General features: G+C 40.5%; 1 protein-coding gene across 1 annotated transcript; it reads right to left on the reverse strand.

Moving 5' to 3' along the window:
* Positions 1-30257: 30257 nt before the first annotated feature.
* On the reverse strand, positions 30258-204942 carry LOC126198460 (probable cleavage and polyadenylation specificity factor subunit 2). Its single transcript, XM_049934804.1, has 16 exons — positions 204809-204942; positions 203224-203389; positions 195554-195713; positions 173730-173835; positions 151445-151690; positions 145104-145291; positions 134946-135068; positions 130261-130361; positions 105798-105953; positions 85146-85340; positions 60047-60132; positions 59033-59310; positions 50179-50317; positions 49974-50026; positions 34066-34203; positions 30258-31944 (listed from the first exon to the last, which is right to left on the reverse strand). Exons 2-16 carry the CDS (start codon positions 203370-203372, stop codon positions 31852-31854), a joined length of 2211 nt encoding a protein of 736 aa, XP_049790761.1. The 5' UTR covers positions 203373-203389; positions 204809-204942; the 3' UTR covers positions 30258-31851.
* Positions 204943-288358: the final 83416 nt, after the last annotated feature.

Consider the following 288358-nt stretch of genomic DNA (forward strand, 5'->3'; position numbering starts at 1 on the left):
AACTAGTATGGTTTGCTTTAGTGACGAAGCCCACTATCATCTGGATGGTTTCGTCAATAAGCAAAATTGGCGCATTTGGGGGAGTGAGAATCTGATTTCGCGATTGAAAAGTATCTTCACGCTCAACAGGTGACTGTGTGGAATGCAGTGTCCAGTCACGAAATAATCGGTGTCATTCCTTGATGGCACGGTGACTACCGGACTGTGCGTGAAGGTTTTGGAAGATGATTTCATCCCCATTATCCAAAGTGACCCTGATTTCGACAAGATGTGGTTCATGCAAGACGGAGCTCGATCCCATCGAAGCAGGAGAGTGATGTCCTGGAGGAGCACTTTGGGAACTGCATTGTCGATCTGGGGTACCCATATGCCAGTGGCATGGACGTCGATTGGCCGCCATATTCTCCGGATCTGAAAACATGCTACTCCCCTTTGTGGGGCTATATTAAAGACAAGGTGTACAGCAATAACACCAAAACCATATCTGAGCAGAAAACAGCCATACAGGAGGTGATCGACAGCATCAATATTCCGACACTTCAGCAGGTAATGCAGAATTTCACTGTTCATCTGCGCCACATCATCGCCAATGACGCCAGGCATATCGAACATGTCATACCCTAATTCCGAATATCTGAAGTGACGTTTACATGTTGAATAAAGTGTGTGCTGGCCATATTTTGTATCTAATTTACGTTTTCTTTCACATAGTTCAATAATTGTAACCTTGTAACTATTACAAGCCCAGACGGGCAAAACGACGATAATAATGCTCAGGATGTGGCAAGGAAGGGCGTGTTCGATCAGCGTCGCATTACACAACCTCCTGCCTCTGAAGTGACGCCTGAAGCACAATAGACTCGCTTCCAGTCTCCTACGCGATGGCTCTCATTGCTTTGAAATTTTGCACCACCGCCTGGATGTTGTATTGGCTCCCTTATCAGACACCACCAATACAACCGTTGCACAACTTCCACAGCAAGAAACGGCATGTCGACACCACCATCACAGCTGCCTGTGGAAGCCTATCATACCTCAGATGACCTGATGGGGTTAACATCAACAATAGTACCAGTAACAACAACAGTAGTACCAGTGACAGCCTTTGTGTGGGAACTATGCAATTCAATCCTGTCTTCCGACTCAGAAGGCCAGTCACGGGACCATCGGCCACCCAAGTGCTGTAAATGCAGATGTCACACGATCTCATATTGAGGTGCCTTGCCTCCCTTGCAGTTCCCAGGGACGACGACCACAAGTCGATTGAAGTTGAAAACACCAATTTAACCCTGACTATCATGAACGCCACCAGCCCTGAGAGCAAGTTAAAGAATAGTCGAACCAGAGGACACATCCATTCCTTTGGACGCTTCTTCATCAGTCGAGCAACCTATATCACTACAGCAAATAGATGGTTCGCTAGGACTCCACACTTCCGTGTTGAGTGACAACATCGAAATCGACCCTGAGCCCCGATTGGTGGCGGTTTCTCCAACGGCCATGACATAAACATACCTAAGCTGTAACTTTAGAGGCTAAATGGATTGGTCTATGACCTCCTTCTTCACCCTCGATTACCTAAAACATGATACCAAACTTCCCTTTATCGAACTGCCAATCATACAGGATTGCAATGATGAAGACCAACCATGTCAGTTCGCCCCGAAATTATCTCTGTTACAACACATCATCTGGGCACCTGACATTGACATTGCACTCCTACAGGAAGTAGAACTGGCTGCTTTGCTGCATGTTGCCAGATACATACGTTACACCTGTGCCAGTGCCCCGACAGCAGATGTGTGGCTGCATATGTTTGTGAAGGAATCCCCATTACAGATCTCACTATTCTCCCAACAGCATGAGGCATGGCCTTCACCACTATGGATGGGCCTCTCATCAGTATCTATGCCTCATCTGGTTACCTCCCCACCCCACCCCCCCTCCCACCAGCAGGAGAGAGCTACATTTTACTCTGAAGATATTGCCCAATTGTTAATAGTGCATTATACGAGCTGCATATTTTTAGGTGACTTCAACTGTGTCTTGCAACAGAAAACTCAGGCGCCTCACTTTAATACCTGACAAGCTTCTCATGATCGTCTGAGACCTCGATAGCACATATGACAAAGTACATCAGGGTTCCCTGTTCTCTATGACAGCTTGGATGGGCTTCCCACTGCCCTTCCTTAACGTCTTACATGGCACTCCCACGTACAAGTCAACGGTCACTTGAGTCCAGTTCTGAGATGGTGATCCATCCAACAAGGCTGTGTGCTATTGACCCTGCCTTCGTACTGGAATCCCTCATTGGGAATCTCAGATCTATGCTCACAGAAGTCATGCTACGACAGCACACCTTCTCTTGTTGAGCATATGCAGCTGATCTGCTCCTCTTGGTTTGCTCGAGAGCAGAAACACGACAGACTACTGAGGCAATCATGACATACACCGCAGTGGCAGGCAGCTTGATGAACATGAATAAATCTGCAATGTTGGCAATACGACGTAGCATCCCTAATGCTGGACTAGAACCCTTCGCACAGATGCAGTCCATCAAGTACCTGGGCATTGTCTTCACATATATTCCATATGACAGTCACTAATTTTCTGGACTGGACCAGAAGCGTCCATCACATGTAGTTTGGTTGATGTCCTTATGCCAGCGTCCATCCTTCCACCAGTGCTGGTCGATCACATTCATACTTACTTGTCACGTATTACGACCTTCATTTTGGTGTACAGTTATATGCATCTTGCACTCATGACCACACATTGAATAGTGGCATACAGGAGGGTGGGCAAATAATGGAAACTGATTAACAACTGCTGCTTGAATATTTTAAAATATTGATTGTAAAGAATAATTGAAAGAAGTTGGAAGGTAATTTATAAATCGGTACACATATCTTGGTTGAACTTTAACTCATACTAATATCAACAGGCCTTCAATGTCAATACATTTAAGGTCAATATTCAGATTTTTGAGTTACATACTGCTTCACGTTAGTTCCACTGTGAGTAATGCTGATTATGAAACTGCCAATACAGGATCGCCCCTCTGCTGATCACGCAACTTCCTCTTGTCTGCTTTGAACCTCCTCATGCAGAATTCTCGGAGTGGGCAAATTGATGAACAGATGTGTTTGATGTAAATATATGAATGAACTTGGCCTTCCTAATAACTCTGATAACAGCTTTTAATATAAGGTTGGAATACACATTTTCAAACAATACTGGTATACAAGCTAGTCATATGTCCACTCACTACAACTTATAGAAACAGACAGGTGAAGATACAGAAATTAATCAATTGAAGAGTGTATCTATTCTCCTTTTTTGTATCAAAACATTATGTCTTCCACAAAGCGACTCGTTAATTTACCTTTGGTTTTACACGTATAAAAAAAAACATCCTCCTACAGTCAAGGACATCTACCTCACCCTGCTACAGAATGTCCACACTGACTTGGAGTGACAACCCAATTACTGGACCCTGTTTGTGAACTACTGGCATGGACTGTTCATGTCCCCCTCACTGAGCTGGGGCGTTATGGGCCTTATGCTTCTCCTCCTGCTCTTCTCACTGCATCTGCATATTTCGTCCCTGCCTTCTTAGGACGTCACAAAGGTGAGTGCACCTTACTTGTGAAACACCTTCTCCCATATCACCAAAACTAGGTTTAAATAAATAAAAGGAAGCCTCCCCTTGTGCACCCTACCTATCACATGCACTTCCCCACTGACTGTGGAGAGGTCTGCGGTACAGTGGCAAGGCCTCAGTTATGATGCCTGCCCTCTCTGCCCTTGGGCCCTGTCTATGGACGAGTGTATAGCCTTGATTGTTTTCCTCTCCCCTTCCTTCCCTATAAAGTACATTGCACTATAAATACTTCTTTCTAGTGTTCCTCTTTGGTTTTTGCTAATAACATTATGTATAAATAAAAGCTAAAAAAAAGAAGGAAAGTTGGTAGGGGAACAAATATAGTTAACGAGACTGCTTGGATAAGAGGAAAATCCGGATTCAGTTCCTGGTTTGGCACAAATTTTTGAAGTCAGCAATTGATAATATTTCTGTACCTAACACAGTTAGTGTCAAAATTGGCAACTCCAAATAAATTTCATAATATTCACACAGCTGTAGAGTGACACCACTATCTGCTCCTTTGGACATGCATGCATGGAGAATTTGTTAATTCTGTAATAAATGAGCTGGTTTCATTTTGGTCCATTTGTCAATTAGTTAATGGAAAACCAAGGTACAGACAAGGCTAAGAATCTGTTAATGCACTAATCAAGACATTGAAAAAATTGGCTTTGTGAATGCAAGACAACAATACTACAAACTGATTAAATGGTCTTTGCTTTGTACAATTTGTAAAAACTGGGCACTTCACCTGGTTATTAAGCTATCACCGTATAAAGCCTTGTATCATATTGTATTGCATTTTATTGATTCAAAAATAATAATATTGTTCAATTTGCACAAATGATATTGGACAAGTCAGCATGTATTTTATAAGTAATTTTGACAATTATATTATTGCAATTTTAATTGTTTCATGAAAGTTTGTTCAATATTACAAGAAGGTAATAGACATCACATTGTACTTTCACTTGTTCATTCTCGAAGGAAATATGCACTATAATCAGGCCTAAGTGATCAATTATTAAGAAATTTGTTAAAATTTATTACGTTTTCAAAAAATCATTTACTGTGTCTAAGTTTTGCCCCAAAAGAATTTTTTAATTAACATGCGAAAACTCTTAGTATTTCTGTTTTTTTTTTTATTTCAGCTGGTAGTTTATTATACATCCTCATCCCAACAAGTAGGACACTTTTTTGGTAACAAGTTGTTCTGGACTGAAACACATGTAAGTCAGACTGCTGCCTTGCTTCATAGCTATGAATGTGTTCATTTAATATTAATGGCCTGTCTTTGCTTAATAGGTACCGTTTAACAAATGATATAATACTATAAATGTAAGCAGATGGTAGTGTCATAATTCCAAGTTTCTTTAAATGTTGGCTGCATGATTCAGTATATCTCAGATGGCATATTATATGTATTGCCTTTTTTTGCATTTCAAAGAGATCTCTGTTGCAGGGTGAGTTCTCCCAGAATATGATTCCATACTGCATATGGAGTGAAAGTAAGAATAATATACTTGTGTAAGGACTAATTTGATGACTGATTTTCTGAGTACCTGTAGAATGTAACAGACAGTTGACAGCTTATTTGAGGTATAACTGACATCTGTGTTCCATTTAAGATTTTTTCAAGCCATATACAGTACCAAGAAAGTTAACAGGGCTCACACAGGAGAGTTCTTGGTTGTTTAGGAGCAAGTCAGAGATTTATCGTATTTGAAATGAGAGGCTGAAACGTATGTAGGTTGTTTTCTGAATATTTATGGTGAGATTGTTCTCATTGAACCATTCACTCAGTGATGATGTAGGTGATTTAGTGTTTTGATCATGATCAGATTTGTCTGTGCCTGTTACCAGAGTACTCCTGTCATCTGCAAATTGTGTAGTATGCCCTGAAGCAAGCTTCGTGTTTATTTCATCAATATATAACAGAAACAGTATGGGTCCAAGGATTGAGCCTTGTGGTACACCAAATCTATCAGGCATTTCCTCAGAGGAGCGCACTGTACACTGATGAACATTAGTGTTCTTTTTTCAAATTTAATTTCAAATTTTGCACCCTGTTTGATAGATATAATTCTAACCATTGGTTTGCGGTACCTCTTACACCTTTATTAGCTAACTTTCTAAGGAGTATGGTGCAGTCAATTATATCATCTGCTTAGACAAATCTAAAAAAATACCAGTAGTAATTTCTTTCTTATCTAGTGATTTTAATGTTGTGTTGAGATATTCATACACTGCTGTGAATTTTTTTTAGCTTTTCTAAATCCATGCTGGTGCTCCAATATGAGAGGGAATCTATTAACAAAGCTTTCTAATCTGGTGTAAAACAATTTCTCAAATATTTTGGAAAATGTGCTGAGTTGCGCTACTGGCCTGTCATTAGATACATCATTTTCTGGTTCCTTTTTGTGGAGTGAGGTAACTTTAGCACCCTTTAGGAGATCAGAGAAAAGTCCATTACTAAATGATGCATTAATTAAAGCAGTTAACGGTTCTACAATGTATTCCCTACAATTCATTACAATAAAATCTTGTATGTTGTCACTGCCACTGGAATGTTTACTTTTTAGTCTTTTAATAACTGTGAGCACTTCAGTGTTTGAGGCTTGGTGGAGAAACATTGATGCTTTTATAGTTTTCACATGAGTTAGGTGTTGAGTACTGGCTCTATGGCAGTCTTCTTTATTGGGATTTCAGGTACTGCACTGTTATATTCATTAAAAGCATTTACAATATTTTGTGGTCCTGATGTCAACTCATAATTTAGATTCAGTTTCAAAGTTTTGTTTATAGCATGGTGCTTGTTATTAGTTTCATTTTTCACAGCTTTCCAATTGCCTTTCATTTAATTTTTAGATGGTGTTATTGATTTACATTATATAATTTTTTTGATTGCTGAATTCCTTTTTTTGGCTAGATATTTTTATCCCTTTTGTTACCCATGAATTTGTGCATTTGTTTCCAGTCCTCCTTGATTTCAATGGAAATGCAATATCGAAAGAGTGAAGAAATGTTTATGAAAGGAATTAAATATGCTATTAACATCATTTTTCTCATATAACTCTGACCAGTTCTCAGCCCTTAGAAAATAATTAAAAACCCTCATGTTTCCTTCATTAAACTGCCTTTGCACTGTAGCTTTTATAGAGCATTGCTTTTTGCAGTTTAAATTCACCGTTAGCATCTGGACTTCATGGTCAGTGTAACCTGTGTTAATGATTTCAGTTGAGTAAAATTGTCTATTTTGGTTTATAAAGGTCTGGTCAAGAGCTGATTTTGAGTTTTCGGTTATTCTGGTTAGGGTTTCAACAATTGGGGATACGTGGAATGAATTGCTAATATTTAGCAATTCACATTGGCTTTTCTAAGGGTTTAAGAAAGTCGATATTAAAATCTCCACATATTAGCAAAGTTTTATTGATATCATAATGTTTATTTAATAGTGCTTCAAGGAAACGATTGAAAGTCTGGATATTTCCTATGGGAGATCTCTACACGTTCAGTAACAGTATATCAGAGTCTGTCAATACAGTAACAGAAAATTCAAAGTCTTTTTCTATTAGCATAGTATTGTGTTTTGTGAGGCATTTGTAGTTTACATTCTCTTTAACATAGATACCTGTACCACCTCCCTTGCTTTTATTTACTAAACACTGACTGCACATCATGTTGTAATATTTTAAGAGGCACTAGTGTCTGTTTTCCATTGCCACATATTGCTTTTTATGTGCTTTAGGCAGTAGAAAAAGTTTTGGAACACATCTCACCAAGTTCTCCACTAATGCATGTTTATGGAGTTTACTTTCTGCACCTGTTGTATTTTGATGGGCTGCTAGCTTGGCCCTGTTGTTGTCCTGCCCACAGGAAATCCTAGTTGTAGGCTGGAGGCCTGAATTGTCGTGTGGAAAATATTACCCCTACTTTCAATGATGCTGATCCAGGCTGTACTTGCACATTTCTTGTTGTTGTATCTTGAACTTATTCGGATGTGGATCTTGACGGAGTTGCTATTTTGGGCTACATGCTGTTGCTGGTATCACATTCTGTTTTTGGCCTTTGATATTTTTGTTTTGCTGTGTTTTCTTTGAGTGATGAAGGTGTTGTACGGTTCTTTCTTATGGCACTCCGTTTTTCTTCCATCACTGTAAAGTTGGAGAATTCCGTTTTTACTGTGGACTTTTCTTGTGTATTCACTTCCATATTTGGTGAAAGGTCTTCACATTGTATATTTGCTAGTGCTAGTATTTGCAGATTGGTCTCTACTGTTAGTTGCACATGCCTACATAATTTTTCTTTGGGTACCATTCGTAAATGAAGTCCGTGCTTTGTATGTATGTATTGACATCCATTGCTATTACATGTTCGTAATTTATCGCAGTGCTCACTGAGAATTTGTCTGCAGTATAGATTCTGTTGTTCAAATTTTGCACATCGTATCTATATAGAATTACTTTTACTTGTGTGTGGACTGTCTTTTGAAGAGAATCAGCTAGGACGCATTTGAAATCCTCAAATTTCTTTGTCATATCATTTGCCCCATGTAGAATGATACATCGTAAGTATCTGTGTCCAGCCCAAGCCGTCAGATATAGTGGGGACTAGTTTTTCTTCACTATCTTCATCCTCTCAACAGAGTGATCAAGAAAAATACATTGGCAAAAATCTTTTCGTCCCCAACGAAAAGCAGCAAAAAAATAATTCTAAAAAAAATCTGCTTGGTTTAAAGAAACCTCAAAACGCCAACACAACTCAGGCAAAGAATATCTCTCTTCCTCAAAGGCTAAAAAACTGTTTTCTGAAAGAAAATTATTCCCAACTTGTGCGTCAAAGTGTGGGCTTCAGTGCATTATTAAGTTCACTGAGGATGAATGAAAAATGATTTTCGATACTTATTGGGGGTTAGGTGATTTGGAGAAACAACTTCATAGCTGGAAACACTGAACCAGTGCTTTCTTTCCATGTACAGACAAAACGACACAAATAAGTACCTTCAAGTGCACCATGCATTTTATCTTTGTGATAAAGATTCCAAGCTATGTACCTGCAAACAGTTTTTTTTTTCAAGCAAGTTGGATATTAATGACAGGTCCATCCAGACCATGCCCACCAAAAAAGTCAACGGTTTCGAAGGCAATGAAAGGAAGGGAGAACATGGGTGTCACAGACAAGTCTACTCATTAATTAAAGACTCCATAAGACAAAACATAGATTCAACACAGAGGGCGGAGAGCCATTATACATGAGCTAAGACCAATTGTGACATTATTATGGAGAATAAAAGTTTGGCAGATTTCCATTGAGACTTCGTAAAACTGCAGGAAAAGAAGGGTCAATCAGCTGCCAACTTAATGATGTACTCAAAGAATTGTTAATAATGAATAAAACATTTTATTATTCTTACCGAAAAAAGACTTACATAGTTTGTGTGAAACGTACAAAAATGCACCAAACGATGCAGAACTGTAAGCAAAGTTCCAAGAACATGTAAGAGAGAAGGTTTCAAGTCACTAAGCCATCTTGATAAACTCAAATTAATAACAATGACATCGTCTCTAGCTTTGATCTTCAGGCCGTAATACCGCTTCCTACAAGTGAAATGTCTATTTTACAACAAATTAAAGAGTAATTGTTACGAGGGTCGCCCAGAAAGTAATGTACCACTTTTTTTTCTCAGCCGAAAACGATGCTACGAGTACGAAACTTAATGTATGTATTATTTGAAGCCTCCTGAGTGAGCGCGCCAAGTTTCCGTCGTTTCCGACAGATGGCGTAGCTGCAGGGCAGTTTCAAAATGGCCCCTACAGGTGACGTACGTTACAAGCAACGTGCAGTCATTGAATTTCTCACTGCAGAGAAAGAAACTATGGCGAATGTTCACAAACGCTTGTGCAAAGTCCATAGAGCATCTGCTGTCGACAGAAGTACAGTTAGTCACTAGACATGGATGGCGAGGTCATCAGAAGGTGGTTCGGCGGAGCTCCACGATTTGCAGCGGTTGGGGAGACCATCCACGGCTGACTCACCTGATACACCTGACCTAGCCGCCTCGGACTTACACTTGTTTGGGTCATTAAAGGATGCAATTCTTAGAAGACATTTTGAGGACGATGAGGAATTCATATAGTGAAGCACTCGTTCCACCACTAGGACAAGGATTCGTACCAACAGGGCATACACGCCCTTGTTTCGTGCTGGAGGAAGGCCAAAGAATGGGATGGATGTTGCGTGGAAAAATCGGATGCGTAGATACAACATCATTCTTTCGTGTCTATAATTCTCATTGTGTTGAATAAGGAATTGTTGAAGAAAAAAAATGTGGTGTATTTCTTTCTGGGCAACCCTCGTATAACTTTAGTATTTGTCAGCTAGGTAGTGATGTTGTCAAACATTAATTTTGGAGTGCATGTGAGGGTCAGCGTGTTTCAAATGAGATAGATATATACGCTAAAACTTTCTTCACTAACTAACGACGAAAATTTGAAGTTCACTTTTTACTGTGATAACTGCTTAGTCAAAATAAAAAAAACCATAGAGACATTAAAAATAAACAGAATAATTCTGATCTGTGGGCTCACGCAGAATGAAGGCGATGCCATTCATTCATTAACAGTAAACAGATTAAAAACACAAAGAAAAGTGGCCCAGTTTTACATTCTGTAACAGTAAGTGACACTAATTAGAAGCACCAAGAAAAAGGGGCTTCCTTTACTGTGAACGAGTTAGTTGATTCTGAATTTGTTGATCTAAAACGACTCAATGGAGAAATGGGTTGTGGTAACGTTCTGAAAGATAATCAAGGTAATGCTCTTCAGATTTTCAGAATCATAATTTTGAGATTTGATCAATCAAAAGCTTCTTCATTCAGCTTTAAGTGCTCTTCTGAACAGTCTGATTTTTCTGTAGTTGACTAGAAACACGAGAGACTGTCTCACTTTACGTAAAGTCTGTTCGACACTATTTCCTTTGTGTGAACGGAAGAGACATGGCTGTTTGCCCCTAACTGCGCCCAGTCATATTCTGCAAATTTATACACCATCTTTTCTTTAATTTGTAACATCCACAACATGAAGAGAAGACTGTTCTGTTGCACCCATACGAGATTGTTTTAAACACTGTTCCAGTTTCTCAAAGTTCTTTATAATACAGTATAATTAATTTATTTTTAATACAAAAAGAATTAATAATTGCGTTTTTTGTTGTGTTAAATAAGGTGTTCTTTTTATAATAATGCAGTTTGAAGTGCTATGTACTAGTAAATAGTTATTGTAATAACGCATTCTGTAAAATAACTTGCTTAATTTTATCTCTCATCGTTAACAAGAATATTATGATAGAATTAAGAGAGCATTATTTATTTGTAGGATAACAGCTTTTGCACATGCATGTGTTGTGGCAGTATTTTTTGCTGGAATTTAATTATAAAATAAAAATTCTTTCTAATGTGATTAAATTTATGAATGTTTTGAAAAGTGTTTATCTTTTCTCGCGCTTAAATTCTTAGAAACCCTGCTTTGAATCTGAACCTGTCTCAGTGCAAGTTATCATCAGGTTTAAAATATTGTAACAGATAAATTCACATTGTTGTATGTGCTGTTTTGAGAGAGAACTGGAATTTGATGCAGTGTGCCCCAAGAAAAAATGTCCAACTTCAAATGGAGTTACGTCAGTGTGATTGAGGGGGGAGGGGGGGGGAGAGGGTAATAAATTTACTCATTCCTCACTACCTGTTCTACGTCCTGACATTTAAAGGGTTTACGCTTTCACATACGCTTTTACAGCTAATACAGTGTTGAATACCAAACCTCTACACTGCAGCAAAAACGTCAATTTTCTCTTCCTTCTGCAGTGAAATTTAGTCTTTGTGGTCTGTGCCATTATTTGCGAATGAGCGATGTGTGTGTGGGGGGGGGGGGGGGGAGGGTCTAGTCCAAGACCCTATAATCGTCAGGATTGTGCGGAGAAGAGCGTGACTATGAGGATCTGTTTCCCTCGAGAGCACCAAGAAAACTTTATTCACATTGGCACCTCAGTCGTGCTAGTGCTGTGGGGACGCCATCTGCAGTAGCAGTAACACATACACCTGGCAGTGCTCTTGTGTAGTGTACAGCTCATGTGAAAGCCTGTAAAGCTGTGACTTCGTCAAGCACGTGGCAAGGTCATAGCATCTGTCCAGACCAGTCCTCACCACAAAGGAAGAGACAGAAATAAAATTATTGCTTTAATTTTGGTCACAGATTCGAAGTCCATATAAAATTCCGAGTATACTGATACCTTACTCCGACCAATCGAATGGTGAATTACCAATTCATCAAACTTGATTATTGAATTAATACCGCTAAATTACTTTTACCAAGTCCACAGACACTACTGAGGTAATGTCTAGGTAGAGTACCATCGGTTAGAGGGGTCAGGATAATTTTAGCATTCTGCCTTTAATTAATATAGAAGACGCCCAAGATGGCGAAATCTAGCTTACTGTTCTGGCCATTATTTCAAGTCATCGTTGGAGCCACGCGCTGGCGGAGGCACACACTGTTCTCCAGCCTTCTGGTAATTCTCGCCTGTTCAGGGCACGCAACGTAACGCGCGAAACTCTACCACTTCCGGCGGCCTGAACAGCACGAACGGCTCCACCTCTCATCGCTGTTTGGTTGGCTACGCGGACTTTAGGCGTACCGCGGAGGTGCACTGTAGATCATCGACTGAGCCTTTAAATAACCCAGAGAGCAGCTCTACAGCCCCATTTCGTCGCAGTCACTAGAAGAGTCAACGACGCGACGTTCGGTGTGCGACAGTAATCGCCATTTAATGGCTAGTGCTCCCCAATGTCTGAGAACTGCATAGGTTTAGTCATCCGAGAACCACTCGTGATATTACTGAAACACTCCGCAATTACGATTGTTGCGACTGTCTAAGTGCTACGTCTGTACAGCAAAATACTAGCGCTGTAGACAGGCATGTAGCGAAGTAAACTGTTTTGGCCGACCCCTGTTGCTGTTAGCGTGACCCATGGTTAGTTTCTCTGGCTATAGTGCTACCCGCTATTTAATTTCTGTGCTCTCTCTGGGGACTGGTCTTCATACTGAAGACAGGTTTGTGAGTGATCTTGTGTACTTGCAACTTGTCCTACAACATGTATGTGCGCCCAGTAGCTACATTCCGTGTGTAACAATTTACGAATACTTGTGACAGGATTACCTCGGAATTTACGTGTTCATTTCTGAATATACAGGGTGTGATTTAAAAGTTTCAAGACTTAACTCAGAACTAGAAATTTACTGGACATTTAAGTACAGCGGACTAAAATTCTTCAAAATATGATCCAGCATCAACACAGCGCTGCCAGCGCGTCTTCCACTGTTTGTAGCCCTTCTGGAAGGCCTCGGGCGTCACGCTGTCAAGGGCTCTCGTCGAAGCCTGCTGGATGGCATCAATGGAGTCGAATCGCTTCCCTTTTAGGCCTGTCTTGATTCGAGGGAAGAGGAAAAAGTCACTTGGAAACAAGTCGGGGCTGTAGGGTGGGTGCGTCAGTGTTGTCACATTGTACTTGACCAAAACTTCGGCGGTGGCGCGCGCAACGTGCGAGCGGGTGCGTAGTCGTGGTGGAGAATCCAATCGCCCTTGATCGCCGGGCGCACGCGTCGAACTCGATTCCTCAAGCGGCGGAGCACTCTAGCGTAAAAGACACGTGTCAGTCTGTCCACGAGCAACAAACGCTTTGAGAATCACTCCTTTACCATAAAAAAAAAACAATCAGCATGCACTTCAGTCACAACTTGCTCATGTGAGCTTTCTTGGGCTTTGGCAAGGAAGCAGTGTGCCATTCTGAGCTTCGACGCTTCGATTCAGGATCGTACTTGTAGTCCCAGGTCTCATCACCAGTTACCACTTTCTCGAGAAGGTTCGGATCAACATTCAACTGTTGGAGCTTTTCCTGGCAAACAGTCGTGCGCCGTTTCGTCTGATCCACCGACAAAACTTTTGGCACCAGTTTGGCACACACTTTTCACACCATCAAATTCTCTGTCACAATCCTCCACACCATACTCTGACTGAGTCCCAGTTCATCGGCAATTAAGACGACGGTCACTATTTAAAAGTTCCCACACTCTCTCCACATTTTGATTCGTTCAGCTTCCCAGAGCAGCCGTCGTCTTCAACACTCCCGTGGCCATCTTTGAAACGTTTGTGCCACATGAAATTGCACGGGACATGGCTTCTTCCTCAAAGGCCTCTTGAACCATACAGAGAGTCTCCTTGGCCGTTTTGTTCGGTCGCACGCAAAACTTAATCGCATAACACTGCTCCAAGCACTGCTCCATTTTCGCCTTTCCCACTTTTCGACTGAGGTCAATGACACACACACTCATGCTGCAAGCGATTCACACTCTCCAGCTTTCTGGAGGCAACTGCCTTAAACCTCAGTTACTTCCCTGAGACCCCCCCCCCCCCCTTACTTACCCCACCCGACGGAACCAGTCCGTGCGCGCTCCCTTACTCAGAAATGAGTCTTGAAACTTCTGAATCACACCTTGCATGTTTCGCCAAATTAGCCCGACTTTCGTTGTCTGTGGCTTCCTTACTGTACCTTTTGTAAACCTACTTCTTACTAGACTATGAAACATCTGCAGAAGAAACAAAGTCCGACGCCTGGTACAGAAGATCCTCATGTGAGTGATCTGCTAGGGAACATTGTCCGTCGGAGCTCCATTGCTGATTTTACTTTCACCAAAAACCCAAACACTACAACCCATTATATCAAGGCCTGTTAGTGCCCCATGGTGTTGTAGCCAGTGTGACAGCACTGTAATCTGGTATCTGCAGCACTCTTGTTGAGTCGAAGATTTGCGTCTTGCAGAGTTGTCCTCCAGCCCAGACTGCAGTACCCACTGCCATACAGATTTCGACCTGCAACCTCCTGTTAGGAGACAGAGGCCGGCAGCATCTTTGTCGGCTGCAAGAATGGGGTGAGCAGCCACAGTGGCTTCCCATCACGAATGCAGAAGTCGAACAGATTCGTAGCCACATTGACGAAGCATCTAGTAGGCTAGCAGGTTGAAGAGCGTCTCTACAGTTTTACCTGGAAGCTGGCACTGCAGTGTGCATTGGCAGAGACTCTTCAGGGAGTCTTGCAGCTCCATAGGTGATCATATCGACTAAGTGCGCAGAAGGTCGACTGACATAGACTCCGCCATCCACAGGACAGCTGCAACTGAGATCATTCATTAATTCATTCATTTCGTATAGGCCATTTTTCGACCGCGTTATTTCAACTGTTTTGCTTTTCGTGTTCTGATGTTTGCCCAGAACTCATGTATTCATTCTCAGTGTTTCTCCTTCTTCTCCTTGGTCCAAGCATCTCCTGTTTTTAGTTTTGGCTTTTCTTGGAAACTCTGCTACGCCATAGGTTTCTCCTTGAGTGGGACACGCTCCAAGATGTCATCATGGGTGATCCCCAATTCTTTAAGATCTTTCTCCACCTCTGTGAACCAGGCTCATTTTGTTTTCTTCTCCTGAAAGTAGGTGATCATACGCTTGGTGAGTCTTCCAGGACTCATTCGGGTCATATGTCCATAAAGCATAATCCTTCTTTTCCGGATGGTATCGGTTATTTTCTCTATGTGGAAATAGAGTTCATGATTATGACGTCCTCTATATTCCCTGTTCTCTCTGATGGGACCTAAGATCTTTCTCAAAATCTTCCTTTCCTTGGCCTCCAATTTTTCGATTAGACCTTTTTTGTTCATTACTAGGCAGTCAGAAGCCTACAAGACCTCTGAACGGATATCACTGCAGTAATGCCTTAACTTTGCATTGAACGATTCTGATCTTTTGTTATAGATGTTTTCGGTTGGATGGAATGCCATTTCCATTTTGTTCTTGCGTGATACGAAGGCTTTTTTCTCTGATAAGGTGGCTGTTATCTATTATCCGAAATGTTTAAACTTTTCATTTCGCTTAATTTTGCCTTGACCCACTACAAGTTCCCTTGGTGGTGAATATATGTTCGTTATCAGCTCGGTTTTCTCAAATGAAATATGGAGGCCATTCTTCTGTGCTTGTACTTTAAGTTCATTAATCTGTCTCTCATCTATTTCCAAGGAATCAGAAAAACTTGCAAGGTCATCTGCAAAAGCGAGACAATCGATTTCAAGATTTTGTTTCTTTCCAGTTCTTTGCGCCACTCACGAATCACCGTCTCGAGGGCACAGTTGAAGAACAGAGGTGAAAGCCCATCTCCTTGCCTCACTCCAGTCTTTATTTCAAAAGCTTCTGATGTTTCTCCTCTAAATTTCACTTTTGAGATTGTGTTGGTTAGTGTTTGCTGGATTTGTCTAGGCCAAGTTCTTCTAGAATTCTGATCAGGATTTTATGATCAATCGAGTCATATGCCTATTTGAAATCCACGAACGTCACAACAAAATTTGTATTCCTGAGCTTCAGGTACAAAAGGATGGGTTTGAGGTTCATTATCTGTTCGGCACATGATCACCCCTTCCTAAAACCTCCTTGATACTCTTCCAGATGTCGATCTAGCTAATCTTCAGTCCTAGATTGCAGAGCTTTCGACAGAATCTTACAGGTTGTTGATATAAGAGAGATACCATGATAGTTGTTTACATCTGTCCTGTCGCCTTTCTTATGGAGAGGATGAATTAGAGCAGAATTCCAGCCACATGGGAGTCTTTCAGTTTCCCAAATCTGGCTTATAATTTCTGTTAGTTTATCTACTGCCTTATCCCCTGCATACTTCCAAAGCTCAGAAATTATAGACTCGTCCACTGGTGCTTTGTTGTTTTTAAGCGAGTGAATAATTAGCTTGATTTCCTCTTTCGTGGGTGGTGATGAAATTGTGTGTACTTCTACATAGTCGGTAAAGGGAAATGTGGAGTTTGGGGGTTCACAATTCAGAAGAACTGTAAAGTGATTCGCTAATATCTGGCAGTTGAGTTTATCATTGTGAGCTAGCTTCCCGTTTGGAGCTTTGAAGTGTAGGCTTAGAGGATTGTACTTGATGAGATTGTCTTTAAAAGTTCTTCACTCCCCGTATGATGTTTGCGGTGAGATCATTGATTAAAAAAGGCGTAGTACTTGTGCTAGCACTTTCCGTCCACTCTGCTGCAATGGAGGTAGTCATGGCATCATGTGTACTCGTTTCCCTTTTTGGTCAGTTCTCCTGGTGGCTTTAGACTGTATGGGAAGCACCAGATAAATACTATGTCAAAAAAAAAAAAAAACTGACAAACCTAATGGAAAGGTTCCTTGTATAGAAAAAAGAAATTCAGTAAATATGGGCTCTAAAAAACATACCTTAAGAAATGAACACTTGTTCATTTTCGAAACTATGGAACAGATGTCTTCTACTGCATAGTCTTTGCTTCTCATGTTTTGGGAGGAGGAAGTATTGACCAAACGAAGAAAAAAAGTCTAGTAAACAAAGAGTCTAAAGTACATACTTTAAGAGCTATGAGCACTTGCTCATATTCGATAGTGTGAAGCATGTCTCTTCTACTGAACAACTCATTGCTCTTAAGATATGCGTATAATTCAATAATTGTCACCCTGGAAGTAATGACTGGGTTGAGACTCATGCGCAAGCTCCTGAAACGAAAGACACTTTCAATTTTTGTGTGTTTCGTGGATACCTAGCTACAGAATAAGGACGTTCCCTTTTCAGTGTGGGACTGCTATGGAGAAAGGTATCAAACTAATGATGTTAAAGGGAAGCACAACATTATAAACAATATTACTGGAAACCCTCTCCCTAGAACCAACTATTTAGTGAAATGCTTGAAGAAGGAAACTGAGCCCAGAAACTGCATGAAATGAATTTTGAAGGAAATAAGAGAAGAAGTCATACTTGAAGCTGAATGACATGACAGAACTGTAAAAAATTATAAAGGGATACGTGATGTTAGATCCTGCTCGAAAGCCTGGACTAAGATCTATTTACAAGAAATGTGTTAAAAATCTATGAAAGCCACTGAGCCCTCGCAGATTATCTGGTTAAAATTACTAATTATATTAAAATATTATCAATATTAAGTTGAAGTTATATTAATATATAAATTGTGGGCCTAATGCAGTTCTAGCATAACAATGGTGAAACCTACGTAAAAAAAGTGTGTTCTTCGTCACTGATACTAGTAAATTCCCAGAGTAAGTAAAGAGATTTAAAAATAAATTTAATACAATATTTACAAAAAAAATGTTTGTTTCCTGTTTACCTTAAATATAGTCTATGCATGTCCTTTAATTATTTTTCATATTGTTCAATGTTCATAATAATTTTATATAGTTGTGTACAGTATTTTGGTATTAAACTTTACTTATATTTAATCCTTATGGGCAATTTTCTGAAATTGTCTTCGTATCTACCACGTTACATAAGTTGAGAGAATCAATACCACTACAAAAAAGTGGTAGTGTTTAACACGAAAAAGGCAATGTGGTCAAATAACAGTTGATGTTTTCTAGTACATAAACGAGGAGAATGCATTGTTTGGCTGCAGAATATGTCTGAAATAACAGTATATGCAGTCTTTGTAATACACATTTCAAATAAAACAAAAACTCCTTTCTCAGATTGAATTTTTTGAATGGTATTGTAATGTAACATTCTTAGGTAGCATTCATAAGTCTGTGCAATAATAATAATATTTAACACTACGAAATGTAGATAATAAATGATTCTCTGTGACTTTGCTTTCCATTTTAAATATTAAAAGAAAGTTTTAGTTTGGCGAATTAAACAATAGCAGTATTCCACATTGCAGCTATGGAAACTGCTTCCACTTTGAACAGCACATTTTACTTATGTAATATCTGGAGGCTGTAAAATGCACATCAATCTCACCAAATTTTCACAAATAATTCAAGAATGTGGACATCACGTTGTTGCAGTACTTAGTTATGTGCTGACCAAAATCGAAATCAGTATACGGGGTGAAAAGTATTTAAACCAACAATCTCTGGGAGGTTGTAGGGGACATCAAAACAAATAGTTTTCCCTAATGTAATTTTTTTCCTATGAGGATTATTTAAACCGGTGGAGGCCGTATTACTCTCTTCAGTTATTTGAGGCCGTATTACGATATTCAGTTGTTAGAGGGCGTATTATGCTCTTCAGTTTTAGGCAACTGCCGTACATCAGTGTAGTAGTGCATCGTCCCTGTTTACTAATGGAGCGATACACCTGGAGTGAGTACACTGATATGGTTGGTGCGTACTACGTAGCGCACCACAATGGACGAGCTGCACAGCAGGTTTACCAACAACAATATCCTAATCGCCGTATCCCGCATCATACGACCTTTGCTGCTGTGTACCAATGTCTGCCTGAGACCGGGTCATTTAGCAGATTACCTGGACAGGGACGCTGTCGCACGGTAAGAACGCTGCAATTTGAGGAAGCTGTCTTGCAGCATGTGGAGCAGGATCCTTCAATCAGCACTCGTGCAATTGCACGTAACATGGAGACGAATCAGATGAATGTAAGAACAGTCCTTCGAGAGCAATTGTTACGGCCATTTCACTTACAGCTTGTCCACAACCTGGGACCAGTTGATTATCCACCCAGAGCACAGTTTTCGCAATGGTACCTGGAACAGTGTGAAATGCAGCCTACATTTCCATTCTCTGTGTTGTTTACCGATGAAGCAACTTTCGGGCGTGATGGAGTCTTCAACATGCACAATTCGCATGTTTGGAGTGAGGTTAACCCACATGCCACAGTTACTGGCACTCATCAAGTGCGGTTCTTCGTTAACTTGTGGTTCGGTGTTGTTGGGGACTGTTTAATTGAGCCACATCTGCTACCTAGTCCATTAAATGGCAGGCACTATTATAATTTTCTCGCCAGAGAATTGCCAGAATTACTGGAAGACGTCCCGCTCCCTACAAGACAACGCTTGTGGTTCCAACATGATGGGGCGCTGGCACATTTCAGTCATCGTGTGCGTCGATTCCTAGACCAATGGTTCCCAGAAGCGTGGATTGGCAGAGGTGGTCCTGTACCATGGCCTGCTCGATCCCCAGATATGTCCGCTCTGGACTTTTTTGTGTGGGAAGAGATGCACAACCTTGTACACGCAACTCCTGTTGCATCAGAAGAGGATCTGGTTGCCCGGATAGTAGCAACAGCAGGAACAATTCAGGATACTCCTGGAGTTTTTGCCCGTGTCAGGCAGAACATGATCCGACGGTGTAACCTTTGTATACATGTCAATGGAGGCATTTTTGAAAATCTACTGTAATTGAAATTGGGTTGTGTTAATGTGTTGTCTCTTGGTCATCAAAAAATGGAAAAATGTTTGTTGGTTTAATTAATTTGCCGCCAGAGAAATCTTCCTGTACCGGTTTAAATACTCCTCATAGGAAAAAATGACATTAGGGAAAAATATTTGTTTTGATGTCCCCTACAACCTCCCAGAGTTTGTTGGTTTAAATACTTTTCACCCTGTAGATTTTAACACTTTTATCTCTATTTCTTTAAACAGAGTGCGGCAAAAACAATAGCCTCTTCCAAGTTGGGCGCCATTATTGAACATTGCCATTAGCTGAAAAAAAGTAGTGACCGCAAATCCTGTTGTCCGCATTTCTCTGGCATTTGGCTTTTGGCCTCAGCACAATATTAAAAACTGATTTCATTCTTGATTTTTAAGTGGTTTTTGGCCTCCAGCAATTGAAGACCGATTTTTCCCATCTGATGTGGCACGACCTTGCCTTGGTGGACGAGCTTACCTAAGAATCAGTGACACAGCTGTTGAATACCAAAATTATACGGTCATCACATTGCACACCACGGTTGGTTTAATGTGTGAGTCATGCCATAGCTGAACCAGTTTACAATATGACGCTTACAGCACCATATAAGGGGAAAATGTTCGGTAAATTTATGTTGTTTCCGTAACACAACACCCTTCTGCTCTGTTTGGTTGATGCATAAGTTCGTAACGTTTTTGTTTTGCATGTTAGTATTCCGGTTGCTATGGGTTGGTTGTCGATTGTCATTTTTCTGTAGTTCATTGTTGTCATTTGAGGTTATATATTGCCATTTCGTCATTTGGAGATAGCCAGTGGAGCTGTGGATGGTAGAAAACGAAACGTCAAATGGAGAAATCGTAACATTTCTGACATATTCTTCTGTTTGGGTTCAATAGAGGGGTGACAGCAGCAGAGGCAACCATAAACATTTGCGCTATGTATGGAGATAACGCCATTGGACAGAGCACAGCAAGAAAATGGTTTCTCCTTTTAAGGAAAGTCATTTTGACATTAGTAAGTTTGGCCTTTGGATTTTGATGAAGATATACATACATACATACATACTTACATTAATAATAGTTCCATAGATCATGAACATGACATTTCGCAGTGATCTGAAATGAATCACTTAAACATAAGTTTTCTTTACACATAATAATTAATTTTTTATTTTACAGTTACTACTTCATATCTAAAAATTCATCTATTGAGTAAAAGGAGTTGCCATTTAGAAATTCTTTTAATTTGCTTTTAAATATTGGTTGGCTATCTGTCAGACTTTTAACGCTATTTGGCAAATGACCAAAGTGAGATTTAGTCCCGAATAGTGAAGATCATCCTTTCTGCTAGTGTTGTAGCTATGCACTTCACTGTTATTTTTTAATTGGGATGGGTTATTAATAACAAATTTCATAAGTGAATATATGTATTGCGAAGGTACTGCAAATATTCCGAGTTCCTTAAATAAATGTCTGCAAAGTAATCTTGGGTGGGCTCCAGCTATTATTCTGATTACACGCTTTTGTGCAAGATCGTTTAAATCCTTTAATTCGCTATGATTTCCGTCAGTGTACTCGAGAACTGGCAAATGAGATGAACTGTGATCATTCCACCATCGTGCGATATTTGCATGTGATGAGGAAGGTTCAAAAATCGGGTGTATGGGCACCACATGGTCTAAGTCAAAAAATTACAAAACTCAGCAGGTGTCAATATGTGCATCTCTGCTTGCTCGACACCAATTCGCTCGTGAACACCACCAACGAGTCCTATCCTGTACCGTTGCTGATGGTGAGAAGTGGTGTCTTTATACTAACACAAAGAAAAGAAAGGAATTGTTGAGCCCAAAGAAAGTAGCAACTCTCTGCACAAAGACCTGCGCACATCCACGAAAGATAATGTGAATCTGGCGGTACAGCGACGCTGTGGTGTGTTACGAATTGCTTCCCCGAGGCGTAACCATCACTGCTGACATTTATTGTCAACAACAGAGACGTCTTGCAGACGCAATCCAAGAATAACGAGTAGGGAGACTGCATGAGGTATTGCTCCTCCACGATAGCGCCTACCCTCATTCTGCTTGATTGACAAAGACACTGTCCAGAAGTTGGGTTGGTAAGTCATTCCAAACCCCCCCCCCCCCCCTTTCACCTGAACTTGCACCCTCAGAGTTTCACCTTTTCCACTCTCTGTCAAACAACCTTCAAGGAACTTAATTTCCAGATGAAAAAGAGCTTTACTTCAAAATCACCAGATTTATACTGTCACAGAATTGAAAAGCTACGCTAGCGGTGGCAGGCTGTTGTAAATAGTGAAGAAGAATATACTACTGATAACTGAAGTCTCTGTTGTGTGTATTTGTTGTGTTTATTAAACTTGTGGAAAAACCCTATGAACTTAATGCAGGAATCTAATATATTCCTGTTTTTCAGGTCAAATTCTGGTCCTTCCAGGGTCGTATTGTACTTAGGCCCTAACTAATTTTGATCGATTTTATGACAAAACCTACAAATGTGTCAATATATAGGAGCATACTGATAACTGTACCCTGAGCTAAACAAAGACCATAAAATGAACACGGTTTAACCAAGAAATAAAAATACCAGAATTTGACAACAGAAGAAATTGGAAAATGTAATTTGAACAAAAAACTACAGGAAAATAACAGAGTCCAATCACATGAATGTGACCGCCACCTATGTCTGCCATCAATATACAATAACTGCTCACCGATGGCCTTGTCAGCACTAGCACTTGGGGATAAAAAGCGTTTTGGGGGTCATAGGAAACAGTACAGCCATTGTCGTAGTGTGGAAACAGTGATTTATGTGACTTCCAAAACGGCATGATCGTTGGCTTTCGGGCCAACGATGGAGCATTTCTAAAACAGCTAACTTATGTGCCACCTTGGTTAAGATATACCATGCATGGCAAAATGGTGCTATCCAAACCGATGTTGTGGAAATAGTGCTGCACCATAGGCCACAGATCACAGGCGTATAATAGTGCAACTGTTGAGTAACAGACAACCCATATGAGCCAAGGCGCTACCAATGTTATCTCCACAACTGCTGTTCAACAAATGTTCCTACATGTGGGCCTCTACAGCACGCGCCTAGTTCATGCGCCATGCTGACTGCTGTTCATCGGTGATGAAGGCTGGAATTTGCATGTCAGTGCAGCAACTGGATGTGCGCTGAATGGCTTTTCATGTGAGTCACTTTTTATGCTCCATCAGATAGGTGGCCATTGGCGCAAAACTTCTCAAAGCAAACGACCTGCAACAAGGCCAGAGGAGGGAGCCTTACTGATTGGGAAATGTTTTCGCGGCATTAACTGAGTGATCTCATCATTCTGGAAGGCGCAATGGGCCAACACAAGCAAACATCTATTCTTGGGGAGTATATTCAAGCTTTTGATACATGGTCACATTAATGTGACTGGACAATGTAGAACGAGATTACATTGCAGACGAAGTAAAATATTATTAATAAACATTTACATTGGGAACAATCACCGGTTACGAGCGCACAGACATAAAAACGAAGAGAACTATCTGTTCCAGTAAAAAATTACACTTTTTACAAAGAGATCTAAGAATAAAATCTAAAAACCATTTTAACAAAACGATAATGGAAGGGACAGTAATAGACTAGTCTTATAAGGACATACAGATGAACATTAAGTGAAGTCACAAGCTGGTAGTTTTTGGTGACAGAACAACTTTTTTCGATCTCAGAAACCTCTTCCTCAGCACTTCCCGCAAGTTTTGTTTTCATACTTCGTAGCACTCTTAGTTTCTCTCTACTCCATTTTGCCTCTCTCCCAATTTGTTTTGAGAAGTTCTCAGCTGCCCTTTCCTCTGCTACTGTTTCACGGTACCTACCATCTGCATTCCAGAAGCTGTGTATTAACTACTTCACTAAAGTTGCAGATCCAGCTGCATCGGGAACAAGACGAATGCTGTGTGATGGGTTTCAGTCAAATTTTTGACGAGAATGGAATTGTCAGGGAAATTTATTTCATGGCTGGCATTGCCTTGGAAGAGATTCCAAGCAACCTTGATAAATCTCTTCACATTTTCATGACCACTCTGACTGATGAAAACATGATCCCCATCAAATTCTCTGAGGATTTCCTTTACTGACATGATATCTACTAGATTTTGGAACTCATAGGCAATTGTGCCAGCCTTACGACCATCAAAACGGTTTAAGGTAGTGCGATATGTCAATACTATGCCTAATTATCTCTTCTCATGGTTGATGTTAATTGCTAATTCTGGGTCTAAATATGGAATCCCCGTCATAAAAGAATATGCCAGGGGCGATTTACCCAGAATTTTGATACTATGCTCCTCAAAAATGTTAGGCTGTCAGGAACGCCAAGATATCTTTCTCTGATATGTCACACTGACCCGGAGCTGTTTTGGTTCTGTACTCAATGTCCATTTTCTGAGGTTGCAGCTGATTTGTGTTGTCATTTAGATCTGTTTTGAAGCTAGTTTGTTTTTTCAAACTTTTGGTTCGACAATTTTCTCATTATTTCTCTGACTACAGACAGGAGGAAAGAAATTTAGTTGTAAAGCCACATGCCCTCAAGTCTAAAACCACAGGACCCTTTCGATTACCCTTGACTCTGAACTTGCTTTTCAGCTCTATTAGGAATACTTTATTAGCTTTAGAGCAGGGGTGGCGAACCTTTTCGGCAAGGAGGCCAAATTTTTGAGGGGGATTTACCCATGGGCCGCATTACCAATTTTTGTTTTGTGAATGAAAACAAGAAGAAATATTAATTTATTTTTTTAAAGAAAATAAAACAAATCTGAGCACAGAACATTTATTACACAATGTAATGAAATACGATGTTAGTGGGACATCTGGTTTCGTTTGACTGACCTAAGTGAGTCACTGTTGACATCAATTATTACTACATGCAAAGAGTTTTCCAGGTGAACATCAGTAATTTGTGTTCTCATTTGTAACTAGATGTTATTCATTTGACTCAAAAGCTGCCCACACGCGTATTTCAAATAATGAAATCGTTTTAAAGCATGTTTGTAAAACACAGGCTATTTCTCCTGGCCAAATATGTTTTCTAGAACTCTTCCAAACCAGCCTGATTAAATTTCTCTTTTAACTATGAATGACAGTGCATTTCACAGCATTTCATTTGTAAATGTCCAATAGTGAACTTATGCTATGGAGAACAGCATAGGAAAGAGAGAAAAATGCAGACAATGTTTCTTAAAATCTTGAAATCTGTTTTCGAACTTGCACACATCAAAAAAAGTTCTGCATTACCTCTGTTCCAGAACCTGTACAGAAAATTGGAACAGAGATCAACATAAACATCATTTCCGCCCTTTTTATTGCTCATGAAAACCACACATTGCGTATTGTAGCACCATACAGCGAGACCTTCAGAGGTGGTGGTCCAGATTGCTGTACATACCGGTACCTCTAACACCTAGTAGCACGTCCTCGAGTATTGATGCATGCCTGTATTCATCTTGGCATACTATCCACAAGTTCATCAAGGCACTGTTTGTCCAGATTGTCCCACTCCTCAACGGCGATTCGGCGTAGATCACTCAGAGTGGTTGGTGGGTCACGTCGTCCATAAACAGCCCTTTTCAATCTATCACAGGCATGGTCGATAGGGTTCAAGTCTGGAGACCATGCAGGCCACTCTAGTCGAGCGATGTCGTTATCCTAAAGGAAGTCACTCACAAGATGTGCACGATGGGGGAGCGAATTGTCGTCCATGAAGACAAATGCCTCGCCAATATGCTGCCGATATGGTTGCACTATCGGTTGGAGGATGGCATTCACGTATAGTACAGCCATTACGGCGCCTTCCAAGACCACTAGCGGCGTACGTCGGCCCAACATAATGCCAGCCCAAAACAGCAGGGAACCTCCACCTTATTGCACTCACTGGACAGTTTTTCTAAGGCGTTCAGTCTGACCAGGTTGCCTCCAAAGACGTCTCCAACGATTGTCTGGTTGAAGGCATATGCCATACTCACCGGTGAAGAGAATGTGATGCCAATCCTGAGCGGTCCATTCGGCATGTTTTTGGGCCCATCTGTACCATTCTGTATGGTGTAGTGGTTGCAAAGATGGATTTCGCCATGGACGTTGGGACTGAAATTTCGCATTATCCAGCCCGTTGCACACAGTGTGAGTCTTAACACGACGTACTGTGGCTGCACAAAAAGCAGTATTCAACATGGTGGCGTTGCTGTCAGGGTTCCTCGCGCCATAATCCGTAGGTAGCGGTTATCCACTGCAATAGTAGCCCTTGGGCGGCCTGAATGAGACATGTCATCGACAGTTCCTGTCTCTCTGCACCTCCTCCATGTCCGAACAACATCGCTTTGGTTCACTCCAAGACGCCTGGCCACTTCCCTTGTTGACAGCCTTTCCTGGCACGAAGTAACGATGCGGACACAATCGAACCGCACTACTGACCATGTAGGCATGGTTGAACTACAGACAACATGGGCTTTGTACCTCTTTCCTGGTGGAATGACTGGAACTGATCGGCTGTCGGACCCCCGCCGTCTAATAGGCACTGTTCACACATGGTTGTTTACATCTTTGGGGGGGTTTAGTAACATCTCTGAACAGCCAAAGGGACTGTGTCTGTGATACAATATCCACAGTCAACGTTTATGAAATTCAAATGGCTCTAAGCCATGGAGGTTTATACCTCCATGCTCTAAGCACTATGAGACTTTAACATCTGAGGTCATCAGTCCTCTCAATGTTTATCTTCAAGAGTTCTGGGAACTGGGGTGATGCGAAACTCTTTTTGATGTGTGTATATTTCAAGTCACGATGACAAAGAAGTGTTCTTAATCACTGTTGCTTGTGCGACATCTGATTGCTTTCTTAGTGTGGGTAAATATGTGAAGTTTTTTGTTTGTAAACTGCAGTTCCCAAAGCCCAAGTTTCATTTGGAATGCGGAAATAAGATCACGCACGACATTAATAAGATGACCTTTTCCTTGGAGTCGAGCGTCAACCTCATTTAGGTGGTTATTTACATCGACCAAGAGCGCAAAGTCGGAAAGCCATTCTTTATCTCTGAACTCCGGGAGTATCTTTTACTTGCTTTTGAAGAATGATTGTATTTCTTGCTTCAAATCATACACACTCTTCAAGATTTTCGCACGGCTTAGAAATCTTACTTCTGCATAATATGAAATATTATCATGCTCTGAATAAAAGACTTCAGAAATTCTTGGAACTGACTGTGATTAAATCCTTTCACTTAATAAAATTCACTGTTTTGACAACTACCTTCATGACTTAATCCATTTTGAGGGACTTGTTATATAAACTCTCTTGGTGGATCATGCAGTGAAAGTTTATCATCGACGTATTGCCAGCTTTGCAGGCCTCATTTTAAATCAACTGAACTAAACCTTCGTGTTTTCCAGCCATTGCCCCGATTGGCCGTTTAGTTTTATCGGAAAGCGACTTAACGTCGACTAACTGCTTCCAACAAATCTTATGACTTTGTGGTATGCTTAAGTGGATAAACTGTCGCTAATTCTTCTGTTTTATTGGAATGGAACTCAACACCCCTGACATAAATCGCCACTTGGGCAGTATCCGCCATATCTGTGCATCCAAAGCTAGATAGTAAAATGTAGACTCAGATGCACGATTTTCAAAATTATTTTCAATTTGTCTTTCATTGTTGTCCATACGTCTAGTAATAGCTTGACGAGACTGGCTTTTTTGAGAAATTCTTTTTCATTTCTGTTCACAAAATTTCAACGACGGTCCCTAAGCATTCCTGAACCATTTCGTCAACTGAATATGGCTTCGATTTCTTTGTCAGTATCAGAGCTACTGCATAACTTGCTTTCACAGAACATGTTGACTCTGAATTTACCCTTGTAAATATCTGCTGTTAAGCAAAAAGTTTCGTTTTTAAGTCATTTACCTGGTCTTGTCGAAATTGTTTTTTGTACTTATCAAACATAGCTTCATGTTTAGTCTCGTAATGCCGTTTGATGTTACATTCTTTTGGAACCGAGACAGATACATTGTATATCAGACTTATGGGTTTTGTTTTATATTCCACAAAAAAAATAGTTTACAGTCCACTTGTATTCAAAAGTTCTCAATCCTCTGCAATTTTCCTCTTCTTAGGGCCTATTTATTTACTAGCTGACACCACACTAAATTTTCATCTTGAACTGAAAGAGAATTTTTTACCATAATCAAAAGCTGACAAAAGACCACACGATAATCAGAGTTTTGTAAATTTTTATATATTTTGTACGTGAAGTACAGAATCAGATATCTGGTACCGCACCTAAAGTAATTCGATGCAACTCTCAAAAATTCTGTACAAAATCTACTTCAAAGTTCCCCAAAGTCGTTTAATACCGTAAAGCAAGTTGACTGATTTGATGGGCTGCGTGTCTGTGGTAGGATGCCTAACTGCCACATGGGTGGTTTTCGATTCCCAGTTGTGGTAAATGTTTAAACAAAGATTCATGTTCCAAGGGCATTTTCGTGAAGTGTAGGGTACATGGGGAAAAATTAATTTGAAAATTTTTTTAAAGGACGTTATATGTAAAGGATCAGTGATTAGGGATTTATATCTGCAATGAAAATTGCATTTTTGTGTGTGATATATCCAGTGCTGTTTTTCTGGGGGAACGCTGGGGGACGCGTACCCCTAAACTTTTTCGTCGACGAAATAATTTTTTTACGATATTGAGAACATGGAATAAATAGTACCAACGATTTATTTCACAGACGTAAATTTTTTATTTCATTTTTTCGTGTTTGCAAATGCAATACAAACGACACCAGTGCAGTTATTGATGGGAAAAGCGATGTCATTGACTGTTTCAAGCATTTCAAAGATGCGGCAACCGTTCTCGACAACTGAATCGCTGGCAGCCAGTACGACAAGCAAGTAGTGCCCTCGCCCGCTAATAGTGGGCGATGGTAGTGCTAAAAGGATATGCGTACGCTCAAACGGCAAGCTACCGATAGATGACTGGACGGCCCCGCTACATCATGATGTTGATGCGTCATGGCTAAAAGCAGACGGGTGGTATCCCATGCTTCAGTTCTAAGTAATTTTCGCTGCATTATATCCAATGTCGGAGTACCCTCAAACTTTTTTTTAGAAAAAAAGCACTGGATATATCATTAGAAATAAGATGATGTGCATTTTTCATAAAAATGACAAATATGCTCTTATTAGCATGAATTTATATGGCATTGGTATTCGAACTGAACAGAAAAAAACTAAAAAAGTAAAGACTGGAACTAGACTTGACCCAGAAAACAAGCAATTACCAGTCTCGAGCGCTGGCTTTTTTTTTTCAATCTTTATGTATTTTAGGCTTCATGGAAATGCTTCTAGAGGATGTGACTATGTTTAAAAATATATATCAACAATGCACATATGAAGTCGCACTAGGAGGGTCCATTTTCTACCTTTGTAATGTGCAATCATTCAACGTTATCAGTAAAAACATGTTATTACAGTTAAGTATTTATTTATTTTGTGCTACTAAAATTAAAACAAGATACTGAGGCTGAAACAATTGCTAATGTCGATTGGTGTACGTACTCGCCATAAGTGAATACATAAAATAAATGCAAGCCTAGTAAAATTACAGACAAGTGTCATAGATTACTTGTAAAAAAATAAAAACTGAAGTGATGGGTCTATTGCGATCGGTTATGCACCTCATAGACACGTGAAGGCCCATAACTTTACGGCCGATAGTCTTTTGAATTTGCAATAAAATTAATTATGGAATGTATTGCCTATGTCGGGCACTCGTCTCGTGCAGCGCAACGAACGTGTCCGGTTGCGCAGTCCATACTGCTACTGGTTGTTAGTAGCATATCGCCAAGGTGAACTATATTTTCTTTAAGATGGCACGTGGGATTTTCAAAATAAATCCAACCCAGCAACTTTTTTCAGAGAGGAATATAGACGAAAATCTAACGAAAGTTGAATCAATGAACTGAGATATTCTTATTGTTATTGGATATGCTGCGAAAGACGCTTGGTGAAACCGTCTTTTATAAAATAACTACTGTCATGTGAGGGATAGAAATCTGAATGAAAATCTGAGATGAACAAGTTAATGGAAATTCTTTATCATTGGGAAGAATCGCTGCAAATAATATTCAACTTGCTCTTATTCAGTGTATTCATCAAAATGAGTTTTCCCTGGTATCTCTTTCTCCCCCCCCCCCCCCCCCCCAACACACACATATATTGTGCTTGATACTGGAGACTTTTTTTTATGATTCTAGTGTTATTCTTTTGGTGAAAACAATTTCACTTGTTGTATGTATAACTGTAATGACCATAACCAGTAACTTTTTGTTTTTGTATCATTTATTTACAGTTTATAACTAGTTTTACTGTCCAATCCTAGCCATTTATTGTAAATAAATAAAGAGTTAAAAAATGAAAGTGACTGATTATAGTAATTAACACCTAAAAGCAATGAGTAACCATAACTGGTACCAAGATCTCAGTTTCATCAGCAGAATGTCCTGCAACCTGCAATTCTTCAAATTTTAACTGCTGTCCACAAGAATCCTTTGACACTAGTTAATCTCAGCCTTTTTACTGATCACTTCAAGCCTGTCCATCTGACGTACTTATTTATTTTGAACAAAAATTGTAAAAGCACAACTGTAACAAGAGTGTCTTTCATTAGCTTTTTCCTATGGTTGTCCTTGGTTATACATCTGTTTGTCTTAGCTCCTCATCTTTTACAGCTTACAACTCCTTTCCATTCTGAATATTTTGATCATTTTATTTTCCACTTCTCAGCATTAATTTTCTCTCTCTCTCATCCAATAAATAATACTCCCCCTGTTCTTGAGTTCATCACATATATTACATTACTTGTTGACTTATGAATAACAGCTGCAGTTTATTTATTTTCAAAAGCATCTGTATGAATGCCAACCCAATTTTTTCCAATCTTTCATGTGTCATTCCTTATCTTCTTTCACCTTGCAATTTCCATCATGGTTTATCCTTGGTACGGACCAAAATAAACAGTGTTAAGTCCATTTTTTATCCAAACAACATATGCATCCCATTACATGCACATGAAATAACAGGAAAAAATCAGACAGTAAATCAGTAGGAATAAAGCTATAGTATGAACACATTAAACACCAATAAAACATATAGTACTAGATCTACCCCATTCAAGGTAGCTTAAACTGTGCCATTTTCACAACATATTCTTAATGTTGGATTAAAACATTTTAAAGAGTAAACAAACTTGTTGTTGGACCAGGCAACTGAAATGACAATCAGCAACTTCATGAAACTGATATTTATACCTGTCACCACAAGTTTCAGAGAAGTGGGGGATCAATAACTTTTAGGCACAAGAAATTCACCAAATATTAACATAGTTTTTGATGGTTTTTTTTTCTGCACAATTTTCAGTTGTTTAGACTATACACTGTGCTGAATACAAGACAAACACATGACTGATCTGCATCCAAGAAAATAACACTTGTGCATTAACAATTCCTCAAGGAATCAGCATCACAAAAGGGAAGATTGTGATTTCACTCTGATTGAAAAAAAGTAATATATACAAAATTGTATCCCTTGTGGAATCTCAAATATAAACCTTGCAGAAATGGCTTATGTCACTGCTCAGCAGTAGACAATGTTATTGATATTTACAAGTCCATATACAGGTGAATCTCCTGATCATCTCCAATATTTCCAGCAAAGTGTACAAAGCAGACTTTAAAAATTAGCTGCTGACAAATACGTGCTCCACAAAATACAATCCTTTTCAATTGTATCATTGACACTCAGTGCCACAGGTGATGGTCTTCAAGTTCACCAACATTTTGATAATCTTCCTTTAACAATACCAACAGATTTCAGACAATGGCATACTGCTCATAGAGTAAGTCTCGGACGTTATAATAGTCTTCTGATAAACAGCCTTCTAAGGTGACTCTGCCAGTGTCATGCTGAAACATAATGAAAGTTAATGATGAGCAAAACTAAATATAAGTAATATTACACAGTCAATGCAATGAAATCAAAACCCTGCAACCCCAACAAAGCAAAGCATTTACCATTAACAAGAGTTTTCAACATTTCTTCAACTTATTACAAGCTACTAGTCAAAAACACATTACCAATCCACCCAATTTCATTCTAAATCACCAGTTATTTTTTTACGTAATTTGTTACTTTTCAATCAGACACAATCTCTAGGTGGTGAAAAGCTATTACTTTTGATTTGCTCTTTGCTTTTAGTCAAATTTGTACAACCCACAGAGCCATGTTAGGTTGTTCACTAGTCACAGTAAATATATTAGTTCGGAGCAATGGAAACTTTTGGCTTTTAGTTACATAGAAAGTTATTATATATCTTACAAATATGTTTTTCACCTCTTACTCAAAGTGAAGCGCTATCCTCATTGAAATTTTGGCCAAAATGGGTGGGTTAAACGGACACGTCTCCCTGGTATCAAATCTTGAGTGTCGTATTAGATATATCATAGTCAACTAGTAAATTGTTGCAGTCACTTCTCTGATTCTTGTTTTGTGGGATCCTGAAGGAGACTTAACATAGTTCATTCCACTGATTTAATAATTCTAAAACTTCATTGGGCTACTGTCATTAATACCCTGGATCAAGCAATTTTAAATATTTTGTTTCATCTGAATAATTATATCTCAATTCCAGACTTGTGTGTGTTTCCCACAGGTGACATTCAGTCTAATAACTAAGTAATAGAGAACAACCCTATGAGTTTGTTATAGTCTTGTGTTGACTGTTGCTGTTGTGGTCTTTAGTCTGAAGACTGGTTCGATGCAGTTCTCCATGCTGTGCGAGCCTTTTCATCCCCGAGTAATTACTGCAACCTACATCCTTCTGCATCTGCTTACTACATTCATCTCTTTGTCTCCTTCTACAATTTTTACCCCCCACCACCACATTGCCCTCCAATAGTAAACTGATGATCCCTTGATGTCTCAGAATGTGTTGTATCAACCAATCCCTTCTTTTGTGGTCAAGCTGTGCCACAAATTTCTTGTCTCCAAAATTCTGTTGAGAACCTCCTTATTAGTTACATAATATAACCATCTAATCTTCAAAATTCTTCTGTAGTGCCATATTTCAAAAGATTTTATTCTCTTCTTGGCTAAACTGTTTACCATCCATTTCTCACATACATGGCTACCCTCCAGACAAATACTTCCAGAAATGACTTCCTAACACTTAAATCTACATTCAATGTTAATAAATTTCTCTTCTTCAGAAATGCTTTTCTTCTAATCTACTACTTTTAAGTGTTTTGTTTCCTAATACAACTCCCTTAGAATCACTTGATTTAATTCGGCTACATTCCATTACCCTTGTTTTGCTTTTGTTGATGTATTACTTCTGTCCTCCTTCCAAGACAATGTAAATTCTGTTCAACTGCTCTTCCAAGCTGTTGGCTGTGTCTGACAGGATTACAATGTCTTCAGCAAACCTCAAAGTTTTCATTTATTTTCCCTAAACTTTAATTCCTACTCCAAGTTTTTCTTTGGTTTCCTTTACTGCTTGATTAACGCACAGATTGAATAACATCAAGGATAGGCTACAACCCTGTCTTACAATTTTAAATCTGCTTCCTAAATCTCTGTCTTGTCATTATGCAATCAATGTGAAACCTTCCGGTGTCTATAGGTCTCTTCCACATAAACAACTTTCTTTTATGATTCTTAAACCTAGTGTCAGCGATGATTCAATTATGCTCTGTGCAGAACTCTACCAGGCAACTTTCTCTTTAATTCATTTCCCCCAGTCCATATTCATCTACTATTTTTCTTCTCTTCCTTTTCGTACTATTGACTATCTAACTATACCAGCATTTATCAACTAGAATTGCTCTAATTGCTTTTTGAAATTCTAATAAAAACTTTGGTGTTGTATCAACTGCTCCACTATTATTTCTTAACAATTTTTAAAGCGGTTACTTTCATATCAAACAATAAATTGAAGAATTTGCCTTTCTTCAGGATGAAGGGATTGAATAAATACAAATAAATCTTAATATATACTAAGCGTCATAAAACAAATTAAAAATATTTACCCTTCGCACAGCCACTGTTCCATTACAGCACCAGAGAACACCTCCAGATATTTCAGAGCTGATATTGGCCTTTGTGAGCACTTGCTTGAAATCAGAAAGCTTTAATTCATTGATGAATGCTGTTTGGTGACCTGAGATCTGTAATTTAATGACAAGTGGAATTATTCATCAAAAGTCATGCAAGATATGAATAAATTAAATGTACGAGGTGAAATCCAAAATTTTCGGGACTGGTGTTGCCATCTGGAAAGTAGGAGTAGTAGATCTTTGCACCACTAGGTGGCGAGAGCTGCATATCTGATGAGTCAGTGTGCGGACTGGCATTCAGCTGGGAGGACGTGTTGCGAGTCCAGTGATTTCTCTAATACTCTGTGTTTGGCGTGTGGCGATTTTACAATGGATGCGTGAACAGAACAGCGCATGTGTATTAAACTATGTGTGAAATCTCAGGAAAAGTGCTACGGAGCCCCTTGCAATGATACAAGTGTTTGGGGGACAGAGCATGAGCCATACATGTGTGTTTGAGTGGCATGCTCAGTTCAGGGCCGGCCATTCACACGTCGATGATGATGCTCACACTGGAAGGCCCATTAGCCGCGCAACACCAGACATTGTTGCCAAACTTCAACAACTGATTCGTGCAGATTGACGTTTAACCTTTTAAGACCCTGCAGATGAAGTGGTTACTGGTTACGAGACATGTCAACGAATGTTAACTGATAAATTGAGCAAGCATCGTGTCACCACAAAATTTGTGCCAAGGATCTTGACTCCTGATCAGAAGGCACAGCGTGTTGAAGTGTGCATGGACCTTCATCAGACCACATCTGATGATCCAACCTTCTTGTCTCGGGTTATCACCAGTGACGAGAGCTGGATTTACGGTTATGACCCAGAGACAAAGTAACAATTGTCCCAATGGAAGAGCCCGGGTTCTCCAAGACCCAAAAAAGCGAGACAAGTGAAGAGCATGATCATCGTTTGCTTTGATACCAAGGGAATTGTGCACAAAGAATACATCCCACCCAACCAAACAGTGAATTCCACCTACTACTGTGACATTTTGTGAACAGGTCCGTGAAAATGTGTGGCGACGATGGCCCAAACTTTGGCGTCAGGGGAACTGGCTGCTGCATCACGACAATGCGCCCTTTCACACGTCCTTGCTGACCTTTTTGGCAAAAAACAACATGGCGGTTGTACCCCACCCACCATACTCGCCCGATTTGACGCCTTGAGACTTTGTGCTATTCCCAAAACTGAAGCTCAAGTTGAAAGGTCATCGGTTCGACACACTAGAGAGGATTCACGAAGCATCGCTGGCGGTGATAAACACCCTCAAAGAACAGGACTTCCAGAAAACGTTTGACCAGTGGCAGAAGTGCTGGGACCGGTGTGTATATGCGGATGGGAACTACTTCCAGGATGATGATGACCATTAGTCCAAAGGTAAGGTTTTCAACAGATGGCAGCACCAGTCCCGAAAATTTTGGATAGCACCTCATATTGTCGTGTGATAACGACAATGAAGTCCAAATCCGAAAGCAAGGTTATCAATCGAGCAGAACGCTTAGCAGTGAAAGCATATTCATCATGGACACTAATATACAAACAGAATAGAACTGCCTCCTTGATGGAGAGTGCTGCTGTTCATACAAACATAAAATATTCCAAAATTTGCAAACATTAAAAGCATACGAAATTTTGAGAATATTCTGAAAATGATAAATATTACATAAGAAATACATGTATATGATGAGATTGGAACTGGTGGCCCACAGCATGCCAATCAGCAACACTAATCACTATGCCATATTGCAAGCAGCACAATTCGTGGCATTGCTTCCTCTCCTGAAGCAACAGTGACCTGCTGTTTCAGGAGTACCCCTTGGAGCCGACTACAGCACCCATATCTTGTCAGTGGTCCTACGTATGGCAACACCGAAGGATCCTTCCATTTGGGTCACATTGTCACATCCTCTAGATTAGGATGTGTATCAAAAGTAGCCCTATGGTCAGAGCTTAGTTATCATGAAACAGATGTTCAGTTCTCTTGAATGAAAAGCCCCGATCATCAATTTGCACCTCAGGAATGTAGTAGGGCTTCATATGGAGGACATGAATGTCTCTGCATATCTGTCTTCTTGATGAAAGATCATGATCCTCAACTTTGTATGTAAGGTAAGACTAGCAATAAAAGTTCCTACATGGCCTAAAGCAGCCTTTTAGTAACTTTTCCAATAGTACCACTTTCCGTACAGTATAAAAATCCATACCAGTCCCATGGGCTGTATCTTATGGACGATGTTTGGCATTAAAGTGCTCTTGGTCCTTCTTGTAAGTGTCCAGGAATCATATGCAAGCCAGCTGTCTTGCAATTTTGGCCCTGGTGATGAAGTGTCTCAAGTAGTCATTCTGAGTATCATCTGGTTGAAATAGGAACAGTGTATCTATTGTTGTTTCGGCACCATGCCTGCAGGACAGAAAAACCAGTGTGAGTCTTGTAGTGTTTTTCTTCACTGTGGTTTTATAGGATGAGTATGTCATGACGGGCAGCACTACGATGAAATCAATCTGTTTGACATCAATGCACATACGTGACATATCTGCCATTATGACACATACCTTTGAAGCCCAGTGCCCATCTCATAAATCAATCCAATGGATGCTTTGGACTAATTAGTCAGCATAGAGAATGGTTGTCCATCAAAATTTTGATGGCCCAAGCTTTCTCAGCTGCAAAGAAGTTCATTTCAGACTTTGCATGTACTTCTTGAAGCACAAGCTATTACCTTTTCAACGCCTACCCGAGTTTGCGCTAGAACTGCACCTATCCCATACCTGCTGGATTGTAAAGTTCCATCTTGGCACTCTTGTCATACAATACTAAGGAGAAAATTTTATCGTCTCCTTAAGGACATGGAAAGAACTTTCTTACACCTTCTTCCAGGAAAATTTGGAGTCTCCTTTCAGTAGTTCACAAGGAACATGCCTTGGTACATTCCTTTATGAATCACCGGGAGTATGAGCAGATTCTGAGAAAACTTGTCACATCAAAAATTTGCCTTGAAATCGGAAAATTTGAGACTCCTCTTATTTTCTCTGGATAGGTATTATCGCCATTAACTACATACCCCAAGAGTTTTATTTCTTGGGCTATAAAGAGGCCCTTTCTCAGGCACAGATGGAGGTCTGCTCTCTGAACACATTTCAAGACAGTCGTCAGGAGGCGTAGAAAATGACAATGTTATCCAATTCTTCAAATGTCTTTAGAAAAATGACATTGTCATTCAGATAGCAAAGACTTGTCATTATTTAAACTATCAAAGCATATTGTCCATCCAGGGTCATCACATCATCACATAGTCCAACCGGCATCATTTTTAACTTATAGATGCAGTTGGGTGTTGTGAAGGCAGACTTTTCGTAGTCAGCCTTCTCAACCTTGAGTTGCAAGTAGCCTGTTCGCAAGTCAGTACTTTGGAAATACTGTGCTCCTTTCAAGCAATCTAGGGTAAACATCTTTTTTTTGTGATTTCAGTGATCAGCAGTTAATGCAACATGCCATCATCATCATCCTCCTCCTCCTCCTCCTTCACAAGGATCACAGGAGAGGCTCAAAAAAGTCTGTAAGTTCAATAATGTCATCTAGCAGCATCATCTCCATTTCTCTCAACTCATGCTTCATTCAGCTATCGACATCTTATATGAGCAGTGGCTAATTGGTGAATGATCCCCAGTGTTGATACAATGTTTTCCCATGGACCACTTGACCTGTCCTTTCCTCACTCTGGATTTGAAAGCATCCAAAAATTGGCACAGAACGGCTAATGTTTCCTGACGCTGTTCCTCGGACAGGCCAGATTCTATTGGCAGTTTGATAGTAATTTCTCGCACTGCATTGTCTGTAGTGCCAGCAAAGCAAGATTCTTCATCAATGACACTGAACTGTCCATCCTGGATTGGGTCAGCCATTGGCAAGCACTTTCCTACAGATATGAAAGCAGCTCGTAACAATTAGTGAGCCAAAAGTTCTGCTTGACCACCTGTTATGCTTATGATTGATACTGGTACATAGATTTCTTATGTGAGCCCAAGCAGCTTTCTGCATTCAACAATATCTTCACTGTTTTAACTGAGCATCTGGGACTTGTCTTGCTGATTACTGTGGGATCATACGTCTTCAGCGGCAATCAACCGCCCAGAGTAATCTTGTTATGTGTGCTGGTTGAAATAACTTTGCCTGTCTACGACTGCTTGTGATGCCTGCAAAGAAGTCCCACCCAAGAATAGCATGCAAGTGTTACACAGATTTTCGGGAAGTCAAAAGGGAATATCTAGGGGTAAGGTGAAGATGTTTTCGAGAAACGCTACTTAGAAAATTTAGAGAATGGGCATTTGAAGCTGACTGCAGAACGATTCTGTTCCCTCCAATACACACTGCACATAAGGACCATGAAAATGAGATAAGAGAAATTAGGGCTCATATGAAGGCATACAGACAGTCTTTTTCCCTTGCTCTATTTGCGAGTGGAACAGGAAAGTAAATGACAAGTAATGGTACCGGGTACCCTCCACATGCACCATAAGATGGACTGCGGAGTATCAATGTAGAAGTAGATGTAATTACAATCTGTTAAAATGACAAATTCGAAAGGCTGTGTTCTGTTAGTGATATTTATTCTTGCAACACATATTCCTGTCAACTGTTCCCGTTTGTGACCTTCACCACAACTGCTTTCATATCGTCTTCTTTACCTGGCGACATTACAGGAAAAGGAGTCCTTGAACAACTAGTTCGTGGACGGGATTTCTTGAGATCTTAGTAACTGTTGGCCATGAAGGTTTTTATCTGTGCCAACCTCACCTCCATAGATAGTCACCTTGGTTAGTCTTCTTGATTTCAGCAGTTAGCTGATTGGCTGGTACCTCTGTACAGCGACAGGAACAGCTAGCACGTGAGGGAGAGCGACTTATTCCAGAGTATGGCCACTTTTTGGCATAACAGTCGTCAAACATTTGTCTTCTTTCTCTTCAATAACATGTGTGTCCAGGATACTGACAGTGGACACATGATGTGTGTTGTCTTTCAGTCTCCAATTATCTGTTCTTTCGTGGGGAGTTATACTTGGCAGAAGAGATGGGGGTACCTGCTTTGGTTTTATGCATGGTTATTGTTTGACAACTGCAGCATAAGTCAGATTTGGCTAAGTCATTTTCCATGGTGCATTCATCTTGTGGTGGAGGTTTGTACTAATTATCAATGCACGTCTTTTTCAGCATTCGCTAATGCTTTTTGAAATACGGCATCAATATTCATGGTTGCTATCTGTTGTGTACTCAGTTTGCCATTTATGGCTGCCAGAAACTGCTGTATCTCTTCTCTTACTATATGGCATATGAGAGAGGTGAAGTCATGGTTGTGCTCTACAATTGCCATAGGCCCCACTTTCTGTTGCATTTTCTCAATGTGCTGGCACTACTCAGTGAATTCCTCTGTCATTATGACATGCTTTGACAGATGAGCATTATACAGTCTTCTGTGACTCCTATCATCAAGTAACAACACTATGAAAAGGATAGATTGCTACTGAGCACATACAAGAGGCACTGAGTCATACACAGGCGCAAAGAAAAAAAGACTGCTAAATGTTTAAGCTTTCGTACAAAAAAGCCCTCCAAAATAGAAACACACACACACACACACACACACACACACACACACACACATTCACATTAACCCAACTCACACAGGCAAGGCCACTGTCTTTGGGCGCTGGGGTCTGAGTGTCTCCCAACCTACAACCTCCTTCCTGGTCACTATGACCAACTGTATTCTCACTCAATTTTACTTCTCCTTTGAAGGCATCACATGCAAACAAATTTGCGGTACAGCAATGGGCACCATATGGCAACATATACATGGGTCCTTTAGAGGAACCTTTCCCAACAACCCATAATCCCAATCCATACCTGGTTGAGATTCTCTGACGACATCTTTGTGATTTGGACTGAGGGTGACGACATGCTACCCACATTTCTGCACAACCTCATGTTCTGCCCATTCACTTCACCTGGTCCTCATCAACCCAACAAGCCAAATTCCTTGATGTTGACATCCACCTCACATCAGTACCTCTGTCCACACCAAACCTACCAACAACCAAAAATACCTCCACTTCGACAGCTGCTGCTCATTCCACAGTAAGAAGTCCCTTCCATACAGCCTAGCCACCTGAAGTCATCACATCTGTATGATGAGCAATCCCTCTCCAAATATGCCTAGGGTCTCACTGAGGTCTTCACAGACTGAAATTACCCTCGCGACCTTGTCCACAAACTTATCTCCCATGTCTTGCCTCTTCAGTCGCCTACCACCTCTTGCATACCGTATTTACTCAAATCTAAGCTGCACTTGAATCTAAGCCACACCTGAAAATGAGACTTGAAATCAAGGAAAAAAAAATTTCCCGAATCTAAGCCGCACCTGAAATTTGAGACTTGAAATTCAAGGGTAGAGAAAAGTTTTCGGTCGTACCTCCGAATCAAAACAAAGTTGGTCCATTGTAATATGACACACAATTTAGGTCAAATGAATGATGATACAGCTACAGCAGTTTGGTTCAAGTTGTAAGCTTAGCAGTTAAGCTTTACCAGGTAGCCATTGCTATGCATCAGACACTCTGTTCATATTTATACGGGTACCCTTCCTTTTTCACGTGCTTCGTCTGGTTTGAATTGATTGCTTATTTTTCTTTGATCTGATAAGTGCCGTTCTCTTTGTTATAGGTGTTTACGTCACTCTAAGCTGAAAATGCATTACTGTACTGTGTCATGCATTGTTTGTCGCATTCTGATAATGTGTGTTTACGACTTGTCGCCGCTCACAGCATGGTTTGCTTTTGTGCGCGCTACCGCCTCTTACAATAATAAAAAAAAAAGAAAGGAATCATCTCATTAGCGAAACAATGGCAAGAGACTGCTATTTGTTGTTACTTACACTGCTGCTTTCTTTGATAATGATCAACAAGAACCAAATAATAGACTGCGAATGATAGAAGATGTTCTGAACGGGAGTTTAGCGAAAATTTTTCTCCATTTGAAAATCTTTGCAGGCGCCTCTTTAGTACATTACATTCTGCACAGAAATTAAGAGTCATCTTAGATTTAAAAATCTAGTCAATTGCCATGCTTCATTTCTGACTGTATCACTATTAGGCATAAGAATAATATGAATATAAACATGACATGATATGTATATTCTTCCACGTTTGCTGTTGTCTCACTCTAGTTTCGTAGTTTATTGGGCAGACAGGATTTAAATGAGATAGCAGCAAACACGAAAGAATACATGACAAAATGTTTATATTCGTATTATTCTTATGGTGAAGAGAATACTGCAAGTGATTCACAATTCAATTCATAAAAGTTCCTATTAGCAACCATCTCTTCTCACAGGTAGGAAAAAATTCAGAAAATAGAGTTGGCCATATTGACACACATCCCAAACAGTCTTGCCAGTCGGATTTTCGTAGTACATTGAAATGCTGCTACTTTCGAAGATGAGCAATACGGAATATGTATTTACTTCGTTGGATAATGTATGAAAATGAAGTGGTCGAAACTCGGGGCGGAGAAAAAAAGCTCGTCTTCCACCCCTTTTTTATTTACTGACTCAGAGGTTTTGGCGCCAGTATGTATCTTTGTGCCTGCAAAGCATGCCTGTGTAGTGCTACATATATTCGACGGCACCTACCAACATTTTTCAGAACTTCCGCTTACAGAATGAGATTTTCATTCTGCAGCGGAGTGTGCGCTGATATGAAACTTCCTGGCAGATTAAAACTGTGTGCCCGACTGAGACTTGAACTCGGGACCTTTGCCTTTCGCGGGCAAGTGCTCTACCATCTGAGCTACCGAAGCACGACTCACACCCGGTACTCACAGCTTTACTTCTGCCAGTACCTCGTCTCCTACCTTCCAAACTTTACAGAAGCTCTCCTGCGAACCTTGCAGAACTAGCATTACTGAAAAAAAGGATATTGCGGAGACATGGCTTAGCCACACACAACCTGGGGGATGTTTCCAGAATGAGATTTTCACTCTGCAGCCGAGTGTGCGCTGATATGAAACTTCCTGGCAGATTAAAAATGTGTGCCCGACCGAGACTCGAACTCGGGACCTTTGCCTTTCGCGGGCAAGTGCTCTACCATCTGAGCTAACGAAGCACGAAGTAAAGCTGTGAGTACCGGGCGTGAGTCGTGCTTCGGTAGCTCAGATGGTAGAGCACTTGCCCGCGAAAGGCAAAGGTCCCGAGTTCGAGTCTCGGTCGGGCACACAGTTTTAATCTGCCAGGAAGTTTCAACTTCCGCTTACTTTGCACTCTATTCTAAGCCGCAGGCAGTTTTTTGGATCACAAAAACTGGAAAAAAGTGCGGCTTAGATTCGAGTAAATACGGTACCCACTTCCCTGACCACAAAGGAGCAATCCTCTTGTGACTCAGTACCATCCAGGACTGGAGAAACTGAATCATATTCTCTGCCAGGGTTTTGATTAACTCTCACCATTCTCTGAAGTTTAAATATTTGTCAGTCATTTTCATTATGCCTGTCTGCGACTCAATGTGGTGAGAAGCAATCTATCCTTTTCATATCATTATTGTTATTCTGCACTGGACTTTCAATTGTTTCCTTTCATCAAGTGTGAGAGTCTGTCGGCTTCTGTCTGATTCACAATGTGGTATAGGGCCAAAACATTTTGTATTTAAAACCTTGTCACTTCCCCTAACATTGGGCCCTGGTCTTCAATTGTTCTTCCATTAAGTGGTTTTGCTACTGAATGTTGCCAAATGTTTACTTCAGTTCGGTCTGGAATTTTTCCAGCTATTGAGTTCCTCTCAGTTGTTCTCAACTCACTGTTGGGTTGTGCCATCCCAGTAAAAGTACACATTTGCTGAAAACATCATGTCATCCCATCTGTTGTATTTGGTGACTGGATTGAATCCTTTTAATTAAGTTGCTGGCTCCTTGCAGCATCTGTGGAAAACACTGCTGGATGCATGATGTGCACCTAACTTGCAATCCGTTGGTCTTCTGAATATATGGACCTTAGGAACGACATACAACTTATATTCCATTCCTGTCCGTGTAAGTGATGACTTCCATGCTGCCTAGACGAAGTAGACATTTTGAAGTACCTAGCACCTACAGCAAACAGTGTCATGTCATAATTACAGTCACGCCCAAATCTGAAAGCAGGTTTGTTAATGAAGTGAAACACTTAGCACTGAAAGCATGTTTATCATGGTCATCAAGGGCTGAATGGTAGCACCTTGAACAGCACTGGGAGCAATACGAGTGACTTCGAAAGTCAAGGAGCCACATGATGTAGCAGTAGACCGTATGCTACAATGTCTTACCTATACAACTGGTAAGGACCACACTCTGGCAACTATTATGGTCGATATGCTCCCTTGCCTGGTTTTCCTAATGGAACTAACATTGCATCCTTCCAAGTCATGGGGTACTGTCCGTCAAATCATGTCTGACTGAAAGAAGATAGGAGCTTGCTTTAGGCTCCAGGGCACACATGATGGAGCATGGCATAATGAATCTGATCTACATCTACATCAATACTCCACAAGCCACCGCACGGTGCATGGCAGTGTGTGCCCTGTACCACTGCTTGTCATTTCATTTCATGTTCCACTCGCAAACAGAGCAAGGGAAAAATGACTGTCTGCATGCCCTCATATGAGCCCTAATTTCTAGTATTTTATCTTCATGGTCCTTATGTGCAATGTATGTTGGAGGCAGTACTACTGTTCGGCGGTCAGCTTCAAATTCCAGTTCTCTAAAGTTTCTCATTAGTGTTTCTTGAAAAGAATGTAGCTTTCCTTCCAGTGTCTCCCATTTGGGTTCCTGAAGCATCTCTGAAGCACTTACTTGTTGTTCGAACCTACCAATAAAAAATCTAGCAGCCCGTCTCTGAATTGCTTCAATGTCTTCCTTCAATCCAACCTGGTAGGGACCCCAAACACTTGGAATAGGCCGCCCCGGCATTCTATACGCGATCTCCTTTACAGGTGAACCACTCTTTCCTAAAATTCTCTCAATAAACCAAAGTTGGCCATTCACATTCCATACCACAATTCTCACGTGCTCATTCCACCTTTTGTTGCTTTGTAAGTAATGTCCAGACATTTAAACGACTTGACTGTGTCAAGCAGGGCAGTAGTAATACTGTATCCGAACATTACAAATTTGGTCTTCCTACTCATCCACATCAACTTACATTTTTCCACATTTAGGGCTAGCTGCCATTCATCACACCAATTGGAAATTTTGTCTATGTTGTCTTGTATCTTCCTACAGTCACTTAACTTTGACACCTTACCATACACCACGGCATCATCAGCAAACAACCGAGATTGATGCATACCCTGTCTGCCAAGTCATTTATGTCTACAGAGAACAACAGTGGTCCTATCACACTTCCTTGGGGTACTCCTGATAATACTCTTGTCTCAGATGAACACTTGCTATTGAGGACAACACACTATGTTCTATTACTTAAGAAGTCTTCAAGACACTCGCATATCTGTGAACTTATTCCATATGCTTGTACCTTTGTTTACAGCCTGCAATGGGGTGCCGTGTCAAATGCTTTCCGGAAATCTAGAAATATGGAATCTGCCTGTTGCTCTTCATCCATAATTCTCAGTATAACATGTGAGAGAAGGGCAAGCTGAGTTTCACATGAGTGATGCTTTCTAAAACCAGCTGATTAACGTGCATACGCTTCTCAGTCTCAAGAAAGTTTATTATATTCGAACTGAGAATATTTTCAAGGATTCTGCAGCAAACTGAAGTTAGGGACATTGGTCTGTAATTTTGCGGGTCCGTTTTTTTACCCTTCTTATATGCTAGAGTCACCTGCGCTTTTTTCCACTTGCTTGGGATTCTCTGCTGGGCAAGAATGCACGATAAGTGCAAGTTAAATAAGGGGCCAATGCTGCAGAGTACTCTTTGTAAAATCAAACTGGGATTCCATCCGGACCTGGCGATTTATCTGCTTTCAAATCTTCCAATTGTTTCTCTACACTAGGTATGCTTTTTATTATCTTGTCCATACAGGATTCTCAAGTGTGAACAATTTCTTGAATGTGAAATTTAAAACTTCAGCTTTCATTTTGCTATCTTCAACTGCCACACCAGTCTGGTTGACAAGGGACTGAATGGAAGCCTTAAACCTGCTAAGCAATTTTACACACGACTGAAATTTTCTTGGGTTGTCTGCCAGATCTTTTGCTTAGGTATGACGATGGTAGCTGTTGGATGCTTTGCACACAGATCTTTTCATAGATGCGCGAATCTCTATTAACCTTTGCTTTTTGTCACTTTTGCGTTCCATTTTGAACTGAATCTCCAATCTTGAAGCGGTGTCTCTGGCTGCAGGCAGAGCAGATTCCAATTCCTACATGGAGACTGGAAAATGCAGACCTCCTTATTACGTAGTTAAACGGTGTAGGAATACTGATAGAGAAAAAGCTGAAAAATAAAGTAATGATGGTACTATCTATTGATGGAAGACTGATGAAGATACCACTGAAGGGTAGTTCAAAAGATCTGTTGTTAATACAGGTATATATGCCAACCAGCCAGCGTAGAGATGAGGAAGTGGAAGAATATTTTGAGAAAATACTAGAACTCATCGAGAAAGAAAATAGAAATGCCTGCATTATCATCATGGGAGACTGGAATGCAGTGGGGGATGAAGAAAGAGATGAAGATAGAGTAGGAAAATTTGGATTAGGAATAAGAAATGAGAGGGGTGAACGACTAATTAGTTTCTGTAAATAAAATTCATTAACTTTGGGTAACACATTATTTGGACACCACAAAAGGAGACATTACACAACATGGATGTCAAATTTGAATAGGGAAAGATACAAGTTGGACTACATCCTGATACAAAAAAGGTTTAAAAACTGTTTGAAGAATGCCAAAGCTTATCCAGGAGCGGATATAAATTCAGACCACAACCTAGTAGTGGGAGGAATACAAGTGAAGTTGAAAAAAAGTCTGAGGAGTTAAAGCAAAAGAAAGACCAACAAAGAAAGACTCAAAGAGGTAGGAAAGGCATCAGATTTGGAAAACACATTTATGGAGAAATGGGAAAGAGGTAGTGTTGTTGAAAGTGTTAAAGAATAATGGATAAAAATGAGGGAAGGACTCATGGACTCTGCCAAAGAAGCACTAGGAATTACAGAGTACCTCAAAGTACCAGGAAAGAATGGATAACAAAAAACATGTTGAAAAAGATAGAAGAGTGGAGAAAGTGGAAAAATGTAGAAACTGAAGAAAGCAAAAAGAGATACAGGAAACTGAATAATGAATTAAGAAGAGAAACTGAAGAAGCAAGAGAAAATGGATGAAACAGAAATGTGGTGAAATAGAGAAAATGGAGAATGAGGGTAAGTATGAAATGATGTAGAGACTAGCTAGTGAGATAGTTTTCGAAAGTAAAATAAAGAGTAATAACACAGAAATAGAAAGAGTGGATGGTACTCTAGCAGAAGAGGTTTTGAACAGATGGCAAGAATATATTGAATGACTGTATAAGGGGGATAAAATACAAAGCGAAATTAAGGTTGAAGAGGAGCAATATGTGCCTGAAGATGGAAAGGGATTCACCATCGTGGAAGCGGAAGTAGAAAAGGCACTGAAGGAGATGAATGCATGCGGAATTAATGATTTGCCAGCAGAACTGTTGAAGAGTCTGGGAAACAAGGCAAGAAAAAAAAATACTCTACCTCTGTAATGAGATATATGACAAAGGGGAATGGCCTGAGGACTTCCTTGCAACAGTTATGATACCAATAGAGAAAAAAGGAAGCACTGCAAAATGTGAAGAGCATAGGACCATCAGTCTAATTTCTCATGCAGCTATAGTGTTGCTGAGAGTGTTGAACAGAAGGCTATATGACAAGCAGGAAAGAGGGATTGCAGAGAAGCAGTTCGGATTTACAAGAGGAAAAGGAACAAGAGATCCTATTGGCCTGTCAAGAACTATAGGGGAAAGACACATGGGAAAAGGTATAGAAATCTTCGCTGTTTTATAGATTTAGATTAAGCTTTTGACAGAGTTCAGTGGAACAAGCTGATAGGTACTTTCAAGAGGAAAGGAGTAGATTGAAAAGAGAGACGACTGATACAGAATCTATATTTACACCAGAAATTAAGGATAATAATTGGAAATGAAATGTCAGAAGGAAGCAGCATTGGACGAGATGTTAGACAAGGTTGTTGCCTTTCCCCACTGTTGTTTAACACATGCCTTGAAGAGATTATTGCGAAAGGCTTACATGGGAAAAGAGGAATATGTATTGGTGGAAAGAGAAAAGTGGGCATAAGATTTGCTGATGACATGGTATTAGTGGCAGAAAGTGAGTGGACAGTGAATAACATGCTGAAAGTTCTGAATGGAGCTTGTGTGGAATATGGGATGCAAATAAACACAACAAAAACAAAGAGTATGGTCATCAGTACAAGATGCAGACTGTCCAATATTAAAATAGGACAAGCTACCAGTGTGTCAGCTTGTTGGAAGACGCAGACTGTCCAATATTAAAATAGGACAAGCTACCAGTGTGTCAGCTTGTTGGATTACACAGGTGGTATGGTCCACAGTCTCCTGTGCACAATCCTGCTGTTCGAAGATGGCCTGCTGACTGTATCACAACCAATTTGCCCTTTGAACCATCCATTTTTGTGGTTTTCTATCGACAACTGTGAGTCAGAAGACAAACCCACACTGGAAAGTGGTCATCGAAATGCAAATCTGTGATCATTTCAGACTGAACTAAATGTGCAATGACTGGGGAGCAAAAACAAAGATCAATTGGCTGAAGATGACCGTGCAGCTGTAGAAAAGAATTTTTTAACCAGAATTCAAAGGACAGATAGTCTCTCAACGGGCAAGGAGCTCAATAATTCGACCACTGGAGCAAATGGCAGCTAATCCCCACTGCACATTGTGTGCAATGAAGTCACCCACAATGAGCAAGGGGTAAGGCAACGTCCGGAAAAGTTCTGTCAGGGCCTGCATCTGACACATTATAAGATGGAAGGTATAAAGAACACAAAGTGATTTTAAATACTAGTATGGTTGTCATAACATGGGCAAACAAGTGTGGCATCTGTCATCGGCAGAAACACTCCCCCCTTAGCCCTGTCTTCAGTAACATCATCCATTCTGTAGGGGTGATAGCCCCTTAATCTGGCTGTATCAGTGACTTTAGAATGAGTTTCTTATAATCAGATGCAGAACAGTTTCTCCTGGCTCAGGAGCTGCAATTCTTTTAATGTGATCAGTATCCATTTAAGTTCCACAGAAACACGTTAGTCCCAGTCGGAGCCATTGGTTAGTTGCGGTTGTCTTTGTCGTCGTCCTCCCTTGGTGGTGGTGATTTACCAGGAAGGTCAGGGGGAACATGACATGGTGCTCAGTTCTCCAGTTCCTCAATGTTGACATCAGTGTTCTCCACCATAAAATCACCATCAGAATGGGAGAGTTCCTTCCAATACAACAGTTTTGCTGCCCTTTCTTCGATTATGAATTACTTTTTGTGTGAAGTTTGTTCTTACTTGTGGGACGAGCTGCTTGCATGGTTAGAGAGGATGCAGGCTTTGCATGGTCTAATAGGTGCGATGGAATGTGGTTGAGGTTCCAATTCTGTTGTTGACAACTTCCAAATAATTTTGTGTCCAAGCATAGCTAGCACCCCCATCCTCCCCACTGGTACACTGATGTGAGCATTTACTCGTACTTGAATCTGCAGTCTGTCTGAGTTTACGTGGAGCCATCACATTTGACAGACTGGCTTCTTAAATGCCAAAGCAACAGAAATAGCAAATGTCGAAGGTTGCACAGCTTGGAAAGCTATTTTAGCTTCACAATAGGGTATGCGTTCCACAACTTCCAACTCCTGAATTTTCCTTTCCTTCCTGCTCCATACTGGGTGATCCTTTGAGCAGTTTATACATTTTGGAGGAAGTGTACAAGAGTTGCCTGAGAGCTGAGCCACCTCCAAATCTTTGATATTTGACAGATCACACTGGGTTGGGAACATAAGGCCATGCATTAAGACAGATGTAGTCTGCAAGAATATGCTCAGATAATTCTAGAGTGTTGAGTATTAGAAAAAATGTTGTTGTTTTCTTCACTGTGCCACTGACTCTCCTCATATAGTTCTGCACTTCCATAACACCCATATTTTTCCTTTCTTCACAGAACTCTTCACAGTCCATCTCCGTTACATCGAAGCAGATAACCACACCTTTTCATAAGTTAAGGGTATTATTCAGCTCAGCTACAATAGGGTAGTCACCTACAGCCTTGCATCACAGAAGCTTAGATACTTGGTTTGGTGTGAAAGTTTCAAATAGAACGGTTCCACTACAAAGTCGTTTAACACTTTTTCAGGACCAGCAACACCCTTCAACACCTTGTGAATACAGTAAGGGGAGGCCTTCTCAAATGCCTGTAGCTACCCTACCGCCGATATAGTCCTTAGCATCTATGAGGCATGCAAACTCTCCTGCCCAGCACTAGAGGTGTCTACAGTAAGAAGGTATCCACTGCAAGGGTGGCTACCTCCGAGTCTAACCTCAGTGTTCTAGAGGGTATTAGGGGCCTCAATTACAGAGGGGGATACTCATATGAGGTATGAGTGGTTGTCTGTCCTATGATGCAAGTGGTTGTATGTACTCGATTTTTTTGTTTTCATCTTGAAATACGCAATTTCAGCATATATCTTAATGTAATTTGTAGATTTCATCTGTTACGTTTGTGTTTAGCACTTATATCTATTTTAACCTAAACTGATAACAGCTGAGTATCTTACCTGATTGAGAGGCAACGGTTCCAGTGTATATATCTGGTCATCGTCCTTTTCGTCTAAAAGACAGAAAAATAATACATAGTTACCAATTACAGTTTCTAAAAAATAGGAAAGCAGCACACATCAAATATTATAAAGTGGATAAAATACGTATCAGAGTGGTTAGATGAAAGCTTCTGTAACTGCAATTAAGTAGCCTTGAGCATACCTTTCTCTGTATCTGCATCTACAGGTTTTACATCCTTTGAAGCTTCTCTTGTAGTTATGTGAGCATCTATCCATGCTAGCTCTGCATCTTTTCCACGTTTCAGTTGGAGCGATGAAACAAGAGCATCTGTCAGCCGAACCTTACAAACACAGGGTGAAAGAGTTAATTACTTACCAAACAAATTTTACAGAGTGTGTATCAAATGGAAAATTAATTTGAAAGATTGTTAAAACATAGACAGAATAGCTGGCCAGTGGTTACCTCCAAAAGTCAAATTTCCTAGTACTGCCTGAAGACTTACTTTTGGAAATGTTAGTTCCTTTCTCACAGAAGAAAAAGGTATACGTTTGGAAAGGAGGGTCAGATCACTGTATCCCAACTGGCTTCCTCTCTACGTGGAGTCAGAGACGTGCTATCTCTTCTGAAACCTGTCCCCTTTCCTCCTTCAGGATTGAAGTAACAGTTTCAAAAGCTATTAAATAATTTTTTTCTACTTTTAAATATGTCTGTCAGCATTACTAAGAATTTCAGAGGATGAGGGTAAATTTTATAGTGATGCAAGTGAAATCATTGGGGGGAGGGGGGCGGACACTAACAATGACAAATAAGTGTGGCGTGAAAATTTTTTTGAATGGAGTTATGAATGGGTTGTGTTTCGCAAAACATTATTTGCACCAATTACAGAAATGTTAAGATGATCTTTAGTTCAGTTTTATATGGGCATGACTTTAAAAAATCTCAACTTTTTAAATAAGAATACATACAGCTTACATTATACAGAAGAGTTGATAATATTGGTCTTATTAGAATACCACAGAAAATAGAATGTGTCCGAAGATTATGGAGAACGTTGACAGTTATCTTTCTTCTAAATAAATCAGGAGACCGAACTTAAGGACTGACGGTATTCATTGTTTAGTGGGTAGCACCACTAGTCTGAGTGGCCACATCAAATTTTATAAGGCCAGAAAGTCTGTAGCGAAGTCCCCTCAGCCTTATGAGGCCAAGTGAGAGGCCTGCTTGATTAAATAAGCAGCAAAATTGAGTTGCCTAGGATGGGCACTAAATAATATTTAAAAATATAAGAATCTGACAAAATAAAGGAAATATCACTCCTGTGATACAGTAGTTAGTGGTATTATGAACGGCTACTATTAAACACAGAAATGTTCTTTATTTCTCAGTGCTTTCTAATGTGCTCATTTTAAATAATTTCGTCCATCCTGTAATTTTAAATGTTATCTTCACTGTCTGGATAACTGTAACTACCATATACTCTAAGAATTTCATCAACAGGCTCACTCATAATTTCAATAGTTTACGTTAATATATTGTCATGAGAAGTTCTTTGCAATACAGTAGGACCCAACTCCTACATTCCCAGAATTAATGTTTTCCTGCTGTTTACAACATTTTTTATCACTCCTGTCAAATTTCCTATGTTCACTATGTTAACTTGCTCTCTTTTTACATTAACATATTTATAATTTTCCCATGACTTTATGCTTTATGAAACAATGTTTGTGGGAAAAAAACACAGATGTAACTGACACTGGCATTGTGTTGGTCTTCAAGTTGTGTTTACAAACATTAAACGGTTCTCTTTCTTGGCACCTGGGCGCTCTACTCAGCCAACCTGAATCTGTGAAAGTGGGAACAATTTGTGATTTGTCTCCTGATACTGGCGACCTCTACTTCGCATGGTGACTGATGGGAATAACTGATTTATCAGAAGTCAGAAGAAGGTGTGACTTCAGAGGAACATTCATTTGTTTCTTGTCACTACCAACTTTATCCCGCAATCCATTGTGGTACGCAATAAGTAGTATCCTTACATTATTGTAGCCATATTGTTTCACTATAAACTTTGCCTTGTGATTAGGATCATATGCAGAGCACATCCACTTTAACTTGATAGTATACTGTAATTTTGTTTATTGTTTATATATGCACTGAACATAGTGTCAGTCGCTTGCTAAGGTTGACAATATTGGCATTGCTGACAAACTGTTGCTACAACTGAAGTGAGTCAATTTCAATCGCCACAGCTACTCTCATCACCTGATGTGCCATGGGTTTATTGTCTGTACCGTGTAGTGTGATTGTTGCCTTTTGAAGTTTTTTTTTCTTTTTTTTTCTTCCAAACTTGAGTGTTTCCTGTGGAAGTTTTTAAATGGACAAACAAGTGTTACCAAAAGAGACAGGGAAACCTTTTTGATGGAAGGGAGGGTAAAAAGTCTCAAAAGAGTTGAAGTTGATTGTGGAACATGTGTTGCATTAGTACAGAGTTTAGGAATGCCTGTGTGTATGATTGATGCCATCGGGAGAAGCAAAGACACTATCTTGAAAAGTGCAAGCAACAGTGAGCCAAATTCCCAAATAAATAATTAAAAAAAGAATGCCAGTTATTCTACACCCGCAAAACTAGAAGAAATTACAAAGAACTGGTTTCACACAGCACATGCTTCGAACATTCCACTGAATAGTGAGATATTGCACAAAATGATTCTGAAAGTGGTCAATGTGCTTGGAATTACAGACTTCTCTGCATCTAATGGGTTGATAGGTTTAAGAAGCAGTACAATGTGATATACAATACTGCAAGTGGTGAAAAAAAAAAACAGTGTAGATGTGAAACCTATTAGTGACTGGCAGGATGGCATGTTATCTTTTAAAGCACTGTGAACCGAACAAAACACTTGCCTTCAAAGGTGAAAATTGCCATGGTGGCAAATACAGTAAGTTCTCTTGACAGTAATGCTAAGCACAAACACTGAAGGTTTGAAAATGCTAAACCTTCATTTTACAAATATAAAAACATCGTCAACAAACTACAGTGCTAACAATGAAGCATAGATGACATCAGAATTATTCAAGACGCAACTGTGTTGGCTTAATGCAAGAATGGGAACTCACAACAGGAAATTCGTGTCAGCACATAAAAAAAAGAGTGCAATGAGAGTTTCTGCCACTAAATCACACAAGCTAATTGCAGCCCTTGGATTTTGGTATTATCCAAAACTTATTACAGGAAAGCCACTGAGCAGAAATCATTAACTTTAACGGAAGTTGGGGAAGACCAAGCCTTCTTTTAAAGTGTCAAATTTAGATGATTTGCACAGTATTGTCAAGGCGTGGACAGAAGTCAATGAGTACACCATCTTCAAAGGCTTCCGAAAAGCTGGATTCACTGAAGCAGACTAAGGAAATGGATCTGACACACCGGACCTGAGTATTAATGACAATACTGAAAAAATACTTGCTTCATCATGGGAAAAGCAGCAGCTGGAGCATCCAGCACAAGATTTTGTACACACTGATGATGATGATGATGATGATGATGATGATGTCACTTTTGAAAGTGTATCTGTTGAGGATGTGACTGACTTTCATACACTGGAAAATGCAGAGACAGTGCAGAAAGTGACTGTGATAGTAATGATGACAGAGAGGTTCCCTCTAGTGCAGTTGTAGATGCAGCAGTGAAAACAATAAAAAAATATATTTCTGCTGCAGAAGTTGATGACAAAGCTTTCCCATCTGTTTACAAAGCAGAAAAGCACATAGAAAAAATTCACCTAAACAAATTAGAACAATTCACAATTTTGGATTTTTCTGGAAAAAAGATAACTACTGCACAGATTTGTTCATCTGTTGTATTTATGTAAGACAGTTCAAAACAAAGACTGTACAATAAATGAAATAGCTTATTAATGTTTCATAAAATGTGTGCTTAAAAGGCTAATGTGTGGTATGGTACTTTCCCCTGAAATCTTAGCTATAGAGACAGACTGATCTGTATCACAGCCTGATGTCTAGATTGATTTGAAGGTGACAATTTGGTTGCGGGTTGACGAAGCCAATGAATGTGAAATAGATTGATCTGTAGCATAGTGCCACATTTAATGCACTTTACAATATTTCATACATTTTCCTTTACAAAATCTGAAACAACTAGGAAAGTTGAGGGTAGTGAACATCTGCTGACGTCACTTTTGCAGGGCAAGTTACACTAAGAATGATGCGTTTTAGAGAGATCTTTAATGCAGTGTAAACTTAAACTGCCAAATACGTAACTTTAGCTTTGCAAACTCTTAAATCAACATGGGGGCTGCTTGGTTTGCATTATTATTAGTGCAATTTGCTGTGCCACTGTCGGTAAAAGTCATGTTAGGTGTGAAACATAGTACAAAATAAGACAACATTTTTTATATAATAAAAATGCCCTGGTGAGTATTTTGATGCCTACTATATACATATATCATACATAAACTACAAAAATGAAAGGTGGGCCCTATATGTAACATGTACAGCTTAAATAGTTATTTTCAACATTTTACGTTTTCCTGCATTTTACACTTTTTTCTGAGTACCTTGAAAAATGTGAGAGTGGGGTTTTAATGTATTCAACTTTTTGTCCAGACAAAAAGGGTCCAATATTTACAGATGATGATTTATGCATTGAAGGAAGAAAAACGTCCCCATAAACATTGGTCTTAAAACCTCATATCTTCGGAGTTATGGCCTGCATGTGTATGAGGAACATATCTTGCACACTGAACACTTTGGCACGAGACAAATGAGGCAACAGTTTATGCAACACAAAGTATTTGCGTTGGTATCAAGCATGCACCCAATACAAGGATGCGTATGGTATTCCACAGCATACTACAGTACATAGTGTATCAGTCAGGTACGTTATTTTCATTTCGTGTACCCACAGTATTCACATGGTGCATTGTCTCTTCTGACACAGCAGTACTGATCTCACACTTTTACTTGGGCCCTGACAATCGGCCCACCAGATTGCATTCTGCCAGTGGTTTCTCCAAACATATGCTCACGATCTGCAGTTCACAGCAAAGCTGTTGTTTACTGACAAGGTGGGCTTCATGAGAGATGGTAATTGCAACTTACCATAATAAGCACATAAGGGCCAACGTCAACCCACATGCACTTGAAGAGAGATGACACCAGCAGACATTAACCATCAATGTTATGGCTGGCACACCAGGACAGACTGCTAGGTACCTATGTTCTACACAATACACTGAATGATGCTAGGTACTGTCTCTTCTCTCGGAACCAATTAACTGTGTTGTTGGAGAATGTGCCGTTACATGAATGACTGCAAATGTGGTGCATGCATAATAGTGCCCCAGTCCATTTTCAACTTTAAGTGAGGTGACACCTAACACAAGTCTTTTAGGGACGATGGATTGCTTGAGGGGGGCCAGTGCCTCAGCTTTCCTGTTCTCCTGACTTTAACCCTGTGGAGTATTGGCTTTGGGGACATGTAAAGACCTTGGTGAATGCAGTGCCCATAAATGATATGGACACACTACAAGAACATGTTTTCAGTGCCTGTGATGCCATCCCAGCAATGAATGTATGATTCCACAAGATGTGGAGTGAAAAGCTGCATTAAAATGGATAGTAGTCACATCGTGCATATGTTGTGAAGAGTAGCACAGAGAATGGTGATTAGTGACAGTAGTGGTGATAGATCATAACTCCAAGGTTTAAGACCAATGTTTATCAGAATTTTCTTTCTTTCCTCATTGCATACTACATCCTCCATAAATATCTGAATCTTTTTCCCAGACACCCTGTATATGAATAGTTGTATTTCTACTTTCTGGAGTTATAGTAGTAATATTTGTTACCAATAAATTGCAAAATTATACAGTTTTATTTGCAAGACTGTAACTGGCAGCTAACAGGGAGGTTATGACCTATCAGAAAACTTACACAGTGTGTGTATGTACTAGCGTTCTTCACTGCAGAGAAAACTATTCAATGCTAAACAGCACTCTCATATATATCATCTGCATACAAACAGAAAGAATGAGTGTACAAAGTGGAGGGAAACAGTAGAAGCCATATCAGGATCTAAGGTTCTAATTACAAATTATTCTTATGAATCTGCAAGGCACAATATTAATAGGGCTCACTAATGCAAACAATGAATATTTGCAGATACACAAGAGACCACAAAACAAATTATATTTACTTTACAAATGCTACACTGAAAAATGATACATACACTCACAAATAATTAAACTTGTTGATTTGTTTACTGCATGATGTACAAAGATTCCCAACATCAAAGTTTTCAGAAACAAGGGATGAAAATGACAATATAGTGTGAGAAAACAACTAAGAGTGAACAACTCCTAGCCATACGATAAGCAAAAAGAGAAAGCATAATGTAATGGGGAGGGGGGAATGCATATACATACGCAGAGAAACACTTTAAAATTAAGAGAGGGGGGAGACGGAGATTCTTTTATGCATCTGAAGTACACATTGCCTCACATATTGTATCATCCGTCCAGTGTAGCTTCCAGCTTTTCAGCCTCTCAGTTGCATTTTGAACATGCCAGATGAATTATCAAGAGATAGCTATATATAACAACATGTGGCCTACTACGAACAACAACCTCCTAAGCTACAGAACACACACACACACACACACACACACACACACACACACACACACACAGGATAAAATGGTGGGAACAAAGGATATCTAAAAATGTATAACTCCAGCAGAAGCCAGACTAAGGTTGTCTCTAGACGAATATGAATGGAAGGCAAGGAGTGACATGATGATGCTGCCTGACCCCACTGCTATTCAATCTGTACATTAAAACAAGTACTAAAGAGAACCTAGGAGAAATTTGGAGAGCTAATGAAAGATCAGGCACAAGAAATAAAATGTTTGAGGTTTGCTAATGACATACCAAGTATCATCTCTATGAACTATATGACATTCTTCTCTTTTAAGTACAATTGTTTGTCTTTAAATTGCTGCCCTCCCCCTCCCCTTCAACCAATGTCTCAGACTTTTGCAGAGCTTAAGTTACAAATATCACTGATACCACTCACAATTTATTTTACTTTAAGTAGCTAGAGGTAGCACTAACACCCTTCACTGAAATTAGTATAATTATTAAAATTATAAAATACAAAAGCTCTTGTGGAGTTGATGGAATTTCAAATAGAATTCTGAGAAGTTGTTCCAACTTAATAAGTAATGTACTTAGTGATATATGCAATGCATCACTGGCATAGGGAATTTTTCTGGACAGGTTCAAGTAGGAATTTACTTGGCATATTACAGCTTGGATTCCACAGCTGTTCAACTGGGATTGCTATTTATACATTCACTCATCAAATAGTACAAGCCTTAAATAATAATGCATCAAAAGTTAGTATCTTTTTTAATCTTTCCAAGGTGTTTGACTGTGTGGATCATGATACTATCTGTCCGCCCCGATAACTGTGTGGTCAGCGCAATGGACTGTCAAGTCAAGGGGGCCGGGTTCGATTCACGGGTGGGTCGAGATTTTCTCCGCTCAGGTACTGGGTGTTGTGTTGTCTCTATCATCATCATCATCATCATCATCATCATCATCTCATCCCCATCAACACACAAGTCGCTGAAGTAATTTAAACAAAGTCAAAAAGGTAGAAAATTTTAGTGACTGAGGAAAAAACATAGACATCACCTCCAACTAATATAGCATGATCTGAGTATTTACCTGCTACTGACTATAGACTTTCTCTGAATGACTCTAAAACCGACACAGCAGAATCAGGTGGCCAGTAAAAATCCAACAATTAACTTGGTTTCACATTGGTGTGCTATATGCAACCATGTAATTTCATTGACACACAAAGTTTCAACCTTAATACAGATAATATTTTTGTCAACTGCAATAAACACACCCATCCTATGGCCTCTCATCCATCTTTCTGATATACATTCCATGGCTCGCTGAATATCTCAGAACCTTCCACTTCAGATTTCAACTAGCTCTCAGTCCTGTAAATAATTTTAGTGTAAGAACTTTCCAGGAGAGCAGTAAATGACCTCTTCAATGCATATGCACATGAGGCTCAAACTCTTATGGGAAGAAGCGAAATGCCGAGAGTGATGAGCATAATGGATAACGGGCAAGGGACACTACATATGTAGTATGTTGATAAGCTGAGAATTTGAGTCTGATGGGAGGCATGTTAGGGTAGTCCATGCAGTGCAATGATCGACGTCCAGATGGCTCAGTGGTATGAGAATCTGCGTAGTAAGCAGGAGATCTGGGTTTGAATCCCAGTCCGGCTTAAATTTTCAAATTTCCAATTGATTTCAATCAATGGGCACTCACAGCCAAGGTCTGGAATTCCTTTGTGTATTGCTAAAATTTTGACAGTCGAAGTGTCTTTACTGTGAGCACAGTAACACAAGATAGCCACCAAACAAAAACTACTCACACATCAAAACAAAGTGCAATGATCGACGTCCAGATGGCTCAGTGGTATGAGAATCTGCGTAGTAAGCAGGAGATCTGGGTTTGAATCCCAGTCCGGCTTAAATTTTCAAATTTCCAATTGATTTCAATCAATGGGCACTCACAGCCAAGGTCTGGAATTCCTTTGTGTATTGCTAAAATTTTGACAGTCGAAGTGTCTTTACTGTGAGCACAGTAACACAAGATAGCCACCAAACAAAAACTACTCACACATCAAAACAAAGAAACACACCAACTACCTGGGTTATACAAAAAACTCATATAGTTAAACTGATAACTTACTTCGAGGCATTATCTGATATCCGGCGCATAGAAGAGTATCAACATAAAACACACCATGGCATGCAGAAATCTGTAGAATGAAAGTGTTGTATATCCTTTACTTGTGACAACGAACTGGGAAGAAATACCATCCAATCACGTGATGCAGGTGGACTTAACCAGCAGTTCTACAGTGCTACTGTACATTTTCACTGCCATCAAAGTGCAGGATAACTATAACTGGTATTTAAATTCCACTTTATAAAGTTATAACTCACCTGATATATGTGTGTCTCTGTTGTGGCATCAACAATTTCTCCATGTTGAGGTGCAAATACACGAGCTGCTCCCCAGTGTCTACATGCATTTTGTAGCATCTGTACTCCTTCTGTGTTTCCTCGCACAAGGATTAATCGACGTGGTTTCAATTGGCCCAAGATTTTTTGCAAACTTTCACCATCTGAGCGACCCTCAAAATCGATGAACTGGACTTGTGCTACAACACGCACTTGGCGTACAGATGACACACACTTCGTAGGCACTTCAGTGATGTCCACTAAAACAAAGATAATTTCTGAAGGCAAAAGGGTCGGTAAAAGACTGGAACTAAACAATAAATAAAATTATCTTACTTCCATACTATGTAGCACACATAAAGAGCACCTTCAAGCACATACTACATTCGGAAAGGACAGAAGACATTTAAGAATGAAAAATTGGTGGTGGCTAATTAAAGTGTGTTAATGTTACTAGAGTGTACAATTTTTCAAACAAATGCATGCCTTTTGCAGAGTCTGACAAACAATGAGAGAAAGAAAGGTTTGAAAGTTTTTAATCGTTATAATAAGACTGGAGAATCACTAATGGTGGAGCGAAAGCGTATGATTTGATAGAATGATGTGGAAAGTGACAAATCAAAACAGACTGTAAAATAACAACTGTCACATTTTTGGGCATTTCCTGAAATGATGATGGATATATGTGCACAGGAAAACTCTATGGTAAACATCATATTCCTGCCTGCAAACACAGTAAGTCAAAAGTGGATGAATGGCAGGTGTAATGCTGTGTTTTCATCAGTGATTTTGGTGCTTCAAATCCTCTGCAATCTCAGCAGCAGCTACTACATCATCATGGAAGTGATAGAAGCATAGGTGAACTCTTTCTGCAATCCGTTCTTGATACACAATACAAAAATTAGAACACAAGACTCATTTTGCCTAAAATGTACTTGTGTGTCGCAACATGACAGACATCACTTCTTAAAATACACGTGTTCAGAGCCAACCCACCTGTTACTTCTTCTTCCTTAATTTCAACATTCTCCTTGTTATCTTCTGCTTCAGGATTAGAGTCAACCATCTTGTAGTCCTCTGATCTATAATAAACAAAATGTAAGTATGTAACTACCTATCATTCAAACCTGTGTGCAGCAAGAATATAATGGATCAGTGTTTCTAAAATTATATGGTAGGATCCTAAAATTACTAATCTGATTTCTAAAAAACCAAAGAAATTACAGGAGAGTGAAATATAATATACTATCATTGAAATATAATTCAAAGTTAGTAGGATGGAGACATAATATTTATGATAGTTTCCTTTACTGCACAACAGAAGAGTATAATATTCTTCAAACTGGCATGGTCTTCATCTGTAGGAGTCTTTAATGCTGTATTTATAGCCCAGTTAACTATCTGGATTCAAACAAAGCAGTAGTAAGATTATTGTCAGGACTTGATGATCATTTTTGCCTCTCAATGCTTATTATTATTATTATTATTATTATTACAGCTAATGTGTGACTCAATGTAGAACAGAATACTGAAGTGTTTTATTTATATTTGTACTGTCAAGAGATAGTTGAATGTCTAGTAACATTTGTATGGAAGAATGAAGAAAATATGAGGCAAAAAAAGATTGACTTTTTAATCATCATCCAAACAAGTTGAGTACAACTGACAGACCAGCATTTGTATTTAGATACAAACATAAAAAAATTTAGTTACATCTTCAGAAGAAAAAGGAAATGTGAAAGCGTAGGGGTGTGGAACGGGTGAGGCTGGGATCTTTTACTACATCTACATCTATATCTACAAACCACTGTGAAATGTATGGCAGAAGGTATTTCACATTGTGCCAGTTATTAGGATTTCTTCCCGTTCCATTAATGTATTGAGCACAGGAAGAATGAGTGTTTAAACACCCGTGTGTGTGCTGTAATTAATCTAATCTCATTCCCATTCTCATAATTCCTACGTGAGCAGTAGGTAGAGGGTTGTAGTACATTCCTACAATCATCAGTTAAAGCCAGTTCTTGAGACTTTGTAAGTACGCATTGTCAGGACTGGAAAAATTACAGTACTGTCTGTGGTGGGCATGTTAAGACATCCTGTGAAACATCTTCTCTGAAAACTACCAAAAACAGATGCTTTGGAACCCCATTCATGATGAAAATACGTAGGATGTAATGGCAACAAACATATCTGCCCTCATAGACGATGTCCACATCAGTGACTCTGATGTGTCAACAATGATTACCAAAGTACAAAGGACAACTAAAACAAGCAGAAATATATATATGTTAAGTAAACTAAAAAAAAAACCAGTAGTGTCATATCTAATGAGAAACTTGAAATTTTCAGCACAAGGCAGTTGCATGCAGACGAACTGTGGTTCAAGCTTAAAAGAATAGTTGATCATGCACTGGATAATATGTATCCAGTAGAAGAGTTCATAATAGGAGGGTCCCTCCATGGTACAGTCACTGTAAAGAAACTTCTAAAAAAAACAGAGATTGCTGCATAACAGATGCAAAACAAAGCATACGGCTACAGAGAGAGAGAGAGAGATGTTGAATTAAACACATTTGGCTGTCAAAAGAACAATGTATGAAGCCATCAATGGCTACTGCAGCAGAATATTGTCAAATTATCTTCCACAAGACTCAAATTCTGGTCATATGTAAAGGCTGTTAGTGGCACCAAAGCTAGTATCCAGTCCCTACTGAATGAGACAGGAACTAAAATTGAGCATAGCAAAGCAAAAGCTGAAATCCTTAACTCTGTTTTCAAATGTCCGTATACATACAAAAACATGGGATAATTGCCCCAATTTAATCCTTGCAGCCTTGAAGAGATCAGTGAAATCAGTATTAATGTCAGTGGTGTCAAGGAACAGCTAAAATCGTTAAAACTGAACAAAGCTACAGGTCCCAATGGAATACCTATCAGATTCCATACTGAACTGCAGCTGAATTTGCTCCTCTTCTAATTACAATCTATCATAGATCTCTCGAACAAAAAACCATGCCCAATAATTGGAAAAAAAATACAGGTCACACCCGTCTGCAAGGAGGGTAGCAGAAGCAATCCGCAAAACTACAACCCAGTATCCTTGATATCCATCTGTTGCACACTCTTAGAACTGAGGTCAAGCATAATGAGGTATCTTGAACAAAATGACCTCTACCATGCCAACCAACATGAATTCTGAAAACATCGACCATGTGAAACACAACTCTTACTTTTCTCATACATCGTTCTGAAAGCTTTGGATCAAGGCAGTCAGGAAGATGTAGTATTTCTTGATTTCCAGAAAGTGTTTGACTCAGCACCACACCAATTTGTATTGTCAGAAGTATGATCATATGGGGTATCAAGCTAAATTTGTGACTGGATTGAGGACTTTTTGGTAGGGAGGATGCAGCATGTTATGGATGGAGAGTCATTGTCAGATGTAGAAGTAACTTCAGGTGTGTCTCAGGGAAGTGTGTTGGGTCCCTTGCAGTTTATGTTGTGTATTAATAACCTAGTGGACAATATTAATAGTAACCTCAGACTTTTTGCAGATGATGCAGGTATCCATAACGAAGTACTGTATGGAAGAAGCTGCATAAATATTCAGTCATACCTTGGATAAGATTTCAAAGTGGTGCAAATATTGGTGACTTCCTGAAAGTGTTCAGAAATGTACAACTGTGCACTTCACCACATGAAAAAGAAAAACAACATTGCCTTCTATGACTATAATATCAGTTAGTCACAGTTGGAATCAGCCAACTCTTACAAATACCTGAGTATAACACTTTGTAGGGATATGAAATGGAATGATCACATACACCCAGTCATGGGTAAAGTATGTGGTAGACTTCTGTTTATTAATAGAATACTGGGGATGTGCAATCAGTCTACAAAGGTGTACAAATCACTCGTCCAACCCATTTAAGAATATTGCTCAACTGTGTGGGACCTGTACCAAGTAGGACTAAGATGGGATATTGAATTCATGCAGAGAAGGGCAGCAAAAATAGTCACATGTTTGTTTAACCTGTGAGAGACTATCACAGAAATGCTAAAGAGAGTGAACTGGCAAACTCTTGAAGATAGATGTAAACTATCCTGAAAGGGTCCACTAACAAAATTTCAAGAACCGGCTTTAAATGATGACTCTAGGAATGTTCTACAGCCCCTACTTATCACTTGCATAGGGATTTTGTGGTCAAGATTACAATAATTACAGCATGCACACAGGCATTCATTCTTCCCGTGCTCTGTACGCGAGTGGAACGAAAAAGAACCCTAGTAACTGGTACAATGGGATGTACACTCTGCCACGCACTTCACGGTGGTTTGTACAGTATTGGTGAAGACGCTGATGTAGATAATTTATGTCTTATCTTCAAGAGTCTGGCAGTTCAGTTTCTTCAGCATCTGTGAGACACTCTCCAATGGGTCAAACAAATCTGTGACCATTCGTGTTGCTCTATGTACTGTATTTGCCCTATTATAAGAGACTTTTTTACAAATTCATCATACAGGGTATTCTTATATTGACAGATTAAACTTTTGCTGCTTGCTGCTAAAGTCAACAATTTTATGTTGTTTAGCAGAGGACATAGCCAACATCCTTGCCACAGTGGTAACACTGGTTCCTATCAGATCACCAAAGTTAAGCACGGTTAGGCTGGGCTAACACTTGTATGTGTGACAATCCAGCCTGCTGAGCACTGTTAGCATACAGCATCCACTCAGCTCTTGTGAGACAAACTGAAGAGCTACTCGATTGAGAAGTAGTGACACCAGTCTCGTGAACTAGCATATGGATGGGAGAGCAGTGTGCTGACCACACGCCCCCTCCATCCGCATCCAGTGATGCCTGTGGGCTGACGATGACACAGTGGCTGGTCAGTACCGTTTATACGGGCAGAGTTTAGCTTTAGTAGAGTACACAGGGGTAGTCTTATATTTAGAAATGAATCTTTAGCTACCGAAGTCGTGTGCAGATTTATTTTCAACAATGCATAAGGGCAGGGATTGGCCAGTGATACTCATGTTCCAAGCTATATATTTCCTGATACACCGAAGTGCTTGATGCAGCACTGACATTGCTTGAAGAGTCACATGGCACTGACTCGTGTGGCACTAGCTCAGAGATACAAGAGAAACTATGAACTAGACTACTGATATGATTCAAATTTGTTGGTTTTGTGAAAAACAGGACGAAATAGCATTAGATTCTACCATCTTACAAACTTCTGTTGTATTTGGTAAAAAAAATAAAAATCTTTTGTTGTATTTGAACAGATTTACAATAAACATTCTTGTACATGTATGGATGTTGTATACAAGTATAACACCACTTTGTAAGTAAAGGTAACAGTCAAAACCAGAGATGCTGTCCTTCAAAAAACATTAGTTGATTCAGACCCCAGACCAATATTTTATTTGATAATGAGAGACTGCAATGATTTACTAAGCGCATTGCAAATGGGAAATTTGGTCACCGTTCACATATCAGAATACCGGATGAGAACATTACCAGTTTTTAATCATCTTTTGAACATCAGGGTGCCATTCAGCTGAAAAAAGAAGGAAAATTAATCCAGAATGAAATGTCTAAAAAAGGAAATAAATCATATTAAACTGACTGTAACTGTTACCGTGAGAACAGATTTCAGCAGCAACACCCATCATGGAGACAGTACAAACAGATGTCACTAAACTGTGGACAAGTGAAAGTTCAGCAATATGACTGAACTGCAATTGCAATCTTTCAGTTACTGCAGCTGCTCAAGCTCAACGATACAGAAGAGTTGGAAGGGGAACAGTGACACAAGCTTGGCCGAGATGGTGACATGGCATGGAGTGGTAAGCAAGTAGCAAATTTTGTTGTGTTGCCAACCATGGGAATCTATACCATGTAGTTTGACTTTTTATGATCATCTACCACATTTAAACTACTGTTTGCCTGAATCCACTTGTAGTTGGAATTAAACTGTCTTTAAAATTGGACTCATACTCAACAACAGTATTCATTTTTGCAGGTGGTGGTAAAAGTCTAGATAGGTGCCAGTGGTATACTAACATGTTTCTTGCTTCGATGTTGTCGATGCTCGCCATGATGTATGATGGGAATGAAAGGGGATGTCTCAACTGGTTCTACACAGCCAACGAGAAAGCGACAGGCAGGCAATATATTTGGAAGCAAGGGACATTTGAAAATTCTCATGTCAGTGTAAAAGCAAAATCCGATTGGTATTTGGAAAAAACAGCTGTGTTCTCAGGTCCCACAATAACAAGAACATCAGAAACAGCAACTTATTAGAAAGAAACAGCTAAATACTTGTGACAACAAAGATACAATTTCACAGCTGTGCTATTAGCATGATGATGACTATGATGACAACAATGATTAAAAATAGTGATACTGTAGACTAGAGGGTTAGTAAGCACAAAAGGTAAAAAGAATATGGTGCTAAAATAAATGTAAACCATTTAATTTTTCTTTACTTTATTTCTCATAGTGTTATCAAAAGGCATAAATTTAGAATGGAAAATCCTGGATGGATTAATGACAATTATGAAAAGGATAGATTGCTACTCATCATAAGCGGAGATGTTGAGATGCAGATAGGCACAGCAAAAAGACTTTCAAACAAGTAAAAGGGTGTATTTGCGGACAAAGAAAAAAAAATTGTGGATCCTCTCCGGATTTCTTGGCTAAAAATACACTTTTTCCGTGTTAGGTGACAGTATACTTTCCCTCAGAACACTAAAATTTATCAATCCTTCGAACGGTAAAGGTTTTATATAGCAGCGCAGTGTCCTAGCACTTTAGGAAATGAAGCCCCCCCCCCCCCCCCCCGTCCCCACAAAAAAAAGTGTTTTAGGAAGATCTATGATGTGCAGCAACATGTACACTGCATTTTTGGTATTACGAAAGCACGAATTCCACCAAACACAGGGCATTAGTTTCTGAAGCAGTGATATCAAGATAGTGTTCCATTTTTGTCAGCCAATCACAGCTCGTGTCACATGATCTTGCCAGCCAATGACAGCTGATATTCAGAACATAGGACATGTGATGGCGTCAGGCAATACTAACCTCACTGTTAAGTAACACAAACACACAAACAGAAAAAATTAATGATTTAAATTAATATACATAGAGTATAGCCACAAGAAAAGCTAAGCTTCCACATATAATATCAATCTTTTTATTGTATGTGTTTCCCTTTAAGACATATCAAATACAAATGAGCCAGTAAAATTTTAAATAACAACATAAATGTCTGGTCTTCTGGGCTGATAAATTTTGCTAACTGGCTGCTCCTCAAAGTGTTAAGTTTTGAATGAAAGTCAAATGCTTTGTGACTTAATAAATTCATCACACATTCTCACATGTAAGACGATTCATCTTGCATAAAAGGAAATTTATTTTGAAATAAAAGACTCTAAAAACACCATTCATGCTAGAAATTTAACAGTTGTGACACCACATTGAAAGCAGTTTGTTGTTATGAAGTATTGCAAAGTCTTCGTCCTAAAGCCCTCGACACATTTTGCTGTCGGCAGACATTCGTGTGTGCACTGTCTTTTGTTGTTGTAAATGGAGCATTTTCTTCACAACTTAAGTTATATTTTGCTGTTTTATACTTGTTTATGTTTTACTGCTGCAGCATTATCCTGCAGTAAAAATTACAAAAATTTAACTGAAAACAAAAACAATGAAAAATTCCTGGAATTCTAAAAAAATTCCTGGGTCTTTTCCGGATTTATCAGTTGTCCCAGGGCATATACATCCTGAAGTAAGCTTTTGGCCAAAAGGGCCTTAATCAAAATAAGATAACATACACACATACTCATGCAAATGCAACTCTTACACACATGACCACAGCTTTGGGCTGCCGAGGCCAAACTGCAAGCAGCAATGTATGATCGGAAAAGCTATCTGGGAGATGGGGGGAAAGGAGGCTGGGGCAGATAGGGATAGCAGGGTAGGGGTGAGGGACAGTCAAGTTCTGTTTGTGGGAGCATACAGAGATGAGGTGGACAGAGGGTAGGGCAGCTACATGCAGTCAGCAGACTAGAAAGAGGGCGGAGGGGGATGGGCGTGGGAGGCAGCGGAAAAGAGGAGAAGTAAAAGGACTATGGGTGTGTTGGTGGAAAAGAGGGCTGCGTAGTGCTGGAGTGGGAAGAGGGAAGGGGTCCGGTGGGTGTACATCACGGAAAAACAGGATACACTGAATGGAGTGTCCCCATCTGTGCAATTCAGAAAAGATGGTGCTGGTAGGAAGAATCCAGATGGCAAAGACTGTGAAGAATGTTGTGTTGGGTACCATGCTCAGCAACTGGGTAGTCCAGCTGTTTCTTGGCCAAAGTTTGACGTGCTATTGACCGGACTGGAGTACATAGTGATGGGAGGAACAGGTCTTACATGTAGGTCCATTAGGGATATGAGCCATGAGGCAAGGAGTCGGGAGCAATGGTTGTGTAGTGATGGACGAGGATGTTATGTAGTTTCGGTGGATGGTGGACTATCACTGTGGGAGGAGTGCAAAGGATACTGGGCAGGACAGTCCTCATTTCATGGTACTACAAGAGGTAGTTGAAATCCTAGCGGATAATGTGATTTAGCTGCTCCAGACCTGGGTGGTACTGAGACATGAGGGAAATGCTCCTGTGGTCGAACAACGGGACTTTGGAGTGTGTGTGTGTGGGGGGGGAGGGGGGAGATCTCTTTCTATACAAGGTAGGGAGAGTAATTTTGGTCTGCAAAGGCACTAGTGAGATCCTTGGTATATTTCTACAAGGACTGCTTGTCATTACAGACGTGATGAGTACAGGTGACTAGGCTGTAAAGAAGTGTATGTCTTGGTATGCAATGGGTGGCAGCTGTCGGTTGGTAGTTTTGATGTGGATGTAGCCGTCACTGAGGTGGAGGTCAACAACGATGTTGGGTTGAGGAGGAGCAGATGAGATGAATTGTGGAGAAGGTGTGGAGGTGCTGGAGGAATGTGGATATGATGTCCTCACCCTCGATCCAGATCACGAAGACGTCATTAGTGACACTGTACCAGGTGACTGGTTTGGGATTCTGGGTGGTTAGCAAGGATTCCTCCAGACGGCCAATGAATAGGTTGGCATAGGATGGTGTCATGCGGGTGTCCACTGCCACATCCTGGATTTGTTTGTAGGTTATGCCTTCAAAGAACAAGCACTTGTGGGTCAGAATAAAGTTGGTCATGGTGACTTTGAAGGAGTTTGTATGTTTGGAATCCATCGGATGTTGTGAAAGGTAGTGGTCCACAGCAGCAATGACAGGTATTAGCGATGTTAGTCTAAAGGGAGGTGGCTTAAACAGTGATGAGCAGGGCACCATGTGGTAAAGGAACAGGAATTATGGAGAGTCGGTGGAGTAAATGGTAGGATCTTCAATGTAGGAAGGTAGGTTGTGGGTAATAGGCTGAAGGTGTTGGTCTATGAGAGCAGAGATTCTCTCAGTGGGAGCACAGTAACTGGCCACAGTGGGATATCCTAGGTGGTTGGGTTCATGGACTTTAGGAATCAGGTAGAAGTGTGGGGAGTGATATGAATGAGGAGTGAGATGGACTCGGGAGAGAGGGGTCATCTTATATTCAGGTAAATATATGTTCAATATCACCCATCAGTCGTACTTGGTATGGATCCCACACACTTTAGCAATATTCTTGAATGTGATGCATGAGTGATTTGTAAGATATTTATTGTGTAGACGGATTACATTTTCCCAGTAGTCTACCAATAAATTGATGTCTAGCACCTACTTTACCCTTGACAGAGCATATGTGATATTCCATTTCATATCCCTAAACAGTATTACAACCAGGTATTTGCAGGAGTTGGCCAACTACAACTGTGGCTAGTGGTATTACAGTCTAGGATACTATATTTTTACATTTTGTGAAGTGCATAATTTTGCATTCAAAGCAAGTTGCCAATCGTTGTACCACCTTGAAATCTTATCAAAATCTGACTGAATATTTGGGCAGCTTCTTTCAGACAACAGTACTTCACTATGGATAAGTCCATCATCTGCAAAAAGGCTCAGGTTACAATTAATATTGTGCACAAGGTTATTAATATACAATATGAGCAGCAACGGTCCCAACACACTTCCCTGGGGCACACCCGAAGTTACTTCTACACCTGTTATTGACTCTCCATTCAAGATAACATACTGCATCCTCCCTATGAAAAAATCCTCAAGCCAGTCATAAATTTCACTTGATGCTCCAAATGTTCACACTTTTGGCCATAAGCACAGATACAGTAATGAGTCAAATGCTTTTAGAAAATCAAGAAATGGTGCATCTACTTGACTTCCTTGATCTGAAGCTTTCTGTATGCCATGTGAAGAAAGTGCGAGTTGGGTTTTACATGACTGATGCTTTTGGAATCCATGCAGATTGGCATAGAGACCATTTTGTTCAAGAGATCCCATTATGTTTGAGGCCAGTGTTTGTTCTAAGTTTCTACAACAAATGGAAGTCAAGAAAGTTTTGGGATCATTTCCACTATCCTTCTTGTAAACAGGTGTGACCTGTGCTTTCTTCCAACTACTGGGGATGGTTTTTTGTTGGAGGGAACTACAACATGTAAAGGTTAGAAGAGGGGCTAACACAGCTGAAAATTTAGTACAGAATCTGCAGAACCTACTGATAACGGAATTTCTTTCTACTGCCACTTTCAGTGCACTTGCAGAAACAAAGAAACAAATATTGGTCAATATTTCTATGTATAACAATGACTGACTTGCAAATGCCCATGAAGGAGAACGAATTATTAATAATACAAACACTTTTAATCATGTTTAAATCTCCTTTACATTCTTTAACCAGTACTTAAAGATGTATAAGGAAAACAAATACTAATATGATAGCAAAATGTTTCTTATTACTTTCTGGGAAACTATTTTCATGGCACCACCTTAGCACTTACACAACAGTTGTAATATACTCTACTACGCAACACCCAAGATAAACTGTGAAATATTTATGACATATCATATTAAAGCTGATTACTTAATTAAACCATTTGATGGATGCCACACAAAGCTCCAAATTAGAACTGATTTGGTTGTGTATAATACTTTTTAAAACTTCAAAGCAAAAAGGAAACACCCAAGGGTCATTCCATGCCAAGTGGTCTAGAGGCTCCCACATGACCCTCATGGATTTTGATGAAATTTTGTATGAAAATTCACACATGTTCTCAATGAACACTGGTAAAGTTTCAGTTTCAGAAATTCAATATTTTCGGAGATACAGTCACTTGTTTAAGACCATAGCACAGCTTTCTATAGTGCGTCCTTGAATTTTCAGCAACTTTGAGATTACATATCTCTGTAAGTATTTGCATGAAAGAAACAAAACCTGGCCATCTTATACAACTTTTCGAGCTCTTTAAAGTAAAATATTAAGAAAAGGATTTCTGAGCAACTTTCATATAGATAATTTGAAGCAAAGTTGGGCGAAAAAATAGCTGTTTTTAGAAAATGCGAACTTTAGTTTTTTATATCTCCAAAAGTAGTTGTGGGATGTACATGAAACTTTGCAGACCATAACTCACCAACACAAGGTCTTAGAATATAAAATTTCATTCTCCTATTGCTTTCCATTATTTCACAAATCTAGGGTAAAGTTGACGATTTTTCAAAAAGTGCTAAAAATGGGTATTTTTAGTCAAATTTTTCAAAAAAGTGTTTTCTCCAAACTCTTCTAAACTATGGTCACTAGAAAGAGCATATTCTAAACTATCTAGAAAAGTGGATTTGGTTTTGCAATGCAAGCATATAAGGCCCTAGAAAGTAGCATCATCAAAGAGGCGCACTGGAAGTTTGAATAGGGTGAAGTGGGGTAAGTGTAACCACGTTTTGGCATAGTTCAACTTTGACACCAAATTGCCAACTTGTTATTGAAGATATGATTTTGAAATTTCTCATGCTTAAAGTTTGACTTATTGACTTTTAAACAATATACATTTTGTTTTTGAAAGAAAAAATTATATCGTCAAATAATTGTTTTCAAAATTTTGTGTTGTGAGGTTACACTTGCCCCATGGTTCGGGGCAAGTGTAACCCCGCATTGTTGCACCCATACAGAGAATTGTAAAAGGGACTTGGGGTAAGTGACCTGATTACTCAATTTTTACTGAATTTGAGGATTTTTAAATTATTAAAATATCTTAAATTTTACTCAAGATATGAACTTTTTTGCATGTGCCTCTTTGTATATTATGAAATATACAGAAAATGTTAGCTAAACTAAAATATAAGTGTTAGCCTAAACCGTAAAACACTGAAACAGAACGCATCATAGATGATTTACTTTTGTTTTAGGCCAGTAATTTATTCGTTTAAATTCTACAAAAGTAATATTTTTTCTTTATTAGGCAATTTAACAAAAATAATAATAAAATAATAATAAAATATCTAGTCTCAAGAGAAAAGAAAAAAAATCACTTTATAAGTTCACTTTTTATTATTTTTCATGGTAATTGAACTAAAGTTGTTGGCAATTTGTGTTTAATGCTAAACTGCCCTAATTCAACTTATTATATTCACACTTAGGCCCTAACTATTATTTTGTCACTGAATGTTGTATGAATCAAATGTAACACAAAATGTCAGGTCTCCCTTGTGACCCAAAGTAGGCTCAGGCAGCACTGAAATGACATCAGAGGAGGGAACTTGCGTCTCATCTCTTCTATCAGGCCAATAGAATGTGGTGCCATGCTTTGTCCTATTTTTGCATCTGAGGAAAATCACTTCTGGATCTCCTAAATCAATAATTTTGGTAACTTGGCCAATAAAATGAACTTTCTTACATTTTGTTGCAAAAGCTACTAGAACATAGTTTCCAACTGCACTTTTATCTTTGGCTTCAAAAAAGTTTCCTTCTTCTTCTTCACAGCTTATCATTTCTTTCCTGAGATCATCCAGTGTTATCATCTTCATCACTACTTAATTAAAGATAGGCCTCCTTCAGTTTCACTTTCTTCACATGTTGATTCAACTTCCAGTCTTTTTTTCTTGTTACCCACATGAGCAATCAGGGACTTTTTTTTTCCACAACATTCTGAGATGCCATTTCGGATAAAGTAACAGCACTTTGTTTGGAAGATTTACTTTTCATTACCAAGCCCTTTTTTATGCCGATAATGCTTTTTTGTCTTGCTTTCTCCTTATTATTCTTGTTTCCTTTAAAATCTTTTTCTTTATAGATGGCATCTTGAAAAGTGATAACTTCAGCTCCTGGTGCAATCCTTTTCTTTGTTTTACCAGTGGGACTACACTGTTGGACTGTTTCCAATAATAAGCTTTCAAATGACAAATCAGAAGTTCCAGAACATAATGAAACATTGGTTAGCTTGGGAATGGTTGAGAAAGAACTCTGATACTGGGAGAACTACAGGGCTCAGTAGATGTAGGCCTATAAAATTCTGGAGGTTGAAAGCTGGAAGCTTCCCAAAAATCTGAGTACTTTCTGTTAGAGACGTAGCTTCCACACAGTCTATGGCTGCATTATCGTGAGTTGGCAATGGATTTGTTTCTGCCAAAGGTTTAGTATGAGCTACATATCTTTTATATGCCTCTGGATCATAATTAGTTTTATCAATTACTTCTCTACCATAAGGGAATATTCCTGCTTTTTGAAAACCACTTTTCAACAATTCAGGTGGTGTTTCATTCCATACAACAGTGAGGAGATTGGAAAAGTCACGTTTGCTAATTTTTACCCCTTGATGATGTCTCTGGTGATGAGTTAACTTTTGGTCCCAAGTAGATTTCACACACAGGAAGGCCAGTTTAGTTGATCTAGCGTGATGGCAAAAACAGGGTTACGGCTTAAATAAATAAATATGTTCCGATAAGTTTGTTTGGGGCAAGTGTAACCCCCCCCCCCCCCCCCCGGTTACATTTGCCCCAGCCAATTGGTTACACTTGCCCCACATGGGAAAAGTTGGGGTAAGTGCAACCATGCCTGGCATATCAAGAGCTTTATCAGTAGAGTAAAACGAATCTCATATTTGAAATTATCATGCTAAAGTTAGTTTGTAACCAAAAAATTGTGCAGTTATCTTTAAAACTGCAAAAATGACAGACCACCAAATTCTGAGCATGTCACTCTCTTGCAGAGTGAAAATGTAGACGTCAATTCAAGTCCAAAAATTAATTACCAATTTATGTCAGATTTGACAACTTATGGTTAAATATAACAAAGAAAGGAGTAAATTAACATGTGTGATAGGTCAGAGGTAAAAATACAGCTTCTTTAAGACACCATAAGCCGTGGTTACATTAACCCCATGGTTACACTTACCCCACTTCACCCTACATTTTTCTGGCACTCAAATTATACCTGAAATCTTTTATTTTGCCTTATACATGTTTATTCATGTCTGGGATAAGTGAAATAAGAAGTCCTGATTAATAGGACCTAGCTTAAGTCCGAATAGCAAAAGAATAAAAATAGAAACAAAGTTATTTCTTAATTGTCACCTCCCCCCCCCCCACCCCCCACTCTCTCTCTCTCTCTCTCTCTCTCTCTCTCTCTCTCTCTCTCTCTCTCTCTCTCACACACACACACACACACACACACACACACACACACACAAAAAATTATTAAGAATGAATGCAAATCATAAAATTTATTTGCATAATCATCACAGTTGCCTGTTTAATGAACAACACCAGCTTACTGATGGAAAAGAAGTGTATAAATGAGTTGCAGTCCATGGTGGCTTAACCACTGCTAGTTTCATTTCACCTGAGAAAACCAGCATTCCCATTGCCATAGGGGCCACGCCCGATAGCTTAGCAACAACAGCCACGGGTGGGTTTCTTTACCACAGGATCCCAAGCCTGATGGGTTTCTTTACACAGGTTCCCAAGCCTGATAGTAAAGTTATTTAAGTGCCCTGTGTAAAATTAGAAGGCACTCTTGGGTTCCTTAGATTGTTTCCTCTAACCTATTTCAATTTTTGATATGCTACATTAATTTTCTGATGAATATCAAGAGGAATGGTGTATTGCCGGCCAGACGAATTTACTGATGGAGCTGGAATAAATGCAATAATGTGGTGTTCCGGAACCCAGCACTTGTCACTTCTTGGTGGCCAATAAAATGAATTTGCTGGACCATGTGGGTGCATAAAGTTTATTAATGCATCCCTTTGCTCTGTAGAGGTCTCACAGATATTCCCAATCCACCACACGTTTTCATAGATGCATGCAACGTATTGTCCTGGCTGGAGAGCAGACATTAATATGCCTCCTTCATTACTGTGACCCATTTTAGCTAGAACAGATGAACAATCATTTGAAACTCTGCTGACCTGAATTGTTGTTTCACCAATAGGTAAAAAGTGATGATTTTTCTCTAGTGCCTGCTACAGTTTGTCCAAGTTTAAACCTCTCTTCTTGTGACACAATATTTTTTTTTTTTTTTTTCAATTTAATCTTTACTGATGAAAACAAATTTAATTCCATTAATGTTTTCAGAGCAGAAGTGAAACAGATCTAGGGGAGTAAGAATTTGTCCATTAAGTGGCCGTTGCAAGCTTGCTCTTGCTGCTAACCCCTTTGTTGTACCTCCAATCCCATCACAAGGTGATTTCCCAGACTAGTAGCAAAAAAATTCCATTCGGCTGTCATTCCAAAATCACTCTTATGATAGCACAAATTTAGGAAATTCTTGAAATTTTTATATTGAGCACTGGAGCCATCACTGAAATAATGAATGTGGGATATCTGTGCAAATCGTGCTTTTATATATTTGATGAGCTCCTTGATAAAAACGTGAACTGTAATAGTGTCATGCCGCAAACAATCACTGATAATGCAAAAACTTAAAGATTCTACTTTCTCATTTTGACGAAAGTAGATAACAAATGGATGAATTGTTGCTTGACTATTGTCCCAGTGGAAGCCTCGCACAGCATCCTGAATGATAAAAGAAAAATTTTCTGCAAAATGCATTAGGACAACATGCTCTTCGTCTTTCAGATGACATTTAAGGCCTTTAAGATGCAAGCTTTGATGCTTGGCAATGTAATGATGGCATGACAGACTCCATATTTTATTTTTTACATCTTCAATAAATTCATTCACTACCATTTGCTTTGTGTCCAGTGTGGCCCGATCAGTATGTATCCATTGCTTAAACACAATAACTTCTTGTGGCTCATGATCTCGGAAATAGCTGGTAATTTCAGATCCTATAGCTTCGGGCCCAGGACACCTTTCACAGTGATGTAGCACGCACTGTTTAGAGTTCAAACTGCCTTGCTGAGAATCTCCTTATAATTTTCATGTATACCAGCTCTGCTAAGCATAAGCTTAACATTTTGGTGTGTTGCACAGGCGCAAACTGCATGCATTCCGGCTGATCCTACTGTTACACACCATTTGGGTCTAAGTTCACAAAACTTTGAGGACCCTATTTCTGGACCATTTATATTCTTATAGATAACATACATTTCCCATAAATTGCAAAGTAACAATCTTTTCTGCATGTATGTCTTTCTATCTAAAAGTCTAACTGAAATACTATCTTTTTTTCCAGGGCACACCCTACTATACTCATCATCTTCAAAAAAATTTCACACTCTACTAGCAACTTCTGCTGGTAATTTTGTGCTTTGCCTATTTTCGGGAAGTGCCAGAATGCCCTTCTCTGCCTGAAGCTTCCAAGCATTCTTCACCATTCTTTCGGACACGCCGAACTGAGCTGCTGTTTGTCTGACTGTCCAACTTGCAGGTGCCAAGGTTAAAATTTGCATCTGTTCTTTATTAATTGCATTCTGCATCTTGGCTTTCAGTTCAGTCAGCAAATGTGCATAGTCGGCACAGTTTCCACATTCCTTAATTTCACTAGCATCTTCAATTTGTCGGTTTACTCCCATTGCATTTACAATTCTGTTTTTAATCACATTTTGAGCCTTTTGAATTTTCTTCTTCACATGTTGGGGCTTATCTCTGTAGCTTACTGTTCTCTTCAGGGGTGAAATACCGATAAGACAATAAGCTACTATTTAATTCTTCTTTTGGTGTAAAGTCCTGATCAGAATGTGATGATGAGGCTCATAAAGCTTCGTCCAAGTGTTTATTTAAGGTAGTCCTGCAAGCCGGACAAATTTTCTGACCTGGCTTTATGTTATTAATAAGCTGCTTCTTCACCATATCAGAAGCCGTATTAGCTGTTTCAGTATCAAGAGTGTGAATTCCTGCCTTAACATTATGATTCACCTTCCCAAAGGGATTTAAGAATTTTTTTTTTTTTTGTGTGTGTGTCAATAACAGGGCTTCATGGTGTAGGCAAACTTGAGAGGTATTGTCCAGGTTTGCTTCAGAACGTCAGACCAACAACTCTTTTTCCTTGTCACTAAAATCCGCAAACCATTTTAAAGCAGCTTTTTTGGCAAAGAAAGTGACATGACACTTTGTTCCACTATCTCCTTGCCCAATTGAGCAGGAAGGTATGCTGTTCCCTTCTGCATCCATCTCTAATCAGTAACTAAATAATGTATTTGGCCTCTAAGTGCAAATTATAATCTGCTTAAATTTCAGACAAACTGCTACTGAATAAAATTATACACAATGTGTATAATTGTAAGGGGTCCGCAGGCCCTTACTACTAAGTTTGCGCTCACACAGGTCGACAGGACAACTATCGATTAGTGTGTGCAGGTCGCGAGAGCTAGAGGGGGTTCACCGGAGTGCCGAGTGCTGCTTGGGTAGATTCCCGCGAGGCGGGAAGAACTGGGGGAGAGCAGTTACAGTTGAGATGTGCTGAAGTCAGGGTGTGGTAGGTTCCCGCGAGGCGGGCAGAGCTGTGCAGAAGCCAGCAGTTGAATTAATGTAAATTATCGACAAAGGGAGTGGCCATCACCGCGGTTTAACCCCTTTGTGTTAGTATTATACGGGAAGGTGAGAAAGTTTAATTATAGAGTGATTTCAGTGATATTAAGTGCCGATATTGAACTTCCGCGTCTACCGCGCCGGCATTACTTGGATTACAGTGACTGGATGTTGCGTGTGACGATTAAGAATAACTAAAGAAACCTGTGCTGAGATTAGCCATCATTAACAGTGTATTGACGAAGGCAGTGGCTGTCTCCTTATTTTGTGCTTTTGCTAAGAATATATATCTTGTTTGTGAAACTGTGTTGTGTCCTTCTTACCACTAAACAGTACTTATTACAGTATTTGCGAAGGACAATACGGAATGTAACATCCCCTGAGCAGTCCAATCCGATTGCCAGCCCATTAGGTACACGGTCACATTAATTAATTATCTAAATTTGGGCTGCTATTCAGATCCCGAACGAGCGGGAACAATAAAATAAATAAAAAGGGCATGTTACACCCTTGGCTTACCGTGAAAGGACAAGTGCAATTTTCGGACGAGTCGTACTAATTTTCAATGTGGAATCGGGACAGTGCATGAACGTTAAAATCGCGATAAGGAACAGTGCATTTTTTGAACAATACGAAGTAATAATATCTTACGATTGTGACTAAACTGTTTTTCTTGCCATATTAAATAGCCAAATAGCGTCAATAAACTGTGTTGTAAAGTGCAAATGCGAAAATCTGCGCAAAAAACTGTGAAAAGTGGACACTAAAGAGAGACACGTGTGAACAGTAAAATAGCAAAACGAGCTGAGATTTCGTCACAAAAGTTGTTAGAAAGGTGTTTAGTGATAACATGTTGACGGAAATTATTTTTTGAACGGTGAAAATCGGACGGTTTAGTGTGGACCCATAAACTGGTATGCTGACGATAAGGTAATGTGGCGACACAATTAGTGAGTGACGTCACGCAGAGCCACGTAGCAGTTGCACCAAAGAGCTTCGATCCGCGAGGTGATTTCACACGACACCACGGCGAGCGACGCGACTTCGAGATACCGAGCGCAGTTCCGGCATCTAGCGGCCGAACTACGAACTACGCCCGCCTGCAGCACCACGGAGCGGCCGACGGGGAACTACGTCGCCTGCAGCTGATCTTCAACTTCACGCGAGCTCCAGCGGCGGCACAGCCACGCCCATCTCAAACGTCAAAACATCGCGACTCGCGGTAACGTCGGTTGGTGAGTGAAGACGATGGGTTAACATAACAGTAAATTGCAGTGTGCAGTCTTCGCGATAAATAAACAATTTTTAATTGGTATTTACATTAGGAAAAGTGCTCAATTGCAGTAATTTCAGAAAAGTTGCGAAACATACTCGAAAGTCTAGCATGCTTATTTATTATGCACACTGCATTGTATAAATGATAATTGTTTTGATGAATTTGCATTTTTAGATTTTGTGAGTGTTATGATTATCTTGTTTGAAACAGTTTTACATAAACTGCGTATGTGGAAATTGTTATTGAAAATATTTAGGTTTTTGAGAGCTGTTATGTTCAGTACTCATGCATGTTGTATCATTTTGGGAACTAAATGAAAGGATTGCAGGTACTGTTTGATTAGTTTCATGATAATTAGGAGTGTTTTGGGTTATTAGAGGTTATATTAAATTACTTGTCTGTACATCAGAAATAAACCGAACATGTCTACTGAAGATAAGCAGATCTGTGAGGCAGTAGTCGAAAGAAAAGGGATAGGACAGGAGAACAGAGATGATTCAGGAATCAGTGATTGTGGGTTGTCATTAGGAAGCCCATCAGCACATTCAACTAGTTATCCTGAGACACCGGGACAAACGATGAGAGCTAGGCCAGTTTCAGAGGGCGAAGATATACGGTCGATGTTGGCAGCCTTGCTACAAGAAAATAACGCATCGTTAGAGAAAGGTATCAGAGAATCATTTAAGAAAGATTTACAGGAATCATTAAAGAAGAGTTCACAAGAACTCAGAGAATCATTAGAGAAGAGTTTACAAGAAAGGGAAGAAATAGAACGAAAATCCGGAGAATCGTTAAAGGAAGAATTCCGAAATACTAAAGAAGGTTACAAATCATTAGAAAAGGGTTTACAAGAAATTAATGCGTCGTTAGAGAAGAGTTCACGAGAAACAAGAGAATCACTAAAGGAAGATATACAAGAGATCAAAACATCGTACACAAAGATGGAATGCAGTCTGAAGAAGGAAATGCAGGAGTTACCAGAACGATTGAAGATGAACATCGACGAGAGAGAAAATAAGCTACAGAAAAATATAGACCAGGTCCAGGGAGACGTGGAGAAAACGGAAGGAGAGTTAACAAAGAAAATAGAAGACGATGTTGAAGAAACTAGAACCGAATTGGGAGAAAAGATCACCGAGGTGACGCAGATGCAGAAACAATGCAACGATGTGGTTGAGGGGATAGGAGATAAACAAAACCAATTGGCAGTCAATCCGAGAAATGCTATAGCCGTGCAGCGAGAAGAAGATGACCAGTGGGTTGCAATCAAAGGTGAGGACTTCACTTGTGGAATCAAGAGGAAGAAAGAGACTACTAATTATGATCAGTTTGGAGGAGGATTATTGAAGAAATGCTGGCCCAAAAGTCGTCAGTGTGCAGCACTTGAGGACCCACTACGATGCAGACCACTTAGTAATTGGAAAAGAACGTCGGAAGAATTTGCCAAACATTTGTGGAAATGGAACGAGATTGTGGAACAACCCCTGAATGATAACGTAATGGTATCTGCGATAAAAAGAAGATTGAATCAGAAAAGACAAGGAACCGTATCCAGGGGCTTAATTAAAGGTAGAGAGGCCTTAATGAAGATACTGGCCCAATTGGAGTCTATTAAATCACAGAAATACAAGCAAGCTAATGATCGAAACAGAGAAGGGAGTAATGACCCAAGGATTCATATTAATCATTCGTCTGATTTCCGAGGAAGAGGCGGAGGAATCGAAAAACCAAATGACACTCCAGGTGAGGTCCGGTCAAGAGTGAGGGCTACTAGGACCCGAGTCAACCTGCTAAGACATGGTTAGAACATTTAGCTGTAAAATGGACTTTTGAAAGAGGGAAGTGTTTATTTACATTGTGTTTTGAAAGGTGTTACAATTAGAGTTGCCTATTTCATGTCGAAGATTGTCTCAGAATGAATATAAAACTTGTAATAACTATGTTGTAGTAATAATTCATATGTTCTGTGCTTAGGTAATAATATTTGAGAGTATAGGTTGTGTGTTGTCATCTGATATTGGACTAGAGAGGACTATTGCTGGTTGAGATGAAAAATTGTAAATTTGGACAATGCCATTTATGTAATGTAATAACCTTTTTTGTAGAAATTGTTGTGGAGGCAGCCCACTACCGGAGTCCAGGACTAGTTTGCAAATTGTAAATTCATTAATTATTTGTATTGTATGTTCTGTTCAAATGTAACCATGTTTTTTTTTAATCCCTTGCCGATTCTTTTTCGCCTGCGGTTCAAAAGAAGTTTTTGAGGGCGGGGATGTAAGGGGTCCACAGGCCCTTACTACTAAGTTTGCGCTCACACAGGTCGACAGGACAACTATCGATTAGTGTGTGCAGGTCGCGAGAGCTAGAGGGGGTTCACCGGAGTGCCGAGTGCTGCTTGGGTAGATTCCCGCGAGGCGGGAAGAACTGGGGGAGAGCAGTTACAGTTGAGATGTGCTGAAGTCAGGGTGTGGTAGGTTCCCGCGAGGCGGGCAGAGCTGTGCAGAAGCCAGCAGTTGAATTAATGTAAATTATCGACAAAGGGAGTGGCCATCGCTGCGGTTTAACCCCTTTGTGTTAGTATTATACGGGAAGGTGAGAAAGTTTAATTATAGAGTGATTTCAGTGATATTAAGTGCCGATATTGAACTTCCGCGTCTACCGCGCCGGCATTACTTGGATTACAGTGGCTGGATGTTGCGTGTGACGATTAAGAATAACTAAAGAAACCTGTGCTGAGATTAGCCATCATTAACAGTGTATTGATGAAGGCAGTGGCTGTCTCCTTATTTTGTGCTTTTGCTAAGAATACAGATCTTGTTTGTGAAACTGTGTTGTGTCCTTCTTACCACTAAACAGTACTTATTACAGTATTTGCGAAGGACAATACGGAATGTAACATCCCCTGAGCAGTCCAATCCAATTGCCAGCCCATTAGGTACACGGTCACATTAATAAATTATCTAAATTTGGGCTGCTATTCAGATCCCGAACGAGCGGATAAATAAAAAGGGCATGTTACATAATACCAATGAAAAAAATCTAATAAGAGATATATGCTATAAAAGATACAATCAAAACAATTTTTTGTAAATTAGATTACAAACTTTGGTGGTCTTATGAATCACTTTACTCAGTCAAGAGAACCGACTCACTATGCTGCAAACACACCACTGAAATACTGATTGTTCAAACAAGGCTCACAATAATGAAACAATCTGATCGTTAAAGTAATTGTTGCCATTATATTTTCTATAAACGGTGAATCTCGTGAATTTTCTCTGTGAAACTAATGGTTACGTATTTACCAAGGTAGTAGGCTACATTTAAGTGTGATGAAATACAAAATTAAAACTCTTAGATGTTTAACCAACCAATTCCACATGTTTCCCTAATAACTTTAAGACAAAAATTCACAGGTTACAACACCTAGGTATTAAAATCTCTGCAATATTGATTGGAAAATTTACATCACTTGATGCATGATTCAAGCAAACCGATTCTTTTTTGGAAAAATGTTTTATAGAATTGAATCCAAAAATTAAGTCTTCATTTTCCACTTGTAAATATTTACAATTTTGAGAAGTACAAAAAATATGAAGCTATTATTCATTGAATTCTTTATGATCTCTCTCTCTCTCTCTCTCTTTTTACAAATGAGAAGAGTTTTATGCAGATGATAAAAGCAGAAGGGCTACTTCTCATAGTTTTCAAGTTTTTCTGACAGTCTCATTGCCTATTTACCAGATCTTTTTATTTCAATTATTCAAGGCACTAATAAACATTTATTAGGCATAATAAAAGGTTTCAGGTATAATTTGAGTGCCAGAAAAATGTGTTCAAACTTCCAGTGCGCCTCTTTGATGATGCTACTTTTTAGGGCCTTATATGCTTGCATTGCAAAACCAAATCCACTTTTCTAGATGGTTTAGAATATGCTCTTTCTAATGACCATAGTTTAGAAGAGTTTGAAGAAAACACTTTTTTGAAAAATTTGACTAAAAATACCCATTTTTAGCACTTTTTGAAAAATCGTCAACTTTACCCTAGATTTGTGAAATAATGGAAAGCAATAGGAGAATGAAATTTTATATTCTAAGACCTTGTGTTGGTGAGTTATGGTCTGCAAAGTTTCATGTACATCCCACAACTACTTTTGGAGATATAAAAAACTAAAGTTCGCATTTTTTAAAAACAGCTATTTTTTCGCCCAACTTTGCTTCAAATTATCTATATGAAAATTGCTCAGAAATCCTTTTCTTAATATTTTACTTTAAAGAGCTCGAAAAGTTGTATAAGATGGCCAAGTTTTGTTTCTTTCATGCAAATACTTACAGAGATATCTAATCTCAAAGTTGCTGAAAACTCAAGGATGCACTATTGGAAGCTGTGCTATGGTTTCAAACAAGTGACTATGTATCTGCAAGTATTGAATTTCTTAAACTGAAGCTTTACCAGTGTTCATTGAGAACATGTGTGATTGTTCATACAAAATTTCATCAAAATCCATGAGGGTCATGGGGGAACATTTCTCGATATTAGACCACTTGGCACGGAATGGCCCCCAAGCATAAAAAAGCCATTTTATTCAATTAAATGTGCAACCAGTGACAGTAGTAACATATTCCTGTGGAACTTAAATGAACTGATTTTAACCATAGTTCATCTCTCCTCTTCTGGCTTGTCTCATACTCTACTGCTTCCTAATTTTAGCTGTAGTTCATCTCTCACATTCTGGCTTGGTTCATGCTCCTATTCTAAGGCTCAATCTGGCATATTTTACTGTTATGTTATCACATTTTAAATTACGTTACAGGACACATGATACATGGATGTTAATTGTAAAATCCTATAAGGAAAGCACCTAATGACAAAAAAGACACTGGCAAGTTTCCACAATGGGACTAGCAATACGGTTCTTATTTGTATACGAGGTGTGGTTGGAAAGTTTTAAGAATGGATCCACTACCGCTTACTGGTTTGGCGGACAGGTACACGGAGGGTGGGGAGTGTCATTGCCTTGTCCTTGAACGCCCTCCGACAGGAAACTGCATTTCCTTTATTCAGTTTGTTGTGGCAGCTGGTTGAGTGTGGGTCTGTTAGGGCTTGTTGTCAGATTCTGTCTGTGTGAAAATGGACATAAAAACAGAGCAAAAATTTTGTGTGAAATTAGTTTTTAAAACCGAGAAATCAGCTTCTGAGACTTACAAACTCTCAACAACAGCTTTTGGAGGTAATTGTATGAGTCAGTCAAATGTTTTTGTCTGGTTCAACACATTTAAAAATAGCCGTGAATCATTTGAAGATGAACCACAGCCCGACCGTCCTTCCACCTCAAAAACGAATGAAAATGTTGTGAAAGTTTGCGACTTAGTGTGCTCTGATCGTACACTTGTAATTAGCGAGACAGCGGATGAACTTCATTTAAGTTTCTATGCAGTTCAGTCACTTTTAACGGAAGATCTGAACATGCGTCGAGTGTCTGCAAAATTTATTCCAAAAGTGTTGTCAAGTGATCAGAGACAATACAGACTTGAAGTGTGTCAAGATCTGATTAATCGGACTAAAAAGTGACCTAGATTTGTTAAATAGGGTAATTACAGGTGACAAATTGTGGGTATATGGATACGATCCTGAAACCAAAGCATGGTCTTCACAATGGAAGATTCCACGTTCACCACGACCGAAAAAAGCACAGCAAAGTTGGTGATTTTTTTCGATTCTACTGGTATTGTGCATCATGAATTTACCCCTGGAGGACAGACAATTAACCAGGAATACTACAAATTTGTCCCTGAGCGTTTGTGTGAAAAGGTGCGGAAGAAGAGGCCAGCATTGTGAAAAGACAGTAGTTGGGTGCTACATTGTGACAATGCTCCGGCTCATCATGCCTTCTCCATCGTTGAATTTTTGACCAAATTCAAAATTCCTGTACTTCCACAACTGCCATATTCCCCTGATTTGGCCCCTGCAGACTTCTACCTGTTTTCTAAACTGAAATTTTCACTGAAAGGGAAGTGATTTGACTCGATTGAAGACATCCAGGCAAATAAAGAGAGCATCCATAACACACTTCAGGAAAAAAAGTTCCAGGAATGTTTCCAAAAGTGGAAACACCATTGGAGTCAGTGTTTTCAATCAAAAGGACACTATTTTGAAGGAGATACATCACAGTAGCATGTAAGTACCACCATTGTACAATTACAAGCACATTCTTAAACTTTCCAATCACACCTCGTATAATGTTAAGTTAGGTAATCTTTTGGATATAACAACTTCCAGCAAAGTGTGACAGATACAAAAGGAGTGTTCTTTCCCTTTTTTGTGATAGGATATAGTGGCGTTTTAAGACACAAAAATTTATAGATCATTTAAAATCTGAAAATTCCACTGCTTTGACTCACACATGGCATGCACTAGTACATGAAGTTTCACAAGTTACTATTCCCTGAAAGTTTCTATGACTGTATCATGAGACATATTTGTTTTTGAAAAAGAAACTGGATGAGAATTAATGCAAACAATCAAACTCACAGAACACCAAGCTGTTATTAACGCCGAAAACATGCAGCTCATTAATGATACAGCTACTCATAGAGTATGTTAACTTGCACAATGATCATAAAATAGCACTCAGTCAGAAACAGCAACTAAACATTATTAAACTCTGAATTACACTAGTCAACATTCACAAGAAATCCATGGTGTTCAATTATGCTAATAATTTTGTCTTACAGTTTGTGAAATTTTAATATCACATCCTTAAAAGGGAAGTTACTTTCACCAAATTACCAGCTTCACACATTTTCAAGCAATGAAAAAAAATGTCTTTTCTGTACTGTTAATTTTAGTTCTTTTTAAAAGTTACTCACAGGAAGCATACACCCATAAACTGTAGAAAAATACAGAAATAAATAATTTCTACTTCTGCCTACCTAATAATCTCACCATATTCATCAAATTTAACTTTTTCCTCAAAGAAAGGAAACATGGGGTGCTGCTTCTTGCTGCTCTTGAAAAACCCTGTCTGTACTTTCGTTTCTTGCTTGACAAGTAAGTCATGCCGGCCTCTTCCAACTGCAGTCATGTCCATTTCATCCTCAGATTCACTACTCATGTCAACATCTTCACTGTGAATGTAATAAATTTACATGTCATATTACTGAACACATGATTAAATTTTAGCAGCATACAAATGGCAGCTAATATATTTTTTTACATCAAATTTTGATTATTGTAATCTGCCTACCTTTTTCTTTCTTTCTTTTTTAGGATGAGTTACGAATTAATAATTTACTTAAAGTACTGTATCCAAATACTTTAAAACTACAAGCAAATAAAATGAATATGCTTTGTAAAGACCAAAAGCAGGCACGTTGCACCAATAAATGCACTGCTCACAATCAATAATGAATGCAAGTTTATTTCAGACACCAACCATTTCCTCCACTGACTTTACAATTCCTGTTCCTTTATCACCCAGCACCCTGCTCGTCACTATTGACCGCTACTGCATACACACAATAATTCTCAACGCCCATGGCATTGCAGCTACTCAAATCTACCTTTTCCGATGTTCAACTGACTCCAAACTTACAATCTCCTTCCTGGTCACCATGACCAACTACTGTACATTCTCAATCTAATTACTTCTGCTCTGAAGACATCACCTACAAATAAATCCATGGTACAACAACAGGTAGTAGCCACATATCATCACCCTACACCAACCTGCTTAAGGGCTATGTAGGGGATCCTTTCTAACCATCCAGAAACCCAAAACTCTCACCTGGTTGTGGTTCACTGATGACATAGGACCAAGGGTGAGGACAACGTATCAACCTTCTCCCCCATCGTTTCACTTGGTCTTCCTCTGACCAAATACCCCACCCCGCCTCCCCCCGAAACCCACTGACGTCGACCTCCACTTCAAGGATGGCTACTTCAATACCTCTGTCCATGTCAAACCTTCCAACAACCAACAATGTCTCCACTTTGAAAATGCCTCCTGCTCCACACCCCTTCCATATGGCCTAGCCACCCACGGTTGTTGCTTCTGTAGTGACGAACGATCTCTCTCCAAATATGCTAAGGGTAACACTGAAGCCTTCACAAACAAAAATTACCCTCCTCAAGTTGTCCCAGAAACACGTCTCCAGTGCCTTGTATCCCCAGTCACTTACTTCATGTAGCCACTGTCAGGCCACAAAGGAGCAACCCCTACCCCATCCTTGTGACCCAGTACCATCTGGTACTGGAAAACCAAATCACGTTTTCTGCCAGGGTTCCAACTACCTCTCGTGGTACCCAGCAATGAGAAATATCATCCTCAACCCTCTCACAGGGGTATTCCACTGTCCATCTAACCTGTTCAATACTCTTGTCCATCCCCCTTCCACTGCCACTCCCAAATCTTTGTCCTGTAGCTAATATCTCTGCAACAGACTTAGATACAACACCTGTCCCATATATTCTCCCACAACCACCTACTCCAGTCCCGTCACAGGCATCTCCTATCACATCAAGGGCTGGGCTACCTGTGAAAGCAGTCATGTTATCTAGCAACTATGCAGCATTCTATGTGATCATGCCCACTAACAAGCAATCTGTCTGCATGAATTGCTGCCACCATACAGAGGGATCACCCAATTTCTGTGGATGCCACCAAACACAGTGTGTTTGTTTTCAACAACTGCTTCATAAACTTGTGCCATCTGGAGGGTCTTCCCACTGACATAAGTTTTTCTGAATGATGTAGGTGGAAACTCTCCCTGCAACACATTCTTCATTCTCATATCCCCCTCAACCTTTGCTACTCCCTGTCATCCACTTGCCTATCTCTTTCCCTGCTTCCACTTCAGCCCTACACGTCTTCTATCTCACCAGTGCATCTGCACAGTCCTTTCCCCAGCAAAGCTCCCAACACCCCCACCCCCTCCCTGACCAGCAAGCACAGTCTCCAGATACTGCATCTAACAGTCCACTATCCCATCCCCAACTTGTCCCTGTAAGCTCCTACAGTCAGCACTACCATGTTACACCACTCATACACTGCTGTTCCCTCCTCCCCCATCTCTTTATCATCTCCACCAACCACCCTAGTAAAGTCCACTGCACACCTTAGATACAGTTACCGTCAGGCCTTTAATGCCTGCAAATGACAGTGGCTGTGTGTGTGTTTTTTAATATTGGAAATTCCTTGATGGAGTAATGCGTAAAATAAGGGAAAGGCAACCACTCACCTGTATCATATCAATGCATGAAGTACAGTAATTCACATTCACATTCACATTCACATTAGCTCATTTTTCAACAACAGTACACACATTCAAACACGCAACTACGCAGACACCCAAATGCACATTCCAATGGTCATGGCAAGACTTAGTATTGGTACTCTATTTGATTACTGAAACCAGTTGTTTGAGTTGATAGAGTTGGGGAAGGGGTAGGGAGGTACACAAGGAGGGAGAAATGGGAAGAGGCAGGTCTTTGGACAGATAAATTAGTGGCTTCACAAAAAGCTGAAAAATTAAACAGGATACAACAAGCACTGGAGGGGGAGGGTGGTGTGGTGTGGTGTGGTGTGGTGTGTGTGTGTGTGTGTGTGTGTGTGTGTAAGGGTGGGGGGTGTCTCTCTCCATAACCCTCTACCAGCTGCCAGCGAATTTCATCAATGATTATGTTTTTCTCATAGAAATTGAATGACCGAGCAGATTTCTTCGCCAGAACAGTTTTTCAAATGGATTGCCATTAGTGTTTACCTGCAACTGGTGCTGTAGGTGATAAAGTATCTGAAACTCTGCACAGTTGCCAACCGTATGTATCAGCAATACCGGACACTACTAATTTCTCTATATGTGATAAAACTCTAGAAATATCAGCCTTGTAACCTTAGTTTCTGATCACCCCTCTTATAATGGCAACATACAGTATCTTGTTGCAGAGCAAGTTCTGCAGCCTTCATTGGTTATTGATCATATCCCTAAAGTGGCTTCACAAGAACTGAAAAATCATTTATGCTACCTATCTCCTATTCTCCCCCCCATGAACCATGGACCTTGCTGTTGGTGGGGAGGCTTGCGTGCCTCAGCGATACAGATGGCCGTACTGTAGGTGCAACCACAACGGAGGGGTATCTGTTGAGAGGCCAGACAAACATGTGGTTCCTGAAGAGGGGCAGCAGCCTTTTCAGTAGTTGCAGGGGCAACAGTCTGGATGATTGACTGATCTGGCCTTGTAACATTAACCAAAACGGCCTTGCTGTGCTGGTACTGCGAACGGCTGAAAGCAAGGGGAAACTACAGCCGTAATTTTTCCCGTGGACATGCAGCTTTACTGTATGATTAAATGATGATGGTGTCCTCTTGGGTAAAATATTCCGGAGGTAAAATAGTCCCCCATTCGGATCTCCGGGCGGGGACTACTCAAGAGGACGTCGTTATCAGGAGAAAGAAAACTGGCGTTCTACGGATCGGAGCGTGGAATGTCAGATCCCTTAATCGGGCAGGTAGGTTAGAAAATTTAAAAAGGGAAATGGATAGGTTAAAGTTAGATATAGTGGGAATTAGTGAAGTTCGGTGGCAGGAGGAACAAGACTTTTGGTCAGGTGATTACAGGGTTATAAATACAAAATCAAATAGGGGTAATGCAGGAGTAGGTTTAATAATGAATAAAAAAATAGGAGTGCGGGTTAGCTACTACAAACAGCATAGTGAACGCATTACTGTGGCCAAGATAGACACAAAGCCCATGCCTACTACAGTAGTACAAGTTTATATGCCAACTAGCTCTGCAGATGATGAAGAAATTGATGAAATGTATGACGAGATAAAAGAAATTATTCAGGTAGTGAAGGGAGACGAAAATTTAATAGTCATGGGTGACTGGAATTCGTCAGTAGGAAAAGGGAAAGAAGGAAACATAGTAGGTGAATATGGATTGGGGGGAAGGAATGAAACAGGAATCCGCCTTGTAGAATTTTGCACAGAGCATAACTTAATCATAGCTAACACTTGGTTCAAGAATCATAAAAGAAGGTTGTATACCTGGAAGAATCCTGGAGATACTAAAAGGTATCAGATAGATTATATAATGGTAAGACAGAGATTTAGGAACCAGGTTTTAAATTGTAAGACATTTCCTGGGGCAGATGTGGATTCTGACCACAATCTATTGGTTATGAACTGCAGATTGAAACTGAAGAAACTGCAAAAAGGTGGGAATTTAAGGAGATGGGACCTGGATAAACTGAAAGAACCAGAGGTTGTAGAGAGTTTCAGGGAGAGCATAAGGGAACAATTGACAGGAATGGGGGAAAGAAATACAGTAGAAGAAGAATGGGTAGCTCTGAGGGATGAAGTAGTGAAGGCAGCAGACGATCAAGTAGGTACAAAGACGAGGGCTAATAGAAATCCTTGGGTAACAGAAGAAATATTGAATTTAATTGATGAAAGGAGAAAATATAAAAATGCAGTAAATGAAGCAGGCAAAAAGGAATACAAACGTCTTGAATGATATAGACAGGAAGTGCAAAATGGATAAGCAGGGATGGGTAGAGGACAAATGTAAGGATGTAGAGGCTTGTCTCACTAGGGGTAAGATAGATACTGCCTTTGGAGAGAAGAGAACCACTTGTATGAATATCAAGAGCTCAGATGGCAACCCAGTTCTAAGCAAAGAAGGGAAGGCAGAAAGGTGGAAGGAGTATATAGAGGGTTTATACAAGGGTGATGTACTTGATGACAATATTATGGAAATGGAAGAGGATGTAGATGAAGACGAAATGGGAGATACGATACTGCGTGAAGAGTTTGACAGAGCACTGAAAGACCTGAATCGAAACAAGGCCCCGGGAGTAGACAACATTCCATTAGAACTACTGATGGCCTCGGGAGAGCCAGTCATAACAAAACTCTACCATCTGGTGAGCAAGATGTATGAGACAGGCGAAATACCCTCAGAGTTCAAGAAGAATATAATAATTCCAATCCCAAAGAAAGCAGGTGTTGACAGATGTGAAAATTACCGAACTATCAGTTTAATAAGTCACAGCTGCAAAATACTAACATGAATTCTTTACAGACGAATGGAAAAACTGGTAGAAGCCGACCTCGGGGAAGATCAGTTTGGATTCCGTAGAAATGTTGGAACACGTGAGGCAATACTGACCTTACGACTTATCTTAGAAGAAAGATTAAGAAAAAGCAAACCTACGTTTCTAGCATTTGTAGACTTAGAGAAAGCTTTTGACAATGTTAACTGGAATACTCTCTTTCAAATTCTGAAGGTGGCAGGGGTAAAATACAGGGAGTGAAAGGCTATTTACAATTTGTACAGAAACCAGATGGCAGTTATAAGAGTCGAGGGGCATGAAAGGGAAGCTGTGGTTGGGAAAGGAGTGAGACAGGGTTGTAGCCTCTCCCCGATGTTATTCAATCTGTATATTGAGCAAGCAGTAAAGGAAACAAAAGAAAAATTCGGAGTAGGTATTAAAATTCATGGAGAAGAAGTAAAAACTTTGAGGTTCGCCGATGACATTGTAATTCTGTCAGAGACAGCAAAGGACTTGGAAGAGCAGTTGAACGGAATGGACAGTGTCTTGAAAGGAGGATATAAGATGAACATCAACAAAAGCAAAACGAGGATAATGGAATGTAGTCAAATTAAGTCGGGTGATGTTGAGGGTATTAGATTAGGAAATGAGACACTTAAAGTAGTAAAGGAGTTTTGCTATTTAGGGAGTAAAATAACTGATGATGGTCGAAGTAGAGAGGATATAAAACGTAGACTGGCAATGGCAAGGAAATTGTTTTTCAAGAAGAGAAATTTGTTAACATCGAGTATAGATTTAAGTGTCAGGAAGTCGTTTCTGAAAGTATTTGTATGGAGTGTAGCCATGTATGGAAGTGAAACATGGACGATAACTAGTTTGGACAAGAAGAGAATAGAAGCTTTCGAAATGTGGTGCTACAGAAGAATGCTAAAGATAAGGTGGGTAGATCACGTAACTAATGAGGAGGTATTGAATAGGATTGGGGAGAAGAGAAGTTTGTGGCACAACTTGACTAGAAGAAGGGATCGGTTGGTAGGACATGTTTTGAGGCATCAAGGGATCACAAGTTTAGCACTGGAGGGCACCGTGGAGGGTAAAAATCGTAGAGGGAGACCAAGAGATGAGTACACTAAGCAGATTCAGAAGGATGTAGGTCGCAGTAGGTACTGGGAGATGAAGAAGCTTGCACAGGATATAGTAGCAGGGATAGCTGCATCAAACCAGTCTCAGGACTGAAGACCACAACAACAATCTCCTATTCTGACACCTTGGCCATCTTCAATCCTAATTAGTCTTCTGAATCAAAAATGAAAATGTTCAATGCATGTATTCGTTATGCAGAACCAAAGACGGAAATATTAAAATAGTTCAAGTAGAAAGCATTCAAATCTTAAAAATCACTGATGTAGGAATCGTTCAAATCTCAGAATGATAGGATTTAAGAATTTGTTTCTAATGAAATAACAATATTTTCCACTTGATATGGTTTGAGTGACAAGTTCCTTGAGACAGGTTTTTTGCAGCAACGTGAAAATGAAGATTTTGTCAATACTTGGGAAGATACAGTATAATCCCCCCCCCCCCCCCCCCCCCCGAGTGGGTGTTTGAGCCCAAGTAAGACATGATATGCACAGTGGCAAGTACGATGTAGTGTTTGTGCAGCATCAATCAATAATCATTTTTACGTTCTTTTTTTTTAAATTTCTGTTTAATGTGTTCACAGATCTATTGTGCACACACCAAACAGGATTGGAGAGTGAGGAGAAAGCAACAGCCAATGCCTAGATTAACATATACATTGGAAATGGACCTCTGTTGCTAGAAAACAATGATTCTGAGGCCAAGGAATACTCATGTTGCATCTCAGGCACAATTCGTTAATACCAGCATCTACTTATTGGTGTATGAAAGGGTCTAAAAAATGTAATTAGATCGCTTCAGTTCCTGCTTAAAGCTGATTTGATGCAGATGTTTATGCTTGCTCTGGTAATGTACAAAGATTGTAAATATAATACTTCCACTTTTTTCTCTGATTCTGGTCTGAGTGACACAGGCCAAGAAAATGACTGGCTGAGGTGCTGAGATCTGTAAGGGCTTACAGCACACCACCATCAATTTTGTGATTGTATTGTGTATGTATGCTCCTACCCTCCAATGGTGAACCAGCTTTATGTATATCTGTAGTCCCACAATGAAAAGATGTCTCAGGGGTTTCTCAGATATACATTATATGGGCCCAAAGCACAAAATAATTTTGTTGTTCTGTGCCGCTCAATTCTTATCTAGGGTTGACAACATAATTTAGTGTCTTCATTGTGTAAATAGTAGTAATACTTTATAATCGGCTGCATATTGGAAATTTTATCTGATCCTCAAGCCACAGAATGTGCTTCATGAAAATAATAATAATGAGGACCATTAAGTATTGGAATAGGTCATAATTGTGCAGTTAATATCTATTGTTCATATTCTGATTCTAGTTTCACATTAATTACAAACTTTACAACTGTCAAAAAGATACTACTGTCACTAGCATATTTATGGAACTTTGTGATTTACATTGATAATAAATATAACCTTAATATTTCATAAAATAAAGTGGGTACATTATTTTTTCATAGCAAGTACTGGATGTTGAAACTTGGTTAAAAAGCATATGAGATTGGTAGTTTGTTTATAAATTTGATATTCATTACAAATTTAATCTTCAAAAATATCTATTTTTCTCAAAAACTTTGTTTCTGTGCTTTGAGCCAATATGGTTATCAGGACCTCGATTGTTTGGCACGTACAAGCATTACAAATTTTTGCATAATTAGTGAGAATGTAGATATTTTAATTTTGTTTGGGGTTTATAAGCAGCATTTAGAATGCATTATACATTAATGGGAATGTTCAGTAAAATGTCTAGACTTTTGCATTATTGAATTACAAATTTTAAAAAAATCTTTATTCTCTTGAAAAGGAAGCAGTATGGAATTCTACACTGAGATAATTCCTTTTAATTTAGCTTCTGCTAAAGTCACTATTATCTCAAGTTTAGGCCAAAACTAATGTGTATCTGAGAAAGTATCACAGAAAGTACTGATTTCTCATACTTAGTTCTCTTAGTAGTTGTTGTGGTCCTCAGTCCTGAGACTGGTTTGATGCAGCTCTCCATGCTACTCTATCCTGTGCAAGCTTCTTCGTCTCCCAGTACCTACTGCAACCTACATCCTTCTGAATCTGCTTAGTGTACTCATCTCTTGGTCTCCCTCTACGATTTTTACCCTCCACGCTGCCCTCCAATGCTAAATTTGTGATCCCTTGATGCCTCAAAACATGTCCTACCAACCGATCCCTTCTTCTAGTCAAGTTGTGCCACAAACTTCTCTTCTCCCCAATCCTATTCAATACCTCCTCATTAGTTACGTGATCTACCCACCTTATCTTCAGCATTCTTCTGTAGCACCACATTTTGAAAGCTTCTATTCTCTTCTTGTCCAAACTGGTTATCGTCCATGTTTCACTTCCATACATGGCTACACTCCATACAAATACTTTCAGAAACAACTTCCTGACACTTAAATCTATACTCGATGTTAACAAATTTCTCTTCTTCAGAAACGCTTTCCTTGCCATTGACAGTCTACATTTCATATCCTCTCTACTTCGACCATCATCAGTTATTTTACTCCCTAAATAGCTAAACTCCTTTACTACTTTAAGTGTCTCATTTCCTAATCTAATCCCCTCAGCATCACCCGATTTAATTTGACTACATTCCATTATCCTCGTTTTGCTTTTGTTGATGTTCATCTTATATCCTCCTTTCAAGATACTGTCCATTACGTTCAACTGCTCTTCCAAGTCCTTTGCTGTCTCTGACAGAATTACAATGTCATCGGCGAACCTCAAAGTTTTTACTTCTTCTCCATGAATTTTAATACCTACTCCGAATTTTTCTTTTGTTTCATTTACTGCTTGCTCAATATACAGATTGAATAACATCGGGGAGAGGCTACAACCCTGTCTCACTCCTTTCCCAACCACTGCTTCCCTTTCATGCCCCTCGACTCTTATAACTGCCATCTTCGTTGCTACACAAAAATCTTGCATATTTCAAGTCATTAGTTGTGCTGAAGGTCCCTAAACTACAGTCTTCAGCCTTCAACTGACAGAACATCAGAGTCTTAAGTTAAAGTACGTGATCCCAAGAAATAAGTTATCAAAATTACAGCTCGACTGAAAACAGCCAAATAGAATATTTTCTCAGATTTCCTTTCTTCGTTTTTACGCACACACACACACACACACACACACATACACACAGTGAGGGGAGGGAGGGAGGAAGGATGGATGGATGGATGGATGGATGGATGGAAGAATGGGAGGAAGGGGGGGGGGGAGAGAGAGAGAGAGAGAGAGAGAGAGAGAGAGTAAAAATTAATGGTTTTAGAGAACATTGCACTGAGTCAGTGACAGCAATTAATAACTTTATTACAAAAAAGAGACACTGGCTAAGCTGGTGTAACAAGTAACCAGTGAAACAGTTAAAAGCCTGAGTTGCATGGGTTGTGCTCACTTCGCACAACAAATTAGGCACCTTTATATACCACAGTACAATAGTTTTACGTGCAGCACGGTGCTAAAACAGTAGTTATTTTTAAGAAAGCATTTGAATTTTATGTGTAACACAATACTAATATTATCACTGGGGTTGTGCAAAGAACAACTTTTGTATTTGCAACTCAGTGTCCTTACAAATATTAAAAGAAATGATTATGGTTAGAAGGGCTAAAACTTCGGCACACTCACTCAGTCACATGCATTGATCCACACAAGCACCCCATATCACATGCTGTAATAAAAAGGAGAAATAGTAAGAGAGACTACAACAAAACAGAAGGAATATGACAGAGGAAGCAAAACAATGGCACAGGGATATGTGACTAGCTAACCACTTACATAAAACATGGGTGATCCAGTCACTGTATGAAACATTAAGGACATCTCCCAAAAATCTTTGGAAACAAGTTGGACAAATCACAAAACCTTAAAAGACTCACCACATTCGTTTAAATGTCACTTAAAATAAAGGGCAAATCTGCTGCTGCCCTCTGGTCTGAAAAACACCATCTAGTAAAATGTGGCGCACACACATCTATATACCCCAAGCACCACACACCAGAGGGTTGTTGTGCTGAATTAAAAAGCCACATATCAGAGGACTGTTGCTTTTGTGAAGGACCTTATTATCTGCCACTTCCAGCCACTTATCCTCCCATCAATGCACGAGCACCGCCACAGCGAGACAATAACATGGAGGGGGGATGGCACATTGAAATAACTGAGGATCACGACACGCCTCTTTGGTTGCTACGTCTGCTGTTTCATTTCCCGCAATACCCAGGTGAACTGGTAACCAGCAGAAAGACACCTCCTTCCCCAGCTGATATAGGTGGAGGAGGGTTTCCTGAATATTTACTGTATCTTCTAGATACAAGCAAGGTAGAGACTGAAGGGCACTCAGGAAATCGGAGCAGACAAGGAATTCAGCACTTGAAGCACATCTTATTTGCTCCAATGACTGCAAGACCGCATATAATTTGACGTCGAAGACCGTAATGTCTCGAGGCAGCCATACCTTGAAGACACGAACAGGGAAAACAATGTAGCAACCAATGGATTCCCTCCGTTTCGACCCATCCATGAAGACAACTGCACAGTTGTGGTGCTCAGTTAAATTGTCATAACATAACGTATTAAAAACATGTGCAAGACTGCATCTCTCCTGTACTGTACCAAATCAAAAATTACTCTGGGCCTCTGCAGAACCATGGTGGCAGGCAATTAAAATCCTGGATTTGGGGTTGTGTGTGCTCCACATCCTGTGACTCCAGCACATGCTGCACACGGATCCCACATGGCACTGTTTCTTGTGGACAATTAGAGAAAAGGCATTCGAGAGGTGGACGAACAACAGTATGGAATACGAGTGAAGTCGGAGCTGCGAGGCACTTACAAGCCTGATGCAACGCAATGAGCTGCAGCTGAATGGTGAGTGGTGTTCCCTAGCCTCAGCACAGAGACTGTGTATGGGGCTGGTCCTGTAAGCACCTGTGACTATTCTAACCCCCTCAGAGCGTCAATAATCTTCATGTAAGAAAGCCTTGTTGACCCGTACACTGTGCATCCATAGTCTAGCCATGAGCACAAAAGCTCTATAAAACCAGAGCAGACGCACCATATGTACTGTTTATGGCTATGACGAAGAGAGTAACACTTAAAACACTGCCCTGAGAAATACCATTCTCCTGCACAAAACGATTAGACAGCACGTCATCAGCTTGAGCTAAAAAGTGCTTGGACCAGAAGGACCGTATGAAAATGGAGAGATGGCCACAAAAGCCCCACTGATGGAGCTGCACGAGAATATTGAGCCTCCAAGTAGTGTCATACACATTACTGATATTGAAGAATATGTCGAGACAGTGATGTTTACATAGGAAACCCTCCTAAATGCTACCTCTAGTAGGGTCAGGTTGTCGACAGTGGACCGAAATCTCTGGAGTCGACACTGAGATCAGCTAAGGCATTGCCAGTCTCTTTTAACAACCAGAACAGGCGACAGTTAAACATTTGTGCTAGGGTCTTTCCTACACAGCTTGTTAATGTGACACTCCAGTAACTACTGGGACATGTGCGGTCCTTTCCTGGTTTGAGAAGAGGTAGCAGAATTGCCTCTCTCCACGAGTTGGGAAAGTTGCCTATCTGCCATATAAAATTGAAAAAAATTTGAGGACAATTCCGTTTGACGCTGTTGGCAAATGTCAAAGCATGCAGTACTGGATTTGGTCATGACTGAGTGCTGCATGAAAAACCTCAGACACTGCCGATTACAGCACCCACATGAAGGAAAGGTAACTGTAAGACACAGAGCTGTATTATCTGAAGACCAAGTCATCCCTCTCCGCAGCCGCATGGTAGCAGCAAAACATCAGATTCTTGCTGGCATCTGTAGTGGTCGCTGTAAAATGCTCTGCCATTGTATGAACCATGCCTCCAGGCATTGTTTGGAGACATACATTTCAGCAATGCTGCTATTGGTAAATGATTGTGTTTACTGGAAATCCTCCTGGTAGCCTCCCATACATTTGTAGAAGAAGTGGAGCAGTTGATGCAGTTCAGGAATACTTGCCATGACCTTTTCCTGCTCTCCTTAATGATGCGTTGAGCCTTGATTCTCATGAGCCAAAGGCTGTGAAGTCGTCTGCTTTTGCGTGGTACTAATTAAACCATTGAGAACCTGCACGCCTGTCCTTGATTGCTGAGTGGCACTCACCAGTCCCCCAAGGAACAGGTTGCCTACTAAGATGTCTTGAGGACTTTGTGATTGATAAGTCAAAGGCATGATGGATCACTTGTGTGATGCGCTCCACCCATTCCTGGATGCAGTCGCAGAATTCAAACACAGCTAGCAGGCTGAACAGCATCCAGTTAGCCCTGTAGACCGTTCATTTTGGTGTCAATGACTTCCCACTGAACAGGGTCTGCAAGGGTTGGAGAACAGAAAGACAGGCTGAGAACGACCCAGTAACAACACAGAATTGAGAGAGAGTACCCGTGTTGGGGGTGTACAGCTCATGAGTTGTCATGAGGCTCTGCAAAATGGAACCCTGAGGGCAAGTAGATGTTGAGCCCACAAGACAAGATGGGCATTAATGTCTTCCAGTAGAAGAAATGATTGGGGGAGTTCTTCCATAAGATCGGTGAGAGCCTCAGAGTCTATTGCATCTTTCAGAGGTGATTAAATTCAGAAAACAGTGATCCTCCAACAAACATGAATTTCAACTGCAACTGCTTGCAGGTCAGTAGCCACAGGGAGAGCAGAGGAGTGGTGCATGTTATTGACAAACACAGCAGCTCCTGTCCCCAGCATATAGCCCCATAGTACGAGGGCATCACAGGCTTTAAAATGTGTTTTCTGTAAATAAAAGCACAGGGTGCATTCAAACCCATTAATGTTCCACTGTAATATGAGAGCCATCTATAACAGGGGTTGCACTTTTACCCTGTCTTTCAGCCGGAGAGGGGAGCTCGCAATGAGTGGAGGTTCTGTCTTGGGCAAGATGAATGCCCCAGTCCAACATCAAGGTCCATTAGCTCTACAGAAGAATCATGAGAGACATAAGAGAGGATGATGTCGACATGATCAGACTGTTTGCTTATCGACCCCTTTGGTGATGGATGCCTGACCTTCTTTGTCTTTGCACTGGTTAGGCTTCGGAGCCACACCTATGGCAGTGGCAGTGCTGGGCAGTAGACCAGGCTGAACCTTTGGAGAAGCAGGGAGCTCCACAACATCGGCTACCATGGCCATGTCTTACATTCTGGGAGAAAGTGTGGGCTTTGCAGTAACAAACACAGGTACTAGTGCTAACAGTAGCAACCTCAGTTTATGTAGCAGCATCAGTTTTCTGATTTGGCTGTTTAACAACTGAAGCACAGGACGTAGTGAACGTGGGAGGCTGCATGGCCTTCCAAACCTTTTTGGCCTCACCACAGTGGATCTGTTTTGTTTTCATCTCCGGTATCTTTCATTCAAGGATGACCCCGCAGTACCTACTCCAGACAGGGTACCGTATTTACTCGAATCTAAGCCGCACTCGAATCTAAGCCGTACCTGAAAAATGAGACTCGAAATCAAGGAAAAAAAATTTTCCCGAATCTAAGCCGCACCTGAAATTTGAGACTCGAAATTCAAGGGGAGAGAAAAGTTTTAGGCCGCACCTCAAAATCTAAACAAAGTTAGTCCATTGTGATATGAGACACAATTTAGGTCGAATTAATGACGATACAGCTACAGTAGTTTGGTTCGAGTCGTAAGCTTAGCAGTTAAGCTTTACCAAGTAGCCATTGCTATGCGTCAGGCGCTCCGTCCGTATTTATACGGGTACCCTTCGTTTTTCACGTGCTTCGTCTGGTTTGAATTGATTGCTTATTTTTCTTTGATCTAATAAGTGCCATTCTCTTTGTTATAGGTGTTTACGTCACTCTAAGCTGAAAATGTATTACTGTACTGTGTCATGCATTGTTTGTCGCATTATGGTAATGTGTGTTCACGACCTGTCGCCGCTCGCGGCATGGCTTGCTTTGGTGTGCGCTGCCGTCGCTTGCAAAAAAAAAAAGAGAGAGAGAGAGAGAGAGGAATCGTCTCATTAGCGAAACAATGGCAAGAGACTTCTATTTGTTGTTATTTACACTGCTGCTTTCTTTGATAATGATCAACAAGAACCAAATAATAAACTGCGTATGATAGAAGATGTTCCGAATGAGAATTTAGCGAAAATTTTTCTCTGTTTGAAAATCTTTGCAGACGCCTCTTTAGTACATTACTTTCTGCACAGAAATTAAAGTCATCTTAGATTCAAAAATCTACTCAATTGCCGTGCTTCATTTCTGACTGTATCACTATTAGGCATAAGAATAATACGAATATAAACATGACATGATATGTGTATTCTTCCGCATTTGCTATTGTCTCACTCTAGTTTCGTAGTTTATTAGGCAGACAGGATTTAAATGAGATAGCGCAAACACGAAAGAATACATGGCAAGATGTTTATATTCGTATTATTCTTATGGTGAAGAGAATACTGCATGTGATTCACAATTCATAAAAGTTCCCATTAGCAACCATCTCTTCTCACAGGTAGGAAAAAATTCAGTTCAGAAACATTGCAAACAGTCTTGCCAGTCGGATTTTCGTAGTACAGTGAAAAGCTGCTACATTCGAAGATGAACAATATGGAATTTGTATTTACTTCGTTGGATAATCTATGAAAATCCAGTGGTCGAAATTCGGGGTGGAGAAAAAAGCTCGTCTTCCACCTTTTTTTAAATTTATTTACTGACGCGGAGAATATGGCACCAGAATTTATCTTTGTGCCTGCAAAGCATGCCTGTGTAGCGCTACATATATTCGACGGCAGAAGTTAGTTGTGGCGGCACCTACCAACATATTTCAGAACTTCTGCTTACTTTGCACTCAATTCTAAGTCGCAGGCGGTTTTTTGGATAACAACAACCGGAAAAAAAGTGCGGCTTAGATTCAAGTAAATACGGTAAGCCAGAGCAATTTGCACACTTTGGAGGAGATGAACATGGGTAACCTTACCACACTTGTCACATGTGGATTCTCCCTTACATTCAAGAGTGGCGTGCCGAATGTGATGGCATTTAAATTAGCGCATTGGGTTGGGGACATAGGGCCGCACGGTTAAACGAAGATGATGATGTTGTGGTCTTCAGTCCAGGGACTGGTTTGATGCAGCCCTCCATGCTACTCTATCCTGCGCAAGCTTCTTCATCTCCAAGTAGCTATTGCAACCTACATCGTTCTGAATCTGCTTAGTGTATTCTTCTCTTGGTCTCCCTCTATGATTTTTATCTTCCACACTGCCCTCCAATACTAAATTGGTGGTTCCTTGATGCCTCAACACATGTCCTACCAACCGATCCCTTCTTCTAGTCAAGTTGTGCCACAAACTTCTCTTCTCCCCAATCCCATTCAATACCTCCTCATTAGTTATGTGATCTACCCATCTAATCTTCAGCATTCTTCTGTAGCACCACATTTCAAAAGCTTCTATTCTCTTCTTGTCTAAACTAGTTATCGACCATGTTTCCCTTCCATACATGGCTACACTCCATACAAATACTTTCAGAAAAGACTTCCCTACACTTAAATCTACACTCGATGTTAACAAATTTCTCTTCTTCAAAAACACCTTCCTTGCCATTGACAGTCTACATTTTATATCATCTCTACTTTAACCCCAAATAGCAAAAGTCATCTATTTTAAGTGTCTCATTTCCTATCTGATTCCCTCAGCATCACCTGATTTAATTAGACTACATTCCATTATCCTCGTTTTGCTTTTATTGTTGTTCATCTTATATCCTCCTCTCAAGACACTGTCCATTCTGTTCAGCTGCTCTTCCAGGTCCTTTGCTGTCTCTGACAGACTTACAATGTCATCAGCAAACCTCAAAAGTTTTTATTTCTTCTCCATGGATTTTAATTCCTACTCAGAATTTTTTCTTTTGTCTCCATTACTGCTTGGTCAATATACAGATTGAATAAGATCGGGAAGACGCTACAACCCTGTCTCACTCCCTTATCAACCAGCAGTCCCTTTCATGCCCCTCAACCCTTATAACTGCCATCTGGTTTTGGTACAATTTGTAAATAGCCTTTCGCTCCCTATATCTGATCCCTGTCACCTTCAGAATTTGAAAGAGATTATTCCAATCAACAATGTCAAAAGCCTTCTCTAAGTTTACAAATGCTACAAACGTAGGCTTGCCTTTTCTTAATCTATCTTCTAAGATACGTCGTAGGGTCAGTATTGCCTAATATTTTCCAACATTTCTACGAACTGATCCTCCCAAAGGTCGGCTTCTACCAGTTTTTTCATTCATCTGTAAAGAATTCGTGTTAGTATTTTACAGCTGTGACTTATTAAACAGTTAGTTTGGTAATTTTCACACCTGTCAACACCTGCTTTCTTTGGGATCGGAATTATTATATTCTTCTTGAATTCTGAGGGTATTTTGCTTGTCTCATACATCTTGCTCACCAGATGGTATAGTTTTGGCAGGGCTGGCTCTCCCAAGGCTAATGGAATGTTGTCTACTCCCAAGGCCTTGTTTCGACTTAGGTCTTCCAGTGGTCTGTCAAATTCCTCATGCACTATCATATCTCCGATTTCATCTTCATCTAGGATCTCTTCCATTTCCACAATACCATCCTCATGTACATTGCCCTTGTATAGACTCTATATATAGTCCTTCCACTTTTCAGCTTTCCCTTCTTTGCTTCTCCATATGAGGTCTTGATATTCATACAGGTGGTCCTCTTTTCTCCAAAGGTCTCTTCAATTTTCCTGCAGGCAGTATCTATCTTACCTCTAGTGATATGTGCTTCTACATCCATACACTTGTTCTCTAGCCATCCCTGCTTAGCCATTTTGCACTTCCTGTCAATCTCATTTTTGAGACATTCACATTCCTTTTTGCCTACTTCATTTACTGCATTTTTATATTTTCTGCCTTCATCAATTAAGTTCAATATTTCTTCTGTCACCCAAGGATTTTTACTAGCCTTCATCTTTTTACCTACTTGATCCTCTGCTGCCTTAACAATTTCATCTTTCAAAGCTACCCATTCTTCTTCTAATGTATTTCTTTCCCCCATTCTTGTCAATCGTTCCCTAATGCTCTCTCTCTGAAACTCTCTACAACCTCTGGTTCTTTCAGTTTATCCAGATACCATCTCCTTAAATTCCCACCTTTTCGCAGTTTCTTCAGTTTTAATCTACAGTTCATAACGAACAGATTGTGGTCAGAGTCCACATCTGCTCCTGTAAATGTCTTACAATTTGAAACCAGGTTCCTAAATCTCTGTCTTACCATTACATAATCTATCTGAAACCTTCCAGTGTCTCTAGGCCTCTTCCACGATACAAACTTCTTTCATGGTTTTTAAACCACGTGTTAGATATGATTAAGTTATGCTCTGTGCAAAATTCTACCAGACAGTTTCCTCTTTCATTCCATATCCCCATTCCATATTTGCCCACAGTTTTTCCTTTTCTTCCTTTTCCTACTACTGAATTCCAGTCTCCCGTGACTATTAAATTTTCGTCTCCCTTCGCTATCTGAATAACTTCTTTTATCTCATCATACATTTCTTAAATCTCTTTGTCGTCTGTGGAGCTAGTTGGCATATAAACTTGTACTACTGTTGTAGGCATGGGCTTCATATCGATCTTGGCTACAATAATGCGTTCACTACGCTGTTTGTAGTAGCTTACCCGTACTCCTATTTTTTTTTATTCATTACTAAACCTACTCCTGCATTATCCCTATTTGATTTTGTATTTATAACCCTGTATTCACCTGACCAGAAGTCTTGTTCCTCCTGCCACCGAACTTCACTAATTCCCACTATATCTAACTTTAAACTATCCATTTCCCTTTTTAAATTTTCTAACCTACCCACCCGATTAAGGGATCTGACAGTTTTCTTTCTCCTGATAACGATGTCCTCCTGAGTAGTCCCCGCCCGCAAATCCGAATGGGGGACTATTTTACCTCCGGAATGTTTTACCCAAGAGGACGCCATCATCATTTAACCATACAGTTAAGCTGCATACCCTCGGGAAAAATTATGGTTGTAGTGTCCCCTTGCTTTCAGCCGTTCGCAGTATCAGTACAGCAAGACTGTTTTGGTTAATGTTATAAGGCCAGATCAATCAATCCTCCAGACTGTTGCCCCGCAACTACTGAAAAGACTGCTGCCCCTCTTCAGGAACCACACATTTGTCTGGCCTCTCAACATATACCCCTACGTTTTGGTTGCACCTATGGTATGGCTATTTGTATAGCTGAGGCACGCAAGCCTCCCCAACAGCGGAAAGGTCCATGGTTCATTGTGGGGAGGGGTAAGGGGAAATAACTCACCTTAATATGTTCTGGGAGTTTAGCGCTATCAAAAGTGAGGATTAACGAGTCAGATTTAATTGCCTTGCAACCCTTTCCATAATATTCTGCATGTCTACAATGCCTTCCTGGGCCCATTCAATTTTGTCTCCTTTTGGGATGTCCACCATGTTTCTGTATGTCACACCACCATTACAGTAGTTTAATGTGGTAAAGAGTTCAGTCTCAATGGCATATTCCCATTTTTTTTGGCCTTCTGCACATTCATCACTTGTTGGGAACTTGAGGTTTCCACCAACAGTGACCCATTTTGCAACCACTTAATAGATTTTAACATACCTGCAACCCCTCTAAACCCTTTTGAATGTGAAAAGGATAAGACTTATTCAAAGCTTACCCTTTCCTTAACTAATAAAAATACAGTCTGATTAGCAACATGTCTTCTGTTACAATGCAAACTAGAATTCTGAAACAGTTCTGAGTTGGGAAAACTGGCTAAACGACCCCTCTTGTTAGAATGGGTGTTGGTCCTTCCCAGCGGCTCACACTTTTTGCTGGGAGGAGGAATGAAAAACTTTGAAGGATCCATCTCGGTACCATGAACAGCTATGGAAATTGAAGTCCATCTAGACATAGCCCCGTGTGCCTAGGTAAGTCTTATACAACTGAAGTGAGGTAGTTTCTCCCGAGGCTTCCCATTAATGACTGTTTCATCTCAACAGCCATGCATCTCATCAATATGCAGCACACCTTGAGACTGACAGATTTTGTAATAGGGGTTTTTATCATCATCGCAATCCCTATGATCAAGCGACAGAGGACTGACGGTGATTACCACTCCCCAGCTCAGAAACCCTGTGGTCATCAAGCCCATACCCAGAAAATGAAAGTTGAGCCCCTGAGGGCTTAAAAAATAATCTTCCAAGTTACACTCTTTATACCTAGTTATTCACCTGAAAATTGTAGAGATTTAGCTAACAGAGGCATCGAGATCATTTAGGAGGGAGGGAGGGGGAAAAGGAAACAAAATTAACAATTATTTTGAAAGGAAAAGTTGTTGGTTAATCAATTACTTCTAAAAAATATTTTAGATAAAAAAATATTGAGCTCAAATTAAACAAAACTCATAGCTACACCAGAAGTGTAGATACTTAATTTAATTTATTAAAGATAAAAGCAAACATAGGTGTACACGGCCAACCTCAAGTATCAATGTGCAAAGTGCCCAATTTTTCTTTCAATTACTTCCACAAATAATGGATCAAAGCTGAAAATTTTGCTTTATGAAAGAGTCCCTTAGCATGTGATTAAAAATGTTTAAATCCGGTGATTCATTAAGACGATGAAATTTAGTGGTGTTAGCATTCATCCAATAGGGAATGAACGATGAAAGGAAGCTGTTGAAAATGCTCCACAAAACTGACCATTTCAAAAAGATTACAGAAACTATAATTTGGAACTCACAGGGCATTGCAATACTGTCAATATCAAATATCTGCTTTTAGAAGAAAGAGCTTCTATGCCATGACCTTGCACCTGCTCACAGTTTTCTTCAGCTGAAATAATGAAATTTCGTGAGTTGTATGGGCACAGTTACTGACTATATTCTGTACTGATCAGATTTACCTCCACTGACATTTTCCTACACCAAAAGTTGAAAAATGCACCTGCTGCAAAATAGTTTCACATTGAATACGGAAGTCCCTGTTGAGATGAATGTATATTTTGCACAGTTGGAGTGATTCCAGCACTACAGTAAAGCTTTGATGAATGTTAATGTTTGAGCACTTGCTCTTTCTCTAGTAAAAACCACAGCTACAGCAGTGCGTGTCTGAGTGATGCCTGTGTGGTCGTGTGCATGAATATGTTTACTTCTGCTAAAGAAAGGGTAAGGGCTCGAAAGCTGGCATGAATTCTGTTTTCTGTTGCATGTTTCTAAGCATCACACATCAACTGGGTAAAGACGTGGGGTTGCCTTTCTCTTATTTTAATTTGGATTATTGATGATGAATGAACTTGAATACTAAATCATTCAAAGTTTTACCTTTTCTCTGCCCGGGCCTCCTTTGCTTCTCTTTCTTTCCTCTGCTGTTCTTCAAGTTCAGCACCTTCAAGTCGCACCCTGCGCCGTACTTCCAAAGTCATTGTGCGGTTTCCACCAAGTTCAATTAACTGTCGGGCTAGTGTTCCAGGTGATGTCCTACAAAACAAAAGGCATATTAAGATGTACATTGAAATAGGTTCTACTTTCCACATCTGTCCTAAAGAAACAATAATGTTTCAAATAATGACCTATTCATGTTGATACATTTTGTACGAATTAAAACTATGAAACAGCAGATTAGCGTGGACAATGTGTGGCTTATTAAGAAATGAATACACATGAACCCGGGAATTTATTAAGGAAAGCACTAATACTGCAGTGACAAAATCTGCAGTCGTCAAACAATAAATACAATTTAAAAAGAAGGGGGAGGGGGATGATGACTAGCTCATTAATATCAAGGACTAAACAGATGACAGTGAAGAAAGTATTTCTTCCAAACTACCAATCAGTTACTACATAGTAATAGTCAAAATGCAAATTATACTTTTAACTAAAGCTCATACTTGTGACACTAATATTCCTAGAGTCTTGAGCCTTTGACATTCAGGCAACACTCTTCTTATTTGGTATTTCATCATTTAAACCATTTTAACAAACTGTGCCAACAAATATATTTTTCATCCAAACACTTTTCATGTAAGTGAAATGGCAACTTTAAAAAAATTCTTATAAATGTACATACACTAGCTAAACAAACATTGAAACAAATCCGCACACTTCACGTAAGTCACCTACAGCTTCATGCATATCAATGAGTTGACTGAAATAAAATTTGGAGGTTTTGTTGTTGTTGTTGTTGTTGGTAATGTTACAAGAGGAGGTTGGAAGCAAGGTACTCAGCAGCTTCCTCCCCTCTCCTATCAATTTACTACATGAATGTTAAAGAAAACATAAATGTATCTCAAATGAAGTCTAAACAGATATCCATAAACAGTGCTTGATGATTAAGTTGAACTAGGAATTATTATGAAGTCAAAACTAGAAATTATTTTTGTGTGTAAGAACTGTACATTGAAACTGTGCATTGCTGAAATTACTCAAGATTTGTTTAGTACAGTCAAAGTTAAACCTTTCAGGGGCAAAGGGAAAACATATTCCCACATACTTTAATGTCCACAAGGGGCCAAAGGACTTGACATTCCCACATCTAGCTGGTGCTGCCACCTATAAACTAGAATCAGAAACATGTGAAAATTCCCACTGCTGCCAGCAGTCACTCTGGCAACAATTGATGAAGTATTATATGGCTGTTGTGCTCAATCTGGTGGCAAGTAGACATAGTTTTGATGTAATTTCATGATTTTGTTCGTATATCTGCATACAATGGTATTTGTAACTCCATGGTACTTATTCAAAATTTTATACAATTTTCTTCATGTTACCGCGTGAAAGAAATTTTCTAGTCGATTCTAACACACCAAAAACATGTTGTAAACATGTAGGAATATTTTCTCCCATGGCCCAAGTTGGCCATATGTCTAGCACTATTTCAAACTTTTAGTTTAGACAATAGACCTGTTTCCTGATGTGCTATTAGGTGTATTCACTAAGCTTAGGTATTTCTCATTGCAGAATTACTTTACCAGACAGGAAGACATGCTAGAATATCTCTTCTTACTTCCTGAGAATGTGTCAGTTTCTGGCATTGAATCAGACAATGTTTCAACTGATGAGGAAAGTAATATACTGTGCATCCACCACCAATCTCCTGCTAATTTACAACAAGTGCCTTCAGTAAGAAAGAATGTTCCAGTCCATGGAGTGTGTTCAGTCTCCGCAGGTTGTCCCATAGAGTAAAAAATAATTCCAGTTTTCAGTGATGGTGATGAGAATGCTGAAACTGATTGGGATGAAACACTGCCTCAGCTTTTAGACATAGACTCTGTTAGAGAAAGCTTAGCATTGCCAAAGAAAGCATTCTCTAAAATGAATCGTCCATATGAGTACTTTCTTGAGACCTTCAATGAAAATACCATTCAGAATATTGAACAAACAAACTTGCATACACCCCAAGAGTGACACAATTTTTGACTGAGCTTTGAAACACCTGTAAGAAGAAAGAACTGGGTGGACTTGACAGACTCTGAGATAAAAGCATTTATTGGGTTGCTTATTGTTATGAGCATCCACAAACTGCCACATTTATCAAATTACTGGAGTTCAGATAACCCTTCTGCATGTTGAATCAGTGTAAAAAATGATGACTCTAAAATGATTCAAAATTTTTTTTAAAAAAACCTTCACCTGAACAATAATTCGAAGGCAGTGGGGAAGGGTGCTCATGGATATGATAAACTATATAAAGTCAGGCCCCTGACTGACGCCCTAAATGCTAATTTCTTAGAGGCAGATTATCCGTAGATGAAGCTATGATACCTTTCAACAGAAGATCAAGCATAAAATAATATATGCCCATGAAGCCTATAAAAAGGGGATACTGGGTCTGGTGCCTGGCTGATGCTAAGACAGGCTATCTACTGAAGTTCCACATCTATTGTGGAAAAGGGGAAGACAATATTGCCAATATTCCCCTTGGTGAAAGGGTTGCTCTTGAATTGTGTTCATATTTGAAAAACAGTAAATGTATTGTTGCATTTGACAGCTATTTCACTTTGTACGCCCTAATGAAAACACTTCTGGATAATGGAATTTATTCTGCAGGTACTGTCAGTCAAAGGCGAGTTAAAGGTACAGATAAAAGATTCAATCGTTGCGATAAAGTGGCAAGACACAAGGACAGTAACAGTTTTGTCTACAGCAACATCTCCCAAGGATGTAACACTGGTTTCCAGAAAAGGAAGAGACAGTTCCATATGTAGCATTGCTTGTCCAAGTCCATAAGTTTGTGCAACTGTGTAATGGGCAATGTGGATCTCTTCGACCAGAAGCGAGAACGACATGGAAGTTGGACGGTGATCGCTTAAATGGTGACACAGAATTTTTTATTTTCTAGTTGATACTGCCATTGTGAATGCATTTATAATGCATGCAGCAGTCACAGGAAATGGAGAGCAGCTAACTATATGACACCAGAATGTCAATACAGATTGGCATGGGTGCATGAAAGTACTCGTCACTCTGCTAGCAAATGCCACTGAGTCGGTGACCATTGTGATGCAAGTTACTGCTGTGTAGCCTGGAGAAGCTTCATCACTTTAATGCCCTCTGCTGGTGCAATCATCAACGGCCGCCATCTTACAGGTCCCGCAACAGCTCCAATAGGCCAAGTGTCCCTGGGATACTTCTAGGCAATGACCCACTTACCATCTAGGGTTCGCCAGTTGCAACCAGCCAAACATCAAAGGCTGGTGTTCCCTACCCAGATGTCACTACTTTTGTCACTAGCCACTGCTGGGGTAAGCCCTCAGCACATCCTGTTCAAGGCGTAACCATGACATTCTGTATTGTTAGCAACTGGTGAAGCTCTCAATGCCAGCTAGGAATGCTTCTCTCACGGGTAGCTCACTTGCAGGCTGCACGGAGCCACGATGGCTGCTGGTGAGGGTATGAACACACTGCCACTGAGGATTGTGGGTGTGACCCCTGTCCCCCTCCCGTTTGCTGGAGGTGGGCAATGAAGCACTGCTGTATGCTTTACATGAGAAATAAATCAACTAGTTCCAACCTGAGAAAAGATGGATTTGCTCCTGCTTCCCACTAGTGAATCCAGTTAGTTAAGAGGGATGGCACAGCCACCCTGCAAGTCTATTCCTGATGTCCCACCCTCCAATAGAGTAGACACTATCCAGCAATGTTGACACATTTACATTTGGAGAAAGAAATGCTGGTGGGGATCGACATCTGATATTTGGCATTGACAAAATTATAACAACAACGGCAGGTCCAGCAGCAGCAGCTCAAGGGCAGTATGCTGCAGAAGAGTGCAAGAGTTAATTATACGCATTGTATGGGCTTATATGGTCATTTCTTTTCTCTCTTCCCTTCCTTCACTGGTGGCATTCTATGTGTAGCTGTTTTCATTTTGGCTTCTGGTGCTGATGTTGGAATACTTGGTGCTGAGTACTGAGGTTGAGGTGTCTGCCCAGGAGGCAATACAGCACTTACTCAGTCAAGCAGTTCAAATGCAAACAGACAATTTAGAATTACTTACAGAAAAAAACAGGTTACCAAAGGAGAGAAGGAAATAGTCCCCTCCTAGAGGGCCTCTAACCCTTCCTTGACAGAAGTAGGATTACTTCGGTTACTTCCTTTTTTGGCAAAGCAGGGGAGGATGTGTTAGCCTTCTGTGGATAACCTCATAATCGAAAGAGTACGACACTTTTCAATCCTGACTATACCCCCAAGTGGTGTACAAACTGGAATTAGAATCGAGACAGCGAATTCACCTGTTTTCAGCTTTGAGATTATGCATATAAATTACTAAGTCATGAGCAGGTGTGTGAAACGATCGTGGCTGGCTGTCCAGCTCTGTGTTGTGACCCAGCAAACGAATCCTTATCGCAGTCATTCCAAGCTGTCCATTACATTCTACCCCGAACCACTGCTGCTACTGCAGATGCACGACCTCAACCACCATATTCGCATAACGCCATGCCATGCGTACAATGACCCAGCACCATCCTTAAGCTGGGCAATGCTGCCACACCATTCGTCCATCAACAAATATAAGTTCTGAGCTTCGCTTTTAAGGAGAAGACACTGCCAAGGCCAATGCTACATGAAACGTTTTGTCACAGAGATTTTTTGTTTGTTTGAAGCTTGTAGTTTAAAGGGATGCCCACAATCACGTCACAGAGACAAAAGATGATGGGTGCAGAACTGCAAGACAGGATGGTGTAACTCCAGGTGTAGAATGACTATCTGCAAAAGCAACTTAATGGGGCATTAGTAAATGCACTGCCACAAAACAGCACTGTACCCTCAGCTAGAATCATTTCCCTATTTCTGGGGGTCCCACAGGTGGTTCCGTCCCAGCTTACAATTAATGTTGCAATGGGTTTGCTGGTTTCCACCTTTATACGTAAACCATGTGAAATTGTCGACAGTTTCAAACAAATTTTAGCAGTTGTAGGGGAACTGTCTACATGGGATGATGAAGTGTTGGGAGAAGTCACCAAACTGACACTGCAAGGAGAGGCTCATGCTTATGTAAATTCATGGAATTTAAAAAAGACTAAGGAACACCAAAGCATTTGATGGCCTTACAAAAGGGATAGTAGATAGATAAGGAGATAAGCATAGTGTTAGCTACTATAGGGATAAATTTTCCATCCTACACGATTTAGAGTGCTTTGCAGACTAAATAAAAGCAGTGTCATGTCATACGTATGTACTAGGAGAATGTAGCGAAAGGAATTATATACTACTCAGCAAAGCAGAAGCTCACTGTATAGATGTATTCATTCACGGGATTGATCCATAGGTAAGTGCTGAGGTGACTTGCGTTTTGCTGAATACAGTAAGCAAGTTCGTATAACTTGCATTCCCACACCGGGAAGCCCAGCAATTTGCCCAGTCTTCCACCAGGGTAAACATGCATTCATTGCTACAGTGTGCTGCACTCTGTGCAAACACCCAGGTCACATGGCTCCTAAGTGTTTGGTATCAACAGCTGTCTACTGTAAAAAGATCAGACACGAGGAAGCAACGTGTCTGTCTCTACGACACTGCTCAGCTAACCAAATGTGGTACCGAGATGCTAGAAGAAATGACAATATGGGAAATGCAAATGGGGACAGTTCTGCCACTGCTACTTGCTCCCTTCCACAAAGCAAATCCAGTAAGAGAGGTAGGACTTGCTCAGATGGCAAACATAATTTTCCAAAGGTAAAAATCAACTGCAGGCAGTGTGCCTTTATCATTAATACAGGTGTACAACTAACTGTTTTGTTCATTAAACCTCACAGCTGACAAATAAATCTGATGCATTATAGACTGACTGGATTGGAAAGAAAGGTAATTTACCCCATAGATTTGCAAAATTTGTTACTGTAAATAGGCGGAGGTATCATTTCACATTCGAAGTGATTTGGAAAGATGACTATGTTTTTAATGCCATTTCAGGCAATGATTTCCTCCAAATTAGGAGAAATGTCCACAATTATGACAATGTTCCCATTATAAGGATGCAAGGGAATCCGCAATGAAGGTCACATTCCAACTACCACACCATAGCACTGAAGTTAACCAAAGCTGAGAAAATATCAAATGGTACAAGGAAAATCATCTGGATAGAGGTAAACAAAGAATTTTTTAAGAGGAGATATTTTCTTCTACATTTACATCTATATGCTGCCAACCAATCTTGATGTGCACAGCAGTGGGTAGTCCCATTTTACCAATAATTAGGGCTTCTTCCCATGCCATTTATGCATGGATCACAGGACGAATGATTGAATGCCTCTGTGCGTGCTGTATTTATTCTAATATTGTCCTCAATGAGTCACCGTTGGAATCAGCCAACTCATACATGTACAAAATGGGTTTTGTATATACCTAGAGTAATAATTTAAAGCTGGTTCTTGAAACTTCATTAATAGACTTCCTCAGGATACTTTACATACATCTACAAGAGTCTGTCAGTTCAGTTTCTTCAGAATCACTGTAACGCTCTCCCATGGATCAAATAAACTTGTGACCATCTGTGCTGCCCTTCTCTGCATGTGTGCAATATCCCTTATTAGTCTGCTAGGTATGGATCCCACACACTTGAGCAATATCGTTGAATGAGTTGCACGAGTGATTTGTAAGCAGTTTCCTTTGTAGTCTGATTGCATTATCCAGTATTCTACCAATAAACTGAAGTCTACTATCTGCTCTACCCATCACTGAGTCTATGTGATCATTCCCAGATTTTGCTGTACTACACCATAACGTTCAGTCACTCACAAATAAAATTTCCATGTTGGAAGCACTACTCCAGTATGCACTAAATATAGACATAATTTGCATTACTGAACATTGGCTATGAAATGACGAAGTAAAATTAACCTCTATCTCAGGATATAGATTAGCAAGTCATTTTAGCCAAGAGTTTTCCAAACATGGTGACTCTGATATCTTTGTGAAACAACAAATAAAGTTCTGTGATGCCAGTGAAAGTTATATTGACTCAACTGAAAAAGACTTTGAGCTTTCCATTACTAAACTGCCAGAGCTTAATTTCATAGTTATTAACATATATAGAGCACCAAGTGGAAACCTGCCAGTCTTCATGAATAAACTAGAGGTTCTGCTGAACAGGATCAGTACACGTAATATGAAGATAGTGCTTTGTGAGGGTTTCAATATTGATTTTTCAAAAGACAGCGGCACCAGAGATGCTTTGATAAATATGACCAACACATTCAATATGATCTCCACAATACACTGCCCAACAACATTAACAGAATGCACAAATTCCATTATTGACCAAATATTCATCTCGGAAACAAATTACAGATTCACGAGCAGAACACTGGGCATGGGTTATAGTGACCATTAGGCACAGCTGCTGTGTATAGAAATGCCAACAAGTAGTAGCAGTTCCGAAAAAGTAGTTGAAATTGGGAAAGCATCACCACTCAGAACAATGTTGATAGTATGACCATGAGTTTTCAGAGCATCTTTCTTCACTATTTTAATGTAGCATTTCCAAAAGTAGTAAAAACAGTAAAACAGATTTCTGCAGTACTGTTGTAAGAAATATCGATTAACCCAAGAATTTGCAGATTATTCAAAAGCCTACAAAAGAATCTGTGGTAGAATAGTCAAAGAGGCAATAATTATGTGGAGCGACAATTTCATAACTCATCTAACAAAATGAGGTCCACGCGGAAAGTTATAAACAAAGAAAAAATGTAGTTGAGCGCCAAATAAAAAGAATGTATCATTGCTAGAAGGCTCAAGTCACAGACCCAAATTCAGTTGTGGAAAAATTCAATGAATACTTCACTTCACTAGCTGAAGACCTCATTCAAGTACACTGTCAAGGACCAGTCCCAAGTTTCTCCAGCAAGTCAGTGATCTTGACTGTTTCTATGTATGTTTATGAAACAAACCCCCAATGAAATTATAGGTAAAATTAAATCATTAAGCAATAAAATGTCAAATGGTCTTGATGAAGTACCTGATGTCACATTAAAAACATGTGCTCACCACATAGCAAACACCTTGGCAAAAATTTTCAACCTCTCTTTAAAAACTGGCATATTTCCAGATATTTTTAAAATAGCAAAAGTTTCAACACAGCTAAAAAAAGGTTCTACTGAAAAAAATCAAACTACCGACCCGTGTCACAGTTACATTTCTTCTCAAAAATTCTAGAAAAACTCTTCTATGACAGGCTTTTAAGTTTCATAAATAAATATGCACCTCTTACAGTACAACAACACGGTTTTAGAAAGTCTAAATCTACACAGACAGCAATTTTAGAATTCTTAGACTGCTTTTTAAAATCCCTTGATCAACATAAATTAGCTGCAGATATTTTTCTAGATCTATCAATAGCCTTTGACGTCCTGGACCATAACATTCTGCTCGAAAATTTAGAAAGACGAGGAGTAAGAGGTGTAGCACATAGCTGGTTGTGTTCATGCCTAAAAAACCGCAGGCAGAAAGTATCACTTCAGTACGAGTTCAACAAAATTAATAAAACAAGAAACAACTCCTTTCTTTCTAGAGAATTACCAATAAAATATGGCGTACCACAGGGCTCAATCTTAGGTCCACTACTATTCTTGATTTATGTGGATGACTTAGTTGAATATACGAGTCCCACAAAAATTATTCTCTCTGCCAATGACACCAGCATATTGCTCACTGGATGCAGTCCAGAAACTTTGCAGTCCACAGCAGAAAGTTCTATGAAAAGACTTTCTGGTAGTAGTAGTTGTTGTTGTTGTTGTTGTTGTTGTTGTTGTTGTTGTGGTCTTCAGTCCTGAGACTGGTTTGATGCATCTCTCCATGCTACTCTATCCTGTGCAAGCTTCTTCATCTCCCAGTACCTACTGCAACCTACATCCTTCTGAATTTGCTTAGTGTATTCATCTCTAGGTCTCCCTCTACGATTTTTACCCTCCACACTGCCCTCCAATACTAAATTGGTAATCCCTTGATGCCTCAAAACATGTCCTACCAACCGATCCCTTCTTCTAGTCAAGTTGTGCCACGAACTTCTATTCTCCCCAATCCTATTCAATACTTCCTCATTAGTTATGTGATCTACCCATCTAATCTTCAGCATTCTTCAGTAGCACCACATTTCAAAAGCTTCTATTCTCTTCTTGTCAAAACTATTTATCGTCCATGTTTCACTTCCATACATGGCTACACTCCATACAAATACTTTCAGAAATGACTTCCTGACACTTAAATCTATACTCGATGTTAACAAATTTCTCTTCTTCAGAAACGATTTCCTTGCCATTGCCAGTCTACATTTTGTATCCTCTCTACTTTGACCATCATCAGTTATTTTGCTCCCTAAATAGCAAAATTCCTTTACTACTTTAAGTGTCTCATTTCCTAATCTAATTCCCTCAGCATCACCCAACTTAATTCGACTACACTCCATTATCCTCGTTTTGCTTTTGTTGATGTTCATCTTATACCCTCCTTTCAAGGCACTATCCATTCCATTCAACTGCTCTTCCAAGTCCTTTGCTGTCTCTGACAGAATTACAATGTCATCGGCGAACCTCAAAGTTTTTATTTCTTCTCCATGGATTTTAATACCTACACCGAATTTTTCTTTTGTTTCCTTCACTGCTTGCTCAATATACAGATTGAATAACATCGGGGAGAGACTACAACCCTGTATCACTCCCTTCCCAACCACTGCTTCCCTTTCATGTCCCTCGACTCTCATAACTGCCATCTGGTTTCTGTACAAATTGTAAATAGCCTTTCGCTCTCTGTATTTTACCCCTGCCACCTTCAGGATTTGAAAGAGCGTATTCCAGTCAACATTGTCAAAAGCTTTCTCCAAGTCTACAAATGCTAGAAATGTAGGTTTGTCTTTTCTTAATCTAGCTTCTAAGATAAGTCGTAGAGTCAGTATAAACCAGTCTCAGGACTGAAGACCACAACAACAACAACCAGAAAGTCTTTTCATAGAACTTTCTGCTGTGGACTGCAAAGTTTCTGGACTGGATCCAGTGAGCAATATGCTGGTGTCATTGGCAGAGAGGATAATTTTTGTGGGACTCATTATTCAACTAAGTCATCCACATAAATCAAGAAGAGTAGTGGACCTATCAATAGCCTTTGACGTCCTGGACCATAACATTCTGCTCGAAAATTTAGAAAGACGAGGAGTAAGAGGTGTAGCACATAGCTGGTTGTGTTCATACCCAAAAAACCGCAGGTAGAAAGTATCACTTCAGTACGAGTTCAACAAAATTAATAAAACAAGAAACAACTCCTTTCTTTCTAGAGAATTACCAATAAAATATGGCGTACCACAGGGCTCAATCTTAGGTCCACTACTCTTCTTGATTTATGTGGATGACTTAGTTGAATATATGAGTCCCACAAAAATTATCCTCTCTGCCAATGACACCAGCATATTGCTCACTGGATGCAGTCCAGAAACTTTGCAGTCCACAGCAGAAAGTTCTATGAAAAGACTTTCTGGGTGGTTCACGAAAAACAAACTCATTATAAATACTGAAAAAAACTGTGTGTGTCGATTTTCATTTAATTCCTCGAACTAATCAAATGTCTATTCAAGCACAATTAAAAAATGATTCCCTAGAAAATGTAAGTGTCACAAAATTTTTGGGTCTATGCATTCAGAAAGACTTTATGTGGTACACGCATACAAATAATTTGTCTAGAAAACTATCATTTGTGTGCTATGGCCTAAGAATTTTAAAGGCTACAACAAGCAAAACAACAGTACTGCAGGCATACTATGCACAGTTCCACTCACTAGTCCGATATGGGATTGTTTTCTGGGGATACTCAACTCAAAGAGTAAAGGTTTTTAGAATGTAAAAAAGAGCTCTAAGAATAATTTGTGGCCTTAAAAAGATGGGAGTTCTGTAAATCCCATTTTACTGAGCTTGGTGTTCTAAATTTTCCAAGTTTATTCATTTATGAAACTATCTTGTTCACTAGGGACTACGTCCTGAAAACTGGCAAACTACTACACAACAAAAATGTACACAACTATAGTACCAGAGGGAAATCAAATGTACATCAAAAATATCACAGAACAACCACCTATCAGAGTGGCATAATTAACACTGGTGTAATACTTCACAATAAGATACCAGAGAAAATGAAAATGCTACTCATCCAATATTTAAAGCTAAACTAAAGGCATTTCTAATAAAGCACTGTTTCTATTCTGTCAGAGAATTTCTGAATACGTAACAAAATTAATTGTAATAGGTACCTATTTTTAATTTGCATACTATTTTGCTAATACTATGTATTATTGTAATTTATCTTTGACCTGTCCAATATCAATTGTACAATTTGTGCTGTATGATAAAACTGGGCTAGTAAAAAATCAAATCAAATCAAATATGAGTTCGCTGACTCCAACTGTGACTCTGATATGATAGTCATAGGATACTACGATTTCTGTTTTTCCTTTCTTCATTTTGTGAAGTGCAAAATTTTACATTTTTAAACATTTAAAGTGAGTTGCTAATCTTTGCACCACTTTGAAATCTTATCAAGATCTGACTGAATATTTATGCAGCTTCTTTCAGACAGTACTTCATTGTACATAATCTGCATCTGCGAAAGTTTGAGGTCATTTTCCACAAGGTCAGTAATATACAACATGAACAGCAAGGGTCCCACATACACTTCTCTGATGCACAACCAAAGTTACTTCTAAAACTGACAATGACTCCATCCAAGATAAAACGCTGCATCCTCCCTGCCAAAAAGTCCTCAACCCAGTCAAAAAATCACTTGATACCCACATATGATTGACCTTTGGACAATAAGAATGGTGTGGAAATGAGAAAAATGCTTTTTTGAAATAAAGAAACATAGTACATCTACCTGACTGTCTTGATCCAAAACTTTCAGGATGTCATGTGAAAAATGTGAGTTGGGCTTCATGTGGCCGATGTTTTCAGAATCCATGTTGGCTGGTTAGGGGAAAGTCAGTCTGTTCTTAGTGGATCCATTAATAAGCAATGAAGTATGGTGATATGAGGGAAACCACAATGAATGGTCACATTCTGACAACTATTATGTCTTGTTGAAGTTGACCAAAGCTGAGAAAATATTAGGTAGTACACAGAAAATCATTTGGATAGAGGTAAAGATAGATTTTTTAAAGAGGAGATAATTTCTTAATGGATTTACAAGGCCTGTCTAAAAAGTATCTGACTTTTGGCCAGGAAAACATATTTTGAATATCTAATGGGGTTGGGACCCTAATCCCCTTCAAAGTAGGCCCCTTGTGCTTGCACACACTTAGCCCACCGATCCCTCCACTGCTGGGAACACCTCTGGAAGTCTTCTTTGGGAATGGTGTTCAGCTCCGTCATTGTGTTCCGCATTATCTTTTTTCTACTCTCAAAACGGGATACTTTCAGTGATGTCTTCAATTTTGGAAACAACCAGAAGTCGCAAGGAGCCATGTCTGGAGAGTAGGGAAGTTGGCAAACAATTATAATTCTATGTTTGGCCAAGTAATTTTGGATCAAGTGGGATGAATATGCGGGGGCACTGTCGCGTTTTTCGCCACTCACATGTCTCGTCTTTTGTGCTGAACTGAGTCATGGAGTTGCCGGAGAACATCTTGATAGTACTCCTTTGTCACTGTTAGTCCTTCTGGTGTGTATTCATAATGCACAGTTCGACTGTCTTTTTGTTTCTGGGTCGTACCTGTACACCCATGACTCATCTCCAGTTATCACGGTGTTCAGAAACCCAGGATCAGTGTTGGTGGCGTCCAGAAGGTCCTGTGCAATGTCAAAACAGAGGTCTTTTTGGTCCGGTGACAACAACTTTAGAACGAATTTCGCAACCACTCAGTGCATGTTCAAATCATCATGCAAAATTGCATGTGCAGAATCTTGACTCACTCCAACCTCTTGGGCAATTTCCCACACAGTCAAACGACAATCTGCCATCACCAAATTTGGAACCCTCTCAACAACAGCTGCACTCCAAGCAGTTTGGAGCCTGTGAGAACACTGGTCACTCTCCGCTGATGTGCGCCCATTTTTGTATCGGTTGAACCACTCCTCAATTTGTGTTACACCCATTGCGTCTTCTCCAAACACCTGCTGAATCTTACGAATTGTTTCAATTTGAGAATCACCGAGCTTTTGACAAAATTTAATGCAGTATCTTTGCTCAACACATTCACTCATCTTGAGAGAATCGGTAATCTGACGAACACGTTGTGTAGCAACTTACTCAGCGACCGACAGGCAGCGACTGATGGGTTGGAAGGGGGGCACAAACTTCACGCATGGGCATAAAGGTCTCTTCCTTTACTGTGTACAGCAGTGCCACACTATCATCTCTATTTTGCGTGGGAAAATCAAAGGTCAGATACTTTTTACCCTTGCATTAACAAGACATGGAAGTTTTAGATGGTAAGCAGACACATATAAAGTGCATTTTCTCTCAAATGAATGTGCCACATGAGGGTACATTTTTGCCCGTGAACACAGATAGTTTTGGAAGCACAGACTTTAAAATTTCCTGGAGTACCACACTCGCCTGACTGCACAAAGTAAATACTGGTGAGATAATAACAAAATGAACAGTCTGAAAATAGTTTACATAAATTCCACCTCAGTTATGTCACCTACAAAAGAAGAAATTGAAAAGCAACTTTAACACTCGTGTAAGGCAGATCAGAATGTATTGTAGCCTGGTTCTAGTCGAGTATGCGACTTGTTTGAAGAAAAGAAACAACTTCCAGCAACCTCCTTATCGTACCATGAGATTCCTGCAGGTAACGCTAGACCTATAGTGCACGAAACACATTGTTCACCCCATCATTTGCAGCCCTAACTAGAGAAAAATATCTCAGATTTACTAGAAGCAGAAGTACTTCAAACTTCCAGTTCCTGGCTGTCACCTATAGAGGTAGTCTCAAGAAAACCAGAAAAGGAGAAAAGGTTTATCACATTTGTGTAGGCAGGAGAGCAGTCAATAAGGTCATAAAACCAGATACTTATCCTCTTCAAAGGACTGATGACATTTCGGATCACCAGGGCCAATGCAAATTCTTTACCACATTAGATAGGTCTTCTGGATACTATCAAATGCTTACAGCTATGAAATATTAAAAAAAGACTGTTTTTGTTGGGTTCTCTGGGCATTCTGAATACCTAAAGATTGCCTTTGGCCTTCGAAACAGCTCTGCCACATTTTAACATTTTGTTGATATTGTTTCACATCATTTGAAACTGACTGTGTCAAGCATACCTGGATGACCCAACTGTCTTTTCAAGTACAATTAGAGAACGTGCAAAACAACTAAGAAACATGCTAACTTGTGTTACCGATACTAATCCAAATTTGAAATCAGAGAAATGAAGTTTCACGGAATCAAAAGTACGTTATATACATTACACAACTTCTACAGATTTTGTAAGACTAGACTTGCGGTTACTGGAAGCAGTCACCGATTTTGCAGTGCCGGGGAATGTTGAAGGACTGCAATCATTTCTTGGGTTAACAAATCACTATCATAGTTTTCTGCAGAACTTTGCAGTCACCATGTAAGGCAAGTAAGCGCTCACAAAATTACTTACAATGTTTATTGCATTTTTGTTTTGTTTTAGGGTGCAAAAACAACTAGGGTCATATGCATCCATGTCAAAACTGTAGTACATGAAGACAGAGTGAGTAGTTAAAAATGATTGCACGTCAATCCCAAACAACAGGAGACAAGACAGCTAAAAGCAGGCATGTGGAGAAATGTCTATAAAATACACCACAGAGAAGCGGAGGTCCATAACTAAAAATTAAATGGTCTTCGCCATATTGCTACGAAGGACAAAAAGTAAGACGCAGTTGACAGCCCACACGTCTTTCACTAAAAAATCTGATAACTCAGATGGCAAACACAAACTGGAATGTAAATGGTTAAAAAATGGGATTCCATCAGGAAATGGTGGACAGTTAAAAGTTGGGTGCAATGTGCACAAAGTGGTGGGGGAGCACCACTTAACAAATGGCAATGGCTAAAAAGGTGGTGCCCAATAGGCAACCTAGTTACAACTACCTCTTCATGACGGGAGTGCAAAGAGGAGATCATCCAAGCTGCTGGGAGAGGCTTAATAGCACAGAGGTTATTCCCTTGAAGGGAGGACCAGTGGCTATGCTAAAGTGACACCGCCTCCTGACAGATGGCAACACACAGGTCATCGGAGGGAAAATAAGAACTAGTGGGCTGAGGTACGAGGACTGCAGCCTTGACAGCAGCATTGGCAGCCTCGTTTCCTGTCAGATCGACATGACCAGGAACCCACACAAAGATCACAGTGGCTCCATCAAGAGTGAGCAAGTGACTGTTTTTCTGGACTTGTTGCACTAAGCAATGGACGGTGTACAGTGCACAGAGACTTTGAAGGGTGCTGAGAGAATCTGAGCAGATGACGCTATTCAAAAGCCTGTGACACCAGAAGTACTCTGTGGCCTAATACAGTGCGAAGAGCTCTGCTGTAAAAACTGAGAAGTGTGCCGAAAGTCAATACCGAAAAACATCAGTGCCAACGATGAAGGTGCACCTGAGACCACGATCAGTCTGAGAGCCTTCAGTATACAAAGGCACTATTCTGAAGTTCCATGGGAAGATCGTGAAACTGAAGGTGACAGAGAGAGGTTGGAATAGTGTCCTTAGGAAGGGAATGAAGGCCAAGGTGAACAGGGGCCGCCACATGAAGTCACGATGGTGAAGGGTTCACACCCACCGGCAAAGTTGCAGATAGTGTTAAGTTATGCTGCCAAAGCAAAAGCAAAAAAGTGAACTCTAGGAGGTAACAGCAAAGAGGGACACGCTCCTTACTGGTGATCAAAGGAGTCACTGAAGAGGAGGAGTAGGATGGGTGGCCATACATGGCAGGCAAACGGCACGCATATCTGCTGAGTAGAAAGTCACTGCAGCAGGACAGCAGTAGTTCAGCAGCTTCTGCATACAGACTCTCAATTGGGCTAGTGTAAAAGATGCCAGTGGCCAAACAGCTACCACATAAAAGGGATGGACGTGCAGACACATAAACAAAGGACCTGTAGTCTAGTTTTGAATGGACAAGGGGCTGCTAAAAATAGAGAAGGGTGGTTCACTCTGCACCCCAGGAAGTACCGCTGAGGACACGTAGGACACTGAGGGACTGTATACAGTGGGCTGCCATGTAAAGACACGTGAGAGGCCCAAGAGAGTTTCTCAATGAATGGGAGCCCCAAGAATTTTGTAGTTTCAATGAACGGAAGAGCAACAGGCCCAAGATATAAACATTGTGGGAGAAACCAATTGTGCCACCAGAAATTCATACAAATGGTTTTGTCAGTGGAAAAAAAAAGCCATTGTCAATGCTCCATGAATAAAGACAATAAAGACACCGCTGAAGACACCGCTTCATGGACAGGTCCGAGGAGAACTGCAATAGATGGTAAAATCATCAACAGAAAGGGAGCCAGAGATGCCCAGCAGGAGACAGGCCCCGTGGGTTAATGGCAATCGCAAAGAGGACGACATTTATGACTGAAACTTGTGGCACACCATTTTCCTGGACAAAGGTGGCCAACAAGGCAGAACCCACACAGACCTTGGAAACTCAGTCTTTTAAAAATTCCTCAAGGAAACGGGGCAGGCGGCCACGGAAGCCCCACATGTAGAGAGCACAGAGGATACCAGTCCACCAGCAGGTGTCGTAAGCTTTCCCCAAATTGAGAAACACAGTCACTGTCTGGGATTTCCACAGAAAACCATTCATGACATGGGTGGACAAAGTGACAACATGGTCAACTGTAGAATGGTTGAGTCAAAATCCACACTGTGCAGTGGTTAGTAAATTGCGAGACTTCAGCCACCATACCAACCGGGCATAGATCATACGCTCCATCACCTTGCAAACACAACTGGTGAGAGAAATGGGGTGGTAGCTAGAAGGAAGGTGTTTGTCCTTACCGGGCTTAGGTATTGCTATGACAGGGGATTCATGACAGTGTCGGGGAAACTTGCCCTCTGCCCAAATGCAGCTGTACGTATTAAGCAGTAAGTGCATGCCCGCAAGAGAAAGGTGCTGCAACATCTGAATGTGGACAGTGTCTGGCCCTGGAGTGGAGGATCGGGATGAAGTGAGAGCATGATATATCTCCCTCATAATAAAGACTGCATTGTAACACTCACCCTTCTGAGAGCTTCCTCCGCCCGTTTCTGATGGAGGAAGGCAGGGTGATAGCGGGAAGAGCTTGAAATTTCCACAAAATGTCAGCCCAAGGTGTTGGAGATGACATCATCTGCTACTGTCAGGCCGGAAATTGGTGAGTGGATCTTGGTCCCAGAGAGCCATTGGAACCGTTAAAAGAACTAGTGAGTGAAATCCAGCTAGCTTTTTGCTATTTTGAAGAATGCAGCGACACTGTGCTCGCATTTGTTTAAAATGAACACAGTTTGCCATCATAGGATGACAGTTAAAAAAGCAAAGAGCACACCTCTGCATGTTAATCGTGTTGCAGCGCACCTCAGTCCACCAAGGGACTGTGACACAGCATGGTGTAGAGGAATGAAAGTTCTGCAGCAGCAAGGATAATTTTTGCAAGATATTCCTTCTGGTCATCACAACTAGGGAAATCTTGTTCGTCGAAGGTTGCCAGGGAGGAATAAAGCCTCCAGTCGGCCGTAGTAAGCCGCCATCTGGCTGTACACACAGGTGGGGTAGGAGTCAGCAAAGGGATAGCATACAGGAAATGGTTACTCAAGTGGGTATCAAGAAGAACAGACCACTCGAGATAATGGGCAACCTGGGCAGTGCAGAAGAATAGGTCCAAACTGGAACAAGTGTGCGTGGAGTCGGAAAGGAACGTGAGTGCTACTATGTTCAGGCAGAAAACCTTAAGTTGATTAAGAAGGTCAGCCAAGGAGGCACATCTCGGACAGGATGTGGAAGAACCCCAAAGGGGATGGTGTGCATTAAAGTCACCGAGCAGCAGAAAAGGGTAACATTGCTGCTCAATAAGCAGTAGGAAGTCTCCCCTGATGACATCAAATGGTGGAGGGTTATACGAGGGGCGTTTAAAAAGTCCGTGCAAAATTCGAGAGATGGCACCACCGGCGCATATTCAGGTCATGTTTAGTTAGTAGCATCTTTGGAAAGAACGCACACCAAGTTTAAGCCACATTGGTCTATTTCTTTGTGTTTGGCATTCATGCGAATCAAAGAAGTCGAGTGATTGTCAAAAAATTGACGAAAAAGTATTTCGTGTGGTGATTAAACATTACTTTATGAAAGGTAAAGCGCCTCAGGAGACTAAAGTGAAGCTTGATAAACATTACGGTGACCCTGCACCCTCAATTAGAACAGTTTACAAGTGCTTCCAAATTTTCGGAGTGGCCATATGGGCACAAGTGATGCTGAATGTTCTAGACGTCCTGTGGAGGTTACGACTCCACAAGTCATTGATAAAATCCATGATATGGTGATGGATGACAGAAGAGTTAAGGTGCTTGAGATTGCTAGCGCTGTGCACATCTCGAATGAATGGATACATAATATTGTGCATAAACATTTGGACATGAGAAAGCTATCCGCAAGACAGGTTCCGCAATTGCTGACGCTTGAACAAAAACAGAATCTTGTGAAGTGTTGCAAGGATGGTGTGCAGCTGTTCAGGAAGAATCCACAGGACTTTAAATGTCATTTTGTCACTGTGGCTGAAACCGGGTACATTACTACACTCCTGAGACCAAACAACTATCTGAACAATGGGTTACAAAGGGAGAATATGCACCAAAAAAGGCGAAGACCATTCCTTCGGCTGGAAAGTTTATGGCAACTGTCTTTTGGGATTCGCAAATGATAATCCTCATCGACTCATCTGGAAGAGGGTAAAACTATTACAGGTGCATATTGTTCATCGTTATTGGACCATTTGAAAACCGAGCTGCAAGAGAAACACCGGCGATTGGCCCGCAAAAAGTCCTTTTCCATCACGACAATGCACCAGCACACACCTCGGCAGTTGTGGTCGCAATATTAATGGAAATATGATTCCAACACGTTTCACATCTTCCCTATTCTCTAGATTTGGCTCCCTTGGACTACTATTTGTTCCCCAATTTGAAGAAATGGCTAGCAGGACAAAGACTTTATGCAAATGAGGAGGTGATTGCAGCAACTAAGAGCTATTTTGCAGACTTGGACAATTCCTATTATTCGGAAGGGATCAACAAATTAGAAAAGTGTTGGATGAAGTGTATAAGTCTAAAAGGAGACTACATCGAAAAATAAAAAACGTTTACCCCAAACATGTAAGTAGTTTTTATTTTTGCACGGACTTTCCAAACACCCCTCGTAAATGGTACAAAGGGAGAAGGTCAAGCGAGGAAGGAAAAGGCAAACTGCAACAGCTTGAAGACGTGTAGTCAGGGAGATGGGTTAACTATGAATGTCAGGGAGATGGGTTAACTATGAATGTCATCTCGTACGAGCAGTGTGATGCCCCCAAGAGATGGACACCAACCTCATGGGGAAGATCAAAACGGACGGGGAAGAAATGTGAAAGTTCAAAGTGATCGTGAGGATGCAGTTTTGTTTCCTGAAGGCAGAGTACATGTGGACTCTGCAGTTCTATAAGCAGCTGTAAATTATCTTTGTTGAATCGAAGGCCACGAACGTTCCATTGGAGGAGAGTCATGATGAGGAAAAAATGAAGAGGTGTCACCTCGGCACCTGCCGAGTGCCACCCTGCGGAGACTCGCTGCTACAGGGCAGAGGGGTAGGAGGATCCTGCTCCATGAGGTCCACAGAAGCATCGGCTTTCTTGTACTGTCGACATGCAGAGTCCAATGCAGAAAAACAGTTGGTGGTGCACACCAACAACATGGAGACCAGCCCGGCGAAGGTATCACATGGCAACACTGTCGAGGAGGATCTTCGAGTCGGCAAAGGAGAAGACCGTTTGCCGTTGTTGGACTTCAAGTCTTTCTGGTTAGCAGAGGAAGACTCAGGTGCTGGTTGGCAGGAGTGACATAGGAAGTCTTCACAGGAGTATTATTTCTATCCTACCCAGCTTGCCGGTTGTGTATTTGGTGTCTTTGCCCCATGAGGCGAGAGTTTGATGGCTTGTTGCACAGCTGAATGAGGGGACAGTGAAGCTACCATGACACTGGATGATTTCACAACCTGAGAACTTAAATTGAGGTTGAATATCTGCATGGCCACATCCTTCATGGAGTGAGATGTAGCAAGAACAGTACTATAAGTGCCAGATGGTAGAACGCAGGGTTTGCAACTAGCCAATAACTTGCAGGCGGTCAGGTAAGGAACTTTTTCCTTTACCTGGATCTCTTGGACAGCCCACTCATCAAGATACATGGGACAATCTCAAGAGGCGGCGGCACGGTTGCCACTGCAATTGTTACAGCGGGGAGAAGGAAGCGGACAACTGCCCTCGTACGCATCCCTACCATAGGTGACACATTTGTCCAGGTATCAACAGGACACTTGAGAGTGGTTGAAACGATGACACTGGTGGCAGTGCATCGGTTCAGAATGTACAATTGGTCTGTGATAACTTCACAGCCTGCTTTTATCTTGGATGAAAGCACCACTCTTATCAAAGGTGAGAAAAAGAGTGCGTGTGGGCATTAAGGAGGCATCTACCTTTTACATCACCCAATGGATGGCAATGACACCCTGATCAGAGAGGTATGTTTGGATTTCGGCCCCAGTCAGACCATTGAGCAGCCGAGTGTAAATAACACCATGGGAAGAATTCAGAGTTTTATGGGCCTCGACATGAACAGGATAGTTGTGGAGAAGCGAAGTGGCAAGCAGTTGTTGAGCTTGAGAATCATAAGTAATCTCCAAAAGCAAAGTGCTATTCCGTAAATGAGAGCAGAATTTCTCAGAGCTGGCAACTGCATCAACACCTTTCTGAATAATAAATGGATTTACCATTGCGAAGGACTGACCGTCTTCAGTACGTGAAACCACGAGGAACTGTGAAGGGTCTTTGAATCTTTAGCCTCATTCTGTTTGCGTTTCGTGGACATTGCTTGTGAAGATGATTGGCTCACTGTGAGAAAATCCCCTATGATTGCCAATGTCTCCGATGGCACACTCTTTCCAACAGGGGGGCGCCTTCACAAAGGGGTGCACCCACCTCACGTGATTGTTCAAACCTCAGGTCACACCTCCCGAACACCTCACAGAGGAATCAATTGGTGTGACCAAAGATTCTAAATTAATACACAGATTGTTCAGAAAGTAATGTACCACATTTTGTCTCTTAAATAATTATTTACTGAACACAATGAAATGTACACACAAGCCGTGCGGTCTAGGGCACCATGTCACGGATTGCAAGGCCCCTCCTGTAAGAGGTTTGAGTCCTCCCTCAGGCCTGGGTGTGTGTGTTGTTCTTAGCTAAAGTTAGTTTAAGTAGTGTGTAAGTCTAGGGACCGATGACCTGAGCAGTTTGGCCCCTTAAGAATTCACAAACATTTGAACTTTTTTTTTTGTACACACAAGAAAATATGATGTTTCTTCTACGCTGCCTATTTTTCAACATCATCTCCTTCCCATTCTATGGCCTTCCTCCAGTGAGGCACGAGGGTGTGTAAGCCCTATTGGTACCATTTCCTGTTCTGGTCTTGAAGTCACCCACTGTGCGAATCCCCTTTTCATTTTCCTCAAAATGTCTTCCATAAATGGCATCCTTTAATGGCCCAAATAAGTGGAAGCCTGTGGGAGGCATTTCTGGGTGGAAAAGATAACACTGTCCAGTCCTCTATAGTGATGTGTTCCAAAGTCCTCGAACTTGTGAGAGACCAAGCTTTAACATGTTGAATCAAACAATCAGATGGGTTGTTATGACACAGAAGTAGCTGGAAGCACTTCTTGAGTTTAGTTAATGTGTTCACGTATGCTTCAGAATTAATGGTGTTCCCTCTTGGCATTACATCAACGAGTATAAGAGCCTCAGAGTCTCAAAACACAGTTATCATGACTTTAATGTGGAAGCAGTTGCATGGAGAGCGAGGATGACACTATTCTATCAAGTGTCAATTTGTTTAAGGCTGAAAATGCTGAACCCAAGTTCCATCAGCTGCCACAATCTGGGAAAAGGAGGCCTCCCCTTCAGCTTCAAAATGTTGCAGCAACTCAGAAGAAAAGTTTTATTTCAGAGATTTGTGTCCCACAGTAAAAAAGTTCAGAATTCACCATGTACACACTTCTGAGTAATCACGAGCATGGATGACAGCATCCATGCTTTCTTTGCAGAGTTATTATGCATCAGTTCTTGTGAATGAGCACATAAGCAAGCTGCACCTTGTCATGTGTGACAGTTGTTGATGGCCTCACCAAAAGCTGCTAATCTTGGAACTATACCGAATCACCTTCTTGTAATTGCCTCATCCTCTTGCCCAGTGACTGCCTGCACTTCTGTCAACTGCAGATGCTCCATAAACGGCACACAAATGTTTGTGAATGTTGCTAACAGTTTCTTGCTACACAGTGAGAAATTTTCACATTAGTACCATTGTTATTGGTTGAAAACAAAGTGGTGCATTGCTTTCTAATTGATCCTCATATTTTGGAAATACTGAGTTTCCTTCATATTGTAAACAATATTTTAATTATATTCTCAACTTTAACATAAACTGTCATCTCTTTATGTTTCGACTGACTTGTGTAGAGTTTTGTGAACCGAAGAACCCGAGACAGAAGCCAATAGGCAGTTTGTCAACAAGTGGCCACGAAAGCCTCAACAATTTTGTATACCATAGTTTGTTATAGAGTCAATTTGACCTGTTTTAACAGGGGAGACAGGCAATGCTTTAGAAAACAAACTGATTTATGGGAATGAATTGATAAATGCAAATACAGAGAAATAAAATCTGTGCAGAGTTCTGCACAGTGATTTAAGTGCACAAAAAATGGTTCAAATGGCTCTGAGCACTATGGGACTTAACTTCTGAGGTCATCAGTCCCCTACAACTTAGAACTACTTAAACCTAACTAACCTAAGGACATCACACACATCCATGCCCGAAGCAGGATTCGAACCTGCGACCGTAGCGGTCGCGTGGTTCCAAACTGAAGCGCCTAGAACCGCTCGGCCACACCGGCTTAAGTGCACACTAAATACCCAAAGGCCTACAGCTTGAAACACAGACAGATTTTTATATTTTTATCTGTCATGTACACATTTTGTATTCAGTGAAAATTTAATAATTGTCCATACTTGTCACAATGTTACCCCCTATTGATGTGAATTTTTATTTTTAATAATCATGTCTTTTGACTGTGTAATTTGTATCTGGTGAATTTCGTTTCATCTCCTCCTTGTCTTAAGTCCTTTTTCATTCTAGGGAACAGGAACAAGACACACAGAGTGAGGGCAGTGGAGGGGGCGTGCACTGAGAGGGGAGGGGAGAAACTGTATATGCTGTTGGTGCAAAATAATTATTTTGTTTTTTTGGTAAAAACTGGCTAACAATACCATGCGACAGAGAAAATTATCGTGGTGGAAGAGTTAATCCTTTGAGCACTACAAAGTAGGCTTTTTTCCTTCAGTGTCTCACTGTTGATTTTAGTATTTGAAGGCAGTAATGCTTGACAACTGAGGTGCCATGAAAAACAAATTCACGATTGACTATCACTTTCTTACTGAGAGGAAACAATAGTTTTGCGAACTTCAGTCATGGTTATGAAGTAGCCTCAACACTCCCCAATAAATGTTGAAGGACAACATGGTATCTGCAGCTGATTCCCTAACAAGAGCTCAATGATACCTCGATGTTTATTGTCGCTTCAATAACAGCGGAGTTATCATCAACTGGGTAAACCTATCACTACTGCTGCCCACCTGCTGTAAAGAAATTCTTGTTGATATTGGAGGCCCCCCTCTTATTCTCCAGAAGCCACTCTGTATATTGCACAGGCTTAGATAAAAGCACTATTTATTAGTCATAAATTAAATAATTGAAGATAATTTTACCAGTACATACTCCACAGAAAAATGAATGCAATGATTTGTTCCATATATGCTAATTAGAATTTAGTTTTTTGCTACAATATTAATAGTAATTCATAATCTTCCTGAAGCCAATTTATAAAACCAAACAAAACAACACAGACAGCTCAAGCAGTTACAAATTATGCAATACAATGGAAAAAGGTAAGATACGACTTCCTGGTTGCTCGACATTTTCCTTTAATTATTCATCTACTTATGGGCAACACTACTTCTGTGTAATTAACAAAAATTTCTAAAAATAGGCACAGTATTTTACCTATTGGTCAAAATGATGCTGTTAAGAGGATTAGAACACCACTGCAAGAAAAGTTCACGTGAGAAACCACATTCCATATCAGGAGAGCTGGCTAGAACAACCTGCAAATAACAAAACCATCATATATTAAAGACAATGTCCACCATTTTGGTAGATTCCACAGAAATTATTGTGACCATAATTCCATAATAATGAGACATGCATCTGATTTGACAGATTTTATATAGTTTTCTTTGTATCATCATACAATGACCAAGCAGTCTTCCCATGCAACTAACAGAAAAATATAAAAGAGGGCGATCAAAAAATTCCCATCTTACGGCACTGCTGTACCATACATGCAATGCATTGTGATTCTGACAGAGGTATACAAGCACTAACATATATGAAAAGAATTAATGTGGCATCTGTGTCTTTCCAGTTTTGTGTGTGTGTGTGTGTGTGTGTGTGAGCACGAACTATGGCGATGTTATTTTCTAATGCATAAAAACAGGACCACTGTGCTGTCACTCTTTTCTTGGCTGCTAAAGAGCAGACAGTGGTAGACATCTGTATGTTTAGGGTGATTTTGCCTGACTGACATACCAATTCTGGACTGTAAGGACTTTGAATGGAAAGTTTTTGATCACCCCTTATAATTTATCAGAGTAAAATGAGAAAAGTAACTATTAATTGGTAGATAAATGATGAATAGTTTACTGACATATGATATAGATAACAAACTAGAAATAGCTTACTAGTTTTAGTTTTCACTTGCTTAATTTTTGCCATTACTTCATCTTGCATCACATAAACTCCTGTTTACTTTGCATGCCTGTCCTCTACATTTTAGAAACAATCTAGTTTCTTCTCCATTTGATTTCCAAGTGGAACATTTTATTTTTGTGCCCTCTTGTAATAAATTTTGTCTCCAACCAAATCCATCATAATTCTTGCTATTACTACCTCAATTTCAGAAAAGAGCTCAGGGAGGGACTGAATAAGAGAGGACGGAAGTCGAGCGGGAAGGAGACAGGGATCAGTGATAGGGAAAGGGATAAGGAGATAGATAGATAGATAGAGAGAGAGAGAGAGAGAGAGAGAGAGAATGGAGGGAGGAAGACAAGGGAGAGGACTTAGGTAATTCAAAACTTAAATTATTTTCTGATTTGTTATGTATAATATCCTGCCACTTAAATTACGTGGAGACCAACTCCAAGAGTGGCAAACATATTACCTGTGTAGCATGACTTCAAGAGTAATAAGTGTGTCACATAGGTGGGGGAGAGGGTGACTGTTGGCCCTCTACAGTAAATGTGGCACAAGAGGGGAGGGGGATGCCTGTTGGCATTTGACAGGAAATAAATATCAAACCTGACAGGTGATCGGGAGTTTGTATCTCATTACAGAAGCCTCATTCGCCAACTCTCAAATACAACTGTTACCTCGCTTTCTGGACTTTGACTATTTGTATGTGTCTTGCAGTTTAGCCCTTTGAGCTCTATAGTTTCTGCGTGAAAGCACCATTTTTAAGTATCTGTGTCTTTGTGTCTTTTTCACATGAAACCACCAATGCTACTGCAAAACAGAGACTTCTAGCGGTACACTGAGGTAATTCTGCAAAAGTAGTCATTGTAGAAGTCAGTTATAGCATTCAAAGCAACAGTCAGCACGGAGATTGTGCTACATGATTGTAGAAGATTCTGACGTGTTTTTCTTATAAGTAAGTATATCCAAGTTATTGTAACATAAATTTGAGTTTGCACTACTACTTTTATGAGTATTATTGAAATGAAACCGCTGGATCACACGACACAAGATTTTATTAAGTTTTAGGCACATTTTTGCTTGTTATATAAGACTACAATTTCTTTTAGGCATTATGAGTTCATGCAAGTTGGGATGTGGGATTCTGTCTTGGAAAAATGTGAATTTGCCTTCAAATGTAACAGATGAAATGATGGGTGGTTGAAAACTGTATGTCCCAGTGGTTCCAAAGTGAACCAAATCCTTACAACTGATTATTTACTTTTTGCAAATTCTTTTTGTACTCATTGCTTACTATGATAGTAAAGGTTAATTATGTGAAAAATTTTAAAATTACATATTTTTTCATGTTGGTGGGACTCCAAAGGTTCATGTTCATTCGTACAAATTTTAGGCCATGTTACTTGCAGTCACATCATGTGCTTTCCATGTTTTTTCAGCTATCAACTTCAGTGTCAATCTTGATATCAACACTCTATGGGGATCAATCGTGTGACCTGTGTGGTTTCTATTAACCTAAAACACAAAATTATGTATTTCTTCCTGTTTCTCAGGTCCCACGGTAAGGACAACTTCATACATAGCAACATAGTCGGAACAAACAGCCAAATATTTGTGACAATGACGATACAAAAATCACAGCTGTGCTATTATAATGACAATAATTAAAAATAGTGACACTACGGGGTTAGTAAGCAAAAGAGATGGAAAAGTAAACAGTCTGAAAATTAATGTAAACCATTTCTTTTTGTTTGTTTTATTTCTCCTAGCATTATTAAAATGCAGACAATCAATAAATGGCATAAGTTACGAATTGGTTTAACATTAAAATTTTGGCAGATACTTTACGTCAGTAGAACAGTTTGAAATTTTGATTAGTCAGAATATGTTAAAAATTTTTTCTCACGGATACTCTTAAAAAGGAGAGGGTCATATTACATATTAAGGTAAATACAGGGTTATTACAAATGATTGAAGCCATTTCACAGCTCTACAATAACTTTATTATTTGAGATATTTTCACAGTGCTTTGCACACACATACAAAAACTCAAAAAGTTTTTTTAGGCATTCACAAATGTTCGATATGTGCCCCTTTAGTGATTCGGCAGACATCAAGCCGATAATCAAGTTCCTCCCACACTCGGCGCAGCATGTCCCCATCAATGAGTTCGAAAGCATCATTGATGTGAGCTCGCAGTTCTGGCACGTTTCTTGGTAGAGGAGGTTTAAACACTGAATCTTTCACATAACCCCACAGAAAGAAATCGCATGGGGTTAAGTTGGGAGAGCGTGGAGGCCATGACATGAATTGCTGATCATGATCTCCACCACGATCGATCTGTTTAAGAAATGCCGAACATCATGATGGAAGTGAGGTGGAGCACCATCCTGTTGAAAGATGAAGTCGGCACTGTTGGTCTCCAGTTGTGGCATGAGCCAATTTTCCAGCATGTCCAGATACACGTGTCCTGTAACGTTTTTTACGCAGAAGAAGAAGGGGCCGTAAACTTTAAACTGTGAGATTGCACAAAACACGTTAACTTTTGGTGAATTGCGAATTTGCTGCACGCATGCGTGAGGATTCTCTACCGCCCAGATTCGCACATTGTGTCTGTTCACTTCACCATTAAGAAAAAAACGTTGCTTCATCACTGAAAACAAGTTTCGCACTGAACGCATCCTCTTCCATGAGCTGTTGCAACCGCGCCGAAAATTCAAAGCGTTTGACTTTGTCATCGGGTGTCAGGGCTTGTAGCAATTGTAAACGGTAAGGCTTCTGCTTTAGCCTTTTCCGTAAGATTTTCCAAACCGTCGGCTGTGGTACGTTTAGCTCCCTGCTTGCTTTATTCAACGACTTCCGCGGGCTACGCGTGAAACTTGCCCGCACGCGTTCAACCGTTTCTTCGCTCACTGCAGGCCGACCCGTTGATTTCCCCTTACAGAGGCATCCAGAAGCTTTAAACTGCGCATATCATCCCCGAATGGAGTTAGCAGTTGGTGGATCTTTGTTGAACTTCGTTCTGAAGTGTCGTTGCACTGTTATGACTGACTGATGTGAGTGCATTTCAAGCACGACATACGCTTTCTCGGCTCCTGTCGCCATTTTGTCTCACTGCGCTCTCGAGCGCTCTGGCGGCAGAAACCTGAAGTGCGGCTTCAGCCGAACAAAACTTTATGAGTTTTTCTACGTATCTGTAGTGTGCCGTGACCATATGTCAATGAATGGAGCTACAGTGAATTTATGAAACAGCTTCAATCATTTGTAATAGCCCTGTACATTGTATGCACAACTCATTCACATTTTTCTGGTACATTAAAAGGTTTCTGCCACTGATAATCTCTTTCCACACTGTGTGACCTGTTCTTAATTTATAAACACATCACAGATGCACCTACAAATAGGCATAATTAATTAAGCAATATTTAAAACACTGTTTCTACTAATATTTTTGATACAAGAAGGTATACAGAATTAAAACTGTATAATATACATATCCATGTATTAAACAAAAATACACAACTGATTCTACATGATATACAATGTTATTGTAGCATAGTTGAAGCAAATGTCAACAAAAGTCTTTGGTGATAAATGAGGATGCCTTGTCACATACAGTAAAACCCTGTTCTTAAATCCCCACATTTAATGTTTTCCTGCTTTTAATGATGCTTTTTGTCAATCCCGCCAAAAGTCCTATTCTCTCAACACAATGCTTTCTCATCACTAACAATTCTGAGTTTCAACATTTCCCTCATTTTAAGTACAAAGTACAAAGGGGGTTTTACTGTACATTTAAATTTTTTGAGGTTTTGATCAAGAAAATCAAACAAATGTTTAACAAAATTGTATACCTAATAAATTACACAATGAGAATTACTCAGTCAAATATAGTAACAGAGAAGTTTGTTATACGAAGTTAACTGATACTTCCTTACCTTTGGACTTGGTACTCGACTGAGTTCAGCTATGCTGTGACATAACTGTAGATGCTTAAACTGAAAAGGATTATTCCTTGCTCCTTCAAAAGTTCGCATTAATTTGTCACTCATCCACTCAATCTGAAAGCCAACAACATAAGATTACAAGTAATTTAAAAAAATACCACTGAAAATGAGCAGTAATGTTATTTCAACACAATCTTTGAAATTTTTTTGGAAATTTGTGGGACCAAACTGCTGAGATCTTCGGTCCCTAAGCTTACACACTACTTAATACAACTTAAACTAACTTACGCTAAGGACAAAAAACACACACACACACACACACACACACACACACACACACACCCCCGAGGGAGGACTTAAACCTTCGATGGGGGACGCCGCATGGACCGTGAAAAGGCGCCTCAGATTGCGCAGCTACCCCATGCGGCAACACAATCTTTGTGCAGTAGTTTACACTCCAACACATCAAACAAAAAGTGCAATCTCCACAGTGGAGATCTACAAAGTAAAATGGGTCAAAATCTTTATCATTACGTGAAACATGGACATAAATAAACAATTCCCTATCTTCCCAAAATCATTAAAATATGAATGTCACAGTTACGGAATGAGAAAAATATTGTTTGGTCCATTTGTTTCAATGGTTGGGTTAGTACACTGTACGACGCATGTGATATCTAGGTAACACTTATCAGAAAGTTGCTGAGACGTATTCTTTGCAAACAAACTACAAGTTACTCATTCTAACTAGATTATGATACAAAAATGATACTACTTACCTATTTTTTTGGAATCAAAACAACTTACTGTATCATTGATATGAGAATAATATCCAAACTAAAGGGTACAGTCCATGAAGAAAACATTTTATTGGAATTGTCATAAATACTACTATTTTTAAAGATACTTCAGAAAACTTGTAAAAATATTTTTGCCAAAAAAGCCAAAAATAGAAACAAATTACTGGTGATCAAACCGAAACAGCAACAAATGAAGGATGGAGAATAACGGAAATGTTGAAGAAAGTCGCAAGTCTTTGTATGCACTAAAGTAAAACCCTGTATTAATGAATTCTATTTTAAGGAATTCACGCTTTTCTGTCAATTCCTGTGAAATTGCCATAAGTTCAATGTCACTGAAATTTAGCTATAATGGACATGACTTAAAAGAAAGCCCTCATTTAAGGAATAAATATTAAAGCTTGCAAACTGAAACTTATTTATGTGACAACTCTTAACATTTTTGAAAACGTTGCTTCAGACTGCTGCTAGAGAAAACATCAATAATTTAAAATTAATTGTTATTGCAAATATGTTTGCCATAATCTTTGGTTGATAATTTCGAATGACAGCCATTTTTCACATATCTGTCATGTCATCTGGCTTTACAGAAAACATTCCTATTAGCTCTTAGCATGCAAACAATACTGAATTCTACACTTTGCAAGTTTTGTGTATTTATAGCTATCAAAATAAGAAAGCTTAAGATTCAGCAGAAGCCTAAAAATTACTCTCGACGATGAAGACAACGGGAATATTAAACTCATTGACATAGAAAACAAATGTATGTGCGATATATACTGAAAGAAAAGCAGGCATTCCTGAAAGCTAAAGCTCATGGCTCTTTTACATTAAAAATGAATAACATTTATGTTTCATCATTTAGAGGTGCCCACACACCTTCAGTGTAACTGCACAGTTATCCATTAAAATAAAAATCTGTACCATTAGCTGAACTCAAGGTGTGTAGTTTACATCCCATTTTCTGCCATTTCTCTCAATTCCGCTGTTCCGTGGAAATTTCATGTCGATAAAGTGATTATGAGGAACAGCAAAGGACAGCTGCACTTTTTGTTGTGTGGTTGCAGATGTATTGGTTCTCTAGTTCTTTCAGAAAAGCAGATTGAAAGTTCTTTACATTTTTTACATCATCTCGAGTCACACTAGGTTCCAGAAAGTTTCAGTTTTTGTATTGAAAATAATAGATTGTAGCTTTTTTTCACACAGTTGGAATGTGAAACGTGTATATCACAATGTTTAGGGTAATTCCCAAATCTTTCAATAAATGCAAAATCACATATTTTTCTTTCTTCATGAAGGTAATGACAGCAACAGGTTCAGGTGACATTCAATGACAAGACTTGGAAAACTACATTTACTGGAGGGAATTTCACTGTGCATCATTGCTAAAGACAAGTTTCTTGCACAGGCAGACAGCCTGTCTGAAATATGCAGCATTTGTTAGATTACACAGCTCTACAAAATAAATTTTTTTTTTCGTTGCCAGGGAAGTTTGAACGAAAATGGGATATTGTTATGATACTCATTCCGAGTATATTTGTACTTTTTCCAAATTGGCTCTGGTTTTTGAGATATAGGTTATTTGTGGAAATGAGAGTTTCATGTGGATAATATCGACTGCAGGGTCCATATATGGTGTAATGTATTTGCTACCTGTTTTTTAATTACTGATATTGTACTATCTTTATTAAACAATTGTGCTCAGGGAGTGCATCTGTGTGGTTGAGGATTACATCATGCAAACATCATACTGTCAGCATGTGTTCAGTCCTGTTGTGCGGTGCGTGTGTTGAAGATATTGAGGGTTGTGCAGATTTGAATTCGGCGGTACTCGACATTCATTTGTTGGCCGAGGTAATCCCCGCAACAGCCGATAGGTAGCGTTCAGTGTAAACAAGAAAAATGGCGATGGTCGAAAGTCACACACATGTGCAGTGCAGCTTCAAGGAGATAGAACCTTTTCATCGTGACGTAGCAAATAAGAGGTGAGTATTCATTTCACACAAAACAATTAATGATGTTTGTTGGATGTGATTGACATGCAAATACAAGAAAGTTCTGCATAATATGTAGTATTTGTGCAATTTTGTTTTAGGAAAACATGAGTTCTTCACGCCGTCTTTGCGTGAACCATCCAGATGAGTTCTGCTACATTTGTGGTGAATACGTTCTTCAAAAGAACAGGAAGAATATCACTCCTTTTGTGAAGGAAGCGTATCTGGCATATTTCGGAATTAAACTTGGAGATCAAGACAAGGCGTGGGCACCCCATAAAGTTTGTAAATGCTGTGTGGAGTGCTTACGGCAGTGGACAAAACGAAAAAGGAAAAGCTTAAACTTCGGAGTGCCTATGGTATGGCGAGAGCAGAAGAACCATACAGATGATTGCTATTTTTGCAATGTTAATGTGAAAGGTTTTAATAGGTTCAAAAAACGAAAGTGGGAATATCCCGATTTGGAGTCAGCAAGAAGACCGGTGGTGCACAGCAACGATGTTCCTGTACCAACCTTCACAACATTACCCACGCTAACATCATCAGATGACGATGTGCACGGCAAGGAATGTACAAGTAGTGGTTCGGAATACGAAGGACGTGAGACACAACCCCAGCAGTTCGACCAGAAGGAACTCAGTGACTTGATACGAGAACTCAATCTTTCAAAGCAAGCATCAGAACTCTTAGCATCCAGGCTTAAGGAAAAGAACTGTCTTCATTCAAGTGTTAAAATAACAGCTTACCGGACGAGAGAAGAAAACCTTCTTCCATACTTCAACCAAGAAGAGGTTATAGTGTATTGCAGCAATATACCTGGACTTTTACTTGAATTGGGGCTGCCGGAATATAGACCAGAGGACTGGCGTCTCCTTCATAGACAGTTCCACTAGAAGTTTAAAATGTGTTCTCCTACACAATGGCAATCGTTACGCATCTATTCCAACTGCCCACTCAACAAAACTTTGTGAAGCATATGCTAACATCAAGATGGTTCTGCAGAAAATTCAGTATATGCAGCACCAGTGGTTGATTTGTGTTGATTTGAAAATGGTGAACTTCTTGCTTGGACAACAAAGTGGATACACAAAGCACGCATGTTTTATATGCATGTGGGATAGTAGGGCAAAGCACGAACATTGGAAGCAGAAAACATGGCCTCCAAGGGAACATATGGCTGTTGGTGAAGCAAACATCATTAATGAACCTCTGGTTAGTAGGGACAAGATTGTTCTTCCACCATTACATATTAAGTTAGGACTAATGAAGCAATTCACCAAAGCTTTAGACAGAAATGGTAATTGCTTCACATACATCTGCAATACGTTCCCTGGACTCAGTAGTGAAAAACTTAAGGCAGGAATATTTGATGGTCCTCAAATTCGCAGGCTCATCAACGATACCAATTTTACAAGTGTCATGACTGTCACTGAAGCATCGGCCTGGAACAGTTTTGTCGCTGTTGTAAAATGTTTTTTGGGCAATCATAAAGCTCCCAATTACGAGGAACTGGTCAAAAACATGCTCACTAACTTTCAAAACTTAGGAGCTAACATGAGCATAAAATTGCACTTCCTTCACAGCCACTTGGATCGATTTCCTCGTAATCTAGGTGATTTCAGTGAGGAACAAGGAGAGCGGTTCCATCAAGATATGAAAGGAATAGAGGAAAGATATAAAGGAAGATGGGACAGGCATATGATGGCAGATTATTGCTGGAATCTGCAACGTGACTGTTCTGAAGAGGCCTATAAAAGGAAAGCGTGCAGGAAGCGGTTCGTCATGGACGGAAAATGATATACTTATAGAGAAACTTTTCAATTATGTTTTATACGTGGACAAATGCCTATCAGGTTTTCATAGAAGCTATTTATAAAGATTATTTTCTTTTTTCATTGTAGTTTGTAGCGCTCGAGTTCAGTATTAGCAATTTTTTCTAATTTTTTGAATAAATCATGCATTATCTCAAAAACTAGAGCCAAACTGCATAAATGGTTGCTATATTCGTCCTCAGCACCACTAACCCATCCTAAAGCCACTCAAATATCCTTGGCAAGAAAATGAGTGTTGACCAGTGTTATCGATCACTCCCGACATCACACATGTTAAGCTATGCAGATAGACTGAAGGTGTGCAGGCCCCTTAAGGATTTAGAAACAATTATCTTACTAATAAAACGGTTTTATGACTTGTGAAGTGCAAACACTCCCAGGGTGGAAATTTATTATGAAAGAAGATTCAAAAAAATCGTCTCAAAGCTTGGGACTGTATATTTTAGCACATCAAATGACTGGCAGGATAACTTCTCACTCCCTCTTACCAAAATTTAAGTGGAGTGATGAAACTGGGAGCTAACATAATTTAATTCTCTCAAAAACATAGGGCAATTCAGTTCAGTGGGGAAAATGTCATGGGGGCAAATGAAAGCACAGAAAGAATGACTGCCCTGCTGTGTGTTAAATGTGACAGCAGTGATAAGTTGCTGCCATTAATTAGCGGAAAATTTTAAACTAATTTGGATTTAAAAACATAAAAACATTACTGTGTACCTACAACATCATTAGCTGAGATGGGTGCAGCAGAAAGAAAGATTATTCTCATTACTAACAGATGCCTCACATAACCAAAGCTAACAAGAATGTTTTATCGTTTCTTTTTCAGATAAGTCTCCTGTAGCCTTGAGACTTGGACATAATTCACCCTGTGGAAGCTGAATACAGAATGGCTCTTGTGTAGAGGCCAGATTCATTTTTTACAGAAAGAGCATAACGAGAATGAATATTTAGAAACCTATGCAAATGTTCGTTGCAGGCTGTGTTGAACCTTATTGGCAGTGGGTCAGTATCAGCTGCTGTAAAAGAAGAAGAAGAAGAAGAAGAAGAAGAAGAAGAAGAAGATGAAAATTATTATTATTATTATTACCCTTCATGGTATTACACATATTGCAGCAAGTTTGAGATTTCAAGACTGTTGTTATAACGACATTCAGACTTCTGCACACTAGGTAGCTGTAAGTGATTGTGTGATGCTTTTGTAAAGAATCAAGCAGAGCTGGACAAAGGTTTGTGAGGATGATGATAATGATGACGATGATGATGAGTAGGAGTAGGAGTAGGAGGAGGAGGAGGAGGGTGATTCTTATGCACTATGATTTGTTGCAGCTGTTAAACTATTTTTCCTCACCCAGAGTAGATGAGATGGTTCTCGCCAATATCGACCAACCAGAGCAACAGCTCTTATTAGCATGTTATGCTGACCACGAAAAAGCAAACTACACATCTCAATTACTTTTCTCACGAAATAAACGATAATGTTTACGGGTTGTTCCTTTTTGAATAATCGTGCTTATCTATATCACTAGTTGAATGAAATAACATTTTAATGTAAACAATTTCTTCTTTCTTTTGTATGTTGCCTTTAAATTGAGACACCAGTTGATGATTTTAAATGCGATCTTAAAATAAATGCTTACTGAATTAATGTGTGGAATTAATATATATTTCAGGATTATCTACGTTCAAGTTATGTGCGTTTGTGATTAAGTATAGCCTAATGAAGAAAGTGAAAAAATAAGCCCTAAAAATCCCCAGTTTTTTTTGGGTCATTTCATTAACATGATGATGAAGTCCCATGCCTCTTGACAGAGCATAGGGGAACGATGCAGGAGATCCGCACTGCCATACTAGTCAAGGTCCCAATGGAGGTGGTTTGCTGTTGCCTTCCTCTGACTGTAATGGGGATGAATGACGATGATGAAGGCAACACAACATCACCTAGACATCTCAAGACAGGTGAAAATCCCTGACCCCGCTGGGAATCAAACCCGGGACCCCGTGATCATGACGCAAGAACGCTACCGTGAGACCGCAAGCTGCGGACTTCATTAACATACTGGAGCTAAATCCTTACTGAATGAAAATATTTATGTAAGGAAAAATTTGTTCAGTGCCCAGGGATTTGTTAGAATGGGGTTTTACTGTAGTAAGTGCAATGAAATTAGCAAAATGTCGTACATGTATGCTCTCATGGAACATGGTATTTTACAATTTTCTTGAAGTAAAACCCTACATCTGTCAAGTAGTTGAATAATGCATTGTAAACCACCAGTTGTACCAACACAACTGTATTCTTCTACAAGTTTCAGTTCACAAAACCATGATCACTGGAGGGAAAGTTGGACATTAGTGATTTACACATACATATCAGCATAACGGCACCTCACAATTAGGTTGCCTCCATCTTGGCCCACACAATATTGCTAATCATTACAACAACTTACTTCAGAAAATCACAACCGCAAACTTGATATTCCAAGTGACATATAATTGCAACATGTCTCAGGGATTTATAATATTCCATGTGAGTGTGGTAGCAGTTACTTGTGGAGGTCTGCACAAACTACTGTTAATAGTTACACTGAATATCCACGCCACCTCATATACACAAACTTAGAAAAAAATCAGTGGTGACAGAGCACAGTGTAATGAATAAACACTAGATAATGTTTGAATAGATGAAGATAGTGGCTCATGCTTAACATTACTGGGACTCTTGATTATGGAAACTGCCAAAATTGGCTGTGTGACATCTTTAAAAAACTTCAGTTACACAAATAGCAATTTATGTAAATGTGTGCTTGATAAAGAAATATAAAAAATGAATACTTTACCTAGTGTATCTGTAAATATGAGTGGTGGCATTGCAAGAGATGCTGCATAACACAAATATAATCTGAGGGCCTCACTTCAAAATCAGTATTTCCATGCCAACAAGATAATGTGAGCTTGTCAATCAGATGTTCTCTTCTCCACACAAAAGTGAGAACATTGTGTTTCACAGCAGTCAGAATTCGCTCCTGGTGACAATGATGGGGCTATCATCAAAAGCTTGACAACTTTTATTTACGGACTCCTTTGCAATAGACTTCAATGCTAATTATGAATTGGTTTCTACAACTCTGTGTTCTGCAGAACACAAAATGTTATTCTTGCCTTTTCAACCCAAACGTGTTTTGCAGATGGCACGAAAATGAAAATAACATTTATTTTCTGTGAAATGTTTAAATGCGAAAACGAGGCTTCAAAATAAATGATTCTGGTGACAAAGAACTATTTCAAAGTATCATGATTAATTAGAAGGTGGAAATATCTATTAACTTCTGGAAAATTTAATATAATTTTTGTTTTAATGTGTCAGAACATTTTTAGACACTCTCAACTGTGAGCCATCAAACAGAAGGAAACAATGGCACCTGAGTTATCTAGGGGGGAAAAACCTATTTATTCAGAGGTCAGTATTTTTTGGAGTGACAATGAAGTGGTGTCAAATAGCTTTTAGATGATATTCTTTATTATTTCAAAAACCACAGACCACTGTCCTCTTTCTTCTTTGGGGCAACAACATGGTAGGCAGATATTTCTTTAAATGTGCTATCAATTGCAGTGATAAAAGCATTATAAGTACAGATAATGAGCCTGCAGCCAACATCGTTTACAAGGATGGATAGTAGGACTGAGCACTTGGAAAATCAACAATAGTTACTTCAATTTCAATCTGGCCTAAATGGCTCACCAAAAAAAAACTGCTTTGGGTCAAAGAAAATAAAACACTGTAGATGTATGTTTAATAAGCTTAAATAGAATACCCTCACTATAGTTCCCTGAATAAAATCATCTTTGACAGTTTTAATACAACAAATGAACCATAAAATAATAACTCATGAAATTTACCCACTATATGATAAGTATACAACTTAATGGAAAAGTGAAACCGGATATCAAATTTTATTATGAAAACCAAAAATTCAAATCATCTGTCACCATAGCAGCTATGATTGTTGAGAATATTATACTGCACTGTGAACTACGCAAATTCATTTATTTATTTTTTGGTCATTAGTCGTCTGACTGGTTTGATGTGGCCTGCCACAAATTCTTCTCCTATGTCAACCTTTTCATCTCAGAATAGCAATTGCAATTTATGTACTCAAAACAAATATCCTATCATCTGTCCCTTATTGTTAGTGTTTTCCATATATTTCTTTCCTTGACGATTCTGAGGAGAATCTGCCGCTCTACAAGTTGCAGCAACATATTATTAAGCCCATTAGCTGACCACACAACTTTAAGAGACCTTACAATTCAATATTCATGTGTTGTGATATTAAAATCATCTGCCATATATTAGTGTGGCATCTTCTGAAGAAAGTTTATAACTCATGACAAAACCACAAGTGAGGACAGTCACTACCTGACACAGCAACAAATGGTAGATATCGGAGTAGACACATCCTCAAGAGATTCCATACACCACCACTGCTGGATGCTTGCTTATGCGAGAGTGCAGCAATGCTCAGCCGACTCATTAATTATTGTTAACAATGACAGCATCCTCCTATTTCAGATTCAGCACTGCGAGTTTTATTAGAAGTCAGACTGTCTATCAAAGTTATTGGTCATTAGTACACTGAGTTATGACTATCATTTTCAATTGAATCACTGATAAGTTTTACTGTCAGCAACTATAACACTGACCTACTGGCATTTCTGTGAACCTGGATTATTTCCACACTCAGTACTCATCTTTTTCAAGTTTCAGTAATGTGATCTAATATTTTCTGCATGTTGTAGTATCTGCTCAACCTCCTCCAGAAGTAAATCTAGAATTGCTACAATTTCAACACTATCATTAAACTGTAAACTTGTTTGTTGTACAGGCATTCAGTGCAATTTCATCTGCTGACTGTATCACGCATGTAATAAAATCACTCCATATCTGCTGTATGACTGTGTGTCAAGTGAACATTACCCACATATGTCAGTGTAATTTTGCTTTGATAAGCACTTTTAGTGCAGGTATGTTAAAAATTTAAAAAAAATAGCCAACTGCACTATTACAAACGATGCACATTATATTATGTTAATGTTATTTTCATTAAATGTTTTTTAATACATCAATATACTGTAGGTCTGGTTTGCAAATGAACAGCTGAGTTTGAAAATATTCACCAGCATAAATTACATGCAACTTTGACAGGAACTTGAACAAAGAATTATCAAATCTAAGTTTCTGGTCCTTCACCAACAAAATGTTGGAACTATATAAATACAAAGTTAAAAGAAACTCGGAAGTTCTCTCTTACTATGACCATAATTAAAACAATATATTGATCAGAGATGTATAGACAGTTTTGCCCAAAAGTAATCCTGCTGCACAATCTTTAAGGGTTTTTTATTCTTTTTAAGAAAGAAAAAAGTAATAAGTAATGTAATAAAATCACACATTTTATTGATAACAACATGAATGAAATGTTAATATACAGTTGTTAGTGTTGATAGTATTGTTAAAAATATTACCTGTGATTTTGCAAATTCTACAACATTGTAGCTGACATTGTTGAGCAATGCTAATGAATAAGCTATAAGACCTGAGTCTTTATTACGCCAAAGTTGGTCCAACATGTGTGCCAATTCCAGAACTCTTCCAGCAGTGTCCACAGCAATCAAGACATTACCATTACTTCTTAATGTCTGCAATATATTTGCTGCAACACAACATTGTTAGTTTCGTTAATTTACAGTAAATCTCTTAGCATAGGTGGAAGAAAATTTGCAAAAATATTCAGTGTCTATCACAAAATGTCCCTTTGCTTAACAGAAAAAGGGGGAGAGGTTAAAAATATAATTTATTATTTTTTCAATGTTCTTGTGTTCTATATTATTTACCTTCCATATTGTTGTACATAGCTTAGAACTTTCTCACCTTCTCATCACAGTTCTAAAAGGAATGAGTAAAAAGAGAGAATTTTAGTCATATCAAACCTTTTATAACTGTATCTACAGCAATGGAGTCATTACATTACACTTTAAGAGGAAACAATGAAAGATTAAATGGTACCACTTCTGAAACTAAAGCAACTGATCACGAGAGGGAGGGGGGGAGGGGGGGGGGGGAAATCAGAGCAGAAAATATTGCAAACAAATTCACATTTTTCTTGTATTTGTGTCTCAATCAAGAGTCAGTTAATTACTTGCAACAATCTCATTCCAGTTACATTAAATTCACAGATTTTCAATTTTGTGTTTTCAAAATCTTCTAGATAAGTAGAAGCAACGACTTAATCATATGTAATGCAACAGCTTTCAGTAAACTCGACTCAACTACAACTTCTTAAAACTTGATCTGTAACTTTCCAGGCAATTTGTTACTTTCACCATATCAGTGAGAGGAGGAAAAAATACACTTGACTGCCACAAAGACACACCATTTACAAAAAAATGTTTCAACTATATGTAATGAAGAGGATTATCACATTTCTATCATCCTGCACAAAGCAAGCAACACAGAAGATATTTTTTTCTCACTAAATCCTTATGAGTGGGATGACAATCTAATGCTTCAGATCAAACACTAACCTGGTTTGATACAGCTGTCTACGCTAACCTATACTGTGCAAGTCTCATCAACTCTGCATAATTACTGCTACCTTTCTCCAACTGAACCTACATACTGCAGTCAAATGTTGAGTCTCACTCTACAATTTTTATCCCACACTAACCAAACTAACTATTCGTTGATGTATCCTTCTTTTAGTTAAGTTGTGCCAAAATTTCCCGTTCTCACCAATTTGATTCAGTACATCCAAAGTACTCAGGATAGTTGCTAGTCTCCCACCGAGCACCTCCCCAGGTGACAGATAGGGAGGATACTCACCAGATATAGTGGGTACCAGGGAAATAAAATATCTGGAGTGGACCAAAACTAGTACCAAGGGCACGATTGTTCCAGTGTCTGTTAGTGGTGGATGATTAATATCCTCTGTGGCTAACAATCATAGTTGTAACATGGAGCTTGCTCCACTCGAGATTGATAGCCTCTGCCAGTCAAATATGGAAAGGTCTTTTACAGAAAAATTTCCACAGTCCAATCCAGTAGGGAAAGAGAAGGCTACATCAGATTCGGTGAGTAGCCAACTAGAAGACTCGAATGTATCAGAGCATTTGAAATCACCCAACTCTCATCAAGTACATAATTCCATGATAAAACACAAATATGTTAACTACATTGCAACACATAACATAAAATCTTTACTGAAAACTGGAAAGCACAAAAACTTCACAAACGAATTGGACAGGCAAAACATCACAATAGCAGGACTCCAAGAAATGAGAAATAGAACAAAAGATTCATTTGTATTTCATGGTTATGGAATTTCCAATGGAAAACAAGGACAAAGAGCTATGAAATAGTGCCCAAAACCTGGAACAGGATTTATAGTAAATTTTTTAAACAATATGTTCAATAACTGATTTTGAAGTTATTTCTCCACGAATCACAACTTTAACTCCGAAAATGACAAACAAGGTCTATACTATCATAAATGACCATACCCATATCAACGAGAAAAAATTTCTAACAAGAACTATGGTAGAAGTAGGAAAATTCTGGGAGTTTGGATCAGACAATAAATCAAGTCAATAAAAACAGTGTAAGGGTCTTAACAGGGTATTTTAACGTCCAGCTGGGAAAGGAAAAGAAGTAGAGATACACAACTGGAAAATGGGCTCCACATAAACAAAGTAACATAAATGGACAAAGACTCGTTGAAATTTGCCAAAGATATCTGCATGGACAAATGCTTTCATAAAAAATTCGAAATGTAAAAGTACTGAGAGGAACAGACACAGGTTTAGATCATTATTTGGTGAAAATCAAAATCAATATGACCCTATTAAGGAAAAAAAAAATACAGAGAACAATTGGAGATAAAAGAAAATATGACCCACAAATTCAATAAAAAATGACAAATATTGGAAAAACACGCAAAATAAAATAGCAACAGACAAAGCTTGAGGAACTAATACCCGTTTAAAAACAAAATGCAGAAGAACCGGCCCAGTAAATCAATGTTAAAAAAACATCCATGATCACCTATGGAATGTGATGAAATTCAAGATGAAAGGCATTCAGTTTGGACAAAATATCGATCTCACAAAACAGAAGAAAATGCAGCTAACATCAAAAACATCAGAAAAAAATTCTCTCAAATTATCAGAAAAACAAAGCGGGAATATCTAAAGGATCTACTGAGATCCACTGAAAAAAACTACTACAAAAACAATTCCCCAGAGATTATTTGAATGCCTTTGATAAACAATTACAACCCTCCCACACTGAGAAATAAAGATGGAAGAATAGCCCATAATTGTTGTGACTTGCCGATCTATCAAAGTGCCGCCGCGCAGTTACGCGCATCCTCTACATGCAGCACTGTCTGCCAGCCATGCAGCAGCAGCGCCACCTAAGCGGCCAGCCAGACAGCGGTCGCTAGACTCGGACTCAGTTACGATTTGACTGTTAAAGTGTACACATGTCTTACTCTATTTATTTGATCTGTGACTTTCATGTATTGCGTCTTCCTTGAAATATATTTGTTCAACTTGAAGTTATAACAATAATAACAAGGAAAACGCAGAAATCATTGCAGAGACATTCAACAAGCTCTTGAACTGTGATGAACCTGAAAAGCTTTTAACAATAGACACAAACACCCCTTGTAAAAACCAAACCAGAAAATGTAAACCCACCTACAGTACAAGACATAGAAATTGCACTTAAAGAAATGCAAAACTACAAAGCATGTTGAGAAAATCAAGTGTTTGCAGAAATGTGGAAGCATGCTAGTAAAACAACTCAGACATCCTTAGATATTATTTTACAAAAAAATTTGAGCAACAGAAAAATTCCCACAAGAATGGGTCAGAGCTATAATTAACCCACTTTATAAGAAAGGACACAAAACACATCCAGACAACTACAGAGGAATCTTGCTCTTGGACTGCACCTACAAGATTTTGTTCCAAGATTTTACACAGTAGGTTCAAAGAACAACTGGATAACGAATTGGGGGAATACCAAGGAGGCTCCAGACTTTGAAGAAGCTGTGCCAAGCAAATAATTACTCTGAAATTAATCACAGCTTATTACTGCAAACAAAACAAACCTCTCTCAATCTTGTAGATTTTAAGAAAGCATATGATTCTATACATATACCCTCACTGTTAAAAATTTTGAGAAATTCTGGAAACCATCCAAAATTAATTAAACTGATAGAACTTACTTTAACAAATACAAATTCGAAAATTAAGTTGAGAGGGGGACTTTCTGAATCATTCTTGGTAAAAACTGGTTTAAGGCAGGGAGACGGCCTGTCACCCATTCTTTTTAATTATACGTTTGAATACATAATGAGGGAATTCAAAGCAATTAAGGGCAATTCAAAGAGCATTAAGGTTGGAACACAAAAAGATGACAAAGTTGAACTGTTTAGGACTTGCTGATGTCCTCTCTCTCCTCGCCAACAACATTCAAGAAAACAAACAACAAATACAATCATTGCAGGAAATAGCCCAGAGTATTGGCCTTAAAATATCTTTTGAAAAAACAGAAATAATGCTAATGGAACTGCCATTGGCAAACAAAATTAGAACTGGACAATATGACACAAAAATTGTTGAAATGTTTAAATACTTGGGAAAAATAATAGCACGCAACCTCAATGAAAAAACATCATGGGAGAGTAGAAGAAACAAACTGATTAAGACACATCATTTTCCAAAGAACATGTATAACAAAAAATGCCTCTCAACAGCCACAAAACTGAAACATTACAAAACAGTAACACAGCCACAAATAACAGATGTTAGTGAAACTATACTTAAAACAACCAACACTGTAGCAATAGACAGATTACTCAAAATACCAAGAAGGATAGTCAGAACATGTATAAGTAAAAAATATCAAGAAAATGGGGTTTGGAGAATAGCTTTTTCAGAAATGCCTTTTTTGCTATTGCCTGTCTACACTTTATATCTTCTCTAATTCTGCCAATGACAGTTATTTTGCTGCTAAAATGGCAAAACTCGTCTCCTATTTTTAGTGTATTTCCTAATCTAATTTCCTGAGCATCACATGATTTGATTTAACTCGTCCCTTTATTCAACTACTTCAAGTCCTTAGCATCTCCAGTGCTACAATGTATTAGCAAATTTTAAAATATTTCCTGTGCTGCAACGCATCTGAAGAACAACATCACAGAAACCACTAAACAATGTTGTGATAAGTATTTATTCATGAAAACTAATTTTGGTCAGAAGACTATCTTCAAGTCACAGGTGAATATTACATCACGTAAAAGGAAAGTTCCTTGGTGTCAAATACATAAATATTATCACCTGAAGCACCTATCACTTATGCAAATATCCATTACCTTATACATTTTCATTAAGTCCACCGGTTGAAGGTCCACTGCAGTGTTCTCTGAACCCTCTGGCCAAAATCTTATCAGAAACTATGATATTATTGGTCATAATGTATGCTCAACATCGCAATGGGCCATCAATTGGTGCACTTAGTGAGAGATGAAAAAATTTATAAGCAACACATGCTGCAGTTTATATCATGTCTTGATGCCATTGAACCTTCCTTTCATCTGATGTAGTGCTCATCTGTGACCTGAAGATTCTCACTTGATCAAAACTGGTTGCCTATGAATAGCCTCGATAGCTGAGTGGTCAGCGCGATGGAATGCTACACTAAGGGGCTCAGGTTCGATTCTCGGCTGGGTCGGAGATTTTCTCTGCTCAGGGACTGGGTGTTGTGTTGTCTTCATCATTATCATCTCATCCTCATCGACATGCAAGTCACCGAAATGGCATCAACACAAACATCAGGCGACCGGTCTACCCAATGGGAGGCCCTAGCTAGAAGACCTTTTATTTCAACATATATTACATCAGCTTTTGGTGGTTTACACTATTCCAGTCTTCAAACTTAAAAGTTCTTAAGTTTTTACTTTTTCTCCAAATTTCACATTGGCTTCCTTTATTGCTTGTTCAGTGTAAAGACTGAAAGACAACAAAGTGACTACATATCCAATTTTAAGAGTGTGGCATCATACATGCAAAACCTGAAGCACTACCTGGCACTAAAAATAGAATATTGTGACTTATGGAATATGTTTGGTGTCATACACCAGAAAATTACTGATCATCTGCATATTGTTCTGTATTTCATGATCTAAAACCTAATAAAAATAGAAAGAAATACCAAAACATTTGAGTACATGCAAGGAGAACCAAAAAACATAGTAAACTTGCTACTATCACACCAAAAAAAGAACTTAGTAGATGAAATGTTTTGAAGTTAGAAGGCAGAAATCAAACCACAAAACAAATCATATTTTAAGAATGATTTCATTCTGTGCAGATATACTTAACAATGAATCTTTAGATGCAACTTTATCATTTTCCACTCAAAAGGTTGTCAAAATTCAATGGTTGCTAGATCACATTTCATCTCATATGGCTTCTACAAATCTGAAGGAATCTAGTTATAAATAAAGATACTGTCCAAATCAAATACCTGGAAAAATCAATCTTTTGCTACCCTAACTACAATTCACAGTGCACAAGTCGTATGAGTGGCAAATTAAGAGTTGCAATTTACTTGCAGAATGTTGTGTTGATCTCTGAAATGTTGTATTAAAATATTATTACTAGAATTTCTGAACTGTGAATGAATGAATATAAATAAATAAAATCACTGGCAAAATGGAGTTAACTGGTTAGCTACAGTGACACATATTAACATACTATGATTATAATTTGTAACTAATATCTGATAATGCAATACATACTCATTAGTTTTTCATCGCGTGTACGTCGCCTTGCCTGTTGATACGTAGCATTAAATGCATCAGTGATGAGAAGGGATGGTCGCTGGAGACGCTCCAACTCACAGCCATTAAGGTGACGTTCTTTTTTGTGATTGAAATCTACAGCATACACCATATCTTCCTCACCTACTTTTACAATCTTCCATATAGCACCACCAATCATATGGCCTGCAGGTAATGGTGTAATAGTCAGGCCATAGCCCTTTCCTAAAACAGACCAGTTATCCACACCAAATGAAATAACAGTATGTTTATAGATCAAATTAATTTTAATTATATTCAGATGGACTAATAACAATAAAAAATGAGAAATTTTAAAAGAAAGTATGAGGGGCATTCAGTAAGTAATGCAACATATTTTTTTCTCAGAGAATTTTAGTTTAAAAAATGTGGAATTTGCTATGGGACATCATGGAATATTCCTGTTTCGGCCCCTACACTTTCAAGAAGTTCTGATAAGTGGTGGCACTGTACATAGCTTTCAAAATGGCACCTGTAACAAATGTGTGTTCCAAGCAGACACCTATAATTGAGTTTCTTTTGCCGGAAAACTAGAGAATTGCAGATGTTCACAGCCACTTGTAGAATTTCTACAGAGACTTGATAGTGAACAAAAGCACAGATAGTTGTTGGGCGAGGCGTCTGTCATAATTGCAACAAAGTTGCAAAAACTGTCTGATCTCCCTCAAGTCAACATCTTTGCTGGTCGCGCTGACACAATCATCCGCCAGCTGGGGTACTCAAAGGCGTGTGCATGCTGGGTTCCTCACAACCTGCAGAAGATCAAAAAGAGGAATGAAGGACCATCGGTACAGAATTGCCCGAGTGTTATGATACTGTTTGTGACAATTTTTTGTCGAACATCAACACAGGCGATTAAACATGGCTTCATCACTTTGAAATGGAAACTAAACAGCAATTTATGAAATGGCGCCACACCACTTATCCTTCAAATAAAAAGTTCAAAACAACACCTTCAGTTTGTAAAGTCATGGCGACGGTCTTCTGGGACTTTCAAGAGGTTATTCTGCTTGATGTCCACTCTCATGGTACAACCATCAATGCAAGTGTATTGTGCTACCCTTTATAGGGTGGGGAATAATCAGGTATAAAACCAACCTGCTTTCAGGAAAAAAGTGTTGCATTCAGAATGAGATTTTCACTCTGCAGCGGACTGTGCGCTGATATGAAAGTTCCTGGCAGATTTTAACTGTGTGCCGGACCAAGACTCGAACTCGGGACCTTTGCCTTTCGTGGGCAAGTGCTCTACCAACTGAGCTACCCAAGCACGACTCACACCCCGTTCTCACAGCTTTACTTCTGCCAGTACCTCATCTCCTACCTTCCAAACTTTGCAGAAGCTTTCCTGCGGACCTTGCAGAACTAGCACTCCTGAAAGAAAGGATATTGCGGAGACATGGTAGAGCACTTGCCCGCGAAAGGCAAAGGTCCCGAGTTCAAGTCTCGGTCCGGCACACAGTTTTAATTTGCCAGGAAGTTTCAAGTGTTGCATTACTTATTGAACACCCTTTAGGGACTGGACCAAGCAGTAAAGTCAACTAATTTTTGCACTGGAAGAAGCATTTATTTTATTCAAGAATGTCTCTTTATCAGTCTACAGGTTAGACCATGTAAAAAGTGGCTGTTGCTCCAAGTTGCAAATGACCCAGTTCCGATATCAGATACAAATATTTTTACTAAAATGAGAAACTCTGTCCTATTCCATTCGCAAGAGAAAAATGATTGTTCATATACCTAGCATGGTGGTAGGGGAACTCTTAACATATCTTGACATCTTCAAATAGGAAGCACAGAGGAAATGAACGGAATGAGATGAAGATGAATTCAATAAGAAAGGAACAAAAGCAGTAGCATTTCTGAGAGGTGTAAGGAGCTTGGTGAGGAATAAAGATGTTCTATGGAATACAATGGGAATAACATATCAATCCTACAATGTCTCTGTCCTGATCTTTGCTTCTGAAACCTTGACAGTGAAGACAACAGTTTCAAGCAAGATATGGCAGGCAAAATAAAATTTCACAGAGACAGACTCAGAATACCAACAATGGATAGAGTAAGGAAAGAAGAACAAGGGGATTGTATAGGTGTGGATAAAATCAGCAAGGCTTCAATGGTAACGTAACGAGAATTAAATGTCAGAGAACATCAAGGGTGATGTACAATTGAGACTCAAAGACAGGTGCTAAAGAGGGAGACCAATCAATAAAATGAATAGAGGAGAGTAATTAGAGAAAAGAACGAACTCTAACAGGGTGGCTTCAAAGCATTGACGGAAGGATACAGGAAAATAGAGAGGCTTATGAGCAAAACAGATCCGACCAGTCACTGGAAACTGATCCTGATGATGACATATACGATGATTATTATTATTATTATGATATGCCACAATAGGCACTCTAATCCCTCATATCTTATTTTTCAGTCTCTACACACAATATACAATGCAGACAACAGAATTATCGCATAGTTTTATGCATATACTGATTCTCTGATTTTTTCGCCTGGGTTTCCTTAGAAAACCTTCTTTCTAACAAAGTTCTCATTTATGTCCCCAAGCATCTCCATTATGTCCTTTGTGATATTGGTTTTATGAACAATAATAGTATGTGGTCTGGGGTATATTTCTGTGCCTAATGTTTCATTCCATATACCAGGAGACGCCTCAAGGCATAGTCAATAAACATTTTGAATTGTGGTGTCGTCAGACCATTGCCAAAAATTGTGGAGTTGTGCAAACGCAAGCTAAGGGGGCTTGTGATGTCATCAGACCATTGCCAAAAACTGTGGACGTGTGTCTAAACATGCTAGGAGCTTATAAAGCAGAAGAGTTGGCAATGGTTGCTTTATTTAGCACTAAGGTCCACAAATATTCAATTTCAATTATCCTACTTTACGTTGTTTCTGAATTTATATTGTCTATATGCATATGGTATGGAAATATCCTAGCACAGTAACGATTCAACCCTGATAAAACTGTAATATTGGAAAACTGAATTTAGTCGTCTCCTGCTCCCAGTGCACAAGTGTGCTTGTCTATATATCCAAAAAGAAAAATAGTGTGAATAACTGAATACTGTAAAAATACAACCACTGTTTATCATAGTAGGTGCATACATTTTGGCTTGGAAATGCAGTCAAGTGTACACATAAACTATTAAAGGAAGCATCAAACCCCGACTTCAAAAACACTATAGCAACATGGATACATCGGCAGCAGTAAAATTGTGCAGTGGCACCATAGAACCACCACTTTTCCCCTCCAATGATAAATTTTTATTAAGTTCCATCAGTAATTTGCTAAGATGTGCAGCAGTGGGGCCATAGAACTTTAAAATAAAAAAAGAATCTTTTAATAGAAGAGGAGGAGGGCTGAAATTACACAAATTGCTTGTCTTGGTGTTAAAGGAAACACTAGCACTAACTGTGTTGTACAGGTACCATAACACTTTTTGGCAAAACTCAGTTATCTTTGGCGGTAGTTGGATGTTGTCACAATTTAACTGTTATATACTTATCAATAAACCATTTCGCAGTTTCAACTAACTACCATTTTACATCCGCTGAAGATGTCTTCTTCAGTAGAGGATAAAATGCTAGGTGTAGGATCATGGCTTGGACCGTACCCCAATGCCCATAAAACTAATGCACTAATGATGCAGATATATACTATGAAAGCCAGCATCATATAATCTTCATTATACTTTTGCACAAGTTGACAGCAGGATGTGTGTCAGCTCACTTGAGGTGTATTGACAAGTCTATTTGGTAGTTCTGAAAAGCACGAGCATAATCTAGAATTTGTCTTTACAGATCCATCTCTCTTTCCCAGAACCCTCTCAACAAATCTAAGTCACCTTCATTATTATTGATTTTGTGTTATTTGTTTTGTTTTAAGGTGCAAAAACTACTAAGGTCGTAAAGCGCCCATGTCAGAACTGTAGAATAGAAAGACAAAAAAGGAGTTAAAAGGGACTACACATTAAGCCCAATCGACAGAAGGAAAGACAGCTAAAAACAGAGACTTGAAGAAAGGCTCATAAAATACACCATAGGGACAACAGAGGTTCTGGATTGAAGAGTAAATGTCCTCCGCTGTATTGCTATGACAGATAAAAAGTAAAATGTGGTTGATAGCCTGCACGATGTTCACTAAAACAGCCAATAACTCAAAAATGGCTTCAAATGGCTCTGAGCACTATGGGACTTAACATCTGAGGTCATCAGTCCCCTAGAACTTAGAGCTACTTAAACATAACTAACCTAAGGACATCACACACATCCATGCCCGAGGCAGGATTCGAACCTGCGACCATAGTGGTCACGCGGTTCCAGACTGAAGCGCCTAGAACCGCACGGCCACACCGGCCGGCACCAATAACTCAGATGGCAAATGTAAAACTTACATTCTGTATGTGGTTAAAAAAAGGACATTCCATCAGGAAGTAGCGATCGTCATAGGTTGAGGACAATGAGCAGGAAGTGGTGGCGGATTATGACTTAACAAATGGCGATCGCTAAAAAGACTGCATCCAACACACAACCTAGCTAAAATGATCTCCTCACAACAAGAGGGCTGAAAGGGGGTCGGCCATGCTGCTGAGAGAGGCTTAATTCTCCAGAGGTTGTTCCCATGGAGGGAAGACCAATGGTGATGCCACGGTGACACCACATGCTGACAGGCAGCAACACAGAGATCATCAGAGGGAATGGAGGAGCTAGCAGGCCGAGATTTGAGGACTGCAGCCTTGGCAGCAACCTAGTTTCCCGCCAGATTGATGTGACCAAGGACCCACATAAACAACACAGTGGCTTCATCAAGGGTGAGTAAGTGAAAGCTTCCCTGGGCCCGTTGCACTAAGGGAAGGATGGTGTAGAGCAAACACAGGCTCTGAAGAGCACCGAAAGATTTTGAGCAATTGACACAATTGGAGAGCCTGTGTCACCGGATGTACTGTATGGCCTGATACAGGGCGAAGAGCTCTGCTGTAAATACTGAGCAGTGTTCCAGAAGCCGATACCGAAAATCATTGGTGCCAATAACAAAGGCACACCTGACACCATGGTCATTCCTACAGAAGCTAATACTGAATATCGTTGGGGCCAATAACGAAGGCACACCTGACACCATGTTCAATCCTAGAGCCATCGGTGTACACAAAGGTACTATCATGAAGTTTCGTGTGAATGTTGATAACGTTACAGCGCTAGAGCGAGTCTGGAGTGCTGTCCTTAAGAAGTGAATTAAATCCACTGTGAACATGGGCCGCCATACAAATCCAAGGTAGTGAAGGGGTCACACCCATCGGGAAAGTGACAGGTAGCATAGCCGGAGCAATAACCAAAAGCGAACTCCAGGAAGTAACACAGAAGAGGGACAAGCCCCATACCAGCAGTCAAAAAAGTCTTTGAAGAAGGAGGCATAGGATGGGTGGCCAGGCATGGCAGATGAATGGCAGGCATATCTGCTGAGGAGAACATCATGTTAGTATGGCAGCTGCAGTTCAGCAGCTTCTGCAGACAGGCTGGGCTACTGTAAAAGGGACCATGATGGTGGATCGTACTGCGACGGTGTAAGATGGAGGGACGTACAGATGCACAAGCGAAACACTCATAGTCCAGTTTCGAACAGACAAGAGATTGGTACAAATGGAGGAGGGTAATCTGATCTGCTCCCCAGGAAGTATTACTGAGGACATGTAGGACATAGAGGGACCAGATACAGTGGGCAGCCAGGTATGACACATGTTGTTGTGGTCTTCAGTCCTGAGACTGGTTTGATGCAGCTCTCCATGCTACTGTATCCTGTGCAAGCTTCTTCATCTCCCAGTACCTACTGCAACCTACATCCTTCTGAATCTGCTTAGTGTATTGATCTCTTGGTCTCCCTCTACGATTTTTACCCTCCACGCTGCCCTCCAATGCTAAACTTCCACCTTTTTGCCTTCCCTTCTTTGCTTAGAACTGGGTTGCCATCTGAGTTCTTGATATTCATACAAGTGGTTCTCTTCTCTCCAGAGGTCTCTTTAATTTTCCTGTGGGCAGTATCTATCTTACCCCTAGTGAGACAAGCCTCTACATCCTTACATTTGTCCTCTAGCCATCCCTGCTTAGCCATTTTGCACTTTCTGTCGATCTCATTTTTGAGACGTTTGTATTCCCTTTTGCCTGCTTCATTTACTGCATTTTTATATTTTCTCCTTTCATCAATTAAATTCAATATTTCTTCTGTTACCCAAGGATTTCTATTAGCCCTCGTCTTTTTACCTACTTGATCCTCTGCTGCCTTCACTACTTCATCCCTCAGAGCTACCCATTCTTCTTCTACTGTATTTCTTTCCCCCATTCCTGTCAATTGCGCCCTTATGCTCTCCCTGAAACTCTCTACAACCTCTGGTTCTTTCAGTTTATCCAGGTCCCATCTCCTTAAATTCCCACCTTTTTGCAGTTTCTTCAGTTTCAATCTGCAGTTCATAACCAATAGATTGTGGTCAGAATCCACATCTGCCCCTGGAAATGTCTTACAATTTAAAACCTGGTTCCTAAATCTCTGTCTTACCATTATATAATCTATCTGATACCTATTAGTATCTCCAGGATTCTTCCAGGTATACAACCTTCTTTTATGATTCTTGAACCAAGTGTTAGCTATGATTAAGTTATGCTCTGTGCAAAATTCTACAAAGCGGCTTCCTCTTTCATTTCTTCCCCCCAATCCATATTCACCTACTATGTTTCCTTCTCTCCCTTTTCCTACTGACGAATTCCAGTCACCCATGACTATTAAATTTTCGTCTCCCTTCACTACCTGAATAATTTATTTTATCTCGTCATACATTTCATCAATTTCTTCATCATCTGCAGAGCTAGTTGGCATATAAACTTGTACTACTGTAGTAGGCATGGGCTTTGTGTCTATCTTGGCCACAGTAATGTGTTCACTATGCTGTTTGTAGTAGCTAACCCGCACTCCTATTTTTTTATTCATTATTAAACCTACTCCTGCATTACCCCTATTTGATTTTGTATTTATAACCCTGTAATCACCTGACCAAAAGTCTTGTTCCTCCTGCCACCGAACTTCACTAATTCCCACTATCTCTAACTTTAACCTATCCATTTCCCTTTTTAAATTTTCTAACCTACCTGCCCGATTAAGGGATCTGACATTCCACGCTCCGATCCGTAGAATGCCAGTTTTCTTTCTCCTGATAACGACATCCTCTTGAGTAGTCCCCGCCCGGAGATCCGAATGGGGGACTATTTTACTTCCGGAATATTTTACCCAAGAGGACGCCATCATCATTTAATCATACAGTAAAGCTGCATGTCCTCGGGAAAAATTACGGCTGTAGTTTCCCCTTGCTTTCAGCCGTTCGCAGTACCAGCACAGCAAGGCCGTTTTGGTTAATGTTACAAGGCCAGATCAGTCAATCATCCAGACTGTTGCCCCTGCAACTACTGAAAAGGCTGCTGCCCCTCTTCAGGAACCACATGTTTGTCTGGCCTCTCAACAGATACCCCTCCGTTGTGGTTGCACCTACGAACCGTACGGCCATCTGTATCGCTGAGGCACGCAAGCCTCCCCACCAACTGCAAGGTCCATGGTTCATGGGGGAAGGTATGACACATGGAGGACCAAAAAGTTTCCTATCGAGCATGAGCCCCAGGAATTTCTTAGTTTCAGTGAATAGAAGAACAACAGGCAACAGATGTCAAGACGGTGGAAGAAATCCATTACTCTGCCAAAAAAAACATACAAATAGTTTTGTCAATTGAAAAGCAAAAGCCACTGTCGATGCTCCACGAGTAAAGATGATTGAGACAACACTAAAGATGCCATTCAAGGAGGCAAGTCCATGGAGAACTGCAATGAGTGGCAAAATCATCAACAAATAGGGAGCCAGAGATGCCCGGCAGGAGACAGGCCATAGTAGGGTTCATGCCAATAGCAAAGAGGATGACACTCAGGACAGAACCTTGAGGCACACCATTTTCCTGGATAAAGTTGTCCAACAAGGAAGAACTCACACATACATTGAAAGCTCTTTCCTGAAGGAAATGAGGTAGGCAGCCTCATAAGCCCCAAGTGTATGGAGTACGGAGGATACCAGTCCTTCAGCAGGTGTTGTACGCTTTCTCCAAATCAAAAAATACAGTCAGAGTCCGGTATTTCCGCAGAAAACCATTCAGGACATGGGTTGACAAAGCACTGAGATGGCTAATTGCACAATGATGCGCTCAAAACCCTCATTGTGCAGTGGTTAGTAAAATGCGAGACTAGAGTTACTATACTACCTGGGCATGAATCATTTGTTCCATCACCTTGCAAACACAGCTGGTGAGAGAAATGGGGCATATGTATGAAGGAGAAAGTGCTTGCCCACAAGAGAAAGGTGCTGCAACATCCGAATGTGAACATCAAATGGTTCTGGGGCAGAGGATCAGGGTGAAGTGAGAGCACGATCTACTTCGCTCATAGTAAAAGTGGCATTGTAGCACTCACGATTCTGAAAAGAGAAGGCTATCGCCCAGAGCCTCCTCCACCCATTTCCAATAGAGGAAGGCAGGGTGATAGCATGTGGACATAGAAATAGGGTCCACGATGACATCATCTGCTACAGTCAGGCTGGAAATTAGGGAATGGACCTCGGGTCCAGAGAGCCGTCGGAGGTTGGCCCACAAGGCAGAAGAGGGAGTGGAACTGTTCGGGAATAGGTGTACATGGAGTCTGAAAGAAAGACAGGTGCTCCACTGTTAAGGCAGATGAGGTTGAGTTAAAGGCCAGCCAAGAGGGAACCTCTCGGACAGGTTTTGAAAGAGCCCTTAAGGGGATGGTGTGCATTAAAGTCACCGAGCAGCAAAAAAGAGTTGGGGGAGTTGCCCAATAAGCTGGAGGAAGTCTGTCCTGATGACACTGAATGATGGAGGGATGTAAACAGTACAAAGGGAAAAGACAACGTGAGGAAGGAAAATGCTGACTGCAACAGTCTGCAGTCAGGTGACCAGGGAGACAGTTCTGATTATGAACATCATCCTGGATGACTGTCCCATGAGATGGAATGCTGTCCTTGGGGAGAGGAGGTCAAAACGGACCAGAAAGAAATGCAAAAGGTTCAAGCAGTTGTGAGGACACAATTTTGTATCCTGGAGGTAGAGAACAAGTGTACGCTGCAATTCTAAGAGCAGCTGTAATTCCTCTTTGTGGATCTGAGGCTGCGAATGTTCCACTGGAGGAGAGTTATGATGAGGAAAGGGGAAGAGGTAAAAAATGAAGAGGTGTTATCTCGGCAGCTGCTGAGTGTCAGCTTTTGAAGACTCTCCATTACTGGGCGAGGAGGCTGGAGGATCCTGCTCCATGAGGTCTAAAAAGGCGTTGGCATTTTCCCTCTGTCAGTCTGCAGAGTTCAGGGTAGAGAAACAGTTGCTGGTGTGCACTGGAGAAACGGAGGTTGGCTGCGTGAGGGCGTCACATGACAACACCACTGAAGAGGATTTTCGAGTCTGCACAGAAGAAGACAGTTTGGCTTTGCTTGAATTCTAGGAGCCTTTGCAGTTGGCAGATGATGATTCAGGTTTTTGTTGGCTGGAGGGACGTAAAAAGTCTTCACAGGAATATTTCTTCTGTGCTTTCTGGCCTGCAGGTTGTGTAGCAGGTGATTTCACCCTGTGAAGTGAAAATTTGGTGGCTTGTGGCACAGATGCAAGAGGAGGAGATGGGGATGCTACCGTGACATTGGGTGATATTACAAATGCGGTGCTGAACTTGAAGTCGCATGTCTGTGCAGCAGTGTCCTTCGTGGAGCAAGACGAAGCAAGACTGGTACTGTAAGTGCCGGATGGTAAAACACAGAATTTCTGACTACGGGGTGTATACAAGGACAAGGACGAGAATGCCTTTAAAATGAGAAGGACGCCATTAGACTATCAACATCTGACTGAGTTCGAACGAGGTCGTGTGATAGGACTACAAGAAGCTGTATGTTCCTTCTGCGATAGTGCAGAAAGCTTTGCCAGGAATGGAGCCACTGTTCATGATTTCTGGCAGGCGTGGTCATGAGAATGTTCAGTCACAGGAAGGTTGGCTCCGCAAGGCCACGGGGCTCGTCCCATCGTACTGCATCTCCAGAAGCAATCTGAGCAGCAGTTAGCACTACACTGACGCAAAGAATTGTTATAAATCGAATATTTCACGAACAGCTCCGAGACAGATTCCCTATACCGTGCATTCCACTGATCCCAAACCACTACCATCTGCGACTTCAACGTTGTCGAGAGGGAGGTCAATGGAGGGCAATGTGGAGGCCGAATGCTCTGAAGACAATGATGGTAACTGAAAAAGAATGAAGTTCCCTGACATCCGACCAGTTAAATATATACAAACAAAGACGATGCGACTTACCAAATGAAAGTGCTGGCAGGTCGACAGACACACAAACAAACACAAACATACACACAAAATTCAAGCTTTCGCAACAAACTGTTGCCTCATCAGGAAAGAGGGAAGGAGAGGGAAAGACGAAAGGATGTGGGTTTTAAGGGAGAGAACACTCTGCCTTTACGAATGTCTGCTCGTGTCTGTGTATGTGCGGATGGATATGTGTGTGTGTGTGCGAGTGTATACCTGTCCTTTTTTCCCCCAAGGCAAGTCTTTCCGCTCCTGGGATTGGAATGACTCCTTACCCTCTCCCTTAAAACCCACATCCTTTCATCTTTCCCTCTCCTTCCCTCTTTCCTGACGAGGCAACCGTTGGTTGCGAAAGCTAGAATTTTGTGTGTATGTTTGTGTTTGTTTGTGTGTCTGTCGACCTGCCAGCACTTTCATTTGGTAAGTCACATCATCTCTGTTTTTAGATATATTTTTCCTACGTGGAATGCTTCCCTCTATTATAATCATATCATTAATTTGAACCCAACAATTACGTTTGTTATTGTCGCTGTTGCATTTCGAAATCTTTCCTGTCGTCTTATTTTCTCTTTCTGTTTTTACCAGTAGTCTCACGTTGTATTCACCTTCCCCTTTTTACCGTAATCTATTATACAATTTTATCCCGCCTATATATACTCAATAATACGTAACCCACTTCCAAACCATAACCAAAAAAATTTATTTTCCGCTTTCAACACTACCGCTGCTATAAAATCCACCGTTTCTAGTTCAAAAACAGTCGCTTTCACGTATTAAACAACCATTTCGGCTAGTTCTAATAACTTTCGCTTTATTTCCACTTCCTTTTTTCGCACTTCACTGATCATTTTTAGCCACTCCCCACAGGTTTTAACGTCATTATTTCTTCGTCAGACAATTGTCAGCCCCATTTTCGTAATCTTTCACCACAACACCATTCCTTTCAATACATTTACACGTAGTTTTTTCGAAATTTTCCTGAATTTCTCCGTCCTTTAACGTGTTTTAGCGGCAACACAACCACCTAGGCCTTTACAAATGTCTGCTCGTGTCTGTGTATGTGCGGATGGATATGTGTGTGTGTGCGAGTGTATACCCGTCCTTTTTTCCCCCTAAGGTAAGTCTTTCCGCTCCCGTGATTGGAATGACTCCTTACCCTCTCCCTTAAAACCCACATCCTTTCGTCTTTCCCTCTCCTTCCCTCTTTCCTGATGAGGCAACAGTTTGTTGCGAAAGCTTGAATTTTGTGTGTATGTTTGTGTTTGTTTGTGTGTCTGTCGACCTGCCAGCACTTTCATTTGGTAAGTCACATCATCTTTGTTTTTATGACGTGACTTACCAAACCAAAGCGGTGGCAGGTTGATAGATACACAAACAAACACAAACATACACACATAATTCAAGCTTTCGCAACCAACGGTTGCTTCAAATACATTTTCTCCCTGGTGAAAATACTCTTTTTCCATGTTAAGTGACAGTATACTTTTCCTCAAAACAGAACAACTTATCAATCCTTTAAATGGTTATGATCGATACACCGGCGTAGAATTTCCTGCCCTTAAGTAAACCAAATTAAAAAAAAAAAAAAGTTTTGCAAAGATCTTTGATGTGCAGCAACATGTATGCTGCATATTTTCGTATTACAAAACATCGCTTGTTACACTTTAAGATACATCACACAAATGTGACAGTAAAATTTTTAATAACAACATAAATGTCTGATCTTCTGGGCTTGAAATTTTTCTAAATGGTTGTCCTCAAAGAGTTGATTTTTAAATGAGAGGCAAACACTCTGTGATTTAAGAAACTCATTGTACATTCTCACACATAGTTCAGCTTGCATAAAAGGAGATTTACTTTGAAAGTAACAATTTTCAAACAACCATTCGCAATATTTTCCTGTTAGAAATACATTAATTTCAGCAGTTGCCAGAGAGCACCAGGTAACAGGCGTCACCACACTTACGCAGCTATGGTGACGCAGGAAGCCCGTATGCTTTTACGTGTAAAACATTAAAAGATCTTACATTATGTCATAAAAGAAACCAGACATCAGAGGATACTCCAAGAGCATCGGAATTTCATGAACCATACTGAAATGCATAATTTGGCTTTCAGTGCACATTCGTATGTCCAGATTCAGATGCAAATTTTCTTGGAGTACCAGTACTGTAATATCTCATGTTTGGTTCTTTATTGTTGCATAATGCCATACCTGCTAGAAGATGAAAAGATGCACTTTTGAAATGCAGCAAACAGTTGAAACTAGCCAATAGCGTGGACTTAAACACTTCGTTTCAAATAAATTGATTGCCTCAGTGGGAAAGATTAATAAAAGCCAAATTTCTTTAGCAAACCGACAAAAATAACTTCATTGTTCTACAAGGCGATTAATGCTTGACTGTCAGGAACGTGAAAATAAAATATGAAACTAATAACATATTTTAACCTTCCCTAATTATGTGAATGTATTTTAATTCAGTTGATAGTTCCCGGCCACAGAAATCTGTTTTGTTTTCATTTGACTTGAGAGCAATAAACGAAGAGGAAACAGCAAAATCACTAAACGTAAACACGGGTCACGTGGAGACTATCCACGGCCCCACTACAATTCAGACTGCTCTGTGCCTCAGCACCGGATCAACGATATTTCCGAACTGCGGCAATATTAGATAGTGGTGCCCCCCCCCCCCCCCCCCCCACACACACACAAAACCACTCTGGAGCATTTGAGGTAGGGTGCAAATAAATAAATAATCAACTTCTCAAAAATTTTTATAGCACACATCTTTCTGAGGAGACTGATATATAACGTGTACAAGGAAATGTAAGACATGTTATTTGATCTTAAGTGCACCAAACCGCAGTGCCACGCCTCTTCACACAGCTATCTTCTATTGCATGTCATTGTATTTCGCTCTGTGGAATTCAAACGTATAATATTTTGTAATGGTTGCCATCGAACAACATTCATGACAGTGGAAATTAAAATGTCCTGTGGTGTTTCTCCAGCTCCCAGCCAGCCAGTTTGATATATAGCCCCACTTCTCTCTCTCTCTCTCTCTCTCTCTCTTTTTTTAAAGATAGCCTCGCAATTAATATTGGATGGGATTATTTGTAACCTGGAGAACAAAAACTCATTAGAAAATTTGCACTCTTTATTGTCTGTTAGCTAATAACTTGCTTTTTTCTGTGTAACATAAAATTAAATACCTGATACATGAAACCAATAGACAAGTGACAAGCAAGACAGTACATATTTCTTCTGTCCTCAAGTGATAGCACTTTTTTCTCTCTAACCTTGCTACAGCTTTACATGGTGTCCTTTCCTTTCTGTAAAAGGATCTATTACCTCATCAAGCTTCATCGAACGTTTTGCTGCTTGAAAAAATGAATTGTCATTGTCTAATACTGAAAAAGCTGTTAATACAAACAGTACCCAAGACTGGTGTGGTTTCTCAATCTGATTACGTGTATTCTGTCGCTGTCTGCTAGATAAAACTAAATAGGCCTGTCTAACATTGCAGCAATTGTAACACACACTAAACAAACAGACTGTTTTAGATTGCACTGTTTTAGCACAAATGGTCACTTTTTTTTTTTTTTTTTAACACAACAGAATATAATTCACATAGTACCAATATCAAATGCCTATTAGGCCTACTACAAACAAAAAGCTTTATGTTTGGAAATAGTTTCACATTCCAGCTTCTCAAGAATGAGATCGAAAAGTAATAGTATGATTCACAATTCCTACACTTTGGAGAGAAGAGTGCACGATTGATACCATCACTACCCCAAGTTGCCACTATGCTGCAGAAGAATTGTGTGAAGTTCCCCTGAAAACCGTAAGCGACCTGAGATCGAAAAGTAGTAGTACGAAATTTTTATATAAATCTGGAACTGTCATATTCTTCCAGAATTTGTGTGATGTCCCTGTTTCTTCTCCTTCCTCATTCCAACAAACTATCTTGTCATCACTAATTCTGTAACTATTCCTGCCAGTGTCAAAACTTATTCTCCAGTTAATTTCACTAACCCCACCACAATCAAAGGCTTAGTTATTTGCGTTTATTCTACAGTTAGGCGTTATTACGTGTTCGCCCAACGTGTTTTCCGCGCTACCCCCAGAACAGAACTTAGGCGGCTGCTACCAAGGTCTGTACAACTGGTCGTTACTAGTGTAACAGTCTGGCCAAAATGTTTCTATCAAAATTCCAATTTCTTGGATACACCAAGAAGATAATACGTAATATTTCTTACCTGTTATTCCTGTTAGAAGTTTATTTCCACTCTGGTAATCTGAATCTAGGGATTTCGCTGGTAATTATAACAATGCTGATCATTCGCAAACCCAGTCAACCACATAAACAAACAGTGACTGACATTCACCCGTTCAGCTTTATTCTGCTCAACTTGTTAGCCCCGTCCCCTTCTGTTACGTAATATTTCTTACCTGTTATTCCTGTTAGAAGTTTATTTCCACTCTGGTAATCTGAATCTAGGGATTTCGCTGGTAATTATAACAATGCTGATCATTCGCAAACCCAGTCAACCACATAAACAAACAGTGACTGACATTCACCCGTTCAGCTTTATTCTGCTCAACTTGTTAGCCCCGTCCCCTTCTGTCTGCAGGAAAGTTTATTTCTAGATGCAACAGGGATTCCTCTGGCAGAGATATAACGTACAGTACGCATTCATTCAAAAATCAACTTGTGATTCATTCAGAAATAAACTTACAATATGTTCACAAATATTCAAAAACCAACAGGCATGTGTTTCAAAATCATATGAATAATCAATAGACCAACGTGCGCTGGATAATAGGCGCTTTGTGAAAAAAGGTTTTTTTCCCTCAAGAATATGAATTCTTACAGCCCAGGGTAGATACCCCAGTTTGCCCCCATTGAATCTGGCAGCTGTCGCGCGCCAGTAAAAATTTTCAGGGTAGCATCTTGCTGCTTGCTGCTAATGCTTGTACAGCTAACAGCCATACTTCTGTAGCCAGAAACGGAAGGAGGTACTACGCATGCACGACTCAACTGCACATGAGCATGAGCCCACTCGCAACTGCTCAAACGAATGTAATGCAAACAGTTGAGACGGTATGCTCATCAGAGGCAATTTGTTGTTATGAAGCATTGAACAATCTTCGTAAATCCTTTGACACATTTTGCTGTTGGCAGACGCCTGTATGAGCATTGTGTTTTATTGGTGTATATGGCACATTTCCTTTCCAAATTAAGTTTTATTTTCTTTCTTTCCTCCCGTCTATGTTTTATTGCTGCAATACTATTCTGCAGTAGCAGGATACAGTAATATCCTTTGTTAGAGTATTGTTTCTTACCAGACAAAATTACAAAAATTTAACTGAAAACGGAAATTAAAAAAAAGAAAAATTCCCGGAATTCTAAAAAATTCCCAGGTTTTTCCCGCTTTTCTCCTGGGTGAAAAAATTCCCAGGTTTTTCCCGGATCTCCTGGTTGTCCCGGGTCGTATACACCCTGGACTAGCCAACAACTTGAAAGAGATGAGGTAAGACACTTGTTCCTTCACCTGGATCTCCTGGGCAGCCCACTCATCGAGATACACAGCCACCATGGCAATTGATGCAGCGGGGAGAAGGTGGTGGACAATTGCCCTCGTGAGCAGGCCTACCACAGGTTACACATTTGCCCAGCTGTCAACAGGACATTCGAGACTGGTTGTAACAATGACTCTGGTAGTGGCACATCGGGTTAGAATGTACGGTCGGACTGTGAGAACTTATAGGTTGCTTTGGTCTTTGATGGAAGCATGACTATCAAATGTGAGAAAAAGAGTGCTTGTGGGTTTGTATTTGCGCCTGTCAGACCACCAGGCAGCCGAGTCTAAATAAGACCATACGAAGAATTCAGCGTTCAATGGGCCTCAACACGAACAGCACAGCCGTGGAGGAGCGAAGCTGCAAGCAATTGTTGTGCTTGAGAATCACAAGTAGTCTCCAAAAACAAAGTGCTGTTGCATAAACGAGAGCAGGATTTCACAGGGCCAGCAATTGCATCAACACCTTCCTGAATTATAAACAGGTTAATTGTAGCAAAAAATTGATCATCTTCAGTACGCAAAACCACGAGGAACCGAGATGCAGCTGGGAGAGTCATCGAATCGTTAGTCTCATTCTGTTTACGTTTAGTAGACATGGACTGAGAAGGTGTTTGACACATTGTGAAAAAATCCCGCACGATTGCCAGCGTCTCCAATGGCACGCTGCTTCCAATTGAGCCCCCCCTCAGAGAGAGAGAGAGAGAGAGATGGGGGGAGGGGGGGGGGGCTCACCAGCCTTAGCGCTTTAGGTGATTGTTCACACCTCAGGTCACACCTGACAGAAGGACCAATTGGCAATTTGGGAAGGTAACAGCTCAGGCACTCACCCATCCAAATTTTGCGCCAACACAATGCATGCCCAATTCATCAGTCAACATTCATTAACATGTCCCATAACCAATACCCACTTCATCCGCAATGTTTTGAATGGTTCGATGTCGATCCGCATGAACCAATTGTTGAAGTTCGGCAACAATGTGGGTCGCTGAAGCACTTTTCCCAAGATTTGCACAGAATTTGATACACACGAGCTGATTTGTTCGAGGATCCATCATAAAATCATCACACACCAAACACAGAGTATTACGGAAATCACTGTGGACACACAACATATCCTCCCTGCTGAATGCCACTCCACACACTGACTCATCAGATATTCAGCTCTCACCACCTAGCAGTGCAAAGATCTACTACTACTACTACTACTACTACTACTACTTTCCAGATGGCAGCACCAGTCCCGAAAATTTTGGATTCCACCTCGTATGCAGTAGAACATCAACTCTATATCCACATTTTCATTACAGTGCATATGGGAATGAATTATACTGCAGTGCTCAGAAATTAATTTCCATGATACGTTAAAAATACATTTCAAAAAAAAGACTCTTATTCAGATCTGTTCCTTTGATGGGCAGAACTTCACCTGGCCACTGCTCTCAAAAGGCAGAGATCAGAAATCAATTATCTGTCGGTCACAAAAGCTCGTAATGTACAACAACGTTAATGTACAACAACGTTCATAATATGCATCACAGTTCTGGAAGACATAAAAGACATGCAAGTGTAAAGTAAGTTGACAGTAATGTGCCCCAAGAGATGGCTACAGCAATTACTTTTATGACTTTAAGCCTGAAAAAAAGCTACTCTCATCCAAAATGCTTGTGTGCCAAAGCTGTTTAAGTTCTCTTTGAAACATTTTCTTTCTAGCGTCTTACAGATTACACAGAGATCACTACCTTTCAGCAGAGTGGTAAAAGAAATCATCTTATGTCATTGTTTGTGTGTGCTTTCAAACAAATACATGTAAAAAAGCAAAAGCTGAAAAAGATTGCGCTCACAGTATGCTACTGAAATCACCATAAAAAAAAGAATTAAAATGGAAACTGTTTTGACTGATTTTACAGGAAATTCATCAAAAGTAAAAAGTTCTTTAATCTCTATTTATGCACAATGAAAACAACTGAATTGGGAGTTTTTTTATGGAATGTATAAAATAAAAATTGACACATACAATAACAGAACACTGAAAAATAAATCAATATTTTTGGAAGAACTATTTTTTGGCACTACAGATACACTGAACACTGTAAGTTTGCATAATCTTTGGAAGAACTATTTTTTTGGCCCACACAAGTCCACTAAACATTGTAAGTTGCCAGAGATAAAAATTGTGTGCAGTCAGATATGTTGTAGCAAGAGAATAAAAATTCATTTAAATCAAATCCACATTTGCAGAAAGACTATAAATATGACCACCATACAACATAACTTAACTAATGCCATTCTTAAAATTTTAGTCCACTAGTATCTTAATTAGTAACCAATGTTTTGCTGTGAACTATGAAAACTAGATTATATTAGCATATGCTCAACTCATCAATGAATTTAGGAAAAGTATTGGAAAAAAATTTTTCAAGAACAGCAAACTTTTAATATCCCTGCCAATGAAAGTCATGATGGAGGAAGATGAAGTGGCATAGGTATAACAATGAAGTAGTTAAGAAACCTGCCAAGGAGGGTGCACATGTCACCTCATATGGGCAGACCCAAGGGCGGAAGTGTTTACTTGCAAGCAGGCCAGTGCTCCTGCGGAGTTAAAACACCATAGAACTAGCACTGCATTTCAGGCCAATAACTGTCATGTGCTCAGTCATTAGCCACCTGCGCCACCAATGTGCCGAATGTACTGTCAAGTGCACATCTACGTGGGTTCAGATTCTCCGCTTCCTGTAGTTCAATTCGCACGAGTTTGTTCCACTCATGGGGTTCTGGTTCCCAGTGGTTATTCATCCAGTCAGCCTGTGCAGTACCAGAACTGACAGTGTTGCCTTCTGCAGATATTAAAGTGGTGATGAAGGATGTCCTTATGTTTGTGACATCTCTCTCTCCTTTTTTACCATAGTGTTCACTTTGGCCTACCATGGACCCAGTGTTTCTGAAATGTTAGCAGGACAGTTGTGCCTACAGAAGGAATGCAGCAGCTGCAGCAACAATAATAGCAGCAATAGGAGCAGATGCAGACACTGAAAGCCAGACGCTGACTCACTGGCAAGGGCCATCTGCCTGTGGGGCAGTTTTCTTCTCCGTCCCCACTGCCCCTGACACATGTTTCCAGTTTCAATGAATCTATGGAGGGGTAGGAGAATTATCTGTGCTGGTTCTTGCTGTATTGCCAGGTAAGGCACAGCTGATCCAGTTCATGAGGCCACCTTGTTGTTGTCCAGGAGTGCGGGTTTATATGAAGTTGTCCAAAATTTGAAACCTTCCAAAGAGACCAAGTTGCTTCCCTTTTACAAGCTTTGTCAGTTGCTTAACCAATTATTTCGGATAACAAACTCCTATGGTAGTGGCAAGGTTGCAGTTCAACAGCAGCACAAGCGGCCTGGGTAGTCGCAAGTGTCATTTTGATTATCCCAAATGTGCTACCTCTCACCCAGGCTTGCTAATTCGGGGTGTGACTGTCCAGTTAGCTCTTAATCTCGAAGTTCAGATTAGGGCGTTGACCTTGTTCAACTTTTATCCAACATTTCCCAAATTGTAGAATCGCATGAGATTGCAGCAGCGGATTGGGACATCCTTTCTGATAATTGTCAGGTAGCACAATTTGGTGTGTGATCAACGGCCCCTGGTACCCTCACCCCCACACGGGCGACCACATCAAGCCATTGTCAACCCACCAGCACCCAAGAACCTGAAAGAGCTCCAGTCTAGTTTGGGTAAGATTTTGTATTATGCTCAGTTCACTCCCCAAGCTGCACATGTCCACCAGCCTCTTAACCAGCTTCACAAAACGGGCATTAAATTTGTCTGGTTTGCTGAATGTCCACCAGCTTTCCAATCTCTCAGGCAGCATTTGTGCTATGCTCCCTGACTGACTTAACTTTACACCAGTATGGCATTGGTTTCTGTTGACGGCATGATAGGTTGTGACCACCACAGCTGCTGACTCATTTTCTGGAAAATCATTTCAGTGGTCCAGATGGGTTGGCCAAAACATGACTCTTAGGGCACAGATCCAGCACATCATACATTTTTTCTCTTGTGTGCTCAACTCAACGTTGTCTCAGCAATCCTCATGCTTGCCACAGAGGATCAATGGTGCCCAACCAACATGACTTGGATGAAGGTGTTGGTGCAATGTCACATTTACTGGCTGGTGATCAATTGTGACACCTAACATTTGGTGTGGGCTTGCGTGGCATGTGCACAGAACTTGGTCACACTGCCGTGCCATTTCTCTCCTTGGATGATCCCAAGCACCCTTGGAAAAGCATGCACATCTATTTTGCGGGTCCATTTTTGGGCGGCATGTCGCTGTTGGTGGTCGATACATTGCCGAATTTCCTGAACACAGCCAACTGTAGCCACTGACATAGTTCATCTGTTATCAGTTATTTTTGCGATTGAGGAATCTCCTAGGACCCTCATGTCCGATAACAGTAGGCAATTTATGTCGTAGGAGTTTTGCTTCTGCAATGGTATTCAGCCTCTGACTACTGCCCCATTCCACTTGGCTTCTAACTCATAAGCGAAGCACACTGTGTGTTCATTCAAAACCAAGCTGAGGAAGTCCATGTTCACCCCTTCCCGCGACGATGATTGTCGAGTTTTCTGGCTACGTACTGAGTGACGCTGGTCAATGAGTGCAGTCCAGCAAAATGTTCATATGGGTGCCAGCAGTGGGGACTCGTGGATTTGCTTCATCCAAAGTCACATGCCTCGCACCACTATTGCCTACTGTGATTCCCTCCTGGGGATCCAGTTTGGGCCCGGTCCTTCGGCTGGCAGCTGGGGCAGCTTCCGGGTGTTGTGGTGGGTCACAAAGGTTGGCAGTTGTTCAAGGTGTGTGTCGGTGGAGAGCAACTTACTCATTATGCCCATCAGTTGCACCCATGCCCTGTTGGAGCATTGTTGTTGCGGCCTTCCAGTCAATGAGCAGCATTGTTGATCACACTGTTAGTCCTAGAGTGGGCTCCCACTTGCAGCAGCGTGTCGCATCATTGCTACACCCTTCCTGTCTTCCCGCTGCCTGCAGGCCCACTGTGGCTCCCCCCTCCACCTTCATGGTGGAGCCCTTGGATTTCAACCTGCCTCCTTCCCCTTCTGCCTCCTATTCCCTTTCGTTGATGGAGGCAGCCTCATCCTGATTGCCAGAGGTGACCTCAGCAGCCTCTCCAGAGACAGACTCCGCAGCCTCTATGTCCTTCCACCCTTCTGGCTGAGCTGGCAGTGTCGCTGTTGCCTCCTTCAGTGGTCAGTCCACTACCGAGTTCCCTGATGCTCTCTCCAGTTCTGCACCAGAGGTCCTGGCCAAAGCCTGGCCATTTTCAGGCTTACTCGGCTTTTACAGCGGGGAGGGATTTAATATCCCCACCAGCAGACGTCACGATGGAGGCAGATGAGCTGGCATGGGTAGAACAGTGGGATAGTTCAGAAATCCGCCATGGAGGACAGAGGACGAATGTGTCACATCATATGGGCAGACCTGATGACAGAAATGATACTTGCAAGTAGCAATAAGGGGAATAGAGCAGTGCTCCTGCAGAGTTAAACCACTGTAGAACTAGCCTTGCACTGCTGCTGACAACTGGCATGTGCTCAGTCATTAGCTGGCCCACCCACTGTGTGTCGAGTTTACTGTTATGCGGGTATCTACATGGGTTTGGATGCTCCGCTTCCCATAGTTCAATTTTCACAGCGAGTTCGTTCCACTCACGGGGTTCTTTTCCCCATTGGTTACGAAGTCACAATTGGCCTGTGAAGCAACCACGCTGACTGTGTTGGGTAGTGGCTTTCTCATGACTTCTGCAGATACTAAACAAAGTTTGAGACCTCTAAAGGTCAACTTACATTTTGCGTATGTGCCAATCAAGAGGACTAAACCTTCGGACAAATTTTTGCTCACTTTGAGGTAAAATAAAGTTTAGGCAGACCATTGTAAATCAGACATGTTAGGTATAAATCTGCAATATGATATGCACAGCGTTTTTGCCATTCATATAGTATATTTTGAACTTATTAAGTTGTATTACCAAAAGATCAAAGAATTTAGCACAATTTTGTTCATATATTAATGTGATCTGTGATAATGTTCACACAGTGTTACAATACATGAAGTTGAAAACTGACTACATTTTTGAAATTATGATCTAGATAGGTTCTGGTTTTTCAATTTAAAAATTATACAGTTTATTGCTACAATCTGATTGTATTTAAAAGTTATCATACCTTTCATTGCTACACTTTGATTGTATTTCAGTTGAACTATCTTGTCAAATGCAGCATCAACATCATCCAGTGTAAACAATTCAAAGTCCTCCATGTTGTGCCGAGACTGAAAACACAAGGAATGAATTAAACTTGGCAATATTACATACTTTTTTTTCTTTTTCACATTATACAAGGGAGAAAAGCCATCTACACATATTCCAAGAACACAGCTTCAGGTTTTCAAAACACGCCTTTTAACTGAAGAATATACCTCTTACACAAAACATTTATCTCTAAGTCAAGTAATGTATTCTTACTTACTGTAAAGAAGACACATCAAAAAGTCGCAAAAAGGCACAATTAACAGAGACTCACATTAAGCTTTCTGCCACAGCTTTCATCAGTAATAGATAGAGCCATTCACACACACACACACACACACACACACACACACACACACACACACACACACACAAGCAAGCACACCTCATGCACAGATGACCGCCAACTCCAGCATCTTGGGCCGGAACGCAACATCACATGGGATGCAAGCAGCAATCTGGAGGGAGCAGGGAAGGGTAGTAGTGTATGGATAAGGAGCGAAAAGAACACTGTCTGGTGGAGTGTACAGCACGGACTAGACTGCCAAAAGACGCAGCGTCAAGAGGTAGTGTGGCAGGGATGTTGGGAGGGGGGGGGGGGGGGGCAAAAACAGGAGAGGAGCAGAGAAAGACAGGTGGATGCATTGGCAGAGGGCTGCAAATAAGCAGAGTGGGAGATGAGAATGGGGGAGAGGTGATAGGAGAGAGGAGGTGGAAACTGTTGGGTGGAGGGTGTGGGGACAGTATGTTACCGCAGGTTAAGGCCAGAAGCAGAGAACTTGTTATAAGGATAACTCCCTCTGTGCAGTTCAGAAAAGCTGGTGGTGGAGGGAAGGATTTAGATGGCTCAGGTAGTGAAGCAGCCATTGAAATCAAGTGTGTTATGTTCAGCTGGATGTTGTGCCACAGGATTGTCTACTTTGCTTTTGGCCACAGTCTGGCTGTGACTATTCATCCTGCTGCACAGCTGGTTGGTGGTCATACCAATATAAAAAGCTGGGCAATGATTGCAGCAGAGCTGGTAAATGACATGGCTGTTTTCACACGTGGTCCAGCCCCTGATGGCTTAGCATAAACCTGTGACAGGACTGGAATAGAAAGTGCTGGGTGGATGGATTGGGTAATTTTTGCACGTGGGTCTTCCACAGGGATATGATCCTTGTGGTAAAGGGTTGGCATAGGGAGTAGCATAGGAATGGACTAGGATGTTGTGGAATTTGCGTGGGCAATGGAACACCACTTTAAGGGGCGGGGGAAGTATATCTCAGGTAGGATGTCCCTAATTTCAGGGCAAGATGATAAGTAATCAAAGCCCTGGCGAAGGATGTAGTTCAGTTGTTCCAATCTGGGGCGGTACTGGGTGATGAAGGGGACACTCCTTTGTGGCTGGTTCTTGGGGGTGGTGGAAGGATTGGGAGTGTGAGGAGAAATGGCATGGGAGATCTGTTTGTGAATTAGGCCTGTGGGCTAGTGCCTGTCTGTGAAGGCCTTGGTGAGACCCTCAGCATACTGAGCACAGGAGCTTTTGTCACTGCATATATGCCATCCCCGGATGGCCAGGCTATATGGGAAGGATCTTTTGGTGTGAAAGAGAGGGTAGCTGTCAAAATGCACAGACTGTTTGTGCTTGGTGCGTTTACTGTGGACAGAGGAATGAATGGAGCCATCAGAGAGGGGGAGGTCAACATCTACAAAGGTGGCATGCTGGGTTGAGGAGGACTACGTGAAGCAGATGGGAGAGAAGGTGTTGAAGTTGTGAAAGAACGAAGATAGTGTGTCTTGGCCCTGAATCCAGATCATGAAGATATCGTCAATGAACGTGAATTAATCTTTATTTACAACAGCCTGTTTCAGCTTTGTCACTATTTTCAAGTACCAGCAATTACAATTTTGATGAAAACAGGTATGGATACCAATGTCATTCTCGTTAAAGTAGCTATCTTGTACTCATGTCTAGAGTGATTTGACATCAATATTGCATCGTTAGTGGATTGTTTTGTAACTGTAACTGCTTTAATAAGATCGTAAATGATGTCAAGATGTTGAAAATGTTAATTACGATGTAACAGCAGTTTGACAATTCCACTCTTAAGACACTATATGTTTACAGAGATTGTGCAGATGAACAGCGATATTATTTTATGAACTAAAATTTGTTATAATTATCTTTAGTTGTTGCATTTGCTACTTCCGATTTATACATTTTCATGTCCTAAAACTTCGATAAGTTTTTAAGGTAGTACTTGTGTCTAAATTCTGTATGTCCATTTAATATTTTTTGTGGGTATTTTCTCGTGTACATATAAATGTGTAATTCCTCAAGAATGTTCATGCAAAACCTTGTGGTATTCTGTGCAGAATCTGTAGTGCATTTTCGATAGTATCAGAAGTGTTATTTTGATTTTTCAAGTGTAGAAACAAGTTCGACTGATAATGACCGTTCTCTCTAATGTGTTCTTTGTACCTCACATTAAAATTTCTTCCTGTTTGGCCAATGTAAAAGCTATTACAACTGCCACATGTGATTTTATATATGCATGGGTTATCATATTTCGATGTTCTAGTGGTGGTGGAATGTAATTTCATTGACAGGTTGTTATTGGTTCGAAAAGCAAGTTGAATATTTGTGGCTTTAAAAAGTGGATCAATTCTGTTGGAGATTCTACCAAGGTAGACTCCTTGTACGTATCTGATTTTGTGTGTCGGTGATGTTTCTTGAGTTAGGCATATACCGCTCTGATTTGTATTCTGCTTTGGTGTTTTAAATTTTTAATATAATTTTGTGATTATGTTGGAGCCAAAACCATTTGTATAGGCTATATAACGAAGTGTATTAAGTTCTTATTGAGTTTCTGGTTTTTTTAATGGGAGGTTATTTAATTTATTAGTCACTGAATGGAAAAATGCAAGTTTATGAGCCATTGGATGACAGGATTTATAATATTTTCAGAAGTGGTATTATTTCTGTAGATGTCATATGTGTGGCAATTATTATTTTTGCCAATTGTGAGGTCTAGATAGCTAATGGTATTGTCTTTCTCAGTTTCCACAGTGAATTTAATTGCGGGGTGCAGTTAGTTGAGTTTTTGGTGGCTATTTTCAGTATCTGTGTGGCTGCCATCTACCGATATGAGGCTATCATCTACATACCTAAAATAGTATAGAATTTATATCTAAAAACAAAGATGATGTGACTTACCATACGAAAGGGCTGGCAGGTCGATAGACACAAAAACAAACACAATCATACACACAAAATTCTAGCTTTCGCAACTAACGGTTGCTTCATCAGGAAAGAGGGAAGGAGAGGGAAAGACGAAAGGATGTGGGTTTTAAGGGAGAGGGTAAGGAGTCATTCCAATCCCGGGAGTGGAAAGACTTACCTTAGGGGGAAAAAAGGACAGGTATACACTCGCGCACACACCCATGTCCAACCACACATACACAGACACAAGCAGACATTCATGAAATCCTCCCCACTCCACCAAGAGTGTCTTTCCGCCGTCCACCTAACCTTCGTAACCTCTTAGTTCATCCCTATGAAATCCCCAAACCACCTTCCCTACCCTTGTAACTGCCCCCGATGTAAAACCTGTCCCGTGCACCCTCCCACCACCACCTACTCCAGTCCTGTAACCCGGAAGATGTACACGATCAAAGGCAGAGCCACGTGTGAAAGCACCCACGTGATTTACCAACTGACCTGCCTACACTGTGAAGCTTTCTATGTGGGAATGACCAGCAATAAACTGTCCATTCGCATGAATAGACACAGGCAGACAGTGTTTGTTGGTAATGAGGATCACCCTGTGGCTAAACATGCCTTGGTGCACAGCCAGCACATCTTGGCACAGTGTTACACTGTCCGGGTTATCTGGATACTTCCCACTAACACCAACCTGTCAGAACTCCGGAGATGGGAACTTGCCTTCAGTATATCCTCTCTTCTCGTTATCCGACAGGCCTCAACCTCCGCTAATTTCAAGTTGCCGCTGCTCATACCTCACCTGTCTTTCAACAACATCTTTGCCTTTGTACTTCTGCCTTGACTGACATCTCTGCCGAATCTCTTTGCCTTTACAAATGTCTGCTTGTGTCTGTGTATGGAAAATCTCATATAAAGATGTGAAACAAATACTAACAAAGAGATAGAGGGGCTGGCCAGTACTTACCTCAGCTCAGTACAGCCGATAGATACACAAAAAACAGAACCGAAAATTTACGTTCCTAGCTTTCGGAACAAATGTTCCTTCATCAGGGAGGAGAGAGGGGAAAGAAAGGGAAGAAGGGAAAGTGGATTCAGTTACTCATAACCCAGGTCATGAAGCAACAGGGAAAGGTAAACAGGGAGGGTAGCAAGGATGGAGGCATGGTTGTCAGAGGGAAGCCAAAGATATTCTACTGTAAGTACTGTGCCAGCTTCAAACCAAAGAGGATGCATACAGAAGTAAAGAGGTATACAGTATAAAGATAAACACAACTATGTAGGATGAAAAGATGCGTGAATGGCTAAAGAGGAAAGGGAAAGAGGAGAAGACTGAAGAGTAAATGGGAGTGAGGTTGTTTAACGTAGATTCAGTCCAGGGGGATGGCGGGATGAAAGGATGTGTTGGAGTGCAAGTTCCCATCTCCGCAGTTCAGAGGGACTGGTGTTGGGTGGGAGAAGCCAAATGGCACATACGGTGTAGCAGGTTCCTAGGTCCCTAGAATTATGCTGGAGGGCATGCTCCGCTACTGGGTATTGGACATCTCCTAGGCGGACAGTTCGTCTGTGTCCGTTCATGCGCTCAGCCAGTTTAGTTGTTGTCATACCGATGTAAAAGGCTATGCAGTGCAGGCATGTCAGGTGATAAATGACATGTGTAGTTTCACACGTGGCCCTGCCTTGAATTGTGTATGTTTTACCAGTAGCGGGGCTGGAGCAGGTGGTTGTGGGGGGATGCATGGGGCAGGTTTTGCAGCGGGGTCAGTTACAGGGGTAGGAACCACTGGGTAGAGAAGGTAGTCTGGGAATATTGTAGGGTTTAACAAAGATGTTACGGAGGTTAGGGGGGTGCGACGAAAGGAAACTCTGGGTGGTGTGGGGAGAATTTTGTCAAGGGATGATCTCATTTCAGGGGTTGACTTGAGAAAGTCATATCCCTGGCGGAGTAATTTGTTGATGTATTCGAGGCCAGGATAATATTGGGTGACAAGGGGGATGCTTCTGTGTGGTCTGGGGGTAGGAACATTGTTGTTGGACGGGGAAGAATGTATTGCTCGGGAGATCTGTTTGTGGACAAGGTCTGCAGGATAGTTGCGGGAGAAGAAAGCACTGGTCAGGTTATTGGTGTAATTGTTGAGGGATTCATCACTGGAGCAGATACGTTTGCCACGAATACCTAGGCTGTAAGGAAGGGAACGTTTGATGTGGAATGGATGGCAGCTATCAAAGTGAAGGTACTGTTGTTTGTTTGTGGGTTTGATATGGACAGAGGTGCGGATGTGAGCTTCAACAAGATGAAGGTCAACATCCAGGAAGGTGGCTTGGGTTTTGGAGAAGGACCAGGTGAAGTTCAGATTCGAAAAGGAGTTGAGGTTATGGAGGAAATTAAGGAGTGTTTTTTCACCATGAGTCCAGACCACAAAGATGTCATCTATAAACCTATAACTTACCAACTTCATCCTAACCCATAATTACTTCACTTTTGAAGGCCAGACCTACAAACAAATCAGGGGAACGGCCATGGGAACCAGGATGGTTCCGTCCTATGCTAACCTCTTCATGGGCCGCATGGAGGAGCTTTCCTGAAGACCCAACAGCTGCTTCCCCTGGCCTGGTATAGGTTTATAGATGACATTTTTGTGGTCTGGACTCATGGTGAAGAAACACTCCTTAATTTCCTCCATAACCTCAACTCCTTTTCGAATCTGAATTTCACCTGGTCCTTCTCCAAAACCCAAGCCACCTTCCTAGATGTTGACCTTCATCTTGTTGAAGCTCACATCCACACCTCTGTCCATATCAAACCCACAAACAAACAACAGTACCTTCACTTTGATAGCTGCCATCCATTCCACATCAAACGTTCCCTTCCCTACAGCCTAGGTATTCGTGGCAAACGTATCTGCTCCAGTGATGAATCCCTCAACAATTACACCAATAACCTGACCAGTGCTTTCCTCTCCCGCAACTATCCTGCAGACCTTGTCCACAAACAGATCTCCCGAGCAATACATTCCTCCCCGTCCAACAACAATGTTCCTACCCCCAGACCACACAGAAGCATCCCCCTTGTCACCCAATATTATCCTGGCCTCGAATACATCAACAAATTACTCCGCCAGGGATATGACTTTCTCAAGTCAACCCCTGAAATGAGATCATCCCTTGACAAAATTCTCCCCACACCACCCAGAGTTTCCTTTCGTCGCCCCCCTAACCTCCGTAACATCCTTGTTAAACCCTACAATATTCCCAGACTACCTTCTCTACCCAGCGGTTCCTACCCCTGTAACCGACCCCGCTGCAAAACCTGCCCCATGCATCCCCCCACAACCACCTGCTCCAGCCCCGCTACTGGTAAAACATACACAATTCAAGGCAGGGCCACGTGTGAAACTACACATGTCATTTATCACCTGACATGCCTGCACTGCACAGCCTTTTACATCGGTATGACTACAACTAAACTGGCTGAGCGCATGAACGGACACAGACGAACTGTCCGCCTAGGAGATGTCCAATACCCAGTAGCGGAGCATGCCCTCCAGCATAATTCTAGGGACCTAGGAACCTGCTACACCGTATGTGCCATTTGGCTTCTCCCACCCAACACCAGTCCCTCTGAACTGCGGAGATGGGAACTTGCACTCCAACACATCCTTTCACCCCGCCATCCCCCTGGACTGAATCTACGTTAAACAACCTCACTCCCATTTACTCTTCAGTCTTCTCCTCTTTCCCTTTCCTCTTTAGCCATTCACGCATCTTTTCATCCTACATTGTTGTGTTTATCTTTATACTGTATACCTCTTTACTTCTGTATGCATCCTCTTTGGTTTGAAGCTGGCACAGTACTTACAGTAGAATATCTTTGGCTTCCCTCTGACAACCATGCCTCCATCCTCGCTACCCTCCCTGTTTACCTTTCCCTGTTGCTTCATGACCTGGGTTATGAGTAACTGAATCCACTTTCCCTTCTTCCCTTTCTTTCCCCTCTCTCCTCCCTGATGAAGGAACATTTGTTCCGAAAGCTAGGAACGTAAATTTTCGGTTCTGTTTTTTGTGTATCTATCGGCTGTACTGAGCTGAGGTAAGTACTGGCCAGCCCCTCTATCTGTGTGTCTGTGTATGTGTGGTTGGATATGGGTGTATGTGCGAGTGTATACCTGTCCTTTTTTCCCCCTAAGGTAAGTCTTTCCGCTCCCGGGATTGGAATAACTCCTTACCCTCTCCCTTAAAACCCACATCCTTTCGTCTTTCCCTCTCCTTCCCTCTTTCCTGATGAAGCAACCGTTGGTTGCAAAAGCTAGAATTTTGTGTGTATGATTGTGTTTGTTTGTGTGTCTATCGACCTGCCAGCGCTTTCGTATGGTAAGTCACATCATCTTTGTTTTTAGATATATTTTTCCTGCGTGGAACGTTTCCCTCTATTATAGTATAGAATTTGGTTGAGAATAGGCCAATCTGAGTTAAAGAATTTGTCTTCCAAAGAATTTAGGAAAATATCGGCTAATGTACCTGCTACAGTATTACCCAATGCTACTCCATTTGCTTGGGTATAAATTTTTTTGTTAAATTCAAAATAATTTTGTGCTAATGCTATTTCCAAAAGATTTGTAATTTCAAGTGTTCCAGCCATGTATATTTTCCTACATTGTAACAGGTTGTATTTTATTATTTGGATTTTTTTCTGTAGTGGCACATTGGTGTATAGATTAGTGACACTAAGTGAAATAAATTTACCATTAGGTGGGATTTCTATGTATTTTATATCTCTTGCCAGAGTACACGAATATTTGATTGTGTACTTCTTGTTGAAAATATAAAGTTTTGTTATTAGTGTGTTTATTTTTTTTGCTTAGCAAATATGATGGGCTATTTATGCAATTAATACAGTCTGAATCGGAACCATCAGCTAATGTGTCTTTGGTTGCACTCATAATTTTGGTGTAGTTGGATTGATTATTGTGTATGTTCTGTGAGAAGGGTATTATAGTTTTTAATGGCTTTGTTTATTTTAGTTGCAAACTTGTTGGTGGGGTAGCTTGGCAATTCTGTAATATTGTTAGATTCAAAGAATGGCATGACCTTATCTACAGTCATTTTTGTTGAGTATGACCACACTATTCCCTTTATCAGCTTTTAATGTTGTATCATTTAATAGCAGTTTATCATTTATATTATACAGAATTTTCTGTTCTGTCTAGGGCTGGTATTTGTATGAATTCTGTTTGCTTAATTCACTGTCTATAATATTTATTATATTAACCGTAATTTCATTTTGTTTTCTGCATGAGAGATTAGCTTCACCAATTGCAACTTTAACGGTGGCTATCAAATGCTTTACAGAATTTTTCTCTAGTGTTGGGGCTATGTTTTATTTCAGACCTTTTATAAGCAGATTTGTTTCATTACCTGTAAATTCTATATTTGTGAAATTTTCTAAACATGGGTAAAACTGAAAATCAGATTCCTATTCATGTGTAGGTTGTCATATGTGATGCTGGATGAGTAAAAGTTTTGCGAGTTTCTTGTTATGGGTACATCGAATATGTCTGCTTGTGTTCCATATATATCTACCTACAAACTATGCAATATAATCAAAAGTTAAAGGTGTTACACTGTTACTTAACTTTGGATGTGCTACATGGAGTTCTTGATTAACTATTTCTTTTCTATGTAATTTGTCCTGTATTTCATGTCTTATCCACAATCTTGCTGTATAGGTCTTGATCTGAGGTACAAGATTTGGTCTTGAAGTTACTTTTATGTAGGCTCACATAAGAATGACATTACTTCGAAGACAATGCTCACTGTATTTGATGCTTTCAATTATCTTCACCAATTTGACTTTTAAGCGAATAAAACACAGAACGTTCCCCTTTATTTCATATGAGACGATGTCATCAACAATTTTGCTTCTTTAGGGCCAGCAGCATTATATTTGTCTGATAACGACACGATTATTACAGTACATACACCAAATAGCTGCTTATAATGAGTAATCTTTATTTATGACAGATTGTTTCAGCTCTATCCCCATTTTCAAGTACCAGTAATTACAATTTTGGTGAGAACATGTATGGATACCAATGCCATTCATATTAAATAACTGTCTTGTACTCATGTCTAGATTGATGTGACGTCCATATTGCCTCATTAGTGGACTGTTTCGTAACTATCACTGCTTTCATAAGATCATAAATGATGTAAAGATTTTGAATAAAAAATAAATAGCCCGTCATATCTGATAAGCAAAAAACTAAATACACTAATAACAAAACTTTATACTTTCAACAAAAAATACACAATCAAAAATTCGCGTACTCTGGCAAGAGAGATAAAAGGTATAAAACTCCCACCTAATGGTAAATTTATTTCACTTTGTGTCACTAATCTATACACCAGTTTGCCAGTACAGAAAACAATCCAAGTAATAAAATATAACCTGTTACAATGTAGAAAAATATATGTGGCTGGAACACTTGAAATTACAAATCTTTTGGAAATAGCATTAGCACAAAATTATTTTGAATTTAACAACAAAATTTATACCCAAGCAGATGGAGTAGCCATGGGTAATAAGAGTAGCAGGTACATTAGCTGATATTTTCCTAAATTCTCTGGACAACAAATTCTTAAATTCAGATTGGCCTTTCTCAACCAAATTCTATACTATATATCTAAAAACAAAGATGATGTGACTTACCAAATGAAAGTGCTGGCAGGTCGACAGACACACAAACAAACACAAACATACACACAAAATTCAAGCTTTCGCAACAAACTGTTGCCTCATCAGGAAAGAGGGAAGGAGAGGGAAAGACGAAAGGATGTGGGTTTTAAGGGAGAGGGTAAGGAGTCATTCCAATCCCGGGAGCGGAAAGACTTACCTTAGGGGGAAAAAAGGACGGGTATACACTCACACACACACACATATCCATCCACACATATACAGACACAAGCATACATATTCAATTGTCTTCACCAATTTGACTTTTAAGCAAATAAAACACAGAACGTTCCCCTTTATTTCATATGAGATGATGTCATCAACAATTTTGCTTCTTTAGGGCCAGCAGCATTATATTTGTCTGATAACGACACGATTATTATACTATTTTACATATGTAGATGATAGCCTCATATTAGTAGATGGATGCCACACACATATTGAAAATAGTCACAAAAAACTCAACCAACTGCACCCTGATATTAAATTCACTATGGAAACTGAGAAAGACAATACCATTAACTATCTAGACCTCACAATTGGCAAAAATAATAATTGTCATACATTGGATATCTATAGAAAGAACATCACTTCTGACAATATTATAAATCCCAATTCCTGTCATCCAATGGCTCGTAAACTAGCATTTTTCCATTCAATGACTAATAAATTAAATAACCTCCTATTAGAAAAACCAGAAATTCAAAAAGAACTTAACACACTTCATTATATAGCCTATACAAATTATTTTGACCTCAACATAATTGCAAAATTATATTACAAATGTAAAACACAAAAGCAGAACACAATACATAACGGTATATGCCTAACTCGAGAAACATCACCTACACAGAAAATAAGATACGTAGCAGCAGTCTACCTTGGTAGAATCTCCAACAGAATTAATGCACCTTTTAAAGCCACAAATATTCAACTAGCCTTTCGAACCAATAACAACCTGCCTATAAAATTACGTTCCGCCAACACTAGAACACCGAAATATGATGACCCAGGCATATATAAAATCACATGTGGCAGCTGTAATAGCATTTACATTGGCCAAACAGGAAGATATTTTAACATGAGGTATAAAGAACACATTAGAGAGAACAAACATAATTATCTGAGCTGCTTTCTACACTTGAAAAAACAAAATCACACTGCTGATACTATCAAAAATGCTCTGCAGATTCTGCACAAAATACCAAATGGGTTTGCAATGAACATTCTTGAGGAATTACAAATTTATATGTATATGAGAAAATATCCACAAAAAATGCTAAATGAACATACAGAATTTAGACACAGGTACTACCTTACAAACTTTAATGAACTTTCAGAACACAAAAATGGATAGGCCCTAAATCAAAAGTCAGATATGCAACAACCAAAGATAATCATAACAAATTTTAATTGATTAAATAATACCGCTGTTCATCTGCACAATCTTTGTAAACATATAGCGTCGTAAGAATAGAACTGTCAAACTGCTGTCCTGTTATAATTAACATTTTATTTTCAACACCCTGACATCATTTACGATCTTATTACAGCAGTGACAGTTACAAAACAGTCCACTAACTATTAAATATGGATGTTGCGCCAATCAAGACGTGAGTATACGACTGATACTTTAATATGAATGACATTGGCATCCACACCTGTTCTCACCAAAATTGTAACTGCTGGTATTTGAAAATGGCGATTAAGCCAAAACAGTCTGTCGTAAACAAAGATTACTTATTATACGCAGCTATTTGGTGTATGTACTCTAAGAACCTGAACTGGACTAGGGGTTTGGTGTTTTGGGAGGCTAGGAATGTCTCCTCTAGATAACCCACAAAAATGTTGGCATACAAGGGTGCCATGTGGGTGCCCATGGCTGTGCCACAGATTTGTTTATATATCTCCCCTTCAAATGAGAAGTAGTTGTAGGTTAGGATACAGTTAGTACAGTGTATGAAGAATGAGGCAGTGGGTTTGGAGTCTGAAGGGCACTGGGAAAGGCATTGTTCAATAGTGGTAAGACCATGAGCATGAGGGATGTTGGTGTATAGGGAGGTGGCATCAACAGCGACAAGTAGGGATCCATACACCACTATCGCTTTCCCTTCCTTGCCCCCCTGCAGATTGCTGCTTGCATCCCATGTGATGATGTATTCTGGCCTGAGATGCTGGTTGCGTGTGCGTGAGGGGTGTGTGTTTGTGAATTGTGTGTGTGTGTGTGTGTGTGTGTGTGTGTGTGTGTGTGTTTTTACTGACAAAGGCTGTGGCCGAAAGTTTTACGTGAACGTCATTTAATGGTGCCTGTCTCGAACTTTGTGTGTCTTCTTTACTGTAAGTAACAATCTGTCGTCTCCTTCACTGTTGATATTCTTACCTGGAGTTTCCATTGTTTGAAGAAATATATCAGTAGAACGAATCTATCAGAAGTAAATATTAGAACAATCAGCATCATGTCAAAGGGAAGGGCATAAATCCTTGCCAAAGTAGAAATCCTTGAGATTTTCTTGGTGCCAGGACACAATCTTTCTTCTCATGTATGGTCATCTATAGATTTCAATTTCACAAGAAAATCACATGTAGTTTGTCCGTGGACTATCTATATTCATATTCTGCATATCAACACAAAAGTGCATGGCAAAGGTTAGGTTTCATTGTACCAGTTATCAAGGTTTCTTCCTGTTCCATTCACATACAGAGCACAGGAAGAACGAATGATCTCTACATGAGTGATACATAGTAGGTTGCGGTACATTCTTAGTTCTTGAAACTTTTTTAGTAGGCTTTCTCAGGATAGTTCATTTGTACCTTCAGGAGTCTGACGGTTCAGTTTCTTCAACATTGCCGTAAGACTCTACCATGGGTCAAACAAACCTGTGGCCATCCGTGCTGCACTTCTCTGAATACACTCAATATCCCCTGTTAGTCTTATTTCCTTGGGCAATATTCCAGAATGAGTTGCATGAGTGTTTTGTATGAAATCTCCTTTGTAGATTGATTGTACTTCCCCAGTGTTCTACCAATGAACCAAAGTAGCTACTGCTTTACCCACAATGTATATGATCATTCCATTTCATATCCCTACAGAGTGTTACAATCAGGTATTTGTATGAGTTGTGACTCACTGATATTATAGTCATATGATACTATGTTTTTTTTTTTTTATTTTATAAGTGCACAATTTTTCATTTATTAACATTTAAAGCAAGTTGCCAATCTTTACACCACTTTGAAATCTTATCAATATCTGACTAAATATTTATGCAGCTGCATCTACCTGACTGCCTTGATACAAAGCTTTCAGTATGATACATGAAGAAAGTGCGAGTTGCATTTCACATGATCAATGTTTTCGGAGTGCACGCTGGTTGACATGGTGAAGATCATTCTGTTGAAGATACCTCATTATGTTTGAACTCAGATTGTGTTCTGAGACTCTACAACAAATCAATGTCAAAGATACTGAACAGAAGTTTTGTGGATCACTTCTACTACCATTCTTGTAGATGAGTTTTACCTGTTCTTTCTTCCAATTGCTGGGCACAATTTTTTGTTCGAAGTATCTATGATACATTATAATTAGAAGAAAGGCTAACAATCTGATATAGATTCCATCAGCCCCTGGAGCTCTGTTCAACTTAAATTTTAGCTGTTTCTCACCATCAAAAACACTAATACTGATTTCACTAATATTTTCAGTGATATAAGCATTTAATAGTGGCAATACTCCTAGGGTTTACTTTGTGAAGGAACATTTGAAAACAGAGTTAAGCATTTCAGCTTTTGCTTTGCCATCCTTAATTTCAGTTCCTGTGCCATTCGCTAGGGACTGGACATTAACTTTGCTGCCACTAACAACCTTTACGTACAACCAGAACATATCTGGATTTTGCGAAAGATCATTTGATGGTGGTGGTGGTTAGTGTTTAACGTCCCGTCGACAACGAGGTCATTAGAGACGGAGCGCAAGCTCGGGTTAGGGAAGGATTGGGAAGGAAATCGGCCGTGCCCTTTCAAAGGAACCATCCCGGCATTTGCCTGAAATGATTTAGGGAAATCACGGAAAACCTAAATCAGGATGGCCGGAGACGGGATTGAACCGTCGTCCTCCCGAATGTGAGTCCAGTGTGCTAACCACTGCGCCACCTCGCTCGGTCGAAAGATCATTTGACAATATTCTGCTGTGGTAGTCACTAAAAGTTTCAAGTACTGACCTCTTGATAGCCAAACAAGTTTCATTTAGTATCTCTCTATCTATAGTCCTATGCTGTTTTACACCTATTATGTAGTACTCTGTTTTTTTTTACAAGTTTCTTTACAGTGACTGTATACCATGGAGGGTCCCTCCCATTACAAATTGTTCTACTGGGTCCATATCTATTCAGTGCATGGTCAATTATTCTTTTAAAATTGAGCCATAGTTCCTCTATATGCTCCTACCCTGAGAATTTCAAGTTCCTCATCGAGATATGACGCTACTGGTTTTTATCTAGTTTCCTGACCATATCTACCTTTCTGCTTGTCTTTGTTGCCATACCAGTTTCAATGTGGACAGCCTCATGGAGGTCACATCTATTTGCTGCCATTAGATCCAATATATTTCCATCATGAGTGGGGTTCCGAACTATCTGTTCTGCATAGTTTTCGGAGAAGACGTTTACTAATGTTTCACAGGATGTCTTATCAAACTAACCATTAACAGCAATTTTCCCAATTGATAGTTGGATAAAATCTCCATCAATGAATACAGTACGATTGCGGAACTTACATATAAGTGAACTGAGGTTTTCGTTACATCAGGAGATGAGTCTGGAGGGTAGTACAAGGATCCAATTACAATTTTATGCCCACTCCTGATACAGAGTCCTGCCCAAACAATCTTACATGTAGCTATAATTTCTATCTCAGAGGATTTGAGTTTCTTGTCTACTGTGACAAATACATCACCTCAATTTCCCATTAGCCTATCATTTTGATATACACTTCAACTTTCTCCAAAAATCTCACTGCTATCAATTTAAGGTTTCAACCAGCTTTCTGTACCCAGTATTATGTGAACTTCACTGTTTTTCAAGAGTGCTTCGAACTCTGGCACTTTGTTGTGAATGCTTACACAGTTAACAACAAGGATTTTAACACTCTCACCCGTGGGAGGCATTTCTTTCAATCTTACACTGGTATTTCTGGGTTTCCTACAGCTACTGATATCTGGATTGAATGGAGAGTCGCCTAATCTACAGAACCCCTGTGTCACCTCACACACAATCATCTATCTGGGTAGCAGCCTCTTATGTTTAATGCACATATGAGCCATTTAGGGGCATCTTACAGTTCTCAACCCTATGGCGCAAGACCAGGAAGTCGCAGCCTAGTTTGTCACAGAACTTCCGAAGTCTGGTTCAGTCCTTCCACTCGACTCAGAACCAAGGAGCCATGATAAGATCTGGGGAAAATGCTACAAATTATGAGCTTTGTTGAAACTTTGTGCACAAGGCTGGTCTTCTCAACCTTTTCTGCCAGTCACTGGAATGATTCAAGTATGACCTCACAGCCCAGACAACAGATATGATTTGTTCCAACGTGTGCCACAGTCTTCAGTTGCTTGCACCCTGATCCCTCAATATGTAACATATAAACATTAAACTAAATATGTGAAAACAGGTAAATAAAGAGTAGGAATAAAGTAAAAATGGTAGATGTGTTTGCGTGGTACAGTGATATGGAAGGAGTAATTCATATTGGTTTCGGAGTAAAATTGAAACTTAGGCAGCTGTTTTGTATTCTGACATGTTAACAAATGTCTTCCATAACAAACTTAAAATCCACAGATATAAAGGTTTATGTGCAATGAAATTAGATTCTTTTCCACCTCAAACAACAGTGCTACTGAGGGAACAAATAGTTAGTACTCATCCACAATCTGCTTTTGTCAAACATAAAATCTATGCAATTTTTCTGTCATATTACCTGAAATATCTTTATATTAGAGATGTGCCATGTGATTTCAGTCAACAAGTAATTCAATCAAACCTTACATTGAAAAAGTCTTCCTTATGTACAGCAGGCAGCTGAGAAGAAAGCCTGTGAGGCACAAGGTGGGGGTCGAGAAACAGTCCTTCCCCTCTCTCCTTCCTGCACGGTGGCTGTCCACCATCTGTGGTATTAGCCATCCGAAAAATCTTACCTCAGCAGTAGACTACTGTCAGCTTTGCTGTGTTTCACTGTTAACCATATGTGGTAACCAATTTCCTTTATTTCTTATGCACAGCACCAGTGAGAAGGGAAGGGGTGGGGAACGGTAAAGTGCTGCTTGTGGGATATATCCCTACACAACCCCTGCTCCCAATCCCTTGCCTCATGACTCATATCCTTGAAACAGATCTAGATGCAAGACCTGTCCCTTATATCCTCCAGCGCCACCTACTCCAGTCCATTCACAAGCATAATCTATCCTTGTGAAACCAGTGATGTGAACTACACACTAAGCTGCAACCACAGTGCTGCATCCTACGTGGGCACAACAACAAGCAGCTAGCTGTCTATGTGGAGGTCCAACAACAAACTGTGGCCAAGTAACAGCTGGACCACTCAGTTGCTGAGCACGTTGTCCAACATGACATTCTTCATTTCAGTGACTGCTTCGCAGCCTGTGCCATCTGGATCTCTCCCTTCTGAATTGTGCAGGTGAGAACTTACCCTACAGTATATCCTATGTTGCCATAATCCTCCTGGCCTCAATCTCCTTTGTCAGTGTCCTTTACCTACCTATCCCCTTCTGTCCCCATTAAAGCATTACACAGCCCTCTATTCACTAATGCACCCATAGTCCTTTCACTTCTCTCCTTTTCAACTCACCCCCCCCCCCCCCCGCCTGCTCTCTGTTTAATCTCCCTACAGCAGCTGTCTGCCTTACCCTCTCCCCACTTCACCACTGTATACTCCCACAAGTAGCAGTTTACCACCCCCACCCCTACCCTGCTATCCCTTCTGCTCCCTGCCTCAGCCTCCTCCCCACCCCAACCACTTAATTTGTTTCTCCCATCATGCGCTGCTGCTTCCAGTCTGGTCATGGCAGCCAGAGACTGTGGCCATGTGAGTCTGAGTTGCGCACGTGCACGTGCGCATTTTTGTCTGTTCTGATGCAGACCTGTTTGGTCGAAAGCTTTGTTTGACAGTCTTTCTGTTGTTTATGTCACTCAAACCACCTCAAGTCAGTCAGTTACCATACCTATATGACTACATTCATGAAAATGTTTTTACAGCGATGTGCAGTTTACTATGTTTGAATGTATTTATGAATGCTGAGTTTCAAATTGTAGAAGGTACTACACTCATGCAAGAGGTTACATAGAAGCATAAAGGAGACATTTTACTGCTGTTGAAATACGACAGTATGTAATATGTTAAAGAAAATTCTAGGTGAGATGCCTATTTACGGGGGCTATGTAATTATATTGTGGAAACTTAGCATGTTTAATTTAGTCTGGTACAGAAGCGTTGATGTTATGTAGACAGTGCAACATGTTGATCATTTTGCAACGTGTGAAGGATGCGTTAACTAGGTTAAAGAAGGGAAGTGGTATTTTGTTAACATTAAGTATAAAAGTAAAGGAGGACAGCACATGGAAAAAAGTGGGTATATAGTTTCTTAATGCCTTCTAGGTCCACACACTTCTATCCTTACGAGAAAGTTGGTACAACTGCCAAGAGGGCATATTAAAGACAGACGCTCTACATGATGAGTAATGACTGTGAATAAAAACAATACAGGACAAACTGTACATAAAAGGTGTGGAAAAGTAGAAATGAAAGTGAAATAGAATCATGTAATTATAATAAGTTCACAAATTCAGCAGCAGACAAGAATTAGGATGACCGTATTCTTTCGAAGGAGGGTGGAGTTATTGCGGCATTGGCTCGAGTGGCTTTGGCAAGTGGGCTACTAGTTAATAAATTTCAATGGCAGGTCCTGTAATGCGGCTACTTCAGCATCCTGCACTCAGCAAGCTGTCCTGCAACAGGCCATGTTGTTCAGCACCGACATGTGATGCACTACTTTTGAGGCATACATGGCAAGAAGTAGTGCATTTCATCACAACAACCCCAACCGGAAAAGTATATCCGGGCCTCCATCTCAGCGGAAGATCACTTAACGTTGCCTCATTGCTGAACATTGAGTTTGTCCTGTCTTGATGTCAGACTGGGCTGCTGACATGACTACCGCTGGCACCATGCTGTGCTTCAACCTTAATCCTGACTTCAACTCTGGCCTCAGCACTGATACACCTTCTGCATCACTTGGCAGCCTCCGGACTCCGCAGTCAGCTACTAGATGCAGTCACACACCTGCTAGCGTCATCTAGCCTTATGCTTTTGGGTGCTGAACTGGGGCTACCCTTGAGGGCCGATGAGTGAGCACCAGTGTCTAGCACTCCATGTTGGGAGTTCCGGGTTCAATCTGGGCCATGCTGAGCCCAGCTAGTCACTTCCAGGTTGTCGACAACACTTGCTGCTGGCTACCCCTCAAGCATGGGGCTGTGATGACACCATGTATCTCAACAAGGTCACCCAGCAGGCTGCTGCCAGCACTGCAATCTACACATACTGTCACCTCATTGGTTTCCGGCCTTGGGCTTTGGCTGACTTAGCAGTAGAGAATAACCTGCCAATAAAAGCTGTTTATCTTCTGAGAGGATTCTCTGGCTTCACTGTTGCCATGACATGGTATTACTCATTGCCTGAGGCCACCCATACTTGACACCCTGACAACCAATAGACATCCTGCTACTCTTGGGTGATTCCATAGGGGACTGACCATTACAATATCGAATCATTCCACCTTCTGTAGTAACCTTATCCTATTTCCTACCTTACTACATATACTACAGTACAGCATCCTGTTTGAAAACCATACGGCCTACTCTCTCTCTCCTCTTCCCTCCCTAACTTCACTTCCTATCATATGATTACTCGGTTTTGTGTAGGTCATCTTAAAGCTACCGGTAAATCAGAGTTTACTCTCAGTCTCTAGGTGAAATAACCTCTTGGCATGTCATCTAAAAACACATTGTGCCAATGGCATTGAAAAGTATGTTCCAATACCCTTCTATGGCTGCATGTATTGACCATTTTTTTTAATTTTATTTGATATAGGTCTGCGGTCTTATACCTTGCATTTGAATTTTCTTTTCATATCTCCTTTTTTATTCTACAGCAGTATTTAAATATCTCTTTGTTTATCAAATAAATTTACAACTGAATCTTGTTTTTCTCCTCCCATCAGTAATTTTTTCCCTTAAAGCTTTGTTCAGATAAATCGGCAACAAAGATCATCAGATAAATCGGCAACAAAGATCATTCCACTTAGTTCGAAACTGTCCACAAAATTTATTTGTATATTTCTCCCACCAGCTAAGCAGCAGCTGTGTACTAAACTTAAAGAGTTTGTCCCAAATAGAATGTTCACAGACAACTGGTGAAAGAGCTGTATTAAGAGATGACTCAGTTTTTTCCTGAACCTTTCGTTCAATTAATTTAATTACCCACTTTCCTCTAATGATGTTAAAGTGGAATATGGTATTTCTACTATATCTTAATCTGTACACTTTCCTGAAATATTAAGTTTGACACAAGTGCATAATAATACCTGAATAACACTTCCCCAAATCACAAGTCACCAATACTTTTGTAAAAGAAGTCCATTAAAAAGCAACCCAGTTCTCACTCAACATACGTTTCATTAAAAATTGTTCTTGAATAAGTATGGCTCATCTTACTCAATCTGGCTGCGCACCACGCAGGGTGCACTGTGACATTGTAACTCGGTGATGTAGTGAAGCCATTGAGCAACTGCCTCTTGCAGTGTCAACTATTACGGAATTGTCGTACGCTCATTGTGTTCAGTCACCACCCATTAATACTACAGTCCATTAATTTCCCATCCTGCAGTCTTAAAAACCTTCTTCATAAGTTGTTACACCATGTCTATTAATTTATCACCACAAAAACAATCCTTCTTAACTGTTTTAACTAATATAGGAAGAGCACTAGTATTTGTAGCTCATACACACCAAAGTGAGGAAAGTCACAGGATGGTAATAGGCACATGTACAGTGGGCAGCAGTAACACAAACACAAGGAATAAAAGGCAGTGCATTGGTGAAGCTGTTATTTGTGCTTAGATGATTAATGTGAAAAGTTTTCTGACATGAATATGGCTGCCAACGGGAATTAACAGACTCTAAATGTGGAATTTGGTAGAGCTAGACGCATGGGACATTCCATTTCGGAAATCATTAGGGAATTGAATATTCTGAGATCAACAGTGTCAAGAGTGTGCCAAGAATACCAAATTTCAGACATTACCTCTTATAATGGGCAATGCAGTGGCCGTCGGCCGTCACTTAATGACTTCTGTCAAGTTGTCAGTGTTAACAGACAAGCAAGACTGCGAGACATAACCCCAGAAATCAATGTGGGATGGGCGAACATATCTGTTACGACTGTGCAGTGAAATCTGGCGTTAACAGGCTATGGCAGTATATGACCGACACTAGTGCCTTTGGAAAACCGTGGCCTAGTTTGATAAGCCCGATTCCAGTTGGTAAGAGCTGATGGTAGGGTTCAAGTATGATGCAGACCTCACGAAACTCTGTATCCAAGCTGTCAACAAGGCACTGTGCAAGCTGGTGATGACTCCATATTGATGTGGGCTTTGTTTACATTACATGGAACCGATCACCGACTGGATATAGTTCTGTTCGGCTCCTTGGACACCATTTGCAGCCCTTTATGAACTCCATGTTCCAAACAAAGATGGAATTTTTATGGATGACAATGTGCCATTACAAAGGGCCGTCCAGAAACATATATACGATTAACTGGACATTAATCTTCTATCAACATCCAACATGAAGTCTCTACATAGAATGAGCAAATCCGAATGTAACATTTCATTGGTCTGAATAAATGTCACAACTATCATCAAAATTACGTATTCTCTGAGGACTTGACACTTCTCCAAAGTAGGTCGGCGATATTCTAACCTTCTATAGCCATGTTTGCTAAGGTACTTTCTCTTGTGAAGTTATTGTGATCACAATTCCATCTTGCAGCTACATATCATTCACCATTTTCCACAAGCATATAAAATAGCAGATCCAGGGAATATTAGTGCTCTCCTCTACAATAACTTATTTTATGGTTTTCATCCGCAAGTAACAGTCATCAGTAAGAATATGTAATGGTACACATCACTATTTTGGAGTGGTATGTAACGTCACAATACATAGTGGAAACTGTAGGAGAAATTTAATGCTCTTTCTATGTGTATTCAACCAGCTCAAATCATATCATATATGACATACACTGCTAAATCTCAGTTAACATTGTACTCACACTAGAGAACTACATCTACATACGTTTCTCACAAAAATGGTACAATTTATACTACTACTAATTGCTTTACAACAGAGTGTGAATTCTGTACAACACTTAACAATTTCTCCCTCTCCAGCCATTTCTCACTCCCCCCCCCCCCCCCAATTATCTTCTTCTCCACACGGTTTGTGTAAATTACATGCTTAATGTGTTGGGCTACGTGATTAGTGACTTTCTTGCCTAATCATCATTTCACTGCTGGTTCATAAGGCATGCTGGCTCAATTCAGTTTAATCAATCCAGCTGTCATTTTTTCAGGTTGTGCCAGATCGATATGAAAGAGGTTACGTCAGCGTATGTCATAAGATGGGGTGTCACTCTACAAAACACAACTACAAGAGGTGCTGAAAAAAGTAATTACCTGATACAAATCATACATAAACATCTGTCCCATTTTGTAGACTGGAATTGTAGCATAAATTGGACAGTTGAGGCCACATTTGCCAACAAGGTATGGCAGTGCTCCTAAATGTAGTGGATCTGGATATGAGAGCAGCACTGCATCTATCTGGTGAACATACCTGCAGAAAAATACAATAAAATGTAAACTGTCATTGAATTTTCTTAATCACAGTTATCTGTTGAAGACACCAATAGCTAAAAAGAACAAAGACAGAAAAGGCTCAATTACTTACATCTCATTTTTATTACTGTTATCTTTTAGTAAAAGAGTAATAATAGTAAGTGCAAATACAATTGCAATAAACAGAATTTATAATGAAAATGCACAAGCGATATGCAAACATAATCATTCTTTTTTGTTGCACATTATATATGCAGGAACCAAAAATAATAGAGAGCAATGATGCACAGAATGAGAGTACCATCACTAACAGATCAAGTGAGCTCAGTCTGGACCCGGATGAAGGATTGTACGCAATTTGCACCACGTAAATACTTTTGGAACTACAGAGCAAACCTACCAACTGATGAAGGAGCATAGCCCTCAAAATGAATACTGACTGAAAAATTAAAGTTTTGTGACTGGTTAGGAGTAGGGATGGACGAGTATATTGTATAGATTTGACGGGCAGTGGTGTACCACTGTGAGTGGGTAAGACATTCCTCATTTCGGGGCATGACAAGAATATCCAGCACCTGATATGTGATGCTTCTGACCAGACTTGACTAGGTGGTAATGGGAGGATGTATGGGACAGGTATTGCATCTACACTGTATGATCAAAAGTATCCGGACACCTGGCTTAAATTGATTTACAAGTTTGTAGTGCCCTTCATCAGTAGCGCTGGATTTCAATATGGTGTTGGCTCACCCTTAGCCTTGATGATAGCTTCCATTATCACAGGCATACATGCAGTCAGGTGCTGGAAGGTTTCTTGGGTAACAGCAGCCCATTCTTCACAGAATGCTGCACCGAGGAGAGGTATCAATGTCGGTCGGTGAGGCCTGGCATGAAATTGGCATTCCAAAACATCCCAAAGGTGTTCTTTAGGATTCAGGTCAGGACTCTGTGCAGGCCAGTCCATTAATCAATGTAGGCCTGTACTGTAATAGTGCCATGCAAAACAACAAGGAAAAAACATGACCACACTGTAATATCACTGCCTCCAAATTTTACTGTTGGCACTACACACACTGGCAGATGATGTTCACTGGACTTTTATCATACCCACACCCTTCCATCGGATCACCACATTGTGTACCATGATTTGTAACTTCACACAACTTTTACCATTGTTCAATCGCCCAATGTTTACACTCTTTACACCAAGCAAGGTGTCGTTTGCCATTTATCGGCATGCTGTGTGGCTTATGAGTAGCCATTTGGCCATGAAATCCAAGTTTTCTCACCTCCCGCCTGTCATAGTACTTGCAGTGGATCCTGATGCAGTTTGGAATTCTTGTGTGATGGTCTGGATAGATGTCTGACCCTCTTCAACTGTCGGCAGTCTTTGTCAGTCAACAGATGAGGTCGGCCTGTACACTTTTGTGCTGTATGTGTCCCTTCACGTTTCCAATTCAGTATCACATCGGAAACAGTGGACCTAGGGATGTTTAGCCGTGTGGAAATCTCGTGTACAGATGTATGACACAAGTGACACCCAATCACCTGGCCACGTTCGAAGTCCGTGAGATCTGTGGAGTGCCCTGTTCTGCTCTCTCACAATGTCTAATGACTACTGAGGCTGCTGATATGGAGTACCTGGTGGTAGGTGGCAGCACAGTGCATCTAATATGAAAAACCTATGTTTATGGGGGTCTCCGAATACTTTTGATCACATAGTGTAAGTGACCATGGAATAGAAAACGCTGCTGAAACCGCTCAACAGAGGAAAACTTGCTAGACGTGACAGGATACCAATACAATTACATATAGAGTATGCAAAAGAACTCATTCCTCTTCCAGCAGCAGTGTATTGGAGGTTGCTGGAGGACTGAAGCATATATAAATATTGGAAAAATACACAGATCATACCAGTTTTCAAGAAGGGTAGTCAGACAGAAGCCGAAAGTTATAGGCCATGTCTCTGACATTTGTCTGTTGCAGCATTTTAGGTTAAAGATCACGTACAGTGTTCTGCAGCTCTTCCACTGCATGCTGCTGTTGACAATTTGTTCTCGTTGTTCATAGCCAATCAGGTGATAGTACACTGTAGCCATTGAGAATCGCTGAATTTAATGACTTGTTTTAGCAGAAGGTACAAACTGATTACTTTCGTTTTCGACATGGAGAGCATGAGACTGACAATTACTGATCTGACCTTTACGGCTTGTAAGGACGGTTTCTGGTTTTTGCATTTATTTCTTGTAATGTACAGTGATCAGCCAGAACATTATGATCACCTACCTAATAGTCAGTATGTCCACTTTTGGCACGAATAACAGCGGCGATGTGTTGTGGCATGGAAGCAATGAGGCCTTGGTAAGTCACTGGAGGGAGTTTGTACCTAATTCCTGTAAATTCTGGGGGGTGGGGGGGTTGAGGGGGGGGGGGGGGGTGGCATGAGCTCTGACACCACATTCAATCACATTCCAGATGTGCTGGATTTGGTTCAGATGTGGACAGTTGGGAGGTCAGCACATCAACTGGAACTTGCCACTGTGTTCCTTGAATCACTCCATCACACTTATGGCCTTGTGACATGGAGCATTGTTTTGTTGAAAAACTCCACTGTCATCGGGTGACATCATTGTCATGAAGGGGCGTATGTGACGGTTTGATTCCGACACCAGCGGCCGCCACTTTGAATTCCCGCTGAGTGGTGCTTCTGGCAGCTGCAATGACTGAGAGGGTGCTCTGGGATCACTCTCATCCATGCTGCTGGCAGTGTGCAGGCAGAACCTTCCAGATTTGGATGACAAAAACTTCTCACTGTGGCAAGAGTCGGCAAATGAAGAGTGGTTGCAGTCTTTGCATTGATGATCCGTTGGACTGGTTGAGCCACGCTGTTGGTCAACCAGAGGTTCCAAGCCGTTGTTGGATCTAGTGGGCATGAAGAATTTTGTGAAGGGGCTCGCTGGAACTGCTGCATAACTCCATTTGCCAAACTGTGGACCCTGAGCAATGTTAAACAACCACATAAAAAAAAAATATATATGATGTTGGTCGAGGTGGCCATTTGCAACTTTTAGCCTATGTGGATTTGTGTGGCCGTTACAGCCTGTAAAAGTGCATTTATTGCTCACACAACTGAGTGACTTGGTTGTACTGAAGTACATTACTGGTGCACACAAAGGTTATTGTATTGAGTCCATGTGGTTTTGGGATGCACGTGCTTGTCTTGACAAGAACCATATTCATTACATTATGTTAAGTACCCCGTGTCCTGTTATTCATTTGATTATTGTTGAAAAAGATGATGTTCACATTTTGGAAGGAGGGCTGTATATGAATAAGTATTCAAAGTAGGAATGAACTTGTTTATTGTGTAAGGATTACCTGTCGTCATTTTAATATCATTTATTCTGAAATGCAGGACGGTGAACACAGTGGGTAAATTTAAATCTTTCTTGTTAACTGCTGGTGAGATCTGTGCAATTTCTGTCTGCAAGCCGGCCGATGTGGCCGTGCGTTTCTAGGCGCTTCAGTCTGGAGCAGCGTGACCGCTACGCTCGCAGGTTCGAATCCTGCCTCGGGCATGGATGTGTGTGATGTCCTTAGGTTAGTTAGATTTAAGTAGTTCTAAGTTCTAGGGGACTGATGACCACAGATATTAAGACCCATAGTGCTCAGAGCCATTTGAACCATTTTTTTCTGTCTGCAATGTTAGTTGATTAGATTTGTTTTTTTATGTAAAGGTTATCTGTTGGTCCTTTTAAAACTGGTTATTCCAAATGCAGGAAGGTGAACCAAATACATAATCTGAAACTTGTTTTCATTGATTCCAAGTATGTTTATGTCATGCTGGTTCATTAGCTGCTGGCTTAATATTAGATGTTTCTTAACGATAAAAGGGAAATGAAAGCTTCAATTCAAATTTCCCTTCTCACTGATCTTAAAAGTTGTATTAAAAAAAAAAAAACACTGTGTGATAAAATTGTTTTATTGATTCTCTTAGAAGGCTAACTGGGGATTCACTTCTTGAGTTTACTGTTTAAATATTTGGATATAATAAAAGGATGAAACTTTGTTCATAGGAATGTCATTATGTCTGCCTGTAAACCCCAGCACCACCACTCCATTTCTACGTCACAGTGTGCATGGTCTGTAACCAGTGTAGGATACTCCTTGGCCATCCTGGTGTCTTGCATGAGCACCACTGGACCTGTGGATGCCCACATGAATGCTCCACCAGAGTAAAATGGGGTCGCTCCCGGCTGATCTCCGTCCCACAGTACAGGTATCAAAGAGCTGCTCCCTCGGAAGACAACAGATTCGCGTCATCCCATCAGCATGATGAAGAAGGTATCACGATTCATCAGACCATGCAACACTCTGCCACTGCGCCAACATCCAATGCCAATGGTCACATGCACATTTCAGTTGTAGCTGCCCATGTCATGATGTTAAAAAACATTGGAACATGCATGGGTCGTTGGCTGCGGACACCCATTATTAGGAGTTTTCAGTGCACTTTGTTCAGACGCACTTGTACTCGCCCAACATTAACCCTTTCAGACCTGATTTTTTTCTGGAGGAAGAAAATTTTTCCTTATGCTCTAATGCTCTTAGGTGATTTTAGATGCAAGACTTATACACTTATATGTACCTGTTATCAAAATGGTACTTGAACACTTTGACTTCTTTTTATGGACGAAAATAATTAACTTTGAAATACTCACTGTTGTAATAAATAAACCGGATCATTCAATAATTACTGCGCAAAATAAAAAATAATAATATTCAGTTATGCAGAGGAATATAACTAACCAACCTGTCCCGTGTTTTCTGGCGGCCACAATCTGCTGTGTCTGCTACATTCACTTGATATTTTTATGAAGACTGAACATTCACAAATGTGTACATGAGGTTTCCACTGAAGAAAAATATTTCTGTTGCAGCTAATACACAGCAAACTAATGTACACAATTGTAGCCAGAGGGTCTGAAAAGGTTAAAGTCTGATGTTAGTTCCACCACAGTTCACTGCCTGTCCTGTTTTACCAGTCTGCCCAGCCTACGAAGTCCGAAACCTGTAATGCGGGGCAGCCACCCAATCCCATGACGCCTGGATGTGGTTTCATCTAGGTTTTGTCACACGCCGAAGACACTCACCATAGCACTCCTCATAGGCCCAACAAGTCATGCAGTTTCAGAAATGCTCGTGCCGAGCCTCTGGTCCATCACAATCTGTCCTTGGTCAAACTCAGATAGATTGCTGGCCTTCCTCAATCTACACACAGACAGCACACTCACTGATACTACACGCACAAAGCAGTGTCTGAGTAGCAGTCATTCCTCGCCAGGCAATGCTGCTATTGCCTGGACAGGTTTATACTGATAGTAGGTTATTGGTCATATTGTTCTGGCTTATCAGTGTATGTTCCTCTGAATAAGAAAGGATTTTTTGGGATATTGTTTCACAGATGTGTAGCATAGCCTGAGGTCTACATTAGGCTGAAATTTTACAGCTTTGTTAGAGTAGGCGAAGCCAATAGAAGTCAGTGTAAGAAAACTGGTCATTGAAAAGGGCTGATCTGGTGTGTAGCCTGAGGCCTATGTTAGGTTGAAATGTTAGGATAGTTGTCAGCTGGTATAGCCAACAAATGTGTCAGAAAATTGGTTGAGGCAATGGGCTGATCTGCAGCATAGTCAAATCATTGTTTCACAAATTTGGTGACGTATTTTCAGAATATCCCGTTTGCAAGGTGGTATTCAGACAGGAATACACCGAGTGAAGTGGTGCAGTGGTTAGCGCACTGGACTCGCATTCGGGAGGACAGCGGTTCAATCCCGCATCCGGCCATCCAGATTTAGGTTTTCCGCAATTTCCCTAAATTCCTTCAGACAAATGTCGGGATGGTACTTTGAAAGGGCACGGCCGACTTCTTACCCTAATCCGATGAGACAGATGATCTCACTGTGTGGTCTCTTCCACTAAATCAACCCAACCCACAGGGATCTAAGAATACAGACTATTCTGTTTCATATGGCAGCATTCTGCATCAATTATTTCATTATAACCCCACATAATTTCATACATTCGACATCATGATGACATTTATCAAAAACACTATTTTCTCATTGGTTCTGCCACCTTGCATAAGCAGTGACTCATGAATCGTTAACTTTCCATCTTTCACTGCGCAATCAGCTACCAACTGCAACACACAACGGAAAAGCCACAGTACACCGTCTACGTAGGTACTTTTAACATATTTCGGAACAACTTAGGTGCATCTATTCTTAGTATGTTGGATGGCGGGCCAGCAGCTGATAAATACACAATAAATAGAAAAAAAAAAAATGTGCATCTCTGATTTATTTTATCAACTACTGGTTTAGGCAATAAGATACGTCATCATCAGGTCCTTCTATTCTAGATAGTGGCAGAATTTTTCAATAACAAAATGTATGTACATCACATATGACAAATACCCAGTCTTCGCACTAGCTTACGTACGCCTGATTTTGGCACATCAGCAGCTGCATGTTTAACCATTGACGTGTGCCAAAGTAGTGCATATGTAAGCTGGTGTGAAGACCGGTTACTTTTCATATATGATGTACATACATTTTGTCACTGAAAAATTCAGCCACTGTATACAACAGAGGGCCTGATGATGGCACATAATATCGCCAAAGCTGGCAACTGATAAAATAAACTGGAGATGAACTTACAGCTTTCTTTATATTAATTATATACTTATTACATATTTTGTTTCAGATTCAAGTATTTTGATATTTCTGAAGACTGAAAATCTATCCTGTATAAATTAACATGGGCTCTGAAAACAATGGGCCTGTGAAACCCATCTCGCTCTGTCCATCCACGAGACAAAGAAAGCACCCAGGTCAAAACCACATTCTGTGACTTCTGGAGGGCATTTTATGCAGTTCCTTATTGCCATTTATTGAACAAATAAATATGAGTACACAGAATATCAGACCAGTTGTATGATTGGAACTTCACACCTCCTTCCCCGCACGCACTCCCCCCCCCCCTTCACTCCCTCTCTCTCTCTCACACACACACACACACACACACACACACACACAGAGAGAGAGAGAGAGAGAGAGAGAGAGAGAGAGAGAGAGAGAGAGAGAGAGAGAGAGAGAGAGAGAGAGAGAGAAGAGGCTTTCCACAGCAGATTCTGTTGTACACAAAAAGTAGCTATGCTAGAAACCAATGAGTATATGTACAGAGCAATTTAAAATGGAAGGAGCATATAAAACAAATCAAAGGTAGGCCTATGGCAGATTACGGACTCAGATTCACTGGTAGAAGAGCAAGGAAATGTAGCCACCCTGTAGCGGATGTGACTTACAAAATTCTCATTTGACTGAGTACATATAGTTGTAGCTGTGGAAAGTCTTTGTTAAGGCGAAAAAATACCACAGCACATATGCACACACTCAAACATTGTATGAAATAAAAATGAATGTAAATGATATGTGGAATAATATTACCTCTTCAGTTCTTTCATGAACTCTGGGTCAAATTTCTCATCCCATCCACAATCCAACAGTATCCTAAAATCATCAACCTGGAGCATGTAACATGGAGGTGATTCATCCATTGCTCCAGAAATAGCATGTACCTTTATAATTGAAGTCATGGTGGTTTACATGTGCCCTGAAATAATTTTCTTTCGTGAAAAAAAGAAACAACTACTTCAAAAAATCTACAGATTAAGTTAATTTATTCTGTGGTATTACCAACAAAACACAGCATCATCTATTAATATCCCTTCACATCTACATTGTTAAGTTATTGATGCCCATTAATGATGGAAAATTTCACAATGTTAGAAGGCTGTACAACATATGAAACACATTGTGTATAGTCCATACTATTGCTATTCATACCATACTGCATACTGAGAACTGAACTTCCTCTACACCAGGTGGACAATCGTATGTCACTGCTGATTTCACAGCAACTCTGCAAAACATCTCCCATTTGTTGCAGAATGTCACTTCTGTTATTCTGGTACAAACAATCAAGTTTGCAGAAATGCCTTAAATTAAGCCTTACAGACACTTCAGCACTATAACAAGCCTGTTCACCAGAACTATCATGACACACCATACATGTAGTGCATTTTATTTGTGATTTGGTTTGGTGGAGTCACAAGTATAATATTAAAATCAATATGGATGTTATTAAATGTAAGTTCTATGCTGACATATACTTTTCATTCAAATGATGAAACTCACGTCCGAAATAGTCACATACAACATGTACAATTGTGCATAATGGCCATTACAACCAATTGAAACAAGTCATGATAGTTCAGACAAAAGCTTCTACAGTCGTATCTATTAAGACTTGATATTAGCTGCGAAATGCTGATATGATAGCACAGGAAGCCCATCAAAGCAACATACAATGATTTCCAAGGTGGTCCATTCAGTTGCTCCTGGAACTATCAAGCCAAATTATATCAGAGGCAGGATTGAATCAGAAAACTGCATCGACCATGGTGCTTAACAAAACGGTCACTCTTATCTAAGTGTAGTCAATAGAATCGGCGGGGCTTTCCTGCAAACAGCCTATGCTTGAACACCTACACAGCAAGTTATATAAAGAGTTGCCCAAATGGGTAAACTACAGCATATGAAATGCTCCAAAAACACCAAAACACAAAAAAAAACACATACAGACATAAGAAATACAAAACACAAAAAGAATACACACTGAATTGAACTGCAAAACTGATACGAAACAATCCTAATGACTTGATCAAATGACGAAAGCATCTTACATGCAGTAGCCGAATGCACTGGCTAATAAGGGCAAAAAATTTCGTTTCAAGATAATTTTGCTGACTATTGGAACGAGTAATACAAGTCTTGAACAGCAAAGCACTTAATATGAACAATAAACTTCTGGTGTTACCACTTCTATCGAAAACACAACAGTACACAACAATGTGCATAAGTACAGTGAATTGTTTCTTTGTAATCAAATGGGGAAATACGACGTTCGCGACGAATAAAGTACACCGAAGTTTGCTGCTTCATAATAATTTACAATCTATGTAATCAATACCTTGAACAATAATTTCCAATCTTTTAACCTAAACATGCATTTCAAACTTGGCTTGTTTTGGCAAAGCACTTCGCGTAAAATTATTTCACTTGTCACGTTGTTGCATAGTGAAACAGAGATGATATACATATACTATGTTTACATGCGACACATCTTCTGAAAGACGAAAATCGAATTTCGGATATCGTTTTCCGCTGTCGTGTTTACATGTCAAGGTCTGAAGCGGATTTACTAACCTACTCAAGTATGGCGCGTAGTAAACAGCTGTTACAGTTTCTGATTTAGTCATCAAAATCGTTACTTCCCATTCAATAACACGGGGTGTATACAGGTTTAGTGTAATGTTTCTTCTTATCATCCACTCTACAGAAATCTACCCTGTCCATATTAGCCGAAAATTTGTGAAAAAAAGATGAAAACTGACGGCCCAAGCATGTTGCAACACGAGTTCCGTTTATATGGGCGTAGAAATCGATTGCGGCTGCAAGAAGTGGATTTCCAGAAGCGATTTTGAAGTGTTAATATTACCATCCAGTCACGGTATTTGGAAATCGTTTTACAAAATCCGGTTTTGGGAGCCCCAGGCAAATAGGTAATAGAGTCGCCGAAGCCCCATATCTGACCGAAATGATTTACAATTTTCTTGTAGTAAAACACAAAAGACAACGTAAAATTACTGTAAGAAAATGGCATATTGCTTCCATTAGTTTATCAGTTACTAGAACCACTAAGATTAATAAGTTGCAGTTGGATACTGGTCTAATAAATAGTTCAATATGAAAAGCTATTCCCTTTCGAAATTTTAATAAAACACATGACCACTAAAAACACTTGAGACGAGTAGTGAGTATACCTAGATGATATGTGGCAGCCAAGAAAAGTTCACCAAATAATGTCATACACGAAATTCTCAGAAGCACTTGAATTTTATAAACAGAGTCGTTTAGCATACATAGCTGTATGAATGAAACGAAGACAATTCCTAAACCGCAAATTTGGAAGGCAATATGAGTACACTGTTAATTACATCACTTCGGACAAGTGTGTGTTCATACTGGTTTCCGTAATTTTGCAGAAAGTTTAAACTTACTAGTCATCAAACCAAGAAATGTGTATTCGTATAATATGATTCATTTATGAATTATCTACTCCTGACACCCTCCTGTATTCACCTGGAAAAACCAAGTATTTTCTTGCCATTTTTGACTTGAATATGCTTATAAAATATTGAAAATAAAATCGGTGATTATAATTTATGAGAGAAAAACTTTGTTCCAAAGATTCTACTGTAAGCTATTTGTTTAGATCATTTCATTGTTTATTGTCGCAGAAATTACAACTACAATTACCATGATATAAATTTACCAGTTTCATTTTTAGAAGGTAAATGATTTAAACAGTTTTTGTGTCTCTGCTGCTTTTTACTTTATATTTCACGCTTCTCTTTTATTGGTTAATAAGTAATTTCTTGTTTACAGGCATAACTGTTACAGTCATGGCGCAAGGTGACCAATCAGCCTTGCAGCTATACTTGTTGGAGCTGTTGGTAGAAAAACTCAAAGTTTCTAGTCGAAAAAGTTATTGTTCCTGTTCGAATGATGACGAACTAAGCGTGCGCTTCCAGCTGTCCAACCTTCCATACCTAGAGATTCCATATTCTAGTTTCATAAAGCGGAAGTGTTTGCCAAAATGTATACATGGCAAGTACAATATATTTGCTCGTCTATCTTTTGCTATAAGACATATTGATTAATTATATGGTGCTTACATTTATGACTAATCAACTGCTGGTTTTCAGTGTTACATCATCTTGTGTTATACTGCAACATTTTGTAACACATCTTTCATTCTTCATTTACTGAATGGCGCACTACACTACTCTGTTCTTTGTTTCTGTTTTACAAATTCATTCAAGTCCATTTACCAGTATTTAAAAAACTGACTTCATTTCTGGTATAAATTCATAAATCAAAAACTGGCATTACAATTTACTTTTTCCTATGTCAGTGAGACAAATGCTATTGATATTTTTTCATACTTCTACTTAATATGCAATTAATGATTTTTCTGTATTAAATTTTCACTCCAGTAGAGAAGTATGTGCTCGATGTGATCTGTTCACAGTTTTCTCAAAATTCATATTTAGTCGTTTCGTTTTCTGTATGGGTTGAAGGAAAAAATTCAGCATAGGTTTTCTTTCAAATATTGAAGTTTCATTTGAAACGTTTTTGGTATTTAATTACGTTCTACCGGAATTTTGGAGTGGGAATCACCAATGTTTATATTAAATGTAACATTTGGCACGATCCACTGTTGTATATTGCAAAAGTTTTCAATAGGAGCATACATCTGTTGCGTTTTGAGTAAGATCAATAGAACAGTAATGTCTTAATTGTGTGATTAGTCCTTTGAAGACCAAATGATACGATGTGCTCATAGACATTAATGCCTTTACTTTCCAACCATAGATAATAAATCGGTTCTCTGCTGCGGATAAGCGCCACCATTGTACATTTAAAAAATTAAATGTGGTTTTAAAGGAGAGCATTAGATACCACATAAAATGCTTTCGTGTGCATTGATTTAAATAATTGGTTGTCTGCAATTGATTTGGTATTTAATTTCATTCTTAGTGAGTTTGAGATAATTTGGACTAACAGTTTTTTATTTTAGGAGAATTTTTAGTTTTTCATTTTCTTTTGTAGATGTCGTTTATAGGTATACAAGTGAATCTGTATGATTTAAAGGAGGCTATGAGCATAGACATGTTGGCCACGATTCGATTTTTACAAATGTGTGGTCTTGTCGATTAGTTCGATGTCGTGAGTGCGGCGAACATATGCTCTTGACAAGTGTGTCTGCTCGCAGTACTCACAACTAATTCATATGGCGCTGCAGTAAAGATCGGTTGTGGCAGTCCATTAGATGAGGGATATCATAAAAATTACATATTGTTGGTGCCTCAGGTATCATATGTGGCTGTGTGTGCATTATTGTTGTGTGAGCGAGCGTACAGTTGTAGATTGGTAGTCTTTATGTAGGGCAGTTTGTGGGGAATACAAAAAGTATATGGGGCCATTGAGGACAGGACAAGGGGTACTATAGTCAAAATCGATGAGTTGCATTTTGGCAAAAGGAAGTACAACGGGTGGCGGGGGGTGGGGTGGGGGGGGGGGGGAACCTCTGGGAGCCGTAGCTTCAGGTCAAGAGTGTAACAATGTAGTTTTTAAAGTAGTCCCCAATCGAACAATGGAAATTTTGGTCACATTAGTTGAAGATCATATTGCAGAGGGTTCCATAGTGATTTCAGATTTTTTTTTCATATAGGGATTTGGGGAATAGGGGTTATCAGTATCTTGTTGTTAATCACAATATTGAATTCAGATGTTTGTCCCCTGGGCTTGTACAAATAGCTTAGAAGGTTATTAGTCAGCTATAAAATCTGTTGTAGGGAGGGGGAAACGACGGATTTCGACACTACAGAATCACTTAGATGAATATTCATGGAGGTGTAGTGTACCCAACACATATTTCCCGTTTAAGTGTTTTCTTAAACGTGTTGGGACAATATAGCATCTAAAATTTGTTAGTTAATTTCAGACTGGGATGGGGTTGGGGGGGGGATGAATGTGTGTGTGTGTGTGTGTGTGTGTGTGTGTGTGTGTGTGTGTGCGATTTTTGTTGGTCTTTCTAGGCGAACTTCGGTTTTTTTTATGGAGGAGTTCCCATGTGATAAGTTCAGTTTTTTATTTTTTTGTTTTTGTGCATTTGTCTATTTTGACGTATTTCATTATTGTATTACACCGTTACGTATGTTTTCGTCAACTGCAGTACGTTGTACAAATTTTGCAGCTATTGCTCTTCTTCCCTTTCCCAGCTCTAGTATCAGAACGATTTTTTCAAGTCTAAACTAGCACTACTAAAGGCGAAAAGACAGACATACGTAAAATTTGTATCCTGTACCTCAGTTGACGTATAAAGATCAACTGAAGTACGGGACACTGATACAAGGACTAGGTTTTTTAAATTAAAATACAGAACTTAGATACATTTGAACATTTTATTTCGGTTTTTCCAGTGTGATACATGTACCTTTGTGAACTTATCATTTCTGAAAACGCATGCTATTACACCGTGATTACATTTAAATACCACATTAATGCAATAAATGCTCAAAATGATGCCCGTCAACATCAATGCATTTGGTAATATGTGTAACGCCATTCCTCTCTGCAGCGAATAATTCGCCTTCCGTAATGTTCGCACATGCATTGACAATGTGGTGACGCATATTGTCAGGCGTTGTTGGTGGATCACGATAGCAAATATCCTTCAACTTTCCCCACAGAAAGAAATCCGGAGACGTCAGATCCGGTGAACGTGCAGGCCATGGTATGGTACTTCGACGACCAATCCACCTGTCATGAAATATGCTACTCAATACCGCTTCAACCGCGCGCGAGCTATGTGCCGGACATCCATAATGTTGGAAGTACATCGCCATTCTGTCATCTTGTAGTAACATCAATATAACATTACGTAGGAATTCAGCATACATTGCACCATTTAGAATGCCATCGATAAAATAGGGGCCAATTATCCTTCGTCCCATAATGCCGCACCATACGTTAACCCGCCAATGTCGCTGATGTTCCACTTGTCGCAGCCATCGTGAATTCTCCGTTGCCCAATAGTGCATATTATGCCGGTTTACTCTACCGCTGTTGGTGAATGACGCTACGTAGCTAAATAGAACGCGTGCAAAAAATCTGTCATCGTCCCGTGATTTCTCTTGTGTCCAGTGGCAGAACTGTACACGACGTTCAAAGTCGTCGCCATGCAATTCCTGGTGCACAGAAATATGGTACTGGTGCAATTGATGTTGATGTAGCATTCTCAACACCGACGTTTTTGAGATTCTCGATTTTCGCGCAATTTGTCTGCTACTGATGTGCGGATTAGCCGCAACAGCAGCTAAAACACCTACTTGTGCATCATCATTTGTTGCAGGTCGTGGTTGACGTTTCACATGTGGCTGAATACTTTCTGTTTCCTTAAATAATGTAGCTATCTGGCGAATGGTCAAGACACTTGGATGATGTCGTCCAGGATACCAGACAGCATACAAAGCACACGCCCATTGGGCATTTTGATCACAATAGCCATACATCAACACGATATCGACCTTTTCCGTAAACGGTCCATTTTAACACGTGTAATGTATCACGAAGCAAATACCGTCTGCACTGGCGGAATGTTACGTGATACCACGTTCTTATACGTTTGTGACTATTACAGCGCCATCTATCACAAAGGGAAAAAAGTGGTCCAACTAAAACATTCCTATTGCTGTACGTACTACACGAATATGTCATAAAAAATTAGGGTTCCTATTTTTAAAAAAACGCAGTTGATATCCGTTTGACCTATGGCAGCGCCATTCAGCGGGCCAACTATAGCACCATCTGGTTTCCCCTTTCAAGCTAGACGAGTTTCGTTCTTTGTAGTTTTTTCGTCTGATTCTTATTTCGTGAGATATTTGGCCCGGTCACTATCAATGGACCACTCTACGTAGTTCAACTGAACAACAGCATACTAATGCTAACGAAAATGAAGAAATCGACGTATGTTAATTTTGTATCCTGTTGTATGGTTAACTTATACAGCTCAGGTTCGAGATACAACTCATATTTATCTGACATGAGGTAGCGGTAGCTACTTCCACCAGTGTCTTTCTCTTTATTTTCCACAGAAGTACTAGGACACAAACAAGCAATATCCTTAATATTAAGGTCAAAATACTACTGGCGTTGATATATGTCTACCATATTTTTTTCTCTCCTTTATTCCTTTGTTTCTGAACACTCCTCTCAACTGTTACACCTGTGTTATAAATGATCTCTGGAAAATTCTGACGTCATTGGTCAAAGCCGACAAGTTGTATCCCATTCTTCAGTAGGCCTGCCTGGGGTGTACACCATAGAGCAGAAGTAGCTCTGGAATGAGTATTCAGATGTGCAGAACACATTTTGTGTTGTAGACATAAATAGTCACCCTGGTTACATGATGTCAGACTTGGCGTAGGTTTGTCTGCAGAGCGCCTTGTGCGTTTAGAATGTCATTACATTGTAATCACAAACAGATTCTCTTGGTAGGTGCTGCAGATTTCGTTTGGATAGTTCGTAAATATCATAATAATCTACACTTGATACCTGAAATAAACTGGACTCTTTCGTTAAAGATAAGAATGAAGAGGCGTTTTCGCATGTTTGTGACAAGTATCACAGTCCAGATGCACTCATTTTTTTATTTTTGGGAAAGCCACCAGTGTCTTTGGGTTTTATATGGAACTGCATCGTATTACTGAGTCTGCTGTGATAAATTTTTGCTGTGATAGCATTACAAAATGGCTTACTAGCAAGTCAGTGCCTTTGAAAGTGACCAAAAAACTATTTAATTTGCCACACATTGCCGATTATACCACCTGCTTTTTCACCGTGTCTTCTCCAGTTTTCGTATATTTATTTTCTTCTTTCCTATAGGACTAAGTATAACCGAGGAAAAAAATCCGATCGCTGGTTCAGTGTACTTTAAAACCAAATGCATCACAAATATGAAAAAAATTATGACACATTTCACTCTACTCTCAGTACTCCACCCACTACAAACTGAAGATTACTGGAACTTACAATACATTTTTCTCCATAACATTTATTTTAGCTCCTTAGTCTCATCTGTTGAGCTGTAGACCATGTAACAGCACGAAGGGAGGTGGAAATTTACTCACATGATTGAATCTGGTGGCATCTTATGTACTAACATTTGATGATGCTAATCATATGGTGAAGACAATAACTTGAAAGTAATTCCAAAAGTGCAACTGAATTTGTACATTGATTACGGTGTGTGTGTGTGTGTGTGTGTGTGTGTGTGTGTGTGTGTGTGTGTGTGTGTGTGTGTGTGTTTGTGTGTGTGTAGTGTATGTGTATCTGACTTTTGTTCCCCATTATTATGGTTCACATTCAGTCTGTTGATTTCGTATTGACTTACCTGCAAAGTGGAGTATACAACTGAGAGGTGAGGGTGACAATGTTGTGATAAAAATAAATAAAGGAAGTGTTCTGTACCTGCCCTGTGCAGAAAATGCATTTAAGATAAATGCTGAAATTTCACTCAGTACAGAATGTAATATTTTCTGGCTTTCACATGCTTTATTTCACATTGCTATTAGAATACAGTATATTTAACTTCATGTTTACCTTTAGTTCTCTCTCTTCTCTCTCTCTCTCTCTCTCTCTCTCTCTCTCTCTCTGTCTATCACACACACACACACACACACACACACACACACACACACATGTATAAAAAGGAAAAAAGCCTAATTTTCACCAGTCTTTCTTTTTTTTGGATTCACCACTGTCAAAAGAAAAGGTCATTTTTTGAGCTTTGGTTCTTACCATTTATATGTGTACAAATACCAAGAAACGACTGCTGCAGATAATCAAAGATTTTGCTCAACAATCATACATATTTCGCACACATAATAATAGATTTAAAATCTTTAGTCAAAATGCAACCAAAACAGCACAGTAAGGAATCGATATGTCACAGTATTCAAACAACATCACCTTCTTCTCCTTTCACATATTTCCCTTCGTACCTGCAGCAAGTACAGTAATTCTTCATTGCTGTTATGAATAAGCAAATGGTGAAAACACAACAAATACATGTAATATTAGATGTTTCAAACTCAGATGCAAGCACAAACAAACAGCTTCGTCCCGACATCACATGACATTCACTGTTTAATGTTAACAACTTGCATAGAATGCTATACTCACTCCAGAGATATTTCTGTTCTGTGGTGTACATCCAGTGAGCTCACATGAGCTCACTGTGTGCACCCCTGCGTCACAAACGTAAATGTTTGGAACAGCACACTGGTTCATGTCACCCAATTACACAATACTCGCAGGATATTCATGGCATGAATCCGCTACTCTACACTAGACAACAACAATGCACAAAACTCAAGGGGAACGCCTAATTTCTTGTACTGTCATTCAATTGCATTAAAGGCTACCAAGAGCACATTACTCCTATTTGTTAAGTAACTGTGGTTTTTTGTGTAGCTTTCATGGAAATATCCCCTGGACATGCTTCAGCGACCACCGCATGGCGCGGCGGTGGAATGTTGTGTGCTGCGGGGAATGGTAATCTTGGCGTCACCGCCTGGATTGCGAGGAAGGTCAACCTTTATAAAAACCCCTAATCTTATGGTGTGCTGCGCGCCTATAAGATGCATGGCTGTTGGGGTGGAACAGTCGCAAGCGGGCAACCTCTGGGGCACCTGCCGCACCCCAGTTGTATAAGGCTTACTCAGGCATGCAGGGCTCTGTCTGAGCGGACCTTTAGTTCCCTAGCTGCTCGTGGGACCACAATGGACCCTTCGACCTCTACATTTCCCCCTACCAGTGGATTGGGTGGGCCACTGGTAGGAAAACACACCCCATCGAAAAAGCGACTTTGTGCTGCGAGTCCTCCAGCGCCTGGTGTTACTAGAGATTTATCAGACTGTCGTAACAGAGCACATGCTGATAACCAGAATGTGTTTTTGATTGTCAAACGGAAGGAAGGTAGCTTTGAGAGGTTTTCTCCCTTTTACATCCACAAGGGTCTTGAGGGAATTCCAGGAACACTGAAATCTGTGAAGCGACTGCGCAATGGGACTCTGTTAGTTGAAACTTCTAGTTCCCGTCAAGTCACTTCTCTTCGGAAAGCAACCTGTCTCGCAGTGTACGCTATCGAGACCGAGCTCCACTCCACTTTGAACTATAGTAAGGGTGTTGTGACATGTAGGGACTTGGTGGATATCCCCAAGGACGAGTTGAAATCTGAGTGGGCTGACGAAGGTATTGTCGATGTGCAGCATATTATGAAACGAGTCGATGGGGACCTAGTCAAATACGACTCGTTTATTCTCACATTCAATTGCCCAAGACTCCCAGAGCATGTTAAAGCGGGTTTCTTACATTTGCCAGTACGGCCATATTTCCCCAACCCAATACGCTGTTTTAAATGTCAGCGCTTTGGGCATACTACGTTGGGGTGCAATGGGATAGCCACTTGTGGTAAATGTGGTCAGCCTGCCCATGAAGGAACCGATTGTTCATCGCCTGTGAAGTGAGTGAATTGCTCTGGGAGTCACCCTGTCTGGAGCCGGGTCTGCCCCATCTATCTAGAGGAACGGAAGATACAGGAGATCAAAACATCTAAGAGCATCCTCTATGGTGAGGCCAAGAAGCTCTTTAACGCCATGCAGCCTCCTGTGTTTACAACGTCTTTCGCTTCCGCTCTGCAGAAACCGGTACAGTTGGCCACTGTTGCTACACAAACGGATGTTACTAGTGTCAGCACTAATATCTGCGTTTGCCAGTGCACTTGTGCTGCTGCGGTTGTTTTGCAACCTGCAGCTCTCCCCACAACGTCGGACAAGGCCGTGGTTGCTGACATTGGGGTACTTCCTGCCCCTCCCCATATGGCGCCTTCTGCCCAGGCGAGTAAAGCTCCAACTGTTGACAAGGTTCTGCGTTCTAAGCCCCCCAAGACAAAGACGCCGAAGGTGAAGGTTTTGCCACCTGAGGAGACTAGTCAGGGTCAGTCCTACGACGATGCCATCGTACTGTCTGACATCTCCCTTGGGTCGCCATCGGAGCTGATGGACATTGATGTCGACCGGGGGCGATATTCTCGCCCCAGGAATAAATCTCCGGCCAGTACGGGCTCTCCTCCAAAGCACAGAGGCAGGGTGAAAATTCAGCCACCCTGATCACTGGCTCCCATATTATAGTGGAACCTGAATGTGTTCAGGACGCATGTGGCCGAATTACAACTCCTTGTACGAGAGTGCCCCTTGTGCTTATGTCTCCATGAGACACATTTTCGTGCCACTGATGTTCCTTCTTTACGGGGCTATACTGTGTATCGAAAAGATGATCTGATGGGGGAAAGGGCAAATGATGGTGTTGCAGTTTTTGTCCGTGACATGCACCACTCATCTGAGCTCCCTCTCGTTACAGACTTGCAAGCAGTTGCAGTTGACCTTCTTGTGGGGTGGAGGCTCACAATCTGTTCCGTTTACTTACCGCCTCAGGATGCAATAGACTCTGAGGCTCTCACAGACCTTATTAGCCAACTCCCCCGCCCATTTCTCCTTCTGGGGGACTTCGATGCTCATAATGTCTTATGGGGCTCTACGACTACTTGCCCCAGGGGTCGCGTTCTGGAAAGCCTCATGGCGTCCGAAGAACTGTGCATCCTCAACTCTGGTGCTCTCACTCATTTCTGTACTGCTTCTGGGTCGTCGTCAGCTATTGACCTTCCCTTTGGCTCTCCAGCACTCGCGGATTCTGCTCTGTGGGAGGTTGCCGCTGACCTCCATTCTAGTGACTACTTCCCCCTTTGGATTAGTCTCCTGGATGAGGCTGTGGCATTACCAGTGCCGCCCAGGTGGCACCTCTGCAGAGCTGACTGGACACTTTTCAGCCATTTAGCTGTTTTGGAACACCGTGCCAGCGTCCACGAATGGGTCGACCATGTTACAGCTGTGATCTCCCATGCTGCTGAATTGTCGATCCCACGGTCCTCAAGTCATCCCAATAGGCGTCCTGCTCCTTGGTGGACCACTGAGTGCCGCTCAGCCATCCGAGCCCGCCGTGCAGCTCTGCACCGCTTCAAGTGCCGTCCCTCAGCTGACAATCTTGCGGCCTTTCGGGTGGCAAGGGCCAAGGCGCGGCGAGTGATTAAAGAGAGCAAACGACGGTCATGGCAATCGTTATTGAACTCCATCTCCCGCTCCACTAGTTCTATGAAAGTATGGGAAGTCATCAGGAGGATTTCCGGGAAACACTGCCAACTACCTGTCACGGCATTGCTGCATCAGGGATGTCTCCTCACGGCGCCAAGAGACATTGCCCAGACGCTGGCCATGCATTTTGCGGAATCTACTGCCACTATTAACTGTGATCCAGATTTCTGCCGCAACCGCACTGTCATCGAGAGGGATCACTTGGACTTCCGGTCTCCAAATTCTGAACCCTACAACTGCCCCTTCACAATGTGGGAACTGGATTCAGCGCTGTCTGTGGCTCATGATACTGCGCCAGGTGATGATCAAACCCTGTACAGCATGCTGCAGCACTTGTTGCTGCCATCCAAGGAAGTTCTCCTGAATTGTTGTAATATGATATGGTCATCCGGCACGTTCCCTGACTCGTGGAGGGAGGCGATTTTGATTCCCCTCCTCAAACCAGGAAAGGACCGAATGCATCCCAGTAGTTATCGGATTATTGCTTTGACGAGCTGTGTCGGGAAGACTGGAATGCATGGTCAACCGTCGCCTGGTTTGGCTGCTCGAGACCAGGCAGCTCCTTAGCCACTCTCAGTGTGGCTTTCGGAGATGTCGTTCAACTATAGACAACTTGACCCTGCTTGAGGCGGCCATCCAGCAGGCTTTCCTACGTAACCAGCATTGTCTAGGTGTATTCTTTCACATTAATAAGGGGTATGACACTACTTGGCGCCGCCTTATCCTCAATCAACTCCATCAGTGGGGCTTTCGTGGCCATCTCCCCATCTTCATTCGGTCCTTTCTTTCCCGCCACCTCTTTCGATATCGGGTTGGTAATGTGCCATCCGATTTGTACGTGCAGGAGAATGGTGTTCCTCAGGGAAGCGTTTTAAGTGTCACCCTCTTTGCCATCGCCATTATCAGTATAACGTCCACTATCCGGAGTCCGGCCCAGTGCTCCTTGTTTGTGGACGATTTTGCTGTTTTCTGTCCTTCCTCCAGACTTGCCACTGCTAGTCGACAGCTGCAGCTTACGATAAAGCGATTAGAGGATGGACTGCGAAGACGGGTTTTAACTTTTCTGCAGACAAATGTGTGTGTGTTCATTTTAATCGTTCTCGACGTGCTTTTAACTCCCCTGAATTGCGTCTGAGGGACACCATTCTTCCTTTTAGAGACACTGGTAGGTTCCTGGGCCTCACTTTTGATTCCAAGTTGTCATGGTTGCCGTATCTTAAAGACCTCAAGGTGCGAGCCCTGAAGGCACTGAATATTTTGAAGTGTCTAAGCCATCGGTCCTGGGGAGCAGATCGGGCGCGTCTGCTGCAGTTTTATAGGACTTTCGTCCGGTCGCGTCTTGACTATGAATGCACCGTGTATGGGTCAGCGAGGCCTTCGTATGTGAAGATTCTTGACGCAGTACACCACGAGGGTATCAGGCTGGCCACTGGTGCCTTCCATACCAGTCCCATCCCCAGCCTGTGTGCTGAGGCAGGGGAACCGCCGCTCGCCATCCGGCGGGAAGTCCTCATGGTGCGACGGGTGTGTCAATTCCTTGCCTGTCCTAACTCCCCGGGGTACCCTACTGTTGCCCGATTGCCTATGGAACGTCTCTTTTTCCAGTCGTCCCAGGGCAACGAGACCATTTGGGATTCGTGCCAAGCATTTGCTTGAGTCCCTTGGTGTGGAGCGTGTGGCACCCCAACTCCAGGGTTTTACCCGCCTGCCTCCCTGGTTGCTCCAGAGGCCCAGCGTCCTTTTAGACTTGTCAGAGTACCAGAGGAGCTGCACTCCTGCGTTCGTTTTTACCTCCCTATTTTACGATACTTTAAACCAGCATCCCGACCATGTACCAGTATTTACGGATGGCTCTAAACAGGGGGACTCCGTTGGTTGTGCTGTTGTTTTCCCTGATCGAGTCGTCAAGTTACGGCTTCCTGCGGCGTTTACCATCTTTGATGCCGAATTGTTTGCGATCTTGCGGGCATTGGAGCAGATGAGATGTGTTCCCAGTCTTAAGTTTCTCATCTGTTCTGACTCCCTGAGTGCCCTTCAGACCATGCAACACTTGTACCCTGCGGATACGGTCGTCCAGAACATCCATGATGCCCTACTCCACCTGCAACGGCAGGGGAAGGAGGTTTCTTTCTGCTGGGTGCCGGGGCACTTGGGTATTAGGGGAAACAAACTGGCGGATGTGGCTGCCAAAGATGCATGTTCCCTCCCTCACGTTGTTGAATGTGCCGTCCCCCTCCATGCTGTTACCTCCCTTTTGCGTTATGCGTCAATGGGAAGAGGAGTGGCTGGTAGTTGGTGAAAATAAGCTGCGTCTGGTCAATGCCACCACGCGGCCATGGCGTACGTCCTACCAGTCATGCAGGCGGGATGAGGTTCTCCTCACTCGCCTCCGCATCGGGCACAGTCCCTTAACTCATGGTTTTTTACTCCGGCGGGAGGACCCCCCAATCTGCAGTGCTTGTGGCGTCCAGATTACTGTCCGCCACATTTTACTTGACTGTCCTTTATTCTCTGACCAGAGGGAGGTGGTTTCCTTGCCACCGGTTTTGCACTCTATTTTGCAAGACGACGCAGCGACTGTGGTTAAGGTCTTATGGTTTTGTGTCTTGTCCAATTTGTTGCCTCGGATTTTAGGGAGAGGATTTTAATGTGCTGCTGGGTGACTGGCTCACCCAGGTTTTAGGCAAGAGGTCCGCCAGTCACGATTACCTACTTGTTTCACTTCGATTTCTCTCTCTTTTCCCTGTGTTTCCTTTCCTATTTTAGTGCGTTTCTTTTCCTCTTGTTTTGCCTCTATATGTGAGGATTTGGAACTGCGTCAGGCCTGTGCCTTTAGCTGTTCTCCTTGTTCGCTGTCCGTCTTCGTCTCTTCACCGCATGTTTTCCTGTTTCTATGCGTTTGGGCGCTGATGACCACGCAGTTTAGCGCCCGAAAACCTGAAACCACACACGCACTTCATGGAAATATGTTATTACTCTTCTGAATTCTTCACTCAACTCTTGATTTTATGGGACTTGATTGCACAAACGTATGTTAATCTAAATTTACGCTTTATACAGCTTTTTGCACCTGGAGAACGAGTTATTTTACGTGCTATTGCCCTAGCAGAGTCTGTAACCTTTACAATGAGGACAGAAAGACGACCACGACGAAAAGCCAGATGTTTTGGTCTCAATTCTGGCTGGAAAGAAGAGATGAAGGCAGTCGCATATATTCTCTATTAATGAAGGAACTGAGTTCCGAAGATCCACAGGCATTTCGGAGCCTCTTAAGAATGGACATTGTTTGTTTTGGCAAATTGCTGTTAATGGTACAGGAAGGAATTCGCTAGTGTGATACAGTAATGTAGGAGGCTGTTTCACGTAGTCAGAAGCAAGGATTAAGCTATTTGTTTATTCATTTTTCTATCAGGCTCTGTCACTGACTATAGCCAGTTTCTCCTTCCTGGTATGCTTAATTAAAGCAAATACAAATCGAAAAATCACATATGTAAAGTTACAATTCATGTGTATTTACTTGGAAACAAAAGACTACCATCGCATGTTCTTATGATACAGCAGTTCACAAAGATCATATAAACACCTTTCCTCATTATATTCTTGGATTGATGCATAACAGTTGTTTGGTTCATTCTATTTCTAGAATACAAAGCATTGAGTACAAATAGCTTGCACAAAAGAAAGTCTGCTGGCAAAAAAATTAGTTTATTTAATTACTGCATTTATGAAAATATAGTCGTTGTAAAGCACACAAAAGCTCAAATCTAAAAGCTGAAGTTAGCTTTTGGCCACATGTCAACAGTAACATTAACCATAAACAATAACAAGTAGAAAACACACATTGAGTATCCCTTCCTGCACATGCACATGTTATTGCCATCTAGCGCACATATGTGGATTCACAGGACGTTATTATAACTGCATGCAGATAATGTGTCTTCTAATAATCTTAGTCCCACCTGCCAGCTAGCAGTTGACAGACTTGTTTAATTTCTCGTGGAATGCTGCGTAATACCCTTTATGGGGGGATGTGATGGATTTTGGTCCAAAACAATCGATTTTTCAAAACCATTATTTTCTGGATCTACACAGTTTAACCAATGTTTTGAGTGAATTTTATCGTGATAGAATCTTTAGAAATGCCTTTAAATTGTTAAACTGATTAACTCTGCGCTGGTGGCCACTCCCACCTTTTCCGACATTTGGGAAACTGCTTGCTTCAGCAGAATTGTTGTCAGTCTGAGGGCTGTTTTCTTTCGATATCTTTGGCTGACATCTATATCTTCACCTGAAAGCTTTCTTGCATGTGGTTTATTTATGTTTTGACAATACTAACACATATTAATAGGTGGAAGGTTGAATTCGCAAACTTTTACGTGGAATTCAAGATTTATGCATAATGGGTTGTGGAAAACTGTTTTTAGGAAACGGAGGTTTGATGGAAATCGGCTTACCAACAAAAAAGAGGAAGCAGCTCGAAATGACGAACATGAACTCTCAGCTTCAACATCGAAACTTGTGACAGGAGAATTGTACAGGTTAATGAATGATGTTGATATGGATTCCACTGGATTCAGATTTATTGATTTAGACCTTCTCTACCAGGCTACAAAGTTTTCATGTGCATGTCTTGGTTGTAAAAATACGGAATGCATGACTGTTGTTCAGGAAAGAAGAGTGGGAATAGCTTGTGATTTTGAATTAATTTGTAATTCACGTGGCTATGAATTTTCATTTTCGTCCTTAAAAAAAAACAAACACTGGCCACTCGTACCTATGAAGGCAATTTTAGGTTAGCATATGCTCGGAGATGCCTTGGACAAGGCAGGGAAGGAGGTAATTTATTGTGTGGTTTTCTGATAAGGCCTCCACCTTGTGCAAGGTTTAAAAAAGTAAATAAATAAATGTCTGATGTTGTATGTGATAATGCCAAAGTTTCTATGAAGAAAGAAGTGGAGGAATTGGTGGAAATAAACCAAAAAGAAGTAGATCCTGGGGTAGATATTCATGACAGTGAGTGTCTGTAGATGGGACCTGGATGAAAAGGGGTCACACACCTCTGTACGGAGTTGCATCTGTTATTTGTTTTTACTCATGTAAAGTTTTCAATGTATAAATTATGTCTAAATACTGCCACTGGTGTGCAAGAAGGAAAATGTCCAACAATGAGGACAGTGAGAAACTGTGGCAAGAAAATCATGCAGTAGAATGCTCTAAAAATTGTAGTGGCTGAAGTGGGGGCTGCAGTTGTGAGGATGTTTTCCATATCTGAGGACCAGTATGGTGTTAGAAATACTAAATACCTTGGTGATGGGGACTCTTCCTCATTCAAAGCTGGAACAGATAAAAATCTGTACTATACAACAATAGAAAAGTTGGAATGTGTTGGCCACATTCAAAACAGGCTTGGTGCTATGCTTTGTCGCTTGCTGAAAGAGAAGAAAGGTGAAGTACTTGAGGATGGAAAACCACTAGGAGGAAAAGGCAGGCTTACTTTGAAAGAAACTGATTCTCTTCGGTTATTTTATGGGAGAGCTATCAGGAAAAACACACATAATTTAGAGGCAATGAAGCATGCTGTGTGGGCAATTGTTTTCCACTAAATAGCGACTGACCAAACACCAATGCACAATCTGTGTCTGAACGACGGTTGGTGTAAGTTCAGCAACACAAGTGAGAAGTATTCACGTGAACACTCATACCAGAGCCTGTCATGAATGCAATTAAGCTGAAATTCAGGTTTCTTGCAAATCCTGATTTATTGAGGAAGTGTCTTCACAGAAATAGAAAAAAATGCAAATGAAAGCCTCAATAATTTAATTTGGATTAGATGCTCATAAAGGACATTCCGTGGACTTTAACTATTCAAAGTAGGTGTCTATGATGCAGTTTCATGTTACAATAACGGAAATAAAGGCAGAATCGAAGTGCTGAAGGGAGTTGGTATGGATCGTGGTGTGTTTAAGACAAAAACAGTTTACACCATCGATGAGAACAGGGTCAATAAAGTTAACAGATTAGCGTCTTATCTGCAAATACAGGCCAGGCAGATTCGAAGAGGAGAGAACCCGGAGGATGAGGAGTATCAGTTTGAAGGATTTTCAAATTGAGATAAGGTTATTACATGTAGAAGTATGAGAAAAAGTCTTTGAACCTCATTTTCTCTGTTTTACATTTTTTACGTTATTGGAAGCCTTTTCTCAAAAAGTATATGTGCTAATACCATGAAATTTTCAGGAACTGTTCGCAACGTGTTGCTGTCTTCCTGAAACTAAAAAATACAGTATCCTGCACTTACATTCCGATTTTTAGCTGACTGTAGGTAGAAAAAAGTTAATTTTGGATGTGCAAAATTAAAAACTCCGTTGATGATACAATTTGTACCATAAATTAATAACTGTTGTACAGTGGCCTTATAACCTTCTCAGGCCACTACAATAAAATTGTCAGATTAGAATTTGAGTTATGGCTTTTTATAAAAATGACATGAACAAAATTAAAAATTCAGATTTCTGGCAAAATATTAATCCTGCATATTTTATTATATTCTTTCCGTTAAACACAGCTCTTTTGCTTTACAAATGCAAAATTTTAGATTTGTATATTAATAAATATAGCTGTAATGATTTTTTAAATATATGTTTACATTTCCCATTATATCCCCCCTTCAGAAGTAATAGGATCATAGAAAAATAAATTTGAATCTAGATAATTTAAAATCTTGCAATTTTATGTAATTTTATGCTAGCTTTCAAAGTAAGGTGAGATTTCGTTTTTGAGTTATTAATTTTTAAAGATGCCAAAATGTTGTAGTATTGGTGATGTTTTGAAACGCTAAAATGACGAAACTTCAGAAACCATGTGACTTATAGCTCTGAAATTTGTACCATTTTATTCATTTTCCTATATGTTTTAAAATATATGTTATTTGACCACATTAATAAACATGTTAACATTACCCAAACAAGCGTTTTCTAGTTCCGTAAAATTTAAAATGGGAAGTTTCTGTATTGAAAAAATATGTCATCTATACACTATTTGTTAATGTGTGTATCGAATTTCATATGGTATTCCAGACTGAATATTTTGAAATCAATTTAATTATTTTCAAAATGTTGTAAATCATACTGTAAAGCAATTAACATTAATAATGTAAGGGATATTATATATTTTTCGTTTAATATAACATTTAATTTAATTGAAGTTTATGTTTATAAAACCATAAAAGATATGTATTATCAGTATATAATAAAACAAAAGTATTCATTTCCTTTGATATGGTAATTTACTTCAGTAAAGATGAATTATTGAAATAGAATTACCAAAGATCTGGAATGAGAATGAGGAGCAGGTTTCTGTATGCACATATACTTCATTGAACAGATGTGCTCAGGTTTCAAAGTGGCAGAGACATACTCGTTTCATTATTTGAAATGTTTAATTGCCCAATAGGACATTGAAAAACATAATACAGCAAGTTCCACTTCACTGACTCTGCTTGCTATGAGCGCATTCAGTGAAGTGTAATGTTGTACTTGTCAGATTCCAACAAGCATCTTTCAGTGTTTTATTATTTGGAAATTAAAGATTTTGCATCAAGATAGAAGCATATTTATGGCACTTTGTTGCTTGTTGATATTCATATGAATGAAACTGGTTGTGGATGAACAAATGCACCTAATATGGCAGATCATGTGGCTTTTCCTAGCATTCATATTAATCAGATGGGAAGGCACAATTTGATCAAACATTAATTCCCTTCAAATTGTTTAAGTGTGGTGTAGCATATATCCCATCAATAACTTTTTTCTATGTGGCAAGTAATGGGCAGAAAAACAGGAGCTTGGCAAACAAATGTTATGCAGCCATAGCACAAGGACTTAGACATACTATGTACTCATTCCTATGAGCACAGAAGAAATTAAAGAGAAGGTTGCTTCTGATTTTAAGAATTTTGATGTTCACAAAATACGTATGTGCCCACATGCATATTGTGTGCCTTCTGAACAGGTCAAAAAAAAATGTTGTTTGTGCTCCGATTAACAAATGGTGTATGGGTTGTGTGTTATCAGTAGATAATAAGGAGGAAAAGTAAACCGTTTATTTGTGCATTCTTGTGTGCCAGCTCATTAATTTATGTACCCAAGAATAACAGATAAATTTACTGTTCCAAGAGAACGTCATACCTTTCAAATTAAACCCCACAACAGCTACTGGAAGAACCACTGGTCTATCAGTGGAAGATGTGTGAAAAGCATCATAGACTGTATTTCAAAAAATGTGTTGAGATACCAATAATCTACCAATATTGCTTGAGAGGTCTAAGTTATATCATCTAAAAGTGGATTTATGTAACTGTAATTTGATCACTATAATGTTTTTCTTGTTGAAGGTGAGTAGAAGCTTTCTCATTGCAAAGACACTAAAATAATACATTGTTCAATAGTAATGGCTACAGCAATATTTAATTAACAGTATTAGTTAATACTGAGCATGTGTTATTGCAGCATGTGTTACAGCATTTTAAATGTGTAACTCTAATAATGTTATAAATTGTAACAGAAAAAATAATAATGATTTGATATAATTATTTTGTTCTTGATATCCAAGGTTCCATTAAAACTTATTGCCAAGTGTGAATTCCTCCAGATAACGCTGGATGCTGCACTTACCAGTAAATTAAATTTATTTTATTATATTTCCACTGGAATATCATTATGGCATTTGGTACACTTATTAACAAATAATATATCACAAACCTACTAGTTTTTCAAAACAAAAAATTGCGATATTGACATTTCAAGAATAAAAAATTGGTTTAGAAATTTGGCATTCATACTCACTGATTATAACATCGAAGGTGTGAGATAATTATAAGCTGCAACAGGACTCCGAATTTTAGAAAATATTTTTCAATCGATTTCCTATTTAAAAAGAGAGGAGGCTGTTTCTTTTTGCTATTTGCATATCTGAGGAAATTTCCAAAAACCTGTCCATGGAATTTCCTTGACTTGTGTCGTTGAACTATAACCACTTCTAAGAGGTGATCTAAGGGTAGACCTCGAGTTCAAGACATCGAAAATATTGTTTATGAAATTGATGAAGCTTCTTTCGCGTTCTTTATGCTGGACATATCTCAGAGCTTGGGCAGTACATCGTCAAAATAGCTGTGCAGTCATTCTAACGTCCACTCATATCCATGTAATCTTCCCATATGTAATATGTGATCAAAGGATCACTTTTCTGATACTGCAGAAGATCCTCTATGACAGTTTTTGTAAAGACAGTACCGACAGGCAGGGCGATTCCATCGTCAATAAACTGATTTCCTAATAATTTTAGCAAATGTGGTACATCTTAAAAAAAACATTTTCCTTATATTATCCACAAGGTTCAAAAATATGTCTTAGTTGTGGATGCCTATACCAAGTTGTTTCGACACTTTTGAATTTTTCGTTCCCATATCACATGTAACAGCTACAACACGAACGTCAACCACTTCAAGTTCTGCAGTGATTGTTGGCAATAATTTGGTTGTCATTGAAACATGTTACGTAATATATCGACCACTTCCATTCAGTGCGCTCCCTGCCGCCGTTGGATAAGCAGCTGCCAGCAGCAAGTTGTATACTCCTAGCTCACTTATTTGTTACATAGTTTAATTCTTAATTTCTTTGCGTGTTTTTGGTACTTGCATTGTTTAATTCATAAATTTCGGGCATATTATAGTATTTGAGAGTTGTAGCATCGCGTTTTAGTACCTGAATAGTGTAAAATCGCGTAGTCTCCTTCCGCCGCCGAGCAGTGTTCAGCAGTGCGCAAGTAGCAGCATTACTGCATTTACTATGCAATCTTGTATTTTAATAACCGTTTAAATTTTGTGTCGAATCGTATGTGCTGTCTGTAGATTAGTTCAGACGTTCTTTGCACAACAGTTTTTAGCATGGATAGGGACTACAACTGCTGTGTTCGGATGCAGGCTGAGTTTTCATCCCTTTGCTCCCAGCTTCAGGCAGTGTTGGCTTCGGTCACACAGCTTGAGGCTCTTGCCAATGGGCATCACTGTGGGGGTCCAGATGGGGGTTTGTCGGGGATGGCCAGCTCGTCCCACGCATCCCCCGATCGGACTACGACTGTGGCTGCCCAGGATACTGCCCACACTGAGGCTGACCCCTCATCTGTGGGAGAGTGGGAGGTGGTCTCGAGGTGTGGCAGGGGGCGAAAGACATTCCGGAGCGCTGAACCGAAGGCCTCTCCAGTTTGCCTGACGAACCGGTTTCAGGCTCTGTCTCAGGCTGATACTGATCTTCGGCCGGACATGGCTGCTTGTCCTGTTCCAGAGGTTGCCCCTCAGTCTGCAAGATCCGGGCCGTCGCATAGGGTGGACTTACTGGTAGTTGGGAGCTCCAACGTCAGGCATGTAATGGGGCCCCTTAGGGATATGGCAGCAAGAGAGGGGAAGAAAACCAATGTGTACTCTGTGTGCATACCGGGGGGAATCATTCCAGATGTGGAAAGGGTCCTTCCGGATGCCATGAAGGGTACAGCATGCACCCATCTGCAGGTGGTCGCTCATGTCGGCACCAATGATGTGTGTCGCTATGGATCGGAGGAAATCCTCTCTGGCTTCCGGCGGCTATCTGATTTGGTGAAGACTGCCAGTCTCGCTAGCAGGATGAAAGCAGAGCTCACCATCTGCAGCATCGTCAACAGGACTGACCGTGGACCTTTGGTACAGAGCTGAGTGGAGGGTCTGAATCAGAGGTTGAGACGGTTCTGCGACCATGTGGGCTGAAGATTCCTTGACTTGCGCCATAGGGTGGTGGGGTTTCGGGTTCCGCTGGATAGGTCAGGAGTCCACTACACACAGCAAGCGGCTACACCGGTAGCAGGGGTTGTGTGGCGTGGACTGGGCGGTTTTTTAGGTTAGATGGCCTCGGGCAAGTACAGAAAGGGCAACAGCCTCAAAGGGTGCGGGGCAAAGTCAGGACATGCGGGGACCAAGCAGCAATTGGTATTGTAATTGTAAACTGAAGCTGCATTGGTAAAATACCGGAACTTCAAGCGCTAATAGAAAGCACCGAAGCTGAAATTGTTATAGGTACAGAAAGCTGGCCGAAACCAGAGATAAATTCTGCCGAAATTTTTACAAAGGCACAGACGGTGTTTAGAAAGGATAGATTGCATGCAACCGGTGGTGGCGTGTTTGTCGTTGTTAGTAGTAGTTTATCCTGTAGTGAAGTACAAGTGGTTAGTTCCTGTGAATTATTATGGGCGGAGGTTACACTCAACAACTAAGCTAGGTTAATAATTGGCTCCTTTTACCGACCTCCCGACTCAGCAGCATTAGTGGCAGAACAACTGAGAGAAAATTTGGAATACATTTCACATAAATTTTCTCAGCATGTTATAGTCTTAAGTGGAAATTTCAATTTACCAGATATAGACTGGGACACTCAGATGTTTAGGACGGGTGGTAGGGACAGAGCATCGAGTAACATTATACTGAGTGCACTATCCGAAAATTACCTCGAGCAATTAAACAGAGAACCGACTCGTGGAGATAACATCTTGGACCTACTGATAACAAACAGACCCGAACTTTTCGACTCTGTAAGTGCAGAACAGGGAATCAGTGATCATAAGGCCATTGCAGCATCCCTGAATATGGAAGTTAATAGGAATATTAAAAAAGGGAGGAAGGTTTATCTGTTTAGCAAGAGTAATAGCAGGCAGATTTCAAACCACCTAACAGATCAAATCGAAAATTTCTGTTCCGACACTGACAATGTTGAGAGTTTATGGAAAAAGTTCAAGGCAATCGTAAAATGCGCTTTAGACAGGTACGTGCCGAGTAAAACTGTGAGGGACGGGAAAAACCCACCGTGGTTCAACAACAAAATTAGGAAACTACTGCGAAAGCAAAGAGAGCTTCACTCCAAGTTTAAACGCAGCCAAAACCTCTCAGACAAACAGAAGCTAAACGATGTCAAAGTTAGTGTAAGGAGGGCTATGCATGAAGCGTTTAATGAATTCGAAAGTAAAATTCTATGTACCAACTTGACAGAAAATCCTAGGAAGTTCTGGTCTTACGTTAAATCAGTAAGTGGCTCGAAACAGCATATCCAGACACTCCGGGATGATGATGGTATTGAAACAGAGGATGACATGCGTAAAGCTGAAATACTAAACACCTTTTTCCAAAGCTGTTTCACAGAGGAAGACCGCACTGCAGTTCCTTCTCTAAATCCTCGCACAAACGAAAAAATGGCTGACATCGAAATAAGTGTCCAAGGAATAGAAAAGCAAAAGGAATCACTCAACAGAGGAAAGTCCACTGGACCTGACGGGATACCAATTCGACTCTACACAGAGTACGCGAAAGAACTTGCCCCCCTTCTAACAGCTGTGTACCTCAAGTCTCTAGAGGAACGGAAGGTTCCAAATGATTGGAAAAGAGCACAGGTAGTCCCAGTCTTCAAGAATGGTCGTCGAGCAGATGCACAAAACTATAGACCTATATCTCTGACGTCGATCTGTTGTAGAATTTTAGAACATGTTTTTTGCACGTGTATCATGTCGTTTTTGGAAACTCAGAATCTACTCTGTAGGAATCAACATGGATTCCGGAAACAGCGATCGTGTGAGACCCAACTCGCTTTATTTGTTCATGAGACCCAGAAAATATTAGATACAGGCTCCCAGGTAGATGCTATTTTCCTTGACTTCCGGAAGGCGTTCGATACAGTTCCGCACTGTCGCCTGATAAACAAAGTAAGAGCCTACGGAATATCAGACCAGCTGTGTGGCTGGATTGAAGAGTTTTTAGCAAACAGAACACAGCATGTTGTTATCAATGGAGAGACGTCTACAGACGTTAAAGTAACCTCTGGCGTGCCACAGGGGAGTGTTATGGGATCATTGCTTTTCACAATATATATAAATGACCTAGTAGATAGTGTGGGAAGTTCCATGCGGCTTTTACGGATGATGCTGTAGTATACAGAGAAGTTGCAGCATTAGAAAATTGTAGCGAAATGCAGGAATATCGGATAGGCACTTGCTGCAGGGAGTGGCAACTGACCCTTAACATAGACAAATGTAATGTATTGCGAATACATAGAAAGAAGTACCATTTATCGTATGATTAAATGATAGCGGAACAAACACTGGTAGCAGTTACTTCTGTAAAATGTCTGTGAGTATGCATACGGACCGATTTGAAGTGGAATGATCATATAAAATTAATTGTTGATAAGGCGGGTACCAGGTTGAGATTCATTGCGAGAGTCCTTAGAAAATGTAGTCCATCGACAAAGGAGGTGGCTTACAAAACACTCGCTCGACCTATACTTGAGTATTGCTCATCAGTGTGGGATCCGCACCAGATCAGGTTGACGGAGGAAATAGAGAAGATCCAAAGAAGAGCGGCGCGTTTCGTCACAGGGTTATTTGGTAACCATGATAGCATTACGGAGATGTTTAGCAAACTCAAGTGGCGGATTCTGCAAGAGAGGCGCTCTGCATCGCAGTGTAGCTTGCTCGCCAGGTTTCGAGAGGGTGCCTTTCTGGATGAGGTATCGAATATATTGCTTCCCCCTACTTATACCTCCCGAGGAGATCACGAATGTAAAATTAGAGAGATTCGAGCACGCACGGAGGCTTTCCGACAGTCGTTCTTCCCGCGAACCATACGCGACTTGAACAGAAAAGGGAGGTAATGACAGTGGCACGTAAAGTGCCCTCCGCCACACACCGTTGGGTGGCTTGCGGAGTATAAATGTAAATGTAAATGTAAAACTGAAAACAATGGCTACTTGGACGTTATTTTATGATCCATGTACGGCATCTTCAGATGAATCGTAGCTGACACGACTGTCAATGTTCATTTCATCAAACCTCTGAAAAGCAATGACCTCAAAATTGTGTAAACACTGATAACCTAGCCTTATTTAAAATTAGCACTTCCTTTAAAGTCCCTGGTTGAGACTTAAACTGTTTTATCCTTGTTTGGAGTGTTGATCAACATGGCAAACGATAGTTCTTTCTTCTTAGAAAAGGATATCCTTTTGAAGACAAACCTCTCAAAGTAAGGGTATTTTCAGTGTCCTTGGAATTTCACTTAACACTTTTTTCTCTTCACTAGACACCGAATTTTTTCTTGGACCAGACACTGAGACATTATAGCTTTAATTTCCTTACTTACTCTTCCCGTATTCTTACTAGCAGAAATATATGTTTTGAGAGGTACATCCAGTTTCTTAACCTTCTTCATAGATGCCATTTTTCGCTCCAGCAAAGCGTTTCAGCTCTTCACAATAACCAGTTCTTTCTTCAGGTCCTTAAATTCTTGTTCTTTGCTTATAACAATCAGATCAGAAGCCATTTTTGAATTAATTGATTTGCCCAGTTTTGTATTCTTGGGGGACAGAACTTCCAATGTTTTCAAAGCCTCTTCTGCACTGCTCTGATGTTGCTATGACATCGTCTTTGCGTTACATTGTCTTTGGTGTTGTCAGAACATGCAGTGGGAGGTTTATTGCCATGACAGTTTGGTATTTTCTGGAAAGGAATTACATCTAATTTCTGAAACTTTCTTGGTGGTAAACCCAACAACTTGTTTCACGTGTCCAGTTTGTAATCTTGTAGACGAAAATGTTCAGAACATGTCCTTGCATATTTATATTGATTTTCCCCTCTTCTTTACAACAACAAAACCATTCACGTTGGAGTTCTAAGTCTTGCGGAAACAGATGGCAAAGAACGTCCTCAGATCTACACCTAAAGTTAATGCACTTAACAACAGCACAGTACGACGTCTTTCACTCGGATGATACTGTGAACAACTTGCAATATTACAAAAGGTACCACTTCGTACCGGAATACGCCATAGGCCACGAACTACAATCAAGGAAGCGAGAACACAGTACCGATAACAGCGTGAGTCCTGTGGACACGGCGTAGTAGCTGCGAGGCCGGCGAAAAACACATACTGTTGCGCATATGTCATCTGCTGAGCTTTACGTGACCAGGAAAGGCCGAACTGTTGGGTCAACACATTACTGCCAAAACAGACCACAAAATAAACTTGATCAGATTCGTGATCAACAATAACTACCAAGTGGAATGAATGATCAATGCTCTGAAAGACACAAGAAAAGGAGTTGCTTGTAACTTGGCAGCTCAGCCTCTTAAAGTGTCCTGTCCGTGAAGTCACAATTGTTATTTACATCTCATTAACAAGAATTATACATAATTTGTTATGTGAATCTTCATCTTTCTTATCACTAAGGAACAGATATAAGCAACCAGATATCTGCATAATTCAGTACTTTTTCGAAATTCTGACCTGGGTATAAAATATCTTCTGTGGTTTGCACCTATCCTGTTACTGGCTGTGTGAACCTCTGACAGTATTGTAGCTCTTTTTGCATAACATAGTAGACTATTAGCTACAGTTTCGCTAAACACAAGATAATAAAGGTACCAAACCTAATTCACTTCAGGATCATGTCACCCATATACACTCACCTTGATTAAGAAGCCACCTGCTGATACATGACCCATAGGAATGTAGATAGAGTTGCACAGAGGAAAAAATTGTCAGTAGGGTTACTATTAATCTTCTGCATCTAACAAAATCCTTTAGTAAATAATGAACAGGGTGCCAAAACATGTTGCATGTGCTAACTAACGTAAACCAGTGGCCTACATAAGTGATGCATCTAAGGAAACAGAATTATTTTTGTGGTGGTGTGAGCTGTCGCCAGCAGCACACAGGTTGGTTGAAATGAAATAGCTCTGAGCACTATGGGACTCACCTAACCCAAGGACATCTGAGGAGACATCACTCACATCCATGCTCGAGGCAGGATTCGAACCTGCGACTGTAGCGGTCTCGCGGTTCCTGACTGTAGCGCCTAGAACTGCATGGCCACTCCGGCCAGCCACACAGGTTGGCCAAGATGTAGTGTGAAGATCAAGAGTAAGCACTCAATAAAGTGCACTATCATGAGAAAGGCCAGAGACAGACTCATAAGCAACACGCTGCCATTGCCCTCTCAACAGCAAGTATTTAGGCCACCGCCAGTGACTGGAGGGCCTCAATCACTAACACAGTCGCTGATGCACTAACTCACACTCCAGGTCGACGTGTCAGTTCACATCACAGGCTATGACAGTACATAGCGACCACAATAGTGTAATAGCAAGAGTACCGATCTTGTCTGCAAGAGAACTATTACGGATCAGCTTGTACCACAACACGTGGACTCTATTAAAGTTAAGTATCTGCTATGTGTTCATGTTAATGAAGAATCGTGTTAATCCATGTGTGCATTTGTGTTGTAAAAAGAGGATACCAGCTAACCATAATAATATCATCGACCTTGATTCCTATGGTACAGGACACTTACAGTGGCAGTGAGGATTCTACAGTGGCGACGGGCACACTACAATTTTTAACTACACAACACTAAACTAATTAGCTGAGTGTTTTAGACAATATTACATAATGCTCAACTCACACTGAATCTATTCTTCAATATTGGACAGTATACAGTGTTCAGCATTCCTTGTATGAAAAAGTGGGGGTAGGGGGAGCATAGTAAGAAAAGCACTCTAAAATTACATAACTGAAAGTAGACATGTTGTGGATTGGATATGCATACAGTATCAATTTATTCTCAAAACACAGTATGGCAACTAGGTACAAGCATACCGTAAACAATTTTATATCTGCCTGTGTGGATACACACTTAAATTTCTTTTCTTGATTTGCCTTTAATATCTGTGGTTTTGTCATTGCACATTTTCTCAAAATTACTTACGAGAATTTTGGCTGTACATAACAGATATATATTCTAATTTACATGACAGCAAACATTTACAATTAGCGTCAATGGCTGCAGAGTTAATTAGTCTTCTGAAACTTAGATTGTTCGCAAGTGTCAGCTGCTTTCCACTTGCTATGAACTGCTGCAAGTACTTCGCTAATAATAAATATACCATGTGCCATACCCGCGCTACGGTAAAGTCTGTCTCCTCAGAGGACAAGGTTAGTCAACCACTGTTCAGCCCTTTTACAAAATCTTAAGAAGAGTACATTTCATGTGAAGTATCAAAGGTTATGTCATCTAATTTGAAAGTGTCTTCCCAAAAAAGATTTATAGACTACAAGCCAGGCGATCATGCAAAAAACCATCGTTCACCAAGGGCATACAAATATCAGCTAGAGAAAAAGAAAACTGTATTCAATATCCATAAAATCTAGTGATCCTCTCCAGCTTAACTATTATAGGACATACTGTAAATTTTTAACAAAAGTAATTAGTAAATCAAAGAGTATGTGCATAACTTCTGAAATTAGCTGTTTAAATAATAAATCAGAACGATTTGGAATATAATAAAGAGGGAAACAGGAACTTGACCATCTGAAAATGTAAGAACTGCTGTCCTAAAAAACAGTGTTTCAAAAATAGTTGATTCTAAACAGATAGTAAGCACATTTAACAACCACTTTTTAACTGTCACTTCTCGAATAGGTTGCAATGGTGCCTAAGTGAAGCTGCAGATAATCTGAAACTTAACCTCCCTGAAATTTCTAATGATATAAATGTATCACCCATAACTGTTACTCAAATAAAAAAAATAGTTCACTCACCAAAAAATAAAAGATCTTGAGGTATAGATAACATCTCTAGAAAGCTGTTAAAAGCCTACAGTAATAAAGTACTTGTAGTATTTGCTCACATTTGCAATACAACTCTTTGTCATTGTGAGACCTCTTCACAAGTCAGGCGATGCTACAGATGTCGTGAATTATCGTCTTGTATCTGTGTTAACAACATATTCAAAGTTTCTTGAAAAAGCAGTGTAAAACAGGATTGTGCCCCACTTAGATAACGATAATATTATTAACGACAGAAAGGTTGGTTTGCAAAAAGGGGTTCTGACAGAGTGAGCCATATACTCACTCACAAATGATACCTTGGAGTCTATTAACAGTAGGAAGTCGAGTTGGAGTTGGTGTCTTCTGTGACCTTTCCAAGCTTTTGATTGTGTAAAAGCACGAGATACTCTTAGAGAAGGTGTATCATTATGGAATCAAAGAGCCTATAGGTAATTGGTTGAAATCATATCTCATAGAAAAATCATATCTCATAGATCAAAGGATCTCTCCAACAGTTTGCCGTCTGCATGTCTCATACAAATTTATTCGCCTTTGCTGTCTGCACGTCTCGTGCAAATGTACTCGCCTGGCGCCGACAGCGCTAATCCGGATTACTTGGCTTGTCGCTGGCCATTCTTGACATTATCAGCACATTACAAATTGTTACGTTTTACTAATCTCATCGTTAGTTTTCATAAGTTCGCAATCCTGTTCCCCTATTTTCATGAAATTTCGAAAATGTACATATGTAAATAAATACAAAATTTGTTTGTTTCATATATTTGTTTATTTGCATTGTCTTTGGTACTTAGTACTTCTCTTTCATATGATATGCTGCAAAACAGTCTCCAAGATGTAATGCAACTCCGCAAGACTTGCACATTAAGTTTGTTGTTCTCCTGTTTTGTTTCTGGAACATACATGGCAGTTCCTTTGTTTTCGTATATTCGTTTCAGAAATAAGCATTAGTTGGTGTTGCTGTACGTGACTGGAATGTCTGTCAACCTATCAGGATAAGAAGTACGTGATGTAGTGGCAATCTCCAAGCTTTGCTCAGAAGCAGGTACATGGTATTTTATCCACGAACCAGACACTTTCAACAAAAAATTGTGAAATTGGAGACTCTGTATTGAAATATTGACGTGTATGGAATGCATTAAATAATGCGCAATTAAAGAGGTACATGCAAACCTTTCATGACCATTTTAAAGTTTTTCTGTATGTAGGGTAATAACGCAAATATTGGTCTGCCCGATCCACTCCTTTTATGTATTTGTTGTAGTCAAATACACTTTCAGGTATTTTTATAGTGCAATTGCTTTTTCTACATTCTCTTTAAGTGTCAAAGTGGCATTATGTATTGTAGAGATCATTTGTATCGTTTTAGTTTCTGAAGCTCTCCATACCTGTGAGTACTTCACCTTTCTGTTGATGACACGCTTCTAACACATTGACTTTTGCGCACTTTAATTCTCTGTTTTGCAGTATTGTTCCACAAACTCGAATGTTCTTTTATGGTAACTTCTCTGAAGTTCTACACTGTTATAATAATTATCCATGTAGAGGTGATGCCACTTTCCATAAGAAGGTGTCCATAGTTCCGTCACTGATTCTGCTAAAGCCTGTCCAGCGCCGGAATATAACATGAATGAGGAAAAGTATCCCGTACTCGAATCACACAGCATCCAATTGAGTATGCCATATTTCGTAATTTTTATTGGATTGTAAACTTTAAATTTTAATGCCATGCCATGATATCATCTATTGAGATGTTTGGACTTAGATTAAAAGTTTCTTTAAACGTTTTGGAAAAATAATCAGTTACGAATTGCACTTTGAAAATCCGGTCGCCATTATTCGGTTTATTGTTATTGTCAGAAAAATGTAAAAGTGATAATATTTGTCTGAATCGGTTATGGGATATCGTTTTGCGAAATGTTGGTGTGTCTATCAACGGATTCGTTGACCAAAAATCATCGATCCTTGCTTTTTTTTTTATAATTCCCATAAGGATAGCTTGCCCAAACCATTTTCAAAGTTCAGGTCCTGTTACGTGACAAATTTGGCATTTTTTAAATCTAGTTTCCTTCTATTGCAATTTTGATTGTAGTACTTGTTGGTTTCGTTGCTAATATATTCAAAGAGATCGTTCCCAATATATAATTCTATGATATCCTCGACGCTCTGTGCGTCTTTGGGAAATATGTTTAGACCCGGAGATCCTTCAAATTTATTATTGGTCCGCAGTAAATCAAAGTCTGACCACTATGCACTAGCTTCTTAGTCTGATTCATTCGAATCAGGTGGCAACCGTAGGATTCGCCAAATTCCTCTTCGACGTATTTCACTACCTTCCAACGATTCTGCTTCAGTTTCATTTTTTTGATATCCAATGTCTTCTTCCCAATTGGTCAAGTCGTCTGGAACGTCAGACAAGACGTCTGCGCATTCATCGTAAATAATTGTATCGTCTCCTTCGTCTGCCATGATGAAAGGGCGCAAGTACTTTTAAAAACAAAAAAAAAATGTTGATGTGTGTAACTTATTTTTACCTAAACAAAACACCAACAGAATGCAAAATATACTAAAGTGCTGTCGCCGGCCACTGCACAATACTATGCTCAAGACACCACTGTGGTGTTACCGGCCACTGAGCGATACTATGCACACGACACCACTGTGGTGTCATCGGACATTGATCGCTATTTCGCACATGACACGACTGTGGTGTCACCAGACGTCATAGTGTTAATGCAGTGGCTTCTGAATGGGGCAAAATACAGCATGGGGATCTGACCTTGGGCCCTTGCTGTTTTTAATATGTTTTAATGATCTACGCCTGTCCATTGGAAAAAAATGTAAATTCACAGTGTTTGCTGATGATACAAATGTGTTAGATATACATTCGCTACTGATCTAGAAACTGATGTTAATGACATACTCAGAGAGTTTACAGCTTGGTTTACAATTAATATTAAAAAAACTAATTTTATTCAGTTCCATACTAAAAATAAAAATCCAAAAAACTTTGTCATTGCACATGACATCCAGGTACTAGAGCAGGTGCACTCCACTAAATTCCTAAGGGTTCGTATTGACAGTAGGCTGAACTGGGAATACCATGCGTCCCTGACTCTAAAAAAGCTGTCATCAGCATCTTTTGCTTTAAGAATCATCGCTCATCTTGAGGATATCACCATTTTAAAATCTGCTCATTTTCGGTTCTTTCACTCTGCAATGAGTTATGGCATAATAGTCTAGGGTAATTCACCAGTCTCAAAAAAATCCTAACAGCTCAAAGAGGGCAGTCAGAATTATGTGTGGGGTTTATCCACGAAACTCATGTAGAAAATTCCTCACATAGTTAGGAATACTGACAACAACAAATCAGTAGCTATACTCTCTGATGAGTTTTGTCATTAATAACTATGGTCAGTATGAAACAAATTGTTCATACAACAATTATAACACTGGAGGTAAAGATAATCTCCATTTTGAACTAAAAAATTTGTCACTTGTACAGAAAGGAGTAAAGTATGCTGCTATTGTAAGTAGGCTGTTTATGTTTTCTTATTGGCAACGTTACGTAGCGCTCTGTTTGAAAATCACTGGCTGTGGTGTGTGCAGTCTGTGGCTAGTTTGCATTGTTGTCTGCCATTGTAGTGTTGGGCAGTTGGCTGTTAACAGCGCGTAGCGTTGCGCAGTTGAAGGTGAGCCGCCAGCAGTGGTGGATGTGGGGAGAGAAATGGCGGAGTTTTGAAATTTGTAAGACTGGATGTCATTAACTGCTATATATATTATGACTATTAAGGTAAATACATTGTTTGTTCTCTATTAAAATCTTTCATTTGGTAACTATGCCTATCAGTAGTTAGTGCCTTCAGTAGTTAGAATCTTTTATTTAGCTGGCAGTAGTGGCGCTCGCCGTTTTGCAGTAGTTCGAGTAACGAAGATTTTTGTGAGGTAAGTGATTTGTGAAACGTATAGGTTAATGTTAGTCAGGGCCATTCTTTTGTAGGGATTTTTGAAAGTCAGATTGCGTTGCGCTAAAAATATTGTGTGTCAGTTTAAGCACAGTCCTGTACAATTTTCTAAAGGGGACGTTTCACTATTAAGACTTTTAATGCACTGCCTAATTATGTTAAATGTAAAAGAGAAAATGAAATGCTGTTCAGGTATACATTAATGAAATATCTGCTTGACCATCCACAGTGCTCTTTATATGAATTCCTTTCCAGAAATAATTAAAAGTTCCCATATACACTTTTAATGCACTTCTTGAAGAAAAATATATATCCTGTTATTAGATGAAAGATACAATACTACAGTATGTGAATATTAGACACTGAATTACAATACTAGAAAAATGTTAACTAGTAAATAAGAAAAATTGATACTTACTATTATTTATATCATTGGATATGTTATTATTATTCTGCAATATTAATTGTATTTATATAATTGTATTGACATGTTCCACATCCAAGTGAATTAGTTGCATGTACGGATCCATGGAACATGCATATCAAATAAAATAAAAATAAAATAAAATAGTGTAAAGCTTAAATTCATCAGATCTGAAACATATATAAATCAACATTCTCATCTTTACATTGATGAGCAGGAATTAAGGTTTTTATATGTACATTTCCATTGTTGGCAGCAAACAGTACATCATTCTTAAATCTAAGTTTCCTCTCATTTTCTAAAACCTGAACAAAGCTGATGTAATAATTGGCACCATACAGATGCTGATACGATCCAAACTGACTCTCTAAATTATCGGACTGAAAATTGGCTAGCAGAATGTAGTCCATCTGATAACTGTCAAGTAAGTAGAGAATTTCTTCCAGGAAGGATTCTGTAATCAAAATTAAACATTAAAATGTCTGTGCAGTTAAAGCAACATTTGATGAGACAGACTTTCTCCAAATTTTAAGCCAGTGAAGCATAGCATTTGAAAAATTCAACCGATTTATAGAGGTGATTCTTATGGCTCCTCTGTATGGATCATTGAACCTTTGGACTTCAAATACAATTCTAACACTACAAATTTTCCGCCAGTTTATAATGATTTGAAGGAAGATAGCAATCCGATTTATCTCTTTAGAAATGTTAGGGAGGTCTTTCATTGTATGTTTGAGTGCTGCTACATTATTATCATTGAATAGTCTCAGCGCTATTTTAACATTTTGCTTTTGTGTAGATGAAGGATATGAACCTTTGGTTGAAAATATGTGACCATATCTGACCAATGAGACTTTTCTTTCTCATACAGAATTTCCATGTGCCTGTATTGTGCTGACAACATGACACAATGGTTAGTCATATCAGGAAAATGCAGTGTCTTGTTCACATTCCTTTTTGTTTCCCAGTTATTTCTGTAGGATTTCAGTATGTGCATAGTGTCAAACACGTAAAACAGCTTCCTAGAAGTATCCAGAGGATGTACAATGCTAGGTTGCAAGATTTTATTTGTACTGAAGAATTCATAAGCGTTTCTGTTCACATTATTATTATCTGCTGAAAGGTTGACAACCTTGAATCCTGTACTTTCTACTATGGTCAATACTTTTTCTGTTAAAGACTTTAACTATTCTGCGGTCATAATAGCAACTGGTACAATAGCTACAACATCAACATATTTGGACAAAAGAGAGGAAATCATAAGTACATGAGCTGTCTTGGCACATATCTCAGCGTCAAAAACACTGCTTCCATATATTTCATCGCACTTAAAGGAAATCTGAGGCTGAACGTAAATCTCATACATTAACAGAGAGATTAACAGTTCATGTATCTTTGTGTAATTAACTGTTTTTCAGATACTGACATCTTTCTAATGGCGAATTGACTAGCTGATGATTGCAAATAAGCTTCTGAAGGGTATGTAGGTGTGAAAGAAAAATAGCAACACATTTCTGTGGGGAGCATTATAAGCTGAAACCGAATGAACATATAAACAGCAAGCAAGTATCATGGTTTTGTTTCCATAATGTCTGTTGTTTTTTGGCGTTTGTGACAGGTTAAGTTGTTCTACACAAAATTTTAAATATTCATTTTCTTCATAATTGGATGTTCTTTGCAGACACTGGATGGCACATTCTGAATTTTTTTATATTTGGAACTATTTCTTTTTTCTCCATTTGTAACATAATAGTTTCTAAAGTGTTTACAGAGTTAAGTATCTTTGGATAATCTGAAAAGGCCTTGACAACATGTTTATGGTGCCAGCATTTATATTTACACTGTAACTCAAACCAGAATTTATTGTTATGAAGGAAGTGACACAAGGAACTCGACCACATATTGCTGTTAATGTTTCTGTTTTCTAAAAGTGAAGTTATGTCACCCTGACTTTCCAATGAATCACACTGAAGATAACACTTATGCATTTCAGTACTCTCCCAAATAGGTTTTTGCATTTTGCCTCTTTCTATAGGTGCAGGGCATTTTACTTTAGCCACAGATTTCGAACAGTGTGATGGTGTGTTTAGAAATATTGTGAGCACAGCATCATCTGTTAGTTTAGGGATTACTCTTGGAAAAACTTTTAATTCTCCTTTGCCCGTAATTTTGTCCACTCTAATTACATACGACTCATCGAAATATTTTATGCAAGCACCTGGTTGTTTCACTTTGGAGAAGTCTGTTGGAATGTGTCTAAGCCAAACATCTCATGGCAAGGAAAATATTGTTGTTCCTTCTTTTTCCGTTTTGTAACTGTATCTGCACCCAAGCAACTACTATGATGTTTGTTCAAGGCTTATTTTACTGCTACCTCGCTACTGTAAATTCAGAACTTTATATGCAGGTGATTTCAACTTTTACTTACTTCACATATATATAATAACATACACTTCAGTATGGAAATCTTCTTGGAATGGCATACTATCTCAGACACACTATATCAGTGACTTGTATTCCACATGGTAATCAGCTTAAAACTCACACTGAAATAAATAGATGTCTACGTGAAATCTGTAAGGGTAATATGTGTATTTCTGAGCATTACATTAGCAAGCATTTTGCATTAAAATCTTGTGAGATCCTTGCATGACATCGTGTGCCACGAGGTTGGCCTGAGTTGCTGACATCACAAAAACGGTCCTTGTCATGTTCTGGCCTGAGGCCACACCTGTGGTGTACCAGTTGCTGGACTTATGGAAACCTCACTGATGTGAGGGTCTGGTGTGCGACCAGCCTCTGCCCTTTGAGCACTTCGTCTCTCAGACTGCAAGCTGCCTACAGTGCTGCAGGGGGAGGCATTGCCCTCACTGCCTCCTAACCGCTAGACATCATCAGCCACCATGCTGGTCGGGCCCTGGTGGGCGACAAGGGCCATGCTGCTTAGCATCAAACATCTAACATTGGCTATACCACCCAAGCACATGACATGGGGACTACGAATAAGCAAGAGGGCACATAGCCTGCCAAAACTGGAGGCCCAGGGTGGGCACGCCCACTACTTCATTGGCTGGCAGGCCACACCACACAGTGGAGATAACCATCAACGACGCAGGGCAACACTTGTCATGAGTGCGACTGGGTCATCAGAACAGTCCTCAACTGGCTGCACTGGCATGTGTGCTGGGCGACCTTGAGGACGAAAGTTGTGCTGTACACTGCTGCTGGAAATAAACACTTGTTACCACTGTTTCACTGAGCACCCCAACATAAATTAGCCCTCTACTGCACCATTGCTCTCATTCATCCTGATGTATACCTGTTGTGAATAGTTCGGGTCACTACAATAATTTGTGTAAGATGCAGAGCCGGCCGCGGTGGTCTCGCGGTTCTAGGCGCGCAGTCCGGAACCGTGCGACTGCTACGGTCTCAGGTTCGAATCCTGCCTCGGGCATGGATGTGTGTGATGTCCTTAGGTTAGTTAGTCCCATAGTGCTCAGAGCCATTTTAACCATTTTGTAAGATTCAGAACTCATACGAAAATAGTTTATAACATCTTTTGTTTCGTGGTTAAGATTTTAGTCAGTAAATTAACATACAGCAAGTATTCTTGGGATAATTTTCTCTTTTTCCTTATTCTGTACTGTTTACCAACTGTAGCTGAAATATTTGTCTCACGTGCTGTTGTTTACCAGCCAAAGCTAAAATATTTGTGGCGCATGTTTTGGGTGTTCAACACCTTAACCTTGTAAAATTGCGTTGTCAGCAGACATTTCTACACTAATAATGAAACAGTAAAACTGCCATGTCTGTCTGTTTGACCATGCTAACCTCCAAACCCACTAGACGAATTTTCATGGGGAATTCCTAGGGGCAATGTACATGCTTTATTTCATAAAAATCAGAACACAGGAAAAAAGAATCGTTACTTAAAGTTTTATCTAAAGTGCTCTGCTCTAGATAACAGTTCGGATGTTCAATCATCACAGCATAGTGCAAAAGAACCAATAGATGGCGCTGTTGGTTTCGTAGTACACCAAAGAACGAAGAACACATGGCACTGTTAGATTTTTTTTAGCTCAGTGATAGATGTATTTTCGAGAAGTACAATCTAACAGAAAATTTACTTGAGCTGGATAAACGGATTTACTGATTTTGCTTTGTGCACCAAACACTTAAAAACATTGCTTCTTTCGATAAGTTTAATTTATATTCTTTTCTAGGAAAAACGAATTTATTAAGTTTGCTTTGTGATTTGGGTGCTTCCTCATTACATTTGGATTTCGTTTTGTTTAGTAATAAAAGTGCCTAGAAAGTGCTCGAGTCGTTCTGAATACACCAGAATGGTTAAAAGAGTGAGGATTATTCGGTCTCAAGAGTCCAATGAAGATCGTGAGGTGAGGCTTGCTCCAGCTGGAGAACATCGGCTTTAACCCATTCTTTGGAAACACATTCCAAAAGTTAGGCGCGACGAAACTCTGATTGACAGTGTCATGCGTTACCTCGCTCTTCAGAACCCTTCACTCATCAGAGATTTAAAGTTACGTCTCTCCAACGTAACATCATAGAAGAGGAAATTTTGAAGAGAAGTGGTGCAGGCGAGTAAGTTTTTTCGTCCGCAATCCAGCTTACTCCTAACAATTTACCATTTCGATTTAAACATTTACAATTCCCGGTGAGCTTATGTTATACAGTGACCATAAACAAAGCACAAGGCTGGACGCTGTGTATCTTACTGCCCGTTCCTTTCCGCATGGCAGGGTATATGTGGCTCTCTCCCATGATAGTGAAGCAAACAAGCTTCATGTCCCCAGTCACACTACTTGAAGCATTGTATACAAAGAAACTTTATAATTGAAAAATAAATTCCATGCGTATGATGTCTTGGATACAACTATAGATAAATACCTGGACGATGCCAGGTTCCTCAGTTAGTTGACAATATTATTGATGTTCCGAGGGTTGCTTCAGTATATTGAAGATACTGCAAACTAACATCGCCAGTAAATATTGAATATGTGCAGGCCCCTTAACAGAGCTTGTGAAGAGACCCTTCTTGTGGTACCTATAACTGAACAGCACCCAGCAGCTGATGTTTATGTGGTTCCCCTAAATCGCTTAAGGGAAATGAATGGCGGTGGTTCCCTGAACTACACATGACTGATTTCATTAGGCATAATAGTATCACACAAGCCTGCAGTCTGACTTTGATGATTCTGTTGCATCGAGACATTAAACTCTGTTCTTTTTCTTTCCATCATATACAGCAGTCGCCCTATTACAGTTCCCTGAGTTTACTACTGTATCTGTGGATGATTCAGTATTCAAGGTAACATACTGTGTTATCTTTGTCAATAAGTCACCTTGGCAGATATTATCTAGGGACAATTTTTTAGTAACTCGAGTGCTTTTCAGAGGGATTTGTTGTTGACGTCAAAATACTACAAAAAGTTCGTATGAACATGGGTCCCAAAATCCTTCAGTAGAGAGATAAACTAATTACCTGTAATGCCTCCTGGTCGTGTACTTTATCTCAAATGTGCAGATTTACTCACTTTCTTGTTTGTACTTGGTTATAGAATTAACTTTGTTTTCTGATTGTCGCTTATTGTATTATAGCGTAACTTACATCACAACTACATCATAACGATGTATTCAGTATCTAAAATGGCCGATACACACTACATGCACTGCCTAGTAGATGGGAATGTGGACGCAGCACTTCTACCTTACGCTGAACATTACTTTGGGAGGCAGGAAGGTTTGTATGACTCTACTAACGCTAGTGAGAGACAGGCTCATTTGAAAGGAAAGTTATGGATGATGGGAGACCACACGATGTACGAAAGCCTGAGCTCAAAGAATGGGTTGTGTGTACTGAGCATGAAACTCCGTCAAATGAACACAAGGAGAATTGCTGGAAGGGAACACGTTAATCTCATGGCGATATAGAACGTTCTGCATGAACATTTTGTGTGACCATATCACCTTCATTGGGTGTAAGGATGAAATAAAGTACTTTAGGCCAAGAATATCTTTCTGTCAACGGATGTTAGGACAGTGCACTATGTTTCTGCAGTTATTAGCGTGTAGCTTATTCATTGATGAGCCTGACTTTTCATTAATAGTGTCTTTAATTATCATATCAGTCACCTCACGGTTTATGGTATCCATCACCAAGTGCAACGAAACAAACATCAACATAGTTTCAGCCCCGAAGTGAAGGGGGGAATCATTCGTGATCATTTCATTGGCCGCTACTTATGTACGCAACATGTTACTGGACAAACGTATCTATAGTTTATCACACATGAATTGCATAATTTACTTGACGATATAGCTCTAGACGTCTTCCAACGAATATGGTCCATGCACGATGATACTCCTCGCCTCACTTTACATGGATAGTTAGCCATTATTTCGATAACCATTTTCTGAACAGGTGGATTGTTCGAGGGGAATCCATCGCATGGCCTATCCTATCGTCAGACTTGAACCAATTTTTTTTTCCTGTTGGTACACTAAAAATCGTTGGTGTATTCAATTCCCATACTCATTGTCGATGTTCTGAGTGAGTGTATCCAAAATGGAGTTACGAAGTATGGAACACACCAGAAGTTTTCCACAACATACAGAAGTGTATGAAATGCAGGCACAAGTGATGCATAAAAGCTGGAGGTGGTCAAATGCATCATTTTTGTCGCATGAATAATAAATAATTCCATACGTTTCTAATGAAGGATTTTTGGACAAATGTCACATGAACATTTTGTATTGTTTTAATGTCTAGAATAAATCCACAAAATTCCTGACACATGTTTTTAAAGACCCTGTATATGGCTCAAGGTATTAGTTGGGTTTCACGTTGTTGATATCCTCAGAAGCTATGCTTATAGCTATGGGGATGTCTTTTGTCCCAAATAGGTCATTGTGTTTACACCTGGACTATGTGTTAGAATAATGCAACAAATGGATCTGTGTGAGGTAGGAAATAGTTATGTTAATTTGGATGCTAGCTGAGTAGATGGCGAGAGATTATACTGAACAATGAATGTCACTGTCTTTTTTGGTTTGTAGGGAAATACTTAATATTCGAAGGAAACCCAAAGCAGATGGAGCACGCCGTGCGGTGTTTTCCTCTGGTGGCGTCAGTTCTTCGCCACGACAGAGAGGTAGCCTCATGCAACCTGCCACTGCCCCAGCAGATGGTCGACGCTGTGCAGGCATCCGCCACACGGGGGGCGTCCCCTCACCCGACATTCCTCTGTGGTGTCTTCCCTCTTGAGAGCCCTGACGGGCAGTCTTTAGGTAAGTTCTACCAAAATAATGATTACTGTTCACTTCAGCATGTGACTATTATGAATCACTGGTTTCCATAAATTTCAGAAGAAACTACGACAACGGGAAGGACTCTGAAAAACATAAGGCAGTTGCCACGAAAGTTGACAGTATTATTACCACAAAAATTCTGCACAAAACTTTCACATACAGCATGGGCGCCACTAGATAAATTATTTGGGGGGTACGACTTAGTACGTCGGGTATGGATCACAAGGGGCTCTAAACGGTAGATCCCCTAGCAAAAAGTTGAAAAATTAGGATCTAAAACCACTTTTTGGAGCATTCTGGATGCCTCAGATAGTATATTTCAATGACATTTAAAACTCCTAAAGCGTGCCACTTTAAGCCTGCATTAAAACATATTTTCGATTACTGATAAAAAATCTACATAATATTAACATTTAAATTTTTCAACAGTGTATATGTGATTATTACGTATTGTGACATAAACAGCAATGGAAACTGTACCGGACAGAAAAGTTTTTTAAACAAAATTCTGCTTCATTTTTATTGGAAATATAAAGAAATAACTAATTATATACAGCACTTTACTTGGTTTATTTTCCATACATTAAAGATACATTTAAAAATACAAACAGAAAACTATTAAAGCTATGAATAAGAATGCAAGTAGTTAAAAAGTCAGAAACGGTAATTAAACACGGTAGCACGAGTATATGATAAAATAATCTTAGAGGGTTCATCCTATATTGATCCAAATAGATTTCTCTTGTTGTCAAAAATGGATATAAATATTCTAGAAACATTTCTTAAGTCTGTTCGATCCAACAGCAAATTGTGCACACTGCAAACTGCAACGTAACCAAGTCTCTGCAGTGTTATTATTGAATGCAGGTAGTTCTTCATCAGTCGCTGTAGAACAGTAAAACTGTGTTCTGCTTCGCAGTTTGAAGCTAGACACACAAGCATAAGTCTTGCTAATGCTTCAGCGTTAGCAAATAACATGTATAGGACATAATAGGATATATGCTATACTTGGATGAGTTTTAAAAAAAACTGTTGATAAATTCCTATGTGCCAGGTGTTCTACTACATTGTAGCGGTAAAATTGAGTAAGCTGGAATACCTTTTGTAATAAATTTTTACTTACCATCATTCCTTTGCCATTTAGAAAAAGACAGTATTGATGAACTGCCTTGATATCTCCTTATAGCAATTCTCCTGACACAAGTACTGACTGCAACAGTATTATTATACCAATACATGGACTTTAAGTGTCACGTGGCGTTTGATTGTTAACAGTTAGCCTACTGCCCCCATTCCCCTACAAACCTACAGAAAAACGAAACAGATTCTAACTCTCTCTTTCATCGTTCGTAGTTGTACCAACTCATTTGATTAAAACTTGGACTTTAGTCTTTTTAGTGAATAATACGAGGGCCGTTCAGAAAGTAACCTCCGGTTGATTTAAAAAAAATACACCAAGTTAAATAAAAATATTTTAATATATACATCTTACAACTACATCTTTGCACTATTTTTCTACATAGTCTCCATAGCGATTGAGGCACTTATCGTATCTCTTCAGAAGCTTTGAAATTCCTTCTGCATAAAAATCACCCGCTTGTGCCTGGAGCCAGCCTGTGACCGCATCTTTGAGCTCTTCGTCGTCATCAAACCGCTGTGACCCGAGCCATTTCTTCAAATGCATGAAGAGGTGATAATCACTTGGCGCCAGGTCTGGGCTGTAAGGTGGATGGTTGATAACGTCCCACTTGAAGGACTCAAGAAGGGCCGTTGTTCTGCGAGCAGAGTGAGGACGGAAACCCAATCTTGCTGTCACTATCTCGTACAAGAGAGTCTTAGAAATCTGTGGAAAACCAGTAGACAACTCCGACATTGAGAAACGTCGATTTTCACGAACTTTTGCATCAACTGTCTGAACGAGTTCGTCAGTCACCAATGATGGTCTACCACTCCTCTCTTCATCATGAACGTTTTCTCGTCCACTTTTAAATAAACGTACCCATTCACGGACAACTCCTTCACTCATAACTCTTGGTCCGTACACGGCACAGAGCTCACGATGAATAGCTGCTGCAGAATATCCTTTGGCTGTAAAAAACCTTATGACAGCACGCACTTCACATTTGGCGGGGTTTTCTATTGCAGCACACATTTCAAACTGCCACAAAAACTAAACAAGCGCAGGTACGACGTTCACTCGACCACGGCTTGATGCCGACTGACCTGTTGAGTGCGTGAACGCACAGATGGCGTCGCTACTCCCCCCACAACCCGCACTGTGACCAATCGGAGGTTACTTTCTGAACCGCCCTCGTATAAGTGGATTTGAGTTAGTGACATCTTGGTAAATGCTGTATGGCATTAATTCTAGCTGCACAAGAGCGTTTAGTTTGTCTAAGTAGTTGAGCTTGGATATATTCGTTCAATGGTGTCATTTTTTGTCAACTAAGGCTTAAAAAATTGAAATTGGTTTCCAAAAAGTATTGTGGGAGACAAATACCCCCACTCTCACCTCCTCACGCGGCGATGCTCATGACGTGCAATACAGTTCTCGTCCAGTTACATTGTACGAGGGCTAGTCACTAAATTTTAATTAGCTCTCAAAAAAAGTAGGCTGCGACAGGGAAACTTGGTATGGTGTTCGTCTTTTCCTCCATATTCATCCTTCCGTGGGACATTCTCTTTCCAACGATGGCTGACTTGACGGAGACCTTGACTCTAGAAATTTGGATTTTGGCTGTTTAAAAAACGTTCTGCATCGAAAAATCACCTCTTTGTCATTTTGGAAATGCTTGCCACGTAATGTTGTCTTCATCTGAGGAAAGAGAAGGAAATCAGTGGATGCCGTTTCAGGAGAATACGGAGATAACGCAAAATCTGATAGCCCAAAGAAGCAACACATGCAATTGTGCACTATGCAGCAAAGCAGCGAAAGCAAAGAGAGCTTCATCTCAGGTATGAGCTAAATCCAAGTCTAATTGACAAACGCATACTGAATGAAGTCAAAATCAGCTCAAGGAGAACAATGTAATATGGATTCATGAATTCGAAAGTTTGCCAACTGACCTGGCAAAACATGTCGCGGGGACGCGGAGAACTGTGCAGTTGTTGTTGTAACGCGGAAACGGAGCGATTTGTCTGACGTTCAAAAGGGCATGATCATTGGTTTTCAGGCCAAGTGTGGAAGCATTTCAGAACCGGATAAGTCTGTAAACTGTTCGTTTAAAGTACAGTTTGCACGGAAAAAGGGCGCAATACAATACCAATATTGAGGCAACTGTGGTGCACCATGGGCCACAGATAACAGGGGTGAACGGTGAATGGTGGCTGTGGATACATTTAGCGACGAATAGTCGTGCAAATTTTGAGCAGCTAACTGCCCAGATGAATCAAGGGACTACCAGAAGTGTCTCCTCAACGACCGTACAGCTAACATTGCTGCTTATGAGGCTTATGGGCTTCTGCAGCAGGCGCCTAGTTGATGCACCCATGCTAATGCTGTTTGTCAGCTACGAAGCCTGGAATTTGCCAAGGCTTTTCAGGTGAATCACGTTTAATGCCTCATCGGGCAGATGGCTGTTGGCGTGTACAGCGTGAAACGTCTGAAAGCAAAGAGTCCAGACTAGAGGAGGGAGGATTATTGTCAAGAGAATGTTTTCGTGCTATTCTCTCGGTGACCTCCTCATTGTAGAGGGCACAATGGATCAATGGAAGTATGCATCCATCTTTGGGAACATGCCCACTCTACATGCAGTTTGTGTTTCCTCAGCACAAAGGCATCTACCACCAGGACAATGTAATGAGTCATAGAGTTTCCAGCATAAGAGCAGTAGGATGGGTTTATGATACTCCTCTGGTCACCAATCTCCCTGGATTGAATCTCACGTCAGCCGAGAATTTGTGGGAGCATCTCGATTGGACTTTCACGCCATTGATCCTCATCTGAGAACCTTAGCTCAGCTCGCCACAGCACTGGAGTCGGCATCGTTCCACGGACCTGTCGCTATCTTCCAGAAAGTCATCGACTCTCTTCCTGTACATCTTGCAGTGTTCTGCACTGCAAAAGTTGGTTTTTCAGGATTTTGACAGTTGGTCATCTTAACGTGAATGGGCATTGAATTGCTAACATCAATCTGAAGTAGAATTTTAGCGTTTATGGAGACCGAAAAATTTGCCTCTATGAAAATCAACATGGATTCCAAGAGCATAGATCATACGAATCACAGATCGTCTATTTATCAATCAAGAAACAAAGGAATTACGACATTTAGCTGGTAGTGTGTATTGATTTACATCAATATGGAAAGTTGAAAATTAGTGTCAGAATCGGATTAGAACCCAGGTCTCCTGCTTATTACGCACTTACTGTGACCACTGAGCCATGCGGATACAGTGATCATCGGGACTGCACGGACCACCTCAGCACGCCTCCCGTCATACCCAAATTCTCAATTTGTCCGCACACTACTGACGCAGTGCCCCTGCCCAGTATCCTCAAGACTCGTGGTGTTTCACCGATACCCGTAAGAGTGAAGAGATCATTGGCCAATTTCGCCTTAATTATATGTGTTGTGTCTGTTCTTTTGGACATAGCTCTGTAGACAACAGCACCCAGATTGTGGTCGTGTTTCTTGACTCTCGGAAAGCATTCTAACAGATTCACGCTGTTGGATAAGCAAAACACGAGTTAAGTGAGTATAGGGTCAGATTTGTGGCTGGATTTAAGACTTCCCAGCGAACAGAACTGAACATGATTTTCTTAATGGGACAAAATCGCTAGATGTAGAGGTAATTTTGGGAGTACCCCAAGGCAGCGTTAAGGCCGTTGCCTATTACAGCACCTGGTGGATAATATCAGAAGCTTCACACAGCTGTTCGCAGACGATGCTGTTGTCTATGGGAAGGTTGCAATGCCAGAAATCTGTAGCAAAAGGAAGGATGAGCTGCAGATGGTGAGTGGCTGGTGTAGGGGTTGGCTGTTGACAGTGAACGTAAATAAATATAACGTGTTGCACATAAATAGGTCACTAACCCATTGCTGTTCGATTTCGCTATTTCCAATAAACCTCTGGAAACAGAAACAACCATAAAACGCCTGGGTATAACTCCACGGACTGATCTAAAGTGAAATGTATTTTTAAAGTGGAATGAGCTTCACCTCTCCTCCCATCATCCCACTGAATCCGCGCCTGGTCACTGCATTACATGGTGATACATTGTTACAGTATACTTCCATCACCTCAATATTGATTGTTGCAGTGTTGTTCTCATACAAATGTAGAAAAACTTTACTACATGATATTCTACTTCGTCAGCATGCGGAGTCTTATTGTTTGGCTTCTCTAGGGTCATGGCGCGGGAAAGTGGCGTAAGTATGTCAGTGTACACTGTAGACATGTACCTGCAAACAAACAATGCATCCATTACTCAAATTTTATTTCTCTGAGGCGATAATTAAAAATTTATGACCACCCCTTGTATGTAAAATGCGAGTGGCCCCAAATTTCTCTGTTAATATTACTTTTTGCATCATAAATTTGACGTCCATCGTTGGGTAACACTTCCTCTAGACTTTTCCATACTTTATGGTTTTCACCCAGAAACATCTCTATTGCTCCAGCAACACACACAGTCCGATTAAAAGTACCCAGACACCTATTAGTGGCCATTAATATCTGATGTCTCCATCCTTCGCCTTTATGGCAACTTGAACTCTACTGGTAACACTTTCAGTGATGTATTTCAATGTTTGTGGCGGATTGGTAGCTCTTTCTTCCTCAAGAGCCGAAACCAGAGAAGACAGTGGTTTTGAATGTTGGGGTCTGGAGCGAAACTGACATTCTTGCTCATTCCAAATGTTTCCATTGGATTCAGGTCGCAATTCTGGGTAGGCCTTGTTATTATCCACAAGCGATTGTCTCACAGATGACACAGTGCATTGTCTTGCTCATACAGACAATCGCCGTCTTCAAACTGTCCCTCTATTGTATGCAGCACACAGTGTTCATAGCCATCTGCTTTTTTTAAAAGTAATAAGGGGACCACACTCTAACTAGGAAACACACCCATATTGTAACACCATCTATTCCAGACTTCACTCTTGGCACTATATGTGATGCAGATACTGTTGTCCAGGCATTGCTAAACACAAACGCTTCCTGGGATTGCTAAAGGGTATAGCTTGATTCTTCACTCCAAATTAGTCGTTCCCAGTCTTTCACTGACCGTGAAGACGCTCGTTACAACTCCTCAAGATTCGCTTGGCACTGACTTCTGAATTGTATGGCTTATGAGGAGATACTCGACCATTGTACCTCATTCTTTTCAACTCCATACACAGTCATTGTGCTAGCTGGTAGCGCTTTGGAACATTTGAGTGATTCTTTCTGCTGATTTCATGCTTTTTTCTACAGTCATCCTCCACAATGCTGGACGCTTCTTACACCTCAGTACATGAGGTGAGGCAGGTCTTGGTTTAGTTGCGATTGTTCCTTCACGATTCCACTTCACAGTCACATCACCAAGAGGCGACTAGAGTAGCTTTAAAAATGTTGAAATGTCGGTGATGGATTTGTTACTCAGTGTGACATCCACGTTCAGAGTCACTGAGCTCACCAGACCTACGCATTCTGCCGGTCCTGCTTCTCTGCTGACAACACAATACTCCCCACTTTCTTTTATACTGGTGGGTCCGCCTCTCGTGACATCTAGTGGCCAATTCCGCATTACATAAGGGTGTCCCTATCCTTTTGATAAGATAGTATATATGACATGCACTAATTTATAATCGTTTTGTCTTGGGCTTTGACCTCTTTGAATCCAGCAAAGAACTTCGTTGGTCAATCTCCCATTCGTTCACCTGGCAGCATGTCCTGGATATGTCCACTACATTTTCACTGAAATTATTCTTACACACATCCCATTTGTTTTTTTCCTGTTTTTTTCTAATAATTCTCAACATTCAGTCTTCCAATATTCACCAAACAGTACTTAGTTTCTGGATGGTTTTGAAATTAAAAATCCATGTCTCACTGTCATATGTCAGAACTTGGAATAAATACCGACAGCAACTTTTCAGTTTTAGCCACGTAAAAATATTCGTTTTGAAAACTCTTTTCGTTTACCAAATGTAATCTACAAAATTTTTTTCTCTTTTGTTTATTTTTTAATTAGGCGCATAGAAACGTTTTCAATGTGTTCAAAACAGAAGTGCTCTGCTATACCCAAACAAAAAACATACGAAAAAATGGTGTGTAGGTATATACACTGAGTGGCCAATGGTTGTGGGAAGGCATGAAGTTGATTGTCGTCTGAAGAAGCCTATGCGCTACATTTGCCTCCGCACAGTCCTGGTAGAATTGGTTACCTGACGCCTCACATTGAAATCGATAGTCGACAGGCGCCGTACGTTGCTTCCCAGGCGACGTGGCGAAATTCGTTCGTCACACACTTCTGGGCACGCTCTGTGGTAGTTAACACATGTGATAAACATTGTCTCTCCGGCATTATTGATCCACTATAGACACTGTTGACGTTCCGAACCCAAATTTCTGCGTAATCCCCATTATGCACCGATTATCATCCCACATTCAAAATAGGTTAACTCGCAACATGGAGGCGTGTTCGGTACATAACCGCCTGTAAGGCTGCATCCTACTCGAGTGAGAGAAGCGACAGACAGCACGCGACATCTGGATATGCGATATTCCAACTGGAAGTGGCAGCGTCGGACGATATGCCCTGGTGTCCCGTGTGCGAGCGACAAACTCCTGCTACAAGATGGCTACTAAAGCTGACCATCTGTTTCTATAAAACATCTCCCATAAATCGTGATACGTTGTAGCTCACGAGTGAGGCAGCAAAATTAGCTTTACTTAGGAGAATAAGGCGATAAGGGAGCACTGTACATCAAATTTATAGAGAAAGGAGAATTTCAGCAATTATATCACCAACTACAAAGATTACGAGACGAATTCCTTGCATATACTAGGATGACGACAGACGCATTCGACTATCTCATCAGTTGTTAACGATGAGTGTTTCTTATGTAATCAAAAACTTTTCAGTGGCAGCAACAAACTGTCTCAGGCCTAGCAGTAGTGTCTTTGACTAGTAATGTATTTCATCATGTGTTCCAGGATTAGTCCAGTCTACATATTAAGTATTAATTGCCTCAGCTACAATCAGAAGTACAAAGTTTTATCTATACTCTTTACACTGCATCTCAAAATATATTTGTACCTAATATATTACTATCTGTAAGTGTATACATACCCATCACATTAAATTCCTAATAAAATATATTGAATAACCAAGTAATTTTACTTATGTTTTTGGTTCTAGGAAACATAATTCATCAGCAGTCAATGTTAACGCCAGATGTTTGAATTAATCTAAATAGTCTGCATAAATAAAACAGCCGGCTACTGTGGCCGAGCGGTTCTAGGCGCCTCAGTCCGGAACCGCGCTGCTGCTACGGTCGCAGGTTCGAATCCTGCCTCGGGCATGGATGTGTGTGATGTCCTTAGGTTTAGTAGTTCTAAGTCTAGGGGACTGATGACCTCAGATGTTAAGTCCAATATTGCTTAGAGCCATTTAAACCATTTAAATAAAACATAAAAAATATTTTACCAAAAAGAGGTCAATTTTTTTGTGAAATGATTTGACTGAGAGGATGAAATGAAATAAATTACAGAAACATGTGATGCATCTCATTTGCTGTACGTATTTAGAGCATTATTCAAAGGCATGCCAATGTTCCTCTAAAATATTGTATTTCCTACTTTTAGACAAATCATTTCACAAAACATTTGATCAGTTTCTTTCAATTTTTTTTATTTTCAATTTTTATTCAGGAACATGATCTCATTGACAACTCGCTTGCATTCCTAGCGTCTTCTGTTCTCGAAATGTCCTAAGTTTAGTATTTGATTCGAAGGTAGCCTTTTTGACAGTTTAATATCACACCAACATATCTTTCTATGCACAAAATAGCTAGGCCTTGAAAGTATGAACTTTTCGACGCTTCTTTTCGTAGGTAGTTGCGGCTGTTCGTGAAAAGCCACACAACGAATTAGGCTACTAGTCACAGACACTATCAATAAACCAAAGACGCTTTGTTGCTACAGCGAATCATTTCTCCTTACTTGCTGTCATCAATCATTCTTCCATACTTATTGGCCATTGGTAAGGGGACTAATGACCTCAGCAGTTGAGTCCCATAGTGCTCAGAGCCATTTGAGCCATTGGTAAGTTTCTAGTAGTATAAGGAACACTCATCTTTAATTGATAGATGATATAGTCGAGCATATCTGTGCTCATCCTCATATATTCGAAATATTTATGTGGTGATCATCGTATTTGACGGTACAAATAATGAAATTCTCCATGAAGATTCTTCCCTTCGAAAATTTTATGCACAGTGCTCCTTTATCGTCTTATATTCCTAAGTAAAGCTTCTTTTGCTGCCTCATTCTTGAACTAGAACATTCCACGCTTTATGGGCGCAGTTTTATAGAAACAGCAGGTCGGCTGTAGTAGCCATCTTGTAGCGGGAGTTTGACACTTACACGCAGGACAACAAAGCATGTTGCCCGATGCTGTTGCTTGGCGCTGGATTGTCGTGCGTCCTGATGCCGCTTGCTGTCAGTTGCTTCTGTCGCTCACGTAGGATGCCTCCTGTTAGACTGCTCAGATGTTGCGACATATGCCGCAAGTCGCATCATTTAGTCATCATACTTGGCACATCTTTAAATAGGACAGTTCTTTCTGTGAATATTAGCCTCTCAGTTCAGTTAAGCTTTTGCAGATTTCTAAAATAGTTTCGTAAAACTGCCATACTTCCCGTGTCTGCTTGTCTGTGGGTGATAATTCGACAGCGTCAAAGCAATACTTGTCAGTGCCATCTGGCAGTAAATTCTTGAAGATAAATGTCTTTGTTCATGAACATCGAATAGAATCAGCTCTTCTAATTCATGCTCCACAGGAACTGACAACCAGTGTAGTTACTGGGTAGCTCCAGACGATGTCTGCTTCTCACAAAAAATAGCTGCCATGTTGTCTGGTAAGAACGTTCTTCCCTTTACATGACGCCTTAACTTGGATTGAAAATTTACACATGTATTGGAAATTCACACACATGCCTCTACCGCTAGCTTTCTCGAGTCATGACGGCCAAGTTACACATAGAAACGCCTACCATTACTATAGGGTTGGTCAGCTACATGACAGTGAGGAAAGTTAAGAACTAACATTTTGCTTACCCCACAACCGCCCAATAGGTTAAAGGGTAGCTGTTCTCAAGTTGTTTCGCTATTTAGTTAAACAGCTAGCACTATGGCACCGATATGCTCTTCTTCTTACTTAAAAAGTATAAGAAAATATAGTATCTTCTCAATAAGAGTGGGGAAGTTTAACAAGGATACAATTCGAAGAAAAAAAGGAATGTCAAGCTATTCTGAACTGCTTGCACATAAATGGTTCAGGGATGAAAATTAAACTGCAAGCCTAGATTTTTAGCAAAGCAGCATTTAGTATATTTTCAAAGCATGAAACATGAATATACAGGGTGTTCCATTGATCGTGACCGGGCCAAATATCTCACGAAATAAGCGTCAAAAGAAAAAACTACAAAGAACAAATTTGTCTAGCTTGAAGGGGGAAACCAGATAGCGCTATGGTTTGCCCGCTAGATGGCGCTGCCATAGGTCAAACGGATTTCAACTGCGTTTTTTAAAAATAGGAACCCCCATTTTTTATTACATATTCGTGTAGTACGTAAAAAAAATATGAATGTTTTAGTTGGACCACTTTTTTCGCTTTGTGATAGATGGCGCTGTAATAGCCACAAACATATGGCTCACAATTTTAGACGAACAGTTGGTAAGAGGTAGGTTTTTTAAATTAAAATACAGAACGTAGGTACGTTTGAACATTTTATTTCGGTTGTTCCAATGTGATACATGTACCTTTGTGAACTTATCATTTCTGAGAACGCATGCTGTTACAGCGTGATTACCTGTAAATATCACATTAATGCAATAAACGCTCAAAATGATGTCCGTCAACATCAATGCATTTGGCAATACGTGTAACGACATTCCTCTCAACAGCGAGTAGTTCGCCTTCCATAATGTTCGCACATGCATTGACAATGCGCTGACGCATGTTGTCAGGCGTTGTTGGTGGATCACGATAACAAATATCCCCCAACTTTCCCCACAGAAAGAAATCCGGGGAAGTCAGATCCGGTGAACGTGCGGGCCATGGTATGGTACTTCGACGACCAATCCACCTGTCATGAAATATGCTATTCAATACCGCTTCAACCGCACGCGAGCTATGTGCCGGATAACCATCATGTTGGAAGTACATCGCCATTCTGTCATGCAGTGAAACATCTTGTAGTAACATCGGTAGAACATTACGTAGGAAATCAGCATACATTACACGATATAGATTGCCATTGATAGAAAGGGGGCCAATTATCCTTCCTCCCATAATGACGCACCTTACATTAACCCGCCAAGGTCGTTGATGTTCCACTTGTCGCAGCCATCGTGGATTTTCTGTTGCCCAATAGTGCATATTATGCCGGTTTACGTTACCGCTGTTGGTGAATGACGCTTCGTCGCTAAACAGAACGCCTGCCAAAAATCTGTCTTCGTCCCGTAATTTCTCTTGTGCCCAGTGGCAGAACTGTACGCGACGTTCAAAGTCGTCGCCATGCAATTCCTGGTGCATAGAAATATGGTACGGGTGCAATCGATGTTGATGTTGCATTCTCAACACCGTCGGTTTTTATATTCCCGATGCTCGCGCAATTTGTCTGCTACTGATGTGCGGATTAGCCGCGACAGCAGCTAAAACACCTACTTGGGCATCATCATTTGTTGCAGGTCGTGGTTGACGTTTCACATGCGGCTGAACACTTCCTGTTTCCTTAAATAACGCAACTATCCGACGAACGGTTCGGACACTTGGATGATGTCCAGGATACCGAGCAGCACACATAGCACTCACCCGTTGGGCATTTTTATCACAATAGCCATACATCAACACGATATCGACCTTTTCCGCAATTGGTAAACGGTCCATTTTAACACGGGTAATGTATCACGAAGCAAATACCGTTCGCACTGGCGGAATGTTACGTGATACCACGTACTTATACGTTTGTGACTATTACAGTGCCATCTATCACAAAGCGAAAAAAGTGGTCCAACTAAAACATTCATATTTCTGTACGTACTACACGAATATATAATAAAAATGGGGGTTTCCTATTTAAAAAACGCAGTTGATATCCGTTTGACCTATGGCAGCGTCATCTAGCGGGCCAACCATAGCGCCATCTGGTTTCCCCCTTCAATCTGGACGAGTTTCGTTCTTTGTAGTTTTTCGTTTGACGCTTATTTCGTGAGATATTTGGCCCGGTCACTATCAATGGACCACCCTGTATACACTGGCGGAAGAAATCCGAACACCAAGAAATAAAAAATGTAGAGCAATGAAATTTCAGGAAAACCTTTGTCTAGGTAACATATTTAAATGTTTAACATTGTAAGGTCACTGGTTAATGTTAAGTGTGAGATAAGCCATTGCAAATGTGAAACACTGGTACATTAATAACCAGTGTAACTGCCAGAATGTTGTACAAAAGCATGGAAATGTGCGTGCATCGTGCCATACAGGTGCTGAATGTCAGTCTGTAGGATGCAATGCCATGTCTGTTGCACTTGATCAGTCAGCACAGGGACGATTAATGCTGATTGTGCATGATGCTGGAGTTGTCGCCCAGTGATGTCTCAGACGTGCTCGACTCGAGACAGATGCGCTGATCGAGCAGGCCAAGACAACATGTTGACACTCGTAGAGCATGTTGGATACAACAGTGTTATGTAGGTGAGCGTTATCCTGTTGGAAAAAAAGTGCCTCATAGCGGTCTAGAGCTCGGTCTTCTTGCGACCGTACCTTGCCACGACCACCGCTGCCAGCAATCATGTACTGTGGCTACATTCCTGCGAAGTGTTTCTGCAATATCGCAGAAGGAACATCTTGCTTCTCGTGGCCATATTACTCGACCATGTTCAAACTTGGTTAGCTGTTGATAATAACGTTTTCGTCGTCGTATAGGCATTGTTGACTAACATCGACCCACTAGGTCCAATGTAAAAGGTAACTAAGGGTCCCGACCGTTACAGTGTGTATTTAAAGCAAACCTGATTTGCATCATGATGGTAGCATTACTAGCGCCACTCTTATGCGACTGGCAAGAAATTTGAATAGACGTCATTTTTCGCGTTTAGAAACACTCATAATAACTTTCGTTTATCTCGCAAATTCCTTCTTGGTGTTGTTTTTTTTCCATCGGTGTACTTTATAAAGTGGCAAAATGTACATAAATGTGAAATTGATCTTGTTGTAGCATTCAACAGTTTCATTTTATCACTGATAGGTATTAATGTAGCTTTAATTGTCAATATCTGTGGGTATTTTCAAAAGCTTTATAAAGACTTGCAGAGAATAAAATTTATGTCTAACTGTCAATATATTGACGTGGTCATTGAATCTCAATGTTGAGATGAAGTGATGAGACAGGTGATCCCTTCGAAATTTAAAGTTTGATTGGCAAACATCTTCATACATGTGCAAAGCCTCTTATGACATTCAAAATCAATTTGTAAATTACTCATCTGTACATGATTATTTTCTTCGTGTATTCAATAGCTGTAAGTGATTTCTACGAGAAAACCGCTTGCTATCCAACGTTTGTGGGTATGTTTCCTCTTCTATCAAGCTTCTGAATGTATCTAATCTAAGAGCTAGCTAGAAGCTAGCACAGAATTCATATCACAAAACTTCAGGTGACATCATGCTCGAACCTATGTTAGTAAAGATTTCGGCTTTGGAATGAGGAAAAACTAACATATCGTCTGAGGGAAATGCATGCATAGACGTCTGCACGGGGCTGGTGAGTGGTAGGAGGGGGTGGAAGAGGGAGCACTTGCCCCTCCTGGAATTTGGGCAAACACCTTGCAGAACTCTAAGCCATGTTTAGAACTGAGCGTCTGTGTTGCTACTAAGCCGTAGATTTAGTATTACCATGTGCAGTGGGGAATATTGTGGCTTTAGCAAACACTGTTCAACCATTTCTTTGCGGCCCTGGTGCTGTTTTCTAGCCATGGTGGATGTTACTCTTTTGCAGGGTGCTGCATAGATAGAGTCACCAGTATTTTGTATGTCGCTTCTTCATACAGTGCTTCTCGAGCTTCAGAAAGGGGAAACTTCGACACTCAACACAAAGTAACGTGGCTGCAATGTATCTGCCCAACATCTATTTCTGATTCCCAAAAGACAGCCCCTTTCACTTCTAAACAAATTAATTATAACAGTACATTACGCTATATCGGTGGGAGAGAAAACCTCTGAAAGCTTGCTACCGAGGAGAGATCTCCAGGGGTGGTATCGATTTTTTGAAACCATCTATATGGTGATGTAGGTGAGGGACACAGGTATCCCACCCTGGAATCATTCACCCTAATGGGTCCTCGTTTGCAAGTAATTGATGAAAAAAGAATTGTACTTTCAGATGATGCACTAGAGCTTCAAAATTAGTAGCAGGAAAGAAATTAGTGGTCTAGCATAACTGTTGAGGTGTATACAACACATGCAGACGGTGATGGATTCCAAACTACTCCATTGCTTCGAAGCTTTTTATATTTTAATCCTTATCAAAATAATTTTATTGTTATTTTTCTTCATTTAACAGGTGTCAATGTATTTTTTTAAAAACTTCCTTTCATTCTTTTCCATTTAGAATCTATGTGCACATGAATTTAATTATTTTTATTTGTCTATCATAACATCTGAACTTTTGAAAATTCCACTCTTCTGGTTAAAAACAAAAGACAAACCAATCAACATCTACTGACTGCGCAGTAGCGTCAAATTGAATTTTCGTTATGTACATTTTTTGTATGGAAACTGTCAAACAAACATTTAAAACATAAATTCTTGTTGCACTACTGACAAAACAACGCAGGTGAAGATTTAAATAAAAGAAGGTATTATCAGTGAAGAGAAATTCAAACAAAATTAGGAATAAAATTAATGAACACAATAACATGGACAAAATATAAGCTGATAAAACAAGAGAAATTAAACCAAAGAAAATATGTAATAAAAATCAAAATCACACGAACAAATTTATGGATGAAACAAAAGTGAAAGGAAGAAAAAAACTACAGCAAATCACAAAGTTAAAATGACGACTGAAATACCGTGACAAAGGATTAGGATTAAAAAACTGCATTTAAACCAATTAACTGAATAAAAGTAACAATCAAAATCATTTCGATAAGGCCTAGAAACTAAAAAATAAGCAGCTGCAAAGATTCGAGCCCACAACATTCTGGATGGAGGGAATGCACCTTAACCATTATACTACAGTACCAGCCTCCTTACTGATATAGTTTTTAAAGCTCTAGAGCATCACGGGAAATTACATTTTTTTCGTTGATTATCTGCAGGGTAAATGGTTGCAGGGTTGCACAATTGTGTACACAGTTTCAAAAAGCAATCCCACCCCAAGGAACCTCTCCTTGTAAGACTATGTTCAATTTTACGTCACAAAATGACTTTACAAGTTTTTTAAGAAGAAGGCCATCCAACACTGCAGGTGCTTTCTTCTACAGACACAAATCTATTAGCCATTTTGACTATTTTTCGACCGTGACTGTCTCAAGAAATATGTAAAGGTTTTTTTTTTTTAATTACCGCTACCAGTCACAAACTTTGTTAACTATTGTATTATTTATTTAGCGACATGTTTTGAGGGTTAAACCTCATCTTCAGCTAAATGGCATTACAAAAACAACTTTACAATAAGGTCATACTGGTATTACATAGTCTTTTCGTAAATGCTGTGGTCCACTTTTGCCATGCCAGAAGAACAAAGATGACCACAGCATTTACGAAAAGACTATATAATATCAGTATGACCTTACTGTAAAGTTGATTTTGTAATGACATTTAGCCTGAAGATGAGGTTTAGCCCTCGAAATATGTTGCTAAATAAATAAGTAACGCCGCGCGGGATTAGCCGAGCAGTCTCAGGCGCTGCAGTCATGGACTGTGCGACTGATCCCGGCGGAGGTTTGAGTCCTCCCTCGGGCAAGAGTGTGTGTGTGTTTGTCCTTAGGATAATTTAGGTTAAGTAGAGTATAAGCTTAGGGACTGATGATCTTAGCAGTTAAGTCCCATAAGATTTCACACACATTTGAACAAATAAGTAATACAATAGTTGACAAAGTTTGTGACTGGTTGCGGTAATTAAAAAAAAAAAAAAAAAACTTTACAAATCTGTTAGTCAAAAAGATGAAAATACTGCTATCTGTGCTGGAAGAGAGAGAAAAGAATTGTGAACAAAAATTGTTGAGCGGATAACTACACTCCTGGAAATTGAAATAAGAACACCGTGAATTCATTGTCCCAGGAAGGGGAAACTTTAGTGACACATTCCTGGGGTCAGATACATCACATGATCACACTGACAGAACCACAGGCACATAGACACAGGCAACAGAGCATGCACAATGTCGGCACTAGTACAGTGTATATCCACCTTTCGCAGCAATGCAGGCTGCTATTCTCCCATGGAGACGATCGTAGAGATGCTGGATGTAGTCCTGTGGAACGGCTTGCCATGCCATTTCCACCTGGCGCCTCAGTTGGACCAGCGTTCGTGCTGGACGTGCAGACCGCGTGAGACGACGCTTCATCCAGTCTCAAACATGCTCAATGGGGGACAGATCCGGAGATCTTGCTGGCCAGGGTAGTTGACTTACACCTTCTAGAGCACGTTGGGTGGCATGGGATACATGCGGACGTGCATTGTCCTGTTGGAACAGCAAGTTCCCTTGCCAGTCTAGGAATGGTAGAACGATGGGTTCGATGACGGTTTGGATGTACCGTGCACTATTCAGTGTCCCCTCGACGATCACCAGTTGTTTACGGCCAGTGTAGGAGATCGCTCCCCACACCATGATGCCGGGTGTTGGCCCTGTGTGCCTCGGTCGTATGCAGTCCTGATTGTGGCGCTCACCTGCACGGCGCCAAACACGCATACGACCATCATTGGCACCAAGGCAAAAGCGACTCTCATCGCTGAAGACGACACGTCTCCATTCGTCCCTCCATTCACGCCTGTCGCGACACCACTGGAGGCGGGCTGCACGATGTTGGGGCGTGAGCGGAAGACGGCCTAACGGTGTGCGGGGCCGTAGCCCAGATTCATGGAGACGGTTGCGAATGGTCCTCGCCGATACCCCAGGAGCAACAGTGTCCCTAATTTGCTGGGAAGTGGCGGTGCGGTCCCCTACGGCACTGCGTAGGATCCTACGGTCTTGGCGTGCATCCGTGCGTCGCTGCGATCCGGTCCCAAGTCGCCGGGCACGTGCACCTTCCGCCGACCACTGGCGACAACATCGATGTACTGTGAAGACCTCACGCCCCACGTGTTGAGCAATTCGGCGGTACGTCCACCCGGCCTCCCGCATGCCCACTATACGCCCTCGCTCAAAGTCCGTCAACTGCACATACGGTTCACGTCCACGCTGTCGCGGCGTGCTACCAGTGTTAAAGACTGCGATGGAGCTCCGTATGCCACGGCAAACTGGCTGACACTGACGGCGGCGGTGCACAAATGCTGCGCAGCTAGCGCCATTCGACGCCAACACCGCGGGTCCTGGTGTGTCCGCTGTGCCGTGCGTGTGATCATTGCTTGTACAGCCCTCTCGCAGTGTCCGGAGCAAGTATGGTGGGTCTGACACACCGGTGTCAATGTGTTCTTTTTTCCATTTCCAGGAGTGTATCAAGCGTTTGAGGCACAATGACTTTAATGTCCTTCCTGTCTAATATAGTTCTTGGTTCACGATTTTGTTATACACACATCAAAAAAAGTTATGCATCACCTCAGTTCCGAGAGTTCCGGAACCTGTACAGATAATTAGAATAGAGACCAACATAAACATCATTTCCGTCCTTTTTATTGCTCAGAAAACCACACGTTATACCACCATACAGTGAGGCCTTCAGACGTGATGGTCCAAATTGCTGTACACACCAGTAACTCTAATAACCAGTAGCACGTCCTCTTGCATTGATGCGTGCCTGTATTCGTCATGGCATACCATCCACATCAAGGCACTGTTGGTCCGGATTTTCCCGCTCCTCAACGGCGATTCGGCGTAGATCCCTCAGAGTGGTTGGTGGGTCACGTCATCCATAACCAGACCTTTTCAATGTACCTTGGCATGCTCGACAGGGTTCATGTCTGGAGAATATGCCGGCTACTATAGTCGAGCGATTTCGTTATCCTGAACGAAGTCATTCACAAGACGTGCACGAGGGGGCGCGAATTGTCGTCCATGGAGACGAATGCCTCGCCAGTATGCTGCCGATGTGATTGCACTATCAGTCGGAGGATGGCATTCATGCATCGTACAGCCATTACGGCTACTTCTATGACCACCAGCGGCGTACGTCGCCCCCATATAATTCCGCCCCAAAACAGCAGGGACCCTCCACTTCGCTGCACTCGCTGGACGGCGTGTCGAAGGCGTTCAGCCTGACCGGATTGCTTCCAAGCATGTCTCCGACGATTGTCTAGTTGAAGGCATATGCGACAGTCATCGGTGAAGAGAACGTGTTGCCAATCCTGAGCGGTCCATTCGGCATGTTGTTGGGCCCATCTGCACCGCGATGTATGGTGTCGTGGTTGCAAAGATGGACCTCGCCATGGACGTCAGGAGTGAAGTTGCACATCCTGTTGCACGTCCTGTGGTTGCACGAAAACCATAATTCCACATGGTGGCGTTGCTGTCAGGGTTCCTTCGAGCCGTAATCCGTAGGTAGCGGTCAGCCACTGCAGTAGACAGTTCCTGCCTCTCTGTATCTCCTCCAAACCGGAACAACATCGCTTTGGTTCACTCCGAAACGCCTGGACACTTCCCTTGTTGAGAACCCTTCCTGGCACAAAGTAACAATGCGGACGCTATCGAACCGCGGTATTGACCGTCTAGGCATGGTTGAACTACTGCCAACACGAGCTGTGTACCTCCTTCCTGGTGGAATGACTGGAACTGATCGGCTGTCGGACCCCCTCCGTCTAATAGGCGCTGCTCATGCATGGTTGTTTACATCTTTGGGCGGGTTTAGTGACATCTCTGAACAGTCGTACTGTGTCTGTGATATCAACAGTCAACAGCAATCTTCAGGAGTGCTCGGAACTGGGGTGATGCAAAAAGTTTTTTGAGGTGTGTATAAAAATGGCAGTTGTGAATCCTGCCTGTCTTGCATAATTATATTACGAAGGGCACAAAACTGTCGATGCTCTACGGTATTAATTTATTTCGGTTAATCGATTTTCGGCTTACAAGGCCATCAGCTGACTTTAACGGACTATCGTTGACGAAGATGGTATAATACTGGTGAACAACATTGAAAAAGAAGTAACATACTCTCTAGACGTGAAACATGTTTTTCAATGTTATTCATCTAATTTGTACCCCTCTTTGACGATGGCTGTCACTTAAAGTTTGCTAAGGACCCTGTAACTCAAAAACCGGTTAACAAAGTAAATTAATTAACTAGAGATTCACAATTTTGTGTTATTCGTTTATGATCTTGAAGTTTTTCTACCAATAAGCGACGGAAATATCAGATAACCACTCGGCAAAATTTCTGTAGACAGTCACGTGTCTACAGAGCTTTTGGCTCACGTGGAAACTCAGCTTTATGGAATGAAAACCTGTAACGATGTCTACAAAATGTGCTCGACTGTGCAGTCATTGCTTTGGACTGCCATTGATAATATGAATTTCAGGAAAGTATTTCTTTTTAATGAAGTCCACGAAAATTTTGGTCGTATAGGGCAGTCAGATGAAAGCGAGACAGATGGAAAGAATGTAAACTGTTTATTATTTCAAAAGCAATCACCGTAACTGTTAATACTCTATCACGCTGTGATACAAGACGGCCAATGCATTCATGGAAAAATGTTTGTAAAACCATGATTGTACCCAAGCATGCACATCTTCGTCTGAAGCAAGTAATGGCCACTAACGTCTTTCTTTGAGGCACCAAACTATGGAATTCGCGTGGAGAGAGATCGAGACTGTATGTAGGATGTGTATGGGCTTCCCAGCGCAACTTCTTCTGTGTAGTCCAAACAACCTTGATAACTTGTGCGTCTCCCCACATTTTTCCATAAACGCATTAACTGTCTTGTCTCACAGTGCGATAAATGTATGAACAGTTACGTCGATTACTTTTGAAATAATTAACAGTTTACTTACTTTTTTTCCATCTGCCTCTTTTCATTTGACTGCCCCTTACAGTTTGTTGTCTGATACATTAGGAATAGTCTCAAATACCGGGTGGTTACAATTAAAGTGCAGCTACTCACAGAGATCCAGTGTGGGCTGTAATTACCGTACGGCAGTAAAACTTGTTAGAAATACTAATGCATTAATGCGGAACCGATTTACACTGAAAAAAAATATAGTTCCAGATTTCGACACCAGGTGCAAATCTTGCACTGTACAGCATACTGTCGATGTCTCTGGTACTCATATTGAACAAAATGTGTAAACGGCAGTTAATAGTAAAATCAACATTATGTCTTTCGCACTTGTTTGACCCATTCTGCCCAGGTCACTTTCATAATCCGTTACATATGGAAACATTTTTAAACGTTTTTCTTGCGTTCACACCGCCAGATTTGTACGAAATGGCCAAAATTAGAACTAATTTTTTTTCAGCTTAAATCGGTCCCACATTACCACATTAGAAAATCTGCCATATTTCGCTGCTGTACAATAATTGCAGCCCGCACTGGACCTCTGTGAGTAGCTGCAGCTTAACTATAACCACCTAGTATCTTCATCAGTGGTAGCAATAAACACAAGAGATGACCCAATGATGTACTCTGTCTGTTTTCTTAGGAACTTTGCGAGTGATGGTACGCCTATGGTGTATGGGCCATCGCTGCGCAAGCGATTACCAGACTCATGACTCCACCATCTGTCGTCTGGACAAAGACCTCATCTGCGCCTGTGGCCCGAACTGTAAGTACTCCACTGGCATACATACACACATGTATGAGACAGAGAAAAACGTTTTCGTGTTTAATAGCACTTACTAAATTCACTCTACTTATTAACCATACAGGGTGGCCATAAAACCAGTCTATTAAAATACATTTCACTAAAGGGCCTGTCAACACACCGGTAAAAAATTAGTCATCCTCTTGAGAGAGACCACTCTTCGCTTTGGAGCGCGGTGTAGAACTGGTACCAGGACGTCATGTGGTCCTCTGTCTCTGAAATGAGCCATAGCAAAGAAATGGTGTGTATGTGCCAGTCGATTCTGTAGAATTAGAGAAGTAAAACCGATCCGTGTGGTGCCGTGGCAGAAAGATGCAACCATCTTTGCAAGTGGCTATTATGACACTGCGAATGAAATTTCCTGATTTGTTGATGTATCAGTAGGGACTGTCCAACGTGTCTGCGAGGAATGTGTACCACTGTAGTTGAATAACAATACATAATGGTAGTGTTCGTAAAAAGTGACCAGCCAACACGTGCTGGAGACGAGTGTCAGGCCTCGTCAATGGTAATCGGTTTCAAAACTGACAGGTATTGCTGCTCTTAGTTATTACAACGCATCTCAACCAGTATCCAATCGACCATCGCGAAAGGACTAACATACAATGGACGTTTTGAGTCGGGTACCTCGAGAAAGGTCATTGCCCATATTGACTCTTAAAGCTGTGCGTCTTAGATGTACCGCCGGCCGGCGTGGCCGAGCGGTTCTAGGCGCTTCAGTCTGGAACCGCGCGACCGCTACGGTCGTAAGTTCGAATCCTGCCTCGGGCATGGATGTGTGTGATGTCCTTAGGTTAGGTAGGTTTAAGTAGTTCTAAGTTCTAGGGGACTGATGACCTCAGATGTTAAATCCCATAGTGCTCAGAGCCATTTGAACCATTTTTTTCTTCTTAGATGTACCAAACAACACAGAAACTCAACAATAGCTGACTGGAAGCGTGCAGTGCGCTCCGACCAGTCGCAGTCTCCCCTGTTTTCAAATGATGGAAGGCTCGACTATGACAACATCCTCAGTCACAGGGCTGTACACATACATCCCTTACAAAAAAAACATTCAACAGCCTAGATTGCACAAAATATTTATTTATTTAAGACAACCGGTTTCGATAGACTTCGCTATCATCTTCAGGTCTTAAAAATCTTTGTGCCGTAAATGTGTTCATTTTACATTGAACCTCACACGATATTGTCAGGTGGGCAAAACACGGCGTGATGTTCAACTTAAAATGAGCACATATTACAACAAAAATATCTTTAGTACCTGAAGATGACAGCAAAGTATGACGAAACCGGTTGTCTTAAATAAAGAAATATTTTATGCGGTCTAGGCTGTTCTGCTCTCAAACGAGAAAATTTAAACATACATCCCTGGTTCGATGAACAAAAAATGGTTCAAATGGCTCTGAGCACTATGGGACTCAACCGCTGTGGTCATAAGTCCCCTAGAACTTAGAACTACTTAAACCTAACTAACCTAAGGACGGCACACAACACCCAGCCATCACGAGGCAGAGAAAATCCCTGACCCCGCCGGGAATCGAACCCGGGAACCCGGGCGTGGGAAGCGAGAACGCTACCGCACCACCACGAGATGCGGGCATTCGATGAACACTGAGGCACCACATCGTACCTCGACTTGCCCACTAGATCACCCGATCTTAATCATAAACTTAACCAAACACCATCCAAACAGGCCTCGGAAGGCCCAATGATATTGACCAACCACCATGTAATCCTCGGCTAATAGATATATCTGGATGCGGATTTGGAGGGTCGTGTGGTCTGCACCTCGTTCTCCCATTTGTGACCGGAGCCGCTACTTCTCAATCAAGTAGCTACTTAATTGGGCTCATAAGCCCTGAAGCATCCTACTTGCCAACAGCTCTTGGCAGACCCATACAAGTGCTAGCTAACCTCGACAGTGCTTAACTTCACAAATCTGATGGGAATTGGTGTTACCACTGCAGGATGGTTGTTGGCCAATCTTGGGATGGGACTGTTTGGAACAGCAGATGTAATGTAGCAATTAACACCAATGCAGTTTCCCACCTCTGCAGGGTTTATTCATCGATGAATGGCTTCAGCTGTATATGGCATACCTGAAGAAACTTGTAGATTCTCTTTCTTGCCAACCCGAAGCTATTCTCAAGGCTAGATGTGATGTTAGCATGATGTCTCCCGAGGGTGATTAATTTTTTGTCTAGTGGGCTTACATGCCAAATGTAATTTCGGTTCATTGTCCATTTCTGGATTAGAGATTTGAAATCCTGTGACAGTACAATGTGTCTGTAACTTAAGTTCCAGTTTCGAAACGCTGTATAAATAGAGCCATTGCTCAGAATGGCGTCACATTTGAACAGTATATTATTGACGCATGGGGGAAACGTCATGGAACAAAAAAAAAATTAACTATAATTTGACCAGCAGTTGGCATTTTAATCTTAGGAATATACACACGACCAAAGCGTGGCACATGACTGTTCCTGTTTGCATCTAAGACGCCTAACATGATCGTCTCCATGAAGGGTCGCGCCGCTGGTAAAACTCTTTTACAAGAAAGGTGACTATGCGCCAGTAGCCCTGCGGAAGTCCTGGTCATTCAAGAATATGAAAAAAGGCATTGGTCCGATGCCTGTTAATGGTCTGGGGAAAGCCGTTATACAAGTAGAAAAGACAGGTTCTTTTGAAGTGCAATGTGGCAGAGGGAGGAGAGCATCTGATCTGAGATCTGTCGAACATGTGGCCACAGTGTTACAGGAAGAGTCGAGCGGTAGTGTACAAACATGCACTGCATGGAGAATTGCCCAAAGGTTGGACATACTTGTGAGCACAGTGTATAAAATCCTAAGAAACATCCTGCATTGCCATCCACAGCAAATCACCCATGTCCAGGAGTTGCTTCCTGCTGACCTGCCAGCAAGTCAAACGTAACTTTTGCAATTTCTTACTTGTACAGAAGTGGACAATGAATGGCTATAAACATTCTGTGGACAGACGAAACTTATTTACATCTACAAGAACATGTCAGTATGCAGAATTGCAAAATACGAGCAATGGACAATCTGATCGCACATCATCTAGTACCACTTCATTCTACAAAGATGACCCTGTGGTGTGAGCTGACGGCATAATTTATCGTAGAGCCGAATTTTTTCGAGGAGGTGGGTCCTGCGGGTCCTATCGCCTGTACCACGACTGGTAAACACTATGCGAGCCTTTCGCACATCAACGCCATTCCAATCTTGCAACGGCATGGATGTGTGAGTAGGATTATTTGTATGCATGATAACGCTCCTCCACACAGATTCACAGCCAGTGAAGCGGCTGCTGCGGAAGCATTTCGGAAATGCTAGAATCATCAGCCGTCATTCCCCCAAAAGCCATGCCATCCAGTTCACCTGATCTTAATCCGTATGACTTCTAACTGTGAGGTAATCTGAAAGATGTGTTCAGTGCTCCAATTACGAACGTAGTTGAATCGAAAGCACAGATTGCGCAACGCATTCTGAAATTGTCCCCAAGACGCACCGATATGCTGTGGAACATACTGTTTCACGATTTTAACTTGTGGCAGAAAACGGTGGACAGCATATTGAACATGTCTTGCTGCAGTCTCATAACGATTAGAAACTGATGGAATTTTGCTTTATATGAGGTTTTCGGCCGTAAGACAATAAAAAACCGATGTCGTCTAGTTTATTATGTGGTTTTTGTCCCCAGCTCGATAAAAAAACGATGTCATTTTGATTTTCATGCGGTTTTTGGCCTGAGGACAATTAAAAACCGATTTTTCCCAACAAATGTGGTACGACCTTGTCGTGGCAGGTTGGTTTGCTTAACTAACAGTGCTATAACTGTTGGCTGCCAAACTTGTGCAGTCAAGCGCATTGAACAATACAGATGGTGGAATGTGCCAACTCCAGCTATAGCACTATATATATATATATATATATATATATATATATATATATATTCGTTTAGTCGGTTCCGACTCTTCGTGACCCCATGAACCAAATCACGCCACTTTTTCCTGTCTTGCACTTTCTCCCGTAGACCTTCCAGGTTGAAAAACATTGCTTCTGTGATGCCATCGATCCATCTCATCCTCTGACGTCCTCTTCTTCTAGTTCCTTCAATCTTCCCCAGCATTAATGTTTTTTCCAGCGAGGCATGCCTTCGCATTGTGTGTCCAAAGTAGGTCAGCTTTTGTTTTAAGATTAGACCTTCCAGGGAGAAATCTGGTTTAATTTGCTCCAATATTGATCTGTTGGTTCTCTTTGCAGTCCATGGAACTCTAAGAAGTTTCCTCCAACACCACAGTTCGAAGGAGTCAATTCTTCGTCGTTCAGCCTTTCTAATGGTCCAGGTCTCACATCCATACATCACACCTGGAAAGACCATAGCCCTCACAATACGGATCTTTGTTGCTAGTGTTATATCTCTGGACCTTATAACCTTGTCAAGGTTTGACATCGCCTGTCTACCGAGCAACAGGCGTCTCCGGATTTCATGGCTGCAGTCACCGTCAGCAGAGATCTGGGAACCGAGATAACTGAATGTGGTCACTACCTCCATGGTTTCTCCTGCTATATCCCACGAATTGGTAGGTGTAGTTGCCATAATTTTCGTTTTCTTCACATTCAGCATAAGACCAGCCTTTTCACTTTCGTCTTTCACCTTCAGTAAGAGTGTTCTCAATTCTTCTTCACTTTCTGCCAACAGGATCGTATCATCCGCGTACCTGAGGTTGTTTACATTTATTCCAGCTATTTTAATTCCTGTTTCTCCTTCATCTAGCCTCGCATTCCTCATGACATGTTCTGCATACAGATTGAATAAGTACGGTGACAGTATGCAGCCTTGCCGGACCCCTTTCTGAATCTTTATCCATTTCGTTGTTCCATACATAGTTCTCACCGTGGCTTCTTGGTCAAGGTATAAACTCCGTATCAGATGAATGAGGTGATCTGGTACATCCATGTTTTTCAGTACGTTCCATAATTTGTTGTGATCGACGCAGTCAAAGGCTTTGGCGTAGTCAATAAAGCAGAGGTACACATCTTTCTGGAATTCTCTCGCTTTTTCCATAATCCAGCGAATGTTAGCAATTTGATTTCTAGTTCCTCTTCCTTTCCTAAATCCAGCTTGTTCTTCTGGCAGCTCTCGATCTAGATATTGGCGAAGTCTATTTTGTAAGATTTTCAACATAACTTCGCTAGCATGTGAAATAAGTGCGATTGTTCGGTAATCTGAGTATTCTTTAGAACTTTTCTTCTTTGGAATGGGGATGAATACTGATCTTTTCCAGTCTTCTGGCCACTGCTGCGTGATCCATATTTTTTGACATATTGAGTGCAGCACTTTCACTGCATCCTTTCCAGTGACTTTAAACAATTCTGCTGGTATTTCATCATGTCCACTAGTTTTGTTATCAGCCATATTTTCAAGGGCCCACTGGATTTCGCTCTCCAAAATATCTGGCTCTAGTTCTAAATTAACATTAACATCAGCAGTAGGAGCCCTGTCATGATGCAGTTCTTTCTTGTATAGGTCTTCTACATATTCTGCCCATCTTTCCTTAACATCCTCTGCTTCACTCAGATCTTTCCCGTTTCTATCTTTTATCATTCCAATTTTTGCCTGGAATTTTCCTTTAATTTCTCTAATTTTCTTATAAAGGTCTCTTGTCTTCCCCATTACGTTACTATCTTCAACTTCCTTGCACTGTTCATTAAAGAATATATTTTTATCTCTTCTAGCTAATTTCTAAAAATCTTTATTTAATTCAAACATAGCTGATCTATCTCCCTTGATTTTAGCTTTCCTTCGTTCTTCTGCAACTTGCAGTGCCTCAACTGATAGCCATCTAGCCTTCTTACTGTTCCTTTTCTTGGGAATGTGTTTTTCTGCGGCCTCCTTGACAGTATTAGCTACTTCTGTCCACATCTCTTGCGAGATTTTGTCCTCCAGCTGTAATACATTAAATCTGTTTTGTACCTCTGCAGCATAGTCGGAGGGTATAGAGTTAAGGTCGTATCTGCAAGTTGGGATACTTTTTGCTACATTCTGAAGTTTCAGCCGAAATTTTGCAATCAGGAGCTCATGATCTGATCCGCAGTCAGCCCCAGGTCTTGTTGTAGCTGACTGAACCGCGCTCTTCCACCTCTGATTACAAAGTATGTAATCAATTTGGTTCCGGTGTTGGCCATCTGGCGAAGTCCAGGTATATAGGCGTCGTTTTGGTACTTGAAACAGTGTATTAGTAATTATCAATGAATTTTCTTGGCAGAATTCTAGGAGTCTCTGTCCAGCTTCATTTGTTGTACCAAGACCATATTTCCCTGTTATACCTTCTACAGCTTCATTTCCCACTTTTGCATTCCAATCTCCAACTATGAAGACGATATCCTTTTTTGGTGTTGACAGTACTAATTCTTGTAAATCTCCATAGAACTGGTCAATAATTTCCTTTTCAGCATCGGTTGTTGGTGCATAAACTTGAATTACTGTGATGTTGAGTGGCTGACCTTGAAGTCTGATAGACATCATTCTATCATTTTTATATTTGCATCCCATCACAGCTTTTCTCACTGTATCACTAACTATGAAGGCTACTCCATTACTTCTGTTGTTATCGTGCCCAGAATAATACACCATATGGCCATCCGAAGCAAATTCTCCCATGCCAGTCCACCTCATTTCACTTATTCCCAATATGTCGATGTTAATTTTCTCCATTTCTCTTTTCACTATGTCTAGTTTTCCTTGATACATGGATCTTACATTCCATGTTCCTATGCAGTGCTTCTCTTTGCACCATCTTACTCTTCGTGAAGCTCCTCTCAACCTGGTTCCCCCCGGAGATCCGATCGGGGAACTTGAAACTCCGGAACATTTTGAGCTGAGCGAAGCCATGGGGTTTTCTTGGGATAGTTCAGTGGTGGTTTCCCGTTGCCTTCCACTGTCCTCCAACTCCTATCTGCTCACTGACTCAGTTTCCCGCTGGGGTTGGTTACCCAACCTTCCGCTGAGTTGCTCGGCTTAACAGGGGCACCACGTGTAGGTAGGAAGCTGGAGAATTGAGGTGACAGAGGCTGTGAGAACTCTCTTGCTGAGTTCTTGTAATTGCGTATCACCCCCATTTTATGCCAGAGTCTCATGATGTCTGCAGAGACCCCCCCCCCCAGGTCATTTCCTGGGCCCATATATATATATATATATATATATATATATATATATATATATATATATATATATATATTTTTTTTTGCTCCTTGGCGTTTCCTCCAGCATTACTAATATGATGTTCAAACCTGACATCATTCTGAGCAGTAGTTCGCTTTCCACAGCGTTTTGAAACTGGAACTTTGATTATGAACACCCTGTACATAACATGCACACTTTTAAAATGTTCAAGCTATCAATCATGTTGTAATTATTTTCGAATACATCTCAGAAATATTTAGTAATGATTATATGATTAAATGGTAACTTATTTTCACGTATTATATAAAACTCTTGCAGTAATGTGTGCCACCAGTCATAGACAGATTATGTAATATTCCAATTGGCTATATTACCTCATTTAAATATTTTATGATGTGTTTTGTCAAATGATAGGAAGTATCGTCAATTGAAATACCTTTTTCGAATGCGGAGTTAATTCAGTTAGAAACTTATTTTTCAGAGCTGCTATTCATTCTAGAATGTGTCACTCTATTCAAAATCTTACAGTAAATTACTCATATCGGCATTAAGTAATAAAGTCCATCACAATTCCATTCAAACAAACTGGTCTAACAAAAACTGGATACATTAGTCATTAAGAAAAAAAAGGCTGTAAAATGATGCAATGTATGTATAGATGGATATAAACGTTATATCAAGGGACTAGTCTTTATATATTTTGTTGAAAACGTTATCAACCAAAAGAAAAAAATATTTTCGCCGTTCAGCATAACTTAAAAGTGTATGTCTGACACCAATTACCATAGGAATTTTTCCATGTGTCATTGTAAACCGATGTATTTCCTCAGTTAACAAACCTACTAAGTGGTCCTTAAGCATCCCATTGAGCTGCATGCCGTTCTTGAGGAACCCTCGTGTGTTACATTACAACATGATGTTTCTGTGTGAACACATTTTATTTCTGACTAGCCGTTCACAGCCTTGCATTGTTGTGGCTCAGTCTGTTGAAACTGAAGAGAATGAAAACAGTAAACCCATATTTCTAATATGTATGCAAATCAGATATATATGTCCTAATATCCTTCTCTCACTGTCTTGTCCATCTCCTCCTTCCTGTCTCTTTCACCATCTCCTCCTTCTCCCTCTCTGTCCATTACCTCTTCCCCCTCTCTCAGTTCATCTCCTCCTCCATCTCTCTCCATTTCCTACTCCCCCTCTTCTCCCCCTTTCTTCCTCTATCGCCTCCTCCCCTTTTCTCTGTCCATCTTCTCCTCTCTCTCGCTCTCCATCTCCTCATGTCCCCTCTATCTCGCTCTCCCTCTGTCTATTTCCTCTCCTCTCATTGTCCATCTCCTCCTCCTTCCCTCTCTCTCTCCGTCCATTCTAGCCGCCCTCTGTCGACCAGCTGTCGTCGACTTCTCTGACGGAAGATATAATGGTATTATCTACTGTATATTCTCGGCTTTTAGTTAGATCTATACATCAGATGGAGCAGCCACAAGCATCTTCACTGTAACGGCGACTAAATTACGGGTTTTCGTAATAATTAGGCTCAGTCGATCACCCTTCATTTGTTGCTGCATTACCGAAGACAATATAGTTCATATCGTCTTTGGATGTTAGTTATTATTCACCAATATACAGGATGTTAGGGAAATCATTGTAATTTTTCATCAACAGCGTACAATAATAACTAAATGGCCATGAAAGATCGCGTTTTTTTAGAGGGAAAAGTAGGGTTGATCCTACAATTACTCTCAGCAATTACGGCAGCTAAAATGTCCTTGATTTTTATAGTTCGTCACTCGAAGATATTATAGCAAGGACTGTGGTTTATTACTATAATTTGATACAGTCATTCAAACTGCGTATGCTTTTAATTTCACAAAGCTAAGTGTCCAGTCCCGTCCTTATATTCAATTTACTGTCCCTTCATATAGTCCACGGATCCTATTATCAGTTATTCAGCTTGTACTAGAATTTAATACTGAGCACTACTTTTTCTCACGCACACAATTCCTCAGACATTCTTAGTCCGTGACCTTACAGCAAAAGTCTGTCACGTAAAAATTAACTGTAGTCAATTTTCTTGCAGTTTAACAAAAGTGCCCTGATCCCTTCCGTAGCATAACACGGAAATTCCCGCTGTATCGCACGCCACAGCTACGTAGACTTATTCAGAGAGCAGAAAACAAGAGAGTTCACAATACCCATGCAATACTGTTGAATAAAGCAGTCCGATACTACTCCCACAGCACACCTGTCATGCAGGGCAAGCTACACATCAGGGGTATGAAAATCATTTAGTTGCCCCTGATGTACAGACTGCCACACAAATCACATCCATAAAGAACGCCAGTACTACTCCAACACAATACGCCTTTCATGCAGGGAAGCCCACATGTAAGGGGCCTGGAAAACAGCAAAGCAGGTTGATTTGTCAGTTCTATACTGTTCCTGCACAACATGCCAGCCATGAAGGGGAGCCTAAATGATAGTAACTGGAAAAACATGTCATTGCCCGTATCTCTGCTCCTATTGGACCTTGGAGGTTATACACCCTACATTGCTGACACTAGTGAGGCCTGCTGTTTCTGTGCCAGATTTGGTTGAAACCGATCCAGGTGTTTGGGACGAGATCCCAGAGACACAAACACACACACAAACACACACACACACACACACACACACACACACACACACACACACACACACACACACACATATATATATATATATATATATATATATATATATATATATATATACAGGGTGAGTCACCTAACATTACTGCTGGATATATTTCGTAAACCACATCAAATACTGACGAATCGATTCCACAGACCGAACGTGAGGAGAGGGGCTAGTGTAATTGGTTAATACAAACCATACAAAAATGCACGGAAGTATGTTTTTTAACACAAACCTACGATTTTTTAAATGGAACCCCGTTAGTTTTGTTAGCACATCTGAACATACAAACAAATACGTAATCAGTGCCGTTTGTTGCATTGTAAAATGTTAATTACATCCGGAGATATTGTAACCTAAAGTTGACGCTTGAGTACCACTCCTCCGCTGTTCGATCGTGTGTATCGGAGAGCACCGAATTACGTAGGGATCCAAAGGGAACGGTGATGGGCCTTAGGTACAGAAGAGACTGGAACAGCACATTAGGTCCACATGCTAACACCTTTTTATTGGTCTTTTTCACTGACGCACATGTACATTACCATGAGGGATGAGGTACACGTACACATGTGGTTTCCGTTTTCAATTACGGAGTGGCATAGAGTGTGTCCCGACATGTCAGGCCAATAGATGTTCAATGTGGTGACCATCATTTGCTGCACACAATTGCAATCTCTGGCGTAATGAATGTCGTACACGCCGCAGTACATCTGGTGTAATGTCGCCGCAGGCTGCCACAATACGTTGTTTCATATCCTCTGGGGTTGTAGGCACATCACGGTACACATTCTCCTTTAACGTACCCCACAGAAAGAAGTCCAGAGGTGTAAGATCAGGAGAACGGGCTGGCCAATTTATGCGTCCTCCACGTCCTATGAAACGCCCGTCGAACATCCTGTCAAGGGTCAGCCTAGTGTTAATTGCGGAATGTGCAGGTGCACCATCATGCTGATACCACATACGTCGACGCTTTTCCAGTGGGACATTTTCGAGCAACGTTGTCAGATCATTCTGTAGAAACGCGATGTATGTTGCAGCTGTTTGGGCCCCTCCAATGAAGTGAGGACCAATGAGGTGGTCGCCAATGATTCCACACCATACATTTACAGTCCACGGTCGCTGTCGCTCTACCTGTCTGAGCCAGCGAGGATTTTCCACGGACCAGTAATGCATGTTCCGTAGATTCACTGCCCCGTGGTTTGTGAAACCCGCTTCATCGGTAAACAGGTAGAACTGCAACGCATTCTCTGTTAATGCCCATTGACGGAATTGCACTCGATGATTAAAGTCATCACCATGTAATTGCTGATGTAGCGACACATGAAACGGGTGAAAGTGGTGACGATGCAGTATGCGCATGACACTACTTTGACTCAGTCCACCGGCTCTCGCAATGTCCCGTGTACTCATGTGTGTGTTCATGGCAACAGCAGCTAACACACCAACTGTACCCGCTTCTCCTGTGACGGGCCTGTTACGGACCCGTTTGCGTGCTACCACCATACCTGTTGCATACAGTTGGCGGTAGATGTTTTGCAATGTGCAGCACGTTGGATGCTCTCTGTCCGGGTACCGTTCTGCATACACTCTGCAGGCTTCAGCTGCATTTCGTCGACACTCGCCATAGATGAGTGTCATCTCCGCCTTTTCAGAGTTCGAATACACCATGGACACAGTTCCTACAACACTACACTATCACAGACGTCTGGTAACACGGTGTACTACAGTTGGTCTGCGTGCGGAGACGAATGCAGAATAACAATAGCAGCAAGCGCTACATGCGGACACTGCGACAGCTAGACCAAACCACAACAGTGTACTACAGCCACACTCGTAAACACGGTCGTCATCGTAATCATGTCCCTGCAGATGCTAGTCGCCGACCGTGGCCCGTGTTTGTTACAACACGCAACTGAACGTCGGAGGTTTCAAGCGTTAACTTTGGGTTACAATATCTCCGGATTTAATTAACATTTTACAATGCAACAAACGGCACTGATTACGTATTTGTTTATATGTTCAGATATGCCAACAAAACTAACGTGGTTCCATTTAAAAAAACGTAGGTTTGTGTTAAAAAACACACTTCCGTGCATTTTTGTATGGTTTGTATTAAACAATTACACTAGCCCCTCTCCTCACGTTCGGTCTGTGGAATCGGTTGGTCAGTATTTGATGTGGTTTACGAAATATATCCAGCGGTAACGTTAGGTGACTCACGCGAAGTTGACGCTTGAAACACCCGACATACGCTGCTAGCGCACGTCCTGAGGCTCAGGCGTGAACCCCATGCCGCCCGTAATCGCGATGTGATTGACATGCGTAATCACACTTACATACTTATCAAGAGGTCCGAAACGAATAATACGGTCTGCTGCCACCCTCATTAACGTCGTACATTCCAGCAGGTATTTATCCCATAGGCTAGGGGTGATGCGGTTCTGTAACATATCTGTGTACCGCAACGTTAGTCACAAAGTTAACTTCGCTTATCGTTAATCCATTACTAAAAAGGTAATGCCGTTCAATGTTAAAACTTTACTTTACTGTAGATCTAGCGCAAGTGACAGTTAATCATTCACTCGTAAAAGTAAAATTCATGTTGATGGTTTTAGTGAAACGAGCAAGTGGACTAAAAGTTTTACCGTTGTTTAGGTAAAAATTTTTTGATTTGGGAAGTTCAGGTAGGACATAGAAGATGAATGTAAACATGTTTAACCAATTAGTTTTATTATCACATAATTATCAATGTTATGTTTATCTAATGCGTTAAATGACAAATTGTTGCAAACAAATGTTTCTTAACATCACTGGGTAAAATGGCCCTTTGTAGAAACTTCCACTGTGATACCAGCACTACATACTAAACATAGCGTTCACATCTCATGCTCAAAGTGATGCCCATTGGCTTGCATACATAGGGTCACTCTACGGATGAAGGATACCCTACTTCGTGCTACTGTTTCCTCTTTGATGGCTGTACAAGCATCAATAATGCGTTGCTTAATGTCCTCTGGTGTTGTTGGTTCATGTTGATAAACAGTATCCTTCACTGCTCCCCAAAGAAAATAATCCAGCGGTGTAAGGTCCGGAGATCGGGCAGGCCACCGAACTGGGCCACCTCGTCCAATCCACCTACCAGGGAAACGGTTCAGAAGTCGTCGTGCTCGTAAGGCGTTAATGTGCAGGGCATCCGTCATGCTGATACCACATGACCATTCTCCGGTTCAGAGGTACGGTGTCCAAGAGAACAGGAAGATTGTGTCGTATAAATCTGGAGTATTGTCTGCTATTTTGGATGCCATTTATAAAGAAAGGTCCGATAATGGTATCTCCAATAATTCCACACCAAACATTAACTTTCCACGGACATTGATGCTCTACCTGACGGAGCCATTTTGGATTGTCTGCGGACCAATAATGCATATTCCTCATAGTGACAATTCCTTTGTTGGAGATTGATGCCTCTTCGGTAAAGAGAACATCTGAAAAAAAAATTTGGATTAGTCAGAAGTTTTTGCTGAGCCCACCGACAAAATGTTACCCTATTGCGGAAGTCATTTCCATGAAGATCCTGGTGTAAATGAACATGGTAAGGATGAAATTTATGACGTTTAAGAATACGCTGTGCACTTGATTTCGACACACCAACTTCACGTTCAATTTGACGTGTGCTGATTTGACGATTCACAGCTATGGTAGCGAGCACAGCAACTTCAGCACGTTCATCTGTGCGTGTTCTAGGACGATGTCGAGGTCTTGGATTTAAGCTTCCCGTTTCACGTAGACGAGATGTGAGACGACCAAACATCCGGCGCGAAGGCGGTGGCTTGTCAGGGAATCGTCTTCTGTACAGTCGTTCTGCCTGAACACCATTTCGTCCACCTACAACAGGGTACAGTACAGGTATGTAGAGTAGGGTAGAAAACAGACATATTAACTTAATAATCATAATGTTCGCTAACAGTTCAAATGGTTCAAATGGCTCTGAGCACTATGGGACTCAACTTCTGAGGTCATTAGTCCCCTAGAACTTAGAACTAGTTAAACCTAACTAACCTACGGACATCACAAACATCCATGCCCGAGGCAGGATTCGAACCTGCGACCGTAGCGGTCTTGCGGTTCCAGACTGCAGCGCCTTTAACCGCACGGCCACTTCGGCCGGCTCGCTAACAGTACTATGAACAAACAAGCAATCTCATAACGTATTTCCCGTCAACGTACTTTCTCCATAGGTCAGCAGCATTTCGACCATATCTTCATGTGTGTACATTATACTGTACAGTATAAGTTCCACAACACAACGTTTATTCACAATGTGTACTACCTCCGTACTGTCACTAGATTACTCTGATGCACGACTACACTGGCAAGCGGTATACTGGACGCCAAAGCAACAACAAATGGTATGCTCGGAGGGTGGTGGAGTACAGGAGTTTGCATGGGTCGCAAATCATAAACAAGGCGAAGTGGTAACTGTGGCAGTAGTGGGAACTACGTTGGACACTTGACTAGGTAGAGCCAGGCCCTGCGCGACAGGCACAATGGGTCATATAACGCATTAGATAAACCTTATTTTGGGTGTGCAGGATAAATAAGACAACCTGACGGGTGTACACCGATCGGTACTGGTTCATATTGTGTACGTAGATACGTAAAACGTGCAAGAGGGAAACCATTATGTGCTTATGAGAGTTGATGCCAGCAGACCGTACTATTCGTTTCAGACCTCTTGATAAGTATGGAGGTGTGATTACGCATGTCAATCACATCGCGATTACGGGCAGCATGGGGTTCACGCCTGAGCCTCAGGACGTGCGCTAGCAGCGCATGTCGGGTGTTTCAAGCGTCAACTTCGCGTCTTAATATCTCGGGATGTAATGGGAATATTGCGATGCAATCAACGCCATTGTGTATGTGCTTTGTCATGCTATGGATTTCTGAAGAAAAAATACAGGAGGTCCATTTAAAAAAACATAAGTTTGTGTTAAAAAACACATATGCTTTCGTGTTAGAATTTTTCCATATATGTTCATTCATGGGTCCCAGCCCTACATTGATACCGGTGAAAGTCGTTTTCCAATAGCTGTTATTGTGCCAGAGATATTTTGGGTGGACAAGATAGCTGGGACACCATATATATTAAATTGGCCAGCCCGTTCTCCTGATCTTACACCTCTGGACTTCTTTCTGTGGGGTACGTTAAAGGAGAATGTGTACCGTGATGTGCCTACAACCCCAGAGGATATGAAACAACGTATTGTGGCAGCCTGCGGCGACATTACACCAGATGTACTGCGGCGTGTACGACATTCATTACGCCAGAGATTGCAGTTGTGTGCAGCAAATGATGGTCACCACATTGAACATCTATTGGCCTGACATGTCGGGACACACTCTGTTCCACTCCGTAATTGAAAACGGAAATCACGTGTGTACGTGTACCTCATGGTAATGTACATGTGCGTCATTGAAAAAGACCAATAAAAAGGTGTTAGCATGTGGACGTAATGTGCTGTTCCAGTCTCTTCTGTACCTAAGGTCCATCACCGTTCCCTTTGGATCCCTACGTAATTCGGTGCTCTCCGATACACACGATCGAACAGCGGAGGAGTGGTACTCAAGCGTTAACTTTAGGTTACAATATCTCCGGATGTAATTAACATTTTACAATGCAACAAACGGCACTGATTACGTATTTGTTTATATGTTCAGATGTGCTAACAAAACTAACGGGGTTCCATTTAAAAAATCGTAGGTTTGTGTTAAAAAACATACTTCCGTGCATTTTTGTATGGTTTGTATTAACCATTTACACTAGCCCCTCTCCTCACGTTCGGTCTGTGGAATCGATTCGTCAGTATTTGATGTGGTTTACGAAATATATCCAGCGGTAACGTTAGGTGACTCACCCTGTATATGTGTGTGTGTGTGTGTGTTTGTGTGTGTGTGTGTGTGTGTTTTAAATTGACACCATGTATTATTTCTTACACAATCAGTAGCATGAAGAATCACAAAAAATGGCGTTGGTTGCACTGGAATACATCAATTACATCTGTAGAAATTGAAAATTGAAGCTGACGCTTTAGAAAAAACGAAATGCACCGCTATTGCACATCCCAAGCTACAAGTATGAACCCAACTTTTCTCGTAGTCGCGTTGTGATTGGCGTACTATGATGTAACAAACGTTGTACTTAATGCTGTTTACACTGTTCTGAAGGGGACTGGAAACGATACTGATGTCCAGTCACACACAATGAAAAATAAGGAAAGGATTTGCGTGTTTGTACTTTATTGATCCTTACTATAGTACTAGAATGGACATATAATCATGAAAAACATATTAATGGCTGACTAAGGATTTAACCAGAGAGTAAATTGTAGTTGCCCATAGTTGTGTGACTTGACATTTGTATTTTTTCCAGACACTAAATAAGAGTGTAAATGGCAATGAGTACAGCGTCTGTGGCATCGAAGTACACCAATCACATCACTGTTACGAGCAACATGGGTTTCATGAACGCATCTCGGGATGTGGAATAGCGCCGCATTTTGTTTACTTCAAGCATCAACTTCACTTTGTAATTTCTCAGGCTATAATTAACGCGTTGTGTTGCAGCCAACGCCATTGTTTATATGATTTTCTATTGCATAAGAAATAATATGGGGTGTCCATTAAAAAGAACATAATTTTATGTTGAAAATAATATTTGCTTACGTTTTACAATGTCTCACAGCGCAAGTCGTTTTTTAGTATACATTGCTCAAGTGATATTTGTGCTGAAACGTTTAAGTGGACCACCCTGTATATAGGGTGTTCATTTTAATTGAAGAGATGCAATATCTCGAAAATTACACATCGGATCAAAAAAAAGTAACGATTCCAATTTGTTTTCTCGAGGGGGCATCCAAGGATGCCACACTCGACCGCCCACCCCTAACCGTGCGTGGCTGGTGGGGGTAACTTTTTCTCTGAAGCATTTTCTTCGTTTCGCCACAGACGGTGCTGTAATCGGAGGAATAGAAATGGGTACACAACCGTTATTTATGATTTGCTAGTCAGTGGCCCTTGACTGTCTAATGGTACGTGGATCCTCACCTCCATGCTGCTAGGGTAGAACAGGCCAGTATTTCGTAACTTCTAATTGGAAATTCCATTCGCAACATTGTATTCCTCTGACATATCGAGCAAGAGACTACTCGACGCGTCAGCGTGGCTGTGGCTAGAGACAAACACTACTCTATTTTTACAATTAGAGTAAATATGCAATCGTAGTACCGTCAGCTTCAATACACTTAGTGATCTGCCTTCCAAATGACCATACACAGACAGAAGCATATCTGCGGGAATATCGGCACAGTCGTTTCTCATGCGGTCAGCCACGTCTTCACGGCCTGTTGGTACTTGCAAGGTATCTTTTAAATGTCCCCTCAGAATGAAATCCGGCGTATTTGCGGGGCATTTAATAAGGCCACCTCTGCCGATCCGTCGACCAGCATAAACGCGGTCTTATACGTCCGGTGCTTCAGTTGTGTAATGCGCTGGGCAACCGTCCTGGTGAAACCACAGACGTTGTTGGACTTCCAGGCCAATGTCCTGTAGTAGTATCAGTAGTTCCCGTTCCAAAAACGTTCGATATTTACGTCCATTCAACGTGCCGTCGATAAAATACGGAACAATGAGTTTGTTCCCAATGGTGCCTCATCATACGTTAACCCACCAGGAACGTTGATGGTTAACTTACCGTAACCAGTGGGGATTGTCTAAACTTCCGTAATGCATTTTATGCTTGTTAACGCTTCCATGCTTTGTGAATGTAGACTCATCGGAAAATAGAACCTCGGCGAAGAACGTGGGGGACGTTTGCAATTGTTGACATGCCAATTCAAAAAACACTACCCAGTTATGTAAATCCGCGCCATGAAGTTCTTGATGGAGTGACACGTGGTATGGTATATACTTATGACGATGCAGTATTGTTACAGTACTACCTATGGATGTATAGGAATTTCGTTATAATTGCTGGGCACTTATCTGTTGGTTGTGATGAACTGCCAGCTGTACAGCTATTTCATTACCTTCTCCTGTAACAAGTTTTTTCGTTTTCTTTTGCCGGTCTATACGCTGCCATAGCCATAAAGGCATTCACAGCATTGTAAAAGAATCAACGAAAGCGATCTTTCTCTGAGAAACGCTCGGTGTACAAGGCAACAGCAGCCTCAGCATTTCTCCAACATTCTTCATAAATCAGGATCATTTCAATTTTTTCTTCTGTGGTTGCAACATTCATCGTCCATTGGCACGTCTGTTCTCCAAATGATAGGTAGCTGTGCAGGCAATGAACACTGCACAAGTGTTGGCAATGGTTAGAGCCACTATTCACGTCTGAAAAATAAATGAGCTCTGGTCGCGGTGCACAGCTTGTTATGATGCGTCGTAGTTCGCTACACGGCCATGGTGGCGCGTCGAGCAGTCCCCTGTTCGATATGTCGGAGGAAAATAACGTTGTGAATGGGGTTTAGTCAGAAGTTACGAAATACTGGCCTTTCCTATCCTCGCAGTGTGGAAGTAGGGTCCCACGTGAAATTGGATATTTAACTGCCATTGAGCAGCATGTCCTAAATTACGATTGTGTACCCATTTCTATTCCTCCGATTGCAGCGCCATCTTTAGCGAAACGAAGAAAATGTTTCAGAGAAAACATATGTAGATTTTGCAGTAAAATCGTCATCTGCAATAAAAAAACTGGTTTTCCCATTGAACATTTAAAAGTTACCCCCTGCCACCCCCGCAAGGGGCGATGAGGGGTGGGGAAGGGGGTCGAGTGTGGTATCATTGAATGACCCCCTCAGAGACAAACAAATTGGAATTACAACTTTTTTTCATCCGATTTGTAGTTCTCGAGATATTTCAAATCTACCGGTGTATGTGATGCAATTATAGTGCACATAGGATACACTGTCTGGAAAAAAAGTATTACAGTACTATCACGTAAAATAAAAAATTATCATGGAACTGATTTGTCCCAGTCCCATTCTAACAACACTCTGGTGAATACCATGTAGTTGAAAATCAATTTTCTTAAGTTGTTTCTCATGAATAAAATGACGTTGTGCATAGATGCTCTGTTCGTCAACTTCACGCTTGCTGTCTTGTTAAGTCGGCTTCAAAACCCCTGTTCTTTCTAGTTTGCCGTTTTGTAGTGGCGTCTGTATCATGGTATTCATTGAAGGTACGAAGTCCTATACTTTATGTAAGAATTGTAAACTATTTTTGAGTACTGAATGACACAGAATCTCTGAGTTACAGAATGAAGGAGCTCCAGAACACACAGTGTCTGATTCTCTGCTGCAGGTTCCTGCAAAACTGGGGCGGCTCCTGGCGGGTGAGTGTGTCTAGTTATCATCTTTAGTTTCGACTGCGTAGTGAACCTTTCATTCCTTGTATTTCTTATTTTTTCTCTGATTGCTATAGTATGGATCGTGGCCGCTTGCCACTTCCAATCACATAATTTAGTTACTTTTACTTCTGAAAAATGGGACTCGCCAACATTTCATGAAATACACCTTTGTCACGACGGCGAGCTTTACGTTTCAGCAGAAGTTTGTACCTGTTTGCCATTTCTTTGCATTGAAGAAAAGAAGAAATTGCTTGAGTCAGGTTACTACGAAAGTGCGACAGCAAATCACAACGCCATTCACGCAGTTATGGTTTACCTCCAGACGAATATGCTTGAGTGTTGTCACGGTGAAACAGCACTTCCTTCGTCACCAGAGCGAGGCATGTTTCCGTCATTTTCTTGTCACAATGGTACAATATCTCATTATCCTGTAAATTAAAGGTTGCCTGGTCGGAAGTTGAACAAGAACAATGTGATATTCTGGAATATCTAGGAATGACACTCGACGGATCTCTTACATACAAGGAGCATTGCATGAATATGAAGTTGAAAGTTTTCACCAGGAAAAATCTGTTCAGAAAACTGGCTAGTTCACAGTGGGTAGAAAAGCTAAACCAACTGGAACATATGCAATGGCGCTGCGCTACTCGGCTACAGAGTACAGCTGGACGTAGCCCTCAACGATACATGAAGACTGGTAACAGGCTGCTTCAATACCATTCCAACTGTGTGACTTTACCAACTGGCATGAATAGCTCGAGCTTATGTTCGACGAGAAATAGCTGCGAACAAGGAAAGAAAGAAAATGGTGCAGGAGGTACCTCATACTTTACAAAGACATGAGATTCACATACAAATACTGAAACCCAGGAAGAGCTTTCTTAAAACGTAAGATGTAGTCACAACCACAGATGAAAATGCCAGGTTACAATTGTGAAAAGCAAAGGATTCCCTTCCCTCTGGTTGGAAAGGAGTATCCGAAACCCTACTCCTAGATTATGAGAAGGAATAGCCGACGTGGAAGTCTTGAATAGACTGAGGAGTGGACATATTCAGTGTTAATATGGCAGGGGCCACAGCAGAGAGACTGTGGAGAAGGTAAAATAAAGAAAACGAACCACCATAGCGATATCATGAATGAAATTAATTTCAAACGACTAGATCCGGTGCATCTCTTACACCAGATTGAGGTCCACCATAAACCACAAGAGTATTTTCATTCGTTGGCCCATGTATCGTAGTATTCATATAATACTAGTTGTCGTAGATAACATACGTTAGGAGTGTATGTTAGTGGCGAAAACACGTTGTAGAGTATGCACTCTTCATGTAAGCTGTCCACGATGACTAATACTATATGGGTCCTACGACAAATAGACAAGGGGATGAAAGTACTCTTTTGGTTTATAGTGGACCTGAAGATGATGCAAGTGTTGAGCCAAAACTAGACGTTCGAAATAAATTTCATTGATAATTCGGCTGTGGTGGTTCGTTTGCTTTATTTACGTCATCGGCGAGAACGATGGACTTCCACAAGTGGAGAAGATTGGTCAATTGTTATGTAATGCAATGTTTATTAACTGTGTATGTTTTTGATACGAGAACATTGGCAATAACTTTGACTATCCGCGAAAGTCTGCTTAGAATGTTCCTAGAGCCAACTTTAAGCGACGAATATAGGTATATACCACAAACCTCGACGTATCACTCCAGTGGGAATCGCGAAGACATGATCAGACTAGTTACAGAGTGCACATAAGTGAATGGAAAGGGCCGGCCGAAGTGGCCGTGCGGTTAAAGGCGCTGCAGTCTGGAACCGCAAGACCGCTACGGTCGCAGGTTCGAATCCTGCCTCGGGCATAGATGTTTGTGATGTCCTTAGGTTAGTTAGGTTTAACTAGTTCTAAGTTCTAGGGGACTAATAACCTCAGCAGTTGAGTCCCATAGTGCTCAGAGCCATCTGAACCTTTTTTTTTGAATGGAAAGGAAAAAGCGTTAATATCTGGTACAATGGAGAATACTCTCTGCCATGCCCTTCTCAATGACTTGCAGAGTAGAGATGATGGTGTAGATACAAGATTGTCCACAGATCGTTCTTCGTTTCTCTAAGAAGCGCATGTTTAGCATTTGTACAGTGTGTAAACTTTTAGATGGCAGACCTCTCCCTAGTCCTGAATCGGTAGAAGTCGGTAAACGTCGTGAAGCTTCGATAGGCACGCAGTTTCAACTGCTGCCAACATTACGTAGCTGACTGTGTTGTACAAGATAGCCATTGTCGTCTGCTTCGTTATTGTTTTGCGCTGTACTGTTCTGCGTGTTTTTATTGTGCACGTGTGCTAAACATTATCAAAATGAGTGAAGAGGCAGTTGCTGGCCCATCTCGGGAGTCGCCAACAACCCCTAGCGATAGGCCTATGGTTAGAAGGAAACCAGTATTACGTGTGATTGAATGCTGCGAAAGGGAAAGGGAACAAAAAAAATTGTATGTAACTTTTGTTGCTAGTCGCTAAGTGCTCTCATTCTCAAATAGTGGTTGCATGAATCTGGGTATTTTCTCCGCAGTGGCATCTCATTGTTTATGACGTCATATCTCATCATGAATGTGTTTTTTTTTTCCTAGGACACTGACAGAACCACAGGCACATAGACACAGGCAACAGAGCATGCACAATGTCGGCACTAGTACAGTGTATATCCACCTTTCGCAGCAATGCAGGCTGCTATTCTCCCATGGAGACGATCGTAGAGATGCTGGATGTAGTCCTGTGGAACGGCTTGCCATGCCATTTCCACCTGGCGCCTCAGTTGGACCAGCGTTCGTGCT

The sequence above is a fragment of the Schistocerca nitens genome, chromosome 1 (assembly GCF_023898315.1).
Source record: "Schistocerca nitens isolate TAMUIC-IGC-003100 chromosome 1, iqSchNite1.1, whole genome shotgun sequence".
Lineage (NCBI taxonomy): Eukaryota > Metazoa > Arthropoda > Insecta > Orthoptera > Acrididae > Schistocerca > Schistocerca nitens.

Bases quoted from the DNA above. Each gene is read 5' to 3' on its own strand.
- LOC126198460 (XM_049934804.1), bottom strand. From the start codon at position 203,372: ATGACTTCAATTATAAAGGTACATGCTATTTCTGGAGCAATGGATGAA. The intron at 145,292-151,444 runs GTATGTATTGCA...GTTGTGTTGCAG, and splicing joins ACGCGATGAAAAACTAATGA to CAAATATATTGCAGACATTA. The intron at 34,204-49,973 runs GTAAGATACTCA...ATTAAATTACAG, and splicing joins AACCGTTGCCTCTCAATCAG to ATCTCAGGTCACCAAACAGC.